Genomic DNA, 282097 nt, shown 5'->3' with positions numbered 1-282097 from the left:
CTGCAGATATTCCCATCGCTGTGTCATGTTACTCTCAGAGCTGGAGGATCAAGGGGGTCCTTGATTCTTAGTAAAAAAAAAAAAAATCAAAATCTCTGTTAGTTCTATCTCCCCCCAAACCCAATGCCATTTCTTCTTTTTGATACTTGGCTGTGCAGTAAGACACTTTTCTTAAGTTCTGTGTGTTAGAGTGGACGTAATTCTATATTTGTGACAGCCAAATATGCCCACCAGCCAAGTATGTTCCACAAAGGGACCCAGAGGACCTCCATCTACCAAAAAGAAAGAGGCACCACATTGTTGAGAAGCTGGGTGGCCATTCCTCTGGGGCCCAAACTGACAGAAGAAGATGTTGTAACAGAACCGGGCTCCCTGATAGCAATGGGATATAGAGGATCCCACAGCAATAGGACCAGGCGGTAGCTCAGGCCTTTCAGAGGCCAGGAGGGAGGACCAGACTCACAGAGAGCTAAGGAGCTATGAATGGATCATGGTGTGGCCAGAGGCAAATGGCTGGGCAGCTGACAGGGGTTGGCTTCCTTTATACAACTGGAAGGACTCAAGGGATTGTTGGCCCAATGGCTGAGGGAAGCTGCCCCAAGATGAAGTCACAAAACATTACCCAGTTCCCAGACATGAGGCAATTCTCAGGCTCAGAACCCCTTGTCCAGAGGAGAGACCGGATCTCATGAGGGAGGCCTCTCCCACATCGCTGTGAGGAGTGCAGTAATGGTTGTCCTGTTCCTTCCCAGAGGGGCCTCCAGCCATTTACTCAGAGAACTGTACATACCCCAGGAAGAGGAATACCTGGCGTTGCTTTAGGATTGCCCTTGAACACAGGTGCCTTTGATACCTGAGGAAGTCAAGTGTCATCAGGACTCAGGGGAGTAAAAGTGGGTACACAGTAAATGGAGTCCTGGCCCCAGGCCCAGCTCACAGTGGGATGGCTGGGTTCACAGCTCTGCCTGGTCATTTCCCTGGCCTTGATCTTCAATCAGAGTGGACACCCTTGCTTGTTGTAGAAACCTTCCATTGGTCAGGTGGAAACCTCCTGTGCTGGGAAACTTTTGAATGGACTAGCTATGGTGGCGGGGGGGTGGGGGGTGGTGCGCAAGGAGGGGAGGTACGGTGCTCTGCATGATGCCAGCAGCATGGCTCTGACTCACCGAGGCTGCTCTAGCTCTGTTACTGCTGAACGTCCAGCCTGTCAGCAACAGAGACCAATGCCAAGCCTCTGAGCCCATCTCTTGAGACTAGCCACTTACTTGGTAGTATGTTAGTCCCTCCCATGCTGGAAAGGGTGGTGATTCATCTTTATTTTTTTGTTCTTTTCTGGCTTTTCGTTTCGATATAATTTTACATTTGTGAAAAGAGAACAAAGATCTCAAAAACACGCCAAGTTGTAGCAGACACAAAAGACCACGTATCATAGGAATATAGGAATGAATCCCTTTATGTGAAATGTCCAGAAAAGGCAAACCAGCAAAGACAGAAACAGATCAGTGGTGGCCTGGGGCTGGGACTTACTGGGGTGATGAAATTGCTCTAAAACCAGATCATGGTGATGCTCTGCACAACTGAGCAAATATACCAGAAGTTGAATTGTACATTTAAAATGGGTGAATTTTATAGCATGTAAATTATATACCTCAACAAAGTTGCTTTTTACAATAGTACAAAGAATGCTTAATACGGTTCACCCAGCTTCCTCATATGTTCATCTTTTACAACAGTATGATTTTTTTTCTTTTTTCTTTTTTTTTAAGTCGGCTTCATGTCCAGCACAGACCCCAACGTGGGACCTGAACTCACAACCCCTGAGATCAAGACCTGGGTTGAGATCAAGAGTCAGATGCTTAACCAACCAAGCCACCCGGCACCCCAACAACAGTATAATTATTAAAAACAGGAAATTAGGGTACCTGGGTGTATCAGTTGGTTAAGCATCCGACTTTGGCTCAGGTCATGATCTCGCAGTTCATGGGTTTGAGCCTTGCATCAGGTTCTGTGCTGACAGCACAGCGCCCACTTTGAATCTTCTGTCTCTCTCTCTCTCTCTCTCTCTCTCTCTCTTTGCCCCTCCCCTGCTCATGCTCTCTCTCTCAAAAATAAACATTAAAAAAATAGGAAATTAACACCAAAACAGAGACTGTTAACTAAGATCTGTTGATCATTACAGTTGTCCTGTAATGATGCCCTTTTTCTGGTCCACGATCCCATCCAGGATCACATTGCATTGAGTCGTCAGGCCTCCTCATTCTCCTAATCTGGGTCAGTCCCTCAGTCTTTGTCCTTTGTGTCCTTGGCACCAGCCATTTGCACATCCTGGAATGGACACAGAGTCCAGGTGTGGCTCTCTGGCTGTCCTGCCAGTGAGGGTTCAGAGTGCTTGACCTTCCAGTACAGAATACATCCTGTCACCTTGGATTGGATCAAGTGCCTCTCCACAGCAACGACATGTGGATGCATGGCAGCAGGATCCAATGTGCTGTATCTCCCTCTGGACACCCAGAATTTGCTGACCTGAAGAGCAATGGAAAGACTGTTGAAAGGTACAGGTCAGAGGGCACCTGGGTGGCTCAGTGGGTTAAGTGTTCAACTTCTGCTCAGGTCATGATCTCACAGTTCGTGGGTTCGAGCCCCACTTCGAGCTCTGTGCTGACAGCTCAGAGCCTGGAACCTGCTTCTGATTCTGTGTCTCCCTCTCTCTCTGCCCCTCCCCTGCTCATGCGCGCTCTCTCTCTCTCTCTCTCTCTCTCAAAAATAAACACAACAAAAGGTACACATAAGGAACCAGATTAGTGATAAGACTTTCCAAGGAAAGGATGCCATCCTCTTCCCTCTACCCTTCCTCTAGGAGGGGGTATACACCCCAGATCAGTGACTGGGACATGGGGCTGCAGCTCCAATAGGTAGGAGACGGGAGGGGGAGGGGCAACCCAACAGTGGAAGTAGAAGTGGCCTAGAGGTGGCCCTGCTTGTTGTCACTCCAGAGACCCATTGGGAGAGCTTGTGCTTTCTGTCCTGAAACTTTAGGCTGTGTGCATCCAGAGACCCTGGCTCCCAAAGGGAGAACATACCCACCAGAAGACACAGCAGGAGTCCCATTAGGCTTTAAGTTACAGCTGCCTCCTGGATCCTTTGAGCTCAGAGGAAGAGGCCAGGGTCCTGGCAAGAGGAGTTGACCTTGACCATTAAGGGAGGAGGGTGAGGTTCCACACTGGGGAGGCAGAGTGCATTCCACCCCGCTGACCCCATGCTGTGTCTCTTGGTATGATTTTGGTGATGAGTGGACAGGTGCGGCCACCATGCATTGATAGTGCTGGGTGACCAGGGGCTCAGACCCTTCCAGGTATATGGGTCTGGGTAGGTCTTGGTGACTCTTCCAGGTAAGCTGAAGTGCTAGCTGAGGGTGAGGGCAATCTAGACTGGGTGGTAGAAGACCGAGGTGATGAAACCTGAAACCAGCTGTTGTGTGTTCCACCAGCCTTTTTTTCTTAAGTTTATTTATTTTTGAGAGAGAGAGAGAGAGAGAGAGAGAGAGGAGGGGAGGGGCAGAGAGAGAGAGAGAGAGGGAAAGAGAGAGAGAGAATCCCAATCAGGTTCCGAGATATCAGTGCAGAGCCCAACACGAACCATGAGATCATAACCTGAGCTGAGATGAAGAGTCCCATGCTCAACCCACTGAGCCACCCAGGCGCCCCGCCCACTAACCTTATTTTAAATTTCCCCAGGAAACGAGTCCTGAGTCGTAAGGTGCCACTTGCTGGGGGACTGAACTTACTGTATAAAGAGGGCCCAAAGGGACGCCTGGGTGATGCAGGTCATGAGCTCAGGGTTGGTGAGTCCCAGCCTCGCACTGGGTTCGCTGCTGAGGGCGTGGAACCCGCTTGGGATCCTCTGTCCCCCTGTCTTTGCCCCTCCCCCGCTCGCACTCAATCTTGAAAATAAACATTTAAAATAAAAAAAATAAAGAGGACGAGTGGTGCAAGGTGCGGACTCTAGGTGTCGCTGTGGCGCGCCCCCAGTGCTGCGGGCGGAGGCCAGAGGGATTCTCCCTGGGACTGGCCTTGAATAGGGAGCTTCGCAGCTCCACCTAACGTATCCTACGCAGAGCCGCCCGCTCTCAATACCTGGTCGCTTTGGGGGTGCCGAGGCCCGACCTGCCTCCCCAGTTCGGGGCCACCCAGTGGGCCGGCCCGGCTGCGGGGCCCCCTTGGCAGCCGGGCCGCAGCCACATCACAGCTCAGCTGGCCGCCCTGCCCTGCTTTCTACCCGGACTTCTCCCACAAGCCATGCACGTTCCGGGGCCCAATCCCCAAATCCTGTTTCTGAGCAACTCGCTCAATGCAAACAGGAGGCTTTGCGTTTAAGTGTTTTGTTGAGAAGGTAAGTTTATCAGCGTTTCAGAGACTTCTTTCTGGTCCCCAAAATGGTCCCTTGAAGGCCCGCCCTCCTCTCTCTTGGAAGAGCGTGAGGGAATGAAAACGGCTGTTTCCCGCCACTGTGGTCTACCACGATTCATGGGGCTTCTGGAAATGAGCAATTTCAGTGTTGCGGGGTTTTTTCTTCTGATTTTAAGCTATTTTAAGATTGTTCGGTAGAGGGGGAGGGGCGCCTGGGTGGCCCAGTTGGTTGAGCACCGGACTCCGGCTCAGGTCCTGATCTCCCTGTTTCCAGGTTCCAGCCCCGGGTGGGGCTCTGTGCTGACAGCTCACAGCCTGGAGCCTGTAAATAAACATTAAAAAAAAAAAAAAAAAAAAAAAAAAAGATCGTCAGGATGAGGGGTGCTGGCTGGCTCAATCGGCAGAGCATGCAACTCTCAATCTTGGGGTCCTGAGTTCAGGTCCCACTTTGGGTGTAGAGATTACTTTAAAAGTAAGTAAATAAAGAAAAATAAAATCATCAGGTAGAGAATTTCAGTGAATCTTGGCTATGATATTTAAATTCGTATCCATGTAATATTGATACTGGCCAGAGAACCTGTTCCGAACTCAGGTTCTACTCGATGCTTGAAAATCAATATCCCAGAGACAAATTATGGCGGGAAAGGAAAGGGTTTATTCAGGAAGCCAGCAGCCCAAAGAAAGCTGGAGGGTTTTTAAACTTTTTTTTTTAATGTTTTATTCATTTTTGAAAGAGAGCAAGTAGGGGAGGGACAGAGAAAGGGACAGAGGATCTGAAGCGGGCTTTGCATTGACATCAGTGAGCCCAACGTGGGACCTGGACTCTTGAGCCCGTGAGATCATGACCTGAGCCGAAGTGGGAGGCTCAACTGACTGAGCCACCCCGGGAGGCCCCATGCTGAAGGGTTTGAAAGGGGAAAACCTGGGAAAAGGGAGTGGGGCTCTGTGCAGGAGAAGCAGGTGCCCAGGCCACGTGACTCTGAACAGACTCACTGGCATCAGTGACAGGTGTTTTTCAAATATAGTCAGGCCTTATCTTCTGGGAAACTCTGGTCCTTTACTCAAGGCCAGTGGGCTGCAGATCTCAAGGAAACTAAGTTCTGCTACAGACTAAGGGACTTATGTCACGAAGCAAGGTGTGAGTTCTTTCTCTCTCTGTCTCAAAATAAATAAATAAACTTAAAAAAAATAAATTCTTATTTTACTCAATGGGTTATAATTCCTTGTTACTATGTATTTTGATGTCCATACTGTCCAGGTTTGGCCGGTGGGTATCCCTTCAAACTGGCTCCTGTGTCCTTTGGACATGCCTCCATCTGCCTTTGAGCATTTCCTTCTTTTCTTTTTAAGTTTATTTATCTATTTTGGGAGGGAGAGGGGGAGAGAGAGAGAGAGAGTGGGAGAAAGGGAGAGAGAGAATGAAACAAGGAGAATCACAAACAGGCTCCACACCATCAGCTTGGAGCCTGCATGAACTGTGAGGTCATGACCTGAGCCAAAATCAAGTTCAACCAACTGAGCCACCCAGGAGCCCTGAGAATTTATTTTTAATTTAAGAATTTATGAATTCACGATGACTCAAGTAAGTAAATAAGTGGAGAAGGGGAAGCTCTTTTTCACTGCTAAATGTAAAAAGAACGATGGAATTAGAGAATCATTTGGCTACCATCACAATAAGTGATTCAGGTAAGAGCCACTAATGGTTGTTGTAAAATCAGTTGGTGGACGTTTGAGGAGTAAGGGAATTTTTTTTATAGAACCTCAAAGTATGACCCAGAAAGATATGTTTCAATGGGAAAAAGAGTTATTTTTGTCAAACATCAACAAAGCCAGACTTTAGGTAAGGGAAGTAAAAACATAGTGGGAACTCCAGCAGAGTCAGGGACACGAAACATTACAAGAAGCAGGTAAGAGGGTTGGTCACTGTCATTGTCAAAATGATGCACTTCTTTTTTGATTATTATTTTAGGGAGACAGAGAGAGAGAGCGAGAGAGCCCGAGCAGGGGAGGGGCAGAGAAAGAGGGAAAAAGAGAATCAGGTCAGGAGCCCATCTTCTGGCTGGAATGAATGGTGAATTCTTTTGTCAGCCTTTATCTTTTCCAGACTGGCACTCAAAAGGGCTGAGTCATTTCAGTGGCTTAGGCTGCTGGAAGCCACGGCAGAATGTGGGCAGAGTCCCTTAGTGCAAAGCAAGGGGTTTGAATGGAGTCAGTGTGCTGAGAGTTCTTACAGATCTACCTCACTTTACAGTAGAGAAACCAACAGACACCATGTTAACAGTACGGCTAAAACATCTCCAGGAACAAGGCTCAGTCGGCAGAGCATGCAATTCTTGATCTTGGGGTTGTAAGTTCAGGCCCCATGTTGGATGTAGAGACTACTTAAAATCTCTGAAAGAAAAAACCATCTCCAGGAACAGGACAGACTGATATGTACCTCCTGACAGTGCATCAAGAAAAACACAGGGCCATTCCCCTGCCCCTCCTGCTCAAAGCACATGATCGATTATAATCAGCTGAAATGTCAGATAAAATTAAATCAGTGGACTTCTGCAAAATAACTGGCCTGTGCTCATGAAAGACAAAGATCTGTGAACTGAAGAACTCTTCCAGGCTAAAGGAGACTGAATGCCCTTGACAGTGAACACAACACAGAATCCTGGAGTTTCTTTCACCATAAGGACAGGTAATATCTGGTTAAAGTCTGTTGATTCAGTTATGGTATTGTCTTTTTTTAAACTGATATATACTTGACATATAACATGATACTAGTTTCTGGTGTACAGCATAATGATTTGATATTTATATTGATAATGGTATCCTCTCTTTTTTTTTAAGTTTATTTATTTTGAGAGAGAAGAGAGAGCAAGTGGGGGAGGAGCAGAAAGAGAGGGAGAGAGAATCCCAAGCAGGCTCTGCATAGCTTGACGTGGGACTTGAGATCATGATGTGAGCCGAAATCAAGAGTTGGTTGCTTAACCGACTGAACCACCCAGGCTTGCTGGTATTGTCTTTTTTTTTTAATTGAGGTATAATTGATATATAATATGATATTAGTTTCACATATACAGCATAATGATTCAATATTTGTATATATTGATAACAGTATTGTCTTTTTTTAAGTTTATTTATTTATTTTGAAGAGAAGAGAGCACAAGTGGGGCAGGAGCAGAGAGAGAGAGAGAGAGAAAGAGAAAGAGAATACCAAGCAAGTTCCACACCGTCAGTGCAGAGCCCAACTCAAGGCTTGATCTCATGAACCTGGAGATCATGACCTGAGTCAAAATCAAGAGTCAGTCACTTAACCAACTGAGCCACCCAGGGTCCCTGGTATTGTATTGTATTGTATTGTACTGTATTGTATTGTATGTATTTATTTATTTTAATATTTATTTATTTTTGAGAGAGAGAGAGAGACAGAGTGTGAGTGGGCGAGGAGCAGAGAGAGAGGGAGACGTAGAATTTGAAGCAGGCTCCAGGCTCTGAGCTGTCAGCACAGAGCCTGATGCGGGGCTTGAACCCAAAGAACCATGAGATCATGACCTGAGCTGAAGTTGGACACTTAACCGACTGAGCCACCCAGGAGCCTTCTTTTTTTTTTTTTTAGAGAAAGAGAATGTCTTTTTTTTAATTGAGATATAATTGACATATAACATGATATTAGTTTCAGGTGTACAGCATAATGATTCGATATTTGTATATATTGATAATGGTATTGTCTTAATGTTAATTTCCTGATTATGCTAATTGTACTGTAGCTATATGAGAATGTTTATGCACATGGAAGTATTGAAGAGCAAAGGGGCATCTTGTCTGCAAATTACTCTGTGTGTGTGTGTGTGTGTCTGTGTGTGTGTGTGTTAAGAGAGAGAGAGGGAGAGAAAAGACACAGATAAATCAAATACAATAAAATGAGAGAAACCTAAGTGAAGAGTATACCACAACGCTTTATATTCTTTCAAATTTTCTGAAATTATGTTTAAAAGCATTTTGGGGGAAAAAATGCAACCCCAGCCTGACACGATAAGCAAAGCAACCCCCAGTGGATTAGAGACCTGAGTATACAAGACGAAGGTAACAGTGAAACATGGATAAACTTCTTACAGTAAAATTAAGAGCTTCTGTGGGGCGCCTGGGTGGCTCAGTCAGATGAGTGTCTGACTCTTAGTTTCGGTTCAGGTCATGATCTCCTGGTTCGTGAGTTCGAGCCCTACATTGGGCTCTGTGCTGTCAAGGTGGAGCCCACTTCCAATCCTCTGTCCCACCCTCTCTCTGTACTTCATCTGCTCATGCTCTTTCTCTCTCAAAAATAAATAAACATTAAAAAATAAATTAAGAGCTTCTGTGCATTGGAAGCCACTGTAAGGACCCTCTGGTCAAAGGGAGCCCCTCTCTGGGCCAGTTTTGGCCAGTGGCTGAGGGAGAGGTTCTGGGAGGGGGCTGAGGTGGTGGTGATGCAGACACTGACGTGTGCCCTATACCCCCACTCAGCCAATACCAAGCATCCCTTCCCTTGTGTGATGGTCCTCTGTTGTGACTTTTTGGGTGCCCTAGAACCACAGTCCCATAGACCAGTGACAGGTGGCTCTGGCCACATATTCACTTGGTCCCATGGTCCCATGGTCCCATGGTCAAGTTTTGCTTCGTTTTTGGAATGATGTACATTTCCTGGTGGGGAAGGCATAGCCCTGCTCCGGGACCCGAGGGCTGTGCACCATGACTCTTACTGGGGCTTGCCAGAAACACATGACATCTCTTTCTCTATCACAGATACTTCCAGCTCGAGGGGATCTGCTGGACCTAGCGGGCCAAGCAGGGGGGTGCTCACCCTGCAACCTGGCCCTGCTGCAAAGGCCTTTCCTTGCCCTTGGTCTTTTTCACAGCTGGCAGCCTTCTACGTCATCTGATAAATGTGTCACAGTAGGGTCCCTGAGTGTGGAATATGCCACATCCCCAACTCAGAGACCTACCAAGTCTTGTGTTCCTTTTTTCATGCAAACTGCAATAACCTGTATTTACTTCTTTTTTTTTAACTCTTTTTTTTAATGTTTTATTTATTTTTAAGAGAAATAGAGAGAGAGAGAACACGATCAGGGGAGGGGCAGAGAGAGAGGGGGACAGAGGATCCAAAGCATGCTCCACACTGACAGCAGAGAGCCCGACATGGGGCTCGAGGTCACGAACCATGAGATCATGACCTGAGCTGAAATCGGACACTCAACCAACTGAGCCACGCAGGTGCCCCTGTATTTACTTCTGAGGGGATTTCCAATAGGCCACTGACTAGCAGCCTCATTGAGGTGACGAGTCCCTGGCCTTTTGGAGTGTGTGTCTCACCAAGGCCACTGATGTACTCAGCATTTCCTGCTCCACAAGTCAATCACACGACGTCATCCATATGATGGACCAATGTGATCTTGGGGGAATGCCCAGAGCATTAAGGTTCCTCCGAACTGTATTATGACAGAGAGTGGGACAATTAAAATGGTCCTGGGGTTGGGGTGCCTGGGTGGCTCAGTGGATGAGTGTCTGACTTCGGCTCAGGTCATGATCTCATAATTTGTGAGTTTGAGCCCCGCATCACGCTCTGTACTGACAGCTCAGATCCTGGAGCCTATTATGGATTCTGTGTCTTCCTCTCTCTGACCCTCCCCTGCTTGTGCTCACTCTTTCTCTCAAAATTAAATAAACATTAAAAAAAATAAAATATAATAAAATAGTCCCAGGGCAAGCCTAAACGCGTAATGCTGTCCATCCCGTGTGAATCCAAACTGCTTCCAATCCTCTTTCCATTTTTTAAAATTTATTTAAAATTTATTTATTTTTTATTTTTTAAAGGATTAATTTTCTTTTTTTTATTTTAAATGTTTTTTAATTTATTTTTGAGAGAGACAGAGTACAAGCGGGGTAGGGACAGAGAGAGAGGGAGACACAGAATCCGAAGCAGGCTCCAGGCTCCGAGCGGTCAGCACAGAGCCTGACACGGGGCTCGAACTCACGAACCTGAGCCAAAGTCAGAGGCTTAACCGACTGAGCCCCCCAGGTGCTCCCATCCAATCCTCTTTTCAGATGAGAATGGAAATGATCACATGCAGTGGCTCTGCATCATCTCCTGTGTAACGTGCTCAACTATTCCACATCTGGCCGCTGCAGTGAGGGCTGCGACCAGGCTGGGTGCCTGTCATCTGCCAGGACTCATGTGCTCTTTGTAGGGGCCAGACTGGTGAATATAACCTGGGGGTGGTGGTGATAGGAACCACCACCCTCCAACCTTTAAGGCTTTCGGTGTGGCACTAATCTCTGTCTTTCCTCCCAGAGGCAGTATTATTCTGTAACATACTCTCTTGGTGAGTGGGTAACAGTTTCAGGAGATTCTGCTTGGCTTTTCCTACTCCAATACCTCTTACTCTATGGGCCAAGGAGCCAATGTGTGAATCTGCCTGTATCAGAGGGTCCCCAAGACCAGCCCAGGTCCCGTGATGTGCTGGCAGCACCCCCAGGACTCAGCAACAGTGGGGTTCATAGTACAGCTCCTGGCGCTCAGTCGTAAGCCATGCTGGATTACAGCCAATGGATACAGATCAAAGTCAGCAAAGGGGAGAAGGCACACAGTGTGAGGACCAGGGAAACCAGGCACAAGCTTCCAAGAGCCCCTGTCATTGGAGCCACATGCTTAATTCCTCCAGCAGTAAGATGTGAGGACATGAAATGTGGCCAACCAGGGAAGCTCATTAGAGACTCAGCACCCCGGGTTTGTTTTTTTTTTTTTTAATGTATATTTATTTTTGAAAGAGAGAGCATGAGCAGGGGAGGTAGAGACAGAGAGGGGGATAGAGGATCCAAAGCAGGCTCTGTGCCGACAGCAGTGAGCCTGATGTGGGGTTCAAACTCACAAACCGTGAGATCGTGACCTGAACCAAAGTTGGACATTCAACTGACTGAGCCATCCAAGTGCCCCAGCACCCCAGGTTTTTAATAGGGGGCTGGCATGTAGGTTCTGTCTGTCTAGCATGAACCAAAATTCCAGACTCCCAAAAGGAGTGTAGGTGTTCCACATAAACACAAACAGGTTAGCCACAGTGAGCCATTCTTATCAGTTAATGGTGGGAACTTTCCCAAAATCTAAGTTGGCAGATGTTAGCTGAGGGCTGACCTTGCAAGGACAGTGATCATGGCCCTGTTGTGTAAACTCTTTTTTGCACAATGCCAGCTGCCTAGTAGGACTGTCCCATAATACATCTAGGAGCCAGGGAGATGCCCCAGGGGTCTTGGGCCCAGCTAATTCACTGTGAAATGGAACTTGGCTAAGACTCTTTTTGGGAGGCCCAGAACACACTTGGGTTTGTTACCTGCCTCCATGGCCCCTGTAGTCTGGGATGGGTGATAGCCATGACAGAACCCAGTGCCTTTGGAACAATGGAGATGAAGAGAGACAGAAATAATATAGGCCAGGGGGCACCTGTGTGGTTGACTCAGTTGAGCGTCCAATTTCGGCTCAGGTCATGATCCCAGGGTCATGGGACTGAGCCCTGAGTCAGGCTCCACACTAAGCATGGAGTCTGCTTGAGATTCTCTCTCCCTCTGCCCCTCTCCCCAGCTCTCTCGTTCTCTCTCTTAAAAAAGAAAGGAAGGAAGAAAGGAAGGAAAAGAAAGAAAGAAAGAAAGAAAGAAAGGAGGGAGGGAAGGAAGGAAGAAAGAAAGAAGAGAAAGAAAGAAATAAAGAAGAGAAAGAAAGAAAGGAGGGAGGGAGGGAAGGAAGAAAGGAAGAAAGAAATAGAAAAAAAGAAAGAAAGAGAAAGGAAGGAAGGAAGAGAAAGAAAGAAAGCAAGAAAGGAGGGAGGGAAGAAAGAAAAAGAAAGAAAGGAAAAGAAAGAAAGAAAGAAGGGAAGGAAGGAAGGAAGAAAAAAAAGAAAAGAAAGAAAGAAAAAGAAAGGAAGGAAGAGAAAGAAAGAGAAAGAAGGGAGGGAGGGAAGGAAGAAAGAAAGAAAGAAAAAGAAAGAAAGAAAGAGAAAAATAGAGGCCAGGTGGTGGCATACACCTATCGCAAGCCAGGTGTCAATGACTACCATGATGGTTGGCAAGATCAGAATGGCAGAGTCTAGAGTGATGGTGTGCAGAATGTGACCTAGTGACCAGAGAGATGGGCAGCCGATGAGGGTATGCTGCTTAACAGATATAACCAAAAGAGATCAAGAATGGGTCAGCAGAGGGGCACGTGGGTAGCTCAGTCGGTTGAGCGTCTGACCCTTGATTTCGGCTCAGGTCATGATCTCATGGTTTCCTGGGTTCGAGCCCCACGTTGCGCTCTGTCCTGCCAGTTCAGAGCCTGCTTGGGATTCTCTGTCTCCCTCTCTGCCCATCCTCCACTCATGCTGTCTCTGTCTCTCTCAAAATAAATAAACTTTAAAAAAAAAAAAGAATGGATCAGCAGAAACCTAGGTTAGCCGAGCCAGTGGAAACTCATGATCCCTTGCCCATTTCCAGACCCAAATCAGTTCCCAGGCCCAGAACCCACTGGCTGAAGCAGAGGCCAGGTGTCCTTGTAAAAACCTTGCAACACTATGGCAAGTGCCCTGCCCGCCCCCCCCCCCCCCCCATCCTCTAAAGGTATCTGTTCTATTTACTCAGGTCACTGTTTCCCTATTCTCAGTTCAATGGTTTCCAAGGGGAGGGGGCGGAAGGTCAGCCAGGCCAGCTGGGAAGTCTTTGCCCCTTCATGGGTATGTTTTTTTGAGCACCCACTACACACAGAGCCAGAGATAAGGTGGAGCAGAGGCATTCCCTCACAGGCACTCCTGGAAGGCTGGGTAGATAGAAAACCCAGGAAAACAGAAAGGGACAAGGGTAGCCAGGGAAGGGTCCCAGGAGTCCTAGGGGGTTGTCTAAGGGGCCCCAGTGCCCGAATAGCACCAGGTTGAGGAGGACCAAGATCAGAGCCATGAATCTGTAAGGTGTTTCTGCAGGTGGAGTGTGGGCTGGGGCAGGTTGGGCTGAAAGGAGCAAGACATGCTATCATCATAGGTCTTTATTTTTTTGTGCAGAAAGCTTAGGGGCACCTGGGTGGCTCAGTTAAGCGTCCCACTTTGGCTCAGGTCATGATCTCATGGTTTGTGAGTTCAAGCCCTGCTTCGGGTTCTAGGCTGACATCTCAGAGCCTGGAGCCTGCTTCGGATTCTGTGTCTCCCTCTCTCTCTCTGCCTCTCCCCACCCCTGCTCGCACTCTGCTTTACTGAGGTGTCCAGTTGACCCCTTGAGCAACACAGGTTTGAACTGCACAGGTCCACTTATACGTGGATTTTTTTTTCAATAAATACAGTACAGTATTGTAAATGTTTTTTCTCTTCCTTATGATTTTCTTTTTTTTTAAGATTTTATTTTTAAGTAATCTCTACACCCAATGTGGGGCTCAAATTTATAACGCTGAGATCAAGGGTCGCATGCTCTACAGACTGAGCCAGGCAGGTGGTCCCTCACGATTTTCTTAATTTTCTCTAGCTTACTTTATTGTAAGAATATACTGTATAATACATGTAAAATGCAAAATATGTGTTAATTATGATGGTATGGGTAAGGCTTCTGGTCTACAGTAGGCTATTAGTAGTTGAGTTTGGGGGGAATTCTGATTTTTGACTGTTGTTACCTCTAACCCCTGTCTTGTTCAAGAATCAATTTCCATACCACAACATTTGCCCAATTTAAGTGTACAATCCAGTGACTTTGAGTAAATTTACTGAGCTGTGCAAACATCCCCATAATCCAGTTCTGGAACATCTTCCTCATATCTGCCCCTCCACCCCCAGGCTGCCTGTGATCTGTTCTCTGTTTCTTCTGATCTGCTTTTTCTGGACATTTCATATAATGAGAGTCATATACTATGTGGTCTTTTGTGTTTGGGACACAACTTAGCATAATGTTTTTAAGTCCTGTGTCCTATTTTAGTGGGAGAATTGGGGGAAATTTGAATGATACCTGTAGAATGGCTGATAGGTTTGTGTCAAGGTTAATTTCCTAGTTTGTATAACTGAATTATGTTTAAATCAGATTTTCAACTTAGAGTGAGATGGGTGAAGGGTATATGGAAACTGTGTACTATTTTTGCAACTTTTTGGATAAGTAAAATCATTTCAACATCTTTTTTGTTTTTTAAGTTTATTTAAGTAATTTCTATACCCAATGTGGGGCTTGAACTTGCAACCCCGAGATCAAGATTCACATGCTCTTCCAACTGAGCCAGCCCTGTGCTCCCCACCTTTTTAAATTTAGTTTAGTGTCCGAGTTCTGCACTGCTTATGGTGGTCTATTGTTCTGAAATTGTGGTTTCTTCTCAACATAATGGTTCTGCTGACTCTATCACTCTCCAGAGATCCTTGGTGAGCTCAGCTTCTAGAAGGTTCCTCGGGGCCCTGTAGGGGCTGGAGGGCAGAGGAATGTCCTGCAGGGGCTCAGGGAGGGGCTTTTACACTTCCTTCATGAGGTGAGCGTCTAACAAGGGCTGCCCAGGAGGGTGAGTGGGTGGCCCATTGCCTGGAGGGCCCCGGGCTGAACCTCTGTCAGCCAGAGCAGGCACAGCCTAGGCAGGGCTCTGAGAGACTGGGCAAGGGCAGAGGGAGAGAGGTGGAAACTGCAGGATATGGGGAGAGCTCCAGGGGTGGAGACCCCAGTTACTGCCTGGACATCTGCCCCAGGACTTCCTCAGAAGCTGCCTCAGCTTCCTGTTGTCAGGGAAGGGGATCAGCTTGGAAGGGAAGATGTCTAGGCCTCAGAGGAAATGAAAGTCTGGCAGAGAGAAGCCCCTGAAATGCACAGAGACCCACGGACACACACGTAGGCCCAGATGAACTCCAACATGCTAGCAAGCCCAGGGGCCCTGAGAAACACATGCCATGACCGCCACGGACACATGTGTTTCACGCAAACACGCTGGCACACGGTCTGCCTGCTCCTGGGGTCCCAGCTGGGGTCAGAGGGGTGGCCAGAGCAGGGGGCTGTGGTCAGGACCACTTTCAGGGAGGACAGGAGTGCTGAGCAGGCAGAGAGAGAGCTCGAGGGCACGTCTGGCATCTGTTCCCTTGTGCTCCAGTCTCTTTCTGAGCTTCTGTCAGTCATTTCTCCACCATTGAGCACCTGCCATGGTGACTGGCAAGCTGGTCCAAAGCAGGGCACAGACACGGAGACCCATCCCTGCCTCTGAGGAGCCCGCTGCGGCCCCTGGGGAGCAGCTGGTTTGCTGGGGGCAATGATGGCAAGGGGCATTTGTTGGGCATTGGCCAGACCATGAGAGGGCAAAAGGGGTTCTTGGGGAGCCCAGCAAGCAACAAAGCTCTTGGGCTGGAACCCAGGCTTGGGGACAGCAAGGAAGGAGGCCAGCTGGGTGGCAAGGATAGAGCTCCAGAGGTCACATGACCCTGACATATGGAGACTCCCCCAGAGAGACCAGGCAGAGGGTGCCAGGAGATCACAATGGCCCAAGACTAAAAGTAGTGGCAGTTGCCCCAAAGACCCAGCTGCTCTGTTCATCCCACGGCATGGCCTGTGCCTGCCTGTGGCCTTGCCAGCTCCTGCCTGTGCTCAGGTATCAGTCTGGACTGTGCCACAGCTGACCAAAACCCACCTCCAACCAGCTTGAGCCAAAAGGAGAAGTGGCTGTGTTATAAAACGGAAAGGCTGAATGGCCAGGGGCTGGGAGGTGGGGGGGGGGGGGGAAGGGGGGGGTAGGTCCCAGGCAAGGTGGTCCCAGGAGGCTCTAGGACACTGGCCACCTTTCTCCTCAAAGCGTGGCCTTGCGTTAGCTCTGTCTTCCTCAGGTTGGCCAGTAGCCATAAATGGCCCTCAGAAATCTTCCTCCTCACTTTGAGTTCCCCTTCCCAAAGTCCTTAGAAAGTTTCCAGAACTGCATCTCACCATCTTGAGTTAGCCTTGGCTCAGTCAGTTTGGACTCATACGTTCATCCCTCAAGCCCAGGAGGGGTGGGAGGCAGCTATGTCCACACCACAGGACCTGACAATAGGAAGGGTTGGAACCTCAGGAAGGAGGGACCCTGGGCAGGCAGAAACAGCAGGTGACTGTTCTGAGGTGTGAGTCCCAGGAGATGCTGGGCTCAACCACCCTGGGTGGGCTGACCCATCCTTCCGGGCCAGCAAGGTGGGCTTCAGGATGGCCTGTGTGCATGGAGCCCAGGGAGCTGTGAGACTGGCGGGCATCAGGTTTCTCGAGGGGAGCAGGGACTCAGCTGTGCCCAATTGGTCTGGGTGCCCGGACTGCCCTGCTGTCAGAATTGCATGTTATATAAGAGCCCTGGGCTGTGATCAGGGAAATAGGTAAGTGGGTGTGTATGGGTGGGAGTGGGGTCAGGGCTGGGAACCCTGGAGGAACCCATGACCTGTGTCCAGGTGAGAGATGACCGGGGCAGGGCAGGGCTTGGAAAGTGCATGGGGGGGGGGGGGGGGGGTTGGGTGGGGTGGATTTGAGAATAAGCAGGACTTGATCAATAGGAAGTGATGTAGGCATGTTGTGTGGGGGGGTGAGGGGGCTAGTTCAGGCAGGATTCTCTGGTTTCCTGAGACCAGACTCAGGACAAGGGGAGGTCTGGAGAGCCACCTAGGACCTGCTGAGGGTACAGGGCCTGAAGGACACTGGGTTGACCCAACACTATGGTGTGCCCAGGTGGATAGCTTGGGCTCTGTCAGCACAGGACTAGGCATAGAAGAGGCAAGAATGCCTGGGAGGAAGTGGTGGGGCCGGGTTGTCCCCAGCCTGCTGCTCTGTCCTGCCCAGGCTTTGTCTGGCCCTGGTTTCTGTCTGCCTAGCCTGACCACGCTCCTGGGCTCTTGCTGGCCATGGCCACACCCCTCTGTCGTGCCCCCTCCACTAAGTAGGGGCGGGGAGATCAAGCCAGTCTTCCTCTCCCCGACCAGCCTCTGAGCCAGCGGAAAGGGGCTGATAAAAGCTCCGCAGTTCCTTTCCACACACCAGCCCGGCTGACAGACCTGCCAGCACCATGAAGGACGACGTGGCTCTTCTGGCCACTGTCACCCTCCTGGGAGTCCTGCTGCAAGGTGCGCTGGCTCCTGTTTGGGAGGTGGGTGGGCCCTGAACTCCTGCAGCCTGTCTTCTGCCCTCCAGGCTCCGGGGAGGTGCTGGAGGGCCCAGAGTGGGTGCGGGGCAGAGGCAGGGCTTCTGGCCCAGACTCTTGGTGCCCAAGCTCTTCTGGCACCAGTGAAGGCTGGGATACCCCGGGGCTGAGACGCTTGTGCTGTCCTTGGTTAGGGACAGGGAAAGCCGTGGAAGGAGTATTTGCAGGGTGAACTGTGAAACCCTGGGCAGGGACCAAGGCTGACATGGGTGCCTAAGGGAGGGGACAGTGAAATGGAAAAAGGCCCCTGAGGGACAACTGAGGTAGGCATGCCTTGTGTGGGCTGGGGATGGGATATAGAACCCTGGAAGAGGGCAAGGGCTTTCAGGGAGCAGGTGGGGCATGCAGGTGTGTTAGGCTCTAGGATCTGGGATGGGGGGGCACCAGAATGAAAGGGTGATCTGGTGGTGGGTACAGAAGTGGGTCAGCCATGGGCCTGGGGTGGCCCTGGTCCAGCTGATCCCTGCCCTCTCCAGCTATCCTCTTTCTGGGGGTCCCAGCAGGACCCGGCTTTGCCTTCAAAGGCATTCTCTCTATGCTGGGATGGCATAGAGCTAGACAGGGCTGGAACCTGCTGCCTGGCCCTCCAAAATTGCATGGTGGCCTTTTAGACTGGCCCTACAGGACATGTTCCGAGGCTAGATATTTTTACCACTTGGGACACCATTACCCCACACTGTATGGGCCAGGACAAGGCTCAGCCTGGGCAGGGACCCTGGAAGGGCCAGACCAGACAGGCTGACTGGATCTCCTGCTGCACTGGCAAGGTCGGTTCTTAGCCCCTCCTCACGTAGCCATGGGACCCCCCTCTAGCTTCTACACTGTGATGGTCCACATAGCCTTGGCACCCACAGTGCACTTGGGATGGGATATTTCTTCAGAAGGCCTCATACCAAGCGCACCAGCACCACAGGACTTGCTGGAAGATAGCTGAAGATAACCAGCACTGGAGCTGTGTGTGTGATGGGGGCCTGCCCTGAGACCAAGAGAAAGGCCCTTGTGCACTTAGATCCATCCATGCTGGAACAGGATTGGGGGGGGGGGGGTCCAGGGGAAGGCAGAGCCCTGGAGGCCTGGTGTTGGACTAGATGAGTCTCAGTAGCAACCAACTGGGGGGTAGGGGAGAGGATGTATGTCAGACTTAGGGCAGAGTCCAGAGCACCTGAGCAGAGAAGCTAAAGCAGAAGACCACACCACAGTTTGGAGGCACAGGGCCCCAGGCTTGAGTGATCCTGGCCGGAAGTAGGGTCAGGAGCCCTCCCCACCCCCCACTGCATCCGCCTCTCTATTGGTGGGGACCAGGAACTGTAAACCACAGGGCGTGTGCTCCCCTGCACCAGGGAGAATGCAGACAACTCTGCCCTCAAGCCCTGGTGGCATGCCCTATTCAGGGACCCCCAGAGCCAAGATCATGTCTAGAGCGGGAGCTGGTCATTTGTCTGTGTTTTGCAAGTCAAAGGATTCAGGAGCACAGTCCTAAGCTTGAGGGCCCCTCCCTAGTACAGGTGTAACTATGACGCATCTCAGGGTGGGGGAAGAGGGACCTTGCCCTCCCCTTGAACATCTTGGACACAGGACAAGCCCAGAAAGAGAGGGGGCACGAGGTCCCCTCGGGAGGACTTTATTTTCCATGGGGGCTTTAAAGGGGAATCATGACAAGTTCAGCGTGTAGAAAGGAGAAAAGGTGGGAACCTGGCGGAGGTTGCGGGCCTCGGGGCAGCCAGACCTGACTCCCGCCCCTACTCGCCCCCAGCCTACTTCTCCCTGCAGGTGATCTCTGCACGCAGAGCCTTCCGCGTGTCGCCGCCGCTCACCACCGGCCCGCCCGAGTTCGAGCGTGTCTACCGAGCCCAGTGAGGCGCGGAGGGAGGGCTTGGGGCAGGAAGGGAGCGAGCCCGGACGGCTGCAGGGTCCGAGGCCCCCCGCCCGCGCCCTCACGCCGCCCCGCCCCCACCTCAGAGTGAACTGCAGCGAGTACTTCCCGCTGTTCCTCGCCACGCTCTGGGTCGCCGGAATCTTCTTTCACGAAGGTCTGGGCTCGGGGCGGGCGTGCACGCCCTGGAACCACAGGGTCTCGCGTCAACTGGCTCACCTAGCCCCGCCCGCCCCTCTCCCAGGTGCGGCGGCCCTGTGCGGTTTGGTCTACCTTTTCGCGCGTCTCCGCTACTTTCAGGGCTACGCGCGCTCGCCGCAGCAAAGGTGAGAGCAGGGGCGGGGCTCGGGGAGGTCACGTGGGTCCGGAGAAAGGCGGTTTGTGGGAGGAGTCTTGACCATCCGGGCAGCGAAACTGGGAGACTGGCTGGAGGTGGGTCCCTTTTGGGCGGGGGACGGGTCCTGGCCAAGCTGGGCGGAGGTGGGTGGAGCTGGGCGGCAGGGTAGGTGGGCGGAGCCGCCGTCGCTCCGCCCCGCCCCCGCTGAACCCTGCCCTTAGGCTGGCTCCCCTGTACACAAGCGCGAGCGCGCTCTGGCTGCTGGTAGCGATGGCGGCGCTCGGCCTGCTAGTCCACTTTCTCCCGGCCGCGCTGCGCGCCTCACTCCTTGGACCGTTCCGGACGCTGCTGCCCAGGGTTTGAGATGGAGGACGCCAGGTTGACGGAACCGGAGAAAAGCCAGAGCTTCCGGGAGGACAAGGGAGGGGGTGCTCTCTTTATCCTTAATCTTCAATTAAAGTGCCGGTGACCGGGCTCCGAATTCACTCTCTAGGTCGGAGGGGATCGCGCACTGCGGGCTGTGGAGCCCAGCCCTGGGCCGCAGCGGTCGGGTAGGCTTCCTGGGTGTGGCGCTGCAGAAGAAAAGGGTCCTCTCGGCCGGGCCCACGGCCGCCCTTTCCGTCGGGGCTCACCCCACGGCTCCTTCTCCCCGCGTTCAGCGCTGTAGTCGCCTGTCTACTCCTCTGAGGTCTGCCCTTTCACTGTTCCCCAGCCGCCCTCTTCCCCGTCCCCTGGCTTTCACAGCTGACACCGGGGACTTTCCTCGGTCAGCACTCGGTCCCTGTCAACTGGCACAGTGTGGATGTTCAGGGCACCCTGCCTCAGAGGCATGGGGGCGACGACCAACGTGGTCATTGTAGTTGTGACGGGCGCTCTCAGGGAAACGTCCAGGTGCCCTGTGGGACCAGACCTGGGGAAGGCCTGCAGGCCGGGCAGACCGTCCCTAAAGAGGTGATTGTTTTTTTAGCTGCGTCCGTGGAGAGGAGCTTTCCAGGCAGTGAACAGGCCCCGAGGTGGGCAGGAGACCCTAAAATGTGTTAGCAACCGGGAGACGGGGGGGAAGGTGAGCTGGGGCGGCGGGTGGGGGGCTTCGGAACCGTGGGCCAGGGCCGGGCTGGGACTCATGAAACAGGAGGTCGGGATGCCTTGGGCTTGAGAGGCCACCTCTGGAGCAGGCAGTTGGGACGGATGATGGAAGCTAGGGGGCGCCTTTGACGGGGGGGGAAGATGGTCCTCAGGAAGCAGAGGCGGTTTGGGTCGCCAGGACCGGGATTCCGCGCCGCCTCCACCCAGGAGTTACCGACCCTGCGGCCTGGGCCCTCTAGGAAATGCGGTTTAGAGCTGCACGGAGGGCTGAGGTGGCAGCGGGAAGGGGTGGCATTGCCAGGCACCTGGCCTCCCGCCACCAGCGGGAGCTTGGAACACTCACATGGGAGGCTCGCGCTTCATTAACCCTTTATTACAAGTCACGCTCTTATAGAAGTATATGTGGACTTACGTGAAAAAATCAAATGTATCCAAGAATAAAAAACACAGCACATAAAGTAGTATATGCATTCCAGTGTTCGCGCCGGAGACAGCGGGCGCCCAGGAAAAAGCTCTTCTAAAACGGCCTGGCTCAAGCCGGCCGGGGTGCGAACGGTTCCGGGCGGGCGGCACAGGCCGGCCTCAGGCACAGTGTGGGGGCCGCCTGCCTCCTCCCGCGGCCGGGCGGGCGGGGGCAGCACCAGCTCCTGGGGCCTCCGGGCCAGCGGCGATCCCAGGCCTGGGGATCCCAGGCTTGCAGAGCGGGGAGCGCTGGGCAGAACCCCTCAGGCTTGGGGCGGTGACGCCTGGCCCTCCAGGGGCAGTAGCCACAACATCCCAGGTCTCCCAGGTCTCATGGGCTTCATGGCCAGCCAAAGTGCACCCTCAGAAGCCCTCCGCTTAGTCGGCCTTTTTCAGGAAGATCTATAAGAACGGGGTTTGGGGTCAGCTGGGGCCTCAGAGTTCAGCCCTGGTCTAGCTACTTTGACCAGCTCCCTGTCCTGTGCCGTCTAGCTTACCTCGCTCAGAATGACCCACACTGGAGAGTCTGTCTGGATGGAGAGGCGCAGTGCTTCCAGGGGGCCAAAGGCTGGGTCCACCTCACCCTCTGCCACACCCTTGTAGAAGGAGCCTGAGGGAGGGCAGCGCTGAGAGATTGCCTCCAGACCCCAACTTAGCCTACTCCCCCCACCTCCACCTGCCCCCCTCCACTCACCTATCTGGAGGTAGCCATCAGGGCTCCGAGGGTACCTCAGAGTGGCTGAGCGGCCCTCCTGAAGGGCCTCCTTGTCTGACTGGGGGTTCTGGGAGCAAAAGAAAGGGGCTGAAGCCAGTGGCTGTGGGAGGGGCAGGCGTCAGTGTATATCCACACCCCATCACACTCACATCAAACGGCAGCACCTCCACGGATGTGTTGAAGAGCTTGTCCTCTGGGTGCTCAATGTTCCCGCTGCGGAAGAAGAACCTGCAGCCAGACAGGCCTGTGAGCTGCTGCAGGGGCGGGGTGCTGCACTGGCACACTGTCTAGCAGACCAAAGGCCACGCCTGGGCCAGGAGTGTAGGGGGTGGGCCCTGGCATCTGAAGGAGTCTGGGTACCACCTGGGGCAGCCACTGGGCTGTGCAGGGTAATGATGGTGATGCGCCAGTGTCACAGAACTCCTGTGGGCACTGCCTGACTTCAAGTAGCTGCCACTATGAATGCCACTTTTCAGATATGGAAACTGAGGCATGGTGAGGTTAAGTGATTTGCTGGGGGTGCTCACAGAGGGGCATGTGCAGGTCCAGAAATTTGTAGTGAGGCCTGTACCCTGGTGGCTACCCTGCCACTCCCCCAAGGCAGAACAAGGGGCACTGGTACTGACCGCTCAAGACGCAGCGGCTGGAAGAAGCGGAAGCGGATGAAGTCCCCTGCAGCAGGTGTGAAGGCCCAGAAGAAATCCTCACGCAGGTAGGCCTTCTCCAGGGTGAAGTGCTGGTATGTCTTGAGGCTTGTGCTCACCTCGGCCGGTGGGTTCACATGCTCCTTCCTCAGCGCCTGCTTCCCAAAGTCCTTGTCCTGACACCAAGGAGGGACAGTGGTGCTAGGGAAGGCCCTGATCTTGCCCTGCCTCCCGCTTGCCCCACCTGGGCCTGGGCTCTGCCTGTACCCGGCCAGTCCCGTGTAGCACCGCCCACCTTCAGTTTCTGGATCTTGCCCGCCAGTGAGGAGTGAGTGCCTACGTGCTGGAAGAGGGATGGCTTGAAGCGGATCCGAAGGTTGGCCTTCTGCCGGTCACAGTGCTTCTGCAGGGGGAGGGGGACGCCCTAGGGCTCAGCTTGGCTCTGCTGTCTCCCCATGTCAGGTGGCACGTGGACACGGACATATTCCATGCTGGAAGCCATGTACCCCCCCGCCCCCCCCCCCCCCCCCCGCCCACCTCTGTGCAGCCCCCGCTCACCGCATCCTTCTCGGGGTTGCAGACCTTCACCCACAGGATGTGATCCAGGAGCCAGTCAATGGGCTTGTCACGGTAGAACATGAGGATGAACTCCACAATCAGGCTCAAGTCCAGTGACTTGAACATCTTCCCTGGGGGTGGAAAAGCATGCTGGGTGGGCAGCTCTGCCCTGCCCTACTTCCTCTTAATCCCTGTGGTGGGGGGGTGGGGGGGAGGGTCACCAAGGAGGTTCCCACAGCAAGCTCTATGACCAGCTGCAGGCAGGTACGAGCACAAGGGGGCAGCCAGGGGTAGTGAGCCCCGACATGTGGAGGCACAGGGAGGGTGAAAACAGACACTCCTGGCAAAGCTCACAAGCATGACCCTGTGTGGTACCAGGGCCATAGGAGGCAGAGGTAGGCTGGACTGAGGGGCCCTGGTGGGGTCAATGGAATGGGGTTGGGCAGGGGGGGCACACCAATGAAGCCCAGCTGGGAGAACTCCAGGATCATCCAGTCCTCAGAAGGCTGTTGCAGGGCGAAGTTCTTCATGGTGCTCAGGTAGTTTGGCTTGGCGACAATGTCATCCTCCAGCTGCACAGTGGTGGGCAGAAGGAGGATCCAGACTCAGGATGGGCATGGGGCATGGTGGGGCTCACCACCTGGGCCCAGCCAGGGTCCAGGGCTGGTGGGGAGGGGGATGCAGAGCAGGGTCTCAGTGCTGACCTGCACGTAGTAGATGCCTTTGGACTGCGCATACATCATGAGGAAGCAGTAATCGAGGTTCTGTTTGGTCCTCCACCTGTGGGGTAGGGGCTTCGGGAGCTCAGACCCCTCCACCTCCAGTGTGGTTACCACAGAGGCCACTGGGTGGGTTGGACCCCCCATCCCAACCCCATGTAGGGGGGCCTCCAATGGATAAATGGAGGCACTGCAAGGAAGTGCCTGGGGCCCGGGAGAGGGGGGAATGCTAGTACCTGACTCTCTCCTTGGGGTCCCCAAAGGACTCTCGGAGGCGGGAGAAGTCAGGGTAGAAGTGGGGGGAAGGGGAGATGACCTCCAGGAGCCCAGAATGGATCTCCGTGGGAAACCTGGGGGAATGGAAAGGTGGGTGGGTGTGCAGTGTCCAGGCACCAGAGTTAGGGCAGAGCCGAGCTAGCCAGACCCTGTCCCTTTATTAAGGCCCACCAAGCAGACACTGCCCAACACCACACCCATCCTAGAGGCAGTCAGGCTCCAGAGGGGCTAGGCCACCTCACTGTACCCACCCTCTTTCAGCTAAAATGAGAAGCAGGTACTTGCCTGCCCAGCACTCTGCAAAGCCCTCCCCGCACCAGCTTTATTGGACTGCCAGTACTCACAAGGCTTTGATGTTCTCTGTCACCACCGAGGTGTACTGTGGGTCAGTCTGTGGGGAGACCAAGAGCCCTCCCTAAGCCTGGCTTCAGCCTGGCCCCAAATGGCTTGGGGTCAGAAGAGTGCAGGCTTCAGATGACCCCATGCACAGAAGTGAGCCCCCCATCCTGAGGGCCGAATAAGTCTGGGCCTGGGGACCATAGTGCCTCACAAAAAGCTGTATCTGGGGCCTCAGGGGTGGGGCAGCCTAGGTAACTGGCATCTCCACGAGGCGGCGCTAAAACCTGTTTCTTTTTTTTCCCTTCATAAATTTGTGAATGAATCTGACAGTTGAACTTCTGGTAAGTTTTTTCCTCCGGAATGTTGCTGTTTTATTTCTCCTTGTTTTGTGCCGTGTGTTCTCTGAATGCCCCCACCCCCACCCCGTACCCCAGCCCACTCGCCTCGGCGATCAGCACCACGATGACCGAGTCCTCCTTCTCCTGCGGGCTCAGCTCCGAGATGAGCGAGTGCAGCGTGTCTGTCAGGTACGAGTGCACCTCCCGCCGCACGCTGGGGATGCCCATCACTACCGACACTGCAGGGGCGCGGAGATCGCATACTGGCTGGATGCCGGGACCGCCCCCTCCCATCCCCGCCTCTAGCCCCTCTCGGGACCCGCCCCTACCTCCAGTACGGCCCTGGCCCACGCGCACGGCAGGTTGCAGGCTGCTTTCCTTGGCCAGCAGGTGCGGCAGGTGATGGAAGACGGTGGGCAGGTGCAGCACGTGCTTGTGCGAGACGTTCCACGGCTTCAGTCGTGGATCCTCTGGGTGGGTCGGGAAGGGACGGCTCAGACCAAGCGGCCTGCGATTAGCCCCGCCTCCCCTACCTCGTGTGGCTCCAGCGCTCACCAGTCAGGCGGCCCCAGGTGCGATTGCCCTCCCCCTCTCGCAGCGCCTGCCTCTCCGACACAGCCCTCTTGATCTCGTCCAGCACCAGGTTGAGCTCCTTAGAGCGCTTGAGGCTCTCCTGCTCAGCCGCGTGCAGCCGGTCACGCAGCGCCAGGAACTCCCGCTGGTACACGTCCACCACATCCCCTGTGGGTAGTTCGCACGCTGTCACCAGGGGGCAGCCAAGCACTGACCTACTGCCCCTCGAGTGAGCCAGTACGCACATTTTTGTGCCCATCTGTGCGATAGCCCATCTACATCTGTTCTTGGGCCTGCCACATGCCAGGTCCGGGGATGGAGGGGAGGAGGTGTGTACATTAGGGTCACTCTGAAGTCACAATGACACTCATACCGTGGGGAGCAAAGTCTTCACTGGAAGGATTGGTCTTCTTCAGTACTCTCCCCCTACCCTTTTGTCTTTACCTTTGAGGAAACATCTGAGGAAAGGCTGCAGGATCACTTCCAGGTAGGCCAATAGACTGAATCCTCACCTAGTGGCTCCCAAAGCCCCTTCTCGCTTCTTCTTGCAGCATCTGCTTCTTCCAGGAGATGGGATGCCAACATCCCATCCACGGCACAAGGACCCAGCTCTCTGTCCTTTCCCTCTCCCTCCTCTCAGCCTCTCTCCTCTGCTCCCCACCTGTGTTCACAGAGCAGACCATAGGCTGCCCCAAGGCCCTCTGGGGATAGCCCTCTCCAGACTCTCATTCTATCCTCCTGATGGGCCCCAGGACCCATTCTGCACTAAGCACCAACTCTGGATTCTCTGTCTCACTCCAGCCCCAAGAGGTAGCTGCTGCAGTCACGGTCTCCAGTGCTCAGAGGAGCAAATGAAATTGAGGAACTAGTCCCGGGTCACTCAGTGAGTTAGCAGGAGAGAGGGAACAAGCTCTGGATGCCCAGAGACCCACTTCTCTGGAGACCTGTACTGGACATGTGCCACCTCCAAGGGTCTGCATGCCATCCCGAAGCAGCACAGAGGTGGGGCTTCCTGACAGTGGAAAGGGCTCTGCAGGGTGCCAAGTACCTAGCTCCCCTGGTTTGGCAGGGACCAGTGAGCAAGGATGAGACATCCCTGCCTGTGGCTGGTGCAGCCAGGTCCCGCAGGGCTGTGCACACAATGTCTTTTCTAATCTTGGGTTTGCCCTCTTTAGTTGCCACCACATACAACTCCTTTTCCTTGTCTCGTGTCTGTGCCTTTGTTTGTGCCATCTCTTCTGCCTGAGATCTCCTCTTCTCTTCTGGGCCAAATGAAAACCCATGTAACCTTCAAGGCCTAGTTTCAAAGTTCAGTTTTCAAGTCCGGGAAGCCTTCCAGAACTCCCTTCCCATCCCTAGGCAGCTCTTCTGTTCCTTGATCCCTGGTGGGGTCATAGCCCCCAGAATGCCCTGGGATGGTGCTGCCACCCCAACCCAGCTATGGGCACCAAAGGTCAGGACCAAGGCAAAGTTCTGTCATCTCAGGACACACCCCCTTAAACTGCACAGGGCAGAGGTCTAAGTGGTAAATCCTAGGGGGAGAGGAAGCTGTGGGGGTGGGGTGGGGGTTTGAGCCAAACAGACCCTCCCTAAGGCACTCTGCACTCATTAGCTCGCCCCACAGGGACATCCCTGGAGGGGGAGGGAGGGGAGTCAGGTTACAAGATCTGTGAGGCTCTGCGCTGGGTTCAGTGGCTGGGTTACCCTGGAAACCTGACCCCTTGAACGGGAGCCAGCCACCCCCAACAAACACCCACCCAGCCAGCCTAGGGTTGGGTGGCACCAGGCGCCAGGAGTGTCCTCCTCTGGGGCAGATGCTCGACAGGACAGGAAAGGGGGACTGGAAGTGCCAAGGCCCCCAGGAGGGAGTTCTGGAGCTGCCTGCTCTGTGACATGTGGGGAGGTTGGAGGCCTCACTCCTCTCTGACTGCTGTCCCTCCCAGGCCTTCTCTGTTCCGTAGGCTGAGTTCAGTTCAACCTTAACCTGGCAGGGGCAGACAAGCCAGGTGAGCAGCAGTGGCCACCTGAGTCCCCTGGCCACCGAGGACTGGGCCCAGCCTGCTCCCCACCATGGCCTCCCTTCCTAGGGGCCTCCCTCCACCCAGGTCCTGAGCTTCCTCTGCTTACCAGCAGGTGACAGGCCCTGGCTCCTGCCCACACCAACCCTTTGTCATTTCCCTCAACACCGCAGGCCCTGTCCCTCAGCAGCCTGCCCCTGCTCCTGTCCTGCCTGCAAGGTCCCCAGACTGACCACTGTCCTTGACTTCCCTGGCTCTGGGGCAATTCTGTCCTTGCCCGTCAAAGCCAGACTCAAGCTGGGTGCCTACCTCCCCATAGGCTGAGCCGGACGTGCCAGGGCTCTGCCAGACCATCCTAGCAACCCCTCCCCACCCCCCTGCAACCTTTTTGGGCTAGGTAGCTGGATTGAAGTGTTGAATGGGTGTGGGGGGTGGGCAGCTCCAGTGATGGGAGGGGCAAAGGCCTGGGGAGCCCCTCGCCCCTGAGGTGTGGGACAGAAGTTCCTGGGAGCTAAGGCTGAGGGCACTTTGGCTTCTCCTTCCTTCCACACCTTCCTGGCCCACGGAGGAGGTTGTGGAGGGCCTGGTCCCTGGCGCAGCTGGCCATAGGGAAGAACTGCAGCTGTGGCCGCCCTAGTGGCGCCTTTCCCACCCCTCCCCCCACCTGAAGGTGGAGTAATCAGGACACCTGACCTTGGAGACCAGTCTCCCCCCACCCTCTTCTCTCTTGATTGAAAAAACAGATTGAAGAGCCAAGCTGGGCACAGACCCTTGCCAAGTACTTAGGGAAGGAGAAACAAGCACAGAGGGGCACAGGCAGGTGGCAGGCCCAGAGAAGGTCTGCTGTGAACCTGCAGGTGGGGGCAGGTGTTCCTGTCCTCTCCAGGCCTTGCACCCACCCCTCCCAGGAGGTCAAGGAGGGTGTCTGTGGTTGTTGAGGTTGAGGCGGCTGGGATGCTAGGGAGGGTACAGGATGGGCCCCGCAGGGTCTGCTGTTCTCCCTGGTGATGGGCTTGGCTGAGGGCTGCAATTTGAGTGCTAGTGGAGCCATGGCACAAATCTGGTCAAGGCTGGATAGGACAGTGGGCCCTAAACTTGTATCCAGGGTCCAGCTTGCCAAGACCTAGGTGTCCTTCCTGGCACTTGGCCCTGAGCTTCCAGGAAGCTCCTGCTGCCTCCTTTCTCTGGCTCCCAGCCCACCTTTCTTCCCTATCCGGGTTTCTCTGCCTTCCCCGTATGTACTGGTGCCTGTGCCAGCCCTATCCTAAACCCCTCACTCACTGCAAACTGGAAGCTGGGGTCAAGTCTGGCCTCAGACTGGCTTGGTCTGGCTCCCCCACGCACAGGCTTAACACAGTTGTCTACATGTAAGAATGAGAAGGGTTTGCATAAGAGCCCGGATCCAGGCTTTTCTTGACGCTTCCAAAGCCCTGGCTTGCTCCACTGGGCCCCTTAAAACAGTGATAGCTCTTGACAGGAAATCCCAGGTCACACACCTCGCCCTACCTCACAGGCTTTTGGGCTTCTAAGAGCACTCCTGCAACTGAGCCCAGCACTTCTTTTGCTTGGTTGCCAGCCTCCCGGATACCCCTCTCAGAGAGGGTGGGCCTAGATGGAAACACTGGTGTCTCCCCTCACTCTTCTGTCTCTGGAGACTTATCGCCAGCTAGGCTCCCAGAGAACAGGTTGAGTTGGGGGCCTTGCCCTAGAGCTCCTGACACCAAGCTGAGGGCATGTGGCTGTTGCAAGAGCACACAGGAACTGCAGCCTGGCTGAGGACAGGACCTGGCACCCTGTCTCATCAACCCACCCACGACCAGACAGATGTGCCCCAGCACATTAGATATGGCCCCACCCTGGCCTCCATGCCAGTCTGCTTATGTGGCTACTCTTCCAAAGGTCCAAAATGCCATCCCCCTGGTGACACACCTATCTACAGAGAACTCTGCCCTAGCCATGCCTGATCTGTGCCAAGCCCTAAGGATCTCCCTTCAGGGCCTCTGGAGCCCTAAGCCCTCAAACCCAAACAGGCTGGCAAATTGCAGTAGACTGGGCTGGTCAGGCAGGAGACAGGTGGGGGCCATTGTGGCTTGGAGGGTCAGGAAGGTTCCAGATACTCCCTCAGTCTTCCTCCTCCAGTTTCATTTAGCACAGGGTTGGGGAATAGGGAAGCGGGAGGTAAGAGGGTGGCAGAGGGTCAGCTGGCCTCAACCTGATCCTGCTTAGACCTCCCGCAGGAAGGCCAGGAGGCAGGAAGGAAGCAGCTTTTCCCGGAGGCTCCCATGCTGCAGGCCCAGTGGACAAGGCCTGTGAGGGCCTCCTCAGCCCTTCACCAAGGCCCCACTCAGCCCCAGCCAACTCAGCCAACACCAAGCAACTCCAGCCAGTACTGTGGCCTGTCCCTACCCCCATCCCCAGGTGTGCTGACCTAGCTCAGAGGGCCACAGTGATAGATTGGCCAGCCTGCCCAAACTTCAGGTGGGGGGTGGAAGTTGGATGAGACCACACAAAATAAGTTCACAGGTAACCGGGGCTGGGCTGGCTACTCATGAGGCTGTCCACAGGCCAGACAGCCACAGGAAGGCTTCTCCAGCACCCAGGTTCCTGCAGAAGAATCCTGGGGCCAGATGTCATGGAGAAGGGCTGTGGAGGCCCCAGGGAGCAGTCCCCACAGTGGGATGGGGTGGAGAGGTGGTGTGGGGTGGAGGGTACCGCCTGCATTTCTGGCTGCCCCCTTACACCTGTCTCAGGAACACCGTACCTGCTCCCGCCCAGGTGCCTGGAGGGGGTACCTTGGGGACCACCCGGCCACAGCCATCGCTTGACCTTGTGTTCCTGTCCCTCTCTAGAAACTCCAAGGTCCCCGGCTCGCCCGTGGGAGCGACCAGCCCTAGCAGCGGCGTAACTGTACTCCCGGAGAGAGGTCTGGGGTCCTGGGCGCCGCACCGCGCATCTGCTGACCGCTCGGCCCGGCGGCCCAGCCCAGGCCGGAGGAGAATTTCGCTATTCCGGCAGCAAACAAGTGGGGGCGAGGATGGGAGGGGCGTCCTCCCGCGCCGCCCGGGCGGGGAAGGGGCGCCTGCGTCGGCTTCCGGCCGCCTCCCGCGGCCACTGGCCGGACCCTGCTCCGGCGGCCAGCACCCAGGTGAGCCCAGGTGTGGGACGCGGCGCGGGGCCCGGCGGGGGAGGGGGCTCACCTTTCTGGCCGCTGAGCGCCGCGTACCAGGAGAGCGAGAGGAAGGCGCACAGGCAGAAGAGCAGCAGCGTCAGGAAGGTGCCATTGCGGAGCCTCATCTCCTCGGGTGCGCGGCGAGCGCCGGCGGGGCCGAGGCCGCATGGCCCGGGAAACCGGGGCCGGGGCGCGGGGGCCGGGAGGCGGCGGGGGCCCCGGCCCCGGGGCGGGGAGGGGCTGGGGGCCCGGGGCCGGGCGGGGATGCGGGCGGGCGGCGCTGGGGACCCGGCCGGGCGCCGAGCTGACGGCTTCTCCGGGGCGCGGGGCTGGCGGCGCGGGAGGCTTCGGCTGGGCGGCTGGGCCGGGCCGGGCCGGGCTGGACTAGGCTAGGCTGGGCGGCGAGAGCCGCGGCCCGGCCTGGATCCGGGGCCGCCGCGGAGTCGGCAGCGCAGGGCGGGGCGGCCCGGATTTAAAGGGGCCGCATCACCCGCTGCCGCCACCAGCACCACGAGGGGGCGGGGTGGGGTATTAGCGCCCGGGATCCCGCCTGTGCGGCTCGAGACAGTGGCCCCCGCGTGGGCTTGCGCGTCCCAGGCCTCGGGCCGCCACGGGTAGGTCGAGGCTGGGGCCTTCGGCAGTGCGGGTGGGCGGCGGTGGTGGAGGCGCGCCGGGGGACCCGGACCCCTGCTTCGTAATCTCTCCATTATGAACCCTCCCCACCTCAGATCCGACCCCGCTCCCATTTATTCGGGGGACCCTCAGGCCCCGCCCCCAGGTCTAAGCGGTGGGAGGGGGAAAGATGCGGCTGGAGCTGGTGTTGCCTCGAGGTGGGAGACTGGCCTGAGTGGCCGCTGCCTGCACCGACGCCCACGGGCGCTTCGCCTTCCAGGACCTTTCTGTAGTCAGCCGGATAAAGGCGTGCTGGGGGCCAGAGAGGCGCTCCTGCTCCGCAGAGTGTGCACAATGGGCGTTTTTCAAGAGCGGAAGAGCCACTGTTACTTGGGTGTTGGGCCCAGTGACCAGTCCAGAGCGGGCCTGGCTTCCCAGGTGGGCGGGAGGCAGGTGGAACAGTAGGGGGATGCTGTCCGAGGCCCCTAATGGTCCAGCGCTTACACCTGAATTCTTTGCCTCGCCCCTCCCTCCTACCCCCTCCCCACCCTCCGTGAAACCAGCGAGGGTACAAACAATAAAGGGATTTGTCCAACTGAGGTTCAGGGCAGACATCTGGGGAGCACCCTTGTCCAATTCCTAAGAATCCTGGTTTCCAGCATTGCCTGCGAGCCCCGCCCCATGGGAGAGGCTTTGGCAGGGGACAGGTTTCAGACTGGAAGTCACTGGGGGATTTCTCTTTCTCTTCCAGCCCAGGTCCACACCTGGGGCAGGACGCGCTCCTGGGAGCATTGTAGGGTCTGGGCACTAGCCTCTGTAGAGGTATTTATGCCAGGAGCAGGTGAGGCAGGGCCAGTAGCTGAGGTGGGACTTCATCCTGGGGCCTGATTCCAACGCTGACAGGTTGGTACTGCTCTCTCTGCTTGTAATGAACTTTATGAACTGACACCAGCCCTTGTTGGAATCTTCTGGAGGAAATGGTCTGGTTTTGTGTTCCTGTGGCATCTTCTGTTTGTGGCAGGGAATAATGGTTTTTCATTTGGACGGTGATACAAAGGGTTTTACCTTGTTCTAAATGTGTCTTTAGTTTTCTTCTTTTTTTTTTTAATGTTTATTTTTGAGACAGAGAGAGACAGAGCATAAGCAGGGGGAGGGGAAGGGACAGAGAGAGAGAGAGAGAGAGGGAGACACAGAATTTGAAGCAGGCTCCAGGCTCTGAGCCGTCAGCACAGAGCCTATCGCAGGGCTTGAACCCACAAACCATGAGATCATGACCTGAGCTGAAGCCCCATGTTTAGCCGACTAAGCTACCCACGCACCCTTAAATGTGTCTTTAGGTTTAAAAGGAGTTGATTTAAGGAAAATTCTTAAACCAGTAAAAATTAAGGAGAGGGCTCATCTGTGACTAAAGTTTGGGAAGCTCATCTGAGTCCCCTTCCACCCACACTCCGGCTTTGGGGAGGAGGAACAGAAATTAGGGAGGCCCTGGGATGGGGGCAGGATCCTGGGAATTGCAGGGACTCTGTCAGAAACAGGATTACCTAGGGCCACCATGGTCCTGAAGGGTGGTGATTGACTTTGGGAAGTGTGAGGTCTGGATTGGGAGGGGGGGGTAGGGGGTATAGGCTGCAGGAACCACACCCAAACAGATGGCCAGGTTGGGCAGCCATAGGAGTCCAGGCTGTGGAAACTGAGGGCAGGCTTTCCAGACCCCCCAGCCAAGCTGCCTTTCTGTGCCTCCATCAGAATCCCGGGGGGCAGGGGCGGGGGGTGGAGGTGGGGGTCCTCTGGGCCACACCCTCACTCAGGGACACACACCCACCACCACGCCCGAATGTCCTGCTAGGATTTACATTGAGGGAGAGAAAGGACATCCCAAAGGAAAGCTGGGTGTGAGGGAGAGAAAGGACATCCCAAAGGAAAGCTGGGAGAGAAAGGACATCCCAAGGGAAAGAGGGCAGAAACCTAAGGGGGCAACATAAACGGAGGCCTGCAGAAGTGACATCACAGGGAAGGCCCACTGTTTATATATATATATATATATATATATTTTTTTTTTTTTTTTTTAGAGAGAGAGAATGAACCAGCAGGGGAGGGTCAGAGAGGGAGACCGAGGGTCCAAAGCAGGCTCTGTGTTGTCAGCAGAGAGCCCAACGCTGAGCTCAAACTCACAAACCGTGAGATTGTGATCTGAGCCAAAGTCCAACGCTTAACGGACTGAGCCACCCAGGCGCCCCGGTCTACTGTTCCATAATTCATTAGTCCCTGCATTCATTTGTTCATTCATTCTGCCCACTGTTGTTGGGGAGAGGGGCCTGATCCTGCTGTCCCAGCTCAGGGAGGACTTTAGCCTGCCCCCCACTGTGGCTTCTGCACTCCCAACTTTGTCCTTTGAAACAGGGGCAGCAGTTGCTGGACTTCCCTGGGTTGTCCACTGCTCTCTCTGCCCTTGCAGTGATTAGTGCTTCAGGGACCGCCTGCAGCCAGACTCCCTCCAGGCACCTCCAGGGCTAGGGAGCAGCATCGCCTCACCCAAGGGTTCAGCCCCTGTGCCTGGGGACAGTAACTGATCTCCACCCAGGAGGGAGGATGGAGCCAGATGGGCACAGAAAAGTCCTGCTTTCTCCCCAGACCCCAGGCTGTGGGCCCTTCTTCCTTTGTTCTTGCTTCCTACAGAGTGAAAATGCCCTCAGCCCACTTTGCCTTCCTGGAGATTTTCTGGGACAGCCCTTGGAGGTGGCTGGTCCTTCCTTCTTTACCGGGCTGCTGCTGCTTCTTTTTCTTTTAATGTTTATATTTTTGAGAGAGAGAGAGAGAGAGAGAGAAAGAGAGAGACACCACGAATGAGCTGCGGAGGGGCAGAGAGAGAGAGGGAGACAGAGGATCCCAAGCGGGCTCCGTGCTGACGTGGTGCTTGACCTCACAAAATGAGCCATGAGACCACGACCCCAGCCAAAGTCAGATCCTTAACCGACTGAGCCACCCAGGCGCCTCCTTTACTGGGCTTCTTAACCTGTGGTCCAGGCTCCCAGATTTGGGGAGGTCTAAGAGTTAAGATGAGAAAGGAAAAAAAAATCCATCTTTATTTTCACTAATCAGTAACTGAAACTTGGCATTTCCTTCAATTATGAATGGAGGATGCAGAGTCAGCAGGATTAGCAGTACTTGTGACTGTCACACAGAAATCACAGGGATTTTCATATTACAGGCATTGCAGACACCTCCAAATAGTGGTCACACACCACTACTTGGTGTTTCTGGTATTTATTAATCCTGCCTCTATATCTTATACTTTAATGAGTTAATAAAGAATCACAGGTGGGGTGCCTGGCTCAGTCCATAGAGCATGTGACTCTTGAGCTCAGGGTCCTGAGTTCAAGCCCCACACTGGGCATAGAGCTTACTTAAAAAACAAAACAAAACACAGGTGTTTCCGTATCATAAATTTGTGTGTGTGTGTGTGTGTGTGTGTGTGTGTGTGTGTGTTTAAAGTAGGTTCCGTGCCCAACATGGGACTTGAACTCAGGACCCTGAGCTCAAGAGTTGCATGCTCTATGGACTGAGCCAGCAAAGCGCCCCACCAATTTGTGTTTTCATATTTTGGTATTTATATTTCAATATTAGTACTCCTTTTGCAATGTAATATGATAGGGTTTTGGAGTAATAGTGGGGTTCAGAGCTGAGGACCAAGAAAGAATTCTTGAAGAGGGCTCTGGTACAAAAAGGTGATTTTATTAAGGCACAGGGACAGGACCTGTGGGCAGGAAGAGCTGCACTGGGGTTGTGGAGAGTGACTGCTTATATACTGTGGAGTTGGGGGAGGTAAAGTCAAGAGGAAATTTCTTAAAATGATTTTCATATGCTAAAGAGGATTTATTTATAGATTACTGGAGCCCTAGTAATTATCAAACTCAGGCTGTTTTTCCCTCTAACAGAGCATTAACATTAAGATGGTAGGGAGTTCCTGGAGATTAGGCTATTGATAAGATTGCCCTTTTCTGGTAATATTACTAAGATGTTTGTAAACTGATGGAGACTCTTATCAGTTTAACTATTTGTTTTCAGTCCTTTCCTTTGTTTTTGGGAAGCCAAGAGTGCCTGAGGAATATCACATATGTCCCATCTGGGCTGTGCTAGCTTGTGCTTGGCCCTCAGCTTGCCTTATGGTCCCTCATCACAACATACTTTATTTTAAGGATTTCAAAACATGGTTCTAAGAGATCCTTTGCCTTCTCCAGATGTTAAAGGTCTCTCCACACAGGAGAGTTTGGAAGTCCTGGCGTAAGCCTCACCTCACCCCTCAGCTGGCCCTTCTTTCCTTGGATGCCTCATTTCCATATCCATTCGTAACAAATGTTCTGAGTGCCCACCATGTGCTAGACATGCTTGAGTCACTAGCAACACAGACACATGTGCGTTGACATCTACCTGGTCCCTGCCCTGCCCTGTCCCTGGCCACTTCACCCACTGCTGGAAAGGTAAAGTCCATGGGGCTCCGAAAGCTTACAATAGGGGCAATTAGCTTGTCCAAACACAGTGGGCCTTCCTGGGAAAATGGAGTTAGCAGTATGACCCAGGGGAGGAGGAGGAGTTGCCTCAGCAAAGATGGCCAGGTGGGTCAGCATATACAAAGGTCTCTACATTTTGAACTGATCACCTACCACAGGCAGAGAGAAAGGACTGGAGAGAGTAAGAAAGAAAGCAGGGAGATGAGCCAGGAGCTGTTGTAAGTGAAGGACTCCAGAATACACCACTGTGGCATGAAAATTATTTTGAGCTGAAAGCATTTGAAAATATGCTTTCCCTTGAACTCCTTTATCTGCCTAACAGCAAGGCCTCCTAATATATCTCAATTGTCCTAAATCCCCTCCCTGGGAGCACCTGGGGAGAGATTGGCTTTTATCACCTGATAAACCCATTGTCTCAAAACCATCATCAATACCTCTCATCTAGGGGTGCCTGAGTGGCTTAGTGGGTTAGGCATCCGACTTCGGCTCAGGTCGTGATCTCTTGGTTTGTGAGTTCGAGCCCCACGTCGGGCTCTGTGCTGACAGCTCGGAGCCTGGAGCCTGCTTCGGATTCTGTGTCTCCCTGTCTCTTGGTCCCTCCCATGCTCATGCTCTATCTCTCTCTGTCAATAATAAATAAACGTTTTAAAAAAAAAAATACCTCTCATCTATTCTCCTTGAGGACCCATTTATCTTTCCTAAAAGTCATTTGTTTTCCTTGTAAGTACATTCTCCTCTCTGCTTCCCGTATTAAATTGGTATATAAGCCCCCAAATTCTAACTGCCTAGTACTCTAAGAAAAATCTTTTTTCTTGCTAATCTGTTTCTTGTCAGTTTATTATTTTTTTAAAATTTCTTTTTGTCAGTTTAATTCACAGGCCCTAGTTACTGAACCTCAAAGGGTAGAGGAGTTTTCCATTCTGCTTAGACGTCACCATCTGGGGGAGAGATGGTCTGGAAGGACGGGCAGAGAGTTGGAGATGAAGAGAAGTAGATAGGTCAGAATAACCTTTAGGAAATTATATATCATTGAGGTCAAGAGCACGGACTAGAGACACAGCCGGCCCAGGTTCATAATCCTGGCTGTACCACTGTGTGACACACAGCTTGATTAGGGACCATAAAGCAAGCTGGGGGGTCAAGCACAAGCTAGAGCACGCCCACCACCCCCCCGCCCCCCGCCCTGGCCCCTGTGGAATATGTGTGATAATCCTCAGGAGCTCCTGGCTGCCCAAGAATAAAGGGACGGACAGAAAACAAATGGTTAAAGTGATAGTCTCCATCATTTACAAACATCTTAGTAATATTACCAGAAAAGGGCAATCTTATCAATAGCCTAATCTCTAGGAACTCCCTACTGTCTTTTTTTTTTTTTTTAATGTTTGTCTATTTTTGAGAGAGACAGAGACAGAGCTTGAGCAGGGTAGGGGCAGAGAGAGAGGGAGACACAGAATCTGAAGCAGGATCCAGGCTCTGAGCTGTCAGCACAGAGCCCCACGAGGGGCTCGAACTCAGAACTCACAAACAGTGAGATCATGACCTGACCCGGAAGTCAGACGCCCGCCCAACCGACTGAGCCACCCAAGCGCCCCAGAGCTCTGTACTGTCTTAATGATAATGCTTTGCTAGAGGATAAAACAGCTTTAGCTTGTCAATAGCTAGGCCTCCAGTAATCTGTGAGTCTTCTTTAGCATATGGAAATCCCTTTAAGAAACTTCCTCTTAGGGCACCTGGGTGGGTTAGTTGGTTAAGTGTCTGACTTCGGCTCAGGTCGTGATCTTATGGTTTGTGGGTTCGAGCCCTGCGTTGGGCTCTGTGCTGACAGCTCAGAGTCTGGAGCCTGCTTCAGATTCTGTCTCCCTCTCTCTCTGCTTCTCCCCCACTCATGTTCTCTCTCTCTTTCTCTCTCTCTCAAAAATAAACCTAAAAAAAAAAAAAAGAAACTTCCTCTTGACTTTACCTCCCCCAACTCCATAGTACCAGTCACTCTGCACAACCCCAGCTCTTTCTGCCCATGGGTCCTGTCCCTGTGCTTTAATAAAATCACCTTTTTTTCACCAAAGATGCCTTCAAGAATTCTTTCTGCACCGTCAGCTCTGAACCCCAACCACTCCAAAACCCCATCACAAGCTGTGTGACTTTGGGCAAGTTACTTAACCTTTTCTGTGCCTATTTCCCTGGGGTGTAAAATGGGATAATAGGATAGGCTTAATCACCCCAAATTTTAATGCTTTAATGAAGGTATATTTCTCAAAACTATATATCTATCAAAGGTCCTCTGGGAACTTGGCTCATGGTAGTTCCTGCCCAGGCTTCAGGGGTAACCACCTGAACGTTATAGGTTTTCATGACTGGGAGAGAGCTCTAGAAGCTCTGGCATTGGCAAATAAATAAATGCTCCGGCCTGTAAATGATACATGGCTCTTCTCTCACATCCTTGGCCAGAACTGATCACATGAGGTACCTCAAGGGAGCAGGTGAGTTAATATATATAAAATATTTAGAATGCTTCCTGGCATAAGAGAAGTACTATGTGGATATTTTTACTGTTATTATCGGGACACACAACTGACAGGAACTACGGGTCGTTTGAGGGCATTGGTGTGGTGACAGCTGACCCCCAGGTTGCTGGCCTGCATTGAGGTGAGTGTTATTGCCGTTGGGAACCCTGGGGCAGGCATAAGGTGTGATGGTTTAGGACTCTTGTTTACAACTGACAGAGATCCAAATCAACTGGTTTAAGCCATTTTGTGATCCAGCATCAGGCCTGGTGGGACCTAGAAGCCCAGATGCTAAGATCAGGCCTTCATCTCCTGCTCAGGGTCAGCACTGAGCTTGGGTTCCATGCCCAGCCCTGACCCAGGGGGCTACAATGCTCTGTTTGGCCAAACGTGGCTCATGTACCCTACCCTCAATGCTGGGGAGAAATGAATCCTTAAAGGAAAATTTCCATCCAGAAAACGGATAGAAATTGAGCATGGAGACTGGAATAGGGGATGCATGTAAAATGCAGGAGTGAGGGCTGTAACCTTCCTTCTCTTACTGGAACTCTCTAGTCAAGGGGAACTTGAGCCCCTCCTCCAGAACTGCAGACCTGGAGAGTGAAGGAGTGTGGGTCCCTACAGTCCAGTACGGGGGTGGGGGCTATGCCCATGTTAGGTAGCTGTGAAAATGCCCTACTGAATTCTTCCTGCCTGAGATGCTTTTAACCACATCAGAGAGCAAGCCAACTTGGGCATGGCCTCCTGTAGGACCTCTCTCCTTAGCTCAGGGCCTGCCAGACCCTTCTGGGCTCCACGGACAGTTGGGTGCCCAGGATCCAGCCCCAGCCACCAGGGCTCCAGGGACCCCATTCTCTTGTCTTCTCATCCGGTCACATGTGAAAACCTGGAGCATCTCCCACCCCGTGGTCTGTGGGCCAGCTGGAACCTGGCAGCTAGGCAAGGCAGTTGCAGAGTCTTTGCCTGGGCCTCCACAGGAGGGGGCTCCCTGGGACCCCTTTACACAGTGAGCCAGTGCTATTCCAAGGAGGACCCTGTGCCGTACCTGCTCCCTAGCATCACGGTTACAGCGATGTTGGACTATGTCCAGCACTCACACCACCCCCACGCACCCCACAAACAGTACCTGAGCTCCCCTACATGACAGGCACGGAGACACGGGCAGAGTGAAAGGGGTGCCCGCAGCCAGCCAGGCCTGCCAGAAAGAGGGGAGTTCTGGCTCAGGGCATGTGTGGCCCAGGGCAATGGGGTAAGTACCCCTGGACCAAGAGGAGAGGAGGGGCAGGGAAAGGGGGTGCAGACCTGGAGATGAGGGCTGTCAGGGCACTGGGACTTTGGAGCACAAGAAAGCCCAATAAATTTCCAGGAGGTTTTTTTTTCCCCCTAATTTATTTGAGAGAGAGCATGCGCACAAGAGACAGCATGAGTGCCTGCAAGTGGGGGAGGGGCAGAGAGAGAGGAGAGAGAGAATCCCAAGCAGGCTCTGCACTGCCAGCATGGGGCTCCATGTGGGACTTGAACTCACAAACCATGAGACCATGACCTGAGCTGAAGTTGGATGCTTAACCGACTGAGCCACCCAGGCACCCCTAACTTTTCTAGAAGGTTGTTGATGGGACAAGTAGGGGCAAGTAGGGCCCTGAGCCAATGACCCCAAACTCCTGCCCCTTTTCAGAAAACATAGCTCCCATCTCAATGATCGTCTGCAAGGGTACGTGGTCTTGTCACAGCCCTCTGTCTCATCATGGCCCCCTCCCCCACACCTCTTGGCTTCTCCGTTGATTCTAGAACCATCCGCTGTCAGGATGGTCCTCTAGGGGCCCCCAACAGTGCTCACTCCAGGGGTAGGTCTGGACCAAGGATGGGAGAGTCCTGTGAGGGGTGGTGCCATTGGATCCCAGCCATGACCCTCGTCTGAGCCTCCATCCTGGCAGGTTCCACTTAATGAACAGCCTGAGGGGAACTGCAGTCACCTATATCAGACCACAGGATCTGCCGGGTGAAGTGGGTGTGCTCTCCCTGTTGCTGCAGGGATGGGGGGAACCAGTGCCCCTGCTGGCATGTCTGTGGGGCAAGGACCTGCTCAGTGCTAGGGGCCCAGGGACCCATACTTGAGAAAGGGCTGCCCAGAGGGCACCACCAGGGTGGGGTGAGGATGAGGTTGGGTCCAGCCTCCACCCAGGGGCAGTCTGCAGCTCCCTCTGGGGACCCCCCACCTTGGCCTGAGCTCTGGCTGCATGTTCCTTCCCTGCCAGGCATGTAGGACTGGGGTCTCAGCCAGAGAGGTCCCTGGTGCCACCCATGGGGCTTAGTGTTTCTGCCCAACTTGGGCACTGAGCTTTCTGGTATGTCTTTTACACACATGACCTGAATTAGGCGGTGGGCCGTCTTCTTTTTCTCATTCAGTTTTGGTGAGAGCTGTCTCCAGAGCCCACCACCCATGAGCGGCTCTGACAGACGTGGAGGGTGACCCTCAATGCTCCCTTCAGGACCCAAGTGTCCCGCCCCCCGGGGAATGCTGGGCAGGCGGCTGAGCCCAGAACCGCTGCTCCTGTCCTCCAGCAGCCATGTGCTCCCAGGTGCTAAGTTAGGCAACTTAGCATTACCTAACTCTCCCAACCGTGACTCTCCGTGGCATTATTCCATTTCCCCGATGACACTTACCTTGAGCCCTTTTTCTTTAGAAACACTCCCAGACCCACCCCACCCTCACCCTGTCATGGTGCCCCCACCTGCCCCTACACTCTTGGTTGGCCCATGCATTTTTGCAGGAAGGGTTAAATGTAGGTAATATTCAGTGTCTGGGGATTTTCCCAAGGGGTTGCTCAGGAAAGGCCTCATGGAGGAGGTGACAATTATGGAGAGGTTAGGTTGCAAGAGGAGGGAGGGAGGGTTCCAGGCAGGGGGAGGAAGGAGCCAGGGAAAGTCACCAGGTGGAATGAGTTAGCATGGTTAGGAACCAAGGGTGTGTCTCTCCCTTGTGAGGGAGAACAGTGGAGCTCAGTGTGGGACTCCCACCCACGAACCACTCTGTTCCTCCATGGACAAACTCAGTCCCTGGACCCAGTGCTGGGTTCTGGAGGGGTCTGATCCCCTGTGATCCTGGTTTCCTTCAGGTGACCTACAGCAGCCTGGCCTGAGTCCTGCGGTGGCCTTGTCTGTGGTTGCCCCAGCACCCCCTATAAGCTTGGCTCCACATCCCAAAGAAAATACAGGAAACTTCAGAAAACCATTGTCAAGGGATGGGGTTACTTCTTTAAGGGGGAGGAATAGGGGGGCGGAATTGAGGTGGTTACAACATCCCAGACAACAATAAACTAAACCAGATAACCTCCCAGCCACTCCTGCTCGTCCCCCAGAAAATCCTGACCCAGGTCTCTTCCGTGCTCCCCACACTTTCACCTCAACCCCGACTGTAGTCTCCTTCCTGACATCCCTACGTCCAGTGGACGCCCCCAAAGGCAGCCAAACAACAGCTAGCAAAGCCTAGGGGCATTGCCTGGGAGCGGCCCATTCTAGCCCCATTTCAAAGATGGGGAAACTGAGAGGCTTGTCATATGCCCAAAGATGGCAGGCCCAGTAGATAGTGGGTCTTCTGGCTCAGGTGCAAGTGGGGCATAGGGGAGGTCCCTGACACCCAAGAAGGGGAAAGACAGCAGATGTCAGAAGGGGGCACTGGACCCCTTCTGGTTGGCTCTGGTCTCCACGCTGCCAGCTCCATGCCACCCTGGCCTCTCTGAGCTCTTGTGGCTCTGGGGGTCCTGCTCCCCACCCCTGCTTCCTGGCTGCTTGTTAAAATGTTGCTGAGATAGGTGGCAGCGGGGCGGGGATCCCCCTGTTATGACGGTGGTCATGGGACGCTGACTCACTGCTGGCCAGACCACCTGACCTCACCCGGCAGGCGAGAGGGCCCTGCCAGGGGGTTCCCCAGCTGCCGCCTTGTTTACTTCTCACTAGCCTTGGGGGAGGGCAGGGCAAGGGCCATGTTCAGCAGTAGGGCATCCTGGGAAGGTCACAGCTGGGACTCTCTAGAGCGGGGAGGGGGGGGGTGGGGCTCCAGGTTGGTTTCCCTGGGCCCCATTCCCTGCCACCCTCTTTTCACCTAAAGTCTTCATCCCTCCTCTCAAACCACGGTCCCAAATGGGCTGAACAGAGGAGAAAGCAAAGGAGGTTCTGCTGGCAGCATCTGTTTCCGCTGCTTGTTTGGACAGGGGCCGCACCTTGAGCCCTTCCTGAAGGGCTTTCCTTCTGCGCCCCCACTTATTCAGATGAGGCTGCTGAAACCTGGGGGGAGGTAGGACGCTGGGCTCTTGGCTCAGCCTCTTCTGGGCTGCCAGGCTCCCAGGCTGCTGAGTCACCCCCATGGACACCTGTGGGCCCTGCAGCTTCTGCCCGGCACCCCCTGACCCTGTCTGCGGGGCACGGGGCATTGGGTCAGTTTCCCAGGCTCCCAATAGGGATGCAGGAAGGGGTCTGAGAGGGTATATCCTCTCAAAAAGGGCTTCTTTGGCCTGGGCGGGGGTGTGAAGACTTGCCTAGTCTGGAACCCCTGGGGAGGACCAGACACACCTGTGGACAGGTCCCTGCTCTGCTTCCAGGGGCAAACCACCTTCACATCTGAGCCAAATCCACCCACCCTTCCCTTCTAGGTTTCCCATCCCTTGAGGTTTTACCTGCTCCCACAAACCACACCATGAGAGGACAGGATTTTGACTCAGCAGGTCTGACTTCTCACAGGACCCGACCTGGGAGATGACATGGGATGATATACCCTTCCTGTCCACCTCCTTCCAAGACCACACACCCCCCCCCCCAACTTCCTCCAGACCTTGCGAACAGGTGGATTTTGTCACATGAAGCAGTGTTTCTTGGTTACTAGCTGGAGGGCTGTTGGTCTGACCCCTGGGGTGCCCGTGAGACCCACAGGCCTGAGACCACACAGGCCCTTGGAGCACCACCTGCTGAACCGAGCTCTGCGCTGACAGGTGGGTGCCTGGCTGCCCATGGGGAGCGCCCTGGGCTGCAGTGAACGCGTAATGACTACCGAGGCTCCAGGAAGCCTTGGCTGGCCCTCCGGCCAGGTGAGCGTGAGGAGACTCTGGGCTCAACCTTACCCTCTATTATACTGGGAGCTCCCTGATGCTCAGGCCTGAGCTGGGGGTATGTCCCTCAAGCCAGTAAGGGGCCGTCATAGGGGATGCTGGGGGCGGTGGAGCGGGCTGCCACCCGGGAAGCCAAGTGCTTCGGGAGGCTGTGAAGAATGCAGACTCGGGACAGAACCTAGGGGACTAGTTTGTTCTGGCCTGGGGCTTCCGGCCTCTGTGGGCCCCCTCCCGTTGCTCTGGGTATCCCCGGCGGCCTCCGTTCTGCTTTGCTGAGTCACCGCCCGGCCCAAGCCTGGGAGGGCTCTGGGGCGGGACCCCTTCGGGGTGCCTCCCCTCAGGTGAGGATGCCAGGGTCCTGGCCTAGATGTCGGAGTCCTAGGCCGGTCTCTTGGGGTGCGCTAAGGACATGAGGAGAGGTGTCGGCAATACGGGAGTACCGGAGACTGTGAGGGAACACTTGGGGGCGCGGGAGAAGAGGGGGGAGCTTGCTGGAGGCCTATGCAGGGCGGCGCGCGCTCGCCTTGAGGGCGGAGCGGGCCGCCGAGTCCCCGCCCCCAGGAGGCCGTCCTGGGCGGGGCTTCCCGCGTTCTCTACAAAAGCCGAGCGCTCTTTGCCGCTGCGGCCCAGCTTGCTTCCTCCTCACCAACAAGCAGTGATGGCGTCGCTCACCGTCAAGGCCTACCTTCTGGGCAAGGAGGACGCGGCCCGTGAGATCCGCCGCTTCAGCTTCTGCTTCAGCCCAGAACCCGAGGCGGAGGCGGAGGCCGAGGCGGAGGTCGCGGCTGGGCCCGGACCCTGCGAACGGCTGCTGAGCCGGGTGGCCGCCCTGTTCCCCGCGCTGCGGCCCGGAGGCTTCCAGACGCACTATCGCGGTGAGCGGGCCGGGCGCCCTCGGGCAGCTGCTTGGGGCCGTGACGCAGGCTTGCCGTGCGGGGCCGGGTGGCTGGCCCTTCTCGTCCGGCCTGGCGGAGCCTGCCGGGGTCTGCTCTGACCGCTGTCTGGGTGGGCGTCGAGTCTGCCTCGGGCGCACTTCTGGGCCCGGTGCTGCAAGGCTCTCTCGGTGGGTTTCAGGCCCGGGGGCGCAGGGCGCCGCCCCTCCCCCCGCCGTGACGTCGCAGATCTTGGCAAGGGCGCGTGGGGGCGTCCTAGCCGGCTCCCGGCGGGCACTCAGGTTACGCTGACATCCTGTGGCTGCCGAATCTGGGCTGGCTAGGGCCGGGTGGGGGTTCAGATAGGGCCCGGGAAGGGCCGGCCGGGGGCAGAAGTGAGACGGGAGAATGAGCGCGGGGGTGCGAGGGCTCAGGCAGGGCTGCCTGGCTGACGAGTGCGCACACTGTCCCCCTGGCAGTGGACAGAGGGCCAAAAGCAAAACATTCTTCAGAAGCGTCGGTGGAGGGACAGAAACCCGGGAACCAGCTCAGTTTCTTGCTGCGCTGGTGTGACTGGTGGCTGCTGGTGGGTGGGGTGGGGAAGTGGTTGTGGCTGGGAGGGAGGCGGGCAGCCAAGGCCGGCCCCTGGGGAGGGGCAGCGCCGGGACCTCCCTTAGGAGTGCTGCCAGCTGGTCTGCCCGCTTCTGGATTGTTTTGTTTTGTTTTGTGATGACTTTATTGAGCTGTAATTCACTTACAATTCACCCACTTAAAGTGCACAGTTTTGAGCGACTTGTGCAACTATCATCACAGTTTTCAGAACCTTTTCATCAAATTACAAAGGAAGTGTACCCTTTGGCTCTCTTCCTGTTCTCCTCACCCCTAAGCAACCACTGATCTTTTTCTGTATGGAAGTCCTTATTCTGGACATTTCACATAAATCTGTACATGGAATCTGACCATTATGTATTCTTTGGTGACTGGCTTCTTAGCATAACATTTTCGAGGTTTACATGTGCTGTAGCATAGTTCAGTACTTAATTCCTTTTTGTGATGAATAGTCTCCCATTTTACGGACATACCACATTTTGTTTATGCATTCATTAGTTGATGGATATTTTGGTTAATCACCTTATGGTATCCTGCCCCTGTTCTTGTGGTGGACGTTTCATCTGGTGGCCCACAGACCTGGCCCAGTCTGCATGGTGTAATGTACTGTGTGGTTTGGCCTATGTGGTGGGACTTGAACACCATTAGCTAAATCTAAGTCTAAAAATGCAAGAGTACGTACAGATACTTTAGCTTCATTGGAGCAGGAAGTAGGCAGACCTAAACCACAGGAGGCCCAAGGCCTTTGGAAGGGCTGGGCCCCTAGGAACCCATCACAGGTATGGATCTCCTGCAGTTGAAGATGGGTCTAAAGCGTGGTCGGAAGTGGACCGAGGGAGCACCTGTTTACAGGACAGCTGGCTTAAAGGCAGAGCAGGTGGCCAGCTGTCCCTACGAACACATGCTCTGTCTCCCGTGGGCGTCCACGACCCATGTTGGGGTGCTTACCTTCCAGGCAGTGGGGAGTGAAAGGGCATTCTGACCTCTGGCCTCAGCCCTGCTGGCCCCTGGCTCACACAGGTGTGCCTCAGTTTCTAGGCCTGCAGGTGCCCCTTTAGGGTTGGCCTCAGCCCCTCTGAGCAGCTTGTGTTGGGCTGAGAAGCCCTGGGTGCTTACATGCTGTCTTTTAAACAATCTAGATGAGGACGGAGACTTGGTTGCCTTTTCCAGCGACGAGGAGCTGACCATGGCAATGTCCTATGTGAAGGATGACATCTTCCGTATTTACATTAAAGGTAAAGGTCTGAAGCTGGGTGCTTCTTCTAAGTAAGGTCAGCTTGAGATTTTTGAGAAATCCCTTCAGAGTGGGAGGGGGAAAGAACCTGTGGGTTGAAACCAAGACTTAATCATCACTGTGCTTGGCCCGAGAAAGGAGTCTGTCCACCGCATGGGGTGGGGCCTGAGGATCTCTGGGTTCATTCTTGATTATGCCTAGACCAAGTGCCTTGGGCTGGGACAGCTTTGGGGGTGCTGTGGGGTTTATTGTAATATGGGGCAAGGCCAAAGCTGTGTGGACACAGCTCCCTGCCACTTCTCGCTCGTCTGGGTAACCAGCACAAGGACCAGGAACCTCCTGGCAGTTTCTCAGGTCCCTTTGTTACTGTCACTTGAACAGCTGAGTTCTGCAGGGACTCTGTCTGGAGAGTAGGGCTGGGGCCTGCTAACTGAAAGCCCTATGGTGGTGACGAACGGGAGACTTCTGGGGTCCCACCTCTCAGCTCTCTGCCCTTCCTGCAGAGAAGAAGGAGTGCCGGCGGGACCACCGCCCCCCGTGTGCTCAGGAGGCACCCCGCAGCATGGTGCACCCCAATGTGATCTGTGATGGTTGCAATGGGCCGGTGGTGGGGACCCGCTACAAATGCAGCGTCTGCCCGGACTATGACTTGTGTGCTGCCTGTGAGGGGAAGGGCTTGCACAGAGAGCACAACAAGCTTGTCTTCCCCACCACCTTTGGGCCCTTCTCCGAGGTGAGTGGGGCTTCCCTGAGGGCTGGGGTGGGCCTGGGGCGGAGGGAGTCCCCTGACATGGTGTTGTGCCACCCCTCTGCTTGCTCCTCGTCAGGGCTTCTCGCATAGCCGCTGGCTCCGGAAACTGAAACATGGGCACTTTGGGTGGCCCGGCTGGGAGATGGGCCCACCGGGGAATTGGAGCCCACGTCCCCCTCGTGCAGGGGATGCCCGCCCCAGCCCTGCGGCGGAGTCAGGTGAGGTTTGAGTCTGCCAGCTTCTGAAGGGTGAGATGGCAGGGCTGGTGGAGCCGGAGGGCCTTCCCCAAGTCCAGAGTCTGCTGCTGGGCCTGTGGCCCGGCAGGCACTTCACAGCTGTTCATGGCATTTGATCCTAACAAACCCTGCAAAGTGGGGGGACATTGTCTTCATTTCATAGCCGGAAAACTGAGGCACCTAAGTGCCCAAGGCCACTAACTCACCTGCACTGAATCTAGCCACGGCCCAGGCGTGATCAGCTGTAATCTTCCCCCAGCTTCTGCCTCACAATGCTGCCCTTCTGAGGTGGCCCTCACCTACAGGCAGGGAGGCCCTGAGAGCTCCCACACCTCTGTGATATGCCCGCTGCTGCTTTTGTGTTGGCTGCCAGCAAAATCAGCCAAATCTGCTCAAAGCTTTTATTTATTTATTTATTTACTTAAAGTTTATATATTTATTTTGAGAGACAGCATGAGCTGGGGAGGGGTAGACGGGGCAGGGGAGAGAGAGAATGCCAAGCAGGATCCATGTGTCGGTGCAGAGCTTGATGCAGAGCTTGATGCAGAGCTTGATGCAGAGCTTGATGCAGAGCTTGATGCAGAGCTTGATGCAGAGCTTGATGCAGAGCTTGATGCAGAGCTTGATGCAGAGCTTGATGCAGAGCTTGATGCAGAGCTTGATGTGGGGCTCAGTGCCACGAAGCTGAGATCATGACCTGAGCTGAAATTAAGAGTCAGATGCTTAAGTGACTGAGCCCCCCCACTGCCCCCCTTTTTTTTAAAGTAAGGTCTACACCCAACATGCAGCTTGAACTCGACCCTGAGATCAAAAGTCCCATGCTGTACTGACTGAGCTATCCAGGTGCCTCTGCTCAAGTCTTTTTTTATTTTTTTCTTCTCTTTTCCTTTTTTTTTTTTTTTTTTTTTTGATGTTTGGCTTATTTTGAGAGAGAGCAGGGGAGGGGCAGAGAGTCCCAAGTAAGCTCTGCACTGGCAGCGCAGAGCCTGACATGGGGCTTGATCCTATGGGTCATGAGTTCATGACCTGAGCCAAAACCAACCAAGAGTCAAACACTCAACCAGCTGAGGCACCCAGGCACCCACCCACACTCAAGTCTTTTTAAACACAATCACAAAGTTAACTTACATGTGGCTTGTGTTCTAGATTTTTGGATTTTGGTTTTATTCTGATTTCATTAACTGTCCTTCGATTTACCTCATCCTTTGGAACAAAGATGGGGATATTTGTTTGGTTTTTGATGTGGTTTGAGCTAGAACGTGGTCCATTTTTTCTACTGCGTGTACTGAATCCCCCACAGGTATCTGAGCACCAGGGTCACAAAGGGGCTGAGAGTGGGAGAGAGTGAGGGAGGGCTGCCAGGACAAGGCCCCTGGGGATAGAGGGGACCCATGATGAACTTGATAGGATTGCAACAGGTGTTCAAGTCACTGAGAAACATGCTTTGAATTAAACATCTTTGTTCTTGTTTTTTGCAAATCAAAGCTTCTGGCCCACCGGAGGATCCCAGCGTGAATTTCCTTAAGAACGTAGGGGAGAGTGTGGCAGCTGCCCTCAGCCCTCTGGGTAAGTAGCTGTCTTTGTCCTTTGATAGCAGTGTTTCGAGAACTAGTGGGTGGCTGTCTGGTGGCTTGTCCCTGGGACACTGTAGAGGAGTTGTCACTGCTGTGCCCTTGATACTGGTGAGCATCTGTTGGCTCACCTTGACCTTTGCCATGTGCTGCACCCCAGGTCACTCAGTTGAAATCCCTGACAAATTCTTGAGCTTTCCACGTGGTGTGAATTGGAAGCAGTGAGTGTGTGGCTGGGATAATCCCAAGAGGCTCAGCTGCAGGGCTGGCCTGTCAACTTCAGATAGTTCTTCCCACAAAGGGCACTCTGCACTTTCCCCGAACGTGAGTCTCAGGTTTACCCAAGGACTTAAGTGAGCAGTTAGCTGAGATGCTGTTTCTTTTTTTCTCCCCTCCACCCCCCCCCCCCCTTTTTTTGCAACCCCAGCTTTTCTGGGTGCTTCCTTACGTGCCTGGCTTGTGCTCGAGCTGGGGAGCAGTGTGTGATAAGGAGTTCTGTGTGACACTGGATTTCACAGGTGTGAGGTTTCTCCATGGGTGAACCACAGCGAGTACCTTTCTGGTGGTGTGACTGGCCCTAGGCTTTATCTATTTATTTTTGTAATTTTTTTTTAAGTTTATTTCGGAGAGTGTGCACACGCTGGTGAGTGGGGGACAGGCACAGAGAGAAGGAGAGAGAATCCCAAGCAGGCTCCCTGCAGCTAGCACACACAGAGTCTGATATGGGGTTTGAACTCAGGAACTGTGAATCATGACCTGAGCTGAAGTCTGAGGTTTAACCGACTGAGCCACCCAGGTGCCCCTGGCCTGAGGCTTTAGAAAGTACCTTCTGCATCTGCTGGTCTTGATGTGGGGGCTTCCAGACAGGGCTTTGTGGCAGTGATAGCCCACTACAAAGGTGACAAGATTATAGTGGCTCCATAATCTCTGACTAGAAGTGCCCTGCTTTGTGACTGCAGTGGCAGGAAGTGCCCACACAGATGGTCTAGAAGTCATGTCCAGTGTCTGAAAGGATGCTGGTGGAAGGGGAGGCATGACTGCCCTCACCTCCAGTGTGAGAGCACCCCAGCTCCCACTCCTTCAGCCCAGAACGCAGCTTTGCGGCAGCAGTGATGTCCTGGCATTGCTGCCCGTCAACACCTCAGGCCGCATACTGTTTTTGTACTGGAGTTTCAGGCACTTGAGGGAGAGAAAAGAACTAATGTTGTTAATGCTTTATAAGGGGCATCAAATCAAGAGATAAGCTAGTGCTAAACCCCAGCTGCCACTCACTTACAACGTGGTGTTGAGAGTGTGAAGGCACTGGGTATTTTGAGAGATGGTCCTCCAAAGGCTGGGATTTAGGGGCACGGGAAGCTTCTTTTTGGAAGACAGTTAATGGGCAGTGGTTCTCTAGCCTGGCTGAGCATCAGAATCACCAACACGGGTTTTTGGGGTATAGATTTTGTTGTATGGGAATGTTACTAAAAGGACTCTGAAGAACAAAGTCCTTCACTAAAAAGAACGAACAAGACAAGCCGGCGAGTCCTAAAGCCAAGTTTAGGTTCAGGTAGGGAACTTTGGAACAGTGTAGAGTCTCAGGTCCACTTTCTTGATTCTGGTAAATGGGTCTTGGGTAGGGCCCGGGGTCTGTTTTGAAGGCTTCCCAGGCCACTCTGGGTCACACTTGCTGTCCATCCGGAGACCCATCTGAGCTTGTGGCATGTTTCAGACCTTGACCTGGGTGCCCCACTCAAGACATCTGGGAATAATTTTGGCACTGCCCAGGTGTTTTGGGATAAGGGTAAAGGCCCTTTTTAAGTCTTTCAAAGTGGGTGGAGTTGCTTTCTACAGCTAGGGAGGAGCCTAGAGCTCTACAAAACAAGTAAAGTTTCAGTAAATATGCCTTTGAGTAATTTCAGTCCCAGAGAGCCACTTGAGGAATTGATTAAGCTCTGGTGTTGTAGGTATCTTCCTTTCTCATGAGTACCTGATGGCTAGGATGACTCATACTGCCAACGGCTGAGAAGGGACTGTTCCCAGAGCAGGGGCCCAGGGACAGCCGTTAATACCTCCCAGAGGGCGGTCTATGTGCAGTGACTCAGCGGCTTTAAAGTAAAACTCCAAGGCCTTTTTTGGTAGGTGCCATGAGAACCAGCTGAGCAGGTCCACCGCTGAGTCCCAGGACTGTTCCTGGCCTGAGTTTGCAGTCCCTGACGTCCAGGACTTGAGAAAACCCTTCCCCACACAGAGGCTTTGGGGGAAGCAGGGCACAGACTGTGGTACATATTGTAAGCCCCTAAAGTGTCAGGTTATCATCAGTTGGAGAACTTGGCTTCTAGAATCTCTCGTTCATTGACAGAAGTCCCATCGTTCATCCATAGAGAAAAGTGAGAGTATGTGGGTGTTCATTGTACTGTTCCAAATTTTCTGTTTGTTGGAACCTTTCATGATGAAATATTGGAGGATAGTAGGGTAAAAACAGCTTAACTATGGCAGATGGGGGGGTGGGTATTGGTAGCTAAGCCTGTCTTTATCTCTGTTTGGTCCTCAAACTCTACCAAAATAACAGTAAAGGGATTAAACAACATGGTGAAAAAATGATAGGGGACAAGATGAGGTGACATCAAACTTTGGAAGGTGGGAAATGGATGGAGGGTAGTAACCAACAGTGGAGGCATCAGAAGCCCGCATCCTGCACAGGAATACTGGTGAGAGGCAAGATGGCCTCTCAGGGTCCAGGAGAGGCCAAGGAGCAGTTAAGACCACTGTTCCGGGATCACATAGAGATCACTGGCTGGTCAGCCAGATGGTGGCCCTTGCCAACCCATGCACAAGACCTGATGTTTAATTGCTGGACCCAGGGAAGCTTTAGCCTTAAGGACACTATTGCCTTACCCTGTCCTGTGTCCACAGCCTGGAATTGGGCACCATGAATGAGCAGTGGGTCTCTAGCAGGTGCTAGGGAGTCCCTGCTCAGGGGAGGCCGAGCATGCTGGAGCAGAGTCCCGCAGCTCTGCTGCCTAGGATCCTGATGCCTGGCCATACACCCAGTCACCCTGCAGAGGGAAATGAATGATGGCCCTGGCCCCACAGGGAGTGCCTCACTAGGATCGACTGCCATGGATCACCGACCATTTGGGAAAATCTCAGCACATGGACAAGAAGGAACTTGGGAAAGGACATTACAGGAAAAAGAATGTTAACATCTTCAGTGAGATACAAAAATATATTTCTATCCTTGAAAAAAGAATAGGATACCATAAAATAACAGATTAAAAAAAATTTTTTTTAATGTTTATTTTTGAGAGAGCGAGAGCTCACGTGTGAGCAAGGAAGAGGCAGAGGGAGACAGGATATGAGGTGGACTCCACACCGACAGCAGAGAGTCCGACGTGGGGCTTGAACTTCTAAACCGTGAGATCATGATCTGAGCCAAAGACAGACTGAGCCACCAGGTGCGCTCCAAGATAAGAACAGATAAGAATGTTCTTAGAATCCAGAAGAAAAATAACAAAGACCTCAGAAGGGGGCTTAGATTTTCAGGTCATTTTAAGGAAATATTCCAGAAGCAAAACAGAGATGAGGGAAAAAGTGAGAAGATTTGAGGATTGATCCTGGAGGCCCAGTATAGGATGAATAATAGAAATGCTAGAAAGAACAGACAAAACCGAAGGAAGGAAATGAGCAAAGAATGTAAGAGCATCTCAGCACTAAGGACATTAACCTCTGGGTTGAAGGGGACCCCAGTTGTCTTGGACAATGACCAAAAACCCCACACCAGAGCTTACTGCCTGGTTTCAGAGCCCTTTGGATAAAGGGAGGCTCTGGAAATGCTCCAGGTTATCCTAAAAACTGGAGAGTTCAAAGCCAGCACTGGAAGCTGGAAGACCATGGAACAACCAGTGACCTCAAAAGCCTGAGCTGAAATGGTTTTTCAACCAAGAGAGCTACCCCCACCTGATTGTCAAGTGTGAGGGCAGAACAAAGTTGTTTTCAGGTATGCAAGGTCTTAGTCATCTTCCTTGGCTCCGACCCTCCCCCAACCCAACAAAATGAAGACATAAACACAGAACGAGGAAGGTGCTCAAAATACGGGACCCAAAACATGAGCAAGATGGGGAGGCGTCAGGTGGGAGAGGAGAGGCAGGTACAGCATTGCTGTGCCTCTGGCCCAGGGAGCTGCCAGCATGGGGCAGTGCCAGGGGTGGTGCTAGAGGGATGGTTTCCAGGGAAAAACTGGACTTGCAGGGGTATCTGGCACTTAACCCAGGTAGAAAATTCCATAGAGCTGTTGGCAGAATACGGAGAGAGTCAGCAAATGAGAAAAGTGAGTGTCGTTAATGTTGCAAAAGGAAAAAAAAAAAAAAAAAACTACAAGGAAATAAGTTCGGTATTTGGGCTGGGAAAGAACAATATTTATATAGTGGCATTAATATAAACACAATGTTGTCACTAAAAGTTTTGAAAGCATAGGGGAAGGGGAGGTAAGTGGATCTAGAATAAGAAGCCAACAAGGAAGAGCAGTGGGGATTGAAAGCTGTCTTTTGGGAGTGGGCAGGCTGTGGTGGGGGACAGGGAGTCTTTGAGATAGCCTTTAGGAGCTGACTCTAAGCCGTGGGTGTGTCGTCCTTTGATAAATTAGTTAGAAACACAGCCTGGCGTCTGGGTAGCTGTCAGTTAAGTGTTTGACTCAGGTCGTGATCTCATGGTTCGTGAGATCGAGCCCTACACCAGGCTCTGTGTTGACAGCATGGAGCCTGCTTAGATTCTATCTCTCTCTCCCTGCCTCTCTCCCACTCAACGCTCTCTCAAAAATAAACATTAGGGCACTGGGTGGCTCAGTAGGTTAAGCGTCTGACTTTGGCTCAGGTCATGATCTCATGGTTGTTGAGTTTGAGCCCCACATCGGGCTTGCTGCTCTCTGTGCAGAGTTCGCTTCAGATCCTCTGCCCATCTGTCTCTGCCCTTCCTGCTGGTGTGTTGTCACTCTTCTCTCAAAAACAAACTTAAAAAAGAGCACCAGGGACCACCTTCCGGGTCCTCAGTGAGCATGTGCCCGTGTGAGAGACCAGAGGAGACCTGCTGGCCTGTGCTTCCAGCCTCACAAAGTTAAGCAGGATTCTAGCATTTACTCTGGTTTTCACATCACCAGGCCCCACACACAAGTGCGATGCTTCATGTGGTCCTCAGCGCTGTGGCTGGGACAGCCTGGCCACCTGGGGGTTTGGCTCCCATTCCTAGGGCTTGGCCCTGCCTGCCGTACAGCTGCTGCCCACACATTTAGGGAAAGACAAGATCTCTTTATGGGGTTTCTGGCTCCAAAGCTGACCTGGGATGTTAGCGGAGATTAAAGTTTCCATAAGTTGGAAGAAGAGAAAGGTCCAATGAGGTGGACAAGTCAGCAGAGTTTTTCTAGAAGCCAGGATATTGGGAGTAGTCAGCCCTTGGGATCTTGAAGATAAAGAGATGACCATCCATTTGCCTGGTCCTGCTCAGTCTGTGTGACTGTGGAGCGTAGCAGATCCCACTCTGTCCTGACCCGTGACGCTCAGGGGGACTGAACATGGAAGGGCTCTGTAAGCCCGTGCGCCCCACACACTGTCACATCAGGGAGGCCCTGTGAAGGCCTCACTGGTTTTTGTTTCCTCCTCGGCCTCTCTAGGCATCGAAGTGGATATTGACGTGGAACATGGAGGGAAGAGAAGCCGCCTCACGCCCGTCTCTCCGGGCAGCTCCAGCACGGAGGAGAAGTGTAGCTCTCAGCCGAGCAGTTGCTCTTCTGACCCCAGCAAACCGGACGGGGACATGGAGGGTGCCGCACGGTCTCTGGCAGAGCAGATGGACAAGATAGCTCTAGAGCCGGGGCAGCCTGAGGCAAGTCTCCCCCTCCAGAGGCCACAGCCACTGCCTGGTGCTTACATGGCTGGCTGATGGCCTTTCTGTTACAGTTCAGTCTGTGAGCCCTCTGCTAGAACTTTCCTTGCCCTTTGTCCACACCTGCCTCTCCCAGGAACTGGGGCTGTGGGCGGGTCCTTGTGTGCTCATGACTGCTTCTGTTCCAGGAACAGATGGAGTCTGATAACTGTTCAGGAGGGGACGAGGACTGGACTCATTTATCTTCAAAAGAAGTAGACCCGTCTACAGGTGAACTCCAGTCTCTACAGATGCCCGAGTCCGAAGGGCCAGCCTCCCTAGACTCTTCTCAGGAAGGGCCCACAGGGCTGAAGGAGGCCGCGGTGTACCCACATCTGCCCCCAGGCAAGTGATTTCAAACAGTTTTATATTTCTTTAAAAAAAATTTTTTTTTTTTTAACATTTATTTATTTTTGAGACAGAGAGAGACAGAGCATGAACGGGGGGAGGGCCAGAGAGAGAGGGAGACACAATCTGAAGCAGGCTCCAGGCTCTGAGCTGTCAGCACAGAGCCTGATGCGGGGCTCGAACTCACAGACCGTGAGATCGTGACCTGAGCGAAGTCGGATGCTCAACCGACTGAGCCACCCAGGCGCCCCAACAGTTTTATATTTCTATCTTTATCCTTCAGAGCATCTAGTCCCCTCCCTTTAGCTTCCAGAGTCATGAAGGCTGTGGGATTTCAAGGCTCTGGCACCGCCACGTGCCCCTAGAAGTGGATTCAAAGTCCACCTTCCATTTCCCTGAGGGAAATGTCGATCTCAGAGCTCCTACAGGAGCCGGGAAGGCCGACCTGTGGAGGGTGGTGTGCCTGGCGGTAGGGCCACGTGAGGACTGCGCAGCCCCGGGTGCATTGAGTAGGAAAGGCAGCTGACCTATTGCTTTGGTTCGTTATGGTCACAAGACGACAATGTTTGAAATGGTAAAACAGGTGAAAACCCGGCTGTGCGCCAGATTTGTATATATGTTCTCTGCCTCAGGGCAGGGGCAGCAACCTATAGCTTATGGGACAAGAGTGAGTTTTTCATTTTTACCATGGTTGGAAAAAAATCAAGATATGAAAACTAGATGAAATTAAAATGGCAGTGTCCAGAATAGAAGTTTTACTGGAGTACAGCCGTGCCTGTCTGTTGACACAGCGTCTGGCTGTTTTATGCTGTAATGGCAGAACTGAGTAGTTGTGAGAAACCATATAGCTTCACACAACAGCTTAAGATATTTACTCTCTGGCCCTTTACGGGAAAGCTGGTCAACCCTGGCCTGGGAACTTCACTCTGAAGGTCAGGGAGCCCGTGGAAGGGCCGGCTCCACAGGCACGGGGTGCTGGCTGGCTGGACTCGCCCTCATGGCTTTTGTCCTCTCTCTGGCAGAAGCTGACCCCCGGCTGATAGAGTCCCTCTCCCAGATGCTGTCCATGGGGTTCTCAGACGAAGGCGGCTGGCTCACCAGGCTCCTACAGACCAAGAACTATGACATCGGGGCTGCCCTGGACACCATCCAGTATTCAAAGCATCCACTGCCGTTGTGACAGCTTTTGCTCACTTGTTCTGTCCCCTTTCTTGTCTCATAGTTGTTTTGAGCTAGTGTAGAACAGCAGGGCCTCTGTAATGGCCAGTTTCTCTGCATTCTTCCAGAATCTGGGGGGCGGGGATGCATGAAGCCATATAGGGCAGGAGAACAAGTGAGAGGAGGAGACCCCAGCGTGTGTGCCAATGTCTGAGAAACGTCTACCAGCTTTCCTTGGGTACGTGGAGACTTCCTGGGGCAGATTGAAAGTCCTTGCTGGGGAGGACACTGAGGCCACATGGCGGCATATTCCTGTTCTCCCCCCACCAGGATTACACCAGCAGTCCAGAATGTCTTGCCTAATGGCCTTCTGCCTTTTTTTAATCACTACTCACATGCTGACATGTAGTTGATTTTCTGCTAGAAACCTGATCCGCTCCAAGTTAAGACGAGTCCCGCCAACATCCTGTCTCCTGTCGGGGTGGAGGAGGAGCAAGTGCAGGAGGGGAGACTAGCGCAGCCTGGGACTGGTCAGGAGGGGGGACTGAGGGGACGGAGGCTGGAGCTCACGGATACTGCCTGTCGTTAACCACTGTAGTTCTCTCCTTTCCCGAGTGTCCTTGCTTTTAAAGAAACCCTTTGTAACCATTCTGTTGCTATGTTGTAAACAATCTGTAAGCACCTTAATCAAAGATGTTGCAACCAGAGATGACCTGATAGTTGTTTGTCATTTTATTTTTGAAAGACCACACCTGTGTGAGCAGGGGGAGGGACAGGAGAGGGGGCAGAGGAGCCAAACTAGGCTTCGCACTGACAGCACAAAGCCCAACGTGGGGCTTGAACTAAAGAGCCAGAGGAGACGCTCAACCATCTGAGCCACCCAGTGCCCTGTAGTGTGTCTTTCTTGACAGGACTGGGGATCACTTATGGGAACTTTTAAAAAAAAAAAATCTACACCCAATGTGAAACTTTATCTCAGGATGAGTTCAAGTCACACACTCTTCCAACTGAGCCAGCCAGGCACCCCTATTTATGGGAACCATTTAAAAGCTACTTGGGGAGCCCCCTTTCCAGTGGCCAAGAGGTCTAACTTGCTCATACAACAAATATGTCTGTTAGTAAAATTCTAGTTTCAGTTCACAAGTGGTCCTCAAAGTCCTCCCCAGTTTTAAAGAGGTCACACAGTTGCACAAGTGGGGGCTCTTGTGCCCCTGTGGCTAAGGACCCACTCTTTGCCAGAGGATTGGTGTCCCATGGCTGTTTGGTGGTCTTTACGCAGGGGCTCTGGGAGCTGGATGTGAGCGTGTGTGTGAGCCAGAGAAGCTCGGGTGCATCGTGGGGCCTGCTGACGTACCTCTCCCTTGGGGTCTGGGCCCTAAGGGTCCCCTGCTCAGTCAGTGCCACCTCGGCTGGCCTAGGGTCTCTATTCAAAGGAACTGGGGGCTCCATGTCCACACATTGGCTGTTTCCAGGTGGCTGAAGGAATTGTTCCCACTTGGAAGGCATGGTCCTGACATGGTGGGCAGGTTGTGGAGGATCCCCCTGAGGAACAAAAAGCTCCCTGGTGCCCCGGTCCTTGTGACTGCTTTTGTCTTTGACCTTCCCCATCAAGCCAGTGTGGTCCTGCAATGGAAAGGAGAGAAGATGATCAGGTCCGCCATTCAGAACAAGTGCCAGTGGCCCAGCAGGACCCAGGGATGGGAGAGAAGGGTCCCTGTGCCTGCATTGCTGTGTCCTCTGCCTCAGGGTTCTCCCACTTTTCACTCTGTTCTGCCTACTTGCTAGTTCTTGTGCTGGCAGGCTAGAGACCTGCTTTCATTCTGTGGTTTGGCAAAGCAGGGCAAATAAATGCCCTCACCTCAAATCCTCTGCCAAATTCTATGACCAGGCTTTCCAGAAAAGAGTATTCCCATGGAAACTTAGAATCAGGTGAGAGGGTGCCTGAGAGGAGGGGTCAGCAGGAAAGGCCCATGAGACCATCTAGAAAGCGGGGAAGAGCTGTCCTGTCTGCTCACTGTCAAACAGATGGGAAGGTCTCTCTGGAACCGCGGGGGAAGGTTTGAAGCCGGTGGGGGTGGGGTGGGGTGGGGAGTGGCTGCACAGAAGACCCCAGGAGGTGAGCACAGCATGGGGCCTGGCCTCTCTTCCCTCAGGAGCCAAGTGCACACTGGAACCAGGGTTTGACGGCCTATAAAGGCATCTGAGAGTAGGAACAGGCAGGACCCTGCATCACTACCCGAGGGCAGTGTGGAAGAGGCTTGTGGTCGGTTGTAACAGCCGAAGATCACCATTGGCCCTGCCCCTGACTTGCTGGGACCACGTTATTGTGCAGCCTTAGTTCCTCACCTGCAAAACCAAACATGCCTGTGTGGGCATCCCACGTGACAATGTAGTTAAAATGTTTGAGGGACCAGCAGATCAATAACTCATTATTCTAGGACTTCGAGATTCAGGGCCACATAGCTAGTCAGTGGCCACATCAAAGTTTGGCCTTTGCCCTACTGTGTGAGGCTGGCCAGGCTGACCTTGGCCTATGTTGCGGGGATGCAGTGACTGAGGCCCAGCAGAGACTTCTGCCTTAGTGCCTGTGGCTCCGGTGACAGAAGAAAGCAAAGTCTGAGTGCAGTGGGGTTGGGAAGATTTAAAACACCAAGAACGAGGGGCGCCTGGGTGGCGCAGTCGGTTAAGCGTCCGACTTCAGCCAGGTCACGATCTCGCGGTCCGTGAGTTCGAGCCCCGCGTCAGGCTCTGGGCTGATGGCTCGGAGCCTGGAGCCTGTTTCCGATTCTGTGTCTCCCTCTCTCTCTGCCCCTCCCCCGTTCATGCTCTGTCTCTCTCTGTCCCAAAAATAAATAAAAAACGTTGAAAAATAAAAAAAATAAAAATAAAAAAATAAAAATAAAACACCAAGGACGAGCAGAAGTGTGGGGAGGGTGGTGGGGCTGGGTAGGAGGATTTTAAGCTTACCTCGTACCATGGACATATGGGGGCAACAACTACATGTATCCTAACTCAAAATGATGTGAAGCATGGCAGGACAGACTTTGCACAGCTAGTTGTAACAAGATAATATTGGGAAGGGTAGGAGGGGCAGAGATGAGGGCAGTCAAGGACCAAACCCTTGGAGTGACTGGCCACAAATGGGAGGGGTCAGACCCCACACGAGGCACCCCTGGCCTCAGGGACCTGCACTGGGAAGACCAGTCCCTATATAACATCTGGCTTTGTAAATCTGGAGCTTAACACTAAGAGAGCTGGAGGGTGATAGGAAACCAAGTCCCTGTCCGTAAAGAGCCAACACGATAAATAACTGTGCCCAACACAGCACAGAAACAGTAGTTTGAAAAGCACCTTGGGTATATATGTGAAGATCTTAGTTAACTAATTTTAGGATATATGCTGGAGGGGCAGGGATCTGTAGGAGCTCTCTTCTGGAACAAAAGTGCTAGTGGGCACCATTTCACTTGCCCTCCCCCAGCCAGGATAACGGGATGCGTGTAGGAGCCAGTTCTGTCTCCACACACTGTGCTAGCACCGTGTGCTCTGCTCCCAGCCGTCCCTGGTAGTCTTGAATTCTGGCAAACATTTAAAGAGTTAATACCTATTCTCTTCACACTATTCCAAAAAACAGAAGAGTAAAGAAAACTTGTACATTCATTATATGAGCATTGTATCAGCATTATGCTGATACCAAAACCAGACAAAGGCACTGCAAGAAAAGAAAATTATGGACCAAAATCCCTGATGAATACAGATGCAAAAATCAAAAAAATCTTAGTAAGCCAATTTCAGCAATATGTTAAAAGGATCATCATTCGCCATGATCAAGTAGGATTTATTCCAGGTACATCAGGGTGATTCAATGTTCACATATTAGTTAATGTGATACATGGTATCAACAAGAGAAGGATAACAACCAATTGTTCATCCCAATAAGATGCAGGAAAAGCATCTGACAAGGTACAATATCCATTCATGGTAAAAACTCTCAATAAAACGGGTTTAGAGGAAACACACTTCAACATAATAAAGGCCATATATGTCAAGCCCACAGTTAATACCATACTAAATGGTGCAAAAGTGAAAGCTTTTCCTCTAAGATCTCAGGAACAAGACAAGGATATCCACGTTCACTACTTTCATTCAGCAGAGTACTGGAAGTCCTACCATAGCAATCAGACAAGAAAAAGAAATAAAAGGCATCCAAACTGGTAAGGAAGAAGTAAAACTCACTATTTGCAGATGACATGATACTCCATATAGAACACTCTAAAGACTCCACCTAGGAACTATTAGAATAAATGAATTCAGTGAAGTTGCAGAAATCTCTTGTGTTTGTATACATTAATAACAAAAGAGAAAGAGAAATTCTATACACTAATATACACTAATAAGAGAATTCTATATGCTAATAATAGAAATTAAGAAAACAACCCCATTTATGACTGTATCAAAAAGAATAAAATACCTCGGAATAAATTTAACCAAAGACGTAGAAGACCTATATTCTGAAAACTGTACGACACTGATGAAAGCAACTGAAGATGACACAAACAAATGGAAAGATAAACCACGCTCATGGATTAGAAGGATTAATACTGTCCCATACTACCCTATGCAATCTATGAAATTCAATGCAATCCACATGAAAATACCATTTTTCACAGAACTAGAACAAACAATCCTTAAATGTGTATGGAATCCAAAAGACCCTGAGTAGCAAAAGCAAACTTGAGAAAGAAAAACAAAGCTGGAGGTGTAACAATCACAGATTTCAAAATATACTACAAAGGTATAGCAATCAAAACTTATCGGCATAAAAAATGGACACACAGATCAGTGGAACAGAATAGAAAATCCAGAAATAAACCCACGATTATATGGTCAGTTAATCAAGGACAAAGAAGGGAAGAATGTACAGTGGGGGAAAAGACAGCCTCTTCAATGAAAGGTGGTGGGAAAACTAGACCATTTTTTTTACACTGTACAAAAAAATAAACTCAAAATGGATTAAATATCTTCTAGGCACACCTGGGTGGCTCAGTCGGTTAAGTGTCCAACTCTTAATTTCGGCTCAAGTCACGATCTCACGGTTCATGAGTTTGAGCCCCGCGTCGGACTCTGTGCTGACAGCACGGGGCCTACTTGGGATTCTCTCTTTCCCTCTTTGCCCCTGCCCCACTCACATACTCATGCACAAGCTCTCTCTCTCTCTCTCTCAAAATAAATAAACTTAAAAAAAACAACTTTCAAAAAAAAGAAAGGGGGTTAAAGACCTAAATGTGAGATCTGAAACCATAAAACTCTTAAAAGACAATATATACAATAAGCTCTTGAACAATGGCCTTAACAACATATTTATGGCTATGACTCCTCAGGCAAGGGAAACAAAAGCAAAAATAAAATACTGGGAGCACATAAAAACAAAAAGCTTTTGCATAGTGAAGAAAGCCATTAACAAAATGAAAAGGTAATGTGTACTGAATGGAAGAAGATATTTGCAAATAACATATCTGAAAAGGGGTTAATATCCTTAAAATATAAAGAACTTATAATACAACTCAACACCAAAAACCCAAATAATCCAATTAAAAAATGGGCAAAGGGCCCAAATAGACACTTTTCCAAAGAAGACATACAGATGGCCAACAGACACATGAAAAGATGCTCAACATTGCTAATTATCAGGGAAATGCAAATCAAAACCACAATGAAATATTATCTCACACCTGTCAGAATGGGTATTATCAAAAAGACAAGAAATAACAAGTATTGGGGAAGACATGGAGAAAAGGGAACCCTAGTGCACTGTTGGTGGGAATATAAACTGGTGTAACCACAGTAGAAAGCTATATGGAATTTCCTCAAAAAATTAAAAATAGAAATACCATATGATCCAGTAATTTCATTACTGGGTATTTACCCAAAGAAAGCAAAAACACCAATTCAAAAAGATATATGCGCCCTTATGTTTACTGCAACATTATTTATAACAGCCAAGATATGGAAACAGCCCAAGTACCCATTGATGATAGATGAGTAGATAAAGATGTGGTATATATCTATATAATGGAATATTACTCAGCCATAAAAACGAATTCATAAATACAGAGGACTGGTGGTTGCCCAAGCGGAAGGGGATGAGGAGATGGGCAAAATAAATGAAGGGGATGAAAAGATACAAACTTCCAGTGATAAAATAAGTAAGTCATAGAGATGAAAAACAGCATAGGAAATATCATACTGTAATAATGTATGGTGACAATGACTATATTTATCATGGTGAGCACTGATTCATGTATTGAACTGCTAAATCACTCTGTTGTACATCAATATAACTGTATGTCAACTATACTCCAATAATTAAAAAGAACAAGAGCAGAACCTAGGGGAAGACAGTGTCTCAGTGCAAAAGAACACACTTGGGTAACTGAAGGTGAGGATGGGAACAATTCCTTAGAAATCCAGGGCAGATCCCATGTTGGCTAGTCTGACAAAGACCCTCCACTGCATGTAGAAGGAAGAGAAAATTCCTGACTCAGAAAAGCCCTAGTGGCTAACCTTCGTTGATCAAGCTGTCCTTTTGACTAGGAGCTCACATCACTGAGAGATTGAATACGGCAGGGAAATGGTACAAGCCAGAGAAAGGAGTTGGCTTAAGTCAAAGCAGACAAAACACTTGGGTGTTAAAAAATTCTATGTGTGGTTCGGGCGCCTGGATACCTCAAGGGTAAGCATCCAACTTCAGGTCAGGTCATGATCTCACAGTTTGTGAGTTCAAGCCCCTTGTTGGGCTCTGTGCTGACAGCTCAAACCCTGGAGCCTGCTTCAAATTGTGTCTCCCTCTCTCTCAAAATTGAATAAACATTAAAAAAAAAAAAATTCTATAGTGTGTTCAGTAGTTACTAGGACCAGAAGAGAAACACTGTCCTCATTCACTGACCTTCTGAGGCTCCAAGGGAATCTCAGAGTCACTCGGGTTCCAGACATCAGGGCTGTGTGGAGGACGGTCTGTGCTCTGGATCCATTTCCTGGTGGAGATAAAGTTCTGTCAAGAATCTAGTCCTATCACCTCACAAGGTCCTGATCCTGACTTGGTGGTCACCAGGTGTGACCTCTAGCACAGGCAATTGTCCTCCCATACAGCTTCCAAGGTGGCTTCTCTGCTTCTCCTCCACTGCCAATAACAGGCTGCCCAACAACATGCAAGGCTGTCCATTTCTGCTCCATAGCTCGTAGTTGCTAGAAAGTTCTTAAATTGAATTGGAATCTACCTTCCAATAAATCACTCGCCCTATGGGAGCCACCGTGGATCTAGATAAGGCAGTGTCTCAGAAGAATTGCAGAAACACAGAGTATGCCTACAGGAGAAGACACCTGTAAGAGGTCAGGTCTTTCCTGCTGTAGGTTATAAGCTCCCAGGCCTGTAAGCCACTCTGGCCACACTTCACTTTGTCAATTCTTCTGGGGATCAGTACAGTCACAATTAAGTGAGCACCATAAAAGGTGCTCATATTGGCACCCCGCACCTCTCACCTCTGTGCGGCAGCATCTGGCACCTGGCGAGGCCAAGGAGGGCCTGGTGAAGCTAGCTGCTGGCCATCGCCACTCAGACTTCCCCCATGCTGCTGGCTGCTAGAGGTTGCCCATCGCTCCCCGCCATCTGTGAGTCACTGTGGGTATGGGGCGATGGCTGGATTAGTGACTAGCTTGGCACCTTTTTCTAGGCAGGCCTGTGTTAAAGGGAGGGTCCGTCTTCTCTGTCCTGGACAAGGGCTGTGTCTTGAAACACACTCCTCCTCCTTCCATCCCCTGTTCTTCTGAGTCTCCTTCCAGATACTTCAGCCAGCGGTTCTCTGAGGACTGAGGTTTTTCCTACAGGATTGGGAAGTAAGTTTATTCTCAGGACCCACATCTCCCTTGTCACCAGGAAAGGTATTTCGCTGGAAGGTAATGGGGAGATGGGTGTCCTGAGGCACCACTGGGGACTGTGCACACTGGCACAGGCCAGGGGAAAGATACAGGGCACAGCTCATCAAGGAAATTTACAAATGTCCATGCTCCCTGACCTAGGGGTTCCAAATGAAGACAAAGGCACAAAGATGCTCATCAAAGTGATATGAACCACAGCAAATATGTATTATAGCAAAAATCTGGAAATAATCTACATGCCCGGTCATCATGGAACAAACACTGGTTACATCCACTATATTCCGTAAATACTGGACATCACTGAAAACTCTACTGCGACACAAGAACAACATAAGTGAAGACTCCAGGGTGCAAACTAGCATTTCTTGTAATAACAATGATGTAAAATTAAGTCCCTAAGTGGACAGAATTGGAAGTATAGAACCAAGTATGTGAGAGCTTCTGGGTTAAGGTGATGTACTTAGGAGCAGGGCTCTTGTTTATAATAAAAACAGGAAAAGCGAGCGACATTGCCAAGCAACTGACATTGCCAACGTGATTCTGTGAGTGGAGGCAGGCTCTGTCCTCAGGTGAGCAGGGGGCCCCTGGCAGCTGTTCCCACTAACCCTGTCCCCAGAAGGACACAGCACTGGGTACCCACAGCACCTTGGATGTACCAATGGCATCACTTCCTCATTCACTCAAGCTCTTACACACACTGCCCAGCCAACACTGTCTGAGCACCTACTTTCCTAGGCACTGGGACAGAAAGCTGGATGTGAGCCCTGCTGGGAGGCCCAGTCTGGAGAAAGGAAATGTGAAAGCCAGGTACTGTACAATAGCACCTTTTCCCTGTCAGAGGTGTGCCCAGAGCACTGCGGGACAAGGGGAGAAACACGGGGAGGTAAAGTTCAAGCTAATTTCAGAGGAGTTCTCCCAGCCAAAGACAAGGCCCCGTTCAGAGTACCATAATTACTGGTACACACATTACTGGTACAAAAGGGATAGGTTTACTCTTTGTTGTGTTTCCAGTAGATTTAAGCCAAGTGCCCGTTGTTGATAGCACTGTTGAACAAAAGATCAACAGATGAATAAATGGAACCCCCTCTGTGACACAGAGACAGAGCTGCTGGCTTACCTGTGAACTCACATGCTCAGCCTGCTGAGGCTCTGCATTGTCCTCTTCGTCAATATTTACAGGTTCTTCCAGAGACCTTAGTGAAAGATTGTACATGTGTCCTTAGTAAAATGACCAGGAAGACGAAGGGCAAGGAGAGGAGAACAGCAGGACATAAATACTTGACAACAGCCATCAAAGGCTGTTCTAGGGGATCTTAGGATCTTATTTCTGTTGTTCTGATCTAGTTCAGGAGGCCTGGGCAGAGGCACCAACAACAGGAAAGGTGACACAGGGCAGACTCTAAAGCTGGAGAGACCAGAGTTTGCATCCTGTCTTTGCCAATGACTGGCGGTCATTGTCAGTGTGACTTTGGGTTCATCATTTTACCCCGCTTCCCTCATCCACAAAAGACAATACTGCATGGGTGACTGTGAAGACAAACGTGACAAAGTGTGTGCACATGCCTGGCTGAGGGCCTGGAACACGGAGAGTAATGTCAGCTGAACTCCTGTACCACAGAGTCCCTCCCATCAGCAATGGAGAGGTCTCTACTGCATAGGGTTATATAAGTCTTTCTAGTCATACCTCAACCCTTACTAGACAGGAGAGGCACTGTGTGTGTCACAGGGAGGGAACAGCACAGGGAAGAGGATCAGGGCTCTTCCACCACATAAAGAAGAGTGGGGAGCCAGAGCCTCTGTGGTCTCTAATGGGACTGAGGGGCGGGTAAATACTTACCATGCAAGGGCTGGAGGTTAGCACAAGGCCAGCCCCACCCATATCACACAGGGTGGTTACATCACACAATCAGGAGGGCACTCTCCCTGGTGAGCTATGCGAACTGCCAACTCTGCCAAATGTGGGCGTCTGTACTTGATTCTGTTCATCTGTACGCAGAAGCCAATAATCCTCACAGGGTGATTATGATGAGGAAATTAGATCATGCATGTGAAACACCTACCCTGCCACATGGCTGATAATCCAGTGTTCACCAGAGCAGTGGCCTAGCACCCACTGGCTAGAAGTCTGCTCACCTTTCTGATTCAGGAACTCAACTCCATCAATAAAGGACATCTCTCAACAGTCTGAGGATACCAGTCTGTGTTCTTGTTTCTGACGTTACCACTGACAAGTCGGGTGTCTGATGTTCCTTTGTAGGAGATCTCTCTTCTCTCCACCTACTCTTCAGCTCTCCCCTTTGTCTTCCGTGTTCCCTAATTTCATTATGTTGTTGTCATCATCTAAGGGTCATTTAATTTTTTTTAACCTTAAAAATTAACTTGAGGTATAACATACACTAAAACTCAAGTGTACAGATGAGCTTTGATAAATTAGATCTTTGAAACTATCACCCCAATCAAGATACAGCAAAAACATTTTTCATTGAGATATAATGGACAAGATATGGAAAATTCTCATCACCCCCAAAAGTTCTCATACCTGTCTTGGCAGGCAATTCTCTCCCCTAGAAAACCACACTGATCCATTCAGCAGGTAGTCTCTTGTGTCGGCTTCTCTCACTTAGCAATGTTTTTGAGATTTGCCCATGTTGTTTCTGTTGTAGCATGCCACTGCATGAACATACCTCAATGTGTTTATCCATTAACCTTCTGTATGTCCACATACAGATATTGCACTCAGTCACTGCAGCATCATAGTAGACCTTGAAATTAGGCAGTAGAAATCCTCCAGCTTTGTTCTTATCAGAATTGTTTTGGTAATTCTAGGTACTTGCATTTCTTTTTTTTATTTTTTTTTTTCAATGTTTATTTATTTTTGGGACAGAGAGAGACAGAGCATGAACGGGGGAGGGGCAGAGAGAGAGGGAGACACAGAATCGGAAGCAGGCTCCAGGCTCCGAGCCATCAGCCCAGAGCCTGACGCGGGGCTCGAACTCCCGGACCGCGAGATTGTGACCTGGCTGAAGTCAGACGCTCAACCGACTGCGCCACCCAGGCGCCCCGGTACTTGCATTTCTATATAAATTTTAGGATTAGTTTGCCAATTTTTACCAAACAAACAAACAAACAAACAAACAAAAAACCCCACTGGAATTTTGATTTGGATTAGGTGGTCTCTACCAACCAATTTAGGATAAACTGAAATCTTCATGATATTGAATTTTCCAATCCATGAACATGAACTCTTCATTAACTTAGACCTTTTAATTTCCTTAGCAATGTTTTATGGTTTATACTGAACAGATCTGACACATTTTTGTTATATTTATCCCTAAGTATCTAATTTTTGATGCTGTTCTAAATGGTATTTGATTTAAAAAATCATTTTCCAATTGTTCATAGCATTTATATAGAAATAATTTAATTTTGTACATTGACTTTGTATCCTTGTGATCTTGCTAAAATATTAGCTCTAGTAGCATTTGTGTAGTTTCATCAGGATTTCCTACATACATAATCATGGTGTTTGCAAATAAAATAATGACTTGTTCCAGTTTGAGATTTATTGTTTCCTAAATCTAAGAATGTAAGTCTTTGATTCTAGAAAATGCTCTAGTCTTTTCTCTTCAAATATTGCCTTTACCCTGCTTTCTTAATTCCCTCTTGCCGAACTCTTCCCTTAGTTTCCATGTTTCTCAACTCACATTTTCCACCTTTTTATCTTTCTGTGTTGCACTGTGAATACTTTCTTCAGATTTATCTTCCATTTCACTGATTCTCTCTTCAGCTACATTTAATGCTCAATCTGTCCACTGAATTTTTAATTTCAATGATTATACTTTTAATTTCTACAAACTCTTTCTGGTTCTTTTTCAAATGTACTTGGTCATTTTCTAAAGTCATTTGCCTTTTTTTTGTAATCTCCAACGTGGGGCTCCAATTCATGACCCCGAGGTCAAGAGTCACATGCTCTACCACCAACTGAACCAGCCAGGTGCCTTGAGGTCCCTTGCTTCTTACATTATCAACCTTCTCTTTTATTTCATTAACTATATTAAACATTCAGGTCTAGGCTGAAGATGTATGCTCCAGAGGAGCTATATTTACCTCTGCTTCCTTGGACAATTCAAAAATAAATTCTCCGCTTGAGGCTTTTCACACAGTGCATGTAGAAGACTGAAAAGCCATGTGATAGATTTCTTGTGTTTATTATACCCTGGAGAGAGATTTCCTCTCTTTGGCCAGCACCAAGGTCAACACAGGCAGGCTGCAAAGAGGGTGCATTTCTAGTTCAATTAATTCATGGAGGGTGTAGTCTTTTGGGGACTCAGCTTTTTTAAAAAAAAAAATTTATTTATTTATTTTGAGAGAGAGAATGTACAAGCGGGGGAGGGGCAGAGAAAGTGAGGGAGAGAGAGAATCCCTAACAGGTTCCACACTGTCAGCATAGAATTTGATGTGGGGCTCAATCCCATGAACCAGGAGATCATAACCTGAGCCCAAATCAAGAGTCGGACGCTTAACTGACTGAGCCACCCAGGTGCCCTGGGGACTCGGCTTTATGTCGTGGTCTCCTACTGACCTTCCCATGCTGAACAGGCCTTGTCTTTGTCTCTTGCACCCCTCCCAATCACCTAAATGAAAGTTCCAGAACACTAGGCTTCAAATGCCTCAACAGCCCAGGTACTTACTCTCTGAATTTTGGCTTTTGCTTCATTTTTGACTTCTGATATTTCATTTACTTCCATCATCTCATTGGTGTATTTAAAATATCATAGCTGACATATTTTAGTTATTTTCAGTTGGAAGAGTGTTAGGATAACTAATCACCATATAGAAAAAGCTTTCTCCATATAAAACTTCCACTAATCACTCAAGATGAACACAGGACAAGATAACTGTCCCCTTTTCAAACAACTGTACCTGAGTGACATCTCTGAAATCTGTCCCTGCAGCAGATTTAATTTTTGGACATGGCGTCTACAGTCAGCACCGGAACCCTCGCCGTAAGTCTGAAAAACAAAAAAATATTAAGTTTAAAAAGTGCTGATAGGATGCGGAGAAACAGATCCATTAGTGATGTACCTCAGGGAGAAGAAAGCTGTACTTTATAAGGCCCAAATGTACCATGCAGAAATTCTAATGACTGACCACTTTTTCTGGAATAATTGATTTGCAAACTAACAGTCTCAGGAACTAACAGTTCTGGTCTGACTGTCCTTCTAGCACTTGGAACTCTACACATCAAAGACTAACTCAGCCCCAGGCCCCACACAAAATGGTTAATAAACATGAATAAGAAATTGAAGATATGTAATGCAAACCACCAGTAAACATAAAATATGCTACTTCACTGATAATCTAAGGACCATAAAATAAGATGAAATACTTTTTTTTCACTTAGCAGTCACTCATTTGTTTAACAATATTTACTGAACACCTATTATGTGCCAGTCCCCTGGAGTAGTTAAGGACAATACAGTACAGAAGTGGACAAAAATCAGTCATCATGGAGCATACATTCTAGTGTGAGGAGACTGCATAAGTCAACTACGTGGCCATCAGATGACGAGAAGTACCACCAAGGAAAATAAGGTGATGAAAGGGGATGGGGCAGTGTGGGGGAAAGAGTAGACTATTTTATACAGGGCATTCAGGCAATAGATAACTAAGGTGACATTTGGGCACAAAATAGGAAGATATGAGGCATAAGCCACATAGATAGCTGGGGGAAAGCATTCAGCAGAAGCAATGAAATACACTTGAGGGCAAAGACCCCAAGCCTGTGAAGGAACAGTAAGGAGGGCACATGGCTAGAGCTGAGTGGTCCGGGGGAAGATGGTAGGAGATGAGGTCTGAGTGTATTATTCCCTACTACAGGCAAAGTCAGCCTCATGGGAACGAGACCTGTTCTGCGGCTGGCATCTTGAAAACATTAAAAAAATTTTTTTATTTGAAAATGTTAATAACCTTATCTTTGGAAGGCAGCTATACTCACCACTATACCACCAATGCTCAATAGCCTTATCTTTGAATACGTGTGATAAGATAATGGAGCACGTCCATAAGCAGAGGAGATATACACACTACACAAGTCCATTGTTCCTTGCCACACCATTTGCATACAGCATGCTCAATGACCCAGGAGCACAGAATTAAAGTGGACTCACAATACGTGGGAGTGTTCACTGAGACTCCGAGTGTAGACGCTATGTGTTTGCTGTCTATGCCTGAGTATGTGGGGAGCACCCACTGCCTGAGAGGGCAGGCTTTCCACTGGAACAAGAACTTGCTTCAGATTCAGAAGGAAGGCAAGGATGTTTTAAAAATACATGAATAATCAAAGAACCCTATCATATCTTTTTATTCCTGTTACTTGCCTGGAACAGCTGATCACTGAAAATCATTACATGGAAGGAAAGGGCAAGGCAGGGAGACCCTTGTTCCTTTCCCTCTCAGTCCTTCCTTATGCTAATCAGTGAGCTGATGGGGGAGAGTGTGGGGAGAATGTATCAATGAGTATAAAGAGCAGAGTTAGTTTTGTGCAGCATGTCCACTGTTCTGGTAAGAATGAAATACATAGGCATGAATGAGCTCCAAAATACAAATTGGGAAATTCTGAGGATTCTGCATATATATAGTAAATGTTCTTATATTATTCCACATATAGACTAAACACTTATTATTTTTTTTTAAGTAGGCTTCATGACCAGCACGGAGCCCACTGTGGGGCCTGAACTCATGAGACCCTGAGATCAAGATGTGAGCTGAGATCAAGGGTCAGATGCTTAAACCAATTGAGCCATCCAGGTACCCCTAGACTAAACGCTCTTTGCATTTTAAACTGGTGCTGCATAAAAATAAAAAAAATAAAATAATAATAATAAAATAATTTTAAAATGTTAGTTTTTCTTTACTTAGGAAGACATTCAACAGTAAATAAAAGACATTATAAAAAATCAAGAGAGACCAGGATGGAAAGGAAAAGCTTAATATTTTAGTATTTTTAACAGCTTTTTTTTTGCTTTTGAACAAGGGGCCCCACAATTTCGTTTTGTACCAGGCACACTTGGCCCTGCCTGTAGGACCATGGGTTTTGCTCTAACTTGGAAGGCTGGGGTGAGTGACCTCGCCTAGCACATGTTTTAGCAGGACCTTCAGATATGGTGCTAAGGGCAGACTGTAGGGCAGACACAGGTGGGCTAGCAGGAGGTTGCTGCAAACACTGATGTGGCTCAGACCACTGTAGTAACAAATGGTCATTCTGGGTACATCCTGAAAGTAGAGCTGACAAAATCTATTGATGGACTGGATGAAGAGTGTTTAAGAAAAAAAAAAAAAAAAAAAAAAGGAGTCAGAGAGGACTTCCATGTTTTTAGCCCAAACAACTAACAAGGGACTTAGCCCGTAAGAGACAGGGTGGACTGTGGGAGAGCAGGTGGGTGGGGTAAGGTGAGGCCTTCTGTTTGGAAAGGTGGGTTTGGGACACCCATTAGAGAGCTGAATGGATGGTGCAGGGGCAGGCCTGGGGCTTGAGATAGACATTCCAGAACTGTCAGGTGATCTCATCTCAGACCACCGAAGGAGTGTCACTAGAGAAGAGGCCAACAAACTGAGCACCACAGCATTCTCACATTTAGAAGTTGGGGAGATTAGAAAAAAACTAGCAAAGAGGACAGAAACACAGCCAGAAAGACAGCAGGAAAGCCAGGAGTGGGATGACTGGAAGTCCAGGTGAAGACAATGTTTCAGTGACAAACTTTCAGTGACAGACACTACCAATAGGTCAAGTCACCGGAGGAGTGAGAACTCACAACTGTTTTTAGCAAATGGAGATCCCTGATGACTTTGACATGAGCAATTTTACTGGACTGTGGGGAATAAAAGCCCAGCTGGGGTAAGTTCAAGCAAGAATGGGAGAGGAACTGCAGAATGGAATGGCAAAGCTTTAAAAGATGTTAAGTGGCAGGGAGGACGCTTGCCAGCATGGCAGGGACCACTGGCTGAATACTGAAATTCATTCTCCTCCTATCTGGCCACAGACTGGGCTACACTTTCTAGTCTTCCTTGCAGTTAGGTGTGGCCTTGAGACTAGGTTCTTTCTAGTGGGATGTGAGCCACTTCCGGGCCTGGCCCCTCAAAGCCTCCTGTGTAGCTCCTTCGTGCTCTTGCCCTTCAGTGGCTCCAGGCAGCAGGAGACAGGCCTCTGGGAGTGACAGAACCTCAAGATAGAAGGAGCCTGGGTCCCTGCATGACCTCACCAAGGACGGCTGCCCTGCTGATCTCAATTCCTCTCAGGTCTGTTACAAGAACAAGAGAAATAACTTCTTTTTTTAAAGTTTATTTATTTTCAGTAATCTCTACATACAACATGGGGCTCGAATTCATGACCCTGAGTTCAAGAGTTGCACACTCTTTTGACTAAGCCAGCCAGGCACCCCATCGAGAGAAACAACTTCTACTGTGTTAGGCCACCACAATTTTGTTGTCCTGTCACGGTGGCCTAGTCTACCATAAGCCATATACCACTGCACATGCATTGAGGTGCTGGGAAGAAGGTAGAGCCTCCTCAAGGAGAACTCAGAAGTATGTGCTGACATCAAAAACAAGCAGCAGTCACTAGCTCATGAGCCAGCCCCTTGCCTTCTGAGACTCAATCTTGGAGTGCGCCTCAGCAGCTGTACTGCTGACCAATGACCTGATCAGCCCCACTTCTACCATCCCAGCTGGCTGGACCAAAAGTGGACATCTGGGTCAAATGGGCCAATCATATCACTTCTGCCAGTTTATTAATTAGGACTCAGCTATTCTAGTTGGCTTGAAGTGAGAGTCCATGGTCTGTGGGTGGAGTGTGTTACTGTGAACTATCTGGGGAGATAGTAAGGGAAGGAGAGGAGGCAGGGAGAGGGGAAGGAGGATGTGGGGACAATCAGGTATGGGGAGAAGGGGAGGAAAAGATGCCTACATTGCTGGCAGCTTTTCAATTCTTGGGGCTGGTTCTTCAAGGGGTCAGGGGTGAAACCCCTCCCCTGAATTCCCCATGATACCCCATTATTTTGCCAGGACATTTTTTTTCTATTTTGCTGAGGCCATTCTGAAATATTCTATTATTTGTAACTAAAAGAGCCTTGGTCAAAAGATATCCTTTGAAACTGCAATTTAAACTTCTAGGAATTTGTCCTAAGGAAGTAATTTGTCTAGTGAAGGAGGAGGTTCTTTGTAAGAAGCTTCACTGAAGCATCGTTCTTACCAATGAAGATGAAGATCAACCTAAATGCCAAACAACATGGGATTGGTCACTTACCAACTCAACAAGTATTTATTGAGCGACCACTTACTCTGTGCCAGGTACTGTGCTATGTGCAGAGGGTGTATCAGTATAAAACAGGCAAAGCTTCTGCTCTCAGGGAACTTCCAGGAGATAAACAATACTCACATAAACACACTCAAATATAATATCTGATCGGGATAGTGAGAAGAGCTAGGCAAAGTTCCAACAATGAGCACAAAGGCCTTAAGAGTGCAGCACGTCTGGATTGTTTCAAGGTCATAAAGAAAAGGCCTTATGGCTGAAGGAGAACAAGGAGCTGAGGGTGGAGAGGTGGCATCAAGGGCCAGAGAAGGTATACAGGGGCTCAAAGAGGCAAAAGGTGCAGGACACTGTGTGGTATCAAAGAGATGAGATGGAGGGGTACCTGGGTGGTTCAGTTGGTTAAGCATCCGATTCTTGATTTCTGCTCAGGTCATGATCTCACAGTTGAGACTGAGCCCTGTGTCGGGCTCTACACTGACTGTATGAAGCCTTCTTGGGATTCTCTCTCTGCCCCTCCCTTGCTTGTGCTCATGCTCTTGCTCTCTCTCATGTGTGCTTCCTCCCTCAAACATACACATTAAAAAAAGCAAAAAAGGATGAGGTGGAGAAATAGGTATCCACTTGAAGAGAACGGCAATGGCCTAAATAAGCTTTTACTCCGAGCTTTCATTCTCTCTGTCTCGGTCTCCTGATGGCCTCCCCTTCCTGAGCCCACCCATGCCCACACCCTGCATGCACCAACATGCACCCGACCGGTTGTGGGTCTGACTGCCTGGTCATCTTCTTACAGGCTCCTGCATTTTCCCTGCATTGTGCTCAATCTAGTTTCAAATGGCCAGTGTGTGTGCACCGGTTTCTCTTCCTCTTCCACATGAGCAGATCTGTGAGGGCAAGAAGGACAAAGCTTTTTGCCTTCCCTTGTTTCTCCTGTGCCTGCAGGCAGAAAGTACTCAATAAATACTTGCTGACCAAATAAACAAATGAAGGTAACTTTCCATGCACTGCTCCATCCATTTCACTTCCTGAAGGAACAGGAATTTAGGGAGCAGAGGCTCTGCATCTAGTGAACTTGGTCCCAATACTGGGATGCTGGGACCCCATGAGAAACACGCTACTGCAGGGCTGGGCCCACCGGCTTTCTGGCCTGGGTATTAGATACCGTTTCTCAGGACTCACCCGCAAAAATGACTGCTTCTCTCCACAAGCTTTGCACGTCCACTTGAGACTCTTCTTTTCCTACAATGAATTTCAGAAATTTGGCTTAGATAATTATTTAAAACAGGTGGAACTGAATCAAAAATAATGATATAAAAAGGCCAGTGGAAAAGAGTAAAAGTGTAAAAACAAACCAACAACATATATGTATAAAAAGCTAGTACATTGTAAAGGTGGCATTTTCGGACTGAGGATAAAACAGACTATTTAATAAGTGGTGCTGGGAAAACTGGCTATCCATATCAAACAGTCTAGTTAGATCTCTATTACCTGTGGTTCTCAAAAATAATTCCACAACATTTAATTCCAATTCTTGATAAATCTAACTAGATCGGGTCTCTCTTAACAGGATAAAATACCTTACATTCAACTCTAAAACTGTAGAATCACTACCAGCTCTCCCATGAAAGTCAAGAACAAGCCAAGAATCCCCACTACTATTTACCATTGTTATTTTCTACAAATTGAATTGGAAAAGAAAAATAAGAGGTACAAAAACTGGAAATGAGGAAAACATTATCATTATTTATAGATTTTATTTTTTTTTTTTTTACCTGAAAACTCAAAACCAAATGAAAAACCACTAAAAACAATCTAAGATGGTGGGGATGAATACAAAGTTAATATAGCTTCAAAAGTTAATAGAGTCTTTATATAAGCAATTATCTAGTTAGAAAAGGCAACGGAACAGTCCATTTATAACAACAACAAAGAAAATATTATCAAAAGGCACCAAAGTTGTTTGAAAAAATGGAACGGAGTAGTGTGCTTAACATAAAAAACATGCCTGGGGGTGCCTGGGTGGCTCAGTCGATTAAGCCTCCAACTTCCACTCAGGTCATGATCTCACGGTCTGTGAGTTTTGAGCCCCATGTCTGGCTCTGTGCTGACAGCTGAGCCTGGAGCCTGCTTCATACTCTGTGTCTCCTTCTCTCTCTGACCCTCCCCCGTTCATGCTTTGTCTCTGTCTCAAAAATAAATAAACATTAAAAAAATTAAAAAAAAAACATGCCTGGGTTGATTTATAAAAATTAATAGATGTATGATCCTAACACAAAAACCATTGGGTTTTTTTGAAGCACCCAAAAGGATTCTAAGGAGGACAAGCCACATGTACAAATTTATGTGGGCATGTCCTACAATTCATTTAATTCTCCAGTATTGAACCTCAAACACCATAAGAATGTTTTCTATGGGTACATCTGCACATAAGAAATACACTTAAAAAAAAAAAAAAGGTCTGGAAGGACACATGGTAACTGGCTAGCTCTGGGGGATCTGGAGAGAGACAGTATGGTTTAACAGGATCTCTGCAGATAGCTCTGCATCTGCCATTTATTAGACCACTTGGTTTCTCTGGATTGCTGTATTCTCATCTCTGTAAAATAATAATGGTAAAATACCTAATCCAGAGGTTGTCTGAAATTAAAGGGGATGTGTGAAATTGTCATACCTGCAATTAAACTGTTAACTCTTTCCCCCCTTTAGTTTCAAATCACTTTTCATCGTTGAAAACGACCATGAAAGTGTGTACTACATTATACATGTGTAATAATTTAAAAAATGGAAATTTCTATTTAATATCAATTCCTAAAACACTGTCCAAAAAAATGAAGTAAGTAAAAACAATTCCTGAGTCCTCAAACAGCCCTTACAGTCCCAGCGAGCTTACAACTACATACTCAGCATCGGACTTTCAAACATACATTTTGAAGAAGTTTGAGGTTATCCTTTTTTCAGGGCACAGATTAGCAGACAACGAGAGGTAAGAGAGGACTATCAGAAGCAGATACGCCTGCTTGACAGCAGTGTTAGGTGACATCAAGCAGGAAGATCAAATGCTATCCAGGAAAAAAGAGGTTAAATGACATCCCCTAAATTGCATCTTGAAAGTTTGGGAAGCAGTACGTTTTAGAAGTATCGATTATCCTGTTTAAAATATTCATGCGGGGGCACCTGGGTGGTTCAGTCAGTTAAGCATCCGACTTCAGCTCAGGTCATGATCTTGCGGTCTGTGAGTTCGGGCCCGCATCGGGCTCTGTGCTGGCAGCTCAGAGCCTGGAGCCTGCTTCCGAATCTGTGTCTCTCTCTCTCTCTGCCCCTCCCCTGCTTGCTCTCTGTCTCTGTCTCTCTCTCAAAAATAATAGACATTAAAAAAATTAAAAAAAAAAATATTCATGCGCGAGTTGTTTACACTATGGGAAAGGCAGCGAGTCCCTTAACATGCGGATGGAGACACTGCCACAGCCAAGCAGTGGCAGCAGGGGACGCCCGTTCGTGTGTCAGTTTTAAAAACTGTCATCTCCCATGTATTCAAATTAAGAAAGAAGCCACTTTGGGAGCTAGGCTCTACATAAAAGAGGCTATCCTCAACCTCTCTTTCCCAACTATCTGTAAGTTACGAGGCCGCCTCGGCAGAAACCACTGCCCCTGGTTCCTACGAATCCTTTACAACAGCCATGACAAAAACTAAAAAAACAAAGCCCACAACCACGTTATGAAGAGATATCAAAACCCAGTCCTCAAGGCCAGTCATCATCACGTGTCCGGGCCTCAAGGAGACCCAAGCAACTGCAGGAGACGGCGCCCGCGCCTGAGGGCAAGGTACGGGAAGGAGGCCGGGCACCCCGCGGCCCCGCCAAGTCCCGCACGCCGTCCCTACGCCCAACAGAGGGGGAGGCCGGTGCCCACCCCACCTGGTGCGACTGGAAGAGGCGGCAGCTATAGCACCGCAGCACCCGAAACCGCTGAGGCGCCGCCATTGCGGTTACCCTCGCCGCTGCGCATGCGCCCTGTCCTCCTGCCCGCCCGAACTACGTCCCCCGCACGCGTTCAGGGCCCACTAGACACCTCCCCCAACCGCTTCGTCTCGCCTCACGTGCGCATGCGCTTTGCGCTTCGGTCGGCCCCAGCTCCGCCCTCACCAGGCTTTCGGGCCTCTCTAGCCTGCTGGGCTCGCTGGGAGGATTGAAGTTGCAAGGGCAAGTCCTCCAGCCGCTGCTCGGGGTCTGGCCATTGCCCTCACCATTCCCTCTGCTGCTTCTAGTCGCAGACTGGGAATGGGAGTTCCGCCCCGGCCCAACCCCTGGGACTCGTGGTTGGGGTTTGCGGGTCTTCTGGGCAGAGGCAGCCAGGTAACCTTTGAGCCTGAGCCCCGAGGACCGCGAAAACACGCAGCTCACCAGCCCCACGCTTACGGGAGAGGGAGAGAGGAGAGGCAGCTGTAAACGAAACCAGACCCTCCTGCAGCTCCCAAGAAAGCCCCGCTGTGATCCGCTTTGGAAGGTGAAGGAGAAGGGCCGAGTGACGCACCCCTTCTGTCCCAACCGCGCTGGGACCCTAACGCCAGCCTGTCGAGACGTTCCACATGTCGATAACATCTTATTAAAATTATAACACCCAATCTTGACAAGGATGTAGTGAGAAAAACAGGATTCTGGTAGAAGAGTAAAATAAAAAAAACTTATGGAAAACGATCTGGCAGTTACCTCTACACTAAAAAAATAACTGACTCACCCAGATTTATTATTTATGCATTAGTGTTCACTCTCGTATAACAGAAAAAGTGGAAATGTGCTAAAGAATGGTTGCTTACGGTAACTCAGCAAGGACCATCATGCAGGTCCATTACAGAAAATCTGAGTTTGACATGAAATGCTGGCCAGTGTGTATCGATGGGAAGCAAAGAAGTTACAAGAGTACATAACTTCAGTTAGGTAAAACCAGGTATTATTTATTTCCAGGGGTGGGGGCTTAAGGTTATATATGATTTAAAATTGTTTAAGAAATTGTTTAAATTATCCAACTTTTGCACAATAGCATATGTTAGAAAAAAACCAAATTTGCTTACAAATACTATGTTTGAGAGGCTGAATTTACAAAAGGACTGTGACCAGACCACATATTAACACCTCTATAGCAAACCCGCCCCAACCTCTAAAACAAATCTACAACCTCTAGAGCAGACAGGACTTGGTCAATGACTGCCAATTTCCCTATATTTTGCATTTTGCCTTTCATCTCTGGACCAACCTGAGGACAATTATGCTCCTCACAGCAACAAAAAGACTCTTTCTAGTTAGCCAGCTTCCCCTTCCCTGTCCACAGCCTCTAATCAGAGCACACCTGAAGCCTTTCTTTGTTTTCCCACTCCTCTACCTTTGAGTCTCTGCCAAGTGATGACGGCTGACTCCTTTTCTACAACAAACTGTAGATAAATAGTTCCTGTTCTCATTTGAGTGGTCTTTGTTTATTCCCACGTTTGAGTTATTGTGGCTGAGAACGGAAGGTATCTGAAAAGAATGTTTCATGTTCAATAAAAAGAATAAAAATTTCATATATGGTACGGGTTCAACTTTGAAAAAGAGAAAAAAACACAGGGCGCCTGGGTGGCTCAGTCAGTTGAGTGTCTGACTCTTGATTTTGGCTCAGGTCGTGATTTCACGGTTGGTGAGGTGGAGCCCTGCGTGGGCTTCAAGCTGACTGCTTGGGATTCTCTCTCTGCCCCTCTTCCACTCACACTCTCAGTCTCCAAATAAATAAACATTGAAAAACAAACACACAAAAATACTGAATAATCTTAAAACTAGGAAAAATTGTTTTTCTACTTTTCTGTATGTTTTCCTCCTGTAATAAATATGTAATCTTTAAAACTCATATATATTTTGGGGCGCCTTGGGTGGCTCAGTTAAGTGTCTGACTCTTGTTTTGGTTCAGGTCATGATCTCATGGTTTTTGAGATGGAGCTCTGTGTAGGGCTTTAAGCTATCTGCTTGGGATTCTCTCCTTGCTCTTTGCCCCTCCCCCTGCATACTCTCTCTCAAAAATAAACATTAAAAAAATTCATTTTCTTGGGAATTAAAAAAATGACTTGGATTGGTACAACATCACTTGGTAAGCCCTTAAAAACTACACAATTGTGTTTACTTACAGGATAAAAATATTTTTAAAGCTTTACTTGTATTCATATATTTTGTGTTAACTGTTCTGGTTGTTAAATATTTTGAATATCATCACAGGTTGAATAATAGACGAAAGTACTATTGTACATTTTTGTATATTCTTTTATCATAGGGCTAGATTCTTGTTTTATAGTCTTCTGTTTAATTTCTTTGGTATATTCTCACATTTAGACTTCTACATGATATAAAACATTTACCCAAATTTCATTTCAATCTAATTGATTACAATAAATTTAATACTTTAAACTGCCAACCTTGTGGGATTTTTATGTATATCTTTACCTAATTTCATTATGGCCAAGAACACGGTCTTTCTGGTATAAGCCCTTTGAAATTTCTTTATGGCAATGTGGCCTGTTTGTGTAAATAGTAGAAAGGATCGGGCGCCTGGGTGGCTTAGTCGGTTAAGCGTCCGACTTCGGCTCAGGTCACGATCTCGCAGTCCGTGAGTTCAAGCCCCGTGTCGGGCTCTGTGCTGACAGCTCAGAGCCTGGAGCCTGTTTCAGATTCTGTGTCTGTCTCTCTCTCTGACCCTCCCCCATTCATGCTTTGTCTCTCTTTGTCTCAAAAATAAATAAACGTTAAAAAAAAATAAAAAAAAAAAAAAAGAAAGGAAATGACACTGATTAATGACATTTTCTTGTTAAGAAAGCAAACAATTATTCATTTTCCTTGATGTTTTGCTGCATTTATTGAGATGTGTGACCCGGCAGCTGTGAACAAGGTAAAATCACAGAGACTGTTATTTAAAATACCAGCCATAAAAGCTATAGATAGGAAGTAGATTAGTGGTTGCTTGGAGCTGGGGGTGGGAACAGGGATTGGCTGCACGTGGGTAGGAGGGGTCTTTTTGGGCTGATGGAAATATTCTAAAATTGCATTGTGATGATAGTTCACAACTCTGTAAATTTACTAAAAATCATCGAACTAGAACTTGAAAACAAGTGAATTTTATGGTATGCAAATTATGCCTCAATAAAACTATTACAAAAAACCAAAACAACCACGGAGAGCTGTTCCGTGTAGGGGAGGGCAGACGCTAGACACTGATGATCAGCTCTTGCTGCAAAGCTAGGAGATGCTCATGGCTCAGCCTGTCACCTGTGGCCCCACAACAGTTTCCTGAACCCAAGTGCTTGCTGCAGCCCAGGCCTGTGCACACACCTACACCCACAGGACTCAGGCTGCTTATACCTACGAAGCTCGGGGCTTACCCTGTTGGCCCAGGTCAGACACCTTCTGTGTCCCCAATCTCCCTGGGAGCCTTGAACCCCTATCCCTGTGGGGGTCTAAGTGCCCAGAGCCTCTGGAACACGGCCTGGCCCCTCACCTGCCTGAGAAGCCAGGAGCCCAAGCAGTAGCTGAGGCTACATGAAGGCTCTGTACACAGTATGGTATTGAGTTCTTTCAGGGATTTATTAAGGCATTGAGCACAGTGTGATTTCCAGCCAACTGAAATGAATACAAGGAAATATATCAGGACCTGAGGGATGTGCTTTTAAGGTTAATGGTGAGGCTGACGTGCTAAAAGAGCATTCGGAGTGACGCCGGTGCAGCACTCGCCCTGGTGTGGTAGACACTTTCTGTCTGGGTCCCTCAGCAGGGGCTCGGGCTCAGGAGCTCCTAGAGAGTACCTTGAAGTTCCCACCACTTTGATGCCCAATAGACATGTGACCTCCTGCCTGGTGCCAAATGGCAGGAAAGCCCCCCCCCCCCCCCCCCACCGAATACACAGCTTTGGGAACCCCCACCCTCCCCAGGGGTGGAGGGCATGGTGTGGCCTGGCCACAGCATGGGGCACAGAGGCTCTGGGTGAGCAGGCCAGGACGGACAGCCTCTGACACTACATGGGGACCAAGGTGGGTCCCACCAGGCAGGCAGGAAGAAGGGGCTGGGAGCCTCTGTCTGGGCCCAACTGTGGCTGTTCAGCCTTGTTTTCCCCTTGATTACAACTCACTGCATCTGGGGAGAACAGGAGGGGTGTGTCCTTAAGGAGAAAAGAGAACAGGAGGGAGGAGGAGGAGGGGAGGAGAGACAAGCCAGGTCCCCGTCAGCCTGAAAGTCCAGACTGTTCGAGGTCACTGGAGGTGCTGAACTGTCTCTCCACCTTCTTTTGGTCCTTGATCTTGAGTCCAATGTCCACCCTCTTCTCAAAGAAGTTCACCAGAACAGACTCCGTCAGGATGGAGGCTAAGATCTGCTCGAAGGAAATGCACCAGTCGGTGTCCACGGTGCCCCCACAGCGGGCAATGGCTGGGGGGCTTCGGGCCTCCCCGCCTACCAGCACCGTGTCGTCGGCCAGGTCCTCACACTGCAGGGAGCCTGTGCTGACCACCGAGTAGGAGGACATGGACATGTCGTCTTTGGTTTCGTCGTCGGACAGAAGCTGGGGGGGGGAGCCCCTCCCCTCGCCGCCGCCCCCTTCGCCCACCACTTGGCTCTCCTGGGAAGCTTTCCCAAGGTGGGTGTCTCCCCCAGCTTTGGCCTGGGGGTCACCCGCAGCTGGAGGCTGAAGCTCTGGGGCCAGGTCCTGCGGGGGGCCTGGGGTGGGCAGCTCATCCTCCTCGGGTGCACTGTCCTGGGGCTTCCTGCCCGGCTGCACAGAAAACTTCTTCCCCACCTCGCCGATGCGGAGGAGGAGGCTCGCCACCGTGGCAATGGCATGGTACAAGTCCTGCTCCATGGGGTCCTCACTGAACATGTTATAAAGCGTCTTGCACAGCTCAATGAACTGTTCCTTTTCAGGGGAGACAGAGAAAAAGGTCAGGGAGATGGTAAAGGATGGGCTGGGCTGGCCTCGGGTTAGCCAGACTGCCCATGCTGTGCTGTCTTGTTAGGTGTCTCCATACCTGTGCCTTGTCACGCCCATTTCACAGACTGGGACATTGAGACTCAGAGAGGGAAAGTGACTTGACCAGTATCACACAGCCTTCGAATAGCTTTCTTTTCTAGCTGCCTTTCTTTCAGCTCTGTCCCTACATCTACTCTACTAGCAGAGACAGGTTGACTTTTATTGTGACTCCAAACCCAGTGGCTACAGGGACTTCTTCAGTGTGTTTTGGAGTCACTTTGAGTTTTTTTATATCTTTGATCAAAGTAGAGGGTGGGGACAAGGCAAGTACAGCCTGGGTCAGTTGAGGGGGTAGGGAGGTCTGATTCCAGGTGGCTCACACCACACACTCAGGCCTCCTGCCTGAGAACGGGATAGTGCCTCTACTATCTCTACGGGGCACCCTATTCTTCAGGCTGCGGGTGAGAGAATGACCAGATCGCAGGGTATGCCTCTGGGAAGAGCAGGGCTGTGGTCAGGCTGCCTTTTGTTAGATGTCTGCGGCCCTGGCAGCAAGACCCTTGGCAAGATGCCGGGTTCCCGACCCAGAGACCAGCAGAGGAACAGTGGGCCATGGGTGGAGCAGGCCTGTGTGTGCATGGCACCTGTGAGGGGCCTGGGAGAAGCAGGGGTGCCATGAGGCTGTCTCGTAGTCGGGATTGTGTGAGTCTCTGCGTGTCAGAGGCTAACCTTCCTTACTGCTTTTCTGGTACATGGATACTGATCAAATGTGAGCAAATCATCACCAGGAAACACCACCCAGGACAAGGCCCTGAAACAACTGGCCTCTTATCCTTCTGGAATTGTCCCTGACTGCTGTCTGACTAGCAGGTACTGGACGTTGGCAGGAGAATTTCCACCCTACAGAGAGTGCTGGGAGGGAGGGTGGGGAGCTGCCAGGTGTGTGTGGGGAGGCATCCCTGGAAATGTCTGTTGTGGGCTCTGAATGGGCCTACCTGGTTCATCTTGGGAAGATCCTTAATCGTCTCCTTCTGAACCTCCTTCTCTTTGGCCCACATGCGAAGGTAGTGGCGATAGTCTGGAGGACTGATCCCCTTCTCTTCTGCGAGTTGGAAGAAAATAAATCTGTCAAATTCGAGAAACAGCTGGGGCCTGGTAGCAGGTAGTGGGTGGGTTTTGGTGTCATCTGGCATAGGGTTATCTGGGTCCTTTTACCACCCCCCCTGGTATTTGGGGAGGTAGGGATAGGAAGAACACTCCAGAACACCCAAGTGTCTCCCCTAAGTTATTCTGCTACATTAGGTTTGGCCTGAGCTGAAGAGGGCCTCCACCTGTCTTCCCTGAGATGGGGACAGAAGCCCGTGGAAGCAGAAGGGGGAGAGATGCTGGGCATCTAGAGGGATCCTGGTAGAAAGCAGGCACCCCAGAGGAAGGTGGTGAGAGCAGGGGAGGGGGAGGGGTATTCACAGCTACAAGACAGGCCTGGGGCTGACAAGAATAGCCTCCCCTGGCACCTAATGGGCCAAGTATTCACCTTTCCACAGGAAGGGCTGCGGTGCCGGGCATGAGTTTGCCGTTTCCCTGGGTGGGGCCTCTCCTGCAGGGAGGGCCCCCCAGATCCCACTGACCCTGGGATCTGCACCAGTACTGGCAAAGAGTGGCTAGCACATACCTCCTTTTTTGTCTTGGACGTCCTCATTTCCACCTCCCTCTTGCTCTTCCTGCCGTAGTGCTTCTGGACAACCAGAAAAGAAAAAGTACGCAGAGAATGTTTTGCAGTTATGACTGTGGACCACGGCGGCCTGTGAGTAGTCTGGTCTGTTCTCCTGCAGAACCAAAGCACCTCCAAACCCTCCTTCCTCTCTACGAAAGGAATATAGGTCTATGCACAAAGTGTTTAAGTGAACAATGATGCACGTTACGGAGTTAAAGCCCGAGAATTAATTTCTGTAGTTACTGTTGAAAAAGGTCGAACAGAGGGCAGTCCTGATTATCAGTTCAACCCATGACCAACTGCCACACTGGCTGATGAGGAATTTTATGGACATGAGTTCTGTACCTGGCGCTGTATTTCTTTCTTTCTTTTTCCTTCTTTTCTTTTTTTTTCTCTTTCTTTCTAATATTTATTTATTTTTGATACAGTGCAAGTGGGGGAGGGGCGGAGAGTGTGGGACAGAGGATCCAAAGTGGGCTCTGCCCTTACAGGCTGACAGCAGCCAGCCCAATGATGCAAGGCTCGAACTCATGAACCGCAAGATCATGACCTGAGCTGAAGTCGGATGCTCAACTGACTGAGCCACACAGGTGCCCCTTGCGCTGTATTTCTTAAAGTGACACATTTGCTGGAGTCAGCCTGCACTGTGCTTCCTATGGGGACCATGAATGTGGGGAGTCTCCAAGACCTGAGGACAGCACGGCCGCCGGGGACCTACTGGTGGGCGGCAGCATCCCAGTGCTGTGTGGTGGGGGGGAAGGGTGCACCTCTCTGGGCTCAGGCTTCTCACTGCAGAATGGAAACCCACTGCCTGGGGCTATGTGCGGTCTGAGGACAGGGCTCTGAACCCTCAGTCCCTGGCCTTAACTGGAAGCACCTGGGAAAAGCCTAAAGTGTCCCTGATTTTTCAGATTCTAACAGAAGACACATCTGCTTATTTAGTCTGTGTATTTGAAATCCAGGTTCTCAAGCTTCATTTCAAGTTCAAATTAAGCCTTTTGACACTGCCAGCAGGACTGCCTTGGGCATCTTGATACCCACTGTTTTTAATTTCTCTTAGGTGTGGATTGTCTCCCATGGGAACTTATAGGATGGGGTTTTGGTCGGTTTTGTAAATCCGTTATGTACCACCAGCCTCACTGCCAAATCCCAAGCCCAGAATGCCCCCTTCACCTTGGATCTGATGCTCCAGAATGGGCTCTAACTGTAGCAACAGGAATGACTTCAAAAAGGCACTCAACAAATGTATTTCTCCTTAATGAAAAAGTTGTGTAGAGCAAGAGAACGTTTTCTAGGGAAAGCGTCCACCACGCTCCTCTACCTCTGCTGATCCGTTTCACACTGTTGTGATGATGGCATCTATACTTTTTCCTATGAATGTGATGATGGAATGAATACTTTCTGCACGTGGCTGTGGAGCTGATGCCCTGGTGTCTGTGCACTGCCCACTGTGCTGTGTGTCATCATTTACTACTCCCCTCGACAAGCATGGAGACTGCCCCTCAACTCCCCCAGTAAGCAGCAGCTTCGTTCTGGGTCCTCCTCAGTGGGACCAAACGTGTCCAGGCCTCCTGACCATGCAGCAAAGTGTTAGGAAGACACAGCCCAGCACAAAGCAGGTGCCCCTGACCCCCCCAGGGACTGACCTTGAGCCTCCCAGGGCAGGAAAATGTCCAGATCTGAGGCCAGAGGAGATGCTGGAAGGGACAGCGGAGGAGAGGTGGAGGAGAGAGGGAGGAATAGGCCAAGGTCCAGGAAGGCAGAGACAAGAGAAACAGGAGTGAGAACACCCCCGGGGACCTGCCCAACACAGGGCGCTCCCCGAGCCCACTGAGGGCTGCAGGCCGCCTGTGTGGGCCCCACAGCAAGGCTGCACAGCTACGAGGCCCAAGGCCACAGCACGGGGCCAGCAGCTCTCACCTTCTGAGGAGCTGTCCTCTGTGAAGTAATGGGTCGCTTCCAGGGCTGACTCTGCCTCCTCTGGGCTCAGGGCTGCACTCAAAGAGAGAGGCAAGTGAGGGCAGGAGAAAACAATGGCACTCACCAAAGCAAACCTCCCAAGTCCTGGAAGGAGGCCTGGCTCCCCACAGGGCACCAGGTGCCCATGATGTGGGGTGTGGTCGTAGCGCTAATGGCGACCACTGATCACGGTTGTTGTTCCTTTCTTGACTTGTATGTTGTGTTTGAAAATGTCACACGTATCCCATCTAAAAACCCCAGCAGTGCAGCTGGGAGTCTGGAGAAAGGCCAACCCTCTTCCTGCCCTGATGGTGCGGTGCTGAGGATCCTTCAGACACAAGTGCAGGGACCAGCCACGCATGAGCGACTTGCTCTTCCCTCTGATGCACCTCGGGCTTCGTTCCATGTCAGCATCGTTCCACGTCAGCATCCATGTCAGCATCCACTACTTTGTGAGTAAGCAGTCCCCTGGGTTTCCGATTCACATGGTTCTTGGGGGAGGAGTCTCATCCTCCCCACTGTATGGACGGGGATGTGATGATGGGGGGTCGAAAAGGTGGCACTTGGGGGAGGTGGCAGGGTGTGGACCGAGGTCCACAGGAACTCTGGACGCAGCAGGGCAGGCAGAGGTGGCTCAGGAGTTGGCGAAGGTGGCCCCATGTGCTACCTGTAGGATCCCGGCCCCGTGGGGTCTGCCCAGCCCAGGCCTTTCCCTCAGTAGAGGCAGAGCTGGCTGCTATCAACCTTCCCGGAGGCATCCCTGAGGCTACTGTTCTTTGAATTACAGGGAAAACCAGCCACAGGTGAGAATACCTGTGTCAAGAGCAGGGCCTTCCAGCTCTGTCTGCTCAGAACACCCCCGCCCCCGCTGGTTGAGGGGGGAGAGATTTAAACCCACATTCTGGGCCAATTAAGTGACAGCCTCTAGGGTGAGCACAGCACAGTGTTCTAAAAACCATTCGGCCTACTCGGAGGCAGCCGCAGACTCCCCAGGGCGGGTAATGAACAACAGCAGGGGCCCAAGGTAGCTCTACCCCAGGGTAGAGGGCCCAGGGCTAGAATTCTCACCTGCCCAAGTCTCAATTTCCCCATCTTGGAGAACTCTCCATGTGGCTACCTTTGCTGAGCTGGGTGAGCTCTACCTGCACAGTGGGAACCCAGAGACCGTGGGATCCGGCCTGGCTTAGGACTGGCTGCTGGGCACCCTTCATCCCATCCCAGCCTGTCAGCATCTCCGGCAGGCTCAGGCCCGGGAGCCAAGGGAGACAGCTCCTGCTCGTGGCTGCACAGCAGGGCTACCCAGGCCATTCTGAGGGCCTTGGCAGTGCCCCCAGGCTGACCCTCAGGGGACAGACAGGAGCTTCCCTGTGTCTTACCTGGGTCCTTGCCCATGGTCTGAGTCCTCTGAGACAGTCCCTCTCAGGTTTTGGCCCTACCCCAGTGCTCCGGCCTCCTCCTCCCACTCTGTCAGGATGTGGAACCTCTATGATGCCTAGGCCCCCTAGGCCCAGCACCGCACAGAGGCCTGTGCCCTGGGACACTGCAGCCCCAACCCTGTATGCATGAGAGGCCCTCACTGGTGACTCTCACCTGGGGGCAGGTGCAGCTTGTAGAGTGCCTTGAGCTTCTCGGTCATGTCCCCATGGTACATCCCACCTGCAGAGGAAGGCCAGTGAGAAGGCATGCTGGCTACAGGGCACCAAAGCCCCACGGCCAGTCCACACTGGAGCACCTCCCCTTCCAGTGGGTTCTGGTGTGTTCTTCCTCATACCCTGACTCCCTCCTGGAGAGGTCCCTGGAGCAAGCCCCAGGTCTCCCACTGTCCCTGGGCTTTCCCCTTCTCAGGCTCTGTGGACCCACCCTGTGCAGCCCTGGCCTGAGGGAGGGGTGGAGGAGAAGACCCCACTAGACCCCTACGTGTTCCCCATGGGAAAACTGCCCTTTCTATATCAAGGATCTTGCTGCAATGGGAAGACTGGCTGGGCTGGCATTTGGAGGCTTCTTAAGGAAGGGCCCTGGAGCTACTCACTCATTCCTGTCACAAACTCCTTGAAGTTGATCAGAGAGTCCTTGTTTTCATCCAGGAGCCGGAACATGCGCCCCGCCAGTACAGGCGTGTGGGAGCCGCAGGCCCAGGGTGTCAGGCTGGCGAAGAGTTCCCGGAACTGGCCTGCATCGATACGGTACTGTTCCAGGTACGGCAGGCTGGGGTCCCGACGCACAGCCGTGGGGCGGCTGCTCCCCCAGTACTGACTTGCCAGGTGCTTGGCCTGTGGAGGGCACGGCCTGGTGAGATGGCCTGGCCTCCCAGAGCCTGGGCGGTTAGGACCGCCAGGCTGGCCAGCGAGTCCACCCTCCTCTTCTGTCTGAGTCTGAAGGGCACTGGGGTGGGGAGCACTAGGCCAGACATGGCAGGGAACCTCCCACATTGGTACCACCAGCCTCTTGTTCACACATGCAGGAACTGAGACATAGCAGGTGAGAGGTAGCACTGACTGGGCCGTTCTGACTGGAAGGCTCATCACAGTGGCCACCCTGGCTGGTAAACCAGAGGCAGATGGGAACCAATAACAAGAAGTGTGGACTGTGTTGTTTCTGCCTGCTCATCACAACTTTTCCCCTTCTGGTAACAGCACCTGAAATCTTTTTGGAGACCGCCTCCTGTCCCATCCTCAGGGCGTGGGACAGGCACATGGCCTAGTTAGTTTTGGCTCAATAGTAATAACCGTCCTATAGCCACAGCACCTAACTTGAGTCCAACAATTCACTCTGGACTTTTTGCTAAAACTACTTGGAAAGAAAAAGCTTTTTCCCTTGAGAGAACAGGATGACCCTGGAGCTTCTGAGGACAGTCCTGCCATTCTTAAACCTGCCTGCATGTTTAAGCACCTGGATTCAACCATGCCTGAAGCTGTGAATTTCCCAGACTTTCCAGTAACATGAGCCAATGCTTTCCCTCTTGTGTAAGCTGACTAGAGTGGGCTTTCTGCCACTTTAAGAAAGCGTCCTGCCTAAACTCCATGGAGAATTAAATTCTACCATGTGAGGTTTGTGGTAACTGCATCTGAGGACATTTTTAAATCAATGTCTCTTCTGGCAGGAGGTTGCTGCACTGAGGACACATTTAGGGGACTGGGATGGGGTACTGGTTCTGCCCTTGCTCTAGGCTGTCACCTTAAACACCATGTAAAGGTCCTCCAGCTCTTCAATTGAGAAACCAATGTCCCCAGGTATAGCTCGGACCTAGAAGGAAAGAGAAACAGGATGTACTGATGGATTCTCAAATTCTAGCTCTTTGACAGAATTCCCATGTGGATGAAGGTTAAGACACAGACCACCCTCTTAATGTTGCCAGCTGGCCAAGCACACAATGGCAGCCCATTCAGGAAAGAAGGTGTGGACCACATGAGTATCCCTGGTCACCTATCCTGTTATTCAGTCTATGCTTTCCAAGCTCCGTGCTGAGCATGGTGGGGGGAGGGAGGCCTGTCTGTCCTGATGCCCAGTCAGGTACACAGGGTGAGGGGCAGTCATTTAGTGACTGCTATCTGAATCTCTGGAAAGACTCTGGCCCTGGCTTTTTGGCAGGCGTCCTAGAACCTGCCAGTAAATTCTCTCGCCAGAGCTGGGGAGGACAAAGGCTTGTAGGGGAGGCACAGGGGGCTGGGTGGGTGAAGGGCGGCTGAATGTTGCTACCCAGGGGCAGGTGCAAGCCCAGGCTGGAGGGCTCAGCCCACAGTAGGATGACACTTGGCCTTTAGGCTCTGAGGTGTCAGAGCTTTGCAGTGATCAACCTGGGAGCAGAACACCATGACCACAGAACAGTGACCAGTCCTCTCCCACCTCCCCAGATCTGCACCTTCACTCCTGGAATCCAGACTCATACAGGGCAGCACTAGGGGGCTCTGCACCTGGCCCTGTGGGCAAGTGAGGAGATAGCAGGCCAGGAGCAGCCCACCTAGATCACTGCCCCCACCCCTGCCAGCAACCTGTGGCCACTGGAGCCCAGTCGATCCGTACCACGCTCCTCTTGGCCGTATCCTCCAGGGACTGGATCACTTTCAGCCTCTGCTTAAACCGCATCTGTTCAATGTCGTCGGCCCTCAGGCTGCTGAATTTCTACCGGCCAAAGGTGATTCGGTGAGATGAGGCAGAACCACAGAGCAGAGAACTGCCACCAGCCACGGCCGCCCACACCCACATGCCCAGGTGGGGCAGGCTGGCCAGACAGCCCTGGAGGGTGCTGACCTCATATGACACCTTCAGGAGGTCGAAGATGTCCACCTCTGTGGGAGGGTCATCTCCACTAGTCAGCAGGGCGTGGAGGTGTGGGATAGGAGGAGAAACACTCTGCTTATTAACCACATTATCCAGGTATCTGTAAGGATTAAAGAACAGAAGGTTGGACCACCCACAGGCAACAGGGATGTCTTACCTACTAAGTGATGTGGAGGGACCTAATTTGCCTAGACTCCCAATTAATAAACAAGTGTGCTGAGGAGGGGGCAGCCTCCAGGAGGGCAAGAGATGAGCCAATGACTCTGCAGCAGGGGAGGGGAGAGCCATGCCCCAGAGGATGTCCTGGCAAATCCAGGATCCCCCTGGAGGCGGCAGAGAGGCCTCGCCTCTCGCCTCTCATGGGGCCTGAGCACTAATTCTGGGAAGCCAGGCTGTCCTCTGGGGGTCCCCTGCATGGGGGCCCTTTTTAAGCCCAGATCCTAGCACACTAGGAGAAAGGTTTGTCCCAGATGGAGGGATGACATCTTCCTGGGCTGGCTCAGTGGGCAGGTGGCGGCGTCCTTGGCAGGCCTGGGTGGCCAGGAGTGTTCCAGGATGGACACAGACACATGGCCAGCATGTGGGCCCGGGCCGGTGTGAGGCCAGGGCTGGGGGGGGGGGGGGGTTCTGGGTTTAAGGGGCTTGAGGGCCAGGCTGGGGGACTCAGCTCCTTTGTCCAGAAGACAACTACTATAGTGGCATGGGGAGCCACAAGGTCAGACTCTGAGGAGAGCCCTGTGGGTGCTGGTGGGTGGGGCTGGAGCAGGGAAAACAGTAACGAAGCAGGCCCAGGGCCCAGGGCCCAGGGCAGGGGTACTGTGCGCGTGCACGGAGATGGTACGGGTGGAGAGGAGGGGCTGGATCACAGAGAGTCTACGAGGATGGGCTGCAGGGGCTGCAGGAGGAGGTGGTGGCCAGGATGACTCTGGGCCTTAGGTGACAGTGGTTAGAGCAAGCCCAGCATGGGACCCTCCATCTAGGTGAAGGTGATGGGGAGTGAGGTTGCTGAGCTGGGGAAGGCGCCATCAGGACTGCTTTGAGAGAAGAAGAGACGCTCAGCCTTTGCTAGAGGCTGGAGGCCATGCTGTTCCAGCTGCCTTTTGCCCCCCAGGTCCTCCAGCCCAGTGTGCTCTGGTCCACCACCCATTTTATCTGCTCCCAGAGCTATCACTGCCCAGTGCCATTCTGTCTCCCATCAGAAAAGAGACTGTCCCCTGCCACCTGGAGTGTGCTTGGTGGGCACATCACTGAATGCTGAGTGAGGCATGCCCAGGGCTGCTGAGGGGTCAGGTTCTGCCACCCGTGGGGGTGCCGGCCAGCAACCCCGCAGGAGGAGGGAGTCCGGCTTGGTCACCTGCCCAGGACGGTCATGGCCTCGCCCTCGTCGCTGCAGCCCAGTAGCTGCTCCATGTTGGCATCCAGGATGGCCAAGGCCACCTGCAGGATCACCTTGATGCCCTCGTAGAAGAAGCAATCAACAATGACCACTGCGCTCTCGAAGGGCATGACGCTGAGGAAGAGGGTCAGGAACCAGGAGAGTGAGATGCTGGAAATCACCCCCAGGTCCTGCATCTTCTCGGAGAGCTGGGGCAGGAAGTCTCTCGTCAGCTCTTCAAAGATGCCTTGATCCACCAGGGCCCCTGGGGAGAGGATGAAGGGGTCTGAATGATAAGCCTGTTCCTGGCTCAGGCAGGTCCTCACGGGGGGCGGGGGGAGGGGGGTGCCAGGGTGAGATGCAGGAAGTTCGTCTGATCCTTGGCCAATTCCGCTTACACGGAGGGCTGGAGGGGGTGGAGTGGAGAAAACAGGAAAGAAAAACACGCTGCGGGGTTCCTTTCTACAGCTTCCAAACCACCATGTGAAAAGAATAATTTCTTCCACTGCAGTTGGATTTTCTTTTTGGGAAATACAGATTTCTCCCTTCTAGAAGTGTCAGAAGTAAACAGGGGCTTTGGGGGCTTCTGTGTGTTCTGCCCTGAAGCTTGTGAACAGATGTGCTTATAATGGACCCCAAGAGGGGAGACCCCCAAAACCAAATGGTAGAGGAAGGACATCTTAGAATAACAGACTTAATTATATAATGTAATTAAACACATTTGCCAGTGCATTTTCATTTAATAGCACTGATTCTACTGGCTGTGCTCATAATAGTTGAAGCTGGGTTTACAGGTGCATGGGGATGTACTACATGCTCTGGCTATGATACTGGAAATTTTGTACAATAAAAAGACTTAAGGGGCGCCTGAATGGCTCAGTCAGTTAAGTGTCCAACTCTTGATTTTGGCTCAGGTCACGATCTTGTGGTTCGTGAGTTCGAACCCTGCATCGGACTCTGTGCTGACAGCGCGGACGGAGCCTGCTTAGGATTCTCTCTCTGCCCCTTCCCTACTTGCTCTCTATCAAAAATAAATAAAAATAAACTTAAAAAAAAGGCTTAGGAAGAGTTGGATGGATGAGAATTTAGGCCCCAGGCTCTCCTTTAAAAACCACTGACTGTGTAGTATCTTCTCATTGCCAGCCACTCCGAGGGCAATGTGTAAAGGCTCAGTGAGATGGTAGGGGGTCTGTGTTTGGGTCTCCACTTTCCAGCCTCTTCATCCGTAGAAAGGGAGCCGTGACTGTCTGCAGCCTGTTGCACGTCTGTGAGGCCTCCACTCACTTGTGCTGTGCTCAGTGGAGAGCCTGGCACAGGGAGGCCGCTACCCCCGCAGGGAAAGCCGGGCCGCAGGCACTCACCCACCACTCTGGTGTTGTAGTAGTCGGGCAGCATGCGCTCACAGAGGGCCACCAGCAGCCAGAAGGCCTCCTCCTCGCTGCCATAGAGCAGGAGCACTGAGGTGACGATGTTCATGGCCTGTGAGCACAGAGACAGCAAGGGAGGCTCCCGGAGCTGGCCACTGCATATAACTAACTGACCGTTCCCCCACCCAGTGTCCTGCATGGCCTCCCACCCAACTCCAGGCAACTTGCCAAAAGGCAATTTGCAGGAAATCGATTGGACAAAAACCATCTGCCAAGTCCCTCAAGTCGAGCCAGTGGGCACTTGGAAAGCTGAGGAGGATATGAGCATGTGACGCTACTTCTTCAGAGTGGTTTTTAGTGTCGGAGGTGTGACACGGGCCAGGAAGATGTGTAAGTGAGCTGCCCATGACAGCTACATGGCAGCAGGGTGGCCGAGGCCAAATGGGACCGTACACGGCCTGAGCTGATAGACAGGCTTGTAAGAAGAACGCTTTGGTGGTGGTGATTATCTTAAAAATTCTTTAAAGCCAGCGCCCTGACTTTCCGTGAACTGGCAACACGTCATGCAGAACACTGGTTTTATAGAAAGTGACCTTTGAGGAGGTGGCATGCTCCCTGAAATCCAGATTGCAGTCTCAGGGAAACAGAAAGCCATGTGACTGGGCCAGGAAAATGTCCCCTGTATGTGAAATCAAATGCCACCAGAAATGCAAATCAAAACCACCATGAGATGCCACCACACTCATGCCATTAGGACAACTCTTATCAAAAGACCAGAAAACAAGTTTGGTGAGGATGTGGGGTTACTGGAACTCTCGTGCACTGCTGGTGGGAATGTAAAATGGTGCAGCTGCTGGGAAACACTATGGCAATCCCTAAAAAAAAAAATTAAAGGTAGAATTACCATTCGATCCAGCAATTTCACTTCTGGGTATACACACAAAAGAAATGAAAGCAGGGACAGGAACAGATACTGCACATGCATGCTCACGGCGCATTATTCACAATAGCCAGAAGGCAGAAGCAAACCCAGCGTCTGTGTACAGATGGATGGATGGACCAAGTACGATATATACACAGAATTAATATTATTCAGCCTCCAAAAGGAAGGAAATTCTGACATGTGATACAACACAGATGAACCTTGAGGACCCTGTGCAAACGAAGCCAGCCATGGAACGACAAACAGCGTGTGACTGCATTCAGATGAGGCACTTAGAGAGGGCAAATCCATCGAGATGGAAAGAAGAAGGGGGGCTGCCAGGGAGGTTGTTTTCAGGAGTACAGAGCTTCAGTTTTGCAAGATGAGAAGAGTTTTGGAGATGGATGGTGGGGATGGTTGCACAATGACACACTTCACGCCACTGAAGCGTATGCTTAACACGTTGTTTACATTTTACCACAAACACTAAACAGTCCAATGCTCCAGGACCCTGGCCAGGGCACACAGGAGAGCGAGCAATTAATACTGTTTCTAATTACACCTCTATCTGTGATCGGGCTTTTCCCGGGGGGTCGGGGGGCACAGTCACAGTCTGTGAGGCCATCGCTAAGGCCCAGGGCGCCAGGCTCTGCTTGTAGGAGCTGCTGGTGAGAGATGTGGTCTCTGGGCCTGGCCAATCCCCTTTACCTGACAGTAGCCGATGGTGGGGTTTCGGAAAGCGTAGGCAGTCAGCACCCGCCGGAGAGCAGCGATCCCGAGCTCGTTCTGGAAGGCGGGGTGCTCAGGCATGGAGCGGTGGAGATCTCGCTCAATCTCCTCTGTGGCCAGGCTGTACTTCCCTGTGGACTTCTCCACCAGCTCCTCGTAGTAGCCAGGGTGAGTCACCATCTCATTCCAGGCCCCTGTGGAGACACAGCTGCCAGCTGTCTCTCTCTCCTCCTCCTCCCCTCCTGAGACCGTGGGGGCAGTGACAGGGCAGGCTGGAGATGTCAATGCACCACAGAAGAGAAGTGGAACTCTGGGGTCCGTTAAGAGGGGTGAGACAAAGGTTCCCTTGTGACTGCTCCTGGGAGGGGTTGTCCCCACCAGAGTTTAAACAGCATTCTCATGAAACTGTCCAAGTGGCCAAGGAGAGTGTATGCTGTCAGGGCCTGTCCCAAGGAAAGGAGGCCTCAGGGGACCTGCCTCTCACTGCAAGTGGGAAGGTACCAGCCGGGAGACGGCACCCTGTCCTTGGTGTCTGCTCCCCACAGTGGCTTTCCTGACGTGGGCCCCTCACAGACGAGAGCCCCCTTTCGGCCTTGTAAAGGGCTGGCTGTTCCCGCCTGGCTGACTCAGTGGAGCTCTCGTGCAGGGGCCCCCGAGGATCCGGGCCGAAGCTGGGGCAGCTCACCAGAGAAGAGGAGCCACAGCTCTCCCCGGAGGCTCTCGGGGATGCCTTTCAGCACTAGCTCCCGCGTTCTGGCCGTGCGGTACATGCACATACCGCGCCCATACTCAAAGAAGTGAATGTTCCACGACTCCTCTTTCATCTTCTCCTTAGCCTGGGGGAGAAGCAGATGGGGTCTGTGAGTACCAGTCAGCCGGGGGCTGAGGTGCAGGTGTTGGGCCCTCCTCCATCTAGAATGAAGATTTACAAGGGCTCCTGATAAAAATGCCGAGGGCCCAGGCTGGGCTTGGCACAGCACCAGCCACAGGCATCAGGGAAATGAACCTCCCTGCAGAGGCCTAGAGACTGTGGTGACCAGCTGTGCCCCTTGGGTTAGGCAGGATGTCCCTGGGCTTCTCCCAGGCCTGGGTCCTACATGGCAATGGAGTCCATGCTCTGGCTCACCCCCTTGGCCCCCAGGTCCTCCATGGGCGAATTTCTCTGGAAGAGTTTGAGCAGACCCTGGGAAGAGGTCGGTGCATCCTGCACGCTGGAGCTTTGGCGGCCACCAAGGGGTGTGGAGGGGCTGGTGAGCTGATCTGACGCCTCTGTAGGAGCTGGGCAAGGCTGAAAAACACAACACAGAAGGGAAGGCACCCAGTGAGTGAGCCCCTTGTGGGGCCTCTGACTTGCACGTCAGTCACAAGTGCTGGCTGCTGGACTGAGGTGGGTGGGAAGTATGGGCAGAGAAGCACCAGGTCTGGCTGAGCAGGAGGCCATGCTGTGGCCCAGCAGGACATCCACGCTGTCTTCCCTTCACCAAGCCCTTTCACAGTGGCTGATCTCTTAGGGGAAGGGTCCTAAGGCCCATGCTGCCAGGCCTTCTCTGAGGTCAGGGCCCGGAGCCCTGTGTGCTCCTCAAGGGCCTGGTTGGTGGTGCTCGTTGCTCCCTGGGGCACCTTCCTCACTCCAGCCTCTGGGGTATAGACCCTGCTGAAGGGGTAAGTACATCTGCCCAGATTGTCCCATAGTAGTGCTGCCCAACGTTTGAGCACACGGCCCCTGGTCACAGGGATCAGCTCACGCTGGGACTGTCAAGAAAGTGCAGTGGGTCCCATGGAGCCCAGGCGAGGAGTCATACAGGGAAAGTGGAGCAGAGGCAGGGCGACACTGGGGCCAGGTCGGCCAGCACAGTCCTGACCTGATGGCCCGGCCTGCCCTTTCCAGATCGCCAGAGTCCTGATTGAGGCCATCCCTTCTGCGTGTGCCCTTGATGACTGCCAATTGAGGGAAGGAGCCCTCTCCTGTCCTCTCTCCCTCAGGCGACCTGTCCACTGTGCCCTCAAGGTCCCCTCAAAGAAGAAGGGGCTTCTGGAGGGCTGGTTATTGCCCCCAAAGCTCCCTGCTTCTGTCTTCCTCTGGTCCACATGTCTAGCGTGTGGTGCAGTCTTCAGTGGCCACACCACCTCTTTGCTCTGGACACCTATGCCAGCTTGAGGCTGGGTTCTCCTCACCGGTATGCAGTGGCTTCCAGCACACTAGGACTGGGTGTGTGTGAGGAGGAGTCCCGATCTCTGCCACGGGGTACACCCCCCACAGGGGCTAACCAGGAACAGGGCCTTATGTTAGAAGAGGGCCTCCTCCATGTAGGAGCCTGGCAATCCACCTTCCCACTGCACAGAGAGCCAAAGGGCAAGAGAAATGGACCCTGGTATGGTTCTGGGAACGTCCAGGGTGGAGGGCAATGTGGGGCTGGCAGCAGGGAAGGGAGGCATCGGGGATGAAGGTCTGCAGGAGAACCCTAACCTTCAGAGCTCTTCCCCTGGTTTTCTGGAACCCCTCCCCAGGCAAACCTATCTCCTCAGGGAAGCACCGGCAGCAGGTGATACCTGACATCTGCCCCCTGCTTGTCCACTGTTCAGCCTGCAGGGACCTGAATTCCAGGTGAGCTTGATGTAATGGCCTGTGCTTATCTTGTCCCCTGGCCCAGGGGGTCAGGTGGTCCAAAGCTGGCGCCCATTCTGTCTATTCTCCCCTCAGCTTCCTCCCTGAGCACCTGCTGGTGGGAACAACACTGCTCTTAGGTGGACACATGTCACTGGCTCCCCTCTTGCCAGTAGCAGCTCCCCATTAAAATTTTTTTAAAAAATGTTTATTCATTTTTGAGAGAGAAAGAGACAGAGCATGAGTTGGGGAGGGGCAGAGACAGAGGGAGACACAGAATCTGAGGCAGGTTCCAGACTCCAAGCTGTTAGCACAGAGTCCAATGCGGGGCTCGAACCCATGAACCCTGAGATCATGACCTGAGCTGAAGTCAGACACTTAACCAACTGAGCCACCCAGGCACCCCAGCATGTGGGGGGCACATCTCTCTTCCCTCTGGGCCCCGCACCCAATGGGCTCCACCAAGAACTGGGGTGATGGCCCTGAACTAATCAGCATTTCCTGCCCCTGGGCTCAGGGTGGGTTGAAGGCACTGCATCACCCAGGCGCCACCAAGGAAATGCTGTGGTGACCACAGGGAATGTCAGGAGGAGCCAAGGAGGATGCAGGGCTGCTGCCAGCATCCTGGTCTATACACCACCTGGGAACATTGCCCTCTTGGCAGAAAGCCCAGTCCAATGGGGAGAGGCCTCTCTGGGGATAGGCGGCTGACTGCATGGACTTCTTGGCTTGTGAGCCAGTAAGCTCCTCCTCTGTGTGTCATGCTCCAGTCTGGGTCCTGTTGTCTGTGACCCCCCTGCCATGGTCCCATCCACCAAGTGGCAGGGGTAGGGGTGCTGGATGGCTTCCTGCAGTACCTCACTGTCTCTGTGTTCCCTGTAAGAAAACCCTCTTCTTGGCTGTGGTGATGGTTTCACAAGGAATACATGTTAAACTCACCAAACTGTATTCTTTGGATATATATGGCATGTTGTATGTTAATTTTACCCCAGAGGTGCTGTTTTTAATAAAGACGGAAAAAAGGAAAAAAAAAAAAAAAAAAAAAAAAAAGAAGAGAACTCTGCTAGGTTCCCATCCACAGTGCATCCTTCTGCCCCTGGCTGATTTCAGAAATTCAGAAATAGGGGCACCTGGGTGGCTCAGCTGGTTAAGTGTCTGACTCGTGGTTTCAGCTCAGGTCATGATCTCACAGCTTCGTGGGTTTGAGCTCTACATCGCAGCACAGAGCTTGCTTGGGATTCTCTCTCTCTTCCTCTCTCTCCACCCCTCCCCCACTTGCGCTGTCTCAAAATAAATAAACTTAAAAAAATAAAAAGAAATTCAGAAATAAACTTTCATGACAAATCGCTCAAACCACAGGGTACAACCCCAGTCCAGACCAACAGAGCCCTAATATAGAGATTCTGCTTCCTGCCTGAGGTTCCCCAAAGGGACCAGGACTGCGAATGGACTTGTAGGCCACAGAGCACCTCAGAGGATCAAACTCTCAGTGCCAGAAAAAGAGACGGACTCAAGGATGTGGTCTTGGCAATGACCGTCCTGTGTGATAGTCACCAGAGCCACAGTGAGCTCACAGGCCGTGATGCCTGGGAGTCCTGTGTTTTCCTAGGCTAGTCCCTCCCCTTCCTGCAGCTGACCACCTCACACATTCCAGTGCAAATCTCGGGAGCCACCTGCCCGCCTCACTTCCTGCTGAATCAAATCTCACACCTCTGGCCTCCTGTTTAACTGACTGAGGAGCAATCTGAAGTCCATTACAGCCACGCCTACCAGCCAGCCTTCCTGCATGTGTGGCCTCACAGGCAGGCCAGGTCTGGCCCCCTCCATTCTGGCTCCGAATCTCACCCCTCCACCTCCAGGACCTTCCTCTAGGCAACTGGATGTAGCCAGAGCTGGCCCCACAGACCCTCCTATGTGCCTCAACTGGGTGGTGCTCACACGTTGTGTTCACTGAGCTATCACTTAACGATCTGTGCGCTTTTTAGAGTATATGTGTTATGCTCCAACTGAAAAGTGACCTCTTATTCTTGGCTGACTTTTATACAAAATTCTCAAAAGAGTTGTTTAAACTCACTGTATCCTTTCCCCCTCAAGTTTTTTTTTTTTTCTTTTTCCTAGAAAGTGTGCCTTTATGTTCTAATACCCACCTTTATAATAATATCTTTATCTAGTACCCTGGTCCTTTCTTTCTAGACCCTGTTGACTCCCTGCTATGGGCAATACTGAAATTAGTGAGTAACCTTTCCTCCCCTCCCTCCTCTCTTTCACTGCCAACATACAGTGATTTACTTTCACTCTTAGTTAACGAGGCAAGCAATGAGCTTTTTCTACTTTCCAGGCCTTCTTACCTCATGTTTTCATTGTACTGTTTCTTGTCAGAGCATAGAAAATGTACACAGTGTCTGTCAATTTCATTCTCATTTGCTAGTCTGGTTTCTACAAATACATTCAACGTGCCCACCAGACCTTCAGTCAAAGCTTCTCCAAACGTCTCTGGATTGTCTGAACATTGTTCTTAATTAGATTCTTCAACAGCTGGTATATTTTTTAAATTCCTACATATTCTTTACTTACTGCCTGAACCTCAGTTTGCCAGATAGAAAATCTGTGAGGCATAATTTTTATTAAAAATTGTATATCTTAGAGGTGTTACTGTTTGTATAAAATGTTATCTGAAAGTCTGATCCCAGGGGCACCTGGGTGGCTCAGTCAGTTAAGCATCCTTCTGACTTTTGATTTTGGCTCAGGTCATGATTTTATGGTTCGTGAGATCAAGCCCTGCATCATGCTCTGCACTGAGAGTGAGAAGCCTGCTTGGGATTCTCTCTCTCTCTCTCTCTCTCTCTCTTTCTGCCACTGCCCACCGCTCACGCTCTTTTTCTTTCTCTCAAAATAAATAGATAAACATTAAAAAAAGAGGGGCGCCTGGGTGGCGCAGTCGGTTAAGTGTCCGACTTCAGCCAGGTCACGATCTCGCGGTCCGTGAGTTCGAGCCCCGCATCAGGCTCTGGGCTGATGGCTCAGAGCCTGGAGCCTGTTTCCGATTCTGTGTCTCCCTCTCTCTCTGCCGCTCCCCCGTTCATGCTCTGTCTCTCTCTGTCCCAAAAATAAATAAACGTTGAAAAAAAAATTAAAAAAAAAAAGAAATAAAAGTCTGATCCCAGTCTGATTTTATTCTTTCATAAATGACTTGGTCTTTTTGGATTGGTTGTCCTCCCAATTTTTTCAACTCTTTATTTTTTATGAATGTTTATTTATTTTTGAGAGGGAGGGAGGGAGGGAGAGAGAGAGAGAGAGAGAGAGAGAGAGATAGAGAACGAGCACAGGGTAACAGCAGAGAGAGGGGGAGACACAGAATCTGAAGCGGGCTCCAGGCTCTGAGCTGTCTTCACAGAGCCTGACGTAGGGCTTTAACTCATGAGCCATGACACGAAGACCTGAGCCAAAGTCAGGAGCTTAACTGACTGCACCACCCACGTGCCCCTCAAATCTTTAGTTTTTACCATGTTCTGTAACAATTATTGGCTATTCTGTACTGGTTTTCCCAGTCGTACAACAGGCCCTTCCACTGTGCACGTTCAAGTCTTTTTATACTCAGAAAAGTTTTCGTGACTGGTAGTTTCTATCAGTTGTTATTTTATCTATGCTCTTTGGTTTTCAGTTCCAGGGACCTACATTAAACATAAGTTGGATCTTTTTTGCCTGACTTCTATACTATGGCTTTTGGCTATTTTTTTCTCTTTCTTCACTTGTTTTGACCTCCTCTGACCCCCAACCCTCCCTTATCCTTTGATATCTATTCATTGTTTCGTTCTCCTTGTGCAATACTTATTTTTCTTCCTTTATTATTTTTAAAATTTTATTTATTTATTTATTTATTTATTCAATATATGAAATTTATTGTCAAATTGGTTTCCATACAACACCCAGTGCTCATCCCAAAAGGTGCCCTCCTCAATACCCATCACCCACCCTCCCCTCCCTCCCACCCCCCATCAACCCTCAGTTTGTTCTCAGTTTTTAAGAGTCTCTTATGCTTCCTTTCTTTTTTTTAAGTAGGCTCCGCACCCAGCATGGAGCCTGATGCAGGGCTTGAACTCATGACCCTAAGATCAAGACCTGAGCTGAGCTCAAGAGTCAGACACTTAACTGAGCCACCCAGGCGCCCCTGTCTTTTTGTATGTGACACTTATTTCTGAAATATTTCTGTAGTTTTTTTCTAATTCTTTTCTGACTCTTGTCAACTCTCTTTTCTTTTGACTGGTCACTTTGTTTCTGAGCTTTCTAAAAGTTCTATTTATACCATTCTTCAGTAGTTTCTGTCATTTCTAATTCTTTAAAAAAATTTTTTTTTAACGTTTATTTATTTTTGAGACAGAGAGAGACAGAGCATGAATAGGGGAGGGGCAGAGACAGAGGGAGACACAGAATCTGAAACGGGCTCCTGGCTCTGAGTTGTCAGCACAGAGCCTGACGTGGGGCTCGAACTCACGGACCATGAGATCATGACCTGAGCCGAAGTCAGACGCCTAACCGACTGAGCCACCCAGGCGCCCCTCTAATTCTTTTTAGATCATTTTGAAATATTAGGGTACAGTTTTCATCTGCCTTGGAGGGATACTGTTCTGATGTGTTTTTTTAATTTTTTTTTAATGTTTATTTATTTTTGAGACAGAGAGAGACAGAGCATGAATGGGGGAGGGGCAGAGAGAGAGGGAGACACAGAATCGGAAGCAGGCTCCAGGCTCTGAGCCATCAGCCCAGAGCCCGACGCGGGGCTCGAACTCACGGACCGCGAGATTGTGACCCGAGCTGAAGTCGGACGCTTAACCGACTGAGCCACCCAGGCGCCCCTGTTCTGATGTGTTTTCATTGTCTGTGGAAGGTTATTTGGTTCATTTCCCCCCCAATTATACCTTTGTATGGAGTGCAATCACAATCTTCTGTTGCTTGTGTTTAAATGATATAGATTCTTCTGCACTTTCAGGAGGATGTCATACATGTCAGGGAGATGTGGGTCCGGGTAGCTTTCCGCACTGAGCCGTTAGGGGGGTCCATCTTCTGCTGTACCTCTCTGTGGAGCCCTCTCCCTTTAGGACTTCCTGATCCATCTCCGCTACTGTCAGAGGCTTCTCTCTGTTTTAGCCCCTGGGTTCCTGCCCTGCTCTGTCCCAGGTCTGAGGGAGGGCTCTTTCTTCTTGGGAGTTATCAGTGGTGTTTCAGATCCTTTACTGCCTCAGCAAAGCTGCTGACTCTATATCCAGTTAGAATAATGCTACCGTTGGTGGTTTGACCCCATCTACTTGTAGCTAACCCTTCCACCTGCTTTTGTTGAAAACAAAACTTCCACTCTTAAAGTTGGTCTGGGCCTTTTCCTGAGGAAACTTGGTAAGATTTAGAAGTGACCCTGCTCCCGTCACCTTGTGCCAGTTAAAGGCCACTCCAGTCAGGCTTTTCTTCCTGTCTTTCCACTGAGCAACTCTCGTCAAGGCCACTATGACCTCTGTTTGTTCTCTTCAGTAGTCCGTTCTTAGTGTTCGTTATGCTTGACGTCACACTTCATACACCCTAAACTGAATTCTTCCAATTTTGCTCTTCCTGCATCTTCCCCAGGTCCTTAAATGGTGGCTTTATTCTCTAAGCTGCACAGTCAATGCTACAGCATCATTTCTTTGTAACCCCCCCTCTTTCTCCCATACCCAGATCAAACCCAAAAGTTTAACCTCAGATCTACTTCCAAAACGTATGTGATATACAAACACTGAACAATCCAAAAAGGAAATCAAGAAAACAATTCCATTTCTGACAACATGGAAAAGAATAAAGTGCTTAGGGATAAACCTAGTCAAGGAGGTGAAAGACTTGTTGGCTGAAAACTACAAAATCTTGCTAAAAGAAATTAAAGAAGGCATAAAATAAACAAAGACATTTTGTGGTCGTGGATTAGGGGAAATAAGATTAAGATGTCAATACTCCCCAAAGTGATCTACAGATTCAGTGCAATCCTCATCAAAACCCCAATGACTTTTTTTTTTAATCTTCAATTTTTTTTAAGGTTTTTATTCATTTTTTGAGAGACAGAGAGAGACAGAGCGCAAGCAGGGAAGGGGCAGAGAGCGACAGAGACACAGAATCTGAAGCAGGCTCCAGGCTCTGAGCTGTCAGCACAGAGCCCAACGTGGGGCTCAAACCCACAAACCGCAAGATCATGACCTGAGCCGAAGTTGGCCGCTTAACCAACTGAGCCACCCAGGTGCCACCCTCCCCCAATGACTTTTATGCAGAAAAAAAAAAAAAATCTATTAAAATTCATATGGAATCTCAAGGGCAGGACCACAAAAAGCCATAATAATAGCCAAAGAAAATGAAGTTGGAGGTTTCATACTTCCTGATTGAAAAATTTACTATAAAGCAGGGGCACCTGGGTAGCTCAGTTGGTTAAGCATCTGACTCTTGATATTGGCTCAGGTCATGATCTCACAGTTGTGGGATGGAGCCTCGGGTCAGGCTCTGTGTTGACAGTGCAGAGCCTGCTTGGGATCCTCTCTTTCCCGCTTGCTCTGCTTCTGCATCCTCTCTTTCAAAATAAATAAACATTAAAAAAATTACTATAAAGCAATAGTTAAAACAATGTGGTACTGGCATAAAGACATATAGATTAATGGAACAGAACTGAAAGCCCAGAACTGAACCCTCGAATATATGGTCAAATGATGTGTGACAAGGGTGCCAAGACTGTTCAAGGGGAACAGGTTAAGTTTTTATTGCAAATGGTGCTGAGAACTGGATATTCACATGCAAAATGATGAAGCTGGACCCTTACCTCACACCATACATGAAAATTCACTAAAAACTGGAGCACAGACCTAAATGCAAGAGCTAAGCCAAAAAACTCTTAGAACAAAACACAGAGAAAAAGCTTCATGACATTGGATTGGCAATTATTTTTTGGATATGACATCAAAAGTGCAAGAAATAAATGAAAAATAGATAAACTGGACTACATAAAAATTTAGAACTTCTGTGTATCAAAAGGCATAATAATCAAAATGAGAAAACAACCCATGGAATGAGAGAAAATGTTTGCAAATTACATATCTGATGGGTCAATATGCAGAATATATAGATAACTTCTCTAACTTGACTACAAACAACCCAATTTTAAAAAAGGTGAAGAAGGGCTTGAATAGACATTTTTCATAGAGGCTAAACAAATGGCCAGTAAGACATGAAAAGATGCTCGGTATCACTAATCACTGGGGAAATGCAAACCCAAAGTTCAATGAGATACCACTTCACATCCATTAGAAAACTCAGAAAATAACAAGCATTGGCATGGATGGGGAGAAACTGGAGCCCTTGGGCATTTGCTGGTGGGAATGTAAAATGGTAGAGTCATTGTGGAAAAAGGTATGGCAAGTCCTCAAAACATTAAACACTGAATTACCCATTGACTTCTTCCCAGCAATTCAACTTCTGGGTATATCCGTATGAACTGAAAGCAGGGTCTTGAAGAAATATTTGCACACCCACATTCACAGCAGCATTACACAATAGTCAAAGGGTGGAAGGAAACCAAGTGTCCATCAAAAGATGAATGGCTAAGCAACCATGGTATAAACATACAATGGGATATTATTCAGCCTTAAAGAGGAAGGAAATTCTGACATGTGCTACCATGAGGATGAACCTTGAGGACATTATATTAATAAGATCAGCCAGTCACAGAAGGAACTCTTATAAGACGCACCTTGGGCAGTCAAGTTTGTAGGAACAGAAAGGGGAGTGGTGGTTCCCAGAGGTGGCAGGGAAGGGGGATAGGGAGTGAGTGTTTCAGTTCTGCAAGACGGAAAGAGTTGATGGACAGATGGGGGTGGTGGTGATGGTTACACAAGATGTGAATGTACTTCACACCACTAAACTGTACACTTAAAAATGGTTAAGATGGTGGGGTGCCTGGGTGTCTCAATCAGTTAAACGTCCAACTTCAGCTCAGGTCATGATCTCACAGTTCGTGAGTTCAAGCCCCAAGTCAGGTTCTGCAGTGACAGCTTGGAGCCTGATTGGGATTCTTTGTCTCCCCCTCTCTCTGCCCCTCCCCCACTCACACTATCTTTGTCTCTCTCAAAATAAATAAATAAACTTAAAAAAATGGGTAAGGGGCGCCAGGGTGGCTCAGTCGGTTAAGTGGCCAACTTTGGCTCAGGTCATGATCTCACAGTTCACAAGTTCAAGCCCCATGTCAGGCTCTGTGTGGACAGCTTGGAGTCTGGAGTTTGCTTTGGATTCTGTGTCTCCCTCTCTCTCTGCCCCTCCCCGGCTTGTGCTCTCTCTCTCAAAAATAAACATTAAAAATTTTTTTTAAAAAAATGGTTAACATGGTGATTTTTAGGTGATGTGTCTTTTACCACAATTGAAAAACAAAAAAGTACACCCTGAATTTGACCACCTCTTACCAGCTCCACTGCTATCTCCCTCGACCATGGCTCTATTGTCCCACGTCCTGACTACTGTAACAGCCTTCCAACTCCGCTTCTGTTTTCGCCACTCTCTAGTCCAGCACTGTCCAGGAGACACAGAATGAGAGCAGCGTGGGTAATTTAACACAGTCTAGGAGCCATATTAAAAAGCGTGAGAGAAATTGGTGAGATAAGTGTTAGCAACATATTTTATTTGATCCAATATAGCCAATATATGATTATTCCAACACAGAATTCATAGAAAAGGTTACTGAGATCTCTTTTCATTGCAAATCTTCAACCTCTGGTGTCTAGTTTATGCTCATGGCACGTTTGGATTTGGACTAGCCGCATTTTAAGGGCTCAAGAGCCACGTGTGGCTTCTGTACTGAGGAGCTGCACCTCTAACCTGTTCCCAACACAAGGCGCCACAGTAGTTCTGTGAAAGCATGCACAGATTGTGTCGCTCCTCTGGTCAGAACGTGCTGACAGCTTCCCGTATTACTGAGTCAATGCTAACGTGCTTACAAGGTCTACAGGCTTCCATGCTCTGGCTTCCTGCCTCCTCTCTAACCTCACTTTCCACACTGGTCTTCGCTTGTCTCTGCAGCCTGTGCCAAGCTCAATCCCACTTCCGGGTCTTTGCACCTGCTATGTCCTCTGCCTCCAACACTCTTTCCCCAGATACTTCATGGCTTGTTCCCTTCTTTCAAGCTTCTGCTTAAATGCCATGTGATTGGAGCCCCTCCTTTGTTTGCTTATTGTCTGTTTCTCTCACTAGAATATGAACTCTGTCTAATCTGTTCACTGCTCTATTCCCAGTGCATAGAATAGCACCTGGCACCTGATAGAAATGCAATAAAAATGTGTTGGGTGAATGATGACCATTTAGAAGGGGCCAGGGGCCTGTGCTTACTCTGGCCCGGCAGCCCTGTCCTTTGTGGTGCTGGGCCTCATGAAGGCAGCTCAACATGCTTGCTCATGTCTCTTTCCATTCAACCTAAACTTACTCTTCCCTTGAAATCCCAGATCAAGCCCAGCTTCCTCTAAGAAACCTTTCTGAATGTTTCTAATGAACAGGTTCTGTCTGGCCCCTTCCCATCCATTCCTTACCTGCTTAATAACTTACTGAGCATTGATTACAGGGGTGGAAAATTTAAAGGTCTCTGTGGGCCAGACCAGGTGGGGGCTCTAGGGAGCTGAAAGCCATGTGCTACCTCTTGGCTCCAATGCCACCTGGTGGGAATGTGAGCGCTGTCACACCAGGGCCGCAGATTTTTCCAGAGAAGCCAAATATGTGGATTTTTATATGGACTCTTCTAGTCTTGACGTGTTTTCACAAACTCAGATTGACCCACAGCACACACATCTTGTCATACCAGGAAGCAGGCAAAAATGACCAGGGTTGTGTCAAAAGGGCGCAAATGTGAACCTCAGTGGGCTCTCTCTGGTCACAGATGGACTGAGGATAATAACTGTCATGGATTGAAACATATCAAGGCGCCCAAATCTGTAAGTTCACAATTACACTACAAAATAGACATAACAAATGACATGATCACATCTGGAGGATGCTAGGGAACTGACTCATCATTTGAAAAACTGGTGAATAAAAAAAAGGAAGGCTACAAGGTTTACTCTGCCTTTCCTATGCGAACTGTGCCTCAGGTAACTAGGTAGTTGATGAGGGGGCTCCTCTCAATATGGAAGTATTCCAGCTAATAAACAGAAGGAATGGTAGTAGTAGAGTGCCACCATCTTGCAATCCCTGATGAGTTACCAGATCTATACAGGGCTCGACAGTGACTGATAATGGCACATAACACAATGACCAGGTATTAATATAGCTCTTGGTGGAAGTATGTAGCTCCTCAATCACCCCACATACAAGTAGATCTGCCCCCTAAACACACAAACAACTGAACCTGAATCTGATCTGGATCTCACTATCCAACTACCAAGTGACAGAAAATAGGGGACAAAGGGACACATCAGGAAAAGCACAAATGACCCAATTCCTTCAACAAAACACTGCAAGAAAAATGAGAGAGCAGAAGTCTACAGATAAAAAGGAATTTAAGAGACGTATCAATTGATCGCATGTGACCTATCTGTACTTCAACGCAAACGATCAAATAGTAAAAAGTTTGGGGAAACGTGAATACAAATGCAGTTGACCACTGAGCAACACGAGTTCCAACTGCACGGCCTCACTCACACACGGATCTTTTGGATAAATACAGTATTGTAAATGTATTCTCCTTTCCTTACGATCCTCCTCGTCTTCCTCTTTTTTTTTTTTTTTTAAAGGTTTTACTTTTAAATAATCTCTATCCCAACGTGGGGCTCAAACTCACAACCCCGAGATCAAATTGCATGCTCCAACAACTGGGCCAGCCAGGCGCCCCTCCTTATGATCTTAATGACACTTTCTTTTCTCTTACGTTATTGTAAAAATGCAGTATATAATACATATATCGATAACATACAAAGCATATGTTAATCAACTGTTTATGTTATTTGTAAGGCATCCAGTCAACAATAGGCTGTTAGTAGTTAAGTTTTTGAGGAGTCAAAGGTTATACGTGGATTTCTGACTGTGTGAGGGGTCGATGCCCCTAACCTTTGCATTGTTCAAGGTTCAACTGTCTTTGTTTTTTTTTTAATGTTTATTTATTTTCAAGAGAGTGCCAGAGAGAGAGAGATGGGGACAGAGGATCCGAAGCAGGCTCTGCACTGACAGCAGTGAGCCTGATATGGGGCCTGACCCCACGGACCGTGAGATCATGACCTGAGCCGAAGTTGGGACACTCAACCAACTGAGCAACTCAGGCGCCCCTCAACTGTCTTTGATATTAAGGAATTATTGTTAATTTTGTTGGTGTAATAATGATATTGAAGGTAAGTCTTTAAAAAGGAGGCCTTGGGCACCTGGGTGGCTCAGTTGGTTAAGCACCTGACTCTTGATTTTGGCTCAGGTCATGATCTCATGGTTTGTGAGTTTGAGCCCCACATCATGACAGCATGGCACCTGCTTGGGATTCTCTCTTTCCCCCACTCTCTGCCTCTCCCCCACTCGCAATCTCTCTCAAAATAAATAAACTTAAAAAAATAAAAATAGATGAAAAGGAGGTCTCTCCCTGTAAAATCCCTGAAAGATTGACAGAAGAAATACCAGTAAATAAACCCATGCTGGATAGGCCTTGATAGTGTAGCAAAAGTTCCTCACAGATGGAAATGAGGTTGGCTGGTCAAGCCAGGGAAGGTTTCTTATGTGGAATGGGACTTGGCGCAGACAGGTGAGGCTCAGAGGACTGGGGGGTGTGGTGGGGTGCAGAGAGGCCTGTGAGGTCAGGCAGTGTGTGGCTGGGATACCGGGATGGGTGCTAGATTAGGCTCTCCATCCTGCACCCAGAGGGTGCCCTCCCCACCTGAGGCCACAACAGGCACCATAAGATCAGACTCCAGCATGGAGGCCCTGGCCCTGGCCCCGATCCCCACCTCACGGCTCCCAAGGGGCCCTCTTACCTCTGGGGCCGGCTCCATGGTGCTGGCTTTTCTTCCCACTCCACTGCCGCCCGGCTGCTTGGATGGCATCTTCTGGAGGAAGTCAGAGATCCTCTGAACTAAAAAATCACGGTCTTTCAGGTTGGCGAACAAGAAGGTCATTTTGCTCTTGGTGCTAATGGACAGAGGACTGGGCAGGACACTGGAGCTGTCAGCTTTTTCAACAATAGTCACCTGAGAAGGCAAAAAAAACACAAAACCCCAACCTATTAGGCATCTGTGTCTTGGGACAGAAAGCTGAACAGTTTTGTACGTCTGAGACACAGCGGCCTCACATAGTTCTCTCCTGGCCAGGGCGCTGTGAGGGGTCAGGGGAACTCTCTGGGCCCCACTGCATCCATATGTGCACTCTGCTGCTTGCTAACATGTGACTCTGAGCAAGTTATGTGCACATCTAAGCCTTGTTTCCCCCAGTTGATGCGGACGTGAGCATATCAGCCTTGCAGGGCTGTCATGAGAATGATGATGCAGAATGAAAGGTGCTCAGCCCAGCTGCTGGTCCATTTGACTTCCCAAAGATGTCCGGTTACTCTCTTACTCTAAAGCACAGTGAGTGGCCCTGCTTGCACTTGCTGACAGTGTGTCCTGGGTCCAGCTCTGACCTTGAGGCGTGTGGACAGAGCATCACAGGTGTGGAAGGTACAGAAAGGACTTTGAAGGGATGCCTCTGCAGAGCCTGCAGCCCAGGGGCTGGACTATGGACATGTAGGTGAAGCATAGTTCTCACAGGTGAGTAGGGACCAAAGGGTGAGCTAGGACTCCATCAGGCTGCTTCGTGCCGAAGGCACCTCCAGGGAGGTACAGGGAGGTAGCAACTGAGGTTGAGAACTGGTAGAGCCAGGGGAGGAACTGGGGCAGACATCAGGGCAGAATTCCCAGCGAACACCCTGAGGAAGGGATGGGACCAGCTTGACAAACAAGGAAAGGCTGGAGAAGCTGGGGCAAGAGTGAGGACGAGAGGGATGTGTGAGTGTGTATTATGTGTGCATGTGTATGTATGTGTGCAAATGTACGTGTAGGAGTGCACATGTGTTATGGTGTGTATTTATGTATGTATGTATGTGTAGGTATGTGCATGAATGCATATAGGGGTGGTAATGTGTACATGTATCTACATGCGTGCAAGATGTGTGTGAGCGTGTGCGTGTGTGTGGTATATGTGCAGATGCATGTGGGTGTGTGTATGGTGTGTGTATATGTGGATAAGTATGTGTGCAGATGCATATGAGTGTGTGTTTGTGTGTGTAAGCACATCTGCATGCATGTAAGCTAAGACCTAAAAAGGAGTGAATGGTTCACTAAAGGTCCACAGGTCACAGCAGTCAGCTGGGGACTCTTCTAATCACAGGAAATGCTGGACAAGCCGGGGCAGGACACTGACATGCTGTGGGAGGAGGGGACTAATGGGGTTCAGTGCAGGCAGCACCCTCCTGAGGAGGTGGCTGTGGAGAGGAAGGGACGTGCTATGGTTGGGATGCGGGAACAAGGCCAGGTCAAGAGCAAGGACGGCTCCTGCTTCTGAGCTGAGCAGACGGACGGACGGACGGAATGCTGCTTCCCAAGGCTGCAACAGGAAGAGCATGTTTGGAGGGTGGGTGCAGAGTCAAGAGCCTACTGGGTGTGGGCACACAGCATGCTCTGAGTGGAAGGCCCTGTGAAGTGCCCTGGTGGGTGCAAGGAGGATCATCAGCACCAGGCCGGGTCTGTCCAGACTAGCTGCGGGGCCAGTCCCATCCCAAGAGCCCCAGACAGTCTGCCCCCGCCTCAGCCAGAGCTCTCTGCCATCAGAAATGGCAGGATCAGGGGTGTCTGGGTGGCTCAGTTAATAGACCAATTCTCAGTTTCGGCTCAGGTCATGATTTCATAGCTCATGAGTTTGAGGCCCACCTCAGGCTCTGCACTGACAGTGTGGAACCTGCTTGGGATTCTGTTTCTCTTTCAAAATAAAAAGTAAAACTTAAAAAAGAAAAAAAAGGTAGGATCATCAGGAGAAATAGAGCTGAGGCCTAAGGAGACCTCTGCACCCACCCTAGGTCTCAGGGCCAGGTCAGCACAGCGCCCAGGATAGACTCACGGGCCCAGTGCAAAAAGGGAACATGGGGTTAGGGGCTACCTGAGCCTTGAGCTTCTGGGTCTGTGGCTCTTTTGAGTCCTTTGCCTCTGACTTCCCTTGGAGAAACGAGGCAGCACATAGAACCCCCCACCCCTGCTCATAGCTGCACCTACAGTTTGAGTGCGTTGTACAAATGCAGGGAGGTGTCACTGTTCTGGGTTTTTAATAAAATCAAGATACTGTGATTTGGGTTATAACTGAAGAACCTTACTGGGCTTCATAGAGTTGAACAGCCCGCCTGTTCTGCTGGGCCATGAGGAAGAGGAGGCCTGGGAACCTGCTGTGACTGTGGGGTCAGTGCTTTCCATCTGGGCAGGGGCCCTCTCCCTCACTTTCTACACCCTTCACAGCAGCACAGAACAAATGGCCTTGCCTTCAAGGTCTCTGTGGAAGCCTAAGAGACCTGAGAAAAAACACTTCCGACAGGTGAGAGCTGTCCCGTCCCTGAAAGGTGAAAGCTGACCCTTATCTGTGACAGGTGAGAGCTGCCCCCATCCCTGACAGGTGACAGTGGACTTCCAGCCCTGCTGGAGCCAGAGTCACAGCCAAGGCAAGTGTTAGGAGAGGAACAGTGAGATGGCCTCCAAGAGTGACATGGTGGGGCTGGTGAGGGTCCAGAGTCCTCCAAGCCCAGCCAAGAACAGGACTTTGTTCAAGTCCAACTGCAGGGCCAGGAAGGCAGGACTTGGGGACACTCACCTGCTGGACACCACTGGGATTTGACTGGAGAGGCACAGGACTTTCCTGAAGTTACCTCATGTCCCAGTGTGAGTGCTTCTGGCATGCCAAACCCCACCCTGCTCCCCAACAGTCAAGGGGATCCCTGAGGGAACCTGGCAGCTGGAGGGGCCTGGCCCCAGTGCAGGGGCTCAGGGAAGTTGCTGACTTGCTCTGTACCCTCCGCAGGCCCGCCACCAGATGTCGTGGAGCTGGCATGGCACTGGGGGCTCACCTCCCGGAGGGGTATGATGAGGTGGCATGCGTCCTCCTCTTTGCTGGCAAAGCAGATGTAGTTGCTGGAGATGAACATCTGGCCAGGGATGTGCAGTTTGTTGAACGGGGTCCACAGCGTACAGCCTGTGTGGCCATCCAGGCGCTCATCCCTGGGCAGCCGGAACGTGGCCCGGTAGCACTCGTTCTTGGCTCGGGCATCCAGGTCTCTGGGAAACCAAGGTGGGGTGGGAGGAAAGGAGATAAGAGTGAGGACACAATATGCCCGCAAGGGGACCTCAGAGCCTTGGTTTCCACACGGGATTGGGCTCTTTGGGGTCATGCCCCAGGGACCTTGGAATTCAATAAAACACACACAGCAGATGGCCATGTACCACGGGAGACATCTGCATGACCAGCAGAGGACATGTATGCAGCAAACAGTGTGCCTTTGGGCCGCAAGGGCTCTGGAGGACACCCACAGCTTGACAGGGCTTCACACGTTGCTTGCTCAGTGCTGAGGATGGACAGGGCCCCAGTGCCCGGGGGTTCCCCACACCTGCCCTGCATGCCTCTGCCCCAAGGCTGCTACTTCTGCCAGGGAACACCCAGCCCCACCCAAACACCCAGAGGAGGACTCCCCAAGATGCCCTGTTGATGAATGCAAGGGTATGCTCACTTATCTGATGGCCATGTGAAGTGGCCACCTGGCACCCTGGTCCTGGCCCCTTTGGTGGCTCTTTCCTTGGAAATATCTTTCTCCTCAGCCCCCCGGGGGAGAGGGGGCTGCCAGCAGCCTGAGCAAGGCCTGGCAGGCATACCCTGATGGACAGTGTCAAGTCCTGGCCCTGCTTGTTTCCTTTCTGGAAGGTTCCAGCAGCAACCCCATCACTCACATATGGAGAGTGACATCCTTGGATGGACATGCTGGTCCTGAAGGTGTACCTCACGGTCTGGGCCAAGGCCATGGTCTCTGGGGGCAACCCAGGAAACAGCCAGGCGGGGATGAGGTCTTGGTACACAGGTATGAATCCGGGAACCCTTGAGCTCCCGGCCAGTCGTGCGGGTTTGCAGCTACAATTGAGGAACACAACGGTAGTGCTCCGGGGAGGAGGGCCAGCCATCATTACTGTCTACCAATCGCCAGCATACGAGCCCCTCCACCTCACAGGGCTTTGAGAAGTAACTCTTTGTGGTTAGTAGTAGCTATTTTTGGATGGCACCTCTGTGGACCTCATGGTGTCCTCCTGTCCCAAATACACCCCGAGAGGGGGGCGGGTCCCTCCCACCCCAGAGGGCCACTCACCGCTTCAGAGCCGAGATGTTCCTGTGTGGCCGGGAAGGCCGGGGCAGTGCCTTGTCCTCCAGGAAGCCCTCACTGTCCAGCAGCTGCCGCATGGCCAGGTTGGCCAGCTGCTCCATGAGCTTGAAGGTCTCACCGATGTTCAGGAACATGGAAAAGAAGAGCTCCTGGTCCCGGGTGTCCACACGGATGCTCTCGGGGAAGAGCAGTGTGGCATTCTTCTCCAGCCTTGTGACGTCTACCCATTGCACCACCAGGCTCACTGCATGCCCGCAGGACAGATACACCAATGGGTCAGACGGGCCGGAGGGCTGGGCAACACGTGCACCCACTGGGACAGCCGCTCCCCAGGGAATCACTGACTGTGTGTCCCCGAGGGAATCACTGACTGTGTGTCCCCCATGCCTGAGCCTGGTTGTGCTGGGACATGTGATCCACATGGAGGGACCGGCCCCAAGAATATCTGGGGTGACTATGTGTCCCACAAATGATTGAAGGGTAACACAGATGAACATGGGAAGTGAGCTGAGACCCTGGTCCAGAGAAGCCCACCTAGTGGGAGTGCGCTGACAGAGGGGACGTTGACCCCTGCCTGGTGAGGAGGTGGGAGGGGCGGGGTGGAGAGGGAAGAAGGGCAGGTGGAAGGGTGTGTCAGATGTGTGCCTGGTGGGACAAGGCCTTGCTGGGCTCAGGAGGGCTGAAGCCCTGGGAGCTCTTTCCTGGGGTGATGTAGCAGCAGAGGGCGCCAGCCTTGTGTCCGGAGGCAGGGAGGGTCCTGCAGCAACAAGGCACCCCATAACCCAGAGCCACTCAGGGATGGCAGGTGCCCTTGGATATTCCACTTAAAGGAGAGAAGGGAGCCCCCGTGCAGTCACTCTGTGAGGAACCACGTCGATGGATGGAGGTGGGATGGGGAGCCCCCAAGAGCCAGGTGCAGACCTAGCTCAAGTCTGGGCCTCCCTACTGAGAGCCAGTGAGGTGCACTGGGTTTCGGGGAGATCCTCTGGTGTGTGTGTGGAGACAGAGTATCTGGGGGCCGAGAGGAAGGAAGGCACTCAGGAACCTGAGAGATCTGGAGAGGTGGTGAGTTTTCTGGGGTGGAGAGGCAGTGGGGAGAGAAGCTGAGGATGACGGGCCTGCCTGCCGCACTCACCTTCCTTCCCCAGCAGGAACGAGTAGAAGCACAGGTGGTTGACGGTCAGGTAGAGCCAGCCCTGCCGGGGCACGCGACCTTTCCAGTAGCTGCAGGAGTAGTAGTTGACCAACTTCTCCCCCTCCGGCATCCCGAACTGTTTCCGCATCTTCAGCTCGGCCTCCTTGAACTTTCCGGGGTCCTCATCTCCCTGGGGCTGCAGGTTCTTGTTCTCTTCTGCGATGATGCCCTGGAGGAGGGCAAGGGAACTGACTCCTGGCCTGCCCAGGGGTTTCTGTGGCCCCAGGGAACCCAGGCAGTGGGACCCAGGACTCTCGTTCACTGGCCCCAGGGCCACAAGCATGGGAGGCCCAGTGGGCAAGGCTGGGGCACACGGTTGGACAGACAGACCCCAGGCAGATGCCCTCAACTCCCTGAGCGAATAATACTTCTAGCATGGCTGGCTTGAAGTAGTGACTTTAAAAATAAACATTTCTTCTTCTTTTTTTATTTTTTGAGAGAGAGAGAGAGCATGCGCATGTGTGCACGGGAACAGGGAGGGGGAGAATCCCAAGCAGGCTTGGCGCTGTCAGTGCAGAGCCCGATATGGGGGGGGGGGGGGGGGGGGGCTCAATCCCATGACCCTGGGATCATGACCTGAGCTGAAACCAAGAGTCAGACGGTCAACTGACTGAGCCACCCAGACACCCTTAAACTCCTGAATTGGTTGGCTTAAAGTTTTTTAGGGCATTTCTCTCTCCTTTTTAAAACTCTGCTTTTTTAGGGGCACCTGGATGGCTCAGTCGGTTGAGTGTCTGTCCAACTTTGGCTCAGGTCATGACCTCATGATTTGTGAGTTCAAGACTGCATTGGGCTCTGTGCTGACAGCTCAGAGCCTAGAGCCTGCTTTAGATTGTGTGTATGTGTGTGTGTGTGTGTGTCTGTGTGTGTGTGTGTATGTGCTGCTCCCCTACTCGTGCTGTCTCTCTCTTAAAAATAAACATTACAAAAAATAAAAAAAACCAACTCTGCTTTTTTATAGATGGTTCTCATATTTCATTCTTTTCATTGCTTATTTGAGGTTTCTAGCTTTGGTCCTGGATCCCTTTTGCCACAGGTTTATGTCTTAGCTGGTTTTCAGGAAGTGTTGCCTGTCTGCATTGTTCCTTTGTTTCCTATGCAGTTAACTTCTGCCCTTTGTGATTTCCTTCAAATTTCCTGATTTCTGGAGTCAGAAATGCTAACTTACTGAACTGGATGCCTGGCTCATTAGTTTCCACCTTTTCTTTTTCTTCTCATAAGATTTAAGGCTTCAGGGGCACCTGGGTGGCGCAGTCGGTTAAGTGTCCGACTTCAGCCAGGTCACGATCTCGCGGTCCGTGAGTTCGAGCCCCGCGTCAGGCTCTGGGCTGATGGCTCAGAGCCTGGAGCCTGTTTCCGATTCTGTGTCTCCCTCTCTCTCTGCCCCTCCCCCGTTCATGCTCGGTCTCTCTCTGTCCCAAAAATAAATAAATGTTGAAAAAAAAAAAATTTAAAAAAAAAAAAGATTTAAGGCTTCAGATGTTCTGTGTACTGTTTTTGCTGCAGTCCACAAATTCGGATATGCAGTAGTATTTTGACAATCATTCAGTTCTAAGTATTTTCTTTTTTAAAAAATTTAAGTAGGCTCCATACCCAGTGTGAAGTCCAGTGTGGGGGCCTGAACTCACCACTCTGAGATCAAGACCTGAGCTGAGATGAAGAATCTGATGCTTAATCGGCTGAGCCACACAGGCACCCGAGTTCTAAATATTTTTTAATATGCATTTCTTCTTTAACCCATGAGTCATTAAGAAATTTTGTTCTGTTTTGTTGGTTAGTTTGTTTGGGTCTGGCATGGAGGAAACATTTAATAATGTTGCTGCTTCATCATCATCATCAATATTCTTATTTTTAAGCTTATTTATTTACTTTTGAGAGATACAGAGATAGCATGAGTTGGGAAGGGGCAGAGAGACAGGGAGGGAGAGAGAGAATCCCAAGCAGGCTCTGCACTGCCAGCACAGAGTCCAATATAGGGCTCAAACCCACAAAGCTGAGAGATCATGATCTGAGATGAAACCAAGAGCTGGATACTTAGCCAACAAGAGCCACCCAGGTGCCTCCGTTATTATTATTAAGTTAAGCTCCACTCACAATGTAGAGCTTGAACTCACATCCCCAAGGGATCAAGAGTCGGGTGCTCTACCGACTGAGCCAGTCGTTATTATTATTATTATTATTATTATTGCCCAGCTTGCTCATTAGGAGAATAGAGACTTGCCTCTGCCCTCCTTGCCTTTCTTCGTGCAGCTAGAAAGGCAATGCAGGTCTTACTCTGAACCCCAAAGCACACGGGGAAGAGCCGAGGAACTATTGGTGTCATCTGCCCAGGTCTGGAAAGTTCTGGCATAAAGAAGTCACAGGGCCTGCTCAAAGCAACTATGCACCGCGAAACTTGGACTCAGTAAGAACCCCCAAGAAATCTAACTGAAGGCAAAATAACTGAACAAAAAGAAGACACACATGAGCATGCACTTAGGTAGATGTTCCTTACAGTGTTAACTGTCCCCCTGGAAGAGGAAACAACCCAACTATCATTGCATCAATTTTTATGCATATTCCACTAAGTATAACATATATGACCTAACCAGTCCCCTGACATAAAGCGCTCAGTACGGTACTCCATAAATGCTACGCTAGCAAGAAGTACCGCTCTCATTTTGCAGAACAGATAGCAGCTGCTTCCCCTCCTACCATAGGCTGGAAGGTGCCGTTTCCAGTCTTTCTGCTGACAGTGCTGCAGAGTATGTGTTATTCTGCACGTATGACGACACCATATGGTAAATTCCAAGGAAGGGAATCACTGGGTCAGAGGGTGCACACATTTTTAAGTAGTGTTCGTTTTGTAAATGAGACATGCCTCCAACTATTCTATCACTTCCATCTTCTTCCTGTTACGGTGGCCAAGGCATTGGCCATGAGAGCTGCTCCTTTGTGGGGAATGGAAACTCCCAGCTAAGCTTGGTCAGACTCCTGCAGCTGGCCAGGAGAAGCAGGGACCTGTGTGGCAAGTTCAAATGCCCCTTTCAAGACTGAGAGAACGGGAGTGAACACTGCCTTCCATTTCTAGTAAACAGAGAGAAGACCTAACCACACTGTTTGGAGGTTAAATAAGATGATACAGGTGAACCTGCCAGCCCAGAGCAGGAGCAGGAGCCAGTGGTGGAAGTTGAACCTTACGTGTATCTTGCCCTTGACGAAGGTGGTGATATCTTCCTCATTGTCAAAGATGGACAGCGTCTGGAGTAAGTTATTTTCCAGCCATTCCCAGTGCTTTGTGATCTCTTTGCGGGAAGAACCTAGGGAAGGTTTGGTGGAGTAAAAAAGAGGAAAATCATTAAAATCACCAGGCCTTAACCATAAATTCAGAGACTAAAACAGATGACCTAATTTGCTATATCCAAAAGACTCCAATCTTCAGGCTGCTAACTCTTTTCCTACTTAAACTTTACATACAAGGGTGCCTGGGTGGCTCAGTCAGTTAAGTGCCCGACTTTGGCTTAAGTCATGATCTCGTGGGTCGTGAGTTTGAGCCCCACATTAGGCTCTGGGCTGACAGCTCAGAGACTGAAGCCTGCTTTGGATTCTGTGTCTCCCTCTCTCTCTGCCCTTCCCCTGTCCTCACTCTCTCTCTCTCTCTCTCAAAATTAAATAAACATTAAAAAAACCCACAACTTTACATACATAACAGTAGTCATGAACACGAAAAATGGTTCAGGCAGAATTGTAGAGAGTCATGTGGAACATAAAGCCTCCATTTCCCCTAACACCAAGTAAGAGTCATCACTAGCTTCCTACATGCCCTTCCAGAAATAGTCTATAGATCTGCAGGTTTGCTTAGTTGTAAAGATTTCCCTTCCAGATAAAAGGACTTGATGTGGTCTTTGATATATAGGTGATTGACCAGACAGTCAGACTTGTAAGTGCCAGCAGTTTCAGGAGCATTCAGGTGTCCACAGATGGCAGCTGGATGGAGCTTCCTGTAGGACTCCAGGCCCCTGGCCAGCTGGTCTTCTGTGGGGCAAGCCAGAGGCTCTCACCTGCTCTCTCTGAAGCCAGAGGCACCCACCCAGGCCTTTGCCTGCAAGGTCCTCCTCACCATCCCTTTCACACCCAAGCCCTTCTCCTGCCCCCTCCTGACCCCTGCAGCTTCTGGCTAGTCCCCAGTTTCAGCCCGCCTAGGAGGTAGTCCCTTCTCTCCTCAGGGAAGGGTTCTGGAGGGCACAGCAGCTCCAGTGGTAATGGAAAAACTTAGGGCAGTTTTAATGCCGCTCCTGAAGGGTGGGGCAGCTGTTTTCTCTGCCCCCTCTCCCCAACTGAAGGAACTGGGAGGGGAAGCAAAGGGATGACAGGAGTCTCTGCCTGGCTTCCCCTACCTCTTTGGGATTTTGCCTGTGCCTGGCAGGGAATTTCACTCAAGAACTGTTTTCTTTCTCTTTTCTTTTTTTAAGATTTTAAATTTGATTTATTTGGAGAAAGAGAGAGGGGCACGTGTGCAAGCAGGGAAGGGTCAGAGAGGGAGGGAGAGAGAGAATCCCAAGCAGGCTCTGCACTGTTGGTGCAGCGCCTGACACGGGGCTCAAACTCATGAAACCGTGAGATCATGACCTGAGCTGAAACCAAGGGTTGGATGCTTAACTGACTGAGCCACCCAGGCGCCCCTCAGGAACTGTTTTCTGAACGAATGAACACCAGAAGAGTGAAAGCCCTGCATCCTTCTCAGCTGATCAGTTTATGGACTGTGAGTGCCCGTGGTAAGGCCCACAGATTAAGCATGGAGGGAGCCTGAGTAAAGACCCAAGTCCAATTTTTGCTGGGTGCCTGATTCTCTGCCACCCCATCCTTCCCTACCTATCAACAACCTTCCACCAGCTGAAGACTCAATCCTGACCCTGCCCTGACCAGGCCAAGTTGGTCCCTACCATCAACTCTGTCCCAGGCATCTCGCTCACTGCTCTGGGACATGTCACAACCCAGCTGGTCTTGGTTAAGGTTGATTGTTCCTTTACATTTACCCAAGGAGTTCACTACTCTAGCAATCAATACTGAGTTAAGACCCTTCCCCCCTCCCGTGGGCCAGTGTGAAGATGCCCACGTGAAGGCAATTAAACCCAGATTCATACAACTGTCAGTGAGTCACAACAGACAATCAAAATTACAGGCATAATTCCACCCACAATTTCCTTCTTCTCCCCCCATTTTTCCTTTGGACTTCTTTTATGGCCTCCTTTCCCTGGTGCACAGAGGCCAAGGTCTTGTTGGTAGAAGGGATTTCTCTTTCTCTCTCTCTCTCTTTTTGCCAAGAACCTGCATTTGAATTTGGAAGTTAAATTTGCAAGTGATACAGCTCTAGAGTCATTGTCTTTCATGCACACATTCCTGGCAACCTCAAACAGAAGAAATCTTGTCCACACTGTCCACTGTGTGAATCTGTCTGCACTTTGAGTATAAATATTTACCTATGTGCATTCAAAAGAATTATCAGTTAGAAGTAACTCAATCTTCCCTTAGCACTAAGTAAACACAAACTATGCCATCTTTATGTTAGGTTCAGAGAATAAAAAAGATAGCTAATCATTATTAAGTGCTACTTCTGTTTTCAGAACTTCTCATGGAATATCTTACTTTCTTCTTAGAGAACCTCGGAGACAGTACCATTATTTTTGTTTTATAGGATGGAGGTGAGGCACAGAGAGGTTAAGTGAGTTGCCCAGTGTCACACAGCTGAGATGTGACCAAACCATGGTCCTAGCCCAGGCTGACTGGTTGCTCAGACTCTACCCTTGCCCTTAGGGAGCTGCCAGTCTAGGGTGAGAGCCAGTGAGCCCTTAGTGTAAAAGTGCTGGTAAAAGTACCCCAAACATGGTGAGTCTGGAGTAGCAAGAAGGAAAAAGTGGATACCTGGGTCTGGGGAATCTGGTTTTCCATAGGAGCTGACACTGGGCGGGTTCTCAACAGAGTACAAGGTTAGGTGGATGTGGGGGGGACACTACACATTGGCCAGGACAGGTGTGTCTGGTCTGGCTGAAGGCCAGTTGTGAGATGAGGGAAGGACAGAAATGGAGGCAGGCTGGCCCCAAAAGTCCTTTAATGGAAAGCGAAGGAGTCAGGATTCACTGGGCAGGTGTCAGCATGACCGTGTCTGGTTTTGCAGAGCTGAAGGGGAAGGAGGGAGGCACAGCAGAGGTCAGGGCAGGCTTGGGGGGTGTGGTAGAAGCAGGAGTAGGTCAATGTGTGGCCTGAGGCTAAAGACTAAGGCTCCCTAGCACCAGGCCCTGCTAGTTCCCACACTGCCACAAGCATGGCCTTCCTCTCACTGCCATGGATTGTCTCTTCCTCATCTGCTGAGAAGGAACATTGCTGAGACAAGGGAAAATCTCAAGGGCCCATTTTATTAAAAAAATTAAAAAAAAATTTTTTTTCTTAACATTTATTTATTTTTGAGACAGACAGAGACAGAGCATGAACAGGGGAGGATCAGAGAGAGAGAGGGAGACACAGAATGTGAAACAGGCTTCAGGCTTTGAGCTGTCAGCACAGAGCCCAACGCGGGGCTGGAACTCACGGACCGTGAGATCATGACCTGAGCCGAAGTTGGACGCTCAAACGACTGAGCCACCCAGGTGCCCCTAAAAAATTCTTTTAAAGTATTTATTTTTGAGAAAGAGAGAGAGAGAGCATGAGCAGGAGAGGGGCAGAGAGACAGGGAGATACAGAATCAGAAGCAGGCTCCAGGCTCTGAGCTGTCAGCACAGAGACTGACGTGGGGCTCCGACTCATAAACTGAGAGATCATGACCTGAGCCGAAGTTGGACGCTTAACTGACTGGGCCAACCAGGGGCCCAAAGGACCCATTTCATTTCTTTATTTTAAAGTTTTATTTATTTAAAGTTTTATTTATTTGAAAGAGAGAGAGAGAGAGAGAGAGAGAGAGAGAGTGGGGGTGGGGTGGGGGGGAGGGGCAAACAGAGGGAGAGAAAATCCCAGTCAGGCTCTGTATCCTCAAAACAGAGACCGATTCAGGGCTCAAACCCACCAACTGTGAGATCATGACCTGAGCTGAAATCAAGAGTCAGATGCTTAACCAATTGAGCCACCCAGAGGCCTCCACAAAGGCCCATTTTAGAGTAACGTGTCTCCTTGCAGCTCAGGCACAGGATAACCTCCCTGGGTCCCACCCCATAGGAAGCCCCTCTCTCAGGCAGACTCTGGAACCAGGAGAGCAGGGGTCCCAATTCACCCCCACCTGGTCTTGGGCAATCCCAGACTTTGAAGCCTTTGTTGATTCCTACACAGGGGAAAGGGCACCTCTGTTCAGGTGCCAGGGAGGAAGATGACTTTGGAAGAAGGGGTCTCAGCTGTGAACACTCTTATCCTTTCTCAGGCCTCCTAACCCTCGCTGTGCCACAGTTTCCTCATCTTCAAAATACAGGGAAAAAAAAAACTCACAAAAAACAAAGTTTCACCTTCTCGAGTTTTCGGGAGGTTCACATAAGTGCCTGGCCTGCTGCATGTGCTGTCTGAGTGCTGGCTGTGACCGTTAATGTATCCCAGTGACCTCAGCTGGGTTGGTACCCACTGAAAGAGGACCTCCTCCCAGACTCTAGGGAGGGCTGAGCGTGTCTCCTCCCAGGTGGATGACTACTGCCGGTCCCATTATTTACGGCAGCTACTTCTGTAAAGTCTCATGAACAATACTGACCTCAGGGGAGCTACAGGGAAGGCTAAGCTCCTGTAAACCTGTGGTCGCAACATTTTCATCAACCGATCAATACATGACTTTGTTTTATGTGGCTCTCTGATTAAAGGCACCCTATTTAATATATATTAATTCCCTAACGTGGAACTCATGGCTAGCAGCTCTGTCTGTAACACATGCCTGAATGAAGCTTCTCTAACACACCTACTTTCTCTATGAGGCACATCACACTTTTTGTGCTTAGGAACCCAGCCAGCACCTTGGCATTACATTTGGGTCCACTTTATTTATTTGTATTTTATTTATTCAAACAATTTTTTATGTTTATTAATTTTTGAGAGAGAGACAGAGAGAGAGAGAGACAGAGCACGAGCAGGGAGAGAAAGGGAGACACAGAATCTGAAGCAGGCTCCAGGCTCCGAGCTGTCAGCACAGAGCCCAATGCGGGGCTCAAACCCACAAACTGAGATCATGACTTGAGCTGAAGTTGGACACTTCACTGTCTGAGCCACCCAGGCACCCCAATTTATTTACTTTTAAAGTTTATTTATTTTGAGCGAGAGAGCACACTCATGCAGGGGAGGGGCAGTGAGAGAGGGAGAAAGAGAGAATCCCAAGCAGGGCTTGATCCCAGGAACTGTGAGATCATGATCGGAGCAGAAAGCAAGAGTTGATGCTCAACCAAAGAGCCACCCAGGTGTCCCAGGGGGCCATTTGAAACAAAGTCACCAACAAACAACACAAAAAAGCCCAAAGTATGGTGCTTAGACTACAGAAAGGATACTCGTTTACAGTTTGACAGCTGACACAAGAAGATAGAAAGATGGGGGTGCCCGGGTGACTCAGTCGGTTGGGTGTCCGACTTCAGCTCAGGTCATGATCTCGCAGTTGATGAGTTCGAGCCCCGAGTCGGGCTCTGTGCTGACAGCTCAGAGCCTGGAGCCTGCTTCAGATTCTGTGTCTCCCCCTCTCTGCCCCTTCCCCACTCATGCTCTGTCTTTCTCTCTCAAAAATGAATACACGTTAAAAAAAATTAAAAAAAAAGAAAGATGGCTTGTTCTTGTTCCCCCTCAGCAGGCAACCTGTGTGTTGGGTAACTCCAGTTTTTCACTGCTCCGCAGATGCACGTTCCCACCAATGTCCACAATCTCAAAGCACTACAGGGCACCTGTGAACCTCTGAGCTGCCTTCCTAAGCTGGACGCAGGCCTGGGCTGTGTGGTCTGAACGAAGGGTAGCACCAGGTTCTCTGGAGGCAATATCCAGTCCAGGAATGCAGGCTGGGTCCCCTCCCTGCTGGGGGGCCCACCTTGCTCATCTAGGGCAGGCCCTGTCCAGCATCCCTTGTGATTCAAGGCACCTACCACATGCCACTGTCCAGTAGACCTGGGAGTCCTGGGTCTGGTGCAGGATTCGATAAGGGGCCACGCGGGCACTGGAGTCCAACACCACGTCCAGGGTGCCCACAAGAAGACCTGGGAGCAGGGCAGAGAGTGAGGGTGAGGGAGAGCCACACCGGCAGCCGAGCCCGGAGGCAGCCAGAACAGTAGCACTGCCCTCAATGCCATGAGGCGATGACAGGTCTGGCATCACCCTCGTCCACCAAATAACTTCTTTTTCCTCAAAGGCCTTCAGCTGTACCTGATCCCTATCAAAAACTCCCCTCCCACTTCTTCCTGGAAGCTTCTGCTTATTCTCCTGACTCACAAATGCTTGCAGGCAGGGGCAGACTCAGGATTTAAGGGGCCCTTTTTATGAGCTTAAACAATTCTGGGGGGCCCTCTTTAGGAAAAATACAAAATTAGGTTTGAAAACAACCATTTCTTTAGAACGAGAAAGGACAAGTCTCAAATTAAAAACAAAAACAATACCATGGATATCACAAAATCCAGACAAAAAGTACAATGTGTTTTATTAACTGCCAGACACATCTCATTAAGATACATTTTTGTTTTTGCCCTGACATTTTTGGCCATGTACTCTGATGGCTTTTTCAAATATAAGACAATGACTTTGTAATATTACTTTCCATTATCAACAACAGGAAGATAATGTAGTCTTTCCTCTGCCAAGTAATCACACATTTTTATTCTGGAAAGTTTAAGGAGGTTCCTTGTGGCTTCAGAAGTCATGACTGAAGAAGACATGGCAATTTTTAGAACTGTCCAATTTGGGAAAACACTGATCTAGTTGTTTCCATCTCTGAACTGAAGCATTTTAGGACATTTCAAATTTCCCTTTTCATCACATATATCCTTTATCAATGTTGCTGTTTCCCTGACAAATTAGAAGAAATGCCTTTGACCCGTGTTTGATTCACTTCTCTTTGTTAAATTGAATTATTAAGCTATCTGAAAATCTGTTCACTGTTCCTATTTGGAATTTATTTTTTCCTTTTCATGAAGTGCTGTTTTTGGTATGATCTGGAAATATTCTGTTACCATTTTCCTGTTGATGTCAGAATGATTTTATTAACTCGACTTTAACACTTTTGGGTCATATTCCATTTTTAACTATTTTTTTCCCTCCTAAATCTTAACAAATAAAATTACTGATTACAAAAGAAGATACTCATCACCCACATCCAATTTAGGAGTCTGGAATCTCTCGCTTGTTTTATTGAAATGTTCTAAACCACCTCTCTAAATTGCAGTTAAATTGGCATATTAAAACTTCATCACGATTTGGAATAAACTTTTTTTTCCCCATGGTTTCTGTTGGGGTTTCTCTTTGGGTCTTGGAGATTTTATTTTAATCCTTATACTGTTGGCATATCCTTGTTTCAAGACCTGAAAGCTTTTTCATGGGCAGAACATCTCGTCACACTCAGAGGAATCCAGGCTAGCATGTTTGTTTTTTTTTTTAATGTTTATTTATTTTTGAGAGGGAGAGAGTGAGCAGGGGAGGGGCAGAGAGAGAGAGGGACAGAGGATCTGAAGTGGGCTCTGCACTGACAACAGAGAGCCAGACGTGGGGCTTGAACCCACAAACCATGAGATCATGACCCGAGCTGAAGTCGGGTGCTTAACTGACTGAGCCACCCAGGCGCCCCAGGGCTGGCATCTGTTTTTAAAGGCCAGCCTGAACAAAACCACATCGCTAACTGTTCCTCCCTTGGAGATACAGGGTTCAGGAAGCCAGGATGTCTATGATGGCACAAGGAAGGCCATGGCAGAGGCCATGGCAGGACTCATCACACCTAGCTGAACAGGGAGCTGAAGGAGTGGTTCCTGGTTGGGGGGTGGACACACTCTGTGGGGGGGGCACAGAGACAGGAGTGAAGTGGAAAGCACCTTCTGTGCCCAGGAAGGCGGAGCACAGAGGGTCCCACCCACCCTCTGAGATGATCTTTAGATGCACAGAGCACAGAACGAGTGCTGGAAGCACACTGGTGCTACACAAGGTACTGAGCACCATGTCTGGCTTTCCTAAATGGGCTTTTGAGGTTGACCACTGTTCAGACTCTCCAGAGGAGCTGCTGTCTAACATCCACTGAACATCCTAGTCTAGGACACAGGTCCAGCACTGGCTCCTGTGATTGTTGAGGCTGCTGGGAGGCAGCTTAGGCACTGAAGGGAACACAGTTTTCTTAGGAAGGCACAGTCCGGGAGCCTGGGGTGGCTCAGTTAGTTAAGGGTCTGACTTCGGCTCAGGTCATGATGTCACAGTTCGTGAGTTTGAGCCCCGCATCAGGCTCTGTCATAATGGAGCCTGCTTCCAATCCTCTGTTTACCTCTCTCTCTGCCCTTCCCATGCTCGAGCATGTGTGTGCGCACTCTCTCTCTCAAAATAAGTAAACATTAAGAAAAAAAAAAAAAAAGAACGGTACAGTCTCTTCCACATTAGGAGGTATGGCCAGGAAAAGTGGCAGAGAAGGTGTGTGGGAAACTCCTAGCTGCATCTCGCACGACTATTCGCTGCTAATGTTTAAAATCACAATGTTTCACAGAAATTTCTGTTGATAACCGTAAGATCTGGCAACAATGGGCCTGCAGTCTGGTATGGCAACAAAGGGCCACCTGGAAGCATAGACACTGAGCCTGCCCCAGCTCTGCACTGGTAGTGTCCACACAGGCTTGGAGCATGAGGGACCTCGGACAACCTGCAGAGAGAGGGAAGGCCCAGGGCACTGTCTCTGGATCCCACGTGCCACACAACTCCTGGAGGTGCCTGCCCACCATTAGCGGTGCTGCCCAGATGGACAAAGGGGCACCTTGGCTGGCTCGCCAGAACAGCCTACACTGGTAATTAGGCAAAGCCTCCGTCTGCGGCTCCAGGGCACCACCAAGCAAGAAAGGTGGACAAAAAGCTGGAGGGATGGGGGCTGAGGCCAGCAGCAGCTCGGGGGGGCTTCTGATCTCACTAAAAGGGCAAATCTGGGCGGAAGGAAAGACGCAAAAGAAAACGTGTGCTTGTGTCACTTGGCGCCTCTGACGTCCTGGGGGAAACTGAGGCAGACGCAGAGGACCAGGAGATGTCGCTGACTTTCAGCTGTGAAATCTCACTCCAGGAGGCTGCACACGCCTGGGCTAAGACCCGGGAAGCTCACGGGCACCGCGATCGGCCAGAGGCCGCTGCCAGCCTTCGCCTGACCTCCCGGGGTTGGCTGAAGTCGCCGACCAGCCTCCCAACGCCAGCCCCTTTGCCTTTCCCCTGTCCTAGGCCCGTCCTCACCGCGCGCCCCCCGCCCCCGGGCCCCGTCCCCACCTCCCGCCCCGGACACCCTCTTCGCCTCCCTGACCCCCGCCCTCCCCTCGCGCCCCCGCCCCGGCCCGGCCCCCGCCGCCTGCGCGCCCTCCCCGCCCGGCCCGCGGCCGCGTCCATAGGCCCGGCCGCCGCGCGCCTCTCACCCGTGAGGCCGCCGCCCTTGCCGTGGCCGCGGCGCCGCTGCAGCACGAAGAAGGGGTTGGCCCGCTCCGTCACCCAAAGCGCGTTGGCCACCAGCACCTCCTCCGGGCCCAACCACATCGTGGGACCGCTCGCACCGGGCCGAGGCCGGCCAGGCGGAAGCGCCGCCGCCGTCGCCGCCGCGCCGGAGCCGAGCGGGCGGGGCGGGGCGGGGCGGGCGGGCTGACCGGGCGGCGCCCCCTGGCGGGCGCGCGGACCAGCAAACGCCGGCTCGGGGCCCGCGGGGCGCGCGCGTCTCCCCGGGCCCCGCCCCGCCCCACTGCCCCCGGCCTCCCGCCGCAGGCCGGCCTGACCCGGCCGGGTCCGCCTCCCTCTCTCCCAAGTCCCGGCACTGTAGTGTCATCTAAGGAGCGACAGCCCAGCCCCGGGGCCATGGGCTTCTGGCCAGAATGGCCGAGTGCACAGGCCAAAGGAACTGGTCGCGCAGAGAGCCGGGGCCCTGGCGTTCTGTGAAAACCTGTCCAGGGTTTGTGGGGGAAATGTAAAGAAATAGCATTTGCAAATACACGTCCGGCTAATTGTGCTGTGCACCCCAAGGCATATTAACTTTGCAAAGGGCTTCTGGAAGGGGTTAGACGATTGCCACCATTTTCAGAATTCGGACGCTGGGACCTAAGACTAGGAAAACCTCCAGGAGCTGAGGACGGGTTGTCAGGGAGCCTCGAAGCTGGCAGGGTACATAGAAATACGTGCAGTCCCCACACATGAGAGAGAGGGACCCTGGGGCTTGGTGGTCCAAGGGTCAGGACGGGACTGGCCCTGGGACATTAGGGGTTTCTGCATAAGCATGGGTAGAGGATGTGGACCCCCTGCTTTCCCAGTGCTGGCCTGTAAGGGTCCACCCCCTCACAAACACCGACCCTTGTGAGTGAAAGAGGGAGCTGTTAATTATGTCTGGGGCAATCCAGAAGGTCCAGGTCCAGTTCGGTTGCAGGATCATGCTGCTGGCCTGAGCCCACCCAGGAACCAGCAGGCAGGCAAACCCATCGGGGCACTTTGGGATCATCTCGGGAGGCTTTAGCTGGTTGCCAATTGGGTTTCTGTCACCAGCATTCAGAAATCTAATATGATAGAAGGAAGTAAAATAGGCAGTTTTATGGTTGACAGAGTGATCAAAAGTCTTCTGAAGTATTGCTTGAGACCTTATCAAGGCGCAGAGGCCATTTTTCTTTAAGGCCTTGTAAGCTTGAACTGATAATGTGCTCTCTGGGGAGTAATCTACCCTCAGGAATTTGGAGTACTTGTTAACACCTTAGGAGGAGGTAAAGGGTTATTTTGTTCCTTCATGCCAGTGGTTCTCAAGCTTGAGCATACATCAGAATCACCTGAAAGGCTTGTTAAAACACAGATTGGTGGGCCCCACCTCAGAGTGTTTGCATTTCTTTCTTTATTTAAAAAAATGTTTATTTTTGAGAGAGAGAGACAGAGACAGAGACAGAGTATGAGCAGGGGAGGAGCAGAGAGAGAGGGAGACAAAGAATCTGAAGCAGGCTCCAGGCTCTGAGCTGTCAGCACAGATCCCGATTCAGGGTCTCATGAACCGTAAGATCATGACCTGAGCCGAAGTCCGACCCTTAATTGAGCCACCCAGGCGCCCCAAAAGTCACCCTTTTATTTTTTATTTTTTATTTTTTTAAATTTTTTTTTTTCAACGTTTATTTATTTTTGGGACAGAGAGAGACCGAGCATGAACGGGGGAGGGGCAGAGAGAGAGGGAGACACAGAATCGGAAACAGGCTCCAGGCTCCGAGCCATCAGCCCAGAGCCTGACGCGGGGCTTGAACTCACGGACCGCGAGATCGTTACCTGGCTGAAGTCGGACGCTTAACCGACTGCGCCACCCAGGCGCCCCAAAAGTCACCCTTTTAAAGTGCACAGTTTGGTGTTAGTACATTCACAAAGTTGTGCAATCATTACCACTAACTCCATCACTCCAGAAAGAAACTTCTTACGTATTAGAAACTTCTTACATATCACTCTCCATTCCCCAACCCCCTCCACCCCTGGCGACCACTAATCTATTTCTGTCACTCTGGGTTTGCCCATTGTGGATATTTCATATAAATGAACTCATACACTATGTGGCCTTTGTGTCTTGCTTCTTTCACTTACTGTCATGTGTTCAAGGTTCATGTTGTAGCATGTATCAGTACTTCATTCCTTTTTATGGGTAATATCCCATTGTTTTAATATGCCCCATTTTCCTTATCCACTCCTCAGTTGGATATTTGGGTTGTTTCCCCTTTTAGGCTGTTATGAATAATGCTGCTGTGAACATCTGTGTACGAGCTTTTGGGTGAACATGTTTTCAGTTCTCTTGGACATGTTTCTAGAAGTGGAATTGTTGGGTCCTATGGTAAACCTATGTTGAACCTTTTGAGGAACCACCACACTGTTCTCCAAAACAGCCGCACCACCTCACATTCCCACCAGTGATGTGTGGAGGTTGCAATTTCTCCATATCTGGTCAACATTTGTTATTGTCTTTTTTTTTTTTTTTATTAAACAACTTTTTTTAATGTTTATTTCTGGGAGAGAGACAGAGTGTGAGCGGGTGAGGGGCAGAGAGAGAGGGAGACACAGAATCCGAAGCAGGCTCCAGGCTCCGAGCTGCCAGCACAGAGCCTGATGCAGGGCTCGAACTCACAGAGTGTGAGATCATGACCTAAGCTGAAGTTGGATGCTTAGCCGACTGAGCCACCCAGGCACCCGTTACTGTCTTGTTTATGACAGCCACCCTAGTGGGTATGAAGTAGTATATCATGTGGTTTGGATCTGTGTTTCCCCAACGACTTACAATGTTGAGCATCTTTTCATGTGCTTGATGGTCATTTGAGCATCTTTGTTGGAGAAATGTCTATTTATATCCTTTGCCCATTTTAATTAATTTTTTTTAAAGCTTATCCACTTATTCTAGACAGAGAGAGAGAGAGAGAGAGAGAGAGAGAGAGCGAGCGCAGGGGAGGGGCAGAGAGAGATGGAGAGAGAGAATCCCTAGCAGGCTCTGTGCTGTTGGCCTGGAGCCTGATGTGGGGCTCCGTCTCACCAACTGTGAGCTCATGACCTGAGCCGAAATCAAGAGTCAGATGTTTAACCGACTGAGCTGCCCAGGCACCCAGGCTTCTGCCCCAACATCCACTTCTTCCCGTGCAGCATTGTGATTTTGCTGAGGAAACCACACCTTAGAACTCTCAGCTCCTGCCTTTCAGGTGAGGCCACGTGCACTCCGGGGCTGCAGAAGTGGAGCCCATGATGGCCTCGGCTGTTGGCACATACTATCTGTAACACACCACCTGGTTCAGTGATGGCCATGGGCCTCCAACCAAGCCAGTCAGCCTCAAAGAAGTCCCATTTTTCTCTGGATTACCTCCTGGGGAAGTGGGCCAGCTCTGGTGCTGATGGGGCTACCACCACCCTGAGCCTGAGCCTGGAGTCTCCCTGCAGGAAGCAGGCTAGCAAATGAGAACTGGTGTCCATGTATGAGGGTCAGACCATGCACAAGGTTCCCCCTGTCACGTTAGCTCTGCTAAATTCCCCTTTTGCTTAAGCCAGTTTTGTCTGGGGTTTCTGCCACTTCAGCCAAGAGTCCCTCACTGATGCAGGTTACCACCAACAGCACTCAATGTGGACAAAGCAGCTTTTTCAGTAGGTTTTTATTGAAATGGTTATATTAGCAAATCCCACACATACAGGTATACACTATCAGCATATAGGTATATACCATACCATTTCACTACTTAATTATACTTACATTAACCATATGGACCTAGGCCATTGTGCTGCCCAGGACATTTCAAAGGGCTTTTAAGATCTGATTGCCAATAATCAGCTCACATTTTACTCGCAGGTAATCTGTGTTCTAGACAAAGTAACTCCCCCTACAGTGAGCCCCCAAATGAAGCAAATGATCAATTTTGCTTTTGGGCTATTTGATGTATGTTTTTTCTGGCACAAGCTATCCATTGGTGAGTTAAAATTCAAGTGCATAGTTTCCCTTTCATCCCTCAAGGTGGAAGATAAGTCATTTGCCACATTTAGGTATATCCCAAGCCTCCCCCACCCCAAATTACCTGTGCTACAGTTAGAAAAATAGTTTTGTATGCCATCCTCTGAGATGTTGTGCATAGTTAGCAGGAACCCAGAATAAGAGAGCTCTGTGAATGACCCAAATATGAAAGGGGTAACTTTAATATTTTATATGAGTACAAAAGCTACTGAGGGTCAAAAACAATTGTGACATATGTAGCCTTCAGTTTGGACCAACTCCTTCTCTTGTACAGGAAGAAGACTATTCTAGTAGGTGACGCTGTTCCCCATACCCCAAATAGCATTTCATAGCTTGGAGTCTTTTGCTTCTGTGATCACACTGGTCAGGTTTCCTTAGGCAGAGCCACAGCCACTTGGGAGTGGACCCTGCTTCTCGTTCTCAGCTTTAGACTTGGCTTTAGATTCTGGCCCCAAGCACCAGCCAAGGGCGCCCCTACTCCAGTTGGCTCAGCAAGCCAGGGGGATGTAGGACACAGTGCTCTCTCTAGGAAGACATGTGTCATTTCAGGCTGGGTACCCAGTAAAGGTGCTGGGGACGCAGACACTAGCCACAGTTAGTTGACTTTGTCCACACAGCATACAGTCAGCAGGCAGGTAACCTGCTTAGCAACAGCTTACTTGAGTGAAGGGAAAGAAATGGCCTGGATATTAGAGTCTACTTACCCCCCACCCCACCTTTTGTCTTTATAGCCATCTCAGCTCAGTACCTACCAGTCACTAGAATAGTCCTTTAATATCACACAGTGTAAATACACTTGGACTTAATTGTGGATGAAGGGTAATTCTGAAAACAAATTAGGATCCACTTTGTGCTGGGTTAAATTTGTAAAAATATAGCTCAGAACGATCTTCTGGGGCTTTTGACAGTTGCTGAGAGTCCTAAAGAGAGCTGGAGAGAGGGTGATTGTGGAGGGGGTAAGGAGCTGATGAAGGCCAGCCAGGGTTGCCAGATGACCAACCGACATGCGTCTTCCCTACACATGTGCCCACCCAAGCGGATGACAGTGGACTGGTGGGAAATGAGCCGTTTCAGGCCAGCATTCGACTGGGCCGGGGATCCTCAAGGTTGTGTCCCAGGAGACTCAAGATCCACTGCGGCAAAGAAAAGGGTGCCAATGACTTCCTCCAGCTCTTGGCTTTTCCACCAAAGGAGAATATGTGTGGTTTATAAAGGCGCTTCCGCTGATTCTCAACACCACCCTTGGCTTGAGCACCGGGGCTCTGGCAGCTGTCTCTGGGCCCCTGGCAACGCTCCTTGGGCCTGCTGTTTCAGAGAAACTCTTTGCTTTCAGGATGCCAGGCCGGTTGGTGCCACCTCGAACCTTGGTCTTTTGTGGTATATGCATGTAGAAGATTCAATGGGAGGAACTAGGAAAGCCCAGGAAGAAGGTCTGAGGGATTCCAGCAGCACTGAATCCTTCTGAAAGTTTAATACTGAAGTTTGCATGAAATTCAAAATTGAAAATTTGTTTTTTTTTTTTTTTTTTTTGTCACAAAGTATCTTCCTTCTCCCCCAAGTCAGAGTGAAGAAAACAGAAAAAAAAAAAAAAAAAAAAGGCTTGAGCTAGAGTGAACTGCCAGAGGGCAAATCCCAGGTAAGTCCTGGGTTGTGGGCTGGGGGCCCCCATGGGGCCTTGTTAGACCGTGAGACAGTGAGAGCCAAGTCTTGGGTGCAGACATGTCGTCCTTCTAAGTAGCTGAGGCTGCCGGCACCCCTTCCCCTCCACAGTCACTGGAGGCTGGCTGGTGGGATGCAGCTCTCGAGATCACAGGGGACTGATATCACCCCCTGCCTACTAGGGTGCCAACTGGGCCCTCCTTGTCAAGGCTCAGTCAGTGGGGATCTTTCAGGATACGCCTAAGAAAGAAGGCAACCTTCCTGACTCCACCAGCACCCCGGTGGAGCCCTAGAGAGGGGGCGGGGAAGACGCCAGCTAGTTAGGGTCTCCGTCTCAGAGTGGGACATGGAGGGGAGGGGAGACCTTTCCCCCTTCTGCCACACTTGGCTCTTGCTGCTGTTTCGCAGGATGGTAAGCAAAGCACAGTTCCATGCAGCCAACACAGGCACCTTACCTCCGTATCCTTCTTTCTGGATTTCCTCTGATGTTACGAGACTTAAAATGTGTAAGTTTCCCAGTCTTGCGAAACATCCATGGATGTCATGTGAACATATGCGCTCATTTTCTCCTTTTCCCACTAGGTTTTGGAATGATTTACCAACGAGGCCACAAGGCACAAGCAGACGCACCCCCCTTGTGACAAGTGCCCTTAGCAGGGAAGACACTTCTTTCAAGCTGTGGGTGTCCTAACAGTTGCCCTGTGATAATGATCCTTTCCTCGGGTGTTGGGAGTAGTGCTCAGGTCAATCAGTCCAAACTCTGTTTCTGGGAGTGAGTGAGGGCCAACTCCTCCGCCCCTCAAGCCATCACCTCCTTTCTTGAAGAGGGAAGTCCCACCCACTGGTTTAAACTAAATTGGTTGCCGACACCTGCTCCTTCTGCTCATCCCTTAAATGTTGGTGTCCCCAGGGCTTTTTCCCAAGCCTGGCTCTCATGTCACTGGGCAATTTCAGCCCCACTCTGGCTCCCACCATCATCTGAATGAAGGGAACGCCAGGCCTGGCTGGACAGCCTCTCTGGGGAGTCTAACTGTTGTGAGTGTATATGTGTGTAAGTGCGTGTGTCTTGTGTACACACCTGTGTGTATGTGTAGGGGTGTAGGGTGTAGGGAGGGAGGGAGGGGGAGAAAGAAGGAGAAGGGGAGAGGGGGGAGAAGGTTTGGGGCATCTGAGGGGCAGGGATTACATGGGGGCTACTTTGGTAGGTCTAGGTGACCTATTCCTTTCAAACACAGCTTCCCAGGAATTCGGACCGCCTTTTCCTTACCTCAGGCTGCCTGAGATCCAGAGCTACACCTCCAGGCCTCCCACTAGAGGGAGGTGGAAAGTGTCGTCACAGGGGCTCTCCCTGGGTCCCACCAACACCTACCGGGTCACCGAGACTGGTCACCTGGACTTCCTCTTCAGGCTGGTGGGACCCCGGGCTCGGGCCTAACAGTGAAGCCCTCGGCCCTGGGGCAGGCCTCAGCACCTGGGCATTGCAGTGCCTCTCTGGTCCATACCCTCCCCACTCTCACTCTTTCCCAGAGATGTGGGCCCTCCCCACAGTCCCGGGAGTGAGACCCATGCCCTTGCCAGTCTCCTGCTCCTCATCCCTCGTCTTCATGGGGCGGGGCAGTGTGCATTCCCATCCTGCCTTCTCATGGCTGCCTGGTGCCCCTCCTTCTGCACCCCGGGGAAACCCCCCTCTCCATGACTCACCGTCATCGTATTTCGCCTCACAGCGCAGTTGGCCAGTGTTCTAGAACAGCCTAAGTCTTCATGATCCCTGGAGCCCCCTCAACTCTGAGTGTAGCAAATAGTGAGAACTGAATAAAGGTCTGTTGAGGAAATTAGCCTGGTAATCCTACTCTTTTCCTTATAAATTCTACTTCCTGGAAACCAGTGTTTTTGTTCCATGACATTTAGGAACAGCAACTGCTTGTCAGGGCGACCTGACATTAACACCACCTCCTTGTTTGCCTATAGCAGAACCACAGCCTAAGTGATAAAGGTTAATGGGGAGACAGCATTTTGGGAACCAGTTTCATTTAACGGGAGATCATGGAAACAATGGGGTGTGAGGGGTAATAAGAATACGAGAAGAGTTTACAAAGCCCATAGGAAATTTCAGGTCAGTCAAATTCAGTAACCTTATTTTGTTTAAACCCTTAGCAACTGCGTGTTTTGGAAGCTGGGCTGCTGGGTGCAGCAGGGCAGCTGGCAGTACAGTCCAAATGGGTGTTCAGGGAAGCGCGCCCCTTGGCAGTTCCTCTGAGTCAGGCCTGAGGAGGGGCTGGGGAATGGAGCCTTCCTTCAAAAGCCGGCCTCACCAGACTTGGTGAGGTGTCTTTAACCACCCAGGAGTAGAGCTGGTCTTCCCCTGAGGGGGCAGAGGCCGGGAGCCCTGGACAGACACACTACCCACCCACCACTGGGTGATGCCATGCCTGGCCCTTCTGTTGTTTCCTGGCCAGTGGCCTCTTCCCTCTCCCTGACGGATCAGCAAAAGAGGGCTATGGGCAGTTGCTCACTCGGGAAGTGAAACACAACCAAATCCTAAGTGTTTGCATTTTAACTGTAACGACCCAATTCCTGGCTGATCAGGTGATGGTTATGCCTACCCCAGACCCCACTCCACAAGTATCCTGCGGTGCATTCTGAGAGGTCTGCACCGGGCACGGCCTGGGGACGGGGTGGAGGCCATGCTGGGAGGAAGAGGTGGGAGCCAGGCCCAGCTCAGAGCAGTCCGCAGGAGGGACAGAAGGTTTGCCGTGTAAGCGACTTGTTCCTCTGTCCCTTCTGTTCTTCAAATAGTAACCCTCCCTGCCCCACAAAAAAAAACATTCAGAAGCTATCTACACTTCCTGGCTAATAACCACTGTGGCTGTAAGACTTGGAACAACTGAGATCCTCATATGCTGGGGAAGAGGGTCTGGTCTCTCCATAACCCCAACCAGGCCTGTATGGCCAATAAACTGCTTCTAAACCTCGAACTTCTCAGAGGTAGGGGTGCTGAGAAGGATGTCTCACCCAGACCCCTACCCCGCTCTCTGGGGTCCCTGGAGTGGCTCCACAGAGAAGTCTCCAGCACCGCTGCCAGCAAAGAGGCTGTTATTTGGGACAAATATTGCTATTCCCGGAGTGTATGACCTCTACATAGAAGTTACTGTCTCTCCTGACAAAGGCAGGACGTTCTGTAGCCGAGCAGAAGAGTGGCCTCAATTTTTAGGGAAAAGGTGTCAAGCTAGGACCCAGAGCACTATTCTGAGTGAATTCCCCTGTAAGAAATGCCTCCTTGGTTATTTGACAGTGAAGGCGTGTCCTAGATTTACCAGAAATTCAAATATGTTTTAATACGTAGATATTTAGGGGTCTGAGTTTTTAATTTTTTCTCAGGTCACTTCATTCCTTTTCAGTAAAGGAATGTCTTGAGTAAAATTTAATGTCTACGCTTTTGTGAGACCATACAAATCAGAAGAGAGTGCCCTGCTGGGATCTCAGTTCTGGTGCAGGAAAACAAAGTCATGGTACAGACAACACGGTCAGAATTGAGCCATCTTCCCTGTTGGATGAGCCAAAGCAAACACAAACTTGGGTGTGTGTCTGGAACACTGAGTTCTAATCTCCTTGAGACTCATTCCCTCACCACAGAGCCAGTGGGGCAAACGTGTCTTTCTGAACAATGCTTTCTTGAAACTGTTTATCAAAAATTTTTTTGTACTACAAAGACAATAAAAAGGAAAAAAAAAGAACCAAATAGAAGCCCTTGGTTAAAGGTAAAAAAAAAAGCTGCTAAGACCTTAAAAATCCTGCACTGTTCTAGCCTCAAATGATTATGGACATAACGCCACTGGTCACTGGGAGGTGACGTTCCCAATGGCTATCACCACCCTGGTTCTCTGAGGGGTTTTGCTCGGGGGTGCAACTGTGTTTTGAGGCATCCTAGCAACATGTGATGAGAACAGACACTTAAAGGGGAGAAGCCAGCTGCACAGGGAAAAACGGCAAGTGTCCACCTTGAATTTCTGTTTTACAGAGTTAATAAAAATCACAGGGTGGGGGGGGGGTCACAGGTCTGAGTGGTTTGCTGCCAGATGTAAGCATATGGAGGCTGAAGTTTCCATTCTCATAAGAAGGATCTAGGACCTGAACACATTTACATCTTTGTATGGCTCCTACTGATAGGAGAAACAGGCTGATCTGCAGTGTGTCCTTGAGCAAAAAGGAGGCGTCAATTTTACAGATTTGCTTGTCGTGGTTCTGTGCTGGGATTACTCTTCACGTACATGTTTCTTGTGACGTTAACTCGATGTCATCTCCAGGCATGTGGGGTGAGCACGTGTGTCCCTGATGTCCGCCATGCTGGCCACTGTGTCTTTTTCTGTAAGCCCCTGTGCCTTTTTCTGTAAGCCCCTGTGCCTTCTTCATGCCAAGGCTGGTAGGAGGCAACTGGGTCAGACTAGTAAGACTGAAGAGGGGTGCTCATCTGGTATCTAACAGCAAGGAGGTGGTCTGATCTCAAGAAAACACTCAGAGTTGTTCTGGGCTTGACACCCATCGGCCATCACTCCAAGGTCATCCAGAGAAGACTGCCAGGCTGTCCTCGTGGGGCCCACCTCTCCTCACACCTCAGCAGATGCCAAGCAGACAAGTCCACAGGCCTCGGGGTCAGGGCCTTCAGGGCTTCTGTGGTCACAAAAGCACTCGGCCCCCTGTGTCATGCTCTAGGAGGGGGGCTGGAAATGGCAACGAGCAAGACTGCCTGCCCTGAACAGCCGGCAGCCCCACTGTGGTGTGCTGGGTAGTAGTCTCAGAGGAGGGACGAAAGGCAAGCCTTTCTCTCAGGAACCTTTGGCAAGAGGCTCCTCAACAGAAAGTAGGAGAAGAGACAGGAAGATAGAGAGTGGGCCACGTAGCAGCAACTTGTGCCCCACGTCAGTGAGGAGTGTCACCTGCAAGCTTAAGTACGCACTGTAAGTGGGGAGCACAAAAGGTATTTTAAAAACCCTAACATCACCCTGACACAGAATATGCATGTAATTACTCAGAGACATATTTGCAATGCAACATTGACCCCGGGGCCCCTGCTCTTCTCCGGGAACAGCCAGGCTTGTTGGGACCCATATTCCTGGCCCAGCTTTGGACAGGTTTTCAGTGCTCCAAGGTCACCTGGACAATAACACTGTCCTCAAAGCCTCACCTTGGGGGAACCTTGCAGTTTAACCCTGAGCCCCAATCTGTGCTTGGAAAGCCCTGCCATTCTTCCACAATGGACACTGACAGAAGAATACAAAATAAGAAAGGTGATCATAAATCAAATCACAAAAGAGGTGACCCCCCAGAGCCCATTTAGAAAAATCAGGTTTTGTTCTCATCATACATGTCCAAAGAGGGTTCGATTGTGGAGAATTCACTTTCATACACCAGACTCCGAGGAGACAAGGAGTTTCGATGAAAGAAGTGACCACCTGGAAAAGGAACAGGAAACACAGACTTAATAGGTATTCAGGCCTCCATTTCCCATGTAGCTCGGAGGAAAGAAGACACATTACCTTCAAAGCATCATATTTTCTAAAGAATCTCCATTTGGGGATCTTACCATGAGAGAAATGGAAAGGATTTGGGCATCCCTTAGTTTGAGCACATTAGAAACATGTAAATCCCAATGTTCGGGTCCCTATGAGATTAACCCTTGGAGCTTTTGAAAGCAAAAGCTGCCTGGTGCCTTGCAAATATGAAGGTTTCTACCCAGGGCCTTGCAATCTGTAGAGGCCTCCTTCTGTACCTTCCACCTGAATACCTGTTCAGGGAGGAGCCTGGTATGTGTGTGTGTGTGTGTGTGTGTGTGTGTTCCGTGTGTGTGTGTGTGTGTGCGCATGTTCTGTGTGTGTGCTTCTAGAAGCACTACACGTTTTCCCTCCACTCCACATTTGATATACATGATGTCACATTTTATACATCTTTCTATTCTGTGTATCTCTTAACTAATCTTTGGAGATATAATTGATTTTATTACTCTGTCTTTTGACCTTCATACTAGCATTATAAGAGATCGATCTACTACTTTTACTATATGTTTGCTTTTACTAGTGAATTCTTTTTCCTTTCATGTTTTCTTCTAATTCTGGCCTTTTCTTTCCTGCTTAAAAAAAAATCCCTTTAATATTTCTTATAAGGCCAGTATAGTGGTGATAAACTCTTTTAACTTTTGTTTGTTTGGGAAACTTTTCATATCTCCTCCAAGTCTCAATAATTTTGCCAGATAGAGTATTCTTGGTTGTAGGTTTTTTTGTTTTTGTTTTCTTTTCATTTCAGGACTTTGAATATGTCATGCCACTCCCTTCTGGCCTGCAAAGGTTCTGTTGAAAAATCTGCTCATGGCCTTAGGGGTTTCCCTTGTACATAACTATTTGCTTTTGCTGTTTTAAAAATTCTCTCTTTAACTTTAATCTTTGACATCTTAATTATTATGTGTCTTGTCATGGACCTCTATGGCTTCAGCTTGTTTGGGGCTCTCTGTATTCTGGACCTGGATGTCTGTTTCCTTTCCCAAGTTAAGAAAGTCTTCAGGGGTGCCTGAGTGGCTCAACTGGTTAAGCATCTGACTTTGGCTCAGGTCATGATCTCACAGTTGGTGGGTTTGAGTCCTGTGTTGGGTTCTGGGCTGACAGCTCAGATCCTGGAGCCTGCTTTGGATTCTCTCTCTCCCCCGCCCCCTGCCCCCCTCTCTCTCTCTGTCCCTCCCCCACTTATGCTCTCCCTCCCTCTCAAAAATAAATGAACATTAAAAAAAAAAGAGAAAATCTTCAGCTAATATTTCTTTGAATAAGTTTTCTGTATCCACCCTTTCCTTCTGGGACCCCTTATAATGTGCGTGTTCATATGCCTGGTGTTGCCCCAGAGGTTCCTTAACCTATCCTTATTTTTAAAAATTCTTTATTATTTTTGCTTTTCAGCTTGGTTACTTTCCACATCAACAGTCCATTCTTCTGCATCCTCTAATCTGCTATTGATTCCCTCTAGTGTATTTTTCATCTCAGTTATTGTGTTCTTTAGCTTTGATGGTTCTTTTTTTTTAAGTTTTTATATATTTATTTTGAGACAGAGAGAATGCAAGCAGGGGAGGCGCAGAGAGAGAGGGAGAATCCCAAGCAAGCTTCATGCTGTCAGTGCAGAGCACGATATGGGGTTTGAACCCACAAATCTCTAGATCATGACCTGAGCCAAAGTTAGACACTTAACTGACTGAGCTATCCAGGTGCCTCTTGACGGTTCCTTTTAAAAAATATATTAATATAATTTTTTTTAATGTTTATTTATTTTTGAGAGAGACAGACAGAGTGTGAGTGGGGCAGGGGTAGAGAGAGAGAGGGAGGACACAGAATCTGAAGCAGGCTCCAGGCTCTGAGTTGTCAGAACAGAGCCTGACATGGGGCTCAAACTTACGAACCATGAGATCATGACCTGAGCCGAAGTTGGAAGCTTAACTGACTGAGCCACCCAGGCACCCCTTGAAAAATACTTTCTATGCCTGAGGCACCTGGTGGCTTAGTTGATTAAGCCATTGACTCTTAATTTTGGCTTGGGTCATGATCTCAATGGTTCTTGAGTTCGAGCCCTGCGTCTGGCTCCATGTTGATAGTGTGGAGCCTACTTGGGATTCTCTCTCTCTTTCTCTCTTTGCTCCTCCCCAGCCTGTGCTCTCTCTTTCAAAATAAATAACTATGAAAAAAATATGCCTTTGTTGAAGTTCTCACTGAGTTCATCAACTCAGCTCTCAAGTTTGGTGACCATCTTTACGACTATTACTTTGAACTTTTTATCAAGTAAGTTACTTATCTCTGTTTCATGTAGTTCTTTTTCTGATGTTTTGCCTTTTTTTTTTTTAACATATCCCTCTGTTTTCTCATTTTGTTTGACTCTCTGTGTTTGTTTCTATGTATTACGTAGGTCAGCCAAAGTCTCTTGGTCGTGAAAGCAGTGGCCTTGCATTGAAGGCATCCTGTTGTGCCCAGTAGTGCAATTTCCCGGGTTAGCAGAGCCAGGCACTTCTGGGATGTCCTCTGAGTTGGTTGTGAGCACCCTCCTGCTGTGGCTAGGTAACAACTGCTGTGGGTGTACTGATGGGTGAGGCTGGCCCCTGGTGTGGGAGGCTGCAGCTGCTGCAAGCACACTGGTGGGCACAGCTGGCCCTCAGCCCAGCTGTCTGCAATGACTGGTTGCAATTACTGAGGACACACTGCTGGGCAGGACTGGCTCCCAGTGTGGCTGGCTGAGAGGTCAGTGGTAGCTTCTGTGGGCGTGCTGGTGGGTGTGATTAGCTCCCAGTGCAGCTGGCTCAGGGGCCCAGCCACAGCTTCTGGCACAGTGCTGGTGGGTGGGGCTGGCTTTTCCGTTTCTTGGGGCAGGAGCTGCTTTGCTGGGGGGCACTGTTTTTCACCAGGTGTGGTGTGGCAGTGGTCGCTTTGTGGGGGACCCTAGTCTGAACTGAGGCTGCCTGCCAGGTGTGGCAGGGTGAGATCTGCCTTGGCGGAGTGCCTGCTAGGGCAGGAGGGTTGGATGGGGCAGCTCTACAGGTGAAAACCAGGTAGGGTGAGTGGTGCTAGCAAGGTAGGTGGAGAGAACGAGCTCCCACAAGTGTCTGGCTAGCTAGGCTGAAGGAGGGCATGAAAAATGGTGCCCCAAAACACTTCTGTTCCCAAAGAAAGTTTCTGCAGATCCCTGCCCCTCTGGCACATGCCCTAAAATTAGTTAGTAAATCTTCACATATAACCTAGGTGCTTTTCAAACTGCTGCCTCTGAGCTGGGTCTTGGGCTGAGGTACATAGCATGCCGGCCTTTTAAGAGCAGTCTCAAATTCCTATAGTCCTCCAGGTGTCCTGGGGTCCCAGGTGTTGCCGAGTCTCCACTGATTTTCATAGCCACATGTTATGGGGGCTCATCTTCCCAGTGTGGGCCCTCAGACCCAGGGGTGCCGGATGTGGGGAGTGATCACCTCATTCTTCAGGGAGGACCTCTGTGCCTATTATACCCCTCCTGCTTGTGGCTTGCTCTGCTGGGAGTCTGGCTCCCTACCCATGCTCTGTCCCTCCTATCCTCAATGTCATTTCCTTATGTCTTTATCTATGGAAGAGCTGTTCTGTCAATGCCTGGACCTGTCTATGGAAGGGGGTGAGCACAGCATCCTCCTCCTCCACCGCCTTCCTGAGGTCTCTAGTAGGTAACCTTTTCATTTTGTTGATGGTTTCCTTTGCTGTGCAGAATGCCTGTATGTTTATTTTGCTAATTTCCCCATCAGGTAGTCAGTCATTTTTTCTTTTCTTTTCTTTTTTCTGAATAGACATCCTTTGTCAGATATAAGTACTGCAAGTGTCTTCTTCCAAAATAATGTATTCTGATTAACAGAATTTCTTCATTTTTGTGTGGACCACACTTTTATTTTATGGCTTTTTGAGTCCTGTTTAAGAAATCTTTGCCTATCCTAAGGTTTTGAAGATTGTTTAGAAGCTTCATTGTTTTGCCGTTCACACTTAAGTCTATGCTCCATTTCAAATTAATTTTTGAGTGTGGTATGAAGTTGGAATCAAGATTCATTTTTTCTTTATAGATATTCAGTTGACCCAGCACCATTTATTGAAAAGCCTGTTTTTATCTTTACTGCTATACAGTGCTACCTTTGATGTGAATCAGGTGTCGATAAAATGCATGGCTGTTTGGGACTATATATTGCTCTGCTAAGCTATTTGTCCATCCTTCCATCAATAACTCAGTCTTAATTACCATACCTTTATAAAAAGTCTTAACATCATTTCTATAAGTCCTCTCATCATTCTTTACGATTGTCTTGCTATTCTTGGCTCTTTTCATTTCCACATAAATTTTATAAATCAGTTTGCCAAGTTACATGCACACACACACATACACACCCCTACTGGGATCTGATGAAAACTGCAGTGAATCTAGGGGCACCTGGGTGGCTCAGCTGGTTAAGCAACTAACTCTTGATTTCAGCTCAGGTCATGATCTAGTAGTTCCTGAGACCAAGCTCCGCGAGGAGACTGCTTGGGATTCTCCCTCTCCCACTCCCTCTGTCCCTTCCCAGCTTGAGCACATGCTCTCCCTCTCAAAATAAATAAGTAAACTTAAAAAAAAAAAACCCTGCAGTGAATCTACAGATCAATTTGGGAAGAATTAACATCTTTACAACATTGAGTCTTACACACTATCAACCTGGTATACTCATTTACTTCTCTCTATAATGCTTAACACTTTTTTGTGTGTAGAAGGCTTGCACATTTTCTTTTAGATTTATTCATCAGTATTTGATGTTTATTTGATGCCTTGGTAAATGGTACCTTTTAAAAATTTTCATTTTATTTGCTTATTGTTGGTATACAGAAGCACAATTAACCCTGCTAAATTTACTTATTCATTTTAAGAGTTTATTTGTGGAATCTTTTGGATTTTCTATATATACTACTATGTTGTCTATAAGTAGTGAGTTTTATTTGTTCCTTTCCAATCCTCACATCTTTTATATTTTTGGTTACTTTAGCATAATGGCTAAGACTGCTAATATGATATTGAAAGAGATAGTCACAACAGGTATCCTGATTTCCAATCTTAGGGAAAAGTTTTTAATATTTCATCATTAAATATGATGCTTGCTGTAGTTTTGAAAATACACATTATTAGGTTAAGGAAGTGTTCTTTTTCTAGTTTGCTGAATGTTCTTCCTTTCTTCGCTTGTCCCTCCCTTTCTCCCTCTCTGCTTGCTCTCTCCCTCGCTCCTTCCCTCCCTTCCTTCCTCCCTCCCTCCCTTTCTTCCCTTCCCTTTCCTTCCTTTCTTTTTTAATTTTAAGTAATCTCTACACCCAATGTGAGGCTTGAACTCACAACCCTGAGATCATGCTCTTCAGACTGTGCCAGCCAGGTGCCCTAAACGTTCTTTTAAAATCAGGAATGAATGTTGAATTTTTAACAAGTGCTCTGTCTGTATCTATTAAACATGACTTTCCACTTTTATTCTGTTAATGTGTTGAATCACACTGATTTTCAACCTTGCAGTTTTTAAAAAATTTTGTTTATTTATTTAGTTTGAGGTGGGGGAGGGTCGGGGGGGGGGGAGAGGAAGAATCCCAAGCAGGTTCTGCACTATCAGTGCTAAGATTGACGTGGGCCTCGAACTCATGAACAGTGAGATTATGATCTGAGCAGAAATCAAGGGTCAGATGCTCAACCAACTGAGCCGCTCAGGCTCTCCTAACCTTGCAGTTTTTAATGAATCCAACTTGGTTGCAATTTTTTCCTATTTATATATTGTCAGAGTCATTGAGCTAATATTTTATTTAGTGTATTTGCATCTGTAATCATAAAAGAAATTAACCTGTAATTTTTCCTTTTTTTGGTAATATCCTTTTTTATAATTTGGTAGTAATGGTATACTAGTCTCAATGAAAGTCTTGGGAAGTTTTCTTCTTTTTCTCTTCTCTGGATAAATCTGTGTAAGATTAGTGTCATTTCCTCCTGAAATGTTAGAGAGAATTCAACACTGACACCATGTAAGCCTAGAGCTTTTCTCTGGGGGAAAATTTTTAAACTCCTGATTTAATTTATTGCCTAGATACAGAATTCAAATTTCCAATTTTTTCTTGTGTCAATTTTGGTACTTTGCATTTTTTTAAAAAAATTTTTTTTTTTTTTTCAACGTTTATTTATTTTTGGGACAGAGAGAGACAGAGCATGAACGGGGGAGGGGCAGAGAGAGGGAGACACAGAATCGGAAACAGGCTCCAGGCTCTGAGCCATCAGCCCAGAGCCCGACGCGGGGCTCGAACTCACGGACCGCGAGATCGTGACCTGGCTGAAGTCGGACGCTTAACCGACTGCGCCACCCAGGCGCCCCGGTACTTTGCATTTTTTCAGGGGTTTGTCTGTTTCATTTAAATTTCAGAATTTACTAACATAAAGTTGTCATAATATCCTTTTATAATTTTTTATTGTAAAAAACACAGAATATGAAATTTGCCATCTTAACTATTTTTAAGTATACAGTTCAATAGTGTTGAGTGTATTCACATTGCTGTGAAACATATTTCCAGAACTTTTCATCTCGCAAATCTGAAACTTTGTATCCATTAAACAACTTCCTTTTCCCTCCTTCCACCAGCCCTGGTAACCACCATTCTATCTTCTATTTTTATAAACTTTATTATTATTTATTTTCATGCATAGGCTCTATAGTGATGCCCCCTTTTCATCCCTTATATTGGTCATTTGGGTCTTTTATCTTGATAGCAGAGTTTTGTTAGTTTTATTACTAGCCTTTTTAAAGAAACAACTTTGTGCTTGGTTGATTTTTTTCTATTGTAGATTTGTTTTCCATTGAATTCATCTATGATCTTTATTATTTTCTTCATTTGATTTAGTTTGCTGGTTTTTATTTGGGAGGAATGCTTAGAACACTGAGTTCTAGCTTTTTTCTGTTCTAATATATGCATTTTAGGTCACAGATTTTCCTCTAAACAACTTTACTGGTATCACACAAATATTGATATGTCATATTTATATCCATATTCAATTAAACATTTTAAAATGATTTCCACTGCAATTTTTTTCTCTGACTTATAAGCTTTTTAGATATATATAGAAACATATATATATATATATAGAAATATATATATACACACATATGTATTTTAATATTTATTTATTTTTGAGAGAAAGAGAGCTTGAGTGGGGAAGGGGCAGAGAGAGGGGGACAGAGGATCCAAAGCAGGCTCCATGCTGACAACAGTGACCCTCACATGTGGGGTTTGAACTCACAAACTGTGAGATCACGACCTGAGCCGAGGTCGGACACTCAACCTACTGAGGCACCCAGGCGCCCCTAGAAATATATTAATTGAGGGGTGCTTGGCGTGTTCAGTGGGTGGAGCATACACTCTTGATCTTGGGGTTGTGGGTTTGAGCCTCATATTGGGTGTAGAGATTAAAAAAATAAAATCTTAAAAAAAGGTAGTATATTACTTGATTCCAAACGTCTAGGGATCATTCTAATTACCGTTTCATTATTGATTTTTAACTTAATTTCACTGGTTAGAAAACATACTCTATATGATTTCAATCTTATATGTTTGTTGAAATTTGCTTTATCTCCCAGTACATGGTCTATTTTAGTAAGTGATTTATATGCACTTGAAAATAATATATCTCCTGTAGTTGATGAGTGCTATATATATGTCAATTACATCCTTGTTAATGGTGTTGTTCAAATCTAGATCCTTGACGAGTATTTGCTTGTTAAAAACAGATGTGTATAAACTTCCCAATATATGATGTTGGAATTGTTAGTTCTTTTAGATGTCAATTTTTGCTTCATATATTTTGAGCATATATTAGGTACATAAATTTATAATTGTTTTCTTCACGATGGATTAACTTTTTCATCATTATGAGATGTCCCTCTTTATCTTAAGGCATATTTGTCTGATATTTATACAGCAATGATTTTCTTTTGGTTAATGTTTACATGATCTATATTTTTCTATCATTGTATTTTCAACAGTCCCGCCTCCTTAAAGAAGTGTCACACATATAGATGTGCATGTGTGTTTATAAATTTTAAATCTAGTCTATCTTTGTATTTGAGTAATCATTTTATATTCATTACTGACAAATTGAGATTTAAATTTATCATTTTATTGTTTTTTATTTGCCCCTCCCGTTCCACGTTCCTTTCCTCTTTTTTATTTTTAATGTTTATTTTTGAGAGAGATGGGGGGGGAGGGGCAGAAAGAGAGGGAGACACAGAAACCCAAGCAGGCTCCAGACTTTGAGCTGTCAGCACAGAGCCTGATGCAGGGCTTGAACCCGCGAACTGTGAGATCATGACCTGAGTGTAAGTCAGATACTTAATGAACTGAGCCACCCAGGCGCCCCTATTTTTATTTTTCAAGCAATTAAAAAAAGTTTTTTTTAATGTTTATTCATTTTTGAGAGACAGAGAGACAGAGGGTGAATGGGGAAGGGGCACAGAGAGAGAGAGATACAGAATCTGAAGCAGGTTCCAGGCTCTGGGCTGTCAGCACAGAGCCTGACATGAGGCTTGAACCCACGAGCCATTAAGATCGTGACCTGAGCCGAAGTTGGGACACTTAACTGACTGAGCCACTCAGGTGCCCCTAAGCAATTTTTTAAAGTGTATTTATCTTGAGAAAGGGAGAAAGGGGGAGAGGGAGAGAAAGAGAGAGAAAGAAAATGAGCGGGGTAGGGACTGGGAGACAGAGAGAGAATCCCAAGTAGGCTCTGTACTGTCAGTGTGGAGCCCAACACGGGCCTCAAACTCACAAACCGTGAGATCATGACCTGAGCCGACATCAACTGTCGACGCTCAACTGACTGAGCCACCCAGGCCTCCCTCCTCTATTTTAAAAAAATATTTCTTCTTTTGGATAATTTTGTCATTCTATTTTTCCCTCTATAAGTTTATTATATATTATTTTCCTATTCTTTCAGTGGCTGTGCTAGTCTAGAGACTCTTTTACTACTGTTTTTAGTTGTCACCCTGATCACAACATGTATCTTTGATTTATTAAAGTCTTAATACAAATCAGTATTTTTACTTACTCCTGGGCAATGCAAATATCTAAAGAGCACTTTTACCCTCTTCTACCTTTTGTTCAACTGATGTCAGGTAATCTCCACAGGACATCACTACTGAGAGTTTTATACATCAACTGTCATTCAGGTTAACCAATATCTACCATTTTCTCTCTCTTTAATCTTCCCGCACCTCCATGTTCCTGTATGGAATAACTGTCCTTCCTCCTGAAGAATTCCCTCTCGGTATTTCTGTTTGTTGGAAAACGGCTTGTCTGCTTTTTTATTCATTATTTTTGGAACGAAGCATTTATTTTATTTTTTACTGAAGTATACCTGACATACAATGTTATATGGGTGTCAGATGTACAACAGTGAGTGATTCAACAACTCTACAAATTATGTAATGCTCACCACAGTGTAGTTAACATCTGTTAGCACACAAAGTTATTACAGTTATTATTGACGTATTCCCTATGCTGTACTTTTCGTCCTTGTGAATTATTTTATACGTATTTATTTCTGATGGATTTTTTCCTAGGTACTTAGGTTGAGAGGGGTTTTTTTTCCCCACTAACACTTCACGTCACTGTTTTATGGTTTTCATTGTTTGTCAAGATACCAACTATCAGTCTATTGCTATCAGTTCTATCAGTTCTATTGCTACTTTAAAAGTAACATATCTCATATTGAAGAAGGAAAAACAAAGCTGGAGGACTCATACTTCTTGATCTCAAAGCTACTATAAAAGTACGGTAATATAGTGTGGCATTAGCATAAAGATAGATCAATGAAGTACAATTGAGAGTGTACAAACTCATATATTACGTTTTTTTAAATTAAAAAAATTTGTTTAATGTTTATTTATTTTGAGAGAGACAGCATGAATGGGGAAAGGGCAGAGAGAGAGGGAGACACAGAATCTGAAACAGGCTCCAGGCTCTGAGCTGTCAGCACAGAGCCTGATGCGGGGCTCCAACTCACAGACCACAAGATCATGATGTGGGCCGAAGTCGGACGCTCAACCAACTGAGCCACTCAGATACCTCTGCTCGTATTTTAACAAGGGTGCCAAGACCCTTCAAAGGGGGAAAGAAGAAAGAATAATCTCTTCCAAAAGTACTGGAACAAATGGATATCCACATGCAAAAGAATGAAGTTGGACCCTTACCTCACACTAATACATAAATATTAACCCAAAATGGATCACACACCTAAATGTAAGAGCTTAAGTTGAAAGTTTTTGTGACCTTGAATTAGGCAATTGTTTCTTAGATATGACACCTAAAGCACAAGCTACCAGAGAAAATACAGACAAATTGGACTCAATCAAAATTAAAATTTTGTACTTTGTCTTTTTTTTTTTTAAAAGTAGGCTTCACGCCCAGCACAGAGCCCAGTACACAGCTTGAACTCACAACCCTGAGTTCAAGACCTAAGCCTTGAAATGACTTTTTTTTTTTTTTTAAAGAAAACAGCAAGTGTTGATGAAGATGTAGAGAAACTGGAACTCTTGTATATTGATGGTGGGAATGGTGACCATAGGACCCAGCAATTCCACACCCAGGTATATACCTAAAAGAATTGGAGAGAGAGATGCAAACAGATTCTTGTACACTAATTCAGAGCAGCATTATTCACAATAGCCAAAAGGTGGAAGCAGCCCAAATGTCCATCAACGGATGAGTGGATGAACATATTATAGTGTGTATATACGTACACACACACACACACACACACACACACACACACACACACAATGGACTATTAGCCATAAAAAGGCATGAAGTACGTGCTAAATGTGGATGGTTCCTGAAAACATCATGCTAAGTGAAAGAAGACAGACAAAAAATTACATAATTTGTATGATTCCATTTACATGGCAGATCTAGAATAGGTATATCCACAGACAGAACACAGATAGGTATTTTCCTGGGGCTGGAGGAGAAGGTGGAATGAGGAGCGACTATTTAATAGGCAGAGGTTTGCTTTTTTGGGTGATAAAAGCTTTTTATAACTGGACAGAGGCGGTGGTTACACAACACTGTGAATATACTAAGTGCCATTATTCACTTTAAAGTGGTTAACTTGATGTTATGTGAATTTCTTCTCAATCAAAAAGCAGTAATATATTGTGGCGCCTGAGTGGCTCAGTTGGTTAAGTGTCTGACTTCAGCTCAGGTCATGATCTCGCGGTGCATGGGTTTAAGCCCCGCATCAGGCTCTGTGCTGACAGCTCAGAGCCTAGAGCCTGCTTTGGACTCCGTGTCTCCCTCTCTCTCTGTCCCTCCCCCACTCACACTCTGTCTCTCTCTGTGTGTTTCTCTCTCAAAAATAAAGACATTAAAAACAAATTAAAAAAAAAGCAGTAATATATCTTTTTTCTCTGCTTTAAAGTTTTTGCTTTTTTTCTTTTTTGTTTTACAATGACATATGTTGGTGTGTTTTACTTGAATCTGTGGTTTGATGTCTCTGTCAGTTTTGGAAAATTCTCAGCCATTTTCTCTTCTAATATTGCTTCTGCCTCAATCTATCTCTTTTCCTTCTATAACCTGAATTACATGTATGTTAGATTTTTTGTCATCATCATCTAAATTCTCTTGTGACCTTTTTTGTATTTTCTTTCTCTTTTTCCTTTTGTGCTTCAGGTTGAATATTTTCTCCTGACCTGTTTTCCAGTTCACAAATCCTTTCTTCAGTTATATTTTAGTTGATATTAAACCTTCTGTGGGGTTCCTACTTTCAGTCCTCACATTTCTATTTATCTTTTTTTTTTTTTGCTGCTTCCATTATTTCTGAAATTATCCATCTTGTTATCAGTTTCCTGTACATACTTGAAGTTATTTTAAAGTCTATTATGTTTCTGATATTTGTATTTCTGTGGATCTACTATTCTTTGTTTTTCCTGTTTTTTGGTTGTTTGGTCTTCTAGTATGTCTGGTATTTTTGATGGCTTGTTGGACAGTACATATGAAAACTGTAGAGATAATCTGAGGCTGCTGCTGGTGGTATCCTCCTCTGGAGGATCTTCTATTGGGAAGGGACATATCACTTAGGCTATGGGCATATCCTTCCATCCAATTAGAAATTAACCAGATTCAAAGTCAGGCTTCAGTCTTTGAGAGGGTTAGTCAAATTCTGGTTCAACCTGTATCTAGTTCAAGGGGATCCCAGTGGAAAGCCTAGGGTGCTTATCAGGGCTCCTTGTTCTTGGTGTGCTCTGAACTCCAAGTTACTGTCTCACAAGTCCAGTAAGACTGCCCGAGCTCTCCTCAGTCATTCACCCCCACATTCTGGTCACTTCTCAGCCATTGTTTACCAACTGGAAAATGCTTCAAAAAGAAAAGCAGTGTTGAACATTGGGTTCATATTGCCATACTTCCCTTTCCTCTGTGTTCTTGGCTCCTCAAGTTCTCACCACACTGATAGCTCTTCAATGCCTTAAAATAGAACATTAAAAAGATGCTTTTTCCAGATTCTCTGTTGTGCTTGGTATGATGTTGGAAGTACAAGCTAATATGACATTAGCAGAAGCAGAAATGTGATCAACTTATTATTGATGACTTAGAGCCCCCATTCATGTGGCTTACAATCTTTCAGAAGTTTTCTTCAGAATCCTGAAATTGATTAATGCCATTAAAAAATAAAAGAGACTTTGTAATTCTCTGAAAAATGTAAGTACTTTAATTATTATGGTGTTTTTCTATTTGCTGTCTTACATCTTTCTTCCCCAATTAGACCATAAACTTATGGGTACAATTCAGATGGATTTTATCTCTGTCTTTTCACATTATGCCAGCAAATACTCTACAGAATTGAATTGATTAGGATGCACACTATCCCGATCACATCACTAATTTGTGTCCAGATAGTTTTAACTTGGAACTCCCCTAGCATGACATAAAGAGGGATTTTACACTAAGAAACAGACAAGAGGGGTGCCTGGCTGGCTCAGCCGGAAAAGCATGATTCTTGATCTGGAGGTCATGAGGTTGAGCCCCATGCTGAGTGCAGAGATTACTAAAAGTGGTATATAAACTTAAAGAAAAAAAGGAAACAGGAAAGAAGCTAGAAATTAACCACCAATTGCTATTTCTGTGTATCATTGATTTTAGTTGTTATACAGCCTTTGTAAAGATTATAAAGACTTAAAACAACTGAAATATTCATCAATTGAGAATTGATTCAATATACAAAGCATCTGTCAATATTAAAGAGAATGAGGCAGATAGATCCACAGGCACTGATATGGAATAATCTCCAAATACTGGGCAAGAAGAAAATTATAGTCTATGTGTTCTTTTTTTGGCAAACCTATTGCTTCCTGTATTCTTGGTCTCAAACTGTGTTAAGTACTTGTTTTCTGATTCCGTTCTAGCAAAGAAGCCTGTCTCTGCTTTGAAACTGCAAGCTTTTGTGAGAAGAAATTTTAGGCAAACTTAAGGGAGTTGATGTAGTTGCAAAAAGGGAACAGAAAACTGTAGAGTAGAGCCATTTAGGAGAACCTTGCAAGGTTAAGCTAAAGACAGAAAGCATTCACAAAAGCACAAGTCCTAATTGCTTACAAATGTAAATGTTAGAGCATCTTGCGACAGTGTGAGGTCTGGAGACCTCTGGACTTAAATGGTATAAAGTTTTCTTCAATGATGTTACATTCATTCTTAAATTACCTGATGCTAGGGGCACCTGGGTGGCTCAGTCTGTTAAGAATCCGACTTTGGCTTCAGGTCATGATCTCATGGTTTGTGAGTTCAAACCCTACGTTAGGTTATGTGCTGACAGCTTGGAGCCTGGATCCTACTTCAGATTCTGTGTCTCCCTCTCTCTCTGCCCCTCCCCTGCTTGCACTCTGTCTCTCTCTAAAATAAACATTAAAAAATTAAAAAAAAATACCTGATGCTAATTTGTTGCTATGGATAACCGTATTCCCACTGTCATCTGTGGCCCTCTTCTGTAGCTATAAGGTAGGGATTCTTTTGTTTGGCAGAAAGGCTGAAAAATGTCTTTTTTTTTTTTTACCTTTGGGCTAAAGGAAATTTAATAGATCAGTGACCAACTGATAACTTGTTCTAAAACTATGCGCAGAAGAGATTTTGTTGGGGAAGGACAATATGTAGATTAAGCTAACAATTATAAAGGTATGTATGAAAAAATATGCTTATATATGCACAAAATCTCTCTGCAAGTGCACACGTAAAACTTAGGCAACAGAGATTGCTGGGAGAAGACTGAGGACTGCATCAGAGTGGGAGGGAGATGTACCTTCACCTTATACCCTTTTGTACTATTTTGACTTTTTTTTTTTTTTACCATTTGCATTTTATTCAGGAAAATAATTTAAGATGATTTTTAAGTACAAGAAAAAGGGTTGAAGGGGCAAATTTTAAATTTATGTATAATTTCACAATACTGCAAGACAGATGTGTTATTCTTATTTCAGAGAGAGGAAAATGGATGCTCAGAGGTGAAATAACTACCTCAAAATCATAAAGCTAGAGCTGAAATCCAGGTAAAGCAGAATCCAAAGCAAAGGCATCTTTCAGTTTTGTACTCTTAAATGTTTATTTATGTGTGTTGAGAGAGAGAGAGAGAGAGAGAGAGAGAGAGAGAGAAAGAGTACGAGGAGGCAGAGACAGAGGGAGATAAAATCCCAAGCAGGCTTGATGCTCAGCGCAGAGCCTGATGCGGGGCTCAATCCCATGAACCACGAGATCTTGACCTGAGTCAAAATCAAAAGTCAGATGCTTAACTGACTGAGCCACCCAGGTGCCCCACAATTTTATACTCTTAACACATAAATACCTTAGATGGTAGTTATAATCAAACTGCAAAAAAAAAAAAAAAAAATTACATTTAGTCGATATATTTAATTAATTAGTACAATTCAAATTCCTTAGATGCAATACTATTGACCGATTGAAGTTTTTTTCTTTAACGTTTATTTATTTTTTGGGAGAGAGGGAGGGAGGGAGAGGGAGAGGGAGAGGGAGGGAGGGAGGGAGAGAGAGAGAGAGAGAGAGAGAAGCAGAGAGAGAAGGAGAGAGAGAGAGAGAGAGAGAGAGAGAGAGAGAGAGAGAGAGAAGCAGAGAGAGAAGGAGTCACAGAATCCAAAGCAGGCTCCAGGCTCTGAGCTGTCAGCACAGAGCCCGATGCAGGACTTGAACTCACAAGCTGTGAGATCATGACCTGAGCTGAAGTTGGACACTTAACCAACTGAGCCACCCAGGAACCTGACCAATTTAAGCTTTTTATTCCGTATAAGAAATGGCTACAATAAATGAGAAGGTATACTTTTTCTAAGGCAATCAACATTCAATTAAAATTTAAAAACTTTCCAAGGACTTTACAAAGGTGTTGGTAACAACTTTGATTAAAAAAAAAAATCACAACGTTGCTACTGCTTCTCTTTCTTTTCCAGAAATTCCAAAAAGATTATTACACCAGTGAAGACAGTCAAGTCAACTTGAATGCTATTACCAACAGACCAGCTTGATAACTGAAGGACCCGGCAAATTATAAGGATTGCTCTCACTACAGAATCCTCCCCGTGTTCCTATAATTAATGTTACAGTATAATCTACACAACTGTACCTTGTGCCTTCTTATAGAAATTAGACCATGCTCAAGTCTTCTTTATCCTGAGGCATCAAGAATTCCCTTGGAGTGAGGCTCCAGAGGGCGGTAGGGGGTCTCCTATCCCCCTTCCCAGAGTCCTCGTGTTCTATTTTCTCCTTATTTCTAGTCCCCTGCTGCAGGCCCTATCTCCAGATCAGGCAGATATATTTGCTCCTACATGGCGCAGCTTTGTTTTATCACTATGCCTTAGGCTTACTGGTGGCTGCAGCCTATTGAAAGTGATAAATGACTAGAATTTTCACATAAAGCTTTCTTCTTATAAATCAGGAATTGGTGCTTGAGGCAAGACAGCCTTTCCAAGAGTCTTTTCAAAAGGCTGCTAGAGTTCTCACCCGGGCCTGGGACCTCTGTAGCCTCCAGGAAGATGAGTGCGTGCTGGCTGAACAGGGGGGAAAGGCAGTGGTGCCCAGTGGACAGAACATCGAACAGAAGACCAGTTGCAAAACCTCAGCAGGGCGGGGCCTTCCCTGGGCTGGAGGACGCCTGTGCAAGGCTTTCCCATCACCAACACCCAGAGGCACTTTTTAGGGATCAGTGCTTTTCATATACGGAAGGAAGCAACAGATACTACTGGAGAATACTATGTGCCAGGCACTTGCACAAGCCCCGTCCTCACTTTCCCAACTCTGTATGGCTGCTACTGTGACTTGAACTCAGGGGCAAGACGTTGAGGCTGGAGGAGGCTATGTGACTGACCCAGCCAGGAAGGGGCTGGTCCAGGCTCATAGCCCAGCTGCTGGACCGCCCATTTGAACGTGGTACAGATCACGTCAACCTCAACATCCAGGGGTTGCCTGCTTTGTGTGTCCATTCATCGAGCTGGCACAGTAGGTGAGGTATGCAGAGAGGCAATGGAAATTCAGTGTCTTGCCCCAGGCTTAGCAGGGCCAGGCCTCCATGGGAAGCTAAATTCTCTGTGCTGTGGCTGTGAACCTCCTCACCTGTCCCTGGCTGTTTGTGCTGACTCCCAGCTAAGGAGGACTCCACTCCGAACCCCAGTTCCATGTGGGAGCCTGAGTTCCAAGGGGCATTTATACCTGCCTAGCAGTAAATGACGTTTAAAGAGTGTAGGTGACTCTGCCTGCTGCCCGGCAGCAGGAGCGCCTGCCCTGTGGAGACAGGACTCTGATGTTTTGTAGCTATTTGCAGTCTCGGGTCCCACTTGTTGGCACTGCACCGGGATCTGAATGATGTTTCAAATGCCATTGGGATTACGCTTTCGTTTTTGCCTCTATAAACCTCCCCAACCCCTAAGATGCAGCTCTCCTCTACTGTAGTTAGGTTACACAAGTCACCAGAGCTAGGTGCTAGAAATTCGGCCTTTCTGGGTCTGAAAAAAAGTAAATTGTGCGTTTGAATTCTGAAAGACCCTTCACCATCCACCTGTTTAGGCTAGTCTTGTTTCAGCCATGTGTGGTGTGTGGTGTGTGGTGGCGGGGTCTGGGGATCATGAGTAAAGAAGCCTCTCGGAAGGAGAGGTCATGTCAGGGCCACCTCGGGCTGAGCGCTCCACTTCTGCCTCTGCACCCTGAGCTTAGGGGTGGCCTCTGCAGGGAAGGGCGCCATCTTGAAGCAGAGGGCAGAGACTCAGGGTGAGAGAACCCCTTTCCCTTCGGTCAGCAAGACCAACATGTATTTTCCTCAAAAGGAACTTGTATGAAAACCTTGAAGGTAAAGGAAACAAGAGTAAGGGAACTGGATATGTTTTGCAGACTTACTAGATTTCTCTTCAGTTTCCTGGAGCCCCCTCAGAGACTGGCCAGGCTCTTGCCACCAATTTTACACACCCATCCTGGGCATCTTTTCATCACTGGGGTGTGCTTTTACCCCTCCTTCTCAGCCTGTGCTCGGGTTTGGCAGCCACCCTCGCTCTTGTGACCTCTACCTGCCTTTTCCACTCCTCAGAAAAGACAATGCTTCCCCTCTCTGAGCTGTCTGCAGGTGCACTGGTGCAGCTCTCCTGTACGGATGCTCTCCTGTGCTGGGTGAATTCTCCCTAGATGTCTCCTTACCCATGGGTTTCTAGAATCTTCTCATCATAGGCCCTGTTTCCAGCCTATTTCTTGCTTGCTGGCTTGTGTGCTAAAGCAGCTTCTGAGCCATGCTGTTCTAAGCCGGCACCTCTACTTACTTTCTTTAGTGACTCCATTTATTTAATTTTAGGTTCCAGTCTGCATCTATTTCACACTTTCCAAAAATGCATGAGCCTCCTTAAGGCTCCCCACTGGAAAAGCCACGGTCTGTAACAGCCCAGGACACCTCTCACCTGCTTGTGTCCTTGACCCCAGCCATCATACTTCTCAGCCTTTCCTACCACCGAGCATTGTGCACACAGGGCCCGTGGTCAGGATGCCCCATGATCTGCCCTGCCACTTGATGAGCTTCTCTGAGGTGCAAAACAGAATGGGGTTTAAGAACACAGCCGTGGTAAGTTACTGGATTTCTCTAAACCTGTTTCCTTGTCTGTAACATGGGGGTTAACAAAAGGGTTGTTGCAAGGATTAAATGAGTTAATGTGTGAAATGCTTAAAAGAGTGAGTGCCTACCACATAGTAAGCCTAGATGTTAGCTATTATTGTGATTAATCATTAACTTTAAAAAGTGTGTGTATATACACACATGTACACAGAAAGAGTACGTGCATGCATGCACTAGCTCAGCCCTCAAATAGTTCCCTCTGTTCATGGTCCTGTTTCTTCCCTGAACCTAAGAACATGCACACTTTCCAAATGCTGGCCCAATGGTCTCAGGGCTGGAGGGTGGCTGGTGGTCAGGAACGTTATCCCTGGGCTGCTTCCGTTTCTGACTTTGCCACTTAATAGGTGAGCAATCTCCGGCCAAGTTTCTGGATATTCTCTAAGTTTCTTCATTTGCAAAAGAAGAAATAACTATCCCTTCTCTGACTGGCATGTTGCCAAGATAAAGATTATCATGTATGTAAACCACTCAGCATAGTGCCTGCCACATCCTGGGAGATCTGGGGCTGCTAGTTTTTTCCTGCCCAGCTTCACAGCAGAGTTCTGGAATGGCAGTTTCTATCTCGACTGGATTCTTTGTTCTATTTGTTGCCATTAGGTTCTATTCTTAAACTGTCCTGATAAGGAATTTAACATAACCGAATATTTTTGTAGATAAAAAGTCAAAAGAACCATCAGGATCTTTTCTCAACTATTTAAAAAGTCTACAGTTAAAAAAAAAAGTCTACAGTTACAACCCAGCTGGCTGAAGAGAAATTAGATTTAATCCCATGGGGCTTTAGTGGCTATAAATGTCTGAAGCCATCAGGTAGATGATCAGGGAACTGCTTTCCTATGGAGGCTCTATGGACTGTAGACCGTATTCTTACCTACCTTTTGTCTGTTGTAAACACTGAGTTTCCTTGAAATAAAACTCTTGAGAAACACTTTTTACTTTTGGTATGTGTAGGAAACAAAAAGCAAAAACCACCTAATTCTTCAGGATTACAAAGTTTTCCAGTAAGGGCTTCAAAGTGAAATATCAATCTGTTCCAGACTAATTTCTGGTCATCTTCTAATTTTTAAAGTAGTAAACAAGTAAACAAGTAGTAAACAATTTTTAAAGTAGTAAACAAGTAAACTCAACTTCATACATTTCTTCTATTCATAAAGCTGACCTCACTGTTGGTAGCGCTGTGACTGTGAAGAAATAAGCAACTGCCTTTGGATGATAATTTGAACTCTGATTCTAAGGAACCAAAGCCCATGTAAAGGATAACACGTGCAAACACGTGCATACGTATACAACATACCGCCTTCAGAGTTAACAGAGACCAAGACTAATTGAAACATAAAAACTTAATGGTGCCAGTTAAACTTCAAAGCCATAAAATGGTAGGTTCAAATTTCAATGGCAGATGACAAATCTTTCCTAAGACTGATGGAAAGCTCCATCCTGTTAATTCACTCATTTCATTTCTTAGCTCTTGTAAAAATTCTGTATTTGGCTCTGAAAAGCACCTACTATTTTAAAAAAGTCTTCCTCTCTGCTAGGGCTTGAAACAATGTGAAAAGGCAAAAGCACATTAATAGAGACAGTAGCATTGTCATTAAACACTCTTACATCTCCTGCTTATGAAGGAAAATCACAACTCACCATAAATGGGAAGGAGAGCAAAGGGAACAAACTAGGTTAATTTTTACTGGAATAAAGTGAGGTGGGGAGGAACTATCTTACTGATTTATGAAAATACTGCTAGAAGAAAAAAATATTTTGTAGGTATTGAGGAAGAAGCCAACCTCAACACAGCCTGCTCTAGAGAATAAAGTTAAACACTCAGGTGAATTCTCTAGCATACAGAGTTGGCTGGAAACATCAGGAGAGCCACTGAACCAGTGAATCTCAAGGGATAAAGATGTACTAAATAACCTCTGCGGCTTCTGAAAATCCTTTAACTTACTCATGCACCTAACAACAGGGCCCTAGAATACATAAAGCAAAAACTGACATAATTGAAGGGAGAAACAATAATAGATTCAACAATAATCATTGGCATCTTCAGTACTCCACTTTCAGTAACAGAACAGCTAGATCGAAGATAAAAGAGGAACAAGAAAATTGAACAACACTATTAAACAACTAGAGCTAATAGACATCTACGGAGCACTCCACCCTATAGCAGAATATGTATTTCTCTCAAGTGAACATGGAACATTCTCCAAGATAGACCGTATGTTAGGTAATAAAACAAGCCTCAATATATTTAAAATGATTGAAATCATACAAAGTATATTTCCAACCACAATGTAATGAAATTAGAAATCTGTAAGAGAAGGAAATTTGGGCAATTCACAAAGATGTGGCATTTAAGCAACATACTCCCCTCAACAACAAATGGGTCAAAAGAGAAATCACAGGGAAACTAGAAAAAAAAATTGGGATAACTGATATAAAACCCACAATATACCAAAACCATATTGATGAGCAAAACTGTGCTTAAATGAAAACTTATAGCTGTAAATAATTATATTAACAAAGGAGAAAGAGCTGAAGTTTTTCCACTTTGAGAAAAAAAGAGAGAGAAAAAACTAGGCCCAAACCAAGCAGCAGAAGAAAGTAACAAAGATCTGAGTAAAAATTAATTAAATACCAAATAGAAAAATTGGCAAATTAATGAAACCAAAAGTTAGTTCTTTGACAAGGTCAAAATTTGCAAACCTTTAGCTGAATTGACCAAGCACAAAAGAAAGAAGACTCAAGTTACTAAAATCAGGGATGAAAGAGGGGACATTACTACCTACACTGCAGGAATAAAAAAGGATTACAAGGGAACCTTACAGACAATCATGTGCCAATGAATAAAATAAACTTGACGAAATGGACAATTACCTACAGAGATGCAAACTATAGGAACTGACTTAACTAGAAATAGAAAAGACCAGTAAAAACTAAAGACAGTGAGCCAGTAATCAAAAAACTTCCCACAAGGAAAAGTTCAGAGCCAGATGGCTTCACTGGTGAGTTTTACCAAACAAATGAGAATTAACACCAATCTTTCTCAAACTCTTTCAAAAAACAGCAGAGGAGGAAACACTTCATAATCATTATATGAGGCCAGCAGTACAGATACTAAAGCCAGAGAAAGAAATCACAAAATTATAGACCCATACCTCTTATGAATACAGATGCATAAACCCTCAGCAAATACTACCAAACTAAATTCTGCAACATATAAAAACATAATCCCACTGTGACTACTTGCCTGGGGATTTATCCCAGGAAGGCAAGGTTGGCTCAACACATGAAAATTGATCAATGTAATACATTAATGCAAAAAAGGACAAAACCTACAAAATAATCACAATAGGCACAGAAAAAGCATTTGACAAAATCCAAAACTCATGATAAAAACACTCAACAAGTTAGAAATAGAGAGGAACTTTTTCAGTCTGACAAAGGGCATCTATGACAATCCCACAGCTAACATCATACTCAATGGTGATAGTCTGAAAGCTTTCCCCCCAAGATAAGGAACAACACATGGATGCTGCTTGCACCACTTCTATTCAACATTCCACTAATGGGAGGGTCTAGCCAGGGACAATTAAGCAAGAAAATGAAGTAAAACGCAGTCAGATCAGAAAGAACATTAAATTATCTCTATTTGCAGATGATATGACCTCTTATATAGAAAATTCAAAGGCATCCACTAAAAGGCTATTAGAGCTAGTAAATGAGCTCAGCAAGGTTGCAAGAATAAAAAATCCATCATATTTCTACAGAAATTAAATAAATAAAAAGGCATCCTCTGTTCATGGATTAAAGACTTAATACTGTTATGACACTACTACCTAAAACGATCTGCAGATTCAGCATAATCCTGATCAAAATCCCAGCTGGCATTTTTGCAGAGATTGAGAAACTGATCCTAAAATTCATATGGAAATGCAAGGGGCCTTGGAGGGCCAAAACACTCTTGAAAAATAACAAAGTTGGAGGACTTACACTTCCCAATTTTAAAAACTTAGTACAAAGCAACAGCAATCAATATCATGTGATACTGACACAAGGACAGAAATGGACACCCAATGGAATAGAATTGAGAGCCCAGACATAAACTCATATATTATGTTTAACTGGTTTTTGACAAGGGTACCAAGACCTCCATGGGGGAAAGAATAATTTTTTCCAACAAATGGTACTGGGACAAATGGATAGCCACATGCAAAAGAATGAAGTTGGTCCCCTACCTCACACCATATACAAATTTTAACTCAAAATGAGTCAAAGACCTAAATATAAGAACTAACCTATAAAACTCATGTTAAATTTTGTTAAAAACTTGTTAAATTTCCTGTCATCTTGAATCAGCCAATGATTTTACACACATGATACCTAAAACACAAACCAAAGAAAAAGCCAGACAAACTGGACTCCATCAAAATGAAACACCTGTATTTTGAAAGTTACCACTGAGAAAGTGAACAACTTAAAGAATAGGATAAAATATTTGCAAATCATAGATAAGAGTCTAGTAATCTGGAGTACATAAAGAACTCTTATAAGTTAACCACAAAAAGACAATCCAACTGAAAACACAGGCAAAGGAGTCAAGCAGATCTTTCTCTAAAGACATTCCAGTGGCCAACAAGCACATGAAAAGCTGCCCAACATCAGTAGTCACTAGGGAAATGCAAATTAAAACCAAGTCAAAATGCAAATAATAAGGTGGCATTTTGTACCCACTAGAATTTTTAAAAAAGTTTAAATAATAATAATGTGTTAGTGAGGAAGAAGAGAAATTGGAACTCTTGTACACTGCTGGTGGGCTATCCACTGCTATGGATAACAGCTTGGCAGTCTTTCAACAAGTTCTAGAGTTGCCATATGACCCAGCAATTCCACTCCCAGGGACACACCCAAGAGAACTGAAATGATACATTCACACAGAAACTTGTACAAAAGGTAGAAGCAACCCACATGTCCATTACTGGATGAACAAGATGTGGTATATTTATCCACACAATGGAATTATTATTCAGTCAGAAAGGATAAGTACTGATTCATGCTACAATATGGAAGAACTTGCAAATGTTATGTTAAGTGAAAGAAGGCAGACACAAAAGGCTACACATTGAACAGTTCTATTTATATGAAATGTCCAGAATGGGTAAATCCACAGAGACAGAGAGTGGATTTGTGGTTTCCAGGCTGGCAGGGTGAGCGGTGACTGTTAATGGGTATAGGGCTTCTCTTAGGGGTGATGAAAATGTTCTAGAATTAGACAATTGTGATGAATATACTGAATATACTGAAAACCACTGACATGGGTTATCCTTTAAAAGGGCAAATTTTATGGTATGTGAATTAAATCTCAACAAAATAGATAAAAATCTTCAACCCCTTACCAATTTGAGAATGACTGCTGTAGTGAACCCATTACTGATGGGATCAAATTCAGATGGGAATTTGGGAGTAAATTCTCATCCCTCAGGCATACTGATGCAAAAGGTTGAGGATTCACTGCTTAGAATGTTTACACATACTGATAATCCTTCAAGCATATGATTCAATAGAACATAAACTATTTTAACATTCTTCTTGTCAATACAGCAAAAAAGATTTCCACTTGTAAAACTGCTCTCCTCCAACTTTTTAGAATTTGCTGCTTAAAAAAAAATACTGTACAAACTAGGGAGAAAAACACCTTGGACAGATATAATTTATTACACATCGGTGTGTATTTTGGAAAATTTTCCACAGACTCATTCCTTCATCCCACAAGTATTTATTGAGCACTTACTATGTGCAAAAAGCACTCTACTAGGCACGGGGGGATATAGAGTCAAGCGACACAGCTAAATGTCCCTGTTGCTGTGGGGCTGATGTTCCAGTGGAGGCAGATCAACCATGTTCTTCTGGTGGAACAAGAGATTATCAGAGAGGATGGTGACCTTGAAGCAAGTCTACTGGAGTAACCCACTGGGTGCTTGAGTGGGCATTACTGCACAGGACGTGCTCACGCTCTGGTCGTATTTGGGCACCAGGAGGAACCAGTGTGAAAATACCAACAGGAGCAGCATCACTGCTCCTCCTGTGGGGGAGTCATGAGCACAGTTTGTCTCTGAAACATACATAAATGAAACTGGGGTATGTGATCTCCAGGTCAGCCTTCCGATCAATCACAGGTGGGTGAAAAATAATCAATGGCACGGTCTTTTTATTTTATTACTTATTTATTTTAATACAAAGCTTTGGCATTAGCAATTTTATGAAAAAATAAAATGTACTAAAAATAAACGCTTGTGTGGCATGATTGGTAAATGATGCACAAAAATAGGTTCTTTTTTCCTTCAAGGCAATCAGTCAGAAAGCAGTTTTTTTTTTTCTTCTTCAAAACCACTCTACCCTGTGGAATAGAAGGGAAAAAAAGAGGTCAAGAATTAGTTAAAAGGGAGTGGCCAATATTTTAAAATAACGGAGAAAGTGATCTTAACTGAAAAGTGGGCTGGGGCTGTCCCCCACCATTTCCCAGCCCCATTTGGGAAAGTCAGTAAGCCATTAGCATTTTCCTGAACTCAGCAGCTTCAGATCTGTGGTCAAGTGGCTCAGTCACCTTAGAAATGTGTTAGTCCCCCCAAAAGGAACGCAGGGAAAAGCACAGGCTAACCAGCATCCTGCTTAAAAATGTAGGGACGATTATCATACAATTCACAACTTTTCCTGGTTTGAATGCAAGTTCTCGGTGCTGAGTGTCCTGAAATCTGCAGCTATCTCTTTAAAATAGGATCCCCCTTTATACCTGGGACAAGAGTATCTATGTTTATTTTGAAATAAAGTTTGTGAAGTGTAGACTTCTGGGACGTGTGGCTCTCTTACGGGACTTCCCCAGGCTGTATGTGCACGTGTCCCTAAATCCGGTGTCTGATGGTGCCCGGGGTCTTGGGAAGCCCCCTGCTCTGCCCTGGGGCGGACACCACCCCTCTGTGGGACGGCCCTAGCTTCCTGAAGCTTCGCACAGCTGGTTCGCTTCCTTGGTACCCCGATTCTGGTCTCTAGTAGTGCTCTTTTCTCTCTGCTCAGTTCTAGACCCACACTTCAAACCGCTTAATCTCTGGACACCACACAACTCTCCAGCATCTCTGGATTTCCTTCCTCAGCTCTGTAGTCACTTAACCTCCCACCTCCAGTCTCTCCCAGGCCAAGGCAACTTCTAAGGAATCATCTTTGTGCCAAAAGGCCTCAGATATTACCTACTGGTTATAAGGGCACAGTCCAGATTCTGTAGTCGGCCTACTGCCTCCAGCAGACACATCAAGCCCACTACTCCCTGAACCAGCTCTGCTTTTTCCTCTTTGTGTCCTAAATTATACCTGGCCTGGTTCCTGAGTGACTCTCTCCAGGAAGCCTCTGTTAACTCCCCAGGGTGGGGGCAGTAGGTCCCCTGTGTCTGTGTGACACCGAGAGGCTCTGCCATCACTCCCACTGGTGCCTAAGCCTGAGCACTGTGCAGCACAGCCCCATTCCCACAGCGCCCCTGCAGGGCAGGGCTCGTGCCTGGGGAGGGTTGGCGGGGCGCAGCAGGAAGGCCGCTCACCACCTCACACTGTTCATCGCAGTCCACTTGAAGATCACATACCGATTTTATAAAATTTCCTCAGAAAAGTAAAGTATTAGGTAGGAGAACTTTCAATGGGTGAGTCAAGATTTTTAAACTTAATTTTGCTCTTCTAAGAAACTATAAGCAAATGTAGCTATAAGAAGGTTAAAGGTACTTGTGGGGGAAAAAAAAAGACAGTGAGGGAGTCCAATCAGGGGTCCCCACTGCCTTTAACTTTCTTTGTGCCATCACATTTCTAAAAAGCCCACTGTGTCCTCTTCCACTACATTATTTCCAGCCCTTAAATGGCTTACTGGAGCAGGCAAAGACCAGCAGTGTAAAAAAAGAGGTGGGCCCAGAAATGCTGGGCTTGAACCCCAGGCCCTCTTCCTATGGCATTTCTCAGGGGTCACGCAGCTCCTCTGGGCCTCACTTAGGTTATTTTGTGTACATATCTCAGGCTCAGGGTGGCTGAGAGGAGAAAGAGGTGGATTCATTATCAAACTGGGGGCAAGTTCAAATCTTTGCTGGCATTGCTATAAGGAAGGCTGTCTCGGAAAAATAAACAATCGAAGATGGATTCCAGTGTAACTAAGCAAAAGGTATTCTGTTGAGAACCAGAAATCCAAAATTCTTTAGATCTGTGTTTCTCAAACTGCAGGCTACAGACTATTACTGGACTGTAAAAATCAATGTGGGAATTCATGACCAGTATTAACAACAACAAGGTACAGAGAGGAGATCCGAGAATAAGGATGTAGTAAGGGAGGTGTTTGTGAAACTTGTTTCAGTTATACACATGTGAATATGTCACAATACAAAATGTAGTTCTTACAGTGGCAGGTGGTAAAAAAAAAAAAAAAAGTTTTAAAATAGTTTTGATAGTTAAGGTTCTAAAAGAGGCAGCCAGCCAGCAGGGCATGCAATACCTCTTCTTGGGCTCTGATCCCTCCTAGGAAAGGACAGACAACTGAAGAGGGACTCTCAGAACTGGAAGGAGCCTCAGACTTGCACCTGACACAGGGTCTGCCTCTGAACAGTGCCGGCCTTGTGGTTTCTGTCACATAAGCAGGTTCTGGTAATTCACCAGCTCTCAAGGTATCCCATGTCATGGATGGACACTGTTGATCGGCAGTTAAGTTCTTTCCTATATTAGGTGTTACTCTACCTCTCCTCTGTGGATGTCTCCAGAGCTCCTGAACTACACAGTAAGCCCCCTCCATATGCACTGGTTAGTCATCACGAGACTATTGTGAGTGTTACAGGGGCAACCTGGGTAGAAACAGAGTTCCACACAGGAGTAAGTTCTTAGGAAGCACTCAGTAAACAGCAGCTAGTCTCATCTGTGGGAGCCCTTCAAATACATCCCTCACATCACCCTCATCTTTGCTCTTCTGAGCCAAGCACCCCCAAGACATAAAGATGATTACATTTTCAGATCCTTTTATATTGAAATACGTCAATGTTCCTCTTAAAGAGTGTGTGTAGATAACTCAGAAATACTGAAAAGAGGGTCAAATAAAAACATCAATTCCTCTGATCTGGCTCATAAATGTCTATCACTGCACCTCAGAGGCCACCAGCTCACCAGGAATATTGGTGGGGACAACTCGGGCCTGCTGCAGAGCCAGTCTTCCTGGTCTTGGGCTGTGCTACAGGATTCTATACTTGTTCCAGTTATTTTACCACACTTCCTCTGGTTCAGATGGTTTTGAATCTTGAACGTCTGGACTACACTCCTGGGCAGATCCTTGGGCACGAGTTCTATGAATCCGAATCTAGGAGCTGTGGAGGATACTTAGCTGGACCTCCCATTTGCATCATCTACCTTATCTCACAACTTGCTCCTCGAACAACAATGAAAAACACTGTCTTTTCTTATGTTGAGGGACAAATAGGCTGGTACAGATAAAAGCTGGTAAATGTTGGGATATAACGAGGTTTTCTGAATAATGAAGCAGAGCGGTAAACCTCCTTTGGGAACTGAAGTTCATTACCCTTGCTCACTGAGGTACTACGAAACAGGGGTATGAGAAGATCATATGTACAAATATATTTGTCTTGCACTTATTTGCTTCTTTGACTACCAACCTGTTTATATTTGCAAAGCCTCAACATTCACTAGATTTGTTTGCAGTGTTAAAAAATTAAGGCACAATTAGTCACGGTTGAGTATTTAAACAGTATTTCATATAATAGAAGGGGGGTGACCTCAGATCTGTGGACTTCTGACTGACCTCATAGTTCAGGCAATAGTACAAGCCCTGGGTCACTGTGCAGAACATGGTGAGGGAGGCGGGCGTGCTTTTGCCCCTAGCAGGGCAGGAATCGGTGCTCGGCAGCCATGCCTGGGCCTGTGTGGGTTCCACGTGCCTGCCCTTACACGTGGCCCACATGGCTTCATCTTGCCCACAGGGTTTCACCAGTGACTAGACTGGGTCAAAGTCTTGCTGAAATCACTACATACAAGTTCAGTGTGACATTGTCAAAAGAGTAAACTATAATAGTAGGTAGTATGCGTAGAGGTGAATTTTACTATCAACTTCCAGACAAATCACATGTAAAAAGATGGAAATCTATTTATACAGAAGACTATCTTACAAATGGATGAAGTTACCTAGAAAATTAGAAACAGCAATTAAAATGAAGACAATCTCATTTTGGCTGTAAGTTTTTGGTAAATGCAAAAGGGAAATAGGACAGATTTCAAAGAATTCACTAATGAAGAATAATTATAAATTTATTTGCTAGAAACTTTTCTCTGGAATTAAAGTTGCATAGGAATTTTTTTAATCAACATTCTTGGGAAGGAGACATTGAGTGAGAGTGACTATCATCTTTCCGTTATCTTCCACAATTCAAATGGCCTTTAAAATATTAAGTACTTCATGTTGTATTAAAAAGTCAACATATAAAAGCACAACAGGAGAGAAAAACATCACCCACAATTCTACTAAATTAAGATAATCACCATTAATATTTTGGTGGCCATTCTTTCATACATCCATATGTACACACACACACACACACACACTCTCTCTCTCTCTCTCTCTCTCTCTCAATGGGATCATGAAAATTGTCCTTCAGAGTAGTTCTGACTGAAGGCACAGAAATAATACTCAAATGAACAACTGCAGTATCAACCTTCTACAAAGGCTAATGGGAGAAGGGTCGGCCTAAGACATGGATCTAAGATCTATGCTTAGACTGAGTCATGCAGGCATTTATGCATGGAACGGAAGTATCATGGCCCCAGGTACTTTGATTTCTAAAAGGTAACACATCTAGTGAGGCTTCTCTAAAATATCTGATGCACGAACTGAGCACCTGGCAGATCCTGAGTGGCAGCAAGGTGACCATTAAATCACATCATGATTCTCTAAAAGTGCCCAGAGTGCCTCTATATGCTGTGACTGGTTTTTGCTCATTTGTGAAAGTTTTAAGAAGTGGACTTACACTACCATGGACTCTGATGGGGTCGGTATGAGAGTAAGCAAAAGAGGTGATTGTAGGTGAAATAACTCTTCCCTCCACACAGGTCTGAATCATAGGCACTTACTGAGCTCCTATGATACTATACTGTTTCATGGAAGAAAATTAAAATCATTTGCCAAATGATAAAGGCAGATGGTCATCTCATTCACAGAACTTTGAAAGAATCTCGGTGGAACCATTAAGCTAACATTTATTGAGCACTTATTATGTACCAGGCACTGTGCTAAGCACTTTACATGCGAATTCACACAACCTAGGGTATGCTCCTACCATTATTCTTGTTTTCTCCATGACTAAAATGAGCCTCAGATAAATACAGCTGCCCAGGTCTCCCAAGCAAAAAATGGAAGAGCGAGGAGTCAAATCCAGGTTATGTCTCACTCTAGAGCCTGAGCAATTCACACTGTGCTATGCTGAAGTAAAACTGCATCAGGTGGGTTGGCCTATTGGATGACTGGCCACAACTACTTGCCTGAAGGCTGAAGAATGCCAACCAACCATGGCATCCTCCCAACGTGTCAGGGATGCCAAAGGGCCCTTCTTACAAGTATCCAGGCAATAGATCAGGTTAGAGATAATAAAATGATGTCATGGTAAGTGCAGGTTACTTGCCCATTTGTTTCTACAGTTGGACAAGGAGTGTTCAATTAAATCAATTACGTGAGCTTGGCTGGTTATGAATCAGTTAAAATGCCAGGACATAAGTGAGTGTGGAGAGCACGTGAATGCCACCTGTAGTACTTTAGGTTCCTACTTGGGCTGTGTCCTAGGGCTACTCTCATCTCAAAATTTTTTTTCATGGATACTGGTAAAAGAAAGGACTAAAGAATACTTTACAATGCCCTAAATTTAAAACAAAACCAACAAAACCAAAAATAAAATAATAATAATAAAAAAATAAACCTTTGTTTTATCTTATCCCCATGGAAAGCTACTTGGAAAATCACTGGATCCAAATGGGACTTAAGAGTAATCTAGCCCAATTTTGCCTAACTCTGAACAACCTCTAGCAGCCCCGACAAGTAACATGCAGCTTCTTCCTGCATTCCGCGTCCTGGGCACTCCCCATGGCAAACCAGCTCACGGGGTAAGTAGCCTCACTGACAACTGTTCTTCCTCTTACGGAGATGAAATTTGCCTTCCTGTGGCCTACCCCTTTGGTCCTCATTTTGCCCCATGGAAATACCGTATAAGCTTATTTTCTTTGCCCCCCTGACAATCTTCCTACTCTTTGGTAACAGTGGGTCTTCCCGATTGCTTCTTTCTTAGAGGCTAAACATCCAAGTCACTGTCCCTTGACTGTAGGCCAGGGTGCCAGTGTTCCACCAAAAGCTAAGTATGTAAGAATCCAGATCAAGTCTGGTGAGCACACAGTAAAGTGAGATTTTCCCGTCAATGATCAGGACATAGACATTCTTTGCACCTTATGACTGTGCTAGTTCCCCTGGAGTTTGCATTACACCGCTGCTGTACTCTAGGCATGTGGCTAACAAAAGCCCTTGGATCTTTTCTTGAGTGAGCTGTTGTTGCTGAGCAAGATGACCTCCCGATCTGTGTTACTGACTAAAAATATATGGTCAAGAAATACACTTATTTTGCTAGGTATGGTGTCATCAGGATATGAAACTAGTGGAAGCCAAATTTCACCATCTTTATGAAAATTACAGGGTTTCTTGGGATCATCTGGCACATGCAATCCAAAAAATAATTTGTTACTTACTCATTAGCATTCAAGCTAGCTGTGGCTCTGATGATCATGTAGCAGAGTGTGAGAGCACTGAGGAGGCCAAAACTGGCAATAATAAACCATTCTTCTGTTGACAAAGGAAAGGGAGGAAATCACTCTGGGGAGAAGGCTTAAGTCAAATCGATGTCAACATTTCCCTCAAATGCAACGAAGCAGACGTCAACGGAGGTGTAAGCCAAGACTGGCCCAAGGAAGTGAAGCAGGAGGTTTGCCAGAGAGCTACTAACTGGAGAAGGTTAGTGGAAGTAGTGTTGAAAAGCTGCAAGGGAGAAAGGAAAGCATGGCCCAAACATTTCTTCCAGTTAAGGTCCTGAGGTTTGTGAAGAGTGTGGCCACCAAAAAGTGTGCAGCAGAAATAATGCATATAAAATTGCACGTGGACACAGAGTTTTAAATGGCTACTTTAGATGACAGTAAAGTGGACCAGCCATACTTCTACAACCTTTCCTTCTTCATTCTGTCACTTCTGCATGGTTGTGCCACTCATACGGAGTAGAGGTCCCAAAGGTCCTGTGGGTACTCCACGCAGTCCGCGGGCTGGCCTTCCGTGGCATTCGGGTCTACCTTCTTTTCTCTTAGGCACAGGTTTACTTACAGTCTTTATTTACAAAGGACATCTTATTGGTTCTCTCCTGGGAAGAACTACCCTTCATACTCCCGCCGGCGGGAAGCAAGCACTGGCTGCTTTGGCTGTGTCGAGCACAAGTAGGAAGGGAAGGTGACTCACAAGGTACCTGGCCCATCAAAGAGTTGGAAAAAAACCTCTGAAACACAGAACTCTAGGGTTTTTTTTATCTAGTTTTTCTCTAGATCCGGGAAGTCAGTTAATATTTTCCCTTCTTTTCAAAGTCTGTATGTCAAGGTAACGTCCCCGAAGTACTATTTACTGCGAACCTTGAAAATAACCTGAGAACCAATCTATAAAATATTTCCTAGTATATACACTAACTAGGGCTGGTTTAACAAGGTGGTACACAGCAAAGTCCCCTATGTATCTACAATAAGGCAGAGAGAAGACATTTATACTTGGAATGCCAAAGTTGGGTATGTAAAAGCTGTGTAGAATGTGAGGGTTTCTCAGTCTGGTTTCCATGAATCCTACAAATGTGCAAAATTGTGTGTGCCTAGGGATTTTTCTAGAAAAAGGTTATTATACTTTCACTGGACTTTAAAGGTGGTGATCTTCAAAACGTTAAGAACTGGTCTTCAGGATTGCCAGGATGATGAGTTTGTTCTAGAAGCGTTTCTTGGCCATCTTGATCTGTATTGTTATAATGCTTAGCAAACTCTTTGGTTTTTGGTTAACAGTGCAGCCACTGCTTCCTGGATTACAAATTCTTCAACAGTACAGTAAATTTATAAGGTTTTAATTTCAGTCCAAATGAACATTTAAGAACCCATACAAAACCCACCATCTTTACCTGCATGTATTTTAAGTTAGGAAAAATGTGTCTTGGCATTTAAAAAAAATTCAGAGATGACTGGTCATCAGTACCAAGAAGTTAACACAGAGTTATTTTTTTCTTCTTAGAGACCTTTGTACATGATAAGCAGACTAACTTTTGGAACTTCAGTGATGTCTGTGTTTCTGCATACTGAACATACCATCCATAGATGTATGGCATTTCAGTTATAAAAACTAGTAACCAAAATGAAGCAGACCCCATCACAATGCCCGGTGGGTCCAGCAGTCTGCTGAGGCCGGAACCCCAGTGTGTATTTAGCACAGTGCCTTGCACAGTGGGTGCTGAGCGGGCGCACTGTAGCTGGTACGACACTACAGAGCTTTGAAGGCAAAGGAGAGGGAGCTTTGGTTTCGTTTAACCACATGAGTTTATTTATTCACATGTGTAAATTCCACTAATGGGGATTGATATGATATATGAAGTAACATTTTTTATCATCAAAATGGGAGATTCTGAAAGGACAGTTCTGCATAAAATAAAGCAGGATCAGAACTTAATGTAGTAGTAGGTGCTCAATAAATGTCGATCAATGAAGGACCTACAAAAACTCATTAATAAACAAGGAACCTTTGTTTCCTTTATTGCTACTAGATCAGTTTTCAAAAATCTACACTATAAAACCTGAAAACACAAAAAGCTGTTGAAACACATCACGGGGGAAATGGTAATAAGTGAGTCAAGCTGTATCAAAGAATAGTTTTCCTTATTTTGTAACTGAATGAAGTCTCCCTAAGTTTAGACACATGCTAGAACAAAACCTGGGGAGTCATTTGCTGCTACTAAGTTTTGGTTGGTTAAAAACATGTGTCCTTCACTTGAAGAGACCACACGAGGCTTGCTATGTCAAGGGCAAATCTTTTGCAACAGCTTTATCTGGGCTATGGACCCCCTGAGTTAAGCAGGGCCCCATCAGCTTTAGGGCTCGAAGCTACAGGCAAGCAACAGCACGTACTGGAAAAGGCAGCACCAGAGTGGTGGCAAGGAAGATGGCGAAGGGCTGTTAGATGGAAAGATCACGTAGAGGATGGAACTGGAGGAGACAGCTGGCTTGTTACAGGGTGAATGTCCGCAAGGCCCACACACACGCCTGCCAGCCCACTCACACCGTACTGAGGCACGGCCATCAGAACACTCGGAGCACTGCTTTTCTTCCCATCAACGGCACAACAGTCAAGACGTTCATAACGAGCAAGAGCGTTTTTAAAGGCATATTACCCTTTGGCTTTTCTCCCACCTCATGTACCATGACACCAAAGAGGAAGTGCCAAGACACCAAACGTCATAGAAAGTGTAAAATAAAGTAAGCGGCAGCCGGCTCAAGTTGCCCTAGAGTGGTTCATTTGTGTGTTCAAATCTGCACTAGTGTTTCACTCAGCTGCCTGCAGCCTAGGAACCAGAGAGCACTGGTGCTCACGGTCACACAACACACCCAAGGTGACGCCCGAGGTCACATCCCAGCATGACCCTTGAAACTGCCCATCTGCAAGGCAACCATTTTGAAACCGGCTACTAAGACAAACCTCTGAACAACTACTTGTCAAATGGAAGCGATTCCCATTTATTATACACAAATACACAAGCTCCTTATTATAAACAAACTTTTGTCCTTCCAAATACCTGTTTCTTTCTCGGTTACAGACTAACCAACCGGCCCAGGAGACTGCCTCAACTGTCCTCCAGAGCAATCAACGCACACCAAACAGCAGCAAATCTGCCTTGCACCCGGGCACAGGGCCCCACTTACTTGTTACTGCAATGTTGATCTCTCCCGTTCTAGGAGTGAGCTCCCCATCCTGAGGAAGAGGCGAGATCCCCGAAGTTCGAAGTGGCTCCAGGCCAAGGGAGTTGTCACTGGCGAGGTCACCTAGGGCTGATCTTCGGTTAACTGCTTGGGTTCTGGTGAGCCTTTCCATATCAAATGCTACGTTATCAGTACATGGCAAATTTGGCTGCAAAACATTTCCAGATTAAAAGTACTTATAAGAATAACAAATCTTTTAGAAAATTCTAAATGTTTGATACCCTGTTGAAAAGACTTCAAGTTTTTTTTCCGTGTGGTTTCCTCTCATTTCTTTCCCCACTTACCCTTTCTCACCCACAAGTTTTTCTGTAAAAGAAACAGATTTCTTCCCAGAAATTGGTGAAAAAGAAAACTAAAATCCACTGAAGAACCAAGAAAACCAGATACTTCATCTTTATGAAGAAATGACAACCTTTGGTGGACATGGCTCACAGGCACAGGGGTTGTTCAATACATTACAAAGCTGACAAACACTTAAAATGTGTCGCTTTGGCTCTTCCATCAATGTGGAGCGAAAGCAAATGACATAAAATACTGCTTTCATCCTATTAACTTCTCTGTAATGGCATTTATCTGGCAGTCAGTTTTTAAACGTCTCCTACCTTTAAACACAAGGAAAGCATCCAACCAAGAGCAGATCAACCCTGAAAAGACCTTGAATCGTAAGGGATCTGTTTCACAATCTAAGAATCTAACCCTGAAGGAGAGTTACAGAGCTGCCTTGGGGCCAAAGCCTACCAACTAAAACATGGATATGAGAATCTTCTGGTGTAACAATACGGATACTCGGTTTCCCTAGCAACCTTCAGTTCTTGTAGTAGACAGCACGTCAGAGGCAGAGCTGGGAAGGATGGCTGAGAGAAGCTGAAGTACAGAGAGTGACAGCTGACCAAACCCAGAACAATGGCTTCTCAGCCAGAAGAACGCTGTTCTAGATCACCCCAGAGCCTAAGTACAAAAAATGACAGCACAGTGCAATAACTGATGCTTATAATGATACCCACTCAGAAGAGGTTTATTACGGCCTTTATATTTAAAACCATGGTAGCCTGTAATAGATTTTAGAAGGGTTTCATTAAAAAACAGAAGGGAAAAGTATTAGTACTTCAAAAAATAGGACTTAAAAGAAAAACCAAACCAAACCACCACCAAGGCTAGAGGCAATGAAAGGAGATTAAGTTAATCCTTCCCAAAGTATCTGCCACGTCTGGTATTGTGGAAGATGCTCTATGTTAAACTCCTCAAAAGGAGTGGGTTTTGTTCCCCAGGAGATGTCTGGCGACGTCTGGAGACATTCTGATCGCGTGACCGGTGTGTTGTGCCACTAGCATTCAGGAGTAGCCAGAGGGGCTGCTAGGAACCGAACAGTGCACAGGACGAACCCCCACTGATGGAATTATCTGGTGGTGCTGAGGTAGAGGAACCCTATGTTAAACGATGTCACTGATGTGATCGCTGCAGATGGGAAGATACAAGGGGTCATCACTGCCCCACGGGACTGTTAAGCTGTCATCTGATAGCGGATTTTGAATACGACTGCTTGGATGTGCTTTGGGCTGCAAGGCTACCATGAGGAATTCTTTCGGTGGGCCAAACTCAACTTTTGGTTCTTAAGGAAATCACTCATCCACTCTTTCCTGAGACCAGAGAGTACTTTGTTTTCCTCCAAAAAGCATTAATTGTGGACATATACTTCTCTTAAGGAAGTCTCCACAATCCTCAGTCAGTGCTGAAGTTGTCTGCACAGAACCGGACTAAAGGCCCTGCCCAGAGCCAGCACCGCCCACCACCACTACTGGCAACTGACCAAGGCACGCAGGGGAGCAAAGCCAGATCCAAGGGGAAGGAATGTAAGTGAGGACATGTGATGCTGAATGCAGAAAAAATTACTGCATAGTCTATATTCTAGTCCTTAAAACAAAATAGTGGAGTGCAAGAAAACCCCATCCATCTCTCCTATGGCGGTACTTTACCACAATCCAGCACCCACAGAAAAGCACGCTTGCCAGTGGACTAGCTCAATCCTTTATCATCTCTTCTGGGACTTCCCCAAGGTGGCCTGGACTTTAAGTACTCTGGGAGAAAGACACTGCAAGCCGGGGTTCTCTGGTGAGATGTGACCATCCCGCTTGTGCTACGTTAGGCTGCACCTGGAGAGGACACCACACGGACGCAGTAACAAAATAAGAAACATACCACAATTCCCAGGGCCTTCAAAATATTAAGTTTGCACATTGGACAGGTACAGTGTTCACTAAGCCAGGGATCCACGCAGGATTTGTGGAAAACATGCCTGGAAAAAATGGGAGACTTGTATCACAAATTACATGCTAAACAACTATTAGACCAAAAGAAATGGAATTTTTAGTCAGTTTCTCCTCCTTTTCCGACATATTGGCAAGTCCCAAGAGACAAATATTGGGGATGTACTAATACACGGCTGGCAGAAAATCTCCTGAATCCAATCTGGATGACGAGAACTGTAAGTAGTATTTGGCAGTTCGGTCTTTTTATTTCACCATTTGAGGAAACTTAGGATATGTATTATGAATGAAGAAGACAAACTATTAATCAGTTATGTTTTCTGTAACAGCTAAAGTAGAAAAACGCAAACTCAAGAAGATATGAAACAAGAGTCATATGAAGTTTTCTGCAAAACTATGAATTAGTTCCATGGAACTCAGTTTAAATGTCACTTAAAACATTTTTACTTGTTTTTTAAATTAAAAATTCTTTTTAAATGTTCATTTTTTGAAAGAGCAAGTGGGGGAGGTGCAGAAAGGGGGAGGGAATCCCAAGCAGGCTCTGGGCTGTCAGTGCGAGGCCCGACACAGGGCTCGATTCCACAATCTTGGGATCACAACCTGAGCTGAAACCAAGAGTCAAGATGCTTAACTGACTTAGCCACCCAGGAGCCCCTTTAATTTTTTTTTTTTTTTTTTTTTTTTTTTAGAGAGAGATGTACGCACCAGGGGAGAGGGACAGAGGGAGGGAGGGAGAGAGAGAGACAGATTCTCAAGCAGGCTCCACACTCAGCAAAGAGCCAGACATGGGGCTTGATCGCATGACCATGGGATCATGACCTGAGCTCAAATCAAGAGCTGGATGCTCAACACACTGAGCTATCCAGGTGCCCCTAAAACATTATTTAAAAAGACTTCTAAGCAACCTATGCTAAATGTATGTAAAGGCTGAAGGGTGGTTGGGAATATTCTGGGGACAACTGCACCTAACAATTAGGTAACACTGAGCCAGAAGTTTTCAGTGGAAATGTTTTGGGGAGAGAGAGGATGGGTGATTTGCTCTTGCTCAGGAGAGTGGAAGTCACATCCTAGCAACTGAACCTAAGTCAGTTGTGGAGAGTTTAGCATTCTTAGAAAAGGGACGTTGCACCTTTTGGAAGTGAGAGAACACTTTGAGGGAGCTGTGGAAATCATTTCTCAAGTTCAAGTACTCCCCATGGCAGCTCTCAGAGGTTGAAATGAAGCCACACAGAAGCCCCAGAGTCCTGGCCAAACAGGGAAAGAGGCAGATGCTGGGACCTCTGCCCAGCACCTTGAAAGAGGCAGATTCAAGCACCTTTGGAGTAACTATACGTGGAGTCTTGGGATAAAAGAAATGTTAAGAAAGATATCAAATTGAAACATGGTATGCCTTTAAAACTTTGTCAATTTATAATTTATATGTGGCTTATAGTTATATATAGCTGTTCAAAAAATTGCAGTTTTGATAAAAAAAAAAAGAGGTCTAAAGAACTCACTGCTTTAACTGGGATTTGGAAGAAACATTCATACCTACAGCTTCAATACGAACAACACGTGTGTGCCCACCTGCTGCCACTTGGTGACCGTGCACTCAATTACTTTGGGTAAGAATAATGATCATGAAGTCTGAATTTATCCATCTCGTGGGAAGCCTGCAGATAAAGCAATGAACTAGAACCTCATCATCCCTGGAGGCTTTTATTTAAACCTGCAGGTTTCTACTTAAGGGGTTAAAGTCACCAAACCATAGGGGAGCTTGAAATTCATTTACAACACACAAGGCCTTGTCATGTCTGCTTCTTGTTCCTTTTATTCTCATGTGAGAATGCTCCAAGAGTGCTCCCACCCACAGCCCCCCCCCCCCCCCCCCCCCCCCCCCCCCCCGGGCGGGTGTTTTAAGAGCTGGTGTTTGCTGTAGTCTGGCAGAGACTAGAACAAGGGTTCTAATCTTTCTGGGGATTCAGATCCCTTCAGGTTGGCTAAGTGACAGATCCTCCCCCTTACAAGGGTGCATCTGCCTAACCCCTGGCCTACAGACCTCTGAGGGTTTGGTTAGCATTGGGTAGAGGTGGGTGGCTGGGAGAGGCGCTTGAGGCCAGTTCTGCGATGGACTTTGGGCAGTTGGCAGGTGACAGGAGAGCTGAGGTTGTGTGACCTCCGTGGGGGGAGGGCGCTGACTTTAGCCAGCTGTTTGTGGGGACCTTGGTTTCAGCAAGCAGCAGAGGCCTGGGGGCAAATGGTGGTTTGCTCTCCCTCTTCCCTGTCACCTCCGTCACCTTTTTCTTAACCTACTGTCACCCCCCTTCTTTCCGTTTTTCTTAACCTACTGCCTTTCTTTTTTATCACTGGTTGTTCAGAAAGAATAAAAGTTATAATCCCATATTTAATTTTTAAGGCTCCATGAGCTGAGTATTCTCTGCTTATCTGTTCCTTTAGTTATAAATGCATTTTCTTATGCATTTTTTTTCTTATGTTGGACCTTATAGGTTTGTAGATGCAAAAGAAAGCGTCTCTCCAGCCCCCCTTGGGTACTGTAATGGACAACAAAGACTAACTGGGTCTTCAGGGACAAACTGAGAATGTCTCCCTTTCCTAGCTAACTCAAAATCCGAAAAAAAAATTTTTTTTCTTAAAACAAACAAAAAAACTTTTCTTTTTGACTATGTGTCTAACCCATGGCTCTCCTACTCTTGACCCCCACCCCAGTCCGCCACCTGCCCCCTCCCTCCTTTGACACATTTCCCAACAGCTGAGTTCCTGTACCTCCCCTGGAGCGAGATGGGGAGATGGCCAGCCTGGTTCCCTCAGCATTTCCCTCTCATCTGAACACAGCTGGGCAGCTTTCCTGTTCCCCTGGGGCCCCCTGACCCCAACCCCCTTGGGGTCGCTGCTGGAATCTCAGTGAGTAACTGACCTGTGCTCCTTCTTTCCCTCATCACCCATGTCCTTACCCTCTTGCTTCACTGCTGCACCAAGCTCAGCCTGGTGGCCTCCCCCTTCTTCCCAGACACAGTTCTGCTGCTACAGTGTGTGACGCCTTCCTGACTCCGCTGTGTGGCCAGCAAGCCACAGAGGTGGAGTAGGGAGGGGGGCAGGGAAGGAAGGCATACTCTACCTTGTGAGGCTGTTTGGAGCAGTATGCAACAAACTGTTGTGGAATACTTAGAAAAGCACCAATGGCGTGCAAGGGAAAGGTACTATTAAACATATACTCAGGCAAAGTTAATGGTAACGTTTCACATGACAGAACGAGTGAGTGGGCCTCAGGTGCTGGCACGCCCAGCACCCGTGACCTCGGACTAGCTTGCACGTGTACCACGGACATCTCACCGGAAGGCAGCTGGGGCCAACCAGACTTTGAGAAGCAGCCCTTTGAGAGACTCGAGTAGTCAAAGTACACACACACAGAAGCATTCAGGACAGAGAGGTGGATAGGGACAGGGATGGAAGGCAGGTAATGGGCTGAGGAACAGGGAACCATGGGAAGGACAAGCAGATCACAACTTCAACAGAACAGTTCTTTATTCTTAGAAGAAATACCTTGGGGTACAGAATGCAGAATTTATGGAACACGAAAGAAACAAAACCAGCAGAACTGCACTGCATACGGTGTCCGCCCCCTTTCCTCCTTCCCAAACCAACAAAAACTAGAGAGAGTAGAACGATGGCTGGGGGTGGGGTAAGGAGTGCACACTAAAGGGGAGTTGTTTGCACAGCTCTGCAGCCTCTTGGTGCCATGTAAGAACCTGACAAATATAAAAGGACCTGGGATTACTAAAGGTCAGAGATGAGAACTCTCCCCCCTCGCTGGGCCTGGCAGCAGATGCTATGCAAACAGGCGCTCCTTCGAGGTGGGGCACCACAGCGATGCACCCCTCTTAGCACCCAAAGTGGCATCTCGGACACATATTTATCCAAGCTGCGGCACTCCACTTCTGAAAAGTATTTTTAACCACTAAAAAATTTTGTGGCTGACCTTTAAATCAGAGGTCTAAATAAGGCGGTAGTCTCTAGGGCATGCTGGCGAACATCCTAGATGATCAGCCGTAATCAACTGACACAAGCAGGAGGCCCCAGAGCAATGCCAACCACCATCTGTTTGCAGTAAATGAACGTGACAGAGGACGAAAAGTAAAGGTCATGCACCAAAAAGCCAGCAATCCATGAGGGCACTGCTATCGATAGAAAGTTCAGTCTGCAGACAGGCTGGTTGAAAATCAAGGATGGACAGAAACAAAGGCACCTAGGTTTTCTTCTTCCCTTACTCAGGTGAAGAAGGTTACAGCGAGCACAGATCCTTCCCTAAATCTGGGGGTGAGGGGAGGGGCCGCAGCGTGGTATTTGGAGACAGATTAAGAAACTGCTGCAGGAAGTGCTTGCTTATGTCGAGATGCCAGGGATAGAAAGAACAAAACCTGGCAGGAGTAGACAGTCTACAGAGCAAGGTCCCTGAGGAAGGGAAGGGGCACATCGGAACAAGGGGGTCCTCCTCCACCCAGACAGGAGGGGACGCTGCAGGCGTGGCTGGGAGGCAGGTGCACCTGAAAGCGTGCTGTCAGGCAGCTGAAAATTTCAGTATCTAACAACCATTATTTCTTCCGTGGAGGTGATGAGGAAGCTCTCCAGCAAGAGTGAGGAACAAAGGGATGAGCTGAGGTGTTTAAAGGAGACAGAACACACTTAGAAGTGTGGCTGTGAGGAATGAGAAGAGCTGACTGGGAAAGGGAAGGGCTCTAGGCAGCACCCTGGGCCCAGCTGGGGGTCTGCCTGGAGTCCCGCAGGAGTCAGGGAGGTACCAGTGCCACTTGGCAACGAGAGCTCAAGGGAGATGCTCGGTCTCAAAGACCTACAGGTGAGAGAGGAAGGGCAGGATGTCCCAGGCTGAGGGAACAGAGTAGGCAGGGGCACAGGTCAGAAGAAACTTGAAAGTACTCTAGAGGAGCCCACCGGAAACCAGAGGCTTAGACAAGATTTGAAGTGAAGATGGGTATGTGAGCGAGGTCATCCTGTAAGGTCCGTGGTTCTCAACTGCTGACATCTGTGGTTGTCACAACTGTGTGTGGGGTGCTACCAGCATCTAGTGGGTGGAGCCTGGGATCCTGCTAAATATCCCACAATGCACAGGGCAGCCTCCCCCACCCCTCCACACCGGCCCCAAATGTCAACAGTGCCAAGGCTCGGAAACCTGGCTCCAGGTGAAAAGTTGTCAGTTCTGGTCCCACAAAACGTTGCTCAATGTGCAAAGTTGATTTTTACGTACATGAGAATTATGCTGTTGTTACTGTTTTGGTAAGGTGAATGGTTCTGCCAAGCATGTTGTGTGGCACAGCTTAGAGAAAGCTACAACTTGTTGAGGCTTAAGAAGTAAGCGGTACAGACACCAACCTGCTCCAAGGCAAAAGGGGAGCTCTGATATACAGGCAGTGGGCATGTCTAGTCCAGACAAGGACCCAGCATGGAAGACAACTGACTGAGGGAGCAGTGCCCTAACTACGTGTACAAGGAAGTGTTGCTAACGGTTGCCAAAATTGTAATACTCAAAAGCAGACCATGGACACAAAGGGTGAGAACCAGTTCTCTGGTGGCAGGAGCAGCCACAGGGATGGCTAAGAGCAGGCCGAGCTCTAGACTCTGATGGAGGGCATGCAGTTTCAGCATTGCTCAGGCACCTATTCAAAACCACACACCTGGGCTCCGTGATGTTTTTAAATGTTCCCCACTGATTCCAACACAGAGTCAGGTCTGGAAAGCACTGAATGAAGTTAAGAAAAAGGAGGACTAAGAACAAAATGCTGGAAAAGTCAATGCTTAAGGGGGCGGGGGGCATGGGGAGCAAGTTTCTGGAGTAATCCATCTTTGGCCAAGGCTCCCCTGAGGAAGACACCCTCTCATCAGTAATAAGCATGAATGGCTTTAGAGGCCTTTTGTGCTTACGTCCAGATGGTTCCTCTGGAGGAGGGACCCTGGCCTGAAATATGAAGATGGAATTTGGCTTCTTCCTGGTGATTCTAGTGTCAGAAGAAATCTGTGCATGTAAAAACATTTTTAAAAAGCAGCTGAGAGATGATAATGTTTTATAATGTACCTACTAATCTTTTTCCTGGTTTGTACTTGGATGTGTCTTTCCTTCAGCCTCATGTGACCAATGATGACAGGTGAAGGAAATCTAATTATATAATTACACAATTTAGTTTTCTATAGGACAGTTTTGTAGATTATCCTTTGTATGTAAACTAGACTGACCTGACTTCCAGACTCTGGTTTTCTGTTTCAGCATATGGAATTATTCTTGAGTTTAGGATTAAAAAAAAAAAACAAACCCACAGATCTTTCTGGGTTCAAAATAGCCTCATGGAGACAAATACTGACATTTATCTTATTTGCTCCCATGTTCCGTGTTATTAGAAGGTCAGGGTCAAGTAGCGTGTGTTTTAAGAGAAGGGAGAAGGAAGAGGAAAAGTCCTCGGTTTTCAGCGATTTTGTATTTTTCCAGTCAACACTCAGAATTGTGCGTCTTACTGTTTCACAATCCCTAGCTTGAGATGGCGCCGTGGCAAAAATCAACATGCTTCCAAAGAACATCTGCTCTTTTTAGAGAGTGCCACAATACAGGTGAAGACCCTCTTTCTGGAGGGAGGTATGTGGCTCCAGGTGTGGAGTGCCAACATTCAAGGCTGACCTTTATTTGGACTCTGCCATTTCTGGATTGTGTGGCCTTGGCATCCACTAGGAGCGTCACTGTCCTTCACTGTACGATGGGGAGAAAAGCACTGACCCTCTCCCAGGACAGCAAATTCTGAGAGCACAGAGCAGAGTGACTGGCCTGGAGCAGGCACACAGCACCCAGCAGTCCCCCACTGCTTGGGGGAAGCATCCGTCTAAGCCCCAGAGTTCTGGTTTCCACCACCAAGTGAGCATCACTGAGCCTTCGTCGGAGGGCCTAGTGATGTGCTCACATTTAATAGGGAGAGGAACAAGTGGCTGGTTTTGAAACCCATAAAAGTCACAGAGTTAAAAATTCTTGACCCTGGGGCACCTGGGTGCTCAGTGGATTAAGGGCCTGGCTCTTTGTTTCAGCTTACGTCATGATCTCAGTTTTGTGCGTTTGAGTCCCGTGTTAGGCTCTGTGCTGGCAGCGTGGAGCCTGCTTGGGATTCTCTCTCTCACCCTCTCTCTCTGCTCCTCCCCGACTTGCACTGTCTCTGTCTCTCTCAAAATAAACAAATAGACTTAAAAACATACTTTAAAAATTCTTGACCTTAATGCTCTTAGGCTATGATGTGTCCAGATGTTTTTTCCCCTTGTGTTTCTCAAGGCAGAGAAGTCCGTGCAGTCTATGCTGCGGTAGCACGGCCTGCTGCCGGCCACAAGAGCCATGGGTAAGGTGGCTCTCAAAAGCCAGTAGGATAACCACTCTGAAAGGGACACATGCAAACCACGTTAGGATTAGTCCTTTTTAAGCCAAGAAACCTGACATACTTGCAGGGGAGAATCCGGACAACATCATTCTGCTTATAGCTCTCAATGCAGACTGCGCAGTGATCAAAGTCTGGGTCTGTTTCCTGCAATGAAAAGCACAGGCACAAAAGTCACATGCTAAAACTAAAGATACACCTAAATAGAGGAGATACAATCCCGCTAAGAACTCTCCTGTGGCAACTATGGTAAGCAAGTAATTATGAAAAGTTATGAACAATTTTAATGTGTTTTCATTTGCTTACCTGTATTGACCCAAATTGCATCTCAACCACTCTACTTTGTTTTTAAACTATGTTGTAACAGTTAATACTACTTCTGTTTGTGAAGTGTCTCAGAAGTCAAAAAAACAAGATTCAAATCCACTATTACCTTGGACCATCCTCTCACCCCCCCTCCTCCCACTGCTGCAGCACTGTTCTGGTCCAGGTCACTGCACACCTTCCACAATGTGCATCTTCATCAGAAGGGTCGTGTGACCACATGTCTAAGTACAGGCAGAAAGGACAGTGAGCCCCCAAAAGACAAAGCCCCAAGGACGGGAGCTGGTCACAGATTTGGGGTAGAGCATGGTCATGGCCCAACTCATTACTGGGTCTTTATCAAGGGTCAGGAAGAGTCAGCAGGTGTCTGGTCATGAGGTTAACTGGCTTCCTTCCTCATCTGTGCTGGAAAATGGATTCCCCTGAGTTAGCATTTCCAGGAACCCAAGCCAGGAAGGGTGAGACACTTTGCTGTGTCGTGGCCACTTGGACTGAAACTTAGTGGGACAACACTTGGTAGGTCTAGGAGGTACAAACTAGGAAGAGGTATTGTTCTGAATAAGGAAAGATTGTTTTGTGTTAGCCTGAAGGACACAGTAGGGAGGGACAGGCTACACCAGCTCCAGGGAATTTTAGATTAATGTGGCTGCTGGGCCAAGAAAGCATTCATAGGGGTGACCACTCCTCTGGGGTTGGAGGGCAGCTGTTTTGATGCTGCTGTTATTTTCTGCAATGAAAAACTGGATATGGTGATGTCAAGGTGGTGGGAATAAAAATGAGTGAAGTCCAGAAAGTAGTGAAACTAAGGAGGATGGAAACTCATCTGAAATTATCCTCCCAGAGCTGTTTGTTAAAATGTGCCAGGGGGTAGGGCAGAAAACAGTTTGGGATATACGCCTTTAGAGATGCAACTTTTTCATTTTAGATAACTGAGTACATTGGATGTAGGGTCTAACACCAGGTTGCTACTTTGTCCTTATAGAGCAGAAGCGGGCTCCACGTAACTGGAGACCTGACTGGGGAATTGTTGTCAGCAGCTCTCAGCCACAGCCTCAGTCACTGCTTTTCTCATTCAGTCCCCAAGCCGAGGGCTCAACCCTGACACACTGTGGTCTTCCTTCCACCAGTCTAGCCTGCCATACAGAAAGCACCTTGCGAATGACACTCCTTCGAGATGTGGGCCTCCAGCTCTCTGTTTAACTGGCGAAGGGCTAAGCAAAGGAGGTGCGGCCAGGTTTCAGGAAGCATAGGGAGGAGAATGTTTATTCTTGGCCACTGAGTGTACCGACGGACCCATTAACTAGCATTCTTCCCGAAAGTATCCCTGGTTGCGGCAGGAGAAAGCTCCGTGGAACACCACAGCTGGGGTAACTAATTGTAAGTAGACCAAGGAAGCTGATAATGGCAGGAGCACCGAAAAGTCCAGGAAAGTCGAAAACAGCATGGAGGACCTTCAAAGGAGGCATGCTAAGTGTAAGAATTCAAGGGGAGGTTAGTTTAAAATAAAGCAGGGGTTTACCTGGAGAAAAGGAATCACCTAACAAACGAGACACAGATGATTAGGATGTATTCTCTCCCACCAATCGAAAGCAAAACTACTTTATTATTTTTACAGTATTAAGGTTATTTCACTACTATACCTTGTCACCCTTTTTTACTGTTCTTGTTGTCAATTTGCTGATGGCTTTCTTAGCGGCATCTCCAAGACGACGCTATGAAAATTACAAAGAGAAACAGACTTTAAATGCAAGATCTCTGGATAAGGTGTTCTTTGTTTTTTTTTTTTTTAAAGGTTTTATTTATTTTGAGTGTCTGGGGCACCGGGGTGGCTCAGTCAGTTAAGCTTCCAACTTAATTCAGATCATGATCTCACAGTTTGTGGGTTCAAACCCCGCGTTAGGCTCTGTGCTAACAAACAGCTCAGAGCCTGGAGCCTGCTTCAGATTCTGTGTCTTCCCCGCTCCCCCCCCACCAGCCCCCGCCCCGCCCCAGTCGCTCTCCTGCCTGTATTGTCTCTCAAAAATGAATAAATGTTAAAAAAAATACATATATGTTTGAGAGTGTGCAAGTGGGGCAAGGGCAGAGAGAGAGAGGGACAGAGGATCTAAAGCAGGCTCTGCACTGTCAGCATGGAACCTGATGTGGGGCTTGAACTCATGAACCGCGAGATTGACCTGAGCCGAAGTTGGACACTCAACCAACTGAGCCACTCAGGCGCCCCTCTGGATTACGTTCTTGATTTTAAAATAATTAAATATACAGTCCCTGTTATCTTACAACATTCTCCATGTCATATCATAGGAAATGGATTCTAAAAAAGCTGTTAAAAAATGTAAAAAACTGGCATTTTCCTCACAGATTCAGCATTCTGAATTGAATTAATGAATTATTCTGGTTGAATAATGAAAAAAGTGTGTAATAATGAAAAAAACCAGGTGTCCTACTCACTATTCTATATTTAATAAACCTTTGCAATATTACAGCATTATTGAAATCTACTTCTTGTACAGGTCACAGCACTACTACTGTTCTAACAGCTTTCCTATTCAGCTTCAAGGACGATTAGATGTATACATAAGCTGTCTTAGTAAAAGGAACCTCCAATGCGCCCGAAAATGCTTATCACGTTGTCAGGCACAGTGGAAGAGAGGTGGTCACGGGCTCTCCTTCTGTCTCTGCTACTACAATGCTCCATGATCTTAGGAAGGTGTGTTTATCTTTCCAGGGTTGGGTTGTCTGAACAGGTTAAGTTACGGAATCTCAAAGGCTGGATTTATCCAACATTTTGCCAGACGCTGCTAGCCCTGCTAGATACCAAGGACTTACAGGTGGAAAGACTGTGCACTCCTAATCTTGAAAAGTTAACCGAACTGAGGAACAGACCAATCAACACATTTTAACTGAATGTTGTACAGCAGGGCATGCCCGAGTAGGGAGGCAGCACAAAGGGGGCTGGGGGGGGGGGGCAGCCTAACGCAGGTGGGTGGGACAGGGCAGGGGAGGCAGGTCAGGGAAGGGCTTGAGGACAGGATGCCTGAGCTGAGACTTGGAACACTCATGGGAAGGAATTTGATAAGAAAAAGCACAGGGGTAGGAGGGGGGACTCCTAGACAAAGGAATGATCTAATAAAGATAAAGAGGTGTGAAACACAGGAAGGTGAAGGAAATTATCATTTGCTATGACTAGGAGGAGCATATATTTTATTGTGCAAATGAGAATGTTTTGAGAGTCAGAGGGCCCTACCAATAATCACCTGGGGATAGGAGGTACAGACAGGCACACGGGGATAGGTGGCCACTACACACAAGCAAATCCTGAACTGTGGGAAGAGGCAGATGCTGAGGGTGAAGGAGGTTGGTGGGGGCTAGAAGAGAGGACCCTGATTTTATATCCGGAGGATTACAAAAAAAAATATTAGAAACATAAAAAATTTAGGGAGATTTAAAAAAACACACAAAAGAATTCAATGAACCATATGCATTATGTATCCACATGTAGCTTCAATGATCACTATTTTACCTATATTCTTCATCTGTCCCCTCCTCTTTACTGTGCTAGGGGACTTCAAAGCCTATCACAAGCATGGTATCATTTCCCCCACAACATCTTCACTCTGTCTGACAGGACTTTCGTTTGGTGCCACTGTCTTACCTAACAAAATTAACACTAATTAATCAACATTATCAAATACTCAGACCTTACTACAATATCCCCAGTTGCTTCCAGGATGTCTTTATATAGTTGGCTTATCTGACTCGGAATACGAAGTCCAAACATTGCATTTGGTTGCTGTTCCCCTCAAGTCTTTCCTAATCTGTATAACGTACATATCTTTAGCATTATGGAAACAGAACTGACTTAAACTGCATGTTTAATGTTTATTAATTTTTGAAAGACACAGAGAGTACGAGCTGGGGAGGGTCAGAGAGAGAGGGAGACACAATCTGAAGCAAGCTCTAGGCTCTGAGCTGTCAGCACAGAACCCGACGTGGGGCTCAAACCCACGAACTGAGAGATCATGACCTGAGCCAATGTCAGACACTTAACCAAGCCACTCAGGCGCCCTAAACTGCATGTTTAAAGTGTACAATTTGAGGTTTTGACATGGCCCTTGAAAGCATCACTACCATCAAGACAGCATCCCTCATCCCCCAATTTCTTTGTGCCTCTTCCTAATCCCTTCTTCCTGCCACCATTCCACCCATCCACTTTTTGCTTTTTTCAGAGTTTTACACAAACACAATACAGTATTACAGCATGGACTATTCTGCACGAAGTTTCTTTTACTAGGCATAATTATCTTAAGACTAAGCCGTGATGTTGAGGCACCTGGGTGGCTCAGTCATTTAAGCGTCCGACTCTTGGTTTTGGCTCAGGTTATGATCTTACAGTTTGTGAGTGCAAGCCCCACAGTGGTCTCCATGTTGACAGTGCAGAGCCGGCTTGGGATTCTCTCTCCATCACCCTCTCAGCCCCTCCCCGACTTGTTTGCAAGTGCACGCACTCTCAAAAATAAATAACAAATTAATGCATATTGTTGCATGTATCAATAGTTCATTGCTTTCTTAGGCCATGAAGTATCCCATTACACAGATTATACCACCATGTATTTATTTTTTTTACCTGTTGATGGAACTTTTGTATTGTTTCCCAGCTTTTGGCTTCAATGAACAAAGCTGAAAACCACTTTATTTACTTGTACAAATCTTTGTAAAGACCTGTGCTTTCTTTTCTCTGGGGTAAATACTTACAAAGGAGGGAAGACCAGCTAGTATGGTGGGTGTGTTTGGCTTTTCAAGAGGCTGCCAAAGTGTTTTCCAATGTGAGTGGACCATTTTATGTTTCTGTAAGTTGTGTATGAAAATCCCGGTTCCTCCACATCCTCCCCAACACTTGGTATGGCCAGTTTTTTTCATTTGATTGTGATCACTCTAAGAGGTGTGTAGTGGTTATCTCAATGTGGTTTAAATTTGCATTTCCCTAAGACTAATGGCAGAGAGCATCTTTTCAGGTACCTCTTTGCCATGTGCATATCTTCTCTGGTGAAGTGTCTGAATCTTTTGCCCCTTTTTCTACTGAGTTGCTCTCTTACTGACTTGAGAGTATTTTGCATATTCTAAACACAATTCCGTTTGTATATATCTTCTGTCACTCTGTGGCATAAGTTTCATTTTTTAAAAAATGTTTATTTATTTTTGAGAGATAGAGTGCGAGCAGGGAAGGGGCAGGAAGAGAGGGAGACACAGAATCCAAAACAGGCTCTAGGCTCTGAGCTGTCAGCACAGAGCCCAACATGGGGCTTGAACTCATGAACTGTGAGATCACAACCTGAGCCGAGAAGTCAGACACTTAACTGACTGAGCCACACAGGTGTTCCTGTGGCATAAGTTTTTAATTTTGATGGTCAGTTTATCAATTTTTCATTTGTGGACTATATTCTGGTGTCATATCTAAGCAATTTTTGTCTAAGCCAAGGTTGTAAGACTTTCCCTTATTTTCTTTTCTACAAGTTTTATTGTTTTAGGTTTTGTATGTAGGCCTCTGATCCATATTGAGTTAATTCTGTATATGGTGTGAGGTACTGATCATGGTGGTTTTTTGGGTTTTTTTTTGCATATGCTACCCAGTTCTTCCAGCACCAATTGTTGAAAGGGCTGCTCTTTCTCCACAAAATTGCCTTTGTACATCTGGCAAAAACCACCTGCCCATAAATGTGTGGGACTGTGTCTGAACACTATTTTGTATCATTTATCTATCATTAAGTAAATATCACAATCATTAATTTCTTGTAGTGCTTTGTAAGAACAAATTTGAAATCATGTGGTGTTACACCTCCAACTTCTTTTCCAACTTCCTTTTGGTTGTTCTTGACCCAGGGCACTCCCATAAGAATTTTAGGTTAAGCTTGTCAATTTCTATAAAAAAAGTTATTTGGGATTTACATTATGATTGACTGCACTGAATGCACAGATCAATATGGAAAGAAGTGACATCTTAATAGTATTGAGTCTTCCCTTGAACAATGTATCTCTCTTCATCTACTTAGTTCTTATTTAATTTCTCTCAGCAATATTTTATAGTATTCCCTGTACAGGTCTTGCACATCTTTTGTCAGATCTCTAATAATTTCCTGTTGATTCTATTGTGTTTAATGCTAATGAAAATTGTACTTAAAAAAATTCAATTCTCATTTACTGCTTGTAGAGAAATAAAGTTGATTTTTGTGTATTGATATTGTAGCTCTCAACCTTGCTAACACCCATTTATTAGTTCCAGAAACCTTTTTACAGACTCTATCAAATTTTTTACATAGACACTAATGTGCTTTGTGAATGAAGACGGCTTTACTTATTCATTTTTAATTTTTTTAATGTTTATTTTTGAGAGAGAGAGAGAGATTGAGCAGGGGAAGGGCAGAAAGAGAGAGGGGGAGACAGAATCTGAAGCAGGCTCCAGGGTCTGAGCTGTCAGCACAGAGCCCAACATGGGGCTTGAACTCATGAACTGTGAGATCACGACCTGAGCCGAAGTCGGATGCTTAACCGACTGGGCCAGCCAGGTGCCCCTACTTTTCATTTCTAATACAGGTACCTTTTATTTCTTTTCTTTATTCCTTGCTGTACTGGTTAGAACTTCTGGTACAATGTGGAAATAAAATTCATCAGAGCACAAATCTTTCTATTGTTCCTAATCTTAAAAAGCATTTGATTTTTCATCATTTAGTACGATGGTATAGCTGCTAGTTTTCCTTGGATGCCCTCACCAGTTTAAGAAGTTACCTTTAATGCCCCGTTTGCAAAAAGTTTTATAATTGGGAAAGGATGTTTGATTTTGGCAAATGTATTTTCCTCCATCTACTGAAACATATGGTTTTCTTTTCTTATTCTTTTGTTTGTTTGTTTGTTAAAATGGTAAATTACATTGGTTAATTTCTTAATGTTAAAACAGCCTTGCATTCTTGGGATCAATACCACCTGGTCATGATGAATTATCCTGTTTACCCATTATTGGGTATGATTTGCTAAAATTTCTTTAGAATTTTTACATTTTTGTTCAAGAGGGATTCTGGTCTGTAGTTTTCTGTTTTGTAATGTGTTTATCTTGTTTTGGTATCAGGAAGATGCTGGCTATATATAAAATATGGAGTTCCTGCCTTTTCAATTTTCTAGAGTTTATATATTTCTTCCTTAAATGTTTGACAAAACTTACCAGAAACCACCTGCCTGGAGATTTTTTTTTTTAAGGTTTTAATCGCACTTTTTTTAAAGGTTTTAAGTGCACAAGTGCACTTTCCTGAGAGACACAGGGCTATTTATCTTTTTATCTCGCATGTGCTCTGGTCATTAGTGTCTTTCATGCAATTTGTCCATTTCATAGAAGTTGTCAAATTTATTGCCATAGAAATATTCATAACATTCACTGGTTATCCTTATAATCTGTAGTGATGTCACTGCTCTCATTTTTGATATTGCTAATTTGTGCCTTCTCTCTTTTCCTCTTGATCAATTTGGCCAGAGGCTTATCAATTTTATTGATTTTCTCTTAGAGCCATTATTTTCTGTTTTCTAATTCACTGACTGCTGCTCTGATCTTTTGTTACTTCCTTTCTTCTGCTTACTTTGGATTTAATTTGCTCCTTTCCCCCCAGTTTTTTTTTTTTTAATTTTTAAAAGTTTATTTGAGAGAGACAGAGACAGCATGAGTTGGGGAGAGGCAGAGAGAGAGGAGACAGAGAATCCCAAGCAAGCCCCATGCTGCCAGTGCAGAGCCCAACGTGGGGCTTAAACTGTGAGATCATGATCTGAGCTGAAACCAAGATGCTTAACTGACAGCCACTCAGGTGCCCCTCCCCCAGTTTCTTAAGGCATCAGCTGAGAGTATTAATTTCAGAACTTCCGTCTTTTCTAATATAAAGTACAGCTTTAGTGGAACTTTCAAAATTCTCATATTCTGCGTTTTCATTTTCATTCAGTTCAAATGATTCTCGAATTTCCCTTTTATCTTTATCTCATGGGTTATTTAAAAGTAAATTAGTTTTTTGAGTTTTTCAAAGATTTTTCTGTTATTGATGTCTCCATTTAATTCCAAGTGGTCGGAGAGCATATTTTGTTGGACTCGGATCCTGTTAAATCTATTGAGACTTGTTTTATGGCTTAGAGTACACGTCAAAAGAATGTGTATTTTGCTTTTGTTGGATGGATTGTTCTTTAAATGTCAACTAGGCTGAATTAGTTATGTTTAAATCTTTTATATGCGCACTGATTTTCTATCCACTTGTTCCTTTAATTACTGAGGGAGGGGTGCTGAAATCTCGGACTATGACTGCAGGTCTGTCTACTTCTCACTGCAGCATCCTGTTAGTTTTCACTCCATGTTATTCTGAAGCTTTCTCAGTAGGAGCACCAGTGTTTGGGGGCCATGTCTTCTTACCAATCGACTGATTTATGATTAAGAAGTGACTTTTATCCCTGGCAGTAGCTTTGCTCTGAAATACTAATCTACTTTATCTTGATTTGTGATCTGTTTTTCATTCTTTTGACCTATTTGTATTTTTATATTTGAAGTAGGTTACTTGTAGGCATCATATGGTTAGGTCCTACTTTTTTTTTTTATCCAATCTGTTAATCTCTGCTTTTAATGGAGGTGTTTAGACCACATATGTTTAATGTGATTATTGATATGGTTATGATTAAGTCCATCATCTTGGTATTTCTTTTGTCCCATCTGTTCTTTATTCCTTTTTTCAGTCTTCTTTTGGATCGAGTATACTTTTCTTTTTGAAAATTGCGTTAAAATGTATATAACATAGGGGTGCCTGGGTGGCTCACTTGGTTAAGTGTCTGACTGTTGGTTTTGGTTCAGGTCACGATGTCACGGTATGTGAGTTCAAGCCCTGTGTCAGGCTCTGTGCTCAGTGTGGAGCCTGCTTGGGATTCTCTCCCCTCCTCTCTCTGCTACTTTCCCGCTCACACTCTCTCAATAAACATTACACACACACACACACACACACACACACACACACACACACGTACATATGGCATAAGATTTGCACCTTTTAAGTGTATAGCTCAGTGGTACTAAATACATTTATGCTGTTGCGCAGCCACCACCACCACCCATTCCCATAACTCTTGTGAATCTGAAACTCTACAACCATGAAATAACTCTATGTTCACCACTCCCTCCCAGCCATTGGGAGCTGCTATTCTACTTTTTGTCTTTACAATTTTGCCTATTCTAAGTACCTCATATTAGTGGAACCATACAGTATTTGTCTTTCTGTGACTGGTTTGTTTCACTTAGCCTTATGTATTCCAGGTTCACCCATGTTGTAGCATATTTTCCTTTTTAACGCTAATGATATTCCGTTGTATGCATATACCACATTTGCTTATCCATTCATCTTTCAATGGACACTTGGGTTGCTTCCATGTTTCAGCTATTGTGAAGAATGATGCTATAAATATGGGTGTACAAATATCTCTTACAGACCCTGCTTTCATTTTTTTTGGGGGGGGGGATACCCAGAAGTGGAATGCTGGGTCATGGGGTAATTCTACTTTTAATTTTTTAAGGAACTTCATACTTCTTTCCATAGTACTTGTACCATTTACATTCCCACCAACAGTGCACAAGGGCTTGATTTTCTCCATATCCTCACAACATTTATTTTCTGTTTTTTGTGTGTTTGTTTTTTTAAAGCAGGCTCCATGCTGGGTGTAGAGCCCAACATGGGGCTTGAACTCATGACCCTGAGATCAAGACCTGAGCTGAGTTCAAGAGTTGGATGCTTAACTGATTGATCCACCCAGGAGCTCCATGTTTTTGTTTTATTTAAATTTGCTAACTGCAGTATTAGTTGTGTGTACAATTTAGTGACTTAACACTTACATATGACCCTTAGTGCTCATCACAAGTGCACTCCTTAATCCCCACTCCTTAACCCATTCTCCTGGCCACTACCCCTCTGGTAAACTATCAGTTTGTTCTCTATAGTTAAGAGTCTTTCTTGTTTTCTGTTTTTTTGACAGTAACCATCATAATGGATATGAGGTGGTATCTCACTGTAGTTTTGATTTTCATTTCCATAATGATCAGTGATGTGGAACATCTTTCCACGTGCTAATTTCCATGGCCATTTGTTTATCTTTGGAGAAATGTCTCTTTACATCCTTTGCCTGTTTTTAAATTGAGTTGTTTACTTGAGTTTAAGAGTTCTTTATATATTCTGGTGATTAACCCCTACTCAGAGATAATAGGATTTGCAAATATTTTCTCCCATTCTGTGGGTCGCCTTTACATTATGTTGATTGTGTCCTTTGATGCACATAAGTTTTTAATTTTGATGTTTCCCAACTTACCTATTTTTTTAAAAATTACTTGTGCTATTGGTGTCATATCCAAGAAACCACTGCCAAATCCAATGTTGAAGCCTTCCCCCTATGTTTTGTTCTAAAAGTTGCAGTGTTAGCTCTTATGTGGAGGTCTCTTATTCATTTTGAGTTAATTTTTGTATATAGTATAAGGTAAGTGTCCAGTTTCATTTTTTGGCATGTGGATATCCGGTTTCCCCAGAACCATCTGTGGAAAAGACTGTGCTTTTCCCACTGAATGGTCTTGGCACCCTTGTTGAAAATCATTTGACCATATATATATATATATGAGGGTTTATTTCTCTGTGCTATTCTGTTGGTCTGGGTCTGTCTTTATGCCCACACCACACTGTTTCGATTATAGTAGCTTTGTAGTAAGTTACTAAATCAAGAAATATGAGACTTCCAACTTAATTCTTCTTGAAGATGATTTTGACTGTGCAGCTTAGAGAATAAAGCCACCATTTAAGGACCTGGGGAAGATGTAGGAAGAGCAAAATTGGAAGAATTCAGTTTAGGGTGTATGAAGTGTGACGTCAAGCATAACGAACACCAAGAACGGACTACTGAAGAGAACAAACAGAGGTCATAGTGGCCTTGACGAGAGTTGCTCAGTGGAAAGACAGGAAGAAAAGCCTGACTGGAGTGGCCTTTAACTGGCACAAGGTGGTGGGAGCAGGGTCACTTCTAAATCTTACCAAGTTTCCTCAGGAAAAGGCCCAGACCAACTTTAAGAGTGGAAGTTTTGTTTTCAACAAAAGCAGGTAGAAGGGTTAGCTATAAGTAGGTGGGGTCAAACCACTAACGGTAGCATTATTCTAACCGGATATAGAGTCAGCAGCTGTGCTGAGGCAGTAAAGGGAAGAGAAAAAGGGTTCTGACAGTCTTAAGAGCCAGGGAACTCAGAAATCACCATAAAACACCTCCCCATACCCCTGAAAGAGACTACTCACTAGACAGAAGCCTCAGCAAGTAACTCTGAGATACACCCAGGGACATGGGGAGATTTCTCAGGCTCCCCGTTTACAGAGAAGCAAACAAAACATAACACGGGAACGCACTAAGAGGTAAGATCAGATCGTCCAGGGCAGCCCATTCCCCTGAGGACCTGAAACACCAACAACTCCCAAGAAGAAAGAGCCCTCCTTGAGGAAAACCAGACCTGGGACTGAGCAGGGCAGGAACCTGGGGGTAACACAGAGAGAAGCTTCTGATACTAGAGGAGATGGATCAGGAAGTCCTGAGGGGAGGGGGCTCCACAGAGAGGTGCAGCACAAGACGGACCCCCCAACTGCTCAGTGCGGAAAGCTACCCGGACCTACGTCTCCCCAACATGTATGACATTCTCCTCCCAAGTACAGAAGTTACATCATTTAACATAAGGAACAGAAGATTATGATCACATCTCATACAAAGGTATCCTAGGGAGAAACATGAACCAATTAGCCTTCAACAGACAATGAAAAGCACAACAATGTTTTGTTGTTGAGCTGTAGGAGTTCTTTATACATTCTGATATATGCCTGTTAGGAGATATGTGATTGGCAATAATTACCTTTTAAAGAAATTTAAATTAAGAAAAACATCAGATATTTATGCACTTAATAAATACATTTCTGGCTTTCTTCCCTGCTTCTATGTACTTTCATATATCCACTGATGCCATCTTCCTTCTGCCTGAAGGACCTATTTGTTTGTTATAAATGTGTATTTACTTTTCAGACAGAGAGTGTGAGCAGGGGATGGTGGTGGTGGAATGGACACAGGATCCGAAGCGGGCTCCATGCTGACAGCAAAGAGCCTGATAAGGGGCTCGAACTCACAAACCATGAGATTATGACCGGAGTTGAAGCTGGACCCTTACCCCACTGAGCCACCCAGGTGCCCCCTGAGGGACCTTTTTAAAACATTTCTTGTAGTATAGGTCTGCTGGAGATTAACTGTAATTCTTTCAGCTTTGTATATGTGAATTTCACCATTTTTGAAAGATGTTTGGGTGCACATAAAATTAAAGATATTGCTCCCCTGTTTTCTCCCTTGTACAGTTTCCAATGAGACAACTGCTATTACTCTCTTTATTTCTTTGTATGTTTTTTTGTCTGACAGCCCTCTTAGCTCATTTTCTTGGGGAACCCAAACACATGTATACTGGGCTGCTGGAAACTGTTCCACATTTCACTGGGGTCTGCTCTTTTGGAGGCTAATTCTCTCTCTGCATTTCATTGGGTGGCTTCTATTGCTAGGCCTATAGTTTGCTAATTTTTTCTTCCATAATATCTAATCTGCCATGCCATTAATCCCAGTCGGTTTATTTTTCATTTCAGGTATTACAATTTTTATCTCTACAATTTTGATTTGGGCTTTTTGAGGGGGAGTAATTATCTTACATGTCTCCACTTAATTATCTGGATACAGGTGTGGTAGGCAGAGTACTGGGTCCCCCAAAGATGGCCAGATCCTAAGCCCTGGAACCTATGAGTATGTTCTGTTACATGGCAAGGGACAACTTAGGTAGCTGACTTTAGAACAGGGAGCCTGAGGGGCGCCTGGGTGGCTCAGTTGGTTAAGCATCTGACTACGGCTCAGGTCATGATCTCGTGGTCCGTGAGTTGGAGCCCCACGTTGGGCTCCGTGCTGACAGCTCAGGCCCTGGAGCACTCTGTCTCTCTCTCAAAAATTAAATAAACATTAAAAAAATAAATAAATAAAACAGGGAGTCTGAATTACCCAGTGGGACCACTGTGATCGGAGGGTTCTTAAAAATGGAAAAGGGAATAGAAACAGAGAGATGGTAGTGTAAGGGCTCAGCTGACACTGCTGGCTTTGAAGATGGAAAAACAGGGCCATGAGCCAAGGAATGTGGGTGGCTTCTGAAGACTAGGAAGAGTTGGGAGGGATTCTCCCCCAGAGCCTACAGAAAGGAATGTACCCCTGACAACATGTTGGTTTTTAGTCCCGTGAGCCCCATGAGGAGGCACTATCTGCTGGGTACTGTTCCTTCCAGTCCCTTTGGATGGTCTTCCCCAGCTTTGGAGACTGCTCACAGCACTGGCTGCTCAGTACTCTGCTGAATACTCAAGGTGCATGGACCTTTTACAGATGCTGGGGCTTTGTCTTCTCTGTGCATTTCCATCCTTCCCAGGACTGTGTTCCATGAATGCTAGCTACTCTGTTCTTAGATTCTCAGTAATGACTTTCAAATAAGGCAGTCCACTCAGCTTTGCCTTAGTTTCCCCTCTGTGCACTGTGGCCTGGAAACTCTTAAACACACGAAGCTGGATAATCCTCATCTCTTGTCTGCCATTGCTCAGGGATCACTGACCCTCGTTTGTTGTCTAGTCTCTTGAAAACATGATTTCATGTATTTCTGCTGTTGTCTTTTTCCTTCCTAACTGCTGTTTCAGGCAGGAGGGTAAACCAAGTTCATTATCTGATTCTATTTTGGCCAAAACCAGAAGTCTCCACCATACTTTTTTTCTTTTTAATGCCATTTTAAAATGGCAAAACTGGGTTATTTTTCTAATAGAATGTCCCACATTCTAAATTTGACTGCTTGTTTCTTCCTGGTGTCACTTTACTTGGTCCATTTCTTATGAAACAGTAGCTAGATTTAGGTTCAACTGCTCTGGCGAGAGTATGTCCTGGGTGGTGCTGTGTGCTTCCCAATGTATCCCAACGTGAGGACATAGGGTTAGGCTTCCCTGCCCTCACTGACATCAAGCACAATCAGTGGGTTCAGACTCTGTCAGTTCAGAAAAAGCTCCCTAAGTCTTTCAGCGGATTTTATAGCGTCCACTGATGATCACTGCCTCAGGCCGTCATTTCACCAAAGGTTACAAAATGGTGATTTTCTAATTCATTGATTAGTTGGCGTTCTTCTATAATGAACCTCCTATCACCAACTAGTTGGTTATGATGTAATAACATAATGTGTACAGAAGACACAGGATGAATCGTTTTTAAAACTTGATTTTCAGAATAGCAAGTTGGTTCTCTAACAGCCTCCAGTTTCCATCAACTGCTGTATTTATTCCCTGGTGCTTCTGTCTCACTTTTGAATATGGAGAGTTCCTCTGAGAAGGCACCCAGGTCCTTTTGACACCACCTCAGTAGTCTTCCTTGTTTTCTGGCACAACATTCATCTTATACATTTGCTGCCCTAAATCTGGAATAACCTATTTCTCCAAGGATTCCTGGTTCCTTTGAGAGGGAAATGGCATTTAAAGGTAACTTTAGAGGTGTCTGGCTAGCTCAGTAGGAAGAATGTGTGACTTATGATCTTGGGATTGGGAGTTTGAACCCAATGTTGGGTGTAGAGAGTACTTAAAAATAAAATCTTAAAAAAAAAAAAAAGATAATTCCAGAGCAGTCTGGGGATGGGATGGAATGGAATGGGACAGACGCTCATTGTTTTATTAAGGATGTAAAATGGTTAATTTTCTTTATTTTTAAATAGTTATTTACTTTCTAGGAAAGCGCAAGCGGGGGAGGGATAGAGAGAGGGAGACAGAAGATCTGAAGCAGGTTCTGCGCTGACAGGCTGACAGCAGTGAGCCTGATGTGGGGCTCAAACTCACGAACCGTGAGACCACGACCTGAACCAAAGTTGGACACTCAACTGAGCTACCCAGGTGCCCCTAAAATGGTTAATTTTCTTATTTTTGAGAGAGAGAGAGAGAGAGAGAGAGAGAGACAGAGAAAGAGAGCGCGCGCAAGCATGAGTGGGGGAGGGGCAGAGAGAGGGAGACACAGAATCCAAAGCAGGCTCCAGGCTCTGAGCTGTCAGCACAGAGCCCAACGCGGGGCTCGAACTCACGGACCGTGAGATCATGACCTGAGCTGAAGTCAGACATTTAACTGACTGAGCCACCCAGGCTCAGTTAATTTTCTAATTAATTTCTAGTTAATTTTCTAACTTTGCCATTCCTTATACATTTATTAGTTGGAATTCTTCTATAAACAGGTACTGTTACTGGGTTGTCATTACATGGACAGAGGAGCTCTGTAGTTTTTAGGAAAAGGAAAATAAGCCAGGAAGGAGTTCACACTATTTCCAATTCAAAAATAAGATTACAGTGTCATCACTTAATGTTTTTAATTTTAATATTTTCTAACTCTGAAAATCTTGGTTCCTAATATCATCAACATAATTACTTATTTGCTTTATCCTGCTATACATATATACATATATATATGATAATTTCAAATAACAATCAATACAACAGTAAGACTATTAAATGCAGCTGTTTTTTTTTGAATCCTCAGACTATATTCCAGCGACATGGACTGTCCAAAAACAGTCCCCTGAAATAACTCCTTTCTCCATATGGGTATGCCTCTTGAAATATATTTAGCTTCATTTGTTCCCATTTATTTTCAATTTTGATAATTTTGTCTTCTGTTTAAATTATTTTAAACAGTCACGTGGCTCCAGAGTCAAAACTATAAAACCAGGTACAGGGAAGTCTCATTTCCATCCCTAGTTCCTCCTAGTTCCCTTCCCCCTAACGTAAGAGCTCTTTAGGATAATTCTGCTTTTTCCTCATATTGTTTCCTTTTGGAAATAAAAGGAAACGCATATGCATGTGTGTACATACGTGATATGAATATCCATTTATACGGATGTATTTTCAAAGCTCTTTCGTACCATCAGCTGGTACACTAAAACTGTTCTGTACCAAGAGGTCACTCCAGAGGCAGCAAACCAAGACCTTCAGATTCCCCTTCTCTTCTACAGCTACCTACTACTTCAGTGCATTCAGAGTTATTTCACGGTGGAGAGTTCTAGTTTATTCAAGCAGACTCCTACGGATGGACATTTGGGTGGTTTGTCTTGATAGTATAAAGAATATCAAGATGGATAGTACTGTATAGATGTCTTTTTTCACTTTTGTAAGGCTACATTGCTACAAGTGAGGTTACTAAGACAACTGGTAAGCACATATGCATTTCTGCTGGATATTACAAATTCCAGCCCCCTCGCCCACGCCCCTCCCCTGCCTGGAACTGTTTTGCATTGTCATCATCAGTGTATGAGAATGCTGGTTTCCCCACCACCTAGTCAAGAGAGAACGTGGTCAAATCTCAGAATTTTTTTTTTTTTTTTGCCAAATTTAAGTACCATTTGCATTTTTCTAAGTGAACTATCCATTTTTTTATTTGTCCATTTTTTTTCCTATCGGGATTTCAGTCTTCTTTATATATCAGGGCTGCTAAACCCTTTGTAATATAAGTCACAAATGTCTCATTTTAGTTTGTCATTCACTTTTCCTTTAAAAAATTAAAACATATAGCCAAATTTATCAGTCATTTTTTTATTGTACTGTATTCTGAGCCATAATTCAAAGTTTTCCATGTGCCCCACCATAAAGGAAAATTTAGCCCACATTTTCTTCTAATCTTTGTAGTTTTACCGTTTACAATTAGATCTCTGATTCATCAGAAATTTATTCTGCTGTACAATGTAAAAAATTGATCTGATTTTGTCTTTTTTTCCAGTTGCCCCACAACCATTTATTAAAAATGTTCATCCTTCCCCATTGATTTGAGATGATGCTTTTTATTGTATACTGTGCTTAAATTTCTACATGCAGTTGTGTGTTTATTTTTGGGTTTTGCATTTTGTTCTATTGGTGTGTTTATTTGTAGGCTAACTTTTATTATTTTTTTTAAATAGGTTTCATACCCAGAGTACAGCCCAACACAGGGCTTGAACTTGCGGCCCTGAGACCAAGACCTGAGCTGAGATCAAGAGTCAGACGCTTAACCAACTGAGCCACCCAGGTGTCCCTAAACATTCTTTTAAATAAGAGGCTTTAATATGTATTATAAAACTTGGTGTGGCTAGGCACCCATCGCTGCTTTTCTTTTTAAGGGTTTTTTCCCCCTGGTTATCCTTACTTATTCTTCCATGTGATTTTTATAATTACCTTATATTTAATCCCAGAAAAAATATCTGAAGGTAATTTTATTTAGATGCAGTTAAATGTATGAATGACCTTTGGGAGAACTGACAGCTTCATTGTACTGAATGTTTATCTTCAACAAGAACAAGGTATATCAGGAGTGTTTTGTATGTTTCTTCTTGTGGGTTTTACACAGTACTTGTTAGTTATGCTCATACCAGGATTGAGCCACCCACCTACCCATCCAGCCATAAACACTGCCTTCCATCCCATTATATTTTTTTATTTTTCTTCTGTACATGCGTTTTATATCCTGCTCCTTTACTAGGTTGTTCCCTTGTTTTAGTAGGGTTCCATTGATCCTTTTGGGATTTTCTGATAGACAGTCCTATCAACTGAAAACAGACCTACTTCTCCAGGTCTTATTCATCATACTGCTTTTTCTTATCAAACTGCTTGGGCCAATACCTGCAGCATGACTTTAAATAGGGCAGCTCTGCTCCGTCGTCTTCACATTTATCTGTTAAGTAAGATGCGGGCTTCCAGGCTGAGTGTGTGTGCACATGTGTGCTACTGAAGCCTCGGGGCTGAGCTGCCCCATCACCTACTGTGCTCTCTGAAGCTCCTGAACAGGCTTCTCAGGTCTCTGTGTTGGCTGTTGATAAATCACAGCCTGTGCTTTCACCAGCGGTTCTCAGACACGTCTGCTGGGGCTTGCGCCTCAGAGCGGAGCCCTGTCACTGTGACTTCTGATTCTTAGGATCACCAGAACTACCCCCTTTCTTCCCCTGACTACCTTCTTTGGAGCTACTGTGTAGGTGCTGCTGCTGCTGGCTGTCTGGCTGAGTCACTCCTTTCTCTGGAGTTCTTAGAGGCACCTGTGGCCTGGTAGCATCGAAGATGCTGAGGATTTTTCCTTGTTTTATCCTGCTTGCTGTCTATTTTTTTAAAAAGGCTTTTAGGGAAATTAAAAAGAAATACCCTACTACTTCCATCTTGCTCAGATCAGAATTCTGCTGAAGAATTTTAAACAAAAGAGATCTGGGTTTTGGAGAATTCAGGCCTGGCCTCCTGAGAAGGTCTGTGACACAGGGAAGACTGGGGGCACTGAGACCTGGTAGGATCTAGGGCTTCGGAGAGTTAGGAAGGGCCTGAATCAGGCCAGTGGGTGCAGGGGAAGAGGAGAGGACAGAATCCAGAAAGATTTAGAAGGTAAAACTGGCAGAACCTAATGACTGACTGACATGGGATGGGGAGGGGGGCGGGGAGGTGGCATGAAAACAGTGGGTGTTAAAGATGGCTGGCTCAGCTCTCTAGCTGGGTGACAGGCTCTGTGGGAATGGTACCCCACTAAGGAATTCCAGAAAAAGAGGAGCCAGTGCTGGTGGGGGAAGGGGTTCAGCCTTCAGCACGCTGGTAACAATGCATGCAGGGTGTCTGAGAGAGTGCCCGCGAATATTTGGATATATCACCCCTTCCACTTCTCAACTTCCAAAATCTCCTGTGGCAAAAGGAAAAAAAAAATCTCTTCTCTGTATTTGATACTAACGTCAAATGTCTTCACTGTAGTATTTTTCATGGGACTTGGCTTATGTTACTACATATTCTTGACCCCTCCTTCAACATTTCCAATCACTCTGTGACAGGTATGCTTCCGCTATGGTTTTGGTCTTTTACTTGAATCTGTCTAAAAGCCATTGCTTTTTCCCCTCTTGGTTTTAATACTATTTGTGTTCTGCTGACTCACAACTTAAGATGGAGCACAATCCCTTTGTGAAGATCATTTTTTATTAAATTCCCTTACTTATACCTGACCACCATGCCATTAAGTCACTGTTTTTCAAGGTATGGTCTGTGGGGCAAATGCTTTAAATCTACCTTGGGGGCTTAATAATAATAATAATATGAAATGATGATATTTATAGTAACTAAGACTTATTCAGTACATACCACATGCTAGGTACTGTTCTAATAAGTTTCACACGTACTGACTCATGTAATCCTCATCATCATTTTAACAGAAAGTAACTACATTATTCCCATTTTACAGAAGAGGAAATTGAGGTATAGAGAGATTAGAGCTGGTAAGTAGGTCCTACCTAGACTTCCCGATTCAGCCTATGGGGGAGAAGTTTTGGGAATTTGTAGTTTTACAATGTCCCCTTCCCCACCAAAAAAAAAAAAAAAAAAAGTGCTCTCACATGATTCTGTGGATGCACAGTATCCAAAGGTTTTACATTGGTAGAAAACAACTCATTCTGGGGTACCTGTGTGGCTCAGTCGGTTAAGCATCCAACTCTTTGATTTCGGCTCAGGTCATGATCTTACGGTTCATGGGTTCAAGCCCCATGTTGGGCTCTGTGCTGACAGCGCGGAGCCTGCTTGGGATTCTCACTCTCTTCTCTCTTTCTATGCCCCTCCCCTGCTTGGCTCTCTCTCTCTAAAAATAAATCAACAACACTTAAAAAAAAAAAAACAACCAAACAACTCATCCTGCTTACTCAAACAGGAATAATTTGTTCACAGCCAGCTGGTCCGCAGCATATCGAGGACAGGTCTCTGTAATGAGACTCAGCTCAGGTTTCTCTTTTCAGTCCTCAGGAGTCTCCCAGAGACACAGAGCTAGGTTTGTATCAACGTGCAGCAGGGTTCTCTTCTAAACACTGATATAAACACTGATGAAATCCAGGTGCTATGAAAGCTATTTTCCCGGACTGAAACCACCTGGTAGTCTGCAGCCTGTCACTCATCACAGACCACTTTTTGTCCCTTTTGTCTAACAGAACTATCCCCATCGCCTTTCCAAGATACCGTGTGTCTATGTCCTGGCCCCTCCCCCCAGTTGGCTACATAACCCTGCTTTATTAATATTACTTTCCTTTGCTCTTTGATATTTCCAAGAGCTCCTTCCCCCTAAGCCTCTCCTGTCAAAAAAAAATTTTCTATCGCTCCACTGCTAAAAATCCTCATTTGATGGCTCCTCACTGCTTCAGTGCGAGATTTGAGCCCTTCATCTTGTTATGTCAACACATGTGTCCGGGAGCAGCTGACAGGTTCAGGTCCCCTCCCCACGATTCCTGATGCCATTCAACTCTGTCCCTCCTTTCATCCCTCCACAGCTCTGTGGAAAATGATCTCTTTGCCTGACTTTCCTGCCAGCCTATTTGACAAAGTCTTATTCATCCTGTAAAATTCAGCTCAAATGTCACTACCTCCGCTGCGAAGTACCCTGACTCACCTAGAGTAGTATCACTCTGCCCAAAAAGAGTAACTCACACCATACAGCAGTATTCTGATTACACCTGTCTTCCTCATAAAATGTAAGCTCATTCTTTGATTAAATTTAAGCATTCACTGAGTCAGTGTGATGTGCCAGGCCCCATGCTAAAACCCTGAGGAGGTAGTAATGAATGCCTCAGAACACCCTGTTCTTAACAGGATATTTTGTGCTAGAAAAAAATCTTAAGCTCTAGATGTATAACGTTTAGAAGGCATATACTCTCTGCATACAGACGGTGGTATTTATTTATGTAAACTGACCATAATGGCAGGACATGAAAAAGAAGGTAGAAAGATGATAAAGTAATATGTACACACTCAGCTCAGACACCTACTTTCCTTCTTCAGTTTTTCTGGAATTATTAATCCCTAAAAAACCTAGCAGATAAAATTCAGAGTACAATCCAACAATGACAAAGGCCGTCTGTCTCTTTCAACTACATAATCTTTTCCAAGGGGAAAAAAATCTTGACAGTATGTGCAATATCTCCCTGCTCAGTGTGGAAGGAAGACTCTGAGCCCACCACATTTCCAAGGTCAACTGTGTATAAGTATCTGCTGTCCTATGCAGAACATTTGGTGTTCTTCCATACTCTCACATGTAAGTGCACTCTCCAGTTAGCTACCTTCTGGGATGAAAATGGGCAAGAAAAGCCTGTTTCGTTTCAGTAACCTCGGGATATTTATAAAGACTAAGAATAAGGTACACATGTTTTGGCAAAGAGCTTTAGCAAGTTTTAAATACCTTAGAAACTGTATAATTTTCACAGGGAATTTTCATAAAAAGACATTCTAAACTCAGGTTTGGCTTGTAGAATTTTGTTTATATCTGCCCTATTATTCCTCAATAGTAAAATAAAAAATTATTGTTCTGTTTTGGGGATCAAATTGGATTACTGTAGGATAAAGGCGCACCACCGACCATGTAAGTGTGAAAAAGTTTTACATTTCTCGGAAAAACTGGAGGCTCCCTTTCCATATAAACACATTGAACATCTATCCCCTTGTGTGAACGAACTTTCACTGACTTATCAGAAGGCAACAATCCTCTGAGCTATTTGCACATAAACACTGTATCCAGATGCATTCTGACAGTCCTTTAGGAAGAGCAAACCACAGATAATTTAGCAGTAAACTAAAGAGCCAGAGCAGTAGATTCTTTTTGCACGTGCAAAATGGTGTCAATTGTGTATACTACATTGTGCTCAGAAAGTTATTTATGTTATGTGGCTCTCTTTAGCAGCATATTCTGTCCAAAGCACTGCTTCACGATGACAGTTTGTGGGAGAAAATGGGTCTCGCCTTAAACTCACTGTTTTTCCTTTGCCAATACTTCTGGGTTCTCATTTAAAATAGCCAAAGGTTTCAACCAGTTGGGCTGTTGCCACCTTCTTATTAAACTTTAATAAGCTAAGCTTTTTAAGCCACATAAAAATTTCATCAAGCGTTTCTCAACCTTAGGAAAAAAACGGAAGGAGGAAAAAAGGTCAGAACATCACTTTCTGCCACAGCAGCGCCTGGAGAAGGCTTTGGAAGCCTGTGCGCAATCGGCCGCACGGCAAGCGCCTGTGGCCTGCGCCAGATGGTGGGTGCGTTGCCGCCTGCATCACACACAGGCCCCACGCCGGGTGCTAATTAAAATGCTACCATCAAATACCAGGCTCCTGGGACCGACCAGACCACTCGCTCTTTTCCAAAAGTCCTTGGGATGCACTACATTCAACCCACAATTGTAGGGTTCTCCTGTCCAGAACACCATTTCAGAGCAACTCTTGATCACTTCACTTTTAGTGTTTCATAACAACATACTTAACAAACGTCTTTATTATTTTTTTTTAAAGGAGTATAACATGCTACATGTAAATACGGAGTTAATAACAGAGGGAACATATAGCAGAGTTGAAAGAGGTCACTTGTCTCTGGGAAACAAAAATTAGGAAAAGACCGGGCAAGGAACCAAGCCTTGTGGTGCTATTTATTTTTAAGAATAATGTTCATGCATTATATCAGTGACACATTTAAATTAAAAAAGAAGGCTACATCACTGAAGAAAGTGGGCTGTTAAAAACCACTTCAGGGCTGTGCTACTGTCCTTCAAGAAGCTCAAGAACTTCAGCTGACATCTATTTTCCTCAAATATCATCAGACAAGATTTCTTGCCAGGTGCCTCGATGATAAATACACAAATGCTGTCGTTTTGTTAGTGCGGGTGTGACTCTATTCTTCCATTTCATCACAATGCAATTTTTACATCTTTTCATTTTATCAAAAACTTCATAAAACTGGTGCCTTCAATCTGAAGGCTGTAAATGTATAATTTCGCACATTATGTCTAATAATCTTTTCTAGGGTTGTGGCATATTTTATATGTTAACATTTTCATCTAATATTCCTTTATTGTTTTCGTCACCTATGTCCCAGTCCAAGTGTGGGAGATCCTATGGGGACCGTCAGCTCTGCCACGACACAGGAGCCTCCTCCTCCTAGCCCTCCCCCTGGATCTACCACAACAGGCAAGGACACCAAGTCTCTAAAAGGTGGAGAGGAGGGACCTGGAGACTTGAGGAACACAGGGTGGACTGCCTACCTGTCCTACTCTAGCCAAACACCTGTGGAAAGATCGCACCCCTCTTTGCCACATGGTTTCAGTGGGGCCCAGTGGGAAGGGGATCTTTCCACCCCACCTCCTCACAGAGGCAAGCTGAGCGCATGATCTAATTGCCATCTACAGAACATGCCACCCAACAGCAGAATACACATTTTTTCCCCAACCACCCACAGAACATTTGCTAAGACAGACTATATCCCAGGTAATAAAACAAACCTCAACACATCTGGAAGAATTTAAATCATACATCTGATCATAATGAAACCAAACTAGCAATCAGTAACACTAAGGTAACTGCAGAATCTCTGAACTCTGGAAAGTGAAGTCATCGGTCAAAGAGGAAGTCCCCAAAGAAAAAATTACATAAAACTGAACAAAAATGGAAGCACAGGATATCAAAGAATACAGGACACAGTGAAAGCAGTAGTGTTAAGAAATTTATGGCACAAAATCCTTACAAGGGAAAGACAAAAGATTTCTTTTTTTTTTTTTTAATTTCTGTTGCCTAGTATTTTTCTTTTTCTTTTTTAACATTTATTTATTTTTGAGAAACAGAATGAGACAAAGTGTGAGCGGGGGAGGGACAGAGAGAGAAGGAGACACAGAATCTGAAGCAGGCTCCAAGCTCTGAGCAAGCAGTCAGCACAGAGACTGATGCAGGGCTCGAACCCACAAACTGTGAGATCATGACCTGAGCCAAAGTCGGACGCTCAACCGACTGAGCCACCCAGGCGCACCAAAAGATTTCTTTTTTTAAAAATTTATTTTGAGAAATAGAGAGAGAGCGCGTGCATACATGGCACACGTGAGCAGGGGAGGGGCAGAGAGAGAAGGAGAGGGAATCCCAAGCAGGTTCCTCGCTATCAGTGCAGAACCTGATGTGGGGCTGGATCTCACAAACCATGAGATCATGACCTGAGCTGAAATCAAGAGTTGACTGACCCAGGGGCCCTAGAAAGAGAAAAGTTTTCATAAATAATATAAGTTCCCATCTTTAAAAATCAAACAAACAAACAAAAAAGCTGGTTCTTTGAAAATATAAAAAACTGAGAAGTTTCTATCAAGACTTACAAAAATAAGGGTGCCTGGATGGCACAGTTGGTTAAGCCTCCAACTCTTGCTTTTGGCTCAAGTCATGCATGATCTCATGGTTTCATGAGTTTGAGCCCCAGGCCCTGAGTAGGGCTCTGTGCTGACAGAACCAAGCCTGCTTGAGATTTACTCTCTCCCTCTCTCCCTGCCCCTCTCCCACTCACATGGTCTCTGTCTCTTTCAAAATAAATAAATAAATAAACTTAAAAAAAAAAAAACTTTAAAGGACTGATAAAAATAAAGAGAAGATACAAATCATTAAAATCAGGAACGAAGACAGACACTGCAGCCACTAAAAGAACAAGGGAATACTGTAAACAACATCATACTTGTAGATTTGACAACATCTAAAAAAAGGGCCAATTCCTCAAAAACCACAAATTACCAAATTTCAATAAAGGCGATACAGACAACCTGAATAGTCTTTTAACCATCAAAGAAATTACAATTTTCCAACAACCCCTCCCCACTCCCCCCCCCTCCCTGCAAAAAAAACTACAGACCGGTATCTCTCACAAACTTAGACACAAAGACCCTCAACAAAACAACAGCCAGCCAAATTCAGCAATGCACACACAAAAAAATCATACACCATGATGAAGCAGGATTTGTTACAGGCATGCAGGTCTGGTTCAACATTAGAAAATCAATGAATACTATCCACCATGTCAACAGGATAAAGAAGAAAATAAAAAATCGTATGACTGCATCAACGGACACGGAAAACATCTGACAAAATCGAACACCCATTTGTGATAAAAGCTCTCAGCAAACTAGAAATACAGATGAGCTTTGTCAAGCTGGTAATAAACATCTACAAAATATGACAGCTAAAACATACTCAATGATGAAAGACTGAATCCTTTCCTCTAAGATTAGGTACAGGCAAGGATGCCCACTCTTATTTACCACTGTCATTCAACATGTTACTGAAAATTCTAGCCACTGCAATAAGGCTAAAAAAAAAAAATCCTTAACCTAAACCTCTTATTTATTAAAAACATGACCTCAAAATGGATTATGGTTATGGACTTAAATGTAAAAGGCAAAACTATAAAACTTCTAAAAAAAAGAGAAGATCTTTGGAATCTAGGGTTCGGCAAAAAGTTTTTAGACTTGATGGCAAAAGTCAAATGGATAAATTAAACCTCATCAAAATTAAATCTTTTTGCTGTTCAGAAGACCCTGTGAAGAAGTCTTCTGACCTCTTCCCAGATAAGACACTGGGATAAAACATCTGCAGACCACAATTCTGACAAAGGCTTGTATCTGGAATGTAAAAGCTTCCAAAACTCAACAGAAAAAAAAAAAACCCTAAAACAACCTAGCTAGGAAATGGGCAAGAGACATGAACAGGCATTTCAGTCATGAGGACATACAGACGGCAAATAAACACATGAAAAGATGCTCCACATCAGCAGCCATCAGAGGAACGCAGGAGAGATGTGCCTACACAGCTACCATCAAATGGCTAAAATAAAAATTAGTGACAACATGCACCATCAAGGGTGCAGAGGATACAGTTCAGGGATATGTTTCTAGTGCAAACACAGAATATAGAGCTGCTTGGGGAAAGGTATGGCAGTTTCTTCTAACATGATGTATGCGCTTGCCATAATGGCCCAGATATTTCTCTCCCCAACATTTAACCAAGGCAAATGCAAACTCATGTTAACACAAAAATCCATAACAGATGTTCACAGCCACTTTAAAATACCCAAAACCTTGAAACAACTGGGTTCAGTGGACTGGTATATCCAAGCTATAGAACACTACTCAGCAATAAAAGAGAATAAACTACCAATACACACAACAACTTGGGAGACTCGTAAGGGGATTGCATTAGGCGAAGACACCAAACTCTAAAAGTTAAGTACTATATGATTCCATTCATACAGCATTCTTGAAATGACAAAACTGTAGAGTGGGGAACAGATTAGTGTTATCAGGAATTAGGCAGGAGGGCAGGAAGGAGGTGCCCATGAGTATAAAAGAAAATAGCACAAGGGATCCTTGTGGTGAATTGTTGTGTATCTCAATTGTGGCAGTGGTGACTCAAAATCATATAGAACTACACACACACACACACACACACACGAGTACAGGTTAAACTGGAGAAATCTGAGTAAGATCAATGGATTATATCAATGTCATATTTACTATAGTTATAATATTTACTATAGTCATGCAAGATTTTACCCTTGGGGGATGAAGAGTACTGGGATCTCCCTGTATTATTTCTTACAAATGCATGTGAATCTATGATTATCTTAAATAAATTAAAAAAAAAAAAAAAAAGAAAAGAAAAAAAAGTTTACCAAATGTGAAGGACTGATATTCCTGAAAAAATGCATATACCTGGATATAATAATGAGGGAATGCTGGGTATCAGACAAACTCAAATACAAAACAACTGGCTTGGACTCTTCAAAAATGCCAATTCCAGGGGTGCCTGGGTGGCTCAGTCGGTTAGGCAGCTGGCTTCGGCTCAGGTCATGATCTCACAGTTCATGAGTTTGAGCCCTGTGTTGGGCTCTGCGCTGATAGGTCAGAGCCTGGAGCCTGCTTCAGATTCTGTATTTCCTTCTCACTCTGCCCCTCCCCCACTCACGTTCTGTCTCTCTCACAAAAATAAACAGAAAAACATTAAAAAAAAATGCCAATGCCATGAAACAGATTGAGAGAGACATGACAGGGGTGCCTGGCTAGTCCAGTGAGTAGAGTGTGCAACTCTTGATCTTGGGGGTGTGAGTTCAAGTCCCATGCTGGGCATAGAGCTTAATTAAAAAAAAAAAAAATAGACATGACAACTCAATGCAACATTCAATCTGTTTGGATCAATACAGGGTTTGCTCTGCTAGAAAAGACATTATTAAGACAATTTTACAAAACCTAGAAAGAAAGGTCTCTAGATCAGATAATAGTATTGTATCAATGTTAACTTCCTGATTTTGATAATCACATTGTGATTATGTAAGAAAATGTTCTTGCTTTAAAAAAAATACACAAGGAAGTAGTAAGGGTAGAGGAGCATCATATCTCAAATTTACTCTCAAATGGTTAAAAAAGGTATGTACACATAGAAAAGCAAATAGGGTAAATGTTAACAGTTGAAGAACCTGGGGAAAGGAATACTTTATACTATTTATGCAGCATCTGTAAGACTGAAATTATAAATAATAAAAATTATCATATTAAAACTTTTTTAAAGTATACAGGATACTGCACAGAGCCTGGCACAAAAACGTGCAATAAACTCCAGTTTTCAGATATTTTATACCTATTTTCAGATGAAGAAACAAGTTGAGAAGTGAAATAAATGGTCTATAAGGACCATGGCAAACTGATGGTGAGGTCGGGATTTGAACTCATATCTGTTCCACAGCAGCATCTGTCCTTCTTTCACTAGAATGAGGAAGGCTGAAAATTTCAACTCCCCCACAGGGATCTGGATGTACTCTGTTTAAGGAGAGGATGGCATTACATAAAAACTGGCTACCAACCACTCTCCAAGCACTTCCCCTGCTGGTTTTCTCCTAGAGAAGCCTCGGGCTGGCACTGGGACTCAACACCTCCAGCCCAGCCCCCCCGATGTGCACCAAACAAACTAACAACCTGACAAAATCACTGCCTGCAGGCCATCCACCACAGGGCAGCACACGGTCTTGTCTTTCCTGTGTCTTTACCCACTCATCCGAGATCCACTGAGCACTGTTTATGCTGGTTAATGGAGGCTCTGGGACAACTAGATACTGCTCTTCTATGGGTCCTTCTCCACCTCATCATCTCCCCCACGGCCCGGCTTACACAGGATAGGTAATCTTAATTGATTTATTTTATCTGAATAGGTAATCTACAGTTCAAAATTCACACAGCATGAAAGCGTGTGCCATCTCCCCCCAGCACCCACTCCCAATGACCATCAATGCTACTGGCTTAAAAATGCAACTCTGTGATATTTCCTCAAATTACTAGGAATTAGCTAGATCATATTATGATACTATGCTAAACATTTACATAGAATATTCTAAGTGATCACTGTAAATTTAAATTCCCCATTTAGGCATTTAAAAAATCCCTCAAATAATTTGTGTTAGTAGGTTTTCAACACACTGTAAATGACTGAGGGTCACAACTTTTTTTTTTTTTTTACGTGAAAAACTATTGGTACCATACATGAGCATAATAGATGTCCATGAATTACAGCTGGTAAGCATCAATCATTACAGACGACCGACAGCTCACCTGGTTCCTGTCGCGTGCATTCGTGTACCTGATCTTCTGAATGAAGTAGAATATGAGCCATGCTGAAGAAATAATCATCAAAACAATAAAGGATATTGACACGAAGACTAGAGAGCCACGGCTGAAGTTCTTTGGCGGCATTCGTGTTCCAACAGCTATTGTCATTTGTACAGAGATGTTTTTCTCCAGATAACTCAAAATATCCTTACCCCTCAATTCTGTAATCATGACAGCAATAATATCTCCAGTGCCTGTAATGTAAAATAAATGCATATACTCAAGTGATCTTTAAAATTTACAGGTACATCAAACATACAAAGGCGCTATTTAGAAAAACCACTACAATTTTTGCTAATGGCAAGGGTTTGCAGATTCAACTTTTCAGATGAAATCAATCTCTGCAGTTGGCTATGCGGGCACCAAGTGGAAACAGGAATCTGTTGTGTAGTACTTAAAACTCAGACAAAGTGTAAAATTATTGCAGTGTTAAGGGTCCCATTAACTTGTCTTACAACTACATTTAAAAAATGGATTATTAAATCAGCCAAATGTTAACGACAGACAGTATTAAACGTGGTATTATATAACAACGTCATGTGATAAAATATGGCAGGTCTTTACTGTAAAACTTTTTCCATTTTAAAATGCTCTTTAGAAAGTCCCAGCTCCTTAAGAAAAGGAGAATAGCACTCGTGTTTATAGTACAAAAAGCACTATTATTTATAGTACAAAAATTGGTACTTTGTGCACTACTCGTTCTTTACAGGGCACCTATTGTGTGTACAACTAGTATAAGGAATAGAAAGCACAGGACATGCAGTTTTATGATCTCACTGACATGACACGAATCCAGTAATAGAGCTGCAAAAGTCAAATGCCAAAAGGGGGTAACCTTCATTAATAACGGCTGAAGCTAACTTTGGTCCCACGTCTAGCCCTGATGAGAGGAAGGTTCCTTTCTTATTTAGCCCAGAGCCCTTCTGGAAATGAAACCCTCCCCGACTCGAGTCCACACTTCAATACCCTAGACTAGTTTGGCATCAGAATCCTTCCAGCTTCTAACAGCTGTCCAGAGGTTCTGTCACAGCCACAAACTATTTTAAGGTAATTACAGGATGTTCTTAAGTCACCATTCTAGTCATTTACTTCCTTCACTTATGTAATTTCCAGGAGTAGTGATACAGTAAAGGCAAATTTCTCTCCTGTGGAGTGTGAAATTACTATTCCTTTCCTCCTCCTCAGAGGGAAGTAATTTCCCATTTCCTTTCCTTTCTACACCAGTCTAGCTGCCAGTGACCCTCCGTTCCAAGCTGAAGCTGCCGGTGGTGACGTGCAACTTTCAGCACACTTCAAAGCAAAGACTGAGACTCTGGGGGTCGGAGGAAGGAGAATAAACATTTTATTTCAGGAAAGAGAAAATTATAACCACTTATTCAAACTGGAATAGGGTTTGCAGATAAATGTAAACCACCAAAACCAAACACCCCACAACATGCCCTTGCAAACGCTTCTTCGATGAATACTACTACTAAAGTATTTGGTTTACATGTTTATTGTATTTGACTAAAAGAACTACCCTTATCATGCGCAGTCAAAAGAACACAGGCTGAACTGAAAAGAAATTCAATAACTAAAAGTTTTCTGAAAAATTTAACCCAACGGAACATATACCTTTTGTATTACCTTATTCAAAATTGTGCCAGCCACTTTATCAGAATAGCAGTTTATCAGAATACTGATTAAAAGAATCCAAAAACAAACAAAAAAAAAACTGCGAAATTAAAGAAAGCAACAGAGTTAACATCTAATTATCTTTGTGAAAGAAGAGTTATGGTCAGTAAGTTAGAGAAAATCATAACATAGTGTTAAACCATTTAAATTTTCCATTTAGAAAACTTAGGTCTGCGCTTTTAAAATGTTGGTCAACAGGCAACGGTCTGTGGTGTAACATACCAGGTATGGCTATAAAGTAACTGAGACGGATCCCACAAACCACACATGACAATCAGTCTCATTGCTTTATAATCACACCAGGTACAAACAGTTTTAGAAACCAGTTCTGAGGCTTCCTCTTGAAGACTCAAGCTGGAAAAGGAGCAGGGAAAGCTTCACAGGTAGCCCAGGGAACCAGTCCATGTAATTTCATTCATTCAAAGAACACTAAATAAATGAACACCACCTAGTTTCAACTGGAAAGCTGTTTGGGAAAAGAAGCATTTAATTATTTCAACCATCCATTCAACGATATTTATTGAGCACATACTATGATCAAGGTTCCCAAATGTTCACATTTTTTAAAGATTTTATTTTTAAGTAACTATGTCCACCTTTAAAAAAAAATTTAATGTTTACTTATTTTTGTGTGAGAGAGAGAGAGAGAGAGAGAGAGAGAGAGAGAGAGTGTGTGTGTGTGTGTGTGTGTGTGGCAGGGGAGGGAGGGGACAGGGGATCTGAAACAGTCTGTGCAGACAGCAGAGAGCCCGATGCGGGGCTTGAACTCATGAACCGTGAGATCATGGTCTGAGCTGAAATCAAAGTCAGACACTTAACCTAACTATGTCACCGAAGCACCCCTGTTCACCTTTTAGAGACAGAAAATTTACCTGCTGTGAAATAAGAGAAAACATAATATGTTGGTTTCTGCCCCGGTTCCTGGGACAAAGCTCCTAAAACACTTGCAATTTCCTAAGTGATAAGAGCATTAGCAGCATCTTTTGTTCTGCTATTTGGTCCTTGATCTTGAACCCTGACACAGGGTTTCTAAATCCCTTGGAATTTCCTGGGTGAGACAAGAGTCTTCTATTCTAATGAGGGGACTCTTGGTGGGCTCCTGGATAGCTTTAGAAAGACCAAGCCATGAGGAGAAGCTTGGAACTTTTAGTCCATCCCTGCCACCCTCTGGGCAGGGGAGAGGAGCTGAAATGGACTCCTCATCAGTTAATGACTGATCACACCTAAGGGATGAAGCTTCCATTAGAACCCCCAAAAGTGTGGGGTTTGGAGAACTTCCAGGTTGGTAAACATGTACAGGTCCTGCGAGGGTGGAGGGCCAGCAAGCCCCTTCCCACATACCTTGCCCTATGCATCTTTGGCCACTCCTCTGTATCTTTCATAATAAACCAGTAAATGTAAGCAAATGTTTGCTTGAGTGCTGTGAGCCATTCTAACAAAGTTTTGAACACTATGTGGGGGTTGCTGGGAACCCTGATTTACAGCCGGTTGGTCAGAAGTACAGGTGACAACCTGGGACTTGTGGCTGGCTTTATGTGGGGCAGGGAGGGGGCAGCCTTATGGGTTTGAACCCTTAACCTATGGGATGTGATGCTAACTCCAGGCAGACGGGGTCTGAATCCAACGGAATTCTAGGACACCCAGCAGGTATGGCTAAGAATTGCTCGGTACAGGGGAAAGCCCCACACATTTGGTGACCAGAAGTGTCACAGAAGTGACACTATATGAACAGTACAGGAGACACAGGAGTGTTTTTTCCTTTATACCTGCTCTTGATTTTGTGAAAACTGCATTTACCCTCAAAGAGCAAAGGAGAATCCAACTATGCTTCAATTAAAAAAAAATAGCCTAAACAAAGTAATGGATAAATAAAAGGTATACCTATTATTATTTTTTTAAAAGAGTAAAGGAGAATCTTAAAGGGGCTGGAGAGAGGAGCCCAGGGCAGGTAGTCTCATCAGGTTAGTACAGAGGAAGAGATTGCTAGCAGGATAGGGAAGAAGGCGAAAGCAGTGCAGGTCAAGCAAAATGAAGAATCACAGGAGGATGTCAGAATACTAGCAAAATCACTTAGTTCTTAACCACTTCTGACAGTAAATCACTTAGAGAACCTGATGGTAGGAGACCCCTCCTACAAGAGAAGTCCCAATTCTACTAATTTCAGGAGAGATTTGTGGATCTCCTCACTTCCCACCCCTAGAGATGATCTGGGTTGAAAGACCCTGATTTAAGGATGCCACTGACTCTAGACTTTTAAAGATCTGGGAAGTCTTGGCCAGCTTGCGGGAGGATACTAATGCCAAAGTATAAGCTTCAAGATAAAAGCAGGGTTGGGTCAAGCAGAGACTGATAAGAGTTGAAGACTAATTAGACTACAATGATATAAACATTCAAGGAAAGACAACATCCACCACCACTGACCCTAATCCTAATGGATATGGCCTCAGAATCCTCAGCACTTCACATGCCCAGGAGCCAGGATTAATTTACCAGGGATGACAAGTAAGTAAAAATCTAGGGTGATCCCTGCTTTCACCTATTTGCTTAAAACTTTCTCCACTTTTATTTTTTAATGTGAATCTAGATTTCCACTGCTTGAGTTTGGCTACTTTAATAAACAGCTTTTTTTTTTTTTTTAATTCTTTCTCCTTTTGAGAATTTTCAAACCCCAGAAGAGTTTCAAATCATGACATTTCCTCCTTAAATACTTCAGCATTATTTCCTAAGAACAAGGACACAATTAATTTATCACATTCGAGAAACTGAACTCTGATAGGACACTGTTCTGTAATATATGGGCCATAGTCAAGTATCTCTGCCCGAGTCTAATGAAACCTTCAGAATTGTTTAGTGTAGGTCAGTGCAGTACCCAGGACGCAATCAGGCCTTGTACACCTCGTGTTGTCTTGTCTCCTTTGTCTCTGATAATCTAAAGCAGTCCTCAGTCACTTTTGGTCGTTCATGTCATTGACCTTTTTAATGAGACCAGGACATATGCTTTGAAAATGTCCCTCAATCTGGATTTGTCTGATTGTTTCTGATTACTGACTGTGATTAGATATCTGAAGTAAATGTTTTTTGGCAGAAATGCCACACAGGTGATGCTGTATCTGTCCTTCTACTGTTCACATTGGGATGTACCTGTCAAGTTTTACCTTTATTGGTGATGGTGAATTTTAACACTTGGTCAATCTGGTATCAGCTAGATTTTTCAACTGTAGAAAAATATTTTTTTTAGATTACTAAACAATCTATGGGGTGATGCTTCCAGATTATCTAGCTCTCCAGTAAGCTTTTATTCAGAGCTCTCAGCACCCATTAAAGCTCACTTGAATCAGTTACTACAACAGTGTTTACAAAATGGTGATTTTCTAACAGTATAATTTCTTCTACATTTGTAAAGTGCTTCTATAATCAGAGGCATTAGCATATTTTTCTACTTACTTTTTTTTCCCCATTAAAAACCAGAACTGCTGGGTGGGCAATGTTTTGTAAAACAGAGCTCCCTACTTGTAGCAATTCTATTTTTTAATGAGAAAAAAAAAAAAAAAAAAGGTAAGTAGAAAAATACGGTAATGCTGCTATAATCCTGACCACAAAATCAATTTTTCGGGACCAAAGAAACCTAAGAATTAACCTCCGTTGGGCCCTGGAGTCAGAATGTCTAGGTTCAAACCCCAGCATAAAACTTAACCTCTCTGAACTTCAGTTTCTTCTAAATGAGATGTTACCTGCAGGACTCACGGCAGATGCTCAGGAAATGCTACACCTCACTGAGCTAATCCCACTTCTACTATTCTTCTTCATGGAAAGCACATGAAAGCATCCTCTGGAGGAGACCAAAGAGCTCCTACCACAGAAGTTTGGAACTCCTATTCCCTCTCGTTAATCTCTCCAGCCACCATGGGAAGCACTCAGGCACCTGCTGACCACCACAATCCTCCTGGCTTCCACAGGGATCTGTACTTCAGCTCAGGGATTCCCCCAGTTGGGAGGTATCAGAAACCCATCCCCTACCGACACACGGCTTCTTCCCCTCTCCTGGGACTGAACCTTGGGGCAAGCCCAGTTCCGCTGGGCAGCTGAGACTTTCACCTGAGAAAGGCTGAGGCAGGAAGAAAACACAAATGAGCTGTCTGGGGCATCAGGCCACAAGTGGAGAGAGGTGCTTTTACCGTAAGCAAGCAGTTCTACTTTTTTACTGTAATCTTAGCATTTTTTATTTTTAAAGAAAACAACATCCCTGTACAAAATCCCATTTAGCAGAGGTTTTACACCTTCACAGATGAACATGTTTGTTAGGTTCAAATGAGCTGCCGAGGTTTCAAGGAATTTTCATGCTCTTAGATAATTTTAGTAAATTTCCCATAAAAAAAAGTTCAGGGAGCTGCTGTATTCCCACATAAAGCATTTGCGATGATACTTTCATAATTTCTGGTAGGTTACTATCAATGGCATCAGAGTTACTCCTATAGAAATCAATGACCTATTTTTACATGTAAAGCAGAACACTACATACTTTAGGTGAAAGAATTAAAATTGCTTTTAAGTTCTAGAATGGCTGCTGCTGAGGGAACAGGCAGATATAATTCAGGGATTTTTTTGTAACTCAGACAAGTTGCACAGATCGGCAAAGCCTGGCGTGTCTGTGCCTCAGTGAGTCTGCTCGCAAGTGGTCTGAGGCCTTCTCTTCACTCTCCCTTTCACTGACTTAAGTCCTTCTCAAATGTTTATCTACCATATTTCACTGCTTCAAACCCAGTACTTACTCTTCTCCGACCCCTTGAAGAACTCAAGGGGGAAAAAAAGGATATGCTACGTTCTTTTATGAAATGAATACATCAATAAATCTGACAGAGGCAGATGACAGGTTATAGCAATTACAAACATCCTGCTGAGATCTGTCAGTGTTTTTTCTAAAACCTAATTTGTCATACCACTCTGTTCAAAGCCTTTGATATTTGCAAGAACATGGACGGATCTAGAGGGTGTTATGCTACATGAAATAAATCAGACCAAGAAAGACAAATGCCTTATGATTTCACTCATATGTAAAAAACAAAACAAATGAACAAAAACCAGACACTTAAATAGAGAACTGGTAGTTGCCAGAGGGGAGGGGGGCTGGGGGATGGAGGAAATAGGTGAAGGTGACGAAGAGGTACAAGGTCCCGGTGATAAAATAAGTCACAGAGATGAAAAGTACAGCATAGGGAATACAGCCAGTAATATTGTGATAATACTGTATGGTGACAGATGGTGACTACACTTGTGGACATGACAATAGGCACTCTTAACGGACCAAATGAAACTGGTGGTCACGGGACCAAAAGAGTGGCTCATGTGGCCCAAGCAGAATGAAGGCACGGCACCCAGAGGAGGAGGAGAACTGGGAGAAAACGGAGCTAGGGCTCAACTGGAAGCTTCCACAAAACCAAAGGTCAGGAGGACAGGAGGGGAAGGGAAGAAGCAATGGTTGGAGAACAGGACACACTGGACCTGAGACCAGAGATGTACCTCTGGGACATACCAGACAATAGGGTTTTAGGTTAGGCCCTTTTCATGTGGATTGTGGGGCTGGCCAGGATGACGGCAGCGCTGAGTGGGGGAAATGAGTGTGTGGGGCATGAGAATGAAGGGTGAAGTTCTGTCACTGTGAAAGTGTACTGGTTTGAAACCAGCTGTACTGAATGGAGAAAACATTAGTGTCGTGGCATCCAGTTGGTGCCCATGGTTGCACGATGCTGATGAGTAGCTCTTATTGTGCTCAAGTTGAACCTGAATCTCCTGCCATGAGGCCGACATTCAGGGGCTCAATGTGTGAGCTGCTGAGCGACTTCAAAGTCACTTGATAATTCCTGACCGATATTTGGCTGCAGTCCATCCTCAGAAAGAATGAGGGTCTACTAAACCCTTGTTCCTTTATTCCTCCAGCAGGAAGTTCTTCAGACTCACACCAAGTAGAGCAAAGGCTCCACACCCAGTGCTCAAATGCCAGTTTCTTTTCTTACTCCATCTCCTGTGTGTACTCATCATGTAATCTGTTTGTTTTTCCCAAGTCAAAAAAGGAAAGATGGTAGGAACAAGCCTGGCATGGAAGAGAAAGCCACTTTTCTCTTTCATCTAGAGGCAGAAAGGGAGGGAGGGGGTACCTGGGAAGACAATCACTGGTCAGCAGAGTCACAGAATCTTCTAATTAAGAGAGATCTTAGGGGTCCTCTTCAACACAATACAAATAACTTACCATTGTAGGTAGCTAGTTCTATGCACAGGTAGTTTTAAGTATGAGAAAGGTCTTCCCCCTAATTAAAATCTTGATTCCTAAATGCCCATTCGTGGCTCTTGGTTCTCTTCTTTCAAGAACCACCACCAAATAAATAAACTGTATTTCACTTATCGATGGTATAAAATATCATCAACTGTGAGGTGTATTATTATCATATATATCATGAAAAAAATCCTGCCAATAGGTTGGAAGACGCTGGCAAATGTAAGAAACACCCCAACTTCAAGCTGTACATCATGGAATGGAAGAAAATTCCTCTTCCGTGCAACAGTCCTTCAGATAGTCAAAGACATCTCTGGTACTCCACTTCGGACTTTTCTCCATATTAACTAGTCCTAGAATCCCAAATTATTCATTAAAAAATTTCTTTTTTAATGTTTGTTTATTTTTGAGAGAGAGAGAGAGAAAGAAAGAAAGAGAGCAAGCAGGGGAGGGGCAGAGAGAGAGGGAGACACAGAATCCAAAGCAGGCTCCAGGCTCTGAGCTATCAGCACAGAGCCTGAAGCGGGGCTTGAACTCACGAACCGTGAGATTATGACCTGAGCTGAAGCTGGACGCTTAATCAACTGAGCCAGCCAGGCACCCCTAAAAAATATTTTTAAAGAACCTGACACAGAAAAGCTGGAAGTATTGTATGAAAATCTCTCTTCCCCAAACCATTCAAGAGAAAGTTACTGGCGTGATGGGTCATCCCCTCCAAACACTTAGTGTGTACTCTCCTATAAACAAAAACCATTTGTGGACAGAGTACAACCACTCAAACCAGGAAATGAACACAGACACATTACTACTGTCTCATCTCAGAATCCATTCAAGTGTCCCCAATTCCCAACAATGTCCCTTGGAGCAGGCCCGGATCGCAGCCACGCGCTGCATTCAGCCATCACATCTCATGACTCGCTGTCAGTCTGGTACAGACTTTCCTTGATGTCCATGACTTTGACACTTTTGAAGATTATATACAGCCCAGTGACTTTGCAGAATGTCCCTCATTCTGGATTTATCTGGTGTTTCCTCAGGGCTAGATTCAGGTCATGCACTTCTGGCAGCAACATCAAAAGAAGCGATGCTGTGCTTTTTCCGGTGTGTCCTACCAGGTGGTGGACAGTTATGACACATCCCAATACTGATGAAGTTCACTTTGATCATGTGGTTTTGTACAAGTGATGTACAGGCATTTCCACTGCAAAGTCACTCTTTTCCCCCTTTGGAATTAATAAATATTCTGTGGGGAGGAGGTATTTTGAGACTAGGTAAAACATTCCATTCCTCATCAAAATTTCAATTTACTCTTTTACTTTTTAGATTAGTATGAACTCATGTTTCTTATTTTACTTAATGGGCTAAAATCATTACTAGCGTTATTCACTTTGATGCTCAAATTCTAAATGGTAAAACACTGTTTACAGATTTTTTTCCCATCCTGTTCTTTTGTGGACATCAGTTTTTCAATGCCTTTTATTAAAATAAAATGCTAAAAATGCTAAAAATGAATACAACCCATCCAATATCAAGAGCAGCATGAGGTTAACCTCTCCCTACATCTGAGTATTATGAATATCATGATATTCTGAAAATTGTGTTCACAAGGATACGGCCTGAGTTTTCAACATATTTTTGGCACACGTTAGTGTACGAAGAGCTTATAGGATGGAAGGTTCCCACTTGGAACTGTTACCTAAGCCAGGTCCCCATGAACCCGTTACTAATTTTTTGAACTCACCTGCAGGTTCACTTAGTAAGTATTTTCTTTTTGTTGTTACATGTGTTCCAAGATCCACCTAGTTTTGTGTCATTTTCAAGCCAAGATACTTACATTTGTATTTTCGTACAAGTTTTCGATAAAAGAATTTTAAATGGGAGGAGAAAGAAAGGTTAAGTACTGAGTGGGGTGTTCCACCCAGGGAAGACATGCAAGGGAAGCAGCCTCCGTCAGCTGGCACGCTGACCATTGGCACTCTAAAAGCCTCCAGAGCTGTTATTTGTGTTTAAGAATCTGTAAGTCTGAGAGCTCTGTGATCAACAAGAAAACGGATGGTGGGAGGTGGGAGCCAGCTTTCTCACTTTTCAAGTGGCAGTTTAAGGTAAGCAAGGGCCTAGCATGATGCAAGTGGTCATGGATTAGGGTTGGTGACATCGGGATGAACGCATTCTTAGCTTAATACAGACACAGAAGGTTACACACAACAGTACTTATGGATACGTGTATGTACAAGGGCTGGAATACACACATAGATCTCCTTGCTCTGTCAGCTGAGAGGACCCAGAAGCAACAGAACCTCATAGTAATGAGCACATCTAATGCCCAGAGCTTGGCTTCTAGTGTCATTCTCCAAAAACAGAAACCAGGCTTCCTAGGAGAAATGGCTGATTCTCGGGCTGGGACAGAAACTATATATAGGACGAGCCCAGAGCATCTCACAGCACCAGAAAGGAAGAAAGTGCTCAAAAACAAGACAAACAAAAAACCAATACCCATGGTAATGGGTGCACGTCAAAGGACGCAGGAGCCAAGTGAAAGAGCTCCTAATGGCCAAATATAATTTAATTTAAGCAACAAAAATAAGCCCAGTAGTATTATATTACAATATGAAGTATAAAATAAATATCCATGAGTCCAAACTGATATAAATGACTGAACAAATTAATAAGTAGAGAAGAAACAAATTATCCATGCAGAATAATTCCAGATAAGTAACATTCTGCCCTAAGGAGGGGAAGCTGAACTTCCCCCTCCTTAAGTGTGGGCTGTGCATGGTGACCTCCTTTATGGAAGAGAGAGAAGAGGAGCTTTCTAGTGGAGAAGCCTGAAAACACACCTGACAAACACCAGGTGACCAAAGTCTACACCAACAGTGATCATTCATGGTGATAACATGTATCCTTGACAGGATGTTGAGAATGACACTTTACTCCTGTGGTCTTCCTCTCAAAAACCCAGGTCCTCAGTCTAATCATGAAAAAAAGATCAAATAAATCCCAACTGAAGGACATCCTTCAAAATACCTAACAGCACTCCCCAAAACTGTTAAGGTTATCAAAAACAAGGGAAGTCCATGAAAGTGTCACAGCCAAAGAAAGACTAAGGAGATACAACGACATCCCCTCCTGGATAGGACCCTGGTACAGGCGGAGGACATTATGTAAAAATTAAGGAAATGTGAATCAAGTACAGACTGTAGTTGATGATGATGTACCTATACTGATCAGTTCATTAATTATAACACATGTACCACACTAATGTAAGATGTTAGTTACATAATAGAGGATACTGGGTGCAAGTCTATGGGAATTCTTTGTATTATCTCTGCAATTTTTTTTATAAATGTAAAACAGTTCTTAAAAAAATACAGTTTATTTAAAAAAAAAAGACTCATTACATAAAAGAACATCTTTCCATCAGGAAAAACGGAGGCTGGAAAACAAAGTCGCAACACTTTTTAAGGTGCTGAAAGGAAAATACCATCAACTCAGAATTCTGTGTCCATGTTCTTGAAAAATGATGTCAGAAAAGGTACTTTCGGATAAACGATGAGAGACTTCATCCCCAGCAGCTCTGCATTATGAGAAATGGTAAAAACTACCTACGTTGACAGGGAAAGGGCACCAGACGGAACCTGGGACCAGGGAGACAGAGGAACAAGGACACCAGACATGCTACTCTGTGGGTAAATATAAAAGCCTATCGTTTTTCTTTCATCATTTTGCCATTCCCATCTTCCCCGCCCTCTACCATCACCAAGGGACCCCCTTTCATTCCTCCTCTACACATCCCACAGACTTGGGAGTGTGACAGTGGGTCTCAGAGGGGCAGAAAAGCCCTCTCGGGACAAGTCCGCAAACTCTGGGGAAGGGTTTTATACTGCCACACAGACGGACAGGTGTCATTGGCACTTGGGAGGCATGGGCCTGGGAGACTAAACGCTATATAACACCAAGGGGAAACCTGCAGAGCAAAGAATTATCCTGCCTCAAATATCCCTCACTCCCCACGCCCTAAAAACACTGACCTGACAAGCACGAACACTGTAAGGCATCAGCCAGGGTTGGGGCCTCCTCAGCGGGCCTCGAAGGCATGCCACCACCATCCCTAGTAGCCTGGCCTGTGGGACTCACTCTGAGCTTGCAACTGCAAATCCAGGTCAGCAGCATGTGAACAGCTATCAAGTAAGAAGTGTCTTCCATCCTGTAAACTTTGGAATGGATTTCTACGCTGCTATTCTAAACCTCTGTCAATCCCTTATATGATTCTGGCTTCCTCCTCTCTTTCACTGCTGGTGAGGAAAAGATAAGCACAAGAAAGGTAAAAAGGCAAATCAAGTGATGAGTTTAAGCAACGGACTTGGGATACAGAGCCTGCAAGGTCAGAGATAGACAGGAAGGCTAGTAGATACATTGTCTCAAGTCTCTGGCAGATGGAGGGGCTCTCACCGCCATGTAAATTAAGATTCAGAGAAGTAAAGGAAAACTTCAGAGCTTCTAGAAAAGTTTCTGAATGGAATCATCAGCAGTTATTCTTTTACAAGTGATTTTTATTTTTAAAAAGCTACTGCTTAAGTGTTTCAGTTTTTTTTTTGTTGTTTTTTTTTTAGTTTTTATTTCAATTCCAGTTAGTTAATATGTAATGTTATATCAATTTCAGGAGCACAAAACAGTGATTCAATACTTCCATACATCACCTGGTGCTCACAATGACAAGTATACTCCTTAATCCCCATCACCTATTTCCCCCATCCCCCACCCACCTCCCCTCTGGTAACCATCAGTTCTCTATGGTTAAGAGTCGGTTTCTTGGTGTGTCTCTTTTTCCCCTTTGCTTATTTGTTTCTCAAATTCCACACGATTGAAATCATGTGGTATTTGTCTTTCTCTGACTTATTTCACTTAGCATTATACTCTCCAGCTCCATCCATGTCATTGCAAATGGCAAGATACCATTACTTTTTATGGTTGAATAATATTCCATTGTGTATATATACCACTTCTTTATCCATTCATCAATCAATGGACATTTGGGCTACTTACATAACTTGTCTATTGTAAATAATGCTGCTATAAATATAGGGGTGCATGTATCCCTCTGAGTTAGTGTTTCTGTATTTTTTGGGTAAATACCCACTAGTGTGACTGCTGGATTGTGGGAGGGTTCTATTTTTAACTTTTTGAGGATTTTTCCATACTGATTTCCACACTGGGTGCACCAGTTTGCATTCCTACCAACAGTGCATGTGGGTTCCTCTTTCTCTGCATCCTCGCCAATACCTCATTTCTTGTGTTGCTGACTTTAGCCATTCTGACAGGTGTGAGGTGACATCTCACTGTAGTTTTGATTTGCATTTCTCTGATGATGAGAGGTAATGAACATCTTTTCATGTGTTTATTGGCCATTTGGATGTCTTCTTTAGAAACATATCTGTTCATGTGTTCTTCCCATTTTAAACTGGATTATTTGTATTTTAGGTGTGGAGATTTAGAAGTTCTTTATATATTTTGGATACCAACCCTTTATCTGATCTGTCATTTGCAAATATCGTCTCCCATTCCGTAGGTTGCCTTTTAGTTTTGTTGTTTCCTTTGCTGTGCAGAAGCTTTTTATTTCGATGAAGTCCCAATAGTTTATTTTTGCTTTTGTTTCCTTTGCCTCAGGAAACACATCTAGAAAAGAGCTGCTACAGCCAATGTCAAAGAGGTGACTGCCTATGTACTCTTCTAGGATTTTTCTGGTTTCAGATCTCACATGTAAGTCTTTAACCCATTTTGAATTTCTTTTTGTGTATGGTGTAAGAAAGTGGTCCAGTTTCTCCAACATGTCACTGTCCAGTTTTGCCAATATCATTTGTTGAAGAGACAGTCTTTTTCCTACTGGATATTCTTTCCTGCTTTGCCAAAGATAAAGGGACTATATGGTCGTGGGTTTATTTCTGGGTTTTCTATTCTGTTCCATTAAGTGTTTCAATTTTACCTTTTTTTTTTTTTTTGCTAATTCTGAATTTTCTAAAGAGTGTATGGATCACATGGAGAAATATCTGCCAACTCCAGCAAAAAGATACACACAATTTAAACACTTACTTCCTGCCACAGCAGTGCATTTAAACTGCAGGCTCCATCTTTTCTGAGGCAATTAAATCCATATTCAGTAAGATCCAAAAAACTTTAAACACTAAAATAACAGTATGACTATCATTTATTTCTTGATGGTTTTTTTTTTGAAAGGATAAAGATACTAGATTAACACTAAGTGGCCCAAATTATTGATATTTAAAGATATTTTGCAGGATGTTTAGATATACCCTTACTGGCTTTCATAAAGTCATTTTTTTATATTCACAAAGTGAATTTCTGATATTTTACAAAGTGTGATATTTTTTAATTTATTGCTACACAATAAACATAGAGCTATGTAAGTTTTTTTTTTTTTTTTTAAGAGAATATGATGGGAAAAAAGATGAAGGGCCATTCAGCAAATCCTGTTCAACCAGCCAAAGGAACAGTAAGAAGGACCTGATACTGCTGATTGATAAGATTGAAAAGCAACATTATTATTTGGTTACATCTTTATCTAAATTACATTTTCCTACTAACAGTGAAAAGAATGTCCACAGATTTATCCACAGATTCTTACAGACACACAGATAAAAGTGTAAGACATTTCCAACTTGATGATTTGACACAATTTAAGACTGTTAAACGGTAACAGAAAAGCCTATATAAATTTTTAAAGTCCAAGAAAATAAATCCTTAACTTTCAGACAAATGTACATTATTTTAAACTATCCAAGAGCCCGTAACTTCCCTTTTATATATACTACCACACATCCGCTAACTACATTACAAAGAACTCATTCTACTAACTAGAGGTAACAAATAAAACCACAAATTGAGCTGTCTTTCCTGTCAATGATGTCACGGACACTGCACTGGGAAAGATGTCCTTCAGGCCGCAGATGAAGGGCATTCATTAGAACCAACACAAGCAAGCTCTTGAAACATCATTGACAAAGGAAGAAAACAAAATACTGGTACTTAACACTGTAATTTTTAAATCAGTTATAAACTCTATCCTTAAATGGAAGGAAAAGCTCAATAAAAACTAAATATCTTAATAAAATAATTTCAATGCAGTACACACTTATTTTGCTCAAGGCATTCTGCTGACCACTGCAGACAACGGGAAAGGCACACTTTCACATAAAGAAATGAGCAGTCTTTTCCCTTCTGCCAATCAAATACGCAAACAACAACATAAAAGAAGGGTGGTACTGTCAGAGCGGTACAAAAAAAGGCCCTCTGAAGACTGCAGAGGCTTTCAACTGTAAACTCACTGAGGGCATCATCCAGGTGTCTTTTGGTTTTGGACTCTTACCAATTCGTATTAGTTCACATTACAATGCACAGCACAGAGGGGTACAAATCTAAGGTTTCTTGACTAAAATGGAGGGTAGGCAGAATTGACGTGTGAGCAGGGGAGGGCTAAGACATGGATCTTGGGTCCACTCCAGGAGATTATGGGTTATAAGTTGCAGGGGGCATCCAGTGCCACTGGTGCAAGGGTCCTGGAACTTCAGGTGGGCAGTGCCACCCCACAGGGAGAGAAGGGGGTCTGTGGAGGGACAGGGGCACACTGATGAGCCAGGACAGCAAGCGCTTCTCAGCACGTAAGGAGTACGGCAGAAACAGAAGAGCAGAGAGCTGTGGCATGTTGAGCATTGTTGCGCTGAAATGCCGGAGGCTGGAGAAAGTTTGAGATGATGTATGTGCCGAGCCTGTGCTGTTTAATCTCACCCTCTTCCCATCCATCCCAGTCTCACTTGGCTCTGGGCTGAAACAGGATCTTCCTGTAACCACTGTCTCACTGACACCATGAGAAATGCTAATCAGCCAGGGGCCAGTTTCCCAGGGCCTTCCTGCTTCCAGGCTCTTCCCCTAGGGGGAGGCGACCCATGCTTTGTGGGGCTTCCCTCTATACCCCAAACCCGATGCCTCCTGCTGGGTTTCCCAAGCCCACACTTAGGTGCCAGAGAAGCCAGGAAGAACTTTCTAGCTGCTCAAGACAGCAACCATCTACGGAGAAGAGCTGCGAACTGCCTAGTGCTGTGGCCTGGCCAGTGTGTGACACCACACTGCAGGGCCCCTAGCAGAGTGCTGGGACCGAGGAGGCACTCGAGTTAGGTGACATCAGGCTTGCCGGCCGAGAACTACACTTCCCTTGTCTTTCCAAATCCCTGCCATCACTAATAACTGGTCCTTACCTTGGGCACATGTCTGCTTTGAGGATGAGGCCTTTTAGCCCAATTCACTATTACCCTGTCCGCCCCTTCAGCCAAACTCCCCTCACACTCCAGTACCTAAACTTTGTGTTTTTCCCACCTCAGAGCCTTCACCCCTGAGGATTCTTCTGCCTAGAAGACTCTCCTCAACTTGTGATTTCCTATTCAAATGTCATTTCCTCAGGGTGGCCCTCTCTGATTCCGTGGATTTAAGTCTGCTTCATAAAGACTTTTCATCATAATTTTTTTAAATGTCTATTTATTTTGAGAGAGAAAGAGAGAAGAGAGAGCGCACGCACACGAACAGTGCAAGGGCAGACAAGAAAGGAAGGAGACCCAAGCAGGCTTGCACTGTCACCAAAGAGCCCGACGTGGGGCTCAAACCCACGAACCATGAGATCACAACCTGAGCCGAAATCCAAAGTCAGACGTTTAACCAACTTAGCCACCCAGGCACCCCCATAATTATGATTTCTAATTCAGTGTTTATCATCTCTGCTTGATTTTAACTCCATGAAAGCAGGTATCATGTGGGTCCTGTTTACATCAGGAGAACTGATAGGAGCTCAAAAAACTATGCTGATGAATTAGCATATAGAACCCAAATCCCTCTGCTTGTTGTCAGTGGGCCCACAGCCTCATTTTCTACCATTCATCCTCAGACTCCTGCCCCTCCAGGCAGGTTTCTGACTCATATGATTACCCTACAGACTGTCTTTGGTCAAATCCTGACCACCATTTAGGGCCCAGCACAATGAAAGCCTCCACTGTGAAGTCCTCTGATAAGTTCCTTCCAGCCATCAGAGTCAGTAAGTCTTCCTTGGTATCACTAGGTCTTATCCTGTTAAGTCAGCACTCAGTGGGTCCCAATTATTTCCTGCATGTTTGTCTCTCTGTTGGAGTAAATGTTCCTTAAGAGAATGTACTTACTTGCATATACTTCTTCTGTAGATCCCTACAGTGTCCATCACAAAATGCTTGGCACAGAACAAATGTAATTTAATACTTGTTGATTAATTATTTTATACTAAGACCAGAAGAATGAAGAAAGTATACTCAGAAATTAAAAAAAATAAGTACAAGTCTTAGAGAAACATATTGATTTCATAATTACAAAAGAGATAGTGCTCACTCAAGGCCCAAGAATAAAGAATAACAAAAACAGCACAATTTAACAAATTCGTTATCGCAATAAATTCACAATCATCCTGTTAGGTGATTAGGCAGGTGCTCTCACTGTTTTACAAACGAAGCCAATGGTTTATCTAGAGCCCCAAAGCCAGTCGTCAGTGGGTCTAGGACACCAATTCCAATTTTGTGACCATCAATGCCAAACTTTTTTCATTATTTTATAGGATTTTGTTTTTGTAACTAAAAAGATGAGGAGAATGCCATGGCAAATTACAGGTCAGTGACACACCCTTAAATATGATTCTGAAAGATGAATAAAAGAGTGGGATTCCTATAGAAACAGAGATCTGTAAGACAAAATAGCCCACGGTGTTTTTATGAGGTGATGAATATGTTAACAAATGCACCACCACTGGAGAAGAGACTGAAACCAAGAGTGAATTCTGTTTGGAAAACAGAAGACAGAACAAAAGCCTAGGGGCTCAAAGAAGAAAGGGCAAAAACTCTTATCCAGAAACATCCCAAACCCTTTCACACCCCATAATGAGCTTGTTTGCACAAAATGGCATTTTAAATTTTCTCTAATTGAAAGTCAAAATTAGGAGCCGCCTGGGTGGCTTAGTCAAGCGTCTGATCCCCTCAGGTCATAATCTCACGGTTCCTGAGTTCAAACCCCAAATTGGCCTTTGTGCTGCCAATTTAGAGCCCACTTTGGATCCTGTCTCCCCACCCCCCTCTCTCCCTGCCCCTCCCTTGGCTCAAGCATGTGCTTTCTCTTTCTCAAAAATTAACATTTTTTTTAAAGTAAAAATCAAAATTGTTTTTCAGAAATCTTTTCAATGAATGGATTTACTTCCACTGCTTTTAAATACAAACATGCTTTCATTTAAATAATCTATGTAACTTTTCAGATTAAATAAACTACACCAATCTAGAGCAGTTCGGTTGCAATAAAGACTTCCTAACTCTAAAAATATATAACTAACCTCTGTGTTTAGGTCATGACTTGAGAGTTAATCTTTCTGTCTCAAACACACAGGCACTTAGCATGTCTCTACTCAAGCAAAGTGACTGTCTTTATTTTCACATTTTAATTGCTTGCATTTTAATATCATTCTATCCTTATATGCTCTTTAATGTCCTACCCTAAATACTTAAAATGAGAACCAAAGTCACAAGAGATCACCTCATGAATACTTGCTATAAGTTTCTCAAAGTAAGAATACGTAAGGGCATACAACTCAAAGAAAACTTCCAGTTTAAGAATCTTTGTGTTGCTTCTGAACTTTAGCCTGCATTACACTTTTTTTTTTAAATGTCTACACCCAATGTGGGGCTCAAACTCATGACCCTGAGATCAAGAGTCACACGCTCCGCTGACTGAGCCAGCCAGGCACCCCTGAACTTTTGAACAACAGCTGAATGAAGTATAACTTACATGCCATCACATCCACTTTTTGTAAAGTGTAAATTCGATGGTTTTAGTAAATTTATGGGGGTGTGCAACCACCACCACAACTTAGTTCTAGTATATTTCTATTATCCCCAAAAGTTCCCTCATGCCCAAATGGTTAATCTTCACACCCAGCCCCCAACCCACACACCCACTGACCTGTGCAGCTTCTGTCTCTTTGTGACTTTTCTAGACATTTCACATAAATGAAATCACGCTATATGCATAATACATGCATTTCATGTGGCATAATGCTTTTGAGACTTATTGTTGTTACAGGTATCTGTAGTTAATTCCATTTAATCGCTGAACTGTATTCTGTTCTATGCATATGCCATGTTTTGCTTCTCTACTCACCAGCTGATGAACATTTGCATTGTTACCACTATTTTAGCTATTGTAAATAATGCAATGAGTATTCACGTACAAGTTTTTGTGCGAATATTTCATTGTTTTCTTTTCTCTTGGGTAGATTCCTGGGAGCAGGACTGCAGAGTCCTATGGTAAATTTATGCTTAACTTAAAAAAAAAAAAAACCCTGACAAAATGTCTTCCAAACTGATTGTACTATTTCACATTCTTACCAACAATACATGAGGGTTTCAGTTTACCCACATCCTCAATAAAACATGGTAATATCTGACTTTTTTTTATTATAGTCATTCTAGAGGTATGAAATAACATCTCGTTGTTTGTTGTTTTTTTTTCTAATAATGAAATTGTTTTCTAATAATGAAATGGTTAATCATTAAATCCTTTGCCTGTTGTAAAATTAGGTTGTCTTGTTATCAATTTATGAGTTCTTCATATACCAATCATTTATCAGATCTATGAGTCAGAAATCTTTTCTCCCAGTTTGCGGCTTGTCTTTTCATTTTCTTCATGGTGTCTTCTGAATAACAAGGTATTTTACTTCTGATGACTAACACTGTTTTTGTCTTTTATGGATAGTGCTTTTTGAGTAAGAACTTTCTGTCCCAAATCACAAAGACTTTCTCCTATGATTTCTTGTACAAGTGTATATAGTTTTACTTCTTACATTTTGTCTAGTATCTATTGTGAGGTAACTTTTATACAGTATAAGGTAAAGGTCTTAGTTCCTTTTTGTCTTTTGCATCTGGCAAACAACTGTTCTGGCACCACCTGCTGAAAAGACTATCTCTTCCCCACCAAAATGTCATGGCACCTTTGCTGAAAAGCAAGGGAGTATAAAAGAAGGATTTTACTTCTAGACTTTCAATTCAGATCCATTGGTCTAAATCCCTATCCTTTACACCAATGCCGCAATGCCCTATGATTACTGAAGTTTTTAAATCAAGTAGCATGAAGCCTTTCAACATTGTTGTTGTTCTTCAAAATTATCTGGGCTACCCTAAGGACTCTGAATTTGAGGACTCTCTTAACAATTTCTACAAAACATCGTATTTGGAAAGTTTTCAGTTATTAATTCTTGAAATATTTCTTCCTGCCACTTTCTCTCCTCTCCTCTGAGAGAGGGTCCCACAGGCCTTTGAGCTTCTGTTCATTTTCTTCAAAATTTTTTTTACAACTTGTTCTTCAGAGTGGATAATCTCTATTGCTCTATCTTCAAGCTCACGGATTCTTTCTTCTGCTATTTTGAATCTGCTGCTCAAGTCCTCGAGTGATGTTTTTCATTTCCAAAATCATACTCTTCAATTCCATGATTTCTACGTGGCTCTTTTTGGTAAGTTTTACATCCTTTATGGAGAGTCTCTATGCATTGGCTCATTGGTGCCATTCACTGTTATCATGTTTTCCTTTACTTCTTTGAGCATACTTAACATTAATCCCTTTGAGGTCTGCGTCTACTAAGTTCACACCTGGGAACACAGAGGCAGGTTATGCAGACTCTTTCTGAGAATGAACTGCAGTTTCATGCTTCTTTGCACAGCCTGTCATCTTTATGCTAACATTATGAAACAAGACATTTCAGACAATATACTGTTGCAACTCTGAATTCTGATCTTTTTTTGCCTTTAAGGTTGCTGTTGTTGTCGTTTGCTCGTTTTGTTTAGTAACGTTACTGGGCCACAACTGTGAAATATACTTCCTCTCTGGTGCACAGCCACTGATGTCTCTGCTCAGTTTCATATTTTTTCAATATTCTTTTCTTCCTTCTTCTCTAGACTAGCTTCCTAAGGACTGCCACTGTATCTCATAGAAACTAGCTGTCAGCCAGTTCCTGGACACAGGTGGTACTCAAACATCTCAAATTAGTCAGGCTTCTGTCATCTGCTAATGGATCTGGTTGTCAGGAGAGAAAGTTCAAAGTTCTGACCACTTCCAATCTGCCTGGGTTACTTCTATAGGTCCCTTCTGAGTCTCCTATGTGTGTGCACATCATAGTCTCAGGGTCATCCAGGAGTGTAAACAGCTCCAGCTCAGTGGTCACCATGGAGCGTATGGTCTCAGGCAAGAACACTGCTGGGTACAACCTTGGGCTGGGAGAGACAGACACTGGCCTTTCTCTATCTCCCTGTCCCCACAAAGTCACTTCCAAGGACAACAGGTCAGGCATGCGTATCACCCACCTTTCCGTCCCTGCAGAGCAAGCTATCAGACCTTGCCACTCACTCAGCTCTGGCAGAAACTCCATGCAGCATAGCCTGGGGAGTGTGGGAAGCAGCCCCTGGCCAAACACCACAGCTTCCCATTGTTCTTACCCAAAGTTTGGCAGTTTTTCAAAACATAAACGTGCCTCAGATCGTTGTATGCCTCTGGCTGATTTCCAGAACACTGAAGTGGATGCTTCTGTCAGTTCTGTTCAGTTGTATACTTGCTTTCTTTTAAGAAAATTTGCTGATCTCCTCACTTGGTCACAGCCAGAAATGCCACCCTTCTATTTACCTTTTGATCCTTTATGGAGCTTTTCTTTCTTAGGAATTTTATTTTAAATTTTTTTTTTCAACATTTATTTATTTTGGGACAGAGACAGACAGAGCATGAACGGGGGAGGGGCAGAGAGAGAGGGAGACACAGAATCGGAAGCAGGCTCCAGGCTCTGAGCCATCAGCCCAGAGCCCGACGCAGGGCTCGAACTCACGGACCGCGAGATCGTGACCTGGCTGAAGTCGGACGCTTAACCGACTGCGCCACCCAGGCGCCCCATTAGGAATTTTATTGTGACAGATTTCAAAAACCAAAAAATTATAGAGAATACAATGAATATCTCTGTACTCAACCCTCAGCTTAAGAAGTAACACATTACAGATATGTCTGAACCTCATTATTCTCCCTGATCCTACTTACATTTCCCTCTCCGGAAAGAACCATGATCCCCAAATTTGGTATTTGCTAATCTAATGTGTGTTTTTGCTATTTCATACCTATATACATGCGTATATGGCAACTGCTATCTTGCATTTTTTTAACATTCAAATGCTATTTGTACATATTCTACAACTTACTCTTTTTTGCTCATTATTGTGTTTTGGGCATTTATACATATAAATACATGTGGCTTTAATTCACTGACAGTTAACTGCTATACAAATATGCCATAATCACTCTGTTCTCCTGTGATGGACATCTGGGTGTTTCCAGTACTTTGCTGTTACAATGCTGCTATGAATACTCTTGTTTGTTTCCCATGCACATATCCAGAGTAACAAGAGGATGACAGAGAGGGACTGTGAATGTTTGTGTAACTATGTGAAATCTCCCACTGGCTCCCACACGGCTGGAGGCAGAAAGTGGGAGATCTCCTAAGAAGGATAAACAGTGGTTATCCTTCACACTGGGGATGCATGGCCTTTCATAGAATCTAGGTTTAGAGTCACAAGAGGCCTTCCCAGACAGGAAGCAACTTGTCCTATGTCACGAAGCAAGTCAGTGGGAAATTTGGGACTAAAACCTAGGTTTCCTGTTTTCACTTCCTTGTTTCTCAAAGCAAGATCTGTGGACTAGAGGCATTAGCATCACCTGGAAATTTGTTAAAAATACAGAATGTCAGGCTGTACCCCAAATATGCTGAATCAGAATTTGCATTTTAACGAAATGCCCAGGTGGTCTATCGTACACTGAAGTACTGAAAAATACTCTAGAGTATGTATATAGGCATGAAATTACTGTATCACAATATATGCATTCTTTAGCAATATCACGTAATGCCAAATTTCTCTCTGAAGTATTGTACCAATTTACTTTCCCACCTTACTCTGATTTTTTAGGTGTCTAATTAGAACATGAAGCTATTTCTTACTGCCCATACATCTACTTTTATTCCATTGGCCTCATCAAGGTTCCATTTCCTAAGAATATATCCACAAACTCTAGCCCTAAATTTCCCTACCTGTGCTATGATACCCTAAGCTGTAATAAAAGGATTACAAGGTTAAGTAAGTTTGGGAAATCACAGATTAATCTAGGTAGAACAAGTTCTTAACTCTAACACTCCTCAGAGGCCTCAGAATGTCTACCAGGAGCCACTACAAGTAGACTACATTTCAAGCATTTTCCTAAATTTATTTTACCATTTACCTTTTTTCTGCCATGGGTCATCTACGAACATATATGAATTAACTTATGTTTCAAGGGAACACAGATGGAAATCTGTGCTAATTTATACAGGCTTCCTTCCTTTTTAAAACAAAAATCATTTAAAAAATAAAAAAGGGTATCAATTTCCTCTCTTATAATCCTCAGATCTCATATTTGAGAAAGACTTGTTCCAGCTACTTCTTTGCAGTTTTGCATATGTAAAATAACATCACCAGAAAAGAAAAATATATTTTGCTCAGATGAGTTTCTCCCTCTCCATTTTTCTCCATGTTTTCAGTAAGAAGAAGTCAGTATGGAATGATCAGGTCCAAAATTTCAAATAGTTTTTCTTGACTCTGAAACAGCCAAGGAGAACAAACTGGCACCTGCTCTGAGGCCCAGAGCAGAAAAGCCACGGTCTCTAGTCCAGAGTTCCCACACAGATGGCCAGCTGAATAAGACTGGCCCTTAATTTCCTTTTGGTTTCCCTGAAGAAATTAAAAGTTACAGGTCTCCAGAGATCTCTGGGGAGTGAAAATCACTCATTCTTGCGATTTCATTACTTATGCTTTCCTACAATTTCAGGTTTTCTGCAGTGAGCATGTGTCAGTTTTGCAACTACAAAAAATACAGTCCTAAAAGGTTTAACCTGAAAGGAAGAAAAATCACAGAATGAAATTTAAATCCATCTCATTACTCTATCAAAATACACACAAAAGGTGACTCTCAGTGAGGATGAGGACGCCTTTGAAAGGTAATGGTCTAAAATTGATTACATGATTATATGATTAAAAGTTAATTCTTTAAATAAGTCATTTACCTTTAAAATACTTATCAACACAGTGGTGCCTCAGTGGCTCAGTTGGTTGAGCATCTGACTTTGGCTCAGGTCATGATCTCATGATCTCATGGTCCGTGAGTTCGAGCCTCATGTCAGGCTCTGTGCTGACAGCCTGGAGCCTGCTTCACATTCTGTGTCTCCCTCTCTCTCTGCCCCTCCCCCACTCATTCATTTTCTCTCTCTCTCAAAAATAAAAAATAAAAAAATTAAAATACTTATGAATACAGAACTCAACTTCATCTAGGTTTCAACTTTAAGAGATCAGAGACCACTGGCGGACCTATGCTCAGTCTCCCTCCCGTTGCCAATTCTCTTGATGTGTAAGATGGGAGAGAGTACCTGCACCATGCAGTTATGGTGAGGACTAAGAAAATATGTATTAAAAAGCTCCATATAATATGTCAGCAGGGAAACACAAATTAAAACAACTTATTAGAATGGCAAAAATCCAGAGCACTGGTCGCACCAAATGCTGGCAACGATGTGGAACAGCAGGAGCTCTCATTTACTGCTGGTGGGAGCGCAAAATGGTACAGCCACTGGGGAAGATGGTTTGGAGGTTTATAAAATGAAACATGCTTCTACTATACAGCTCAGCAATCACACTCTTTACTATCTACCCAAAGGATGTGAAAACTTAGGCTCACACAAAATCTGCACACAAATGTTTATACCAGCTTAATTCATAACTGCCAAAACTTGGAAGTAACCAAGATGTTCTTCAGGAGGTGAAGAGATAAACTGTGGTATATCTAGAAAATGCAATATTATTGGGGTGCCTGGGTGGCTCAGTCAGTTAAGCGTCCGACTTTGGCTCAGGTCATGGTCTCAATAGTTCATGGGTTCAGCTCTGTGCTGACAGCTTGGAGCCGGGAGCCTGCTTCGGATTCTGTTTCCCTCTCTCTCTGCTCCTCCCCTGCTCGCTCTGTCTCTCTCTCTCAGAAATAAACCATTAAACAAAAAAGTATAAAGAAAAGAAAACGGAATGTTATTTAGCACTCAAAAAATGCACTATCAAGCCATGAAAAGACATGGAGGAAACCTAAATGTATAATACTAAGTGAAGCCAGTCTGCAAAGGCTATGCACTGTATAATTCCAACTATAAGACATTCTGGAAAGGCAAAACTATGGAAATAGTAAAAACAACAACAACAACAACAACAACAACAAAAAACAAAAAAAACACAAAAAACAGTGGTTTCCAGGGGTGGGGAAGTAGGAGGATGGGGGGAAGGATGAATAGGGAGAGCACAGAGGATCTTTAGGGAAGTGAAAATACTCTGTATGATACCATAACGATGGATTCATGTCATATCTGTCCAAACCCACAGAATGGAGAACAGCCGAAGTGACCCCCAAAGTAAACCAGGAACTGTGGGTGATTATAATAAGTCAATGCAGGCTCACTGACTGTAATGAATGTACTGTTCTGGCTGGGGTGTCGATAGTGGGGGAGGCTCTTTACGTGTGGGGCTGTATGGGAAATCTCTGTACTTTCCACTCAATTTTGCTGGGAACACAAAACTACTGTAAAGAATAAAGTCTATTATAAAACATCCCCCCGCCCCCCAAAGCTTATAGTCCACTGCCTGGCATATGTATAGTAAGTGCTCAATAAATTGCAACTACTGTTATTAAAGCAGTTACATTAGAAATGAAGAAACACCGTTTCTACTGTAGTAATGCTAATCGCTGAATCAGTCTCAACATTTATCCTGATAAGATAAAAAGCATCCTTCTCGAAGAGGTAATCCTTGGGAGTCCATGACATAACCTGGACAAGTGATTCTGAATAGAATACATGTTATTTTTCAAAGTTATCAAGTGGAATGCAGAAATGTAAAATGACTAAGAATTTAGTCACAACCAGTTACGTAGTAAGTGCAAGTTTTACAGACTCTGTTGTCATTATTTAAGAAAAGGATTCAACTAAAGGAAAAAGACATGCATCTCAATAAACAAACAATAATACCAAAAATGAACATAAAAAAATGAATATAACCATAGAATGATGTTGTACATGATGTGGATTCAGCGGTGGTAGAATGCTTACCCATAACGCACTACTATCTAGAAGGAAAAACAAAACTCACACCCCCCCCCTGGTTTTGTTTACCTGGATGAGTCATGGTAACAGGCTCCTCTTTGGATTTATTATTGTAGATGACCACGGCCACTGCATTGTGGAAAGCAGCCCGTGATATTTTCTCTTTAAATGTGCAATTTCCCCTCTGCAGCAAGGCAATCCACTGTTTGATATTAGGAGGGACAAAGAACCGTGTTTGAGGATCACAGCCCAGATGATCAGCAACTAAACAGAAAAGGAAAAAAAAAAAATTAATTTTTTTCTCAAGTAAGGATAAATAAAATCGATCTTTATCAAAGTGCTCAACTGTTCCCCCAAATCTTTTGGATACCCAAGGCACTTCAAGCAGCTGTCAACAGAGCTATGAATATAGCCATGAAGGACAATACAATGAACCTGCATCCGTATCTGTACAAGGAGAGGGATGGATGCTCCATTGAGATGTTAACCGTGGTGCAAATTAAAACCCTGAAAAATTCTGTGTAACTTCAGAGACTGACAAAGGTAAAAAAGACTGATAATGCCCAGGGTAGGCTAGTGAAGAGAGGAGGAAGAAAAAGCAAACACAGAAATCCCAACACCAAGGTGACTAATCTACCCTGAATTCTGCTTTCGTCACATCTACTCTTCACTCCACACCCCCTCCCCTACACCCTCTCCCCCCACACCATCTCCACGCCGCAGAGAGAGAGGGACTGATTTTGCTTGAGGTAAATGAGGCCAAACTGAACTTTGTTTCAGTTACCAAGTGGTCTTGTTGAAAATTCAAACATGTTTGAACAAATTTCTTAATAAGTGTCTAAGGAAATTAGAAAAAGTAAGTTTTGGCTTGTATTTGAGAATGATATGAAACTAGAAACTAGAATAGATTATTCCTCTTACATTTACTGGTAAAAATTACAATTCCATACTAAGATATATATACAGTAAAACCTTGGATTGTAAGTTGTTCTGTGAGTGTTCCACAAGATGAGCAAACATTTCTAATAAATTTTAACTGGATAAATGGGTGCTGTCTTGCACAACGAGTAGTACATGACACTGAATATCACATGATCACACCTGAGCCATTGGTTCTTCTCTCTCTCTCTCTCTCTCTCTCTCTCTCTCTCTGACTGAGGGATTGTTGTGGGTGATGGTCTCCCATGCTCGGATGCTCAGTCTCAGGCCACGGTGTTTGGCAAATTATCAGTGATTTTTCAGAATGTTAGAAGGTGCCCACAACTGGCCCTAGTGTATTTTTTGTCACTTCAAAGGAAGTACCTATGGACAGTCCTTTGCTTTTCCATACAAGAGCAAGCTTAGGAATGCTTTGCTTCATTCTAGGTCAGGCTGCCTGCAAATATAGACCCTTTCCTCTGCTGCCTTATTGCCAGTTAGATTAAATACAGTACATGACAAGAGTTTATTAATACTGTACTTGTAGTCAGCATCCGTGCAAGCATATACAATGGCTCCCATGCAGAAAAAGATTTCATTGAGCCAACAGATAGCACTGATTCCGTGAGTGATAGTGAAAGTCACCCTACATAATAAACCCTCCTCTCTCATCTCCCTCACACCAGCCACGAAGGTTTTCAAAGGTAAGTGCAGGTTAATTTATGTATTTTTCTTTATACTTTGTATTTTCTTTATTATTTTGCATTATATTACAGCACTGTAATAATTTTTATAGGAGTATTTTTAGGTTGTGGAGCAAATCATCTGAGTTTCCATGATTTCTTATGGGGAAATTCGCTTTGATATGCAAGTGCTTTGGACTACAAGCACATTTCCAGAACGAATCATGCTCGCAAACCAAGGTTTTACTGGATTAACTTTACTACCTCCACCCATCGAACAAGATACATGAAGACACCAAGACTACTTGGGACTAATTAATTATAATTACATGGCCATTGTTGTGGATTTGGGGGAAGAGTTTGTTTCAGATACCTGGAAGTACACTGGAACGTGTCAGGCTGAGCTCCACAATTTGGTCATCAGAGCTCTGCCACCCTTTGCAAATCTTAAGAAGCCACCCCTGGTTGCTTTTCCCACTACCCATCCTCACACTTCTAATAGGTTACAGTGAAAGGGAAGAGTGGTCCAGAGAGGGGAAAGAAGTCACAAAGGTAAAGTTTGCAGACCACCACACGCAGTGCCAGAGGATGGCAGGCCCTAGGCCTCTTAGAGTCAGTCACTATCAGTATTGCACTGGCTGGCGGGGAGATGACAAAAGGGTAACACTAAAAGCAAATAAGTAATAAAACTATTAACTCAGTATTAACCAGTAATAAACTTTATGAAAAGATGACACAGTGGGGAAATATTTGCTTTCTACACCCCAGAAGCACACTACTTAGCAAAAGAAATGAAACATTTACACTGAGCTGTAAAATGTAGAGGTGTCACTAACTTCAGAGAAATGGTACACCTATCATTCCTGTTTACAGAATATCTTTCCTGAAAGTCTCTTATTATCATGGTGAAGGATCGCAGTGAAAGTGTACTTGCTACCAAAGGTGTCCTAATACAGTGAGAGATCAATGATTTCATGATGTCATGATATATATCGTTGACAACTACCACCCTTCTGCTTAGACAATTTCTGTACTCAGAAACTTTAGTCCTTTCTCAAATTAAGTGGATGCAAAAGAGCCTGTATCACAATTTTAGTAGTTAACTATTGAAAGGCACAGTCAAGGCATCGTGAAACTCTGAAATCCTGAAACAGACTGTTTACCCACAGTGGTATCTGTTTCCCAGATAAGGATGTGGCTTTAAAACACACGCATTTAGGCTATGTGTTATGATAACCATGATAACCTCACTGTCTTGGGATAACTTCCAACACTATATCCAAATAGAGAGCAATAACAGACCTGGTTTTAAGTGTTTCATTTGTAATGCTTCAAGACATGCTGCTGCACAAACCCTGGAAGGAAGTGCAGAATCAGGAATAGCTAAAAAGATCTGTATTCCCGTCTTCAGCAAAATATTCACTTTTCTGTGGCTTATCCCATCTTCCCTATGATTGTACACGTATTCACAGTGGAACAAGGAAGACACAAGATGGTCGTGAAATCAGCAAGATGTGGGGTCCACATCCTAGATCAGCTTACTTACTAGCTGAGCAACTGTCCCAGGTTCAATGATCTCATCTTCAACTTTTTTTTTTTTTAATGTTTATTTATTTTTGAGAGACAGAGAGACAGAGCATGAGTGGGGGAGGGGCAGAGAGAGAGAGAGAGAGACACAGAATCCGAAGCAGGCTCCCGGCTCTGAGCTGTCAGCACAGAGCCCGACGCGGGGCTCGAACTCACAAACCGCGAGATCACGACGTGAGCCGAAGCCAGACGCCTAACCGACTGAGCCACCCAAGCGCCCCTCATCTTCAACTTTTACTTATTTACAAAGATTGAGTTAAAAAATTTTAATCTCACAAAAAAATAAAATAAAATTTTAGTCTCACAAGAGTTATGTATGTGAAAAAGGCTATACTAATTCCTCTATTCTTAAGTACTGAAAAAATTCCTTTAGTTTTATGGGCGTCATCCTATCTGGTCCTAGTGTTCCACCAGTTTGGTGCCATGGGGATTTTCTGTGCCAATGTGTGTGAAATCTAAACAGCTTAGCAGCACATGTCTCCCCCACATCCCTGGCTCATAACAGCTCCTGTTCCCAAGTCTCATTCTCTCTCCCCTTTGTGCTGACAGCGTCACTGTCTGCTTAGAAGATTAGCACTTCGGGACACCTAGGTGGCTCAATTGGTGGTTGGGCATCTGACTCTTGGCTCAGGTCATGATCCCAGGGTTGTGGTATAAAGCCCCACCTTGGGATCTTTGCTGAGCATGGAGCCTGATTGGGATTCATTCTCTCTCTCTCTCTCTCTCTCTCTCTCTCTCTCCCCTCCCTCTCCCTCTGCCCCTCTCCTGCTCTCTCAAAAAAAAAAAAAAAAAAAAAAAAAAATCAGCATTTCAGTAACAGTCACCATTTCCAAGGCTGAAAAGACAGAGGAAAGGGTGCAGCCACAAAGCAAAATCTAGCAAACATACTGAAGGAGAACTTTAAAATTCTCTTAAGGAATCCCCACTAAGAAGAGATTCTACCAACAACTTCACAATCCAAACAAAGTCCAACACAGACTGTATGAGCAAAAGAATGTCCTTGTTCTCTAAATTCACCCAAACCATCATCCATAAAAGGCTCTGAAAACATTTACATCAGCAAGAATATGCAACAATAAGCAAGAATTAAATATTCAAGTTCCTGTTCAAGGAAGGAGTTTTCATTATTCAGAAGAAGAAGGTTAAGAGGTTTTCATAATCACTTAATACTGTAGCATGCTTATTTTATCTATTTATTCCTTCTTGTAATTACAAAATAACTTCAACAGTGAAAATGTTAACAGCTCTAGAACATCTTCCCAGGACTGAGGACTAACTGGTTAAGTGGCCCTACTTCACAATTTAATACCAGTTGTTGTTTATACTTGAAGCAATTTATTAAGTGAAGACATAGTATGGCATAAAATATCTATGCAATTAAGCACCATTAAAATTTATCAATAGCAATTTGCACAAATTCAAAATCATTTTCTTTTTTTTTTTTTAATTTTTTTTTTTTAATTTTTTTTTCAACGTTTATTTATTTTTTTGGGACAGAGAGAGACAGAGCATGAACAGGGGAGGGGCAGAGAGAGAGAGGGAGACACAGAATCGGAGACAGGCTCCAGGCTCCGAGCCATCAGCCCAGAGCCCGACGCGGGGCTCGAACTCACGGAGCGCGAGAGCGTGACCTGGCTGAAGTCGGACGCTCAACCGACTGCGCCACCCAGGCGCCCCTCTTTCTTTTTTTTTTAAAACTGCCAAATTTACAAGAAGACTTCACCTCTGACCTCTTTGCATTTATTAGTTATCGTGTCAGGAAAAACTTTTAGGAAGGTATCATGAAAATGTGAAATTACAGAGAATATAAAATACAGTATTACAGTATCTTACAATTTTGTCAGTCATACTTCAATAAACCTGAAAAAATGTTATATTACAGAGAAATGGAACTTCAGGTTTTTTTTTTGTATGATCTTTCCTGTTGCATCCAGAAACAATAATGAGACTTTTCTTTATTCCTTCACAAAAACCAAATAATTATTGACAGGAACAATCATGGAATCCTCACCTCAATGAACAATAACTTAAATGCTCAGCAACATAATTAAGTACCAAAGAGAAATGTGACAGAACCAAACACTTTAGTCTTGAATTTACAGGAACCTCTAAAGGTACCGGGGAGGCATGCCTGGCACAGAAATATCAACAATACTGGTTGGTAGTATAAAGTAGCAGCATGAAGGTGCTTAGAAATCCAGGAAAGGAAAAGAGCAACATGACGGTAAAGGTTTCGAGGGAGTTGGAGCCTGAATGGAAACCTGGAAAACTGCTAAGCAGAAACAAGGGGTGCAGGAGTGACCGGCATAAGAACAGAAAAGACATAAGCCCTTCTTCTGAACTCTCCCAAAAATCAAGCAAGATGATACATAACCGAAGTGACCATACTATGCAAACCTCAGATATTCTGTAAAGAGGACCCTGTCTGAAACAGGAAAAGAGGAAGAATATTCTGGCACAGAGTACGTAAATATTTAAAGGGTTCTGTGAATAAGTAAGTAAATAAATAAATAAATAAACAAATCAAATCTCTCTTCCCCAGGAAGCCTGGTTCATTTGATTCAGTAAGACCTTGTCTACTGAAAATGCAAACACCCCATATAGGACAGAGTGGTCATCACGTTATGGTGTGGGGGTAATGCTTCCTCCCAAGCCTGATGACCACCAACCTGCTGCTGTGGTTAAGAGTCAGGCGGGGCTGGGGCACGTGACGGAGGGTGCACAGCACAGTTACTCCGGTGCGCTTCATGCTCTCAGAGCCTGCGTGTCTGGTTTCCTCTGTCTGAAATGCCAACCCCACCACTTCCTTGCTGACGACCTCCTAACCTCAGGATTCTGCTGAAGTTCCTCCTCCGGAACTGCCTCCCGGCCTCCTAAGGCTGAGTTGGGTGCTTTATTTGTGTTTCCATGGCATCCCGAGAGGACATATATCCTACTGTACCAGTGGCTGGCTGTTTATCCTGAGTATCAACTACAGAATGAGATTTAGCATCTCCTCTAGTATGTCTGGCACAGAGCAGACATTTACCCCTCCTAGGTGAAGGCAGAAATGGAGGAACGACAAAGGGAGATTGAGCAAGAACTGATACAAAGAACAAGTTTGTGCCAGGGACCACAGTTTCATGTGTTCTGACTGGTGTAATGTTCAATCAGCTGCTTCCTGCAAAAGAAGTAAAAATAAAAATCAGCCTAATTAGTTACCCTAGATACAGATGTTTCCATGGCCAGGTATGTTCTGGTTGTTTCCTATTTCCACATTAGATTATAATCTCTTTAATCTTCAGATTTCCCACTTCTTACCCTGTCTTTCCTTATTTCCCCCTGTTAAATTCTAATTTTATGATTCAAAGAATAACATGTAATTCTTTACTTGTGCTTCCGGTTTCTCAACTTTTAATGTTCAGCTACTGGATTTAAGTGTCTCGCTTCCATTCCTTCATCCACTTCCATGGATATAACTTATTTTCTTACGATTTCTATACTTCCACTTAAATCCAGCATCTTTTCATTACTGATCTTCAGTGGTTGTCTGGTCTTGTTGAAATGTTTTGCTTTTCCTTTTGTCTTAGTTTCCTGTTAACTCACTTGTACGTTTCAGTGTTTTCTCTAAACCTTGCATCCACTCTAATTTTCTTATCCCCTCCCCCCACCCCCTTGCGGTTCTGTTAGTGTTTTTCTTTTCTGGTAGGATGTGTTATCACAATCGCTGGGAAAAATTATCTGGACCCTAGACTTTCTTGATTTCTCAGGAGCCTTACATTAATGATTATTCCCTGTTTTCTTTTTCTTCTCAATTACACCTGCTGGTTGGTCCCTTCCATTTTAAAAATAAAGAAGAAAACAGACCTCTTGAAAGACCCCCATTTGCTGCCACTGCTGTCAAGAGCTGCCTGTCCTGCTGTTCCCACCTCCTCAGTGTCTACTCATTCCTCATCACATTTCATCCAGCCACTCCACGAAAGTGCCCTGAAAGGTACCAATAACCTCAGCACTGCTATCTTGGGACACTGTGCCCTCCTCCAAACGGACTCTCAGTAACATCTAGCTCAGCTGAGCGCTCTCCTGCCCTGGCTCTCAGGGCCATCCTCCTCCTCTTTCACAGCCTTCCTTCTTGGTCTTCTTTCCTCACTCCTCTCCCTACACCTGCACCTGCAGTGTGGACACTCCTGAGCACTCAGACCACTTGGATGTAGGTCTAGGACCCCCCTCTCCCCCGTAAGGGCTAGAGGTTCTTTCTACACTGATGGTACACTTTTTTCTTACTGGAACAAGGATGTTTACTAACATCTTCTGCTAATCAGCCCTTTCCTGAGAAACTATTTTTCACTTTTTACTTATATAAATTCACAGTTTCCAGCATATAAACTAAATCAGGCCAACAGCATGCTAAGAATCAGGAGAGAAATATGGAAAATTATACACAGGGAAGGGATCTATTCCCCTCCCATTCCAAGCAGAAACTGGTCTCGAATTTAATGAGCATTTAACAGACGTGTGTGGGGCACGTGTGGGGCTCAGTGGGTTAACTGTCTGATTCTTGACATCGGCTCAGGTCATGATCTCGAGGTTCCTGAGTTTGAGCCCTGTGTCGGGCTTTGCACTAACAGCATGGAGCCTGCTTGGGATTCTCGCTCTCCTTTTTTCTCTGCCCCTCCCCTGCTTCTGTGTTCGTTCTCTCTCTCTCTCTCTCTCTCTCAAAATAAAAAAAACTTAAAAAAATGAGCTAATAGGCATTCTTGAAGGTCTCCACTGGCTCCCATGGAGGGAGATGCGGGAGGGAGTCTCTGTAGGCAGGTGGACAGTCTGTCACTGTCTGATTTGTTTGTTTCCAGGTTACTCTGCCTCACTTCCAGGCAGGACCATGGGATCGTCCTGGGGTCCAAAGTACATTCTGTTAGTTGCCCGCCCCCCCAAACAAAAACAGAAACCTTTTTTAATTGGAGCATCTACAGATCACCTCTAACCGAGCCATATGCTTTCAGTAACATCTACCTGGGCTCCAGCTCCAGGGGGAGGGAAGTTGACACGCAGTCTAAGATGAGCCACAGAGAAGTGAAGAACTTAACTACATTTGAGGAGAGGCCTTTTCTCTGTTTCCCATGGGATGTGAATAAGGAAACGTGGCTCTAGCTGTTGCTGGCAGTCATTTTATGACAAAGAGGGAACAATCTTAGGACCAAGTTAAAGCTAAGATGGCAAAGGGGAGGGATCAAAAGGAACAAGATGCCTCCTAACACTGTTATGTGTTGAATCCCTCAAAGTAGCCCTAGCTTTGAGCTTCCAGTTCTGACACAGAACACTATTTGTATGCAGTGTAAGCAGGCATTTGTTGCTTGAAGCATTCACACTTCTTGTGTATGTCAAGCAGCAGTGGTTGAGATTAGGGCTTTATCCCTGCTGAGGGGCTCTCTTAGTTCACCAGGATCCACTCCTGGCTACTCAAGCCCACCAAGAAGAAGTCTGAACCTAAGGAGAAGGCTTCCCTGGGAAAGTCCTTTGCCACAGGGAGGCAGCCAGGAGGTCAGTCCTTTGTCACTTTCCCTCACTCAAGGGATGTGGTAGCCATCTGGGAAAGGAGAACTTTGTTGGAAGACTAACATGTCGAGCAAGGATTCTTGACAAGGATCCACGTGGGCAGAACGCAAAAGGCTGATGGAATGCGAATGAAGGAAAATCATCTTTATTTTTGCTACACTTGGAATGAAATCTAGCGTTTTCTTCATCTATGAATGTAGACAAGAAAACATCTGTTAACTGTAACTAACAGCAATTACATTAGTTACTGCAGATATGGCAAAAACATAGTAGAGATTAAACTTAGTAGACCCAACATAGTAATCAAGATGATCAGACCCAACACTAGATCCGTTACTTAATATGATCATAAGGACACACAAATATTTTGAATACCGGTACTGTTTCAGGAGACTTGGTTTCCTTTAATCCTACTTACTTTTGCACTTACCACTATTCTGAGAAGCAGCCTAAGGTTTTCTTTTTCACTAGGCTGCAAAAGGAGTCTCAGCTGCCAAGTTTAGTGAATTCATGTTACTTATATGATATACTTGGATCCGTTTCTATTACTTTACTTTGTTCTCATTTATCCTGTTATTCCTAAGTTTTTTTTTATACTTTCCCCTCTATTCTGAATGTACTGATCATGTTTTCTCTGCTCCTCCTCTTTTCCTCCATTTATATATTCAAGTTTTGCTTTTTATTTTTTAAAAAATTTTTGTTTATTTTTAACAGAGAAAGAGAGAAACGGGGAGGGAGAGGGAGGGTGGAAGAGAGAGAGATAGAATCCCAAGCAGGCTCTGCACTGTCTGCACAGAGCCCGACATGGGGCTTGAACCCAGGAATCCTGAGATCGTGACCTGAACCAAAATCAAGAGTCGGACAATTAACCAACTGAGCCACCCAGGCGCCCCCCTCAAGTTCTACTTTTTAGAGGTCACTCTTAAAATGTTAACTTGTACACCTGATAAAGAGTTTATATTTAACCAATATCTCTATTTTCTTCCTGAATAACAATTTCATAGGGCTACCACAACCAAGTCCTACAAAATTGGTGGCTTATACAGCAGAAATTTATTCTCGCACAGTTGTGAAGGACGGAAGTCTGAAATCAGGGTTCTGGCAGGATCATGTTCTCTCCGAGGGCTTTAGCGGAGAACCTTCCTTGCCTCTCCCAGCTTCTGGTGGCCCTGGGTGACTCTGGCTTGCAGCCGCATTATTCCAATCTCTGCCTGTCTTCACATGGCCTTTTCTACTGTGATGGTGTCTTCATTTCTGTCCCTAAAGATACTTATTGTTGGACTTAAGGCCCACTTGGGTGATGCAGGATGCTCTCATCTCAAGATCTTAATTTAATTACATCTGCAAATGTAATTTTTCCAAATAAGGTTTCTACACTCACAGGTTCGGGGGCATGAACAACTCTTCTGGGAGGCCACCATTCAACCTACTACAGAATGCAGCTCCAACCACCCCATTTCATCTTATGAGTAATTACCCACCATCCAATTCTACCTTGCTTTAATTATCCCATCCCTAATATTTAATGTTTCATACAGTCAATGCTTATTAAATGTTACCTACAGATACTTGTCAGCCTTTATGTTAGTTTGGGATCTCCAGAGAAACAGACCAGTAAGATATGTGTGTGTGTTTGTAAAGAGATTTATTATAAGGAATTAGCTCATGTGATTATGGAGGCTGACAAGTCCTCTAAGATCTGCAGGGTAAGTCAGCAAGCTAGAGAGTGGATGTGATGATGTGGTTCCAGTTCAAAGTCAAGCAGCTTGAGACCCAGGGAGAGGTAATGTTTCGGTTTGAGTCCAAAGGCAGGAAAAAGCCAAGTCCCCAATTTGAAAGTAGTCAGGCAAGAGGAATCCTCTCTTACTGGAAGGAAAATAAACCCTTTTGTTTCATTCAGGCCTTCAACTGGATGAGGCCCACCCACACTGGAGGGCGTCAAATCTGCTTTGATCTGCTTTATTCAGTCTACCAACTTAAATGTTAATTAATCTCATCTAAAAACACCCTCATAGAAACACCCAGAATGTTTGACCAAATTATCTGGGCATCCCCGTGGCCCAGTAAAGTAACACTTAAAATTAACCATCACAGTCCTCCTCACATCTCACTTATTCCTTGTGTGTTTCATTTCCTTCTTCCTTATTAGAATAGTAAGAACACATCCTTTTGATATTCTTTTATTGAGGATCTTTTAAAGATAAAGTCAGGTTTTCAAGTAAACCTGTCTTTTAAGATCTGAAAACATCTTTCATATGATCCCATTTTTGAATGACAGTTTAATTAGTAAAAATTTCTAGATAGTTACTTTTCTCTCAGCACTTTGAAGATATTATTCCATTGTCTTCTGCTTCTTATGTTGAGGAGCTAAAAAAATTTTTAATTGTATAGGTTCTCAACTGTTATTGTGTCTACTTTTTACTTTCAAATCTAGTATCTTTAAAAAATAAAATGTGTTTCTTATTTTTCTTCTAATTGGCAAGTTTTACTTTGGTTATATTTACTCTAAAGAAACAAATTTTTACAACAAGTCATAAGAAGAAGGCAACAACGAGCTATCTTCTGTACACCTAGAGTGCTGGATATATCAATCAACATTGCAAGAAGGGTCATACATAGTTGAACTGTCAGCAAGTTTAATTGTCAATAGCTATCCATTATCATTTGTCTTCTATACTTAGTTACTGTATATCTCAAATGGATTTTGATTATTTTTCACATCCTCACAACTTAAATATATCTGCTGGATGTTCTCCATGACATAATAAAAAGCATCTTAGGAGTAATTTTAAATGATGGCTAATACAAATCACTTTACCTGCAAAGTTATATTCAAAAATAATTTCTATTACAACTGATACAACAAATACTTCATGGAAGAGAGATGCTACAAATCGAAATAACTAAAAATTGCGGCTAGATCTTCACACAGATGTGGTACTACAGTATAAAAGACATGTAAACTATTTAATCTACGTCACTCCCCATTTCACAGAACCATTATAGTATTGAGCACAAGTCTTTTCGAGGCTCTCTTTTTTTACTCCTATCCATCACACTTTCCTCTTACCTCGCTGCCTACTCTTTCTCATTTTTCCACTGCTAGTCTCTTAGCTGGAGGTGTTTCACCAAGAATCAGCCCTAGGCCCTCTTTTCTCAGCGGGCAATATCATCCAGTCCCATGGCTTCAACCATCACGTGTACACGGATACCGTCCAAATCTAACCTCTCTCTTATGCTTTATTCTGTCATTTTGAATGGCTTGCTAGACATTTCTCCATGAATACTGAGTATCTCAAACTCATTATCTTCCCCCCTCAAATGTGATCTTCCCAGGAATTCCTAACAGCATCATCATTTACCTAAACACACAGGCTGAAATCCCCGTTGACAAACAAGGAAATGGCAATTAAGAGACAAAATGAAATGGAGTGTTAAGTTTTCTTGGCTGCCACCAAAAAGCCCACCAAGGCTGAGCAAAGCCACTGACTATACCTCAACACTGCTGAGGCACAGAGAGATGGAAGAACACCATCAAGGGCTGGGGAGTATCCGAAGGCATTATTTCCCCCTCAGCTTTACTGAGATATAGTAAGTAAAATCTATATATATTTAAAGTGTACAACATGATGATCTGATATACCTATACACTGAGAAATAATTACCACAATCAAGCTAATTCATATATCCATCACCTCATATAGTTACTTTTAATTTTTTTGTGTTTGGTGAAAACACTTAAGATCTACTTTTCAGCAAATATCAAGTATTCACCATAGTATTATTAGGTATGGTCACCATGCTGTGCATAAGATCCCCAGAACTTATTCATCTTATAACTGAAAGCTAGCAACACTGGAAGGCATTATTAATCCTTGGGCAGAAAAAGTAAAGAATGTGGGAGCACCCCTTTTTTGCTTTATTTATTGCTTCTTTCTTCTGGTACAATACTTCAAGTATTGTGCCATCAGACACAATGGCAATGTTAACAAAGACTGGACTATCTGGAAGATAATTTCAAACTTAGGAATGATGGATTCAACAATACATTAAAAGGAACACATGTCATGATCAAGTGGGATTTATTCCAGGGATACAATAATGGTTCCACCTCCACAACTCAGTGTGATGCCCCACATTAATGAAATGGAGGATCATATAATCATCTCAATAGATGCAGAATAAGCATTTGACAAAATTCAACATATATGATAAAAAGTCTCAACAAAATTGGTATAGAGGGAATGTACTTCAACATAATGAAGGCCATATATGACAAGCCCATAGCTACTATCATATTCAACAATGAAAAGCCTAAAGCTTTTCCCTTAAGATCAGAAATAAGATGGAGATGTCCACTCTCACTGCTTTTATTCACAATATAGTACTAGGACTCCTAGCCAGAGCAACTACACAAGAAAAAAATAAGAGGCATCCAAATCTGAAAGCCAGAAGTAATATGGTCTCATGACATTATATATAGAAAACCCTGGAGAGTCCACCAAAAAATTATTACAACTAATGCACAAATTCAGTAAAGTCACAGTTTACAAAATCAACGCAGATAAATCTGTGGTGTTTCTATACACTAATAATGAATTATTAGAAAGAGAAATTAAGAAAACAATACCATTCACAATTGCATCAAAAAGAATGAAACACCTAAGAATAAATTTAACCAAGGAGGTGAAAGACCCATATACTGGAAATTAATAAGACATGGATAAAAGAAACTAAAGAAGAAACAAATAAATGCAAAGATATTCTGAGTGGAAGAATACCATTAAAATGTCCATAGTAACCAAAGCAATCTACAGATTCAGTGCAATCTCCATCAAAATTCTAAGGGCATTTGGGGCGCCTGGGTGGCGCAGTCGGTTAAGCGTCCGACTTCAGCCAGGTCACGATCTCGCGGTTCGCGAGTTCGAGCCCCGCGTCGGGCTCTGGGCTGATGGCTCAGAGCCTGGAGCCTGTTTCCGATCCTGTGTCTCCCTCTCTCTCTGCCCCTTCCCCATTCATGCTCTTTTTCTCTCTGTCCCAAAAATAAATAAACGTTGAAAAAAAAAAATTCTAAGGGCATTTTTCACAAAAATAGAATTAACCCTAAAATTTGCATGGAACCATAAAAGGCCATGAATAGCCAAAGCAATCTTGAGAAAGACAAATAAAGCTATAAGTATGATGCTTCCTAATTTCAAACTATATTATAAAGTTGTACTAATAAAAACTGCATAGTATTGGCATAAAAGTAGACACACAGATCAACAGAAACGAGTAGAGAGCCCGGAAATCCACACATACATGGTCAATTAATTTACAACAAAGGAGCCTATAATGTTCAACAGGGGAGGCCCAGTGTCTTCCATAAACAGTGCTGGGAAAACTGGATAGTGACTTGCGAAAGAATGAAACTGGACTCTATCTTATACCAAACACAAAAAGCAACTCAAAATGGATTGAAGATTGGAACATATGACCTGAAACCATAAAACTAGAACAAAACACAGGCAGTAATTTCCTTGACATCAGTTTGGCAATGAGTTTTTGGATCTGACAACAAAAGTAAAGGCGACAAAAGCAAACATACACAAGTGGGACTACATCCAACTCAAAAGCTGCTGCACAGCTAGGAACATCATCAACAAAATGAAAAAGCAACCTTTCGAATGGGAGAAAATATCTGATAAGGGGCTAATATGCAAGATATATAAAGAACTCCTATAGCAAAAACATTTCATCTTAGGGTCCTTGTTTTATGCAAGTTTCATCCATACAGTTCCCCACCACTCCTTACATTTGACAGGTGTTAGTTGTGTGATTCTGTTAACCTTGGAATAAATGGTATGTGAGTTAAAAGAAATGACTCATCCCTATAGAAAAAAAAGAAATGATGGACTATAACAGCACTGCTGAGGAAGGAGGTAGGAAACATGAAAAAAAATCATACAGTCCCTATGGAGGACAATCAGAGAAAAAAAGAACAAAAGCCTATTGTGGGAGACTACTCACATGAGAAAACAAATGGGAACAGGAGATTTAAAGTTTTCATAATCTGAGATGTCCATAAATAAAGTAATAAGAAAAATCTTTAAAGTTCACCTTAAACTATCTGACAAGTTTGTGATCTGCCTTAGCATTCATTCCATCTCCAACACGATAATGGCTAGGGAGAACCAAGGGAAACTGCTACCCAGAACCTAACACACACCCATTACGTGAAGGGACTAGTAATTAGGAAGAAAGCAACCCATTATCACAGAGTTTGTAAAACCCAGGGCAAAGATAGCTGGGTAATTACAAATCATCCTGATGAGAAAGAAAATGAAGACACCGGCAAGAATGCACAAGATAAAGTTTAAGAAAGGCTCACACAAGGGCTGTAAAGGCAAATGTAGGATGACGGTACAGACTCAGAAAATTATCTTCAAAAATTAAAAAGTCCAGAGTTAAAGACTGCAAATAATGACAGAAACAAAAGAAGTATGCCTACTGCTCAGGGTCAACAAAATAATGGATGTAAACATTTTCAAAACCTTTTTGCTTTTGTTTCCTCTATTAAGGAGAACAACCTGAGAATAAGACCATCCCAGTAAGGCTAAAGGACATTGAAAATGGGTGCGGAGACTGTCAGAAAGCAAATATGCTGATTTTTAAGACAGGTTTCTCTGTTACATACTTCCATTTCATTTCAGTAAACCTGCTGTTTAATATATCTTGTGCATGCATGCTGGTTTCTTCAAGAAAACTTCCATCCCATTAAGATGTAATTACCCAGCTTTCTCTGCCCTAGGATTTGCAAACTTACAAATGATATAGTTGCAGGGTGCCTGGGTGGCTCAGCTGGCTAAGCGTCCGACTCTTGATTTTGGCTCATGATCCCATGGTTCGTGGGTTCGAGCCCCATATCGGCACTGGCAGGACGAAACCTGCTTGGGATTCTCTCTCCCCCCCTCTCTCTGTTCCTCCCTCACTTGTGTACTCTTTCCCTCTCTTAAAATAAATGAACTTAAAAAAAAAAAACCCCACAATAATATAGTTGCTTTCTTCCAAATTTCTGGTCACTTTGCTTTACATCAAATGCAAAGGAAATTTTCCAGCCCTGGGCATAACATTCTTCTTAGCAGTGTCAGTGGTAGCTAACCACTTAACTTATAAGATAATGGACATTTCTTTGGCTCCCTTTCTCTCCCTGTCAGTCCTATTGGCTAGTCAGTCTTCTCAGCACCTTTTGCTGAAAAGACTATTCTTTTCACCCACTGAATTGTCTTGGCATCTTTGCAAACAATCAATTGATCTCACTTCTATTCCACTAATCTGTAGGTCTATGCCAGTACTACACTGTATTGTAGTTAGGTTTTGAAATCAGGAAATGTGATCCTTTTAATCTTGTTCTTTTTCAAGACTGTGTTGACTAGTCAGGGTCCACATGAATTTTGGAATCAGCTTGTCAATCTCTGCAAAAATCCCCCTGGTATTTTCTTAGGGTTATGTTGAACCTGTAGGTCATTTGGGGAGTATTGCCATATGAACAATATTAAGTCTTTGGATCCATGAATATGGGATGTCTTTCTACTTATTTAGATCTTTAGTTTCTTGTGACAATGTTTTATAGTTTTCAATGCCAATGCCATTTTAAATAGTATTTTTTTAAAAATTATTTTCTAATTGATTGTTCCTGGCATAGAGAAGCACAATTTACTTTTTTGTATGTGTACTGATCTTGTATCTACTGACCTAAGTTTACTTGAGTTAACAAAAGAAAATCATCCTGTTATAGGGAATAAGAAATTAAGCTTTACGATGTTTCCTTACGGATTAACACTGGCTGCTTTTCTCAATCCATGTCCAGATGCTGTGTGTCTCCTATGGTACCGAAGGTGTCCTGAGTAGGATCCCACAAATGAAAACAGGATAGCCGTGACTCCCCTCACATGTGTGTTTGCTTTCACAGTATTGTCAAATAGCTGCATTATGTGGATTTACAGATGAGACCATCTACTTTTAAATAAATCATCCCTCATCAAATAACACAAATGCCTTAAAAAAAAAAAACTGCAAAGTAAAGCCAATGGGCAGAACTGACATTTCTACTGGTGTACAAGCTTTTTTTAGCCACCCTGAAAGGGCAAAAAAAAAAAAAAAAAAAAAAAAAAAGAAAAAAAAAAGCCACCCCCCAAAAAACCCAAAAACACACACACCAAAAAACACCCCCCCCAAACTCCAAAACCCAACTAATCAGATTTGTAAGAGAAAGCCAAAAAGTTAGAAATTAACCTGAAGACTATTAGAAATACAGATTTATTACAGCGGGTGGCCTAATGAAGGCCAAGTGCTGGGCCTTAAGATAGTATGCCAAAGAACATCAAGAATGTGGTACAACATTCATAAGTATAAAACATATATTGGGGGTACCTGTATATCCACAACCAAGAAAGTCTGTGCTCCCATACTATAGGGAACAGGTTAGAGCAGGTAATTGTGCACACAGGGAAGCATGTTAGGAAGCCATAGTCTAGATGAGAAACTAGAATAGGTTACAGTTGATGTGGGGAGACATGGACACATTTTAGAGATGTTTAAGAATCTGGATCAACAAGAGTTGGTAAGTAATTACGTATGGTGGCTGGGGGTCTAAAGAAGATGTCTGAGTTTCTGGCATAACACTGGGTAGAAGGTGGTGCTGTTGACTCAAACAGCAAACATCGGAGGAGGAACAGATTTTTGGAGAAAGCATGATGAATTGTCTTAGACAAACCGGGCCTGAAAGAAAACTGAGCAGGAGGTAGTAATTCCCTTCCTAAGCACACCCAGTAAAATGCTACATGTGTAACCAGACTTGTAGGAGGTGTTTATGTCAGCAGTAATTGTAACAGCCACAAAGCAGGCAACCTGGTGTCCATCAACAGAATGGATAAACCATGATATATTCATGTACTGGGTCACTGACAAAACTGCTACATAGAGCAACATGAGTTCACCTCACAAATTAGTGATGTGAGCAAAAGAAACTAGTCACAAGAATATACAAGGAGAGGGGCACCTGGGTGGCTCAGTCGGTTAAATGTCCGACTTTGGCTCAGGTCATGATCTCGTGGTTTGTGGGTTCGAGCCCCGCATTGGGCTCTGTGCTGACAGCTCAGAGCCTGCAGCCTGCTTAAGATTCTGTCTCCAGTTCTCTCTGCCCCTCCTCTGCTACTGTTCTGTCTCTAAAATAAATAAACATTAAAAAACATTTTTTTTAAGAATACACAAAAATTGGGGGCGCCTGGGTGGCGCAGTCGGTTAAGCGTCCGACTTCAGCCAGGTCACGATCTCGCGGTCCATGAGTTCGAGCCCCGCGTCGGGCTCTGGGCTGATGGCTCAGAGCCTGGAGCCTGTTTCCGATTCTGTGTCTCCCTCTCTCTCTGCCCCTCCCCCGTTCATGCTTTGTCTCTCTCTGTCCCAAAAATAAATAAACGTTGAAAAAAAAATTTAAAAATAAAAAAAAATTAAAAAAAGAATATACAAAAATTGTACCATGATCTAGGTACACAAAGTTAAACAGGCATAATCTGTGGTGTTCAAAATCTGGGGAGGGAGGGAGGAGGTGAGTGACTGAAAGGGGGCTTCTGGAGAACTCTGTGAAGCTGGTTATACTCACTTTCTTGACGAGGTTTGGGGTTATATCAGTGTGTGCACTACGGTAATTCACCAAGCTGCAGACTTACGATTGCGTATTTTTCTGTGTGTGTTACAGCGAAAACGTTAATTCAAAAAAATATGGTTATCTCACTCCTCAGGTTAAGACCTTTAACAGAATTCTGACTCATGCTACAACACGGATGGACCTTGAGGACATCATGCTAAGTGAAACAAGTCAGTCGCAAAATGAAATACCGTATGGTTCCACTTCTTTGAGATTCCTAGAGCAGTCGAATTCAAAGACAGAAAGCAGAAGGGTGGTTGCCAGGGACTGGTGGAGGGGGAAACAGGGAGTTACAGCACTGCAAAACAAAGAGTTCTGGAGATCTGGTTGTACAACAACGTGAGTGCATGTAACTGTACACTTAAAAATGGTTAAGATGGTAACTTTTGTATTCTATGTGTTTTACCATAACTAAACATTAAACAAACCAGGAAACCCTTTAAAAGTTTTATTCTTCTTGAGACACGGTCAAAAATCCCAACACAGCCTAGTAAGTACTGACCCACTTTTTCACCTCTACTGTGTACCACTCTCCCCCTTATCCTCCAAAATTCCTCCATTCATTTCCTCCAGCACATTAAGGGTTTTTTTGTACCGTTTAGTCTTCATATAGGCTTCCCTGGCCTGGAATGGTCTTCCTTTCTCTGCCCATCTTAATATCTGCTCATGCTTTAGTCTCATGAGGCATTAATATTTCTTCAGAGTATCCTAGACCAGGTCAGCTCTCTCGTTTATGCCCTCTTGACATCCTGGTACTTTCCCCAAGAATTACTAAATTTATTTAAGCCTTTATTTATTTGAGAGAGAGAGAGAGAGAGAGAGAGAGAGAGAGAGAGAGAGAGACAGAGAATATGAATGAGTGGGGGAGGGGCAGAGGGAGGGAGTCATAGAATCTGAAGCAGGCTCCAGGCTCTGAGCTGTCAGCACAGAGCCTGACGTGGGGCTCAACCCCACAAACTGTGAGATCATGACCTGAGCCAAAGCCAGATGCTTAACCGACTGAGCAACCCAGGCACCCCTCCCCAAGAATTATTAACAATTACTTGGGTTATTATCTGTTTAGTGTCTGTTTGCACCACCAGACAATATATATGCAATATACAGGCGCTGACTTACCTTGCCTCAGACGGCATGCAGGAACTTCCTGTCCTGCCTGCCATACAGTAGGTATTTAATAATTATTTGCTGAGTAAGTATGGAAGCAGCTGTCCCACCTGAATTTAGGGTTTCTGATCGAGATGAATCGCAGTTTGGTGACACACAAATGAGAAAGAGCACCACTGACGGTGGTCATTGAGGAATCACAGAACGATATTAGAAAAGTAACCTGTGTAAATAGCACTCCAATGTTTACAAAGTGATGAAGATGCACTGTGCAAGTTATGGACGTGTTAGGAAACTGCTGATCCTTGGCAAAATTTCAGAAGTTATTATTAAAGGAATAACGTAGATACTGAGAAGAGAAAGCTGTAATAATGGGGTGCTGGCACAAGCTGGTTATGTATGGGAGGCAGAATGATGCTCCCCCCCCCCCCCCCCCCCCCCGCATGTCCCCATCCTAATCCCTGGGACCTGTGAATTCATTAGGTTACACAGCAAGAGGCAATTCAGGTTGCTCTTCAGCTGACTTTAGAATAAAGATTACCCTGGACTGTGAGGGTGGGCCTAAGGTAATCAGAGGGGTTTTAGGTGTGGAAGAGAGAGGCAGGAAGTCAAATAGCACTTTGCAGATGCTTCACTACAGGTTTTGAAGAGAGGAAGGGCAAGAATGTAGGCAGCCTCCAGAAGCTGGGAAAGTGAAGAAAATGGATTCTCCCATAGAACCTCCGGAAGGAATGCAGGATTGCCAATGCCTTGATTGTAGCCCAGTGAGATCCATTTTGGGCTTTGCACTTCCAGAACTGTAAGACAATAAATCTGTGTTTTTTTAAGCCATCTAGTTTGTGGTAACTGGTTACAGTGGCAACGGAAAACTAACACACTATGGCTAAGCCATGGAAGATTCACTTCTTTTCCTTCCTTGCCATAGCTCCTGACCTAGCAAATCAGGAAGAGAGTAAATAAGATGTCTTTGTTTTTTCCACCAAAACACTTGACTACATCATTTAAGATATCATAACACTAAAAAATACGCACCAAAGGCAAAGTCAACGAAGTGAATTAGAAAACTCTGTGGAGTGCCCACACCCCCAAAGTGCTGATTAATGGAACGATGCCATCTTAGAAGATTCTGAGCAACACATTACAAGGGTCTGTTCATTAACATTCTTCAATACTTTTATCAATAACTTAGAGCAGGGATTCTTAACTCTGGGATTATGGACCACCTGGGACTGCAAAAAGTATCTGAACCTTCTAAACCTTCCTGAAAATTTTGTTATTACCTAATTTTTTAATTTTTTTTATTTATTTTTATTTTTTGGCAGAAAGCTCTATGGCCTTCATTAAAGTCTTAAAGGGGATCCATAAGTCCAGAAGGTTACGACCTGACTTAAATGAAGAGACAGAAGGTATGCTCATCACATTCACTGGTGACACAAAGCTGCTGGAAAGAGTAAAGACTGCAGTGACAAATCAGGATTCCAAAAACATCTTGAAAGGTTGAATGAACAGGCTACATCCAGTGAAGATAAAATCACACAGCTTAGGGCAGCCTCTGGAAAAGACTCAGAAGGTTTAATCAACAGTAAGCTCAGTATGAGTCAGTAATTAGGGCTACCAAAATAACATATGACTCTCGGCAGGTGTCCAGCATGATGGAAAAAAAAACACTTCTACTCTCTTCTGCTTTGGTGAAACCAAATGCATTACTGTGTTCAGTTTTGGGTTTCTTCTGTATTCATTTCCTAAGCCTGCCATAACAAATGACCACAAACTTGGGTGACTTAAGACAACAGAAAATGTACTGTCCCACAGTTCTGGAGGCTGGAAGTCGAAATCAAGGTGTCTTGGTTCCTTCCGTAGGCTCCAAAAGGAAAACAGTCCCATGGCTCTCTCCTAGCTTCTGGGGCCCAGAAAACCTTGGTGTTCCCTGGCTGTGGCAGTGTAACCCTGATCTCTGTTTCCCTCTATCTTCCTGTGGCTCTTTTCACTGTGTGCCTGAGTCCTCTCTTCTCCTTATAAGGACACCCACATTGGATTTAGGGCCCATCCTAAACTACTATGATCTTATCTTGATCCTCAACTACTTACATTTGTCAAGATCCTATTTCCAAATAAGGTCACACTCAGATTCCAGGTGGACATTAACTTTTATGGGACATTATTCAACCCACTGCATCCTTTAAGTGGAATACTGACAGACAAATACACTCTGAAGTTTACAATACCATATTCTTTTTTAATTTTTTTTTAACATTTATTTTTGAGAGACAGAGAGAGACAAAGCATGAGCAGGGGAGGGGAAGAGAGAGAGGGAGACACAGAATCCGGGCTCCAAGCTGTCAGCACAGAGCCTAATGCAAGGCTCCAACTCACAAACCGCGAGTTCATGACCTGAGCCGAAGTTGGACACTTAACCGACTGAGCCACCCAGGCACCCCTACGATACCATATCCTTAAGAGCAATCAAAAGAAACAGAGATATAAAACCAAAAGGTTAGAGGGCTTGAGTCAAACAAGGAAATTAACTATTGCCTACAAATATCTGAACCAAGTTTTTTCCCCAGATGAAAAACTTTCTAACACTGCTTTCCAGAGATGAATGTGATAGATTTCTGTCATTCATTTGTTCAAGCTTAAGCTGTACAATCATCGGATAGGAATGCTGAGGCTTCGGATGGGTGGCTGACTTGAGAATCACTGATGATCAAGCTATATAGCTTCAGCATGGTAAGCAGGGGTGAGATAAGTGGCTGGAGCCACTGGAGGAGACCACAGGGAGGGAGCTCAGATTTCCATTCTGAGGATAATGAGAAGACCCGGAAGGGGGTTAAGCAAGGAGTGTTACGATTTCCTGTAGAAGCTTCAAGATTATCCTGGTTACTGTAGGGAGAAAAGACTGATGGAAGTTAAGAGAAAAGGAGAGACCAAGACAGGGTAAGAGGGGAAAGCTGCCCATACTGAGAAGGCAGGAGTGAAAATGACAAGTCACACAGAGATATGTATATCCTGCAGGTAAACTGTGGAGGGAAGATCAGATGTGGAATGTGAGGAGAAGAAGCAAAGATGACCCTAAATGTGGATGGTGATGTCATTTGTTGACATGGGGAGGATCAGGGAGCAGCGGTAGCAGGCTGGAAGGCAAAAAAAAAAATGTATCAAAGGCTCCATCTGAGGTTTCTAAATATCTGGAGATGTCCTCGAGACATTTAGGTTGAAGATACCATGCAGACAGAGTTGAATGTGTGACTCTAGGCTCACAAGGGAAGACTAGGCTGAAAGTAGAGGAAGACACAACAGCAGGCATTGGAGAAAAAGAAAACTGTTGCCTTAGAGTTGTCCCACTTCTTTAGGAGTATTTTGGGGGTGCACCTGGCTGCTGGCTCAGTCAGAAGAGCATGTGATGCTTGATCTTGGGGTCATAGGTTTGAGCCCCATGCTGGGTGCAGAGATTACTTAATAAATAAAAAACTTAAAAAAATATTTTTGTATTACTGAGCATAGTTAAGTGTCCACTTGTTTCTGCTTAAATGTTATGTTCTCAAACCCTGGTCAGCTGCGTTGTTCAGATTTTCTCCAGCCACATTCAACTGCATGGTGACAAGAAGCACAGAGACGGATGGTAGTGGTTCACCCTGGACTGACATTTTGCCAAGTGAGTGTGATACAGAACAGAGGAAAAAGGGATGATTAATGTGAAGAATCATGGACTCTACATCAAATAAGGAGAGAAGTGAGAAGCCAGAGGGGGCTGAAAGAGCTTCCTCTATCCAAAATCAGCCAAAGGACAGGGTCATGCTATGCTGAATTCAATTAATGCTGAGGCCTTATCACAACTGACTGAGGAGGAAGGTAGTTGCCAGAAGAAAGGGAAACACTATGAGCCAACATAGTAGCTACTATCATAAATTAGTTTAGGGTCTATAGACTTAGATCTGTTTATAAAATAAAAGCGGTTAATTCAATGGTAACGTTTCCTGATTTTGTGGTCCATCAGTGGCTACTAAGCAGGAACTCTCTGGAGACAGTGCTTAGTTTCTAAAGAACCCTACATTTAATAGCAAGTCACTATAGTTGGAGAAGACCTCAGATGCTGGGAAAGCAGGGAGCTTCTGCACAAAAGAGAAAGGGGTGGGCACAGAATTCATTTGCAGTGTGGATGGGGGAATGAGTGGGAAGCTTACTGTACACACACAGAAAAGACAAACTTCACCCAATGGCTTACAGTGAAGTACACCTGTCCCATTCACTCCATTGTCCTAGGTCCCCCAAAGCAACCCTGTTTTTAGTTCTTCTAGTGGTCACCTTCTACAGTTCCACAAAGGCTCATCGCCATTGTTTCCTGGTTTGTCAATGTAAGACATTATCTGCAGATTTATGAGGCTACAAATCAAGATTCTGCTCATTTAGGCTTCTCCATTTTCCCTCTTCCCTGATTTCATTGTTTCATTATTTTCCTCTGTGGTTCAACCTTCCCAGTGTCTGCAACTACAGCCGACCTCCTGAATGCTCACCCAGTGAGATGAAGTCACTGGCCCTTACCAGCTCCTGACATGTCTTTTCTCTCTTCCATTTCTCTACCTTTGTCATCTATTTATAGTTACAGATGCTTAGGTCGAAATGTTTGCTTTCTCTTTCTTCTGCAACCAATAGGGCCTTCCACACTTTAACTACAGATTGATCTTAAACACTGAAAACCAACAAAACCACTAAAGCACTAATATCATCATTATAAAAATGTTACAGAATGGCCTGTGTTTGGATTCCACTTCCCTTTCTAGGATCTGCTAACTGCTCACAACTGTGTCACATTTTAGTTGTTTCACAATTGGACCAACTGTCCCTGGTCTTGGAGTTCCTCTTCTCTTACTAGGGAAAAACATGTCCTTTAAATGTTATGTCTAGTATCTTCCAGGCTCCTGCTCTGACCATGGCTTGGAATTCACTCTTTTTTTTTTTTTTTTAAAGTTTTGGGAATAAACAAACACCCAACCTGTACACACTTACTCGTTCCCTTCGGGAAGTATGACTTTTCCCCTATGAAGGTTGTGTACCGAAAATTAACCATTTCAAAAAAAAAGAGAGAGAGAAAACGAAAAATGTCCCCCAATGATCCAATCAATAGAACACAATCATTTTTATTTTTGCACATTACTCTGAGTCTTAATCCACTGTAAACAAATTTAACACAGTCACAGTTCAATCACTATATGTTTATTTTTGTAGGATATACCTTGCTTTCACAATCCCCTTTAATGGCTGTGTAACTTTCCACTGAGTGGATGTATCATAATTTATTAAACCCACTAGGGAAGCAGTACAAAAAAGTGGTTAAAGTATGGATGCTGGAGTCAGACAGACCTCCAACACATCCCAGCTCTGCTGAATCCCGACGGCTATACAGCTGGTAGGTTACCTCTCCTGCTTTCATTCACCCAACACTAATAACCAGTGCCACCCTACTATGTTCCAGGTGCCACGCCAAGCACTGTGTACACATGAGTAGACACAGCAACAGCATCCCCGCCCTCATAAACAAACAAACCAGATATATAATTTCCAATTGTATAGAGGGCTCTCAAGAAAAAAGACACTAAGTGAGAGACTGGAGAAGCCTGAATTCACATCCACAAAATGAGGACACGGTACCACTTAGGGCTGTTATTAAATGACAGTCCATGTATAGTACAGTACTTGGCACCCTTCTCGGCCCACAATACGTGAAACAATATGTGTTAAGTACCTCACTGCCTGGGGTAAACCAAGAACACCAAAGCAGGAAACACTCTCTCAGTGTGTTCTTCTTTCCTTCATCAACAGAAATCCTACACTTTCTCAAGTCTGAGTTCATGGCTAGACATCTGATGTGGGTCTCTTCTATATCCATTTCCCTCCTCAGCATGTTATTTTCTTTTACCTCCTTAAACAAGCTATCTCTACAGTAGCTGTTTTAACACGCTTATCTGCAACTCTAGCATTTGTTCCATTTCTGGGCCTGTTGCTACTGCCTATTTTTGCCTGGTTATGGGTCATAGTTTCCTGTTTCTTAGCATGCCCAGTAATTTCTGACTGGATGTTGGTCTTAGATTTTATGTTTTTGGGATCCAGATGTCACTGCATCCCTTTCAATATTGTTGAGCTTTGTTCTGGACCAGTTACTTGGAATCAGTCTGATCCTTTTCAAGTTCACTCCTAAGCTTTGTTAAGTGGAGTCCAGAACAGGCTTTTATTTAGGGCTGATTTGGCCTCGCGTGCATTAGGCAGTCTCCCTACACTGATCAGTAAGAGTATGAACTATTCCAAGCCCTGTGGGAACTCCAAGAATTCCCCCTGCTAATTTCTGACAGTTCTTCATAAAATGTGCAGATCAGTACTCTGGCCAAAGACCCGTGAGGACCCCTCACGGCTCTCCAGAGTTCATTCCCTGCGCGACTCCCTCCTCTCTCGTATTTTACCTCCTTGCATATTCAAGTCCGTTCAAACTGCCTTGGCCTCCTAGAGCTCTGAACTCTGTTTCGGCAACACCAGGTTCCCTCTGGATTCCCCTTCCTTGCACTGCAACATGGCAACTCTCCAGGCCGTAAGTAAGCTGCGGCAGTCATACAGCTCCACTGTTTATTTCCTTTCTCTCAGGGATCACTGTCCTGTACTCTTTGTTGACCTATTTCTAAAACTGCTGTTTCATAACTTTGTCATGTTTTCTAGTCATTTAAGGTGGGGAAGTGAACTGGTCCCTTTTACTCAATTATGGCTAGAAACAGAACTAACCAAGCTTGACTTCGAATTTCCACATTTTCAATGAAACTCTTCTAGACTACAAGTCCAAGTCATTTTCCACTTTTCTGGTCTTCATGCAATTCACGACGCAGCACACTAACAGAGGCCCTACAGTATACTCTGTCCATCAAGCCCCCCCCCCCCCACTCCCACCCCTGCCCCCAACACCTTCCTACAAAGCCTGCCATCAGTTTCACTACCAGACCCAACACCGCTAGACTGAATGCAATCACAGATTCCAGTGGCTTGCTAGTGCCAGGCACAGTCCTAGGTGCTGGACTGAAACAAGGAAGACATTGTCCCTAACTGCCAGGAGCTCAGTTTGTGGCAATGTAGAAATCAAACTCTCAGCCATAAATCCATAACACAGTTTTCAACGGGGAAAAACTAAGGTAGAAATGAACTTTTGGCACAAAGATCGTCAAACATTTTCTTAAAGCGCCAGAGAGTAAGTAGCCTAGGCTTGCAGGCCACATAGACTCTGTCACAACCACTCAGTTCAAAAGCAGCCAAAGACATGTGAACAAACGGTTATAGCTGTATTCCATAACTGTGTAAAGTAACAGGTGGCTGGCCCCCTGGGTGTAGTCTGCAGACGTCTGCTTTAGAACAACCTCCACCAAAACAGCCTGCACCATCTTCTACAATGGTATGTTCTGTTTGTGCCATCCAGACAAGGCCCTCCTAGGCGGGCAGTGCATACAGCGCCTTCTGCACAAACTATAGCACTTGTACAACTCAAGCACAGAGTAGGTACTTACTACTTTTTTTTTTTTACTTATGCTGCTTTGCATTTGAAGAGCTCCCTTTGTTTTACTTAAAACTGCTTCCAACAGTAAACGAAGCTGCATTTGCAACAATTCATAGAAAATAATAAATGTCTAGTGCATAATATAAGGATGATAAAACAAGCAAATGTTGATGGTCCTGAAAAAGAGTTTCATTTTGCAAGTAAGTCAAGACTACCATATACTTAAATACTCAAAAGAATCTGCTCTGGGGACTACCCATTCATCCCACAGATGGCCTAAGACACTACTAGACTTCTCTCTTGAAAAATATCTAAAGAGAGAGTTCACAAGCACATAAAAAAGAATGGCCTCAAAAGAACTTTCAATTGTGGTCAAAATTCAAGTCTATCTAGAAAAGACAAAGATTTGATACACTGCACATCTTTTTAAAATTGATCAATCAAAAAGATCTTACAAAATAAATCTTACAAAATAAATGCTAAGTATTTCAATTTGTTTTCACTGCTGCACAATATGTGTGTGCATATATGTACACACAACGGATAAACATACGGTGATGTGACTGGTTTGAAAAGACAAAAAGAACTGTTCTTGGGTGCCTGGACGACTCTGTCAGTTGAGTGTCTGACTTGATTTCGGCTCAGGTCAAGATCCCAGGATTGTGGGATGGAGGGAGCCCTGCATCGGGCTCTGTGCTGAGAGCATGGAGCCAGCTCGGGATAGTCTCAGTTTTTCTCTCTTTCTCTGCCTCTGCCCCTCCCCTGCTCATGCACATTCTCTAAAAATAAAAAATAAGATTTGTCCTACCACTTTATAGTCACACTTCAATCAAGGTGGAGGAAACTTAGAAGTCATTTAATCTAACCTTCCTTCAAATGAAGGATTTTTCTTTTATAACGTTCAAACAGTGCTCTGTGGTTTGTCCATCTTTTTTTTTTTTTAAACGTTTATTTATCTTTGAGACAGAGAGAGACAGAGCATGAACAGGGGAGGAGCAGAGAGAGAGGGAGACACAGACTCCGAAACAGGCTCCAGGCTCTGAGCTGTCAGCACAGAGCCCGACACAGGGCTCGAACTCACAACTGCGAGATCATGACCCGAGCCGAAGTCGGACGCTTAACCAACCAAGCCACCCAGGCGCCCCGGTTTGTCCATCTTTTAAAACTCACATTCAGAATCAAACATAAACGAGAGGTGTATCTGGCCTCATGAAGCAGGACCAGTGCTGCCCAGGAACCAGACACCCAAATTCAAGACGACTAGAGAGGGTCTGTCCTGCAACAGGCAGCTAAGCTTTATCTCCCTTCAACTCCTTTTAATGCAGGTGGGGTTTTTTTACACCCCAATTCGGGGCTATGTATTTATTCCTATTCACTTTTTTTCTTAGTCTCAACCCACCATTCCACACACTGAGATCCTAGGGATTCAGCAGGTCAAAGAGATCATTTAAATATGCCATGTCTTTACCAAAATCACTGGCACAGCAATCAAAGATCTTCACAATGTGAAGAACAGCAGAAGGAAAAACTGAAGGCAGCAAATATGAACACAACCCTTATGGGAAGCTTTGCCATTAAGAGAAATAGAGGATGGGATGGTAGCAGAAGAGTATTTGGTGGGAAGGTCAAATGTTGTTTTTAAAAATATTCAAATATTTATATGCCAATGGATCATCCAAAAGTGAAGGAAAAATACAGTGTGTGAAACCATTTTCTCAATTGTAAAATTCAATATAAATATATTGTATATATCTCCTTTATCTGCTTGCTTATTTATGTTAAGATCTGGTTTTTAGAACCTCCAGCTCCTTTTGAATTCTCTTTCCTTTCAGAGTCCCTGTTCCCAGAATCATACCTACTATTTCTCTGAATATTTTGAAATCTCTATATCTAGTAGTCCTTGCCTTTGCCATTATGAATTCTAACATTACATACTGGCTTTCATCCAAGGTCTTTTTTCCACATCAATATCCTTTACTCTTTATCAGAATTTAAAAAACCATGTTCAGGTTTAATGGATTCATCCAAAAGAACCACTTTCTTAAACCTAAAAACCTGTTTTGCTTTTTTTTTTTTTTGTATCCATACGGTCAGCAAGATGCCCCCCTTCCCCACAAAAGTTGATCATTTGGTAAAACTGTTAAGGCTATAACATCCAATCCTCAAAATTTCTATGCAAAGCAAAAAGTGGCTGATACCAGATTCTTCCCACCAGCACATCTGCATATACAATGACATCATCAACACTGGTCCTTCTCCTGCCCAACCCCCACTCCAGGCTCAGACAAAAAGTTAGTGTGCACAAACACAGAGCACATTTACAATGTCTGCTCCCCAGTAGGTACTAGCTAGTTTACATTTGTTTCTAGTTCTAAGCTCACCCTTTGAGTAAGCAACTGTAATCTGCAAATAAATACAAGATATGTTCCTTCAAAGGCCCATTCCTAAAAATGAATTATCAGTAAACATATGAAATCTGTTAACACCAAACAAATGAATCTCCATTCTATTCAATCTGCATCCTATTTAGTGACAAAGAATACGTTTTCAAAGTACAACACTTATTGTTTTATAAAGTTTAACACTTTCTAAAAATGTACTTTTAAAACACCAAAGAATCTAAAGAAAAAGCTGTCTATTTGCCCTTTAAAGGTGTAGAATAAATAAATTTCATTCAGTTATTCATACATGTCTAATTGATAGTAGCACTACAAAATAAGAAAGGTTTCTAATATTTCACAAACCAAGTCAGAGATTTAAAATGAGTCATCATGTTAAGCTCTAGGAAAATGTGAAATTATTTTGTCTTTATATTCATTACTACCAAACCCTTATCCTCAAAAATGCACCTTTGTTAATTTCGCATCTAGGGGTGCCTGGTTGGCTTAGTTGGTAGATTATGCAACTCTTGATCCCAGGGTTGTGAGTTCAAGCCCCACACTGGGTGTAGAGCCTGCTCAAAAAAAAAAAAAAAAAAGATAAAGAAAAAAAATTTTCACGTCTATTGGGCCCAGCTACTTCTGCCAGGAATTCCCATCTCGTAACATTTTTTGCTTTGTAATTTGAACATTACTTTGTTTACTGTCAACACACAGGAAGTCCTCAATAAACACGCTAAGATTCTCTTCAATTCAAAATTATAAGAGCATAAAAGGTCATAAGAACTGTAATATTTTTTATTAAAATATAAAATTTTGAAATTCACTAAATCAAGAATAGCCACTTTTTTTTAACTGAGGTATAATGGATGTAACGCAAGTAATCGTAACAGACTTATACCACCATTGTTGTTTTTAAGATACATTCCCAAGTTCCTGCTGCAAAAGTAGGAAAATGTCCTGGATTTCATGATTTACAGGTACACGGATGTATAAAGGCCCTAACTAGCACTTCAGGAAGAAGAGGAATTTTCATCTGTTTTGTTCACTGCTGTTGCCCCACCACCTCTCCAGTGGTACACAGGATTTCAATTAGTATTTGCTGAACTGAAAGCACCTCTGTGTGCAGACCCCTCAGTAGGAAGTCAGACTCAAGCCACCTGTAGGACCTCACCCCTCACACCATGAGAAAACATGCAGCAATCTCATGTTGTGCAAATAGAAAATGAGCTCCTAGAGAATGGAGAATAGGAAGAGAAGACAGACACTGAAGGGAACCGACCCCAGACTCAGCGTTCACACACTGCCCTGATGTGTTCACATTGAGGGGTGTCTAAAACCTCACCAATTTAGACATTCATTCAGGTTGACAAGTCTCGTTTTAAGAATGCAGGGACCATTCATACCTGTCAACAATCTTACGAGGTAAATATGTCATCATTCCATTTTGTGGAGGACACTGAGGTGATGTGGCCAATTTACTTTCCCAGGGTTACGCAATGCTCTCCTGGTGTCACATAGCATATGCACAGCACAACTCAGAACTTTTACTTGTACAGTGATGCTACCTCCCCAGGGATAAGGAAACAGGACTAACCTTCCTCTACACATCAGTTGCATGTTAGTTCCCAATACTCTTCTGTTCAAACACCTACAACAAGAGTTCTCAAAGACCGGGCTTTTGTTTGGGGATGACAAGCAAGCAACAAGTAGTTTTACAACATGAGACCCTTTGGAGGCAAGAATCTAAAGTGAATATCGTGGATTTGGGGTGCCCTAGGGAACTAAGCCCTAAAGACAAACCAAGTATTTCAAAACCCTGCACGGGGCCAACTCTTGCTCCAGAACAGCTTGCCTCTCTCTCTTCCTCTTCCTCCCCTTCCACGTGACCCTCACGGTTCTCCGCACCAGAAAATAGGCTACCATTGTTACTGCCATAGTTTGGCAACATTATGTGATCCAACTACAGTGACTGGCACAGAACAGGCACACAAATATTTACTAAATGAACCAAAGACCAAAGTTGTTTCTGCCCGCAAGCTGGGACCCTAACTGCCATTTTTAACAAAGTGGAGATGAGAATGCACTTTAAGCACCTGACCGTCGGTGTAAAAATGAACTTTTACAAGGCACTTCTAAATTGGGGGCAAACTAGAGTGAAAGACCCACGTGATTCTTTTTCCTCAGTACACAGACAGCTTAGCACTTTAGCACACACAGATCTCAGAAGAGGCATGATGTTTTAATATTTTAGAGTATAAAAACAAACATCATTACCTTATTTAGACTGCCTTGTTTAGGTCATCTTAACATGAATAGCAGCTTAAAAAAAAAATCCACTCTCAGCATTCTCAGGATGAGTGCGGGGGTGGAGAAGATAGCAGACATTTTCCAAAAAGTTCGCAGTGGGCAAAAAAACAAAAAACAAAACCCCCCAAAAAATATCAAAAGGAAAAAAAGGTTCCTTTAAAACATGACCAGTAATTTATACAAATGTACGTTTTTATACAAATAACTAAACGGAGCCAGTGTTTATAGGAAAGCATGAGCATACGCCAAATGGCTTCAAAGACAATTCTTGAAAATTTTATCTATTTCCCCTTCGGTCAGCACCCATGCCCTGAAAACTTGGCTACTAGTTCCAATTGGTATCAGCTTCTTCATAATGTGAGATTTTCAGGCGTCAAATTACAGTAAAAACTACTGGGGCAGAACAGGAGCCAAAAGCAACAGGGAAGATGCCCATTTTCCTCTACCAACCTCCTCCCACTTGCCACTTAAGAAAAACGGCACGTTTTTACGTTAGAAAAGGGCCTTCATCCTTCGAGATCTAATTCAGCGTTAAGTCTGGGATTTCGGGAACAAACCTGCCGATTCCGAAATGCAGGTTAAGACCTCCTCCACCATGAATTAGTTTTGCGCTCTTCCACCACCTCCTTTGTCTGAACTGTCCCTGCAAACTCGCAGACCCATGCCCTCCTGTAAACAAGCTACCTAAACGAAAAGGAACGTTTTCTAAGTCTTCCTAAGAGAAGAGGAACCCCCCACCCCCACCCCCACCCCCCCAAAAAAGCGTCTGGAGCCTCATTCCCACCCGTGGGCAGGCCGGGCTGCACACGACGGAAACCTGGACCCCGGGGCCGCCGGCCGAGCGGAGCGGAGCTGCGAGTCCGGCCGGGGTGGGTGGGGGCGCTGAGCCCGCCGCCCCCGCGCCCCGGCTCCCGGGGGCCGCCGCCCGCCCCCGCGCCGGCTCCTTCTCTCCGCGCCCCGGCACTCACCTCCGTGGATGGGCAGCGGTGCCAGCACCTGGCCGCGGACCTCGGCCTTGGGCGAGTCGAGCCCGTAGCGCCCGCGGTCGATGCGGAACGTGAGCGGGGCGCCGCGGCCGGGCTCCTGCACCGTCACGTTGATGAGCGCCGTGTAGTACTCCTGGCTCGCGTTGTCCGCCCGCGCCGGCCACAGGCTGCAGGTCAGCAGAGCGAGCGCGGCGAGCCGGGCCGGGCCCGCCCGCGCCGCGCCGCTCATCGTCCCTCCGGCCGCCGCCGCCGCCGCCGCTCGCGGACCGGGCTCCAGGGCCGGCGCGGAGAGGCGGGGCGGGCGCGGCCGGCGCTGCGGCGGGAGCGCGCGCGCGCGGCCTGCGCGGGGCCGGGCACGAGCACGGTCCTCCTCGGCGCCGCGGCCCCGCCGCTCGCCGCTCTCACGTCTGCAGCCCGCCCGCGGGGACGCGCCCATGGGCCCCTGGGCGAGGACGGCGGGTCAGGCAGCTCGCGGTGGTCTCCTCGGGGCCCCCTGAGGGCCGTGGGGACGGGCCCACTCCATCCCGCGGGTCTGGTCCCGCCGACTCGGGGGCGCCTCGCTTGGCAGCGGCGGGGTTTGGGAGGCGGCTCCAAGAGGATGCGCCTGAAGCAGGGTCTGTGAAACAGAAAGTCCCGCTAGCCCGGCTGCCACCTCCGGCGCGCTCGCCGCCGCTCTGCCCAGCCCCCTCCCGGAGGGCCGAGCGGCAACGCGCAGGCCTGGGGCTCAGCCCCGCCCCCGCGCGCTTGCGTGCGATGCCCTGCTCGCTCCCGCCCGCCTGCACGAGGGCCGGAGCTTGCACAGCCATGTCCGTTAGTCCCGGCGTGATGGGCACAGGGTGCGGAGCCTGGGAGCTTTATAAAGGCCTGTGGAAAAGTTTGCGACGAAAATGCAAAAAGAAAAACAGTTAAAACTTTACAATTAATTTTAAAAGTTAAATGTCTGTGAAGAGTTCAGATTTCAGCTGGTCAACTACCAGTCACATATAATTGACACCAAGGAACGCAGGGGAGGGGATGTGCCTCTGTAATGGGACGCGGGGGGCCGCAACACTGTAAGAACTGTAAGAACACCTGTGGGGTTGAGAAGGCTGTCTACAGGAGATGAAACCTCCAGATTCTCTGGATAAAGAGGAGATTGTAGTGAGACCTGCCCAGCCCACAACACACACACATCTTGTCAGCTGTGTACCCTTCTAAAAGCATAAACGAAAGAGTGGGATGGGTCTTGAGTCAGGTGTGGCTGAATCCAGTAGCTTATAGAATGTTAGGCAGTGTACTCATTATTGCTCCCTGATGAGGAGGAAGGATAACATCTTTTTTTTCTAATTTAAATTTTCGTTAACATACAGTGCAATATTGGTTTCAGGAGTAGACTTCAGTGATTCATCGCTTACATACAATACCCAGTGTTCAGGTGCCCTCAATACCCATAGCGCATCTAGCCCATCCCCCACCCACCTCCTCTGTCAACCCTCAATTTGTTCTCTATCATTAAGAGTCTCTTGCGGTTTGTTTCCCTCTCCTCTCTTTTCCCCATGCTCATCTGTTGTGTTTCTTAAATTCCACATATGAGTGAAATCATATGGTATTTGTTTTTCTCTGATTGACTTATTTTTGCTAGTTCCATCCACGTTGTTGCAAATGGCAAGATTTCATTGTTTTTGATGGCTGAGTAATATTCCAGTGTGTGTGTGTGTGTGTGTGTGTGTGTGTGTGCCGCATTTTCTTTATCCATTCATCCGTTGGTGGACATTTGGGCTCTCTTCATCATTTGTCTATTGTTGCTAATGCTGCTATAAATATTGGGGTGCATATGTCCCATTGAATCTGTGTGTTTGTATCCTTTGGATCAATACTTAATAGTAGGATAGCATCTTCTGACTGGCCCTGCCTGGATTCCCTGCGTCCTATAGTGGGAAGGGGTGGAGTCAGCCTTGCCCAACCAAATGTACTGAGTATCCCAGAAAGAGGCCACTTCCCAAAGGAAAACTGAGGCACTGTTTCCAGGCAAAGGGTGTGGATGCAGTGTTGGCTGAAATATCAGATGTCCTTGGGTGACTCTTAGCAATGTCCTTCACAATTTCTCCCTCTAAATCTTCCCTTCCTTCCTCACTGCAATCATCTGTCTAGTCTGTCCTGGCCATATTGAGGCTGGCTTTATTTACTTGCCTCCAGGATGTACAGCCCCTAGACCAAAATAACCAGGCCTCCTCCCTGGGCCTAGTGCTTGAAGAGGTATCTACTTTGGCCCTCCAGCAGCTGGACTCCCTTCTCACAGAGCAAAGAGTTCTTGGGACCAAGGTACTCATGTTCAGGCACCTGAGACAGGGAGTTCCCTGCCCAGATAGCCCCAGGCCTGCTGGGGGTCTCTGGGCTCTGCTCTTACTTGGCATGCCCTGGCCTGCCTCTGCTTGCCAGGCTCATTCACTCTACCCCCTTGTCCTTACAAGGGACTTTCTTTCTTTCTTTCTTTCTTTCTTTCTTTCTTTCTTTCTCTCTCTTTAAATTTGTTTTTGTCAATATTTATTTATTTGGGGGAGAAAGAGAGACAGTGTGAGCAGGGGAGGGGCAGAGAGAGAGGGAGACACAGAATCTGAAGCAGGCTCCAGACTCCAAGCTGTCTGCACAGAGCCCGATGCAGGGCTCGAACTCACAAACTGTGAGATCATGACCCGAGCTGAAGTCAGACGTTTAACCGACTGAGCCACCCAGGCTCCCCTAAAAGGGTCTTTTAAAGCATGTGGTACCCATACTTTGAATTTGTCAAGTAGAGAGTTGCTTCTAGAGAACTTACAACACTTCTCTGGCACTTTCCAATCGCCCTTTAAAATAGAGTGGGATGAGGTGGTCTCTGTGCATAGCCTCAGCAGGTATGGACATCTAGGGCATTGGTAACACCACCTTCATTTGGGAGTGTAATTGTTTTTAATTTTATGGACAGTTTCCTTTAGGAAAAGGGTCTTTTCATGTATAGTTGTGGTACAAAGCTACCTTTTAAAAATTGCAGTAAAAAAATATGAAAAACAAACAAACAAAAAAACCCCAAAATCATCTTAAACCATTTGTAAGTGTTCAGTTCAGCAGCATTTGGTACATTCACATTGTTGTGCAAGGATCACCACCATCCATCTTCTAGACTCTTTTCATCTTGTAAAACTGAATTTCTGTCCCCATTACATAATAACTTTACACTGCCCCCTCCCCCAGCCCATTGGAACCACAATTCTATTTTCTGTTTCTATAAAATTTCACTACTCCGGGCATATACATACAGACATGTATAGACCCACATACATGGAGTCACACAGTATTTGACCCTTAGGGTGTTTTGTTTTGTTTTGTTTTGTTGGTATTTGACCTTTCGTGACTGGATTATTATTCAGCATAGTGTCCTCCAGGTTCATCCATGTTGTAGCATGTGTTAGAATTTCTTTCATCTTTAAGGATGAATAATGTTCCATTGTATGTATACATCACATTTTGTTTATCCAAGCACTGATGGACACTTGGCTTGCTTCCACCTTTTGGCTACTGCAAATAATGCTGCTATGAACACGGGTGTGTAAATATCTCTTCAAGATCCTGATTTCAACTCTCTTGCATAAATACCCAGAAGTGGGATTGCTGGATCATATAACAGGTTCTATGTTTAATTTTTTGAGTAACTGCCATACCATTTTTCCGTAGTGGCTACACCATCTACAGTCTCCCCAACAATACACAAGGGCTCGCGTTTCTCCACATCCATGTCAACACTTGGGACAAAACTACCTTTTAAAACATTCAGGTAAAAATAAATAAGTAAATAAATAAAACATTTAAGTGAAAAAAAAGTGAGTGGATGAAAAGTATTAAGTAAATAAAAGCACAGGTGGTATTTGGCTATGGCAGATCTCATGAGGAGTGTGTGTTGAGGTCTGACTGAGGCCCACAGGGGTCTAGAAGGGAGATACCCATAGGCCTCCCTCCTCTGTGGGGCCCTTTCTCTGGCTCCACACATGACTGTCCCTCCCTCTGCTCCCATCTCCCAAGAAATCCCAGGTCACCCATAAGCCCCATCTCAAATTCCCCTTCTCCTCAGAGTTCCAGCGGGCCCAGTTCCCAGCCTTCCATCTCCAGGTGCTGGGAAGGAAGAGCTTCAGTCCTTTAGAAATGTATCTGGCTCCTCTGGGAGCAATGTCTACCTTCCCAGGGCCATAAACAGGGGTAGTCTGTGTATAAAACGTACTACATAGCATGGGGGGTAAAGCAGGGGTTGGGGGGCAGCTCCAGGGATCAGAGCCCAAGCTGGGTTCCCTGGGCAGTGTTGGAAACCTCAAAGGATTGTCCAAAATTTCTCTTCTTCCTCCTCCCCCATCTCTTCTTCCTCTTCCTTTTCTTTCTTTCTTTCTTTCTTTCTTAATTAAAAAAATGTTTGTTTTTTTTAAATTTTGAGAGACAGAAAACAAGCAGGGGAAGAGCAGAGAGCGAGAGAGAGACGCAGAATCCGAAGCAGGCTCCAGGCTCTGAGATATCAGCACAGAGCCCAACGCAGGGCTCAAACTCACAAACTGTGAGATCATGACCTGAATTGAAGTCAGATACTTAGCAGACTAAGCCACCCAGGTGCCCCTCTCTTCCTTTTCTTTCCCTAATGGCACAGGATCCCCTCTGGTCCTAGTAAGGCCCTGATCTTAACTTATTATTTATGGTTTCCTTTATCACTACCCCTCACTCCCCTTGCCTCCCCACAGGTAACCATATGAATGCGCTTAATGTAGATCTCTTGTGTTCTCCCCAAATGTGTGGTATTGTTTGGTGTACCTGTGCTTCTTAATCATTCAACAATGCTGGTTATAGATGCCATTCTATTTCTCATTCTCTTCATCTAGCACTATATTGGTATTTTATGCCTTTTTCTTACACTTATTTATTAAATATTATATTGAAATATAACATACCTCTACTAAAGTGCAAAAAATCTCTTTTTTAACTTTTTATTTATTTTAAGAGAGAGAGATAGAGAGAATGAGCGGGAGAGGGGAGAGAGAGAGGGGGACAGAGGATCCAAAGTGGGCTCTGCACTGATAGCAGCAAGCCTCATGTGGGGCTCAAACTCACAAACTGCAATATTATGACCTAAGCCTAAATCAGATGCTCAACCAACTGAGCTACCCAGGTGCCCCAAAGTTTGCAAAAAAAAAAAAATCTGTATATACAGCTCAACAGATATTTAGTAAGTGAAAATGCCATTGTAACCACCATCAAGATCAAGGTGGAGGACATTACCAGCACCGCTGAAGCTTTTCTGGGCTTCTCAGTCATTAGCACCCCACTATTCTGATTTCTGGTACCATAGGGTAGCTTGCCTGTTTTTGGACTTTATTGAAATAGATTACAATGTGTGATTACACAATGCATACTCTTTGTTGTCTGGTTTCTTTTTCTTAACATTATGTTTGTGAGATTCTTTCTTCTTTTGCATGTAGTAGTAGGAGGTGCCTCTCTGTCTTTGCTGTATAGTATTCTGCAATTGATTTGCCCGTTTTCCTGTTGATGGGGATTTCTATTGATTTCCATCTGGGGCTATTCTGAGCAGAGCTGTTTTGAAGACTGTGTGTATCTTTTGGTGGACAGGTGCACACCTCTCTGAGAGTATATACTCTGGAGTGGAATGACTGCATCATAGGGTAGGCACGGAGTTAGCTTTGGTTCTCCCTTCAGCCCTGAATGAGCCTCTCTTTTTGTTTCCCTGCTGGGGCTCTGTCCCCTGAAGGTCTTGGTCCATATTGGCTGTCCCTGCCACTGCTGCTGATTATCAACATCCTGTCCCCTCCCTCCTGCCAAACTATGGCCACAGATGAAATTGTGGAAACCCAGTCCAACCCCATGGGACAGGCTAACCTAGAGGATACACAGTGTATCCTCTAGTATCCTCTAGTATCCACAAGGAACACACTGTGATCCTGAAGTCCAAAGAAATGCTACAGGGGAAGAGCCCTGCTGGGGACATCTGGACTGTATAAGAGACATGTTTGAACACTGGCTGGGCATTTTCACATTCATATCAGATTTGCTGTCTCCTCCTTTTGAAGGACCCAGTGGCATGCCATGGCAATGGCTGTGAAGGAAGATGGTGGAAGGACAGTCCCCAGGTCCCCAGAGTGCAGCCTCTGGGTCACCAGGGCCAGCACATGGAAAGGGTATTTCAGGAAGTGCAAAAAACATTTTTATTTTAATAATTAAATGTTTGCTTTAATATTATCGTATTTGTTTTAGCAAGTGATTTTGCTTTTCAATGATAGTAATGTCAACTGCCATTGAAAAGTGATGTGTCTTGGGGTGCCTGGGTGGCTCAGTCAGTTGAGTGTCCAGCTTTGGCTTGGGCCATGGTCTCACGGTTCACGGGCTCAAGCCTCACATGGGCTCTGTGCTGACAGCTCAGAGCCTGGAGCCTGCTTCGCATTCAGTGTCTCCCTCTCTCTCTCTGCTTCCCCGCAGCTTGCACTCTGCCTCTCTGTCTCTCACTCAAAAATAAATAAACATTAAAAAATGTTTTTTCAAAGTGTAGTGTCTTAGAGAAAAATATTTAATAATAGGTGGAACACAGAGGTGGCAGAATTGTAGAAGTGGTGTGCAGATAACCAATGTATAGCAAATATTTTTAAATTTTATTTTAAATGTTAACTTTTTTTGAGGGAGAGAGAGACAGAGCATGAGTGGGGGAGGGGCACAGAGACAGGGAGACCCAGGATCAGAAGCAGGCTTGAGACTCTGAGCTGTCAACACAGACCCCAGTGCAGGGCTCGAACTCACAAACCATGAGATCATGACCTGAGCTGAAGTCAGCGCTTAACTGACTAAGCCACCCAGGCACCCCAATGTATAGCAGATCTTGACAAAGAAAATAGTAGGGGCTTCTGAGACAGACACCCAGGACTGGATTGACATCAGTGCTGCTGACTGTTAAGTATTCAGGGATTTTGCAAGCCTCTTGTTAAACTATCGATCCCTTGAAACTGGCCATGATGGAAGGTAATATTTACACCACAGAAATTGGCACACTATGACTCCAGGCTTTCTCCCTTCCTCCCTTCCTCCTTTCCTCCCTTTCCCTCTCTCTGTCTCTGTCTTTCCCTCTCTTTTTCTTATTTTTCAGAGAGTGGTTTACCAGAGTGCTCCTGGCTCAAGTCCCTGCTTGGACACATGTTAAGTGTGTGACTGCTCCAAGCCCCTGTCCCCTCCGGGGTAAGTTTTCCTCTGTGAAGTGGACCTAGTGACCTCTCCCTCATTAGCTCTGACATGCAAATTGGATGGTGGGGTCCTGGAAGCTGTAGCTACCACCATCCCTCCCCCCTTTCCCTGTTATTGTTAGTGGAAGCACAGGAACCTGTGGCCTGGGTGAAGACTGCCGTGCACTCCCCACCCCAGCCAGGCATCATCCAGAACCAGCCATCCTGAATGCGTGGATGCCCAGGCTGGCCAGCATCTTGCAAACTCAGGCACCAGGTGACCCACTGCCAGCAGGGACACAGCATAACAGCATCTTATGTAGAAAAATGTACAAAACATTGAATTGGCAGTTCAAACTTTTCATCTTTCTTAACAGAAAACTGAGTATAAGAAAAAGTTGGGGGCGCCTGGGTGGCTCAGTTGGTTAAGCGTCCAACTTTGGCTGAGGTCATGATCTCCCGGTTCGTGGGTTCGAGCCCCATGTCAGGCTCTGTGTTGGCAGCTCAGAGCCTGGAGCCTGCCTTGGATTCTGTGTCTTCCTCTCTCTCTGCCCCTCCCTGGTTTGCACTCTGACTTTCAAAAATAAAATTAAAAAAACATTAAAAAAATTAAAATAAAAAAGAAAAAGTTGAAGGAATGGCACAATGAGCACTTGCACCCCACCACTTGAGTTGAATCGTGGTTAACACTTGGTCATGAATCCTTTACTTGTCTATTGCTTTAATTTTAAGGATTTTTGGGGGGGAACCATTTGATGACCCTTTGGGCTGTTCTCCTGTATCATGACGAAAAAGTCAATAGAGAGTAATTCTGTAAAACAATCCCATATCCTACCCTATTCAAATATTCCCAAACATCTAAAAATGTCCCCTGGTCCCTACTTAAAATTGTTTTTAAAATTTTTTAAAGTTTATTTATTTATTTTGAGAGAGAGAGAGGCAGGGGAAGGGTGGAGAGAATCCCAAGCAGGCTCTGAGCTGTCAGCACAGAGCCCAATGCGGGGCTCAATCTCACGAACCATGAGGTCATGACCTGAGCTGAAATCAAGAGTTGGACACATAACCTACTGAGCCACCCAGGCACTCCCCATTTTTGTTTTTGTTTTTGTTTTTGTTTTTAATGGGATCTGGTGAAGGTTGTTCTGCATTGTGTTTGGTTATTTTTTTTTTTTCTAGAAACTCAGACTTTGAGGGTACAGCCCCAGCTTCAGAAGATTACAAGAAGTAGATGGCTGTCTGGCGACTTTGAGTGTGTGTCCCACACACACTGCACCGCTAGTGATCCACCGGAAAATGTATTGAGTACTGCGATTATCTTGTCAATAACAAGTATTGTATCATGATTTTTTGTGTGTGGGCATTTAAATTACATCCAAATTACTGCAACTTTCCTCATTTTTAATATACTGGGAACCTTGAAAATGAAAGTGGCCAGGCTGCTCTCCACTCTAGGTCCACTAGAGGAAGGAAACAGACGTCCTCCCCCCCTTTTCCTGGCAGTGTGGCCTTAGGGAAGTAGTGGCAGGGGCATGGGGAGCGCAGGCCTGTGGTTCTGGCCCAGCCTGGGGCCACCTAGGTGAGAGTGAGCCTGGGGTCCACCGAGGCAGTACTGTGAAAATCCCCATCGAGAGAGGCACAATGAGAGACAAACCAGCTCAGGTTTGGTCATGGTCCAGAAGCTGGCATTTAATTCTCCCTGAGGACCCCCAGGAATAGGGACTATTGCACCCATTTTGCAGGTGAGGAAAGTGAAATTCAGAGAAGTGAACTCTTTGCCCAGTGAACTTGTTCCAGCTAATGAGGAGTGAGGGGTGGTGCTGGGATGGAAACCCAGCCCCCCCTGGCCTCAGGCCCCTCACTCATTTCCCTCCTGCCTGTTGGCACCAGGCCCAGGATTCAGACGACGTCTCAACTTCCTGGTACCTAGCCAGCCTGGGAAGCCAAAGTCTCTGTCCAGGAATTCGGGTGGTACTTGGGGCCAGTGCTGAGTGGGCACAGGCTGCTGGGGTGGCTGCCTTTTAGCAGGATCGAAGGCATCACTTCGTCCTTTGTCAGTTTTTGTTTGGTCAGAGTGATGAATTACTGAGCCAGAAGCCTAGAGAGGAGACTCCGGCTGGGCTGAGATGGCCTGGGCAGGCAGGACCATGTGTCTGACCCTCAGGCTGGCCTGGAGCCAGGGGGCCTGGGTGTGTCTGGGAGGGCTCTCTGCTCATAGGCAGGAGAGACGAGTACAGAAAGAGACTCTTCCGGAAGGTGAGTCTTCCCTGCAGGGTGAAGACAAGGTGACAGGGCTGGGCTCAGAAAGAATAGCACCCGGAAGGTTCTGGGGATCTGGGCAGCTGGAACTGAGGAGTGTCTTCATCAGGGCTTGGCTGTTAGGCTGAATCAGTGTGGCTTTCCTCCGGGAAGAAAGCATCTGACCTGTCTAGTTTGAGTCAGGTGCCCATATGTTGATGCTAGAAACACAGGGCACCTTGACTGTCTGCCTGCCCTGGGAACATCCAGGGAGGAGGATAGCACCCAACAGCTGACATAGCCTGGTGAGCACAAGAGGCAGAGGTGGCCCTATCTGTTGCAGGGAAACTGACAGGCTGCCTGATCCCCCCACCTGCCAGGTGAACCCTGCTTGTTTCTTTCACAAATAGAGGTGAGATTCCAAATCTCTCTGTTCAGACATGTAATCCAGCAAGGGGACCATGCTGCTTCCAGTTCATTTGTGGCCGGCCTAGAGACTGACAGCAGAGGCTTGGCAGTTTTTCTATGGTCAGACGACTAGGGATTCAAGTGGAGAAGGCAATACAAACTGCCAGCCCAACGCTGACACCAGCCTTCATGCTCTTTTAAACCAACATTCTAGGGGTACCTGGGTGGCTCAGTTGGTTAAGCATGCACCTCTTGGTTTTGGCTCAGGTCATGATCTCACGGTTCATGAGTTCAAGCCCTGCATCAGGCTCTGTGCTGACAGTGTGGAGCTTGCTTGGGATTCTCTCTCTCCTTCTCTCTGTGTACCCCTCCTGCCCCCCCCCAAATAAATAAACTTAAAAAATTTTTACAAACCCAACATTCCAAACAAGGAAAATAAAATAAAATGAGCTATGTGCACAAGGATGTTTATTGCAGCATTAGCTACAGAGTTGGAAATAAACTCATTTATTTGTTAAGCAAATTATGGTACAACAAATTTGAGGATGATTATGAAGCTATTAATACATCAAACAAACTGGAGCAGTGTGAGGAACACTTATGATGTACTGCTGAGTGCAGACGCAGAATAGAAAATAAATCTCTGGCTGTCACTCTGTAAAACAAGTCCACATATGTGAACAAGGCCAAGCAGGGAACTAGCAAAATGAAAAGAGTTTGGTTTATTCGGGAGGATTATGGGTGACTGTTTTTACCTTCCACTTTTTTTTCCCCTAGTTTCAAAAATGTGGTGTTCTTTTTGCAATTATAAAAGAGCTTTCTCTGGTGATCCATCAGGAGACCACTGAGGAGCTTATTTGAGGTAGTAGGATTGTGGCAGGTAGAGCCAAAGGTAGGGAGACTGGGGTATCATGGGGTGTCAGGCTAGCAGAATTGGGGGTGATGGCTCCTGGTGACCCTCAGTCAAATTCTCCTTTACAGGCCTGATACCCTCTGTACATTTAATGATTCTATCCCCATCCCTTGGTTGGGGGGGGTGGGAAATGCATATAAATGGATATATTGACTGTGTGCACTCTTGCTAAAGAGAAATCTCACATTATTACAGCATAATGGGATATGAATGATGGCAACATTTCTTGTTCAAAAATTGTGCCAGCTTGTTCTTACTGAGAGCAGAGGAGGCCAGCCCATTACCCCCACTGGAGTCATGGTTGGGTCTCATTTTTGCCCCAGGAGAAGTTACAAAAAGTGGGGAACACATCTCCCCAGTGAAGCATATACATTGTGGTGGGTAAGAATCCCCTAAAAAAATTGGGGTGGAGGCAGCCAGACCTGCCCAGATATATGAAAAAAGAAATCTTACAAGAGATCTCACCTGTGGGGGATGAAGGCCCATGATGAATGCCAGGATACTGTGTGCCAGGGTGGGGAATGGGGGCAGATGATGTGAGGGATCACTTGGTGACCATTCCAGTCCCTTCTCCTTTGCCTGATTCCATGGTAGGGGCTATAAGGAGATAAAAACTCAATTTTCCCATACGAGCATCCATCCACTCACCCATCCACCCACCATCCACCTATCCATCCATCCACACATCCATCCATCCATCCACCCGTCCACCCGTCCATCCGTCCATCCATCCATCCACACACTCACCCACCAACCCACCCATCTATCCATCCATCCATCCATCCATCCACCCATCCACTCATCCATCCACTCATTCATTCATTCATTCAGTATGTTTATTGAGCAGCAGTTCTAAGTACTTGGAATACCTAAGCAAATAATCAAATATCCCCACCCTCAGGTCACATTCCACCTAGGATGACTTTCTGTCAAGGGTGCTGGGATGGAGGGTCTGCTGTTGCCACATCTTCCCCTTCCTCCTGCCCACACAGTGTCATAAGCATTGAAGCC

The 282097-nt window shown here is 46.3% G+C and overlaps 6 protein-coding genes across 14 annotated transcripts; 2 read left to right on the top strand and 4 right to left on the bottom strand.

The window, feature by feature from the left end:
• Positions 1–17327: 17327 nt before the first annotated feature.
• LTC4S (leukotriene C4 synthase) lies at positions 17328–20777 on the top strand. 2 transcript variants are annotated; one of them, XM_047865665.1, is made up of 5 exons: positions 17328–17461; positions 19292–19391; positions 19498–19568; positions 19656–19737; positions 19991–20777. In XM_047865665.1, exons 1-5 carry the CDS (start codon positions 17404–17406, stop codon positions 20109–20111), a joined length of 432 nt encoding a protein of 143 aa, XP_047721621.1. In that variant the 5' UTR covers positions 17328–17403; the 3' UTR covers positions 20112–20777. The 2 variants fall into 2 exon arrangements, with proteins under 2 accessions (XP_047721621.1, XP_047721615.1); XM_047865659.1 differs by having other exon boundaries at positions 19970–20777.
• Positions 20778–21191: 414 nt separating this feature from the next.
• On the bottom strand, positions 21192–31101 carry MGAT4B (alpha-1,3-mannosyl-glycoprotein 4-beta-N-acetylglucosaminyltransferase B). Of its 2 annotated transcripts, XM_047865587.1 has the most exons (16): positions 30881–31100; positions 30674–30830; positions 25441–25626; positions 25215–25355; positions 24991–25124; positions 24553–24599; positions 24169–24282; positions 23918–23993; positions 23671–23785; positions 23214–23344; positions 22951–23058; positions 22638–22831; positions 22161–22239; positions 21991–22078; positions 21794–21906; positions 21192–21698 (listed from the first exon to the last, which is right to left on the bottom strand). In XM_047865587.1, the coding sequence occupies exons 2-16, from the start codon at positions 30768–30770 to the stop codon at positions 21675–21677; spliced, it is 1647 nt and encodes a 548-aa protein (XP_047721543.1). In that variant the 5' UTR covers positions 30771–30830; positions 30881–31100; the 3' UTR covers positions 21192–21674. The 2 variants fall into 2 exon arrangements, with proteins under 2 accessions (XP_047721543.1, XP_047721552.1); XM_047865596.1 differs by lacking the exon at positions 24169–24282 and having other exon boundaries at positions 30674–31101.
• On the top strand, positions 30601–56754 carry SQSTM1 (sequestosome 1). Of its 2 annotated transcripts, none has more exons than XM_047865617.1 (8): positions 30601–30621; positions 45989–46084; positions 46587–46816; positions 46911–47052; positions 48556–48636; positions 54286–54497; positions 54686–54881; positions 55907–56754. In XM_047865617.1, exons 2-8 carry the CDS (start codon positions 46036–46038, stop codon positions 56062–56064), a joined length of 1068 nt encoding a protein of 355 aa, XP_047721573.1. In that variant the 5' UTR covers positions 30601–30621; positions 45989–46035; the 3' UTR covers positions 56065–56754. The 2 variants fall into 2 exon arrangements, with proteins under 2 accessions (XP_047721573.1, XP_047721565.1); XM_047865609.1 differs by lacking the exon at positions 30601–30621 and adding an exon at positions 43988–44243.
• Positions 56755–56792: 38 nt separating this feature from the next.
• On the bottom strand, positions 56793–77337 carry MRNIP (MRN complex interacting protein). 3 transcript variants are annotated; one of them, XM_047865632.1, is made up of 7 exons: positions 77199–77337; positions 74464–74523; positions 68898–68986; positions 65092–65167; positions 63760–63917; positions 62986–63073; positions 56793–57665 (listed from the first exon to the last, which is right to left on the bottom strand). In XM_047865632.1, the coding sequence occupies exons 1-7, from the start codon at positions 77262–77264 to the stop codon at positions 57180–57182; spliced, it is 1023 nt and encodes a 340-aa protein (XP_047721588.1). In that variant the 5' UTR covers positions 77265–77337; the 3' UTR covers positions 56793–57179. The 3 variants fall into 3 exon arrangements, with proteins under 3 accessions (XP_047721588.1, XP_047721596.1, XP_047721601.1); XM_047865640.1 differs by lacking the exon at positions 77199–77337 and adding an exon at positions 76459–76501 and having other exon boundaries at positions 65092–66314; XM_047865645.1 differs by lacking the exon at positions 77199–77337 and adding an exon at positions 76459–76501 and having other exon boundaries at positions 65092–66287.
• Positions 77338–80125: 2788 nt separating this feature from the next.
• Positions 80126–127528, bottom strand: TBC1D9B (TBC1 domain family member 9B). 2 transcript variants are annotated; one of them, XM_047865565.1, is made up of 21 exons: positions 127337–127528; positions 123851–123961; positions 117969–118087; positions 114729–114957; positions 113579–113837; positions 112295–112502; positions 109191–109403; positions 95725–95886; positions 95284–95434; positions 94578–94792; positions 92942–93059; positions 91560–91845; positions 90176–90305; positions 89948–90046; positions 89102–89170; positions 87957–88197; positions 87518–87583; positions 85889–85960; positions 83927–83989; positions 83250–83356; positions 80126–82200 (listed from the first exon to the last, which is right to left on the bottom strand). In XM_047865565.1, exons 1-21 carry the CDS (start codon positions 127452–127454, stop codon positions 81514–81516), a joined length of 3723 nt encoding a protein of 1240 aa, XP_047721521.1. In that variant the 5' UTR covers positions 127455–127528; the 3' UTR covers positions 80126–81513. The 2 variants fall into 2 exon arrangements, with proteins under 2 accessions (XP_047721521.1, XP_047721530.1); XM_047865574.1 differs by lacking the exons at positions 80126–82200; positions 83250–83356; positions 83927–83989 and adding an exon at positions 84484–85665.
• A 9289-nt stretch (positions 127529–136817) lies between these two features.
• On the bottom strand, positions 136818–270612 carry RNF130 (ring finger protein 130). Of its 3 annotated transcripts, XM_047854283.1 has the most exons (9): positions 270302–270612; positions 237678–237872; positions 211351–211601; positions 184488–184559; positions 182588–182670; positions 175041–175137; positions 172788–172992; positions 169551–169644; positions 162953–163144 (listed from the first exon to the last, which is right to left on the bottom strand). In XM_047854283.1, the coding sequence occupies exons 1-9, from the start codon at positions 270546–270548 to the stop codon at positions 163129–163131; spliced, it is 1260 nt and encodes a 419-aa protein (XP_047710239.1). In that variant the 5' UTR covers positions 270549–270612; the 3' UTR covers positions 162953–163128. The 3 variants fall into 3 exon arrangements, with proteins under 3 accessions (XP_047710246.1, XP_047710239.1, XP_047710254.1); XM_047854290.1 differs by lacking the exons at positions 162953–163144; positions 169551–169644 and adding an exon at positions 136818–138509 and having other exon boundaries at positions 270302–270608; XM_047854298.1 differs by lacking the exon at positions 169551–169644 and having other exon boundaries at positions 270302–270608.
• Positions 270613–282097: the final 11485 nt, after the last annotated feature.

The sequence above is a fragment of the Prionailurus viverrinus genome, chromosome A1, assembly GCF_022837055.1.
Source record: "Prionailurus viverrinus isolate Anna chromosome A1, UM_Priviv_1.0, whole genome shotgun sequence".
NCBI lineage: Eukaryota > Metazoa > Chordata > Mammalia > Carnivora > Felidae > Prionailurus > Prionailurus viverrinus.
The sequence above is the reverse complement of the archived record's forward strand: the minus strand, read 5'-3'. Positions and strand labels throughout refer to the sequence as shown.

What these genes read in the sequence shown, in the direction of transcription:
- SQSTM1 (XM_047865609.1), top strand. Translation starts at nt 44,027, where the DNA reads ATGGCGTCGCTCACCGTCAAGGCCTACCTTCTGGGCAAGGAGGACGCG. An exon ending in CTTCCAGACGCACTATCGCG is followed by an intron (nt 44,244 to 45,988) that starts GTGAGCGGGCCG and finishes TAAACAATCTAG; the next exon opens with ATGAGGACGGAGACTTGGTT. An exon ending in AGCTGCCCTCAGCCCTCTGG is followed by an intron (nt 48,637 to 54,285) that starts GTAAGTAGCTGT and finishes CGGCCTCTCTAG; the next exon opens with GCATCGAAGTGGATATTGAC.
- TBC1D9B (XM_047865565.1), bottom strand. Translation starts at nt 127,454, where the DNA reads ATGTGGTTGGGCCCGGAGGAGGTGCTGGTGGCCAACGCGCTTTGGGTG. An exon ending in CTACTGGACAGTGGCATGTG is followed by an intron (nt 118,088 to 123,850) that starts GTAGGTGCCTTG and finishes AACCTTCCCTAG; the next exon opens with GTTCTTCCCGCAAAGAGATC. An exon ending in ATACGGCCAAGAGGAGCGTG is followed by an intron (nt 89,171 to 89,947) that starts GTACGGATCGAC and finishes CTTTCCTTCTAG; the next exon opens with GTCCGAGCTATACCTGGGGA.
- RNF130 (XM_047854283.1), bottom strand. Translation starts at nt 270,548, where the DNA reads ATGAGCGGCGCGGCGCGGGCGGGCCCGGCCCGGCTCGCCGCGCTCGCT. An exon ending in ACCGCTGCCCATCCACGGAG is followed by an intron (nt 237,873 to 270,301) that starts GTGAGTGCCGGG and finishes TTTTCTGTTTAG; the next exon opens with TTGCTGATCATCTGGGCTGT. An exon ending in CAGTAAAAAAGGGTGACAAG is followed by an intron (nt 182,671 to 184,487) that starts GTATAGTAGTGA and finishes TTTTCATTGCAG; the next exon opens with GAAACAGACCCAGACTTTGA.
- MGAT4B (XM_047865587.1), bottom strand. Translation starts at nt 30,770, where the DNA reads ATGAGGCTCCGCAATGGCACCTTCCTGACGCTGCTGCTCTTCTGCCTG. An exon ending in GGCGCTCAGCGGCCAGAAAG is followed by an intron (nt 25,627 to 30,673) that starts GTGAGCCCCCTC and finishes AACTACCCACAG; the next exon opens with GGGATGTGGTGGACGTGTAC. An exon ending in TGTGGGTCATTCTGAGCGAG is followed by an intron (nt 21,699 to 21,793) that starts GTAAGCTAGACG and finishes CCGTTCTTATAG; the next exon opens with ATCTTCCTGAAAAAGGCCGA.
- LTC4S (XM_047865659.1), top strand. Translation starts at nt 17,404, where the DNA reads ATGAAGGACGACGTGGCTCTTCTGGCCACTGTCACCCTCCTGGGAGTC. An exon ending in CCTGGGAGTCCTGCTGCAAG is followed by an intron (nt 17,462 to 19,291) that starts GTGCGCTGGCTC and finishes ACTCGCCCCCAG; the next exon opens with CCTACTTCTCCCTGCAGGTG. An exon ending in CGGAATCTTCTTTCACGAAG is followed by an intron (nt 19,569 to 19,655) that starts GTCTGGGCTCGG and finishes CCCCTCTCCCAG; the next exon opens with GTGCGGCGGCCCTGTGCGGT.
- MRNIP (XM_047865632.1), bottom strand. Translation starts at nt 77,264, where the DNA reads ATGGCGGCGCCTCAGCGGTTTCGGGTGCTGCGGTGCTATAGCTGCCGC. An exon ending in ATTTCAGAGATGTCACTCAG is followed by an intron (nt 65,168 to 68,897) that starts GTACAGTTGTTT and finishes TCTTTCACTAAG; the next exon opens with GTCTCTGGAAGAACCTGTAA. An exon ending in TTCCCTTGGAGCCTCAGAAG is followed by an intron (nt 57,666 to 62,985) that starts GTCAGTGAATGA and finishes TTTCCATTGCAG; the next exon opens with GACCACACTGGCTTGATGGG.